Source organism: Pseudorca crassidens, chromosome 15 (genome assembly GCF_039906515.1).
Source record: "Pseudorca crassidens isolate mPseCra1 chromosome 15, mPseCra1.hap1, whole genome shotgun sequence".
Classification (NCBI taxonomy): Eukaryota; Metazoa; Chordata; class Mammalia; order Artiodactyla; family Delphinidae; genus Pseudorca; species Pseudorca crassidens.
Genome location: NC_090310.1, coordinates 3,387,310 through 3,669,746, shown reverse-complemented (window position 1 = coordinate 3,669,746; position 282,437 = coordinate 3,387,310). Strand labels below are relative to the sequence as shown.

Here is a 282,437-nt window from a genome sequence, read left to right as displayed (position 1 = left end):
AGCAGTGATGGAGCCCCAGAGGGAGGCCCCCTGCAGGGGACACTTCACACAGCATTTCCTGGGGGGTTTGCACAGGGCAGGGGGTGTGCCGTCTGCCGCCAGTCTGAGGTCACAGCAGCCAGCTATGGTGACAATTGGAAGTGTCCTCCTTCATCTGAAGATCTGGGACCCACGCACCACGTTGCATTTTTAAGTGGCAACAGATCAGGTCCTCTCTTGGGAAGGGCACACCTCTCTTGTGAGGGCCGCCACAAGCTTCCACGTGGCCCCTGCCAGCTGCAGGGACAAGGGCGGGGGCGGGGCAACAGCCAGCGGAATGAAGTGACCCTCTCTCAGCCCCACCGGGGAGGGGAGAGCCGCCCTCAGGAGCACAGTGATGCCCAGGTGGCAAGGAGAACAAAACCGGGCACCTCCCGTGTCTCCCACTGTGAGTTCTCCCAACCAGGCACCCCGCCCAGTGTGCCACCCCAGGCAGCCCCACAGATGGGCCACCCCGTGTCCTGCAGCCTGGGGGCCGAGAGGAGGAGGAAGGTGGCGAGGTGGCCTCCCCCTGAGCGTCTCGCTTCTCGTGTTGGGATCTGCGCCGCGGAGGATGTAAGGGCACGCGGCTGGGAGACAGCATTGGGCCCAGCCTCACCGAGGGGCTGGGGGTCCACGGGGTGCCAGGGGCGGTGGCTTCTGTTGCAGCCACTGCCCAGAGGAAAAACCTTACCCTGAATTCCAAGGAAGAGCCCTTAACTGTAGCCTAACTGTGAACCAGAAGATTTTCATAGTTTCAAATATATTCACACTTTTTATTTGGAAAAGAGCACAGCGACCGCAGAACTAGGGAACTTTGCACACTGCCCTCGCAGGTGAACGGAGCGGGCCGAGGGGGGAACTGCGAGGCTGCGGGACCCCTAAACACACGGGGGCACAGCCGAGCCCCAAACACGCAGGATAAGGACACGCGTTTCTCCTCCTGTGACGCTGCCCGGGCCTGGCGGAAGGGAAGGGATGCAGAAGCAGGTCCCCTTGGAAAGCACAGGTGGCGGGGACCTGCCCACAGCAGCATCGCTCCTTTTGCTTCCCGCACTGGCTGTTTCCCCCGAGAGGTCACAGCCTCCAGATCCCCGCGCCCTCGCCGAACCCAGCTGGTGACAACGCCCATCCGTCCTCGCACCACCTCCCGGGAGGCCACGCGATGAGCGCGATGAGCGAGAATGAAGTGGGAGAAGACGGTGACCAGCATCACCCGGGGCTGCACATGGGCGGAAGCGCAGCTGTTTGAGAGCCGTCCGGTTGTTATTCCCCGTTGCCGCAGGGACAGCGGTGATGACACGGGCAGGGGACGCGCCAAGGGCTTCTGGTTTAAAACTCACTTGATTTTACTGAAGGGCTTGTTCTAGAGCTCTGTCTCTGAAAAGCTGGTTTGAACAGAGCATCCCAAGGGCACCATCTCAAAAGACGGTGGTTGGAGTTTATAACACCCTCTGCTTAGGACGCACTTCGCCTTGTTATGCCAGGTGCTCTATTCCCTACAGGCCCAGCTCCCAGCCGTGTGCAGATGGCAGTGTGACCCCCCCCGCCCCCGCAGCCCGAGCCCGCGGGGATGAGGCGCTAACTCCATCGGGGAAGGTGGACAGTGGGGGCAACGGGACCTCCTCCAGGGAGGAAAAGGGCGCCCTTCTCCCCCCACCCCCCCGTCATCCGCCTTCACACTCATTTGAGGAAAACACCTGGCTGTTCTAAAGGAACTCGGGTACCTCTTTGTGTTTCGCCTCTAAAAAACGTAATTTAATACAGTAGGAAGAAAATCACAAATGCTCTCACTTCGACAGGAACCAAAATCAGCACATAAGGAAATCAGGAAAGACTCATGGAGTCTCGTAAGAAGTAGAAGGCTGCCCCAGGTGTCTCCTCCAAGAGGATGGCGGCCACGAGGGGGCCGGCCTCAAAGATCTCAGGCACGGACGCAACTCCAGCAGCTACGAGCAGCTGGCCTTTCAACCTCCCCGGCTGGTGTCACTCATGCCTTATTCAGTAGCACAGACACAACACGTTTCTTGGTTTTGATATAAAAGGAATGGATTCTCCAACCCGGAGGGAGATTTGTGACACAGCAATTCCGTGACAGAAGGATCTGCTCCAGGGACTTCCCTGGTGGTCCAGTGGTCAGGACTCCGTGCTTCCACTGCCAGGGCCCGGGCTCAATCCCTGGTCGGGGAACTAAGCTCCTGCAAGCCACACAGCACGGCCACAATAAAAAAAAAAAAGAAGGATGTACTCCTAAAGGAAGCCACCAAACCAGCCCTTTTAATCAGAACAGACGTGAGCAGAGCGGGTTCATCTTGTCTCCGCCCCATCACTCACAGGCTAATGATCTCCACCAACAGTCACGCTGCCTCAGGGACACCAGGAGCACATACCTGCTTAATCCCACCGTCCTGTGAGACTCGGTTTTTTTTCTCTCATCTTTCAGATAAGGCCAAGAATTCCAGTAGAAAGAAGCGTATAACCTATTTCACAAAGGACGAAAATCAATTCTGGACGCACAGCTTTGTAAGATCTCAGCTGGGCTGCAGGACTCTGCTACTTCGCTGTAATATTCTAAGTAGAGTGACAGTGCATTTAAACATGGTACAAATGAGCCGTATGGCCTGTGAGTAGGCAATGAATCGATGAAAACAAACAACACAGGTTTTTTTTTTTTTTTGAAAGCCAAGAATGACAGTCAAGTCATTCTTGCCTTTTTTAAAAAAAAAATTATTTATTTATTTATTTGGTCGCACCGGGTCTTAGTTGCGGCATGCGAACTCTTAGTTATGGCATGCATGTGGGATCTCAAGTTTCCTGAGCAGGGATTGAACCCGGTCCCCCTGCATTGGGAGCGTGGGGTCTTAACCACTGTGCCACCAGGGGAGTCCTAGGTTTTAATTTCTTAATGCAGTTATAAAATGCTACCAGCATTAATGGGGCTTCTAGTCCAATGTGGTATGGAATGTTACCAGTAAGCACAACCACGGCTTAGACACGTACAATCACACACATACAAACACACCCCCCCCATACATACTGGCAGTGCAGACGACAGGCTCACCGATAAGGGAAACGTAAGAAGGAATAATTCAATTACATCTCAGTAAAGAAGGAAAATACAGGGCTGAGGAATCAAAACAGTCTCTTTAAACTCGGAGCTTCAAAAAGATTTAATTCTCCCAAATTAAAGACTTTTCTGGTCAGATACCTTAGGGGAGGCTAAGGGCTGGTCACGCCTCCAAATCCAATGTTTTTTGTGCTTCACAAAATCCACAGAATAAAAAGGTACAACACGGGCCAAGGATTTTGACCTGGGTAAGAACTAAAATACACAGCAGTGAAATCTGTCTGCTTGGCTATTAGCAATCATTACATATTTTCAGTAAGAAATAAGTTACTCACGAAGAGAATCCCGTGTAAAGCGTCCCCCCAAACCAAACGCCAATGGCTGGCGTGCACTTTGTTTTCACATTTCTGACACCCACACCCGAGCCCAAGTTCTCAGCCCACCCACCTGGAGTTTAAGAATGATTAAGTACACTTGTAAAATAACGTATTTGGATTCTCAGCTGTGCTAGCTACGGTTTCACATGTACATTTAAAACCAGAGATCCCGTCATTCCCTGCATGCAAAAGAGGACCTACAGAGATTTTTTTGGGGGGTTGGGGGACAAACACCACCCCCGAGCATGGCTCACGGGCAGCCCCGCACCAGCGCATCACTGGAACTGCAGCTGCCGGCTGGCCACAGGCCGGGAAGATGACCCCATTGCTGGCCGTCCTGTGCTCCTTTGCTAAGCAGGGACCTGGGCACTTCTCGTCTCTTCAGCACGTGGTCACTGTTGGCCGTGGGGGAGACAAGATTCTCTCTCTTCTCTCCTCCCCAAACGAACCCGTGAACAGGCAGAGCTCGGTCGCCCACTCCTGGGCTGCGAGCCCTGACAGAGGGCAGGGCTGGACGCTCCAGGCGACACCAGGAAGGCAGGAGTTCATGTCCTGTCTTGGCCAGAAGGGGGTTTGTGCTGGGACGAGAGCACAGGCCCCAGGGTCTGGTGGTGAACTGTAGCCACATGGGTGGTGCTAGCGTCCGAGACGTGGCAAGTCTCCAGACCGATGCCCATGTCCACCCACTGCTCTGGGCGTCCAGGGGATGAAAGGGAACCACACAGAACCTGGTGTGCGGAAGTGGTTTATACCGATTCCCACCGGCTTTGTGCTCAGGAACCAGAGCTGAAGGAAAACGATGCGTTCGGTTCCGTAAGACGGGTTTCTGTTTCAATGCTGGCTGGGCGCCCACTTCGAGTTACACGTCGCGAGAGCTGTGAGGCAGGGACGGCTCCTGCTGTCCAGTCCAGAGCCCGAGGCTCCAGGTGCCACCGCCAGCAGTGGTAGAATCGGGGGCTGAATTCAGTCCTTAACTCCAGGTTCAAGCTGACGCTTGGCCCCATCATTTAGAAAGTACAAAAGAGCTGGTCCCGATGCACGCCAAGTCCATCAAGTTTCCCGGCAGTGACAAGTAATCTTAAGTTTGGAAAACTATGACATAAAAAATTAACACTGGTGTGTAGTTTGGGGGTTCAGCCACCCAGGACACGTGCTCTGCTGGGTCTGGCTGAGTCCCCCCTCGTCCTGGCAGAGTCCTGCTGTCGACCAGTCAGCGGCCTCTGGCCTTCCTGTCCAAGTCTCCTGCAGGGGCCTCAGGCTGGTGACGCTGGGACTCAGACCCACGTGGAGCAGAGGAAGGGATATGCTTGGGCAACGGAAAAGGCAAAGGGAAGTGCAGGGGCGCTCACCCCTCCAGAAGCTGGTCAGCAAACACCCACCCATCCTTTCAGTTCTTCTCAACCAAGAATCCTCGGACCCCCTCTCGGGGGCGCGCAGGTCACAGTGACCCGGGCGAGCAAAGAGCTCTCATGTCTGAGAAGACAGTGCCTGGGCCAGCTGGGCCCCACGGCGGGGGGAACTGACGCTGACCTCGTCTGCTGGGATGACTGACCCCAAAGAACGACGAAACCACGTGCCTTTCACAAGAGAAACCTGGCGAAGCAGATCTGACTCCCCCAATCACCCCAAGCGTGGAGTCGACCAGCAGGGCCGGGACCAGTTGACAGGGAGGCTGCTCTCTTCCTGGGCAACACAGCAGCCACGGACACCCCGACACTAAGGAGCTGGACGCCGAGCCTGCTTCAAGAGACAGAGAGGGAGGGAGCTCCAGGCACGGCCGGGTGGACGGGGCCGCCGGGCCCCTCTGTCCTCGCTCAGGGCTCAGCAGGGGCCCGGGTGCCAGACCCATCGCCGGGGCTTCCTGTTTAGTCACGGATCCAGGACAGACGCACAGAGGCTCTGGGGGAAAGCTGACTGTGTTCCCACCTTCTCCTCTAACGTAGCACTTCACATCGCTGCCACAACGAGCGTTTCTGCAATTCTGCTGCGGTCACATGCGCCCCGGGCACCCCTGCCACCGGGCCAACCACTCGACAAGCAGCCTGACGCTCGGGGACTGACCTTGGAGCTGGGCACTGGACGGGGGCAGTCAGTTTGACAACTGCTTCCCCGTCACGAGCCACTCGACCGCCACAACCCAGGTACACACACAACCCGGAACAGACACCGCAGACCCTTCCTCTGTTCAAAGAGGGAAGGCAGACACTGTCGCTTTTCCGCTTCCAGCCTTAACCGTCACCGTCCCCAAGAAGCCAGAACCCACTTTTATGCCGCCAACTCCTCTTAAAATCCCTCAAAACTTTAACTACTACGTGTCTTGGTTTGGAATGCAGAGTTCGAGGTATTTGAGGTTGTTTAAATTCTATGAGAATGAGAAGGGAAGCCAGGCAAACACTGAGCTTGTGACCACAATCTCTCATCACTTTTGCTGATCAATTTTGAAGACGAAAACAGATAGGCCCAGGTCACCCTGTAAGCAAGATGTCTCCAGCCAGCTTCCTCTCACCTCCTCCTGACACAGGTAGGAAGGACCCCCCCCCAGACAATGGAGCTCGAGCTAAGAGCACAATTCAGGTGCCTATCACATTTGAATTCTGTGCTTTATGGGCAAATAAGCAGCTACAAACGTTCCTTAAAAAAACAAACACAAAAACACACACACGGGGCTTCCCTGGTGGCGCAGTGGTTGAGAGTCCACCTGCCGATGCAGGGGACACGGGTTCGTGCCCCGGTCTGGGAGGATCCCACATGCCATGGAGCGGCTGGGCCCGTGAGCCATGGCCGCTGAGGCTGCGCGTCCGGAGGCTGTGCTCCGCTACGGGAGAGGCCACAACAGTGAGAGGCCCGCGTACCGCAAAAAACAAAACAAAACAAAAAAACACACACACAGTTGTCCAACAGGAAGATCACAGCAAAGACCAGATGATTTACCTACGTGGCCTTCCCTCACTCTGTTGCTCCTTGGCGGTCTTTCAAGCTCACGTGCTATCAGAGAAAAAGGTTTTCAATGTTGGGAAGAACCTCTCTCTTCTAACACCCACGTGGAAAACAAGACCAGAAACAAAAATCCACCGCAGAAGAAACCCCAGAAAAATCCAATTTGGAAAGAATTTAATTAACAAAATAAAACGGGGAAAACGGTCCCGGAGGGGCTCTAGGGAGAGGGGACCCCCTCCAGGTCGCCACCCGGCCCCGCCTGACCCGCTCCGGTCGCTGCTGCCTTCTCGGGGCCGCTCCTCAGTCTGTACAGATTGAAAACCCAAACGCCTGCAGGTGGTTAGGAAGTGGCTCTCCCAGGCTGGATCGGCACATTAATACATGCAAAGCAAGGCGGTTTCAAGGGCTTCACCAAACAGTTAATTTTGGCAAAATGAGAAAACCAACAAAAAGCTGAAATTCATAAGCAGGATTAAAAGCCACTGAAGTGAAACCAATGTATTTCTCGACAGTATGGAGCGAGACTACAGCTACAATCTTTTTTTTCCTCTTGAAGTCTCTGCCATTCTCTCCCCCAACTCAGGTCAAAGTTCATAGCAGCATGACGCAAGTCCTCTGTCAGCGTTCTCACAGGTCACGGTCAGTCTGTCCGGAGGATCATGGGAGGTTGCTCGCTGTCGTCCTCCAGCCGCAGGGCGCGGGCCTCGTCCTCCAGGCCTGCGCCGCCCACCGCGCCCAGCTCGTCTGCGTAGGCTGCGGAGAGAGCGGGCGCTTCAGGCCGGGCCACGGGTGGGAGACCTCGAGGCCACACCCGAGGCGGGACCTGGGCCAGCGGGGAGCTCAGAGCCCACGGGGCTTGGAATTCTCGCCTCTCCCCTGACCAGCAAGCTCCCTGCAGCCTCAGGCACCTCAAGAGGAAGTCGCTGACCTTCCAAGACCCACGAAGGCCAGAAAGGGGCGGGCATGGTAACAGGGCCCTGGTGCACAGGCTGCAAACCAGCCTTGGTGAGCGGCGGGACGCTGAGGACAGCGACAGGGACACAGCCTCCCCTAACCGTAAGAGGCCTTCATCTCTAAGAGTAAAACAGTGAGCAAGGACGTCGCAGCGTGAGCAACCACAGCACCATCCGGGTGAGGTCCCGGTGGGCCTGGGGGGAGACGGCTCACAGGGCGCCCCGGTCTCCGCTGTGCGTGTCTGCCCGAGGGCCTCCCCGCTCCGTCCTGCCCGCCTCCCAGCAGGGCCTGCTTGCTGAGTGATTCCGCAGCCGGGAGGGTAAAGACTGAGGGTGCAGGGCAGCTTTCCAGCTGAGGGGCGGCAAGCAGGGAACAATCCATGTGCACCCAAAACCACGAGGACTGCCGCTTCTTCAAAGATGGAGAAAACGAACTCAGCCTCGTGAGGCCTTGACAACCGCACTTTACAACAGCTGGCCTGTCTCAGCGCCCCTGCCCCCGCCCCTGCCCTGTCCCCGCGGCAAGAGGCAGGCGGGCAGCCCTGGTGAGAGCGAGAGCAGGAAGCACGAGACCCACGGGCCTGGCCTGATCTGCCTTCCAGGCCCGTCCGCAGCCCTTACCCAGTGCCGTTGGGGACGAAGGCACGTGAGGAGCCTTGGCCACGGCCGTGCTGTACGTCTGCGTCACCAAGGGGCAGTCGTGGGACGTGGAGTCTAGGATCTCGTTGGTCGTCTCCATGCTGCCGTCCAACCTGGAAGGGGAGAGACAAAATGACAGCAGGGACAGTCAGGGGCACGAGGACAACACAGCCCGTGGGCCAGCTGGGATGGACCTGCAGCCACAAGGCAAAGGCCCCTCGTGGGAGGAACACGCATGCGCTCGTCACACTGCGCTGACCGTGGAGTGACCCCCGCGAGTCTGTTCACGGGCATTTCTACATGCTGAGTCTGATGAAAAAAGCTGTACCTAGAAGGCAATCTCATCGCATTTTTAAAGACTGAACATAAACAGAATGCACTATGGAAAAAACAAAATCACCCCCACGTTCACCCTGACTGTAAGGGTATTACAGTATCACTGTTTAAGAAAAAAAGCAAAAACAGAAAATCCAACTGCACTACCTTCCAACTGACTAATATTAACTCCTTCTTTTCAAAGAGAAAAGCTGCATCTCAGTGAGCCAGCAGGCTCTCAGAGAACGTGCCCTGCGTTGTGGACGCACCCTGGGGCCATCCCTGCTGTGCGCAACGCTGAGCTGCATCCCTAGTGGATACGGTTCCAAGGAAGAGGCCCACAGGCCCCTCCACAGGGAGGACAGTGCGCACCGGCCGCTCCTGTCTCTGCCTGGCTACTGAGCCGGAAGTGGGCAGAGGCGTGGAGAGCGGGCTCCGTACCCCCGTGGAATTCCGTCTGGCAGAGCGAAGCTCCCACGCAGCACAGGCGGCTGCGCTGGGACACGTCCCTGTGCATCCCCGGCTTCTGGGGAAATGAGCAAACCCCCAACAGGCGCCCAGCAGCAGCCTGACCACTTGGAGGAGGTGTGGCCGCGGTGTAGCCAACTCACTTGTGCTGCTTCATCAAGGTGCACTCTCCCCCCTCCTGGGGGTCCAGGTTGTACATGTATAAGTACCCGTCCGAGGCTCCCACCAGCAGTCGGGGGATCTTCTGGATTCTAGCGAGAATAAAAAGCAACCAAATTCTAAGCCTGAAACTTTCACAAAGTTTTCATTAAACTAGCAGCTTTTAGCCTGGCCAGGGAAGAACCCCCCTGCCCAAAACGAGCAGATTTAGCTTCATGAACTCAACATACTGTCCACATGTAAGAGAATAAGGATCGCTTCTGCTGTGCTACCTGAGGCCGTAACACCAAGGCCAGGGGGAACTTGGTGTGAATAAACACTGAGGCCCACAGGAGAACAGGTGGAAACAAAATCAGTTTCATGGTTTCTGCGATTACTAACGGTAGATATTTTCATAAACATTTCAGCGATGCAAAGTGGATAAAAAGGATGTAGAAGAATGTTTCTGAGATCCATGGAATCGTGCAGATGTGCTCTCACTGAATTTTCAAGACAATCTTTTTTTTTTTTTTTGTGGTACGCGGGCCTCTCACTGCTGTGGCCTCTCCCGTTGCGGAGCACAGGCTCCGGACGCGCAGGCTCAGCGGCCATGGCTCACGGGCCCAGCCGCTCCGCAGTATGTGGGATCCTCCCAGACCGGAGCACGAACCCGTGTCCCCTGCATCGGCAGGCGGACTCTCAACCACTGCGCCACCAGGGAAGCCCCAGTCTTTTCTTGCGTGGCTGTACTGGGACTATCACAGTGAGGCTCAGAGAGGCCCTGTGCGGCCTGCAGCTGACTCGGCTACACGGGGGCCTTGAACCTCGTGAGGCGCTGGCGCTGGAGGACCAAGGGTTAAATACCGGCGCTCTCACGTGGTCCTGACCTAATGATGTTTTTCTAAACGTTCTCAACAAGAACAGAAAGAGGAAGATGTGAGGATCAGACACCGCAGAGACAGCACCAGGGTCCACAAACAGCACAGGCCCACCTCACGATCCCCCCCCGCTCCTGTGACTCTTGCCTAAATCCAAGGTCTAGGTTTGCAGGTTATCCTGGCGCCACACCGCCACAGTCCCCGGTGCCCCGCGATCTGTCCCAGCTGGATGCGCGGGGGATGGGGGTGGGCCCAGAGGCGGCGCCCACTCTACTCACGTGGCCAGCGCACAGATGTTCTTGTGGCCACAGAAAGGCAGGCGGACTGTGGCAAAGGCTCTGCCCTGGTTGAACATTTCTGTCACTTGGGAGGGCAAGTAGCTGGTGGACGCCATGAGCACCTTCCCGAAGTAGCCGGTCCAGGTGGTGGGCTCCTCCTGAGGCCTGGAAGGAGGAGACGCTGTCAGGCATACAAGGCTGGGCCCTTCACTGAGAACGACCACGTCCCAGTCTCACCGAGGCAAGGATCAGCCCCCAAACTCAAGAGAAATTTCCCAGACTTCAGGGAAGAGGGGGCACAGGAAGCGATGACCTCTCGGGACCCTGGGGACATTACAGAGCGTGTCCCCCGAGGGGCCCTGAGGCCCCTCCCTAGTGGCCACCTTAGATGATGGCAAACGATTAACTCCCTGCTCTGCAGCCTATGTGAGGACACGAGGGCCAAATCCAGAATCCCCCGCCCCAATCTTTCTAACAGGGAGTCTCCAAAAACCTCAGCCGCACAAACCCCAACTGCTACTTTCCCGTAGCCCATCTCTGCTGTTATCCACCTTGTATGTATGCTTGTAAGTCATCCTAAACGTTCCTTAGGGTAAGACACACTAGAAACAAACAATACTGATCCTACTGCACGGTCATCAAGTGTAAGAGAAAAGGTAAGGACCACGCCCGCTGCCGTGCACGGCCACTGCAGCAATACGTAATTCAAACCAACCGCTTCACAAATGGAAACGGCCTCTGTGCAGCAGGGGGGCAAGCACCCCTCCCAGGGCAGCCCTCTCAGAAGGGCTGTGGGAAGAGGCGCTGAGGGGACCGCCCTTGGGGCCTCACGGGCCGCCCACCACGCACTCCATACTCCACCTGCCCCGCTGCTGAGCCGGGACGTGGCGCTGCTCAACCTGGAGCCAGCAGGAGAGCGCTCACGTGTCCACCCAGTCGGCGGACGAACCGCTCTGCGTTACCTGAACAAATGCACCTCTGAGACTCACTTTTCTTTCACAGTCTCGAGCTTGAAGATGTGCACAGTCTCCGTGTTGCTGGAGGTGGACAGGAACACGCCGTCCGTGCTGAAGGCCAGGGAGCAGATGCTCACACACCTGGGGCGAGGGAGGCCCGAGTCAGACTGTTTTCTGGGCACAGAGTGCAACCAGCAGTGCCCCCGGGGACTTCACGAAAGTCACAGCGAAGGAAGGGCCCCGTGACAGGCACATGTGGGGCTACTGGTATCTTTCTTATTCCTTTCTAGTCACCCCCTCAAAACATGTGTTCAAAGAAGCAGAATGTCTGAAAGGTGACATCAAGTACGAGTAACCCTTTAATAGATCCTTATGTGGTTAACTCTTTGAGATTTCACGTACCTAAGGGAATCAGGACTTCACTAAACCATTTTTAGCTGAATGAGGCTGGCTTTATAGCACTAAGCTTAGTAAAAGAACCCAATAATTGAGATATAGCAACTCTTAACACGGAAGAGGGTAAACTGGCAATGTTGATAATGTTTAAAAGCAAACTTTCGATAAACTAAGACTCTACAGTTTACCTGTTAAAATCCCAAAGCCACCAAACAAACCTACATTTCCTCGTAACCCTAGAAATACAAGATGTATTCAGCCCTGTCAACAGTCAAGGGGCTTTATTCAATCCAATACATATTTACGAGAGCTCACGACGCACCCGGCGTTGTGCTAAGGCTCAGGATATGATTTTTGCCTCAGTGGAGCCTGGAGGGAGGTGTGAGCAGGAACTCAATTCACCGCAAGCAGGGGACTGAGAAGTTTAGTGGAAGGTTCTACAGGAGCTCGGAGGGAAATGCTATTTCCGCGGGAGGTCGGGAAAGGCCTCCCCAGGGACACTCAACAGACCCAGAGGTTAAGGAGTCGGCAGGTCACAGCCTTGACCTCCATGGAGACGGAAGTTCCTCTCCTGAGGAGCTGGGAGCGACGGGGAAGGGAAACCAACCACAGCTGGAAAGGAAGGATTCTGGGAGGCCTTGAAATCCAAGGCCTTTCGGGGTCTGGAGCCAATCCCAGGGGCAAGAAGACGACCCTGAGAGGCTCCAAACAGCTCCCACGATACTCCCATCTTCAAAGAACGACAGGCGGGGCTCAAGTCTGAAGGATGGAGCCCAGGGACAAGAGTAGAGCCCAAGGCGAGCGCGAGGCTGGATGGTGACCCGGGTGGGGCCGCACGGGGAGAGGCCGGCCCTGCTGTGTGTGGCACTGAAGGCCAAGCATCGCCGGTGGGAGGGACCCGGAGAAGGGTGGTCCCCGGTCTGAGGAGACCGGTACTGCAGATGGGGAAGCGGACGGAGCGCCACGCGGTGACTGTGGCTTGGTGTTTCTTTAGAAAGAAGGAAACTACTATAAGGGCCAAAGCTATCTGCCGGAGTGCTGGGGAGCCGGGGGCGCTGGTTACAGGTTTCCGAGCAGAGCCTGAGGGGAGGAGAGCTGCTGACCAGGTCAGGAGCCCCCGGCTGCTCGCCCCACCCGCTTGGGCGAGCTCATCCTTCCCCAACCCCGGGCCATCCGGCCACCGCTCTGTGTTCGGGGGAATCACGGACAAACAAAACCCAGTTTGCTCTGATAAAAATGTCCCTCTAACCTCCCACAACAAGACTTCCAAACGCCACCTGACCACTCAGCTGGGCTGAAGCAGCTGGTCACTGAACTGGGACCCCAGTGTTTGAGTTTCCACGAGAGCATAAGAGTGAAATCTGAGCTGAAGCTCCAGAATCCGTTTCGGATTTATGCACTTTACCTCTTCACTCCTCTCCGGAACTCGAAGAGTTTTTGTCCTTCTGGAATGGAAAATACCCTAATCACGGTCCCCTGTGATAGGGAAAGAAGGAAAGAAAAAGGCATTTTAGCTGGGTAGCATCAGGTTTGTATTTCCTGCACACCAGACCTTAGTGGACGGAGTGATGACAGCTGCCCTGGGCCAGGGGGCCTCGGGGGCCCCTGCACCCCCTTCACACTTGACAGGCCCTCACCAGAGCACGCCCTGCTCCACTGTTCACGTGATAATATGACGTCAACCCACTTTAACTCACTACTTCTTCTAAACACTAAGGGCCTTGAAGTCAAAGCTGGAATACAATAGTTCTATTTTCCCTAAGCCATCTGAGGTTTAAACTATTAAAAATCCACCTTGGGAATTCCCTGGCAGTCCAGCAGTTAAGACTCGGAGCTTTCACTGCCGTGGACCTGAGTTTGAGCCCTGGTCAGGGAACTAAGATCCCACAAGCTGCGTGGTGTGGCCAAAAAAACCCCCCAAAAACAAAAACAAAAACACCCTTAAGCATTACTTGGAGGCCCCTCTTTTTTTTTTTTTTTTTTTTTTTTTGCGGTACGCGGGCCTCTCACTGTTGTGGCCTCTCCCGTTGCGGAGCACAGCCTCCGGACGCGCAGGCTCAGCGGCCATGGCTCACGGGCCCAGCCGCTCCGCGGCACATGGGATCCTCCCGGACCGGGGCACGAACCCGTGTCCCCTGCATCGGCAGGCGGACTCTCAACCACTGCGCCACCAGGGAAGCCTGGAGGCCCCTCTTTTAAGTGGAGCCACTGATCAAGCGCTGATTAGCAACTGAATACCTGGAAATGTTACTTAATTGCCTAAAAAGGAATGAAGCCAAACTTACAAAATGGAAGACCTACACCAAGAAAAGGTCTACAACCAGGACAGAAGAAAATCTGACTAAACGGGGAGCTGCAGCACATCACATCGGGCAGGGGAATGAAATGCTGTTAACATGCAGATCTCCCCACCCCTCCCCCCAAATTCCCAGGGCTTGTGTGGGTGCGGGCAGGACCTGGGCATCTGGGTGAGTTGGTGAGACAGGACAGCCAAGTACGTGAAAATGAGTGGTACTTTCAACATCTAAATATTAAAAGAAAACTACAAGCTACAGTAACAGACTAACACAGAGACAGTCTGACAGAGCAGAATGGAAACACCTTAAAACAGGCAGCATCTTGAATCTCTGGGGTAGGAGAGTTATTAGACGTATAACCTCATACTGTACAAATTTTAGAAGGTTCGAGCTGTTAAATTTAAGAAGCACTGAGATTATCTGACATGTTTATAAACAGGAAAACAAAAACCCCAACCTATAACCAACCCAAATGTACAGCACCAGGAACTGTTCAATAAATTGTGGTAAATTCATGTAACAGGACACTACGCAGCCATTAGAAATCAAGCCGGAGATAAAATGGGTCCCTTTTGGAAAATATTAATAAAGACAATGATTCTCTGGACAGAAGGACGCCAAGTTTGTACTTTTGGTTATCCAAAAATAACCATGGCAAAGGTTTTGTCCTTTGCAGCCTAAACTTTTAGATTTAGCTATGTTCTTAACGGCATACCTACTGTGTAAGACTAATTAAGAGCTGTGGGTCACAGCCTGACTGCAGTTCCTCGAAAACAGGATTAAGCCCCACACCTCGGCGAAGCCCCAGCACCTAGTACACAGCAGTGCCGAGAAGGCCACTGGTGGTCTAAGGTCACAAACTGAAATCTGTGAAATTAAGCATTTGCTCTTTAAATCCCAGAAAAAAAATGTTCTATTTTTACTAGCCTTGAAATCCCATGAAGTGCTTTAAGGCCTCTTAATACCTAATAAAAGGTCATAAAGATTAAGACTGATTAATCAAGGGATAACAGAGTTTCGTGGCTGTCGTGATCCTCCCAGGGGAGAAGAAAAGGACAAGGTGACGCTGTGATTACCCAGCACAGTGTTCAAAACAGTCAGGCTTGGAGTCCAGTTCCTTTGTCGCTGCCCAGCTGGGTGACCCTGGACCGACGACTTAACCTCTCTGAGCCCTCAATATGAAGTAGGGAAAGGTTTACCTTACCGAGGGGGTCAATGAGGTAAATGAACATCAAGGGTCTAGTGAGTGGCCCATAAACAGTAGCATCGTTATCACAGAAAGTGGGTGTGAGGGTCCAGACCCACGCGGGAAAGGTAGAGAAGCGAGCCGACGTTTATGTACCTCATTTGGGTGGCTGGTTCCAGGGGAGAGGTGACTTAGGAGGGGGCTCCTTTAGGTTTTCAGTGAGAAAGCATCAAAGTAAACTAGGCAGTGGGCACTGAGAAGAGAGCAATGAGCCAGGAGAACGTCGAGCAGGCAGAGAAGGGAGAAGACACAGCAGCTGAGTTGGGAGAGGACAAAGGCCCACCAGGGTCACGGGGCCAAGAGAAGGGGGCAAACAGAAGGGATGCCCAAGCCATTTTGTCCTCCGTGCAGGGAGCTTAAAAAGGGCCACGTCCCCTTACCCCAAAATCCTTCTCACTGGAAACTCATGTTAATGTTTAGAGGTGACCATGAAGAGTTTATATGTAAGACTTACATACTCTATCTATGTTCAAATTACTACTATAGGGCTTCCCTGGTGGCGCAGTGGTTGAGAGTCCGCCTGCCAATGCAGGGGACGCGGGTTCGTGCCCCGGTCCGGGAAGATCCCACATGCCACGGAGCGGCTGGGCCCGTGAGCCATGGCCGCTGAGCCTGCGCGTCCAGAGCCTGTGCTCCGCAACGGGAGAGGCCACAGCAGTGAGAGGCCCGCGTACCGCAAAAAAACAAATACTACTATAAATATATATTAATACAGCTGAAATACTGGAAACACTAAACCATCCCAGAAGGATGGCTAAGTAATGACAGCTGGACACGTACAGCCGTGACACGTGCTCCACCGAGGCGAGTGCGGCCGTGGAGCCCTGCCTTGTCTCCCCCCGCACCCGCCCTCCGGGCCGTGGACTGTGCCTGGATGTGAGCTAGCTGGTACGAAACTGCTTTGCTGGTTAGCAAACTAACTGTGTGCACAGAGGTGGCCCAGCTTTCCACAGGGCTGCGGCAGCCTTACCTTCTCGGAAGCAGTGGCGAGCTTGGCCCCGCTGGCGTCGAAGGCCAGTGCGGCTAAAGGGCTGTCGTGGGCCGGGATCATGTTTGCGGCTCTCTGGAAGGGGGGTAAAGTGACACCATGACCGCCGTGCCCTGCGCTGCCCACCGGCCGCACTACCAGCGCGGTTAGCACAGACGCCCAATCCCCGATTAACCAGGGGGGGGCGTCCAAGGAAGTGCTGCTCAAAACCGTTTAAAAACAAGCAAAGCAACGTCTCCGTGGAGGTGTACGGTTTTCTCCACTGCTTCGAGCACTTGTGCCGCTAGGCGTGCAGCACCGCGGGGACAGGGACACGTCCGGAGGCAGGATGACTCGGACCTGCTCGGCGACGGAGAGGGTGGCAGCGGAAACGATGCCCAGGAAACGAGGAGGGCAGAGGCCCCTTGGCCCTCCTCTTAGGAAGCAGGGGTGCTGTAAAGAGCTCTCCAAGGACCAAAGACCCTCACCAGGTTGATGGTGTCGAAGACCTGCACCTCCCCGATGGTCGCGCTGCCTGGATACGCCAGGTAACAGTTGTCGTTGTTGATCGACAGCGCACACAGGCCTGCGAGCAACACACGAGGAACAAACGCGGGTCAGATCCTCCAAGTGTCACCAGAACTCGTCACTTAGCAAGAACACAGAAATCAAGGGGAGCTCTGATGCAACCTTGGTCGTCGTATCACTGGGTTTTTAGTTCCACACGCCCCAAACTGCCACCATAGGTGACAGCAGGACTGTAAAAACAGACTAAAGCCCTTTGGGTGGAACTGGTTAGAAACCTCAAAATTGGAGGCTGACCGAACCAACAATTTATGTGGTCACAAGACCAGAGCCAGAAGGACGGTAGCTTGCTTTAAGATCAATACTTTTAAAATCTGTGGAACCTAAAAAGAGAAGAAAATCCCTCTCACTGACAGCTCTTAGAAAGGCAGACTGTCTGGTCCCCACGCGCTCACCTGCGGGGTTCGGGGGCGTCTCCCGGATGGTGTGCAGCACCTTCATGTCCCGGATGTTGTGTATATACAGAGACTCCTCCAGGCACACGATCAGCCTCTGGAAAAGACACAACGAAACACGGAAAACCAAACGTAAGGCAGAGCCGGTACGACGCTCGCTCCCGACCTCCAGTTAGCGGACTCCTGCACCAAGACGCCGTGTCCCTTCCGGAACCCTTGCCCTGGGTGCTCATGGCACAGTCCCCGCTCGCCCAGGGTGGCGTCTGTAACCACAACTGCTTCCGCCGGCTCTACCAGGACTTCTAACTGTACGATTTAATTCAACCTTATAGAAACTAGTCTCCAGCTAAGAAAAACATGGTTTGCTTTTGTTGCGCTCTTGGCCCTCCCCTCACGAAAACCAGGTCTAGAGCCTGGGACAGGTCTGGTGAAGGTTTCCAAAACCGATGCTGAATGAGGCACGGCAGGATGAAAGTAAAAACTAGGGCTTTTAAAAAAGTGTAAAATTCTCCACCCAGACTATTTTGCAGGTGTCGAAGTTCTCGCTCCATTTTAAGGAAGATGGATGTGGAGCTGACGCACCGAGGGGATGAGTCCAACGTGTTCACTTTGTAATTTACCATTTTAACCAACCTTCTGTCAACAGACCCAGCTTCAGCCACGTCAGGGGTGTCCACTTTAGTCACGCATGGGCCACCCGAGGCCACGTAACAAGCATTCCCTGCACAGAACAACTGGTTGTTGACAGAACGTGGTGACAGCCCTTAAGGACAAGGCTGTACTTTGTAAGCCAAAGCCATGTGACCATCTCATGGAATAAACTCAAGAGCCAGCCACCAGGTCTACACTCTGGGCCAGACATTCTTGTGGGTTTTGGGAGAGACACAAAAAAGTAATAAATCCTTCATCTTAAAAGTTAAATTAACAGTTAAAGGGATCGGGAATTCCCTGGCCGTCCAGTGGTTAGGACACGGTGCTTTCAACTGCCAGGGCCCGGGTTCAGTCCCTGGTCAGGGGAACTAAGATCCTGCAAGCCATAAGAGGTGGGGGAAAAAAAAAAAAAAAAAAAAGATAAAGATGCTCACAGATTTTTTAAAAAAGTAACATTTATAAAAAGCAAAAGAAGGTTCATGTCTTGAGGGATGAGTAAAGCAAACGGCAGAGGCCAGGGAATCGTCAGGAATGGGGCTATCTGAGCAAAATTGCTGAGACGAGAAAACAGAGTTGAGTCCAGGTGGGGGGTCAGGTGAGCAGAAGCATGGCCAGAGGGACCAGAAATGCCGCCTGGGGACGGTCGGCTGCGTCCGAGGGGCGCCACTGAGAACTCGGAGACACAGGCCAGAGGCCCCGGCAGCTGAGTGGGGTGAGAGCGCGGCCCACCTGCCTGTTCAGCTTCACAGCCAGGATGGTGTTGGAGTAGCTGTAGTTGCAGATCTCGGTCCCCTTCTTAAAGTGGCAAACCTTCAGCTTCCGGGGGGCTTTGAGGCTGACGATGGCCACTAAGCTGCTTGAGAACAATCTTTCCACGATGCACACATCTTCAGTGTCAGCTGAAAGGAGGAAAAAACCCCACATCTGTGTGTATCCCTGTCAACAGGCACAACGCGCTCGTGTGCGCAAACACGTGTCTACGGGCGGGCTCCCCACTGCAAGCTCTGGGGCCAAGGGAGCGGGTCAAGCTCGCTGCTTATGAGGCCTGGACAAGCCGCCGGCAGGTCGCCCTGCACTCCGCAAGGAGGACTCACTCCTCAGAGGCCCCCCCATTCCACACGTGGCACCCTGTCACTGCCCCCCCGGGGGGTCACCCAGAACCACCTTCATCTGCTCCCTGGCTCACTGGAATGTGAGCCCCGCCCAGACGGAGGCCTCATTTTCGGGCTCACAGCTGTAACCCCGGCACTTACAACTGTACCTGACATATGACGGGCCCCCAAGCGTTCCCTGAATGACTGCGTCTCTGGAGAGCTTGCTTTCCTGCCTGTAAACGGGGCTCACGGCCACCCTGGTGTGAGGAGGGACTTACAGACTCCAGCACGCAGGCAGCCCTCGACCCCCTTCGCTCCCTGCTCCCCACCCCCGCTCAGAAGACGGTGGGTAATGAACTGTGTGCACAGCAGCCCACACAGACAAGAACAGACACGGTGGACCCTGTGCGGCTGTTACTTCACCCCCATCTCCTGGGAGGCCCCCATACCCGCACTCTCTCCTTACTCTCCCCTTGGTTTCATTGGCAATTGCCTGGGGCAAGTTCAGACGGAGGGGCAAAGAGAATTCTGGAATGCAGGAAGAGCTCAGAGCCAAGAATCTAGATGACTTTCATGCGCAGCCTGTCTCGACCTGAGCTCCGGGAAGTACCGCCGAGCCGGGGTTAAGCACAGACCCATTCACCACCCTAACAATGATCTGCGGCCACACTCTGTCTGGAGCTGAGCGGAGCACAGAGAACAGAGACACCCAGATGGATCAGAGCCCAGGGGACCTGGGAGGCCGGACTAGCCGGAGCCTCGAGAGCAGCTCCACCGTGAACAGGAACGCTCCTGTGCAAGTCCGCACACCAGACCAAGTGCATGGCTACTCGGAAGGCTTCCTTCCACTCAGCTGTCGCTGACCTTAATGGTGTAACTTAAAAACACACGTAGGTTAGTTTCAAAACCAAACTACTACAGTGAGCAAGTGAGCTCTACAGGTCCCCGTAGAAAGACACAAACTGTTCTAGGAAAGCGCGTGGTATCAGTCATCTCAATGTGGGTCTGGCAGCCCTACGTGCTCAGCACAGGGCCCAGCTACTGGGTGTCAGCCAAGAGTTATATCCAAAGTGGCGCAACTCATATTTGTGGAAAAAAATTAAGATACCGCCATTACATAGACAGAATAGGCAATAAGATCAAGTGCGTGATTCCGAGCTCCTCACAGTAATTTAATCACAGCTGCTTTCACACAAATGAGAATCACTTCTCTTGCCTGCAGCTACAAACTAACCTCCCTTCAAAAAGAACCACGCAAGCCTGAAGCTTGTCTGCCCCGCAGCATCTCAGGGGAGCTGCCAACCCCTTCCAGGATCTGACCCTGGACTGAAGGGCACAATCACGCGTGACCTCCAGCACAGGGGACGCGGCCTCGGCCTGTTTTCATCGGCTGACTCGAGGCCAGCACCTGCACAGGCAGTGTTCCAACATCAGGCCGACACGACTCGGGAGAGACCAACCGCCACCCAGAACGGCAATGATGTGCAGTAAAGATAACCTCCCTCGGGCTCCTCACCTTCTCCCGTGCAGGGCCCGTGGCAGGGAGGGGCTGGGCCCATGGCTGGGAGGGGCAGGGCCCGTGGGCTGGGAGGGGCTGGGCCCGTGGCTGGGAGGGGCTGGGCCCGTGGGCAGGGAGGGGCTGGGCCCATGGCTGGGAGGGGCAGGGCCCGTGGGCTGGGAGGGGCTGGGCCCGTGGCAGGAAGGGGCTGGGTCCATGGCTGGGAAGGGCAGGGAGGGCCATCTCCACAGCCACGCTTGCTCCCACGAGGCTCAGGCCCATCCTGCCCGGCGTCTCACCCTTCAGGCTCCCACCTCCGAGTCACCTCACTCTCTCCTCAAGATCTGAAGACGGTTTGGAGGCACACGGCCCTGATGGATCGCACCCTGCACTTCTCACGCAGCGCTGTCCTGTCATCCCTGGGAACCCGGAGGCCGGCTCAGCAGGGTGACCCTCCCACCCCCGCCCAGGCCCAGTTTCCAAGGGCAGGAGTGTGTCTGCCTGGGCACACTGCCCCCTATCGGGTCTGACGCTGGCTGGCACACTGAATGTGGTAACACGGACGCCATCCGGAGACCCCGACAGATTCTGATGGGGAGGCAGAACAAAATGTGAAAGGGAGGTGAGCGGGGAAGTGGACAGAGAACTCTGGCAGCTGACAGCAGGAGCTGTGCAACGAGGCGATGCAGAGACGGGGGAGGGACGGATGGTCACGTGCGGGACACATATGGCCAAAGAAAGTGCCCGTCTTGAGATAAATGAGCAACTAGAGGCACCGATGGAGAGACAGACAATGCAGTAGAGACAGGATGACGTCTGAGAAACCGGAAGGTGTGAGACCCAGCGGGACTGGTTTCAACAGACAGGTACCCCCCTCTTCCCCATTTGAAAGGAGGGAGATGACAAGATGGCACAGATCGGGGTGAGGGGGGTGGTCCTCTGAGGGAGGAAGTACCAGGGAGTTCCACGCTGAAAGCAGCCGTTTCTCCTTGAGGCATGCGAGCGGCTATCAGCTCTGAGGGGCACAGAGGTGGGAGGTTTAATGAGGGAGGACAGCATGAACAATCACCTCCCAGGGTAAAAGCAAACAGTTATTAGGAAAAGGTCGGATCATCAGCAGGCACTGCCAGTCTCCCGCTGAGGCCGCGGTAATCAATTAAAATTCAAGCAGAGGAAAATCGTATCAATGCAAGAGATGCAGAAGCAGCACGAGAAAACTCACTGCCTGTTCACAGTAAAAACTCAGAAACCTAAGGATCAGAGGAAACTTCTTCCATCATAAAGGACTTCTGTGAAAAATGTCACAGCTAGCACCACACTTCATCGTGGACTTAATACTGAACTCTTTTCCTTTTAAGACCGTAAACAGGGCAGGGCAGCCCCTCTCCTCACTCTGGACTGGAAGCTGACAGAAGGCCACAGGCAAGAAGAAGACATCAAAGGCACAAGGACCAGAAAGGAAGACAGCAAACTACTACTCTGCAAGCTCATGGACTCTGCTAAGCACCTATTAAAAGTAATGAATGAATTTAGCAAAGTCACAGGACACAAGGTTAGAATACAAGAATCAACCATATTTTTATACACTCTTAGCCAACAACTGGGAAGGAAAACGAAGAAATTCCATTTACAACACTCTCAAAAACCAAAACGTGAGGACGAAATTTAACAAAAGATGTAAGACCTCCATACCCAAACCCACAGAGTATTGCTAAGAGAAATTAAAGAAGATCTTCATAAATGGAGAGCTATACCACGTTCACAGACTGGAGTACTCAACATTATATGTTAAGATACCAATTCTCACCCAGCTGACATCTGGGTCCAATGCAACCCCAATCACAAGCCCAGCAGACTTCTTTTGTAGCCACTGACAAGCTGATTTTAAAGTCAGAAAGGCAAAGGATCTAGAATACCCGAGGCTGTCTTGGAAAAGAACAAAGTTGAAGGGCTCACACATCATGTGACTTTAAACCTCAGTATACAAACAAAGTGACAGGAAACAAGACAGTATGTTTCCGACATAAAGGCTAATAAACAGACCAACAAAAGAGAATAAAGAGCAGGAACAGACACACACTTGTAGGACTGTTTTTAGGCACCAAAGCAATTCAGTGATGGAAGAAAAATCTTTCCGACAAATGGTGGAGCAGGAATTCCTAGGGAGAAGCTTAAGGTGACTCATAGCTCATACCACACACCAGAATTAGTCTGAGAAGGAACCACTGGGCTAAACATAAAAGCTGAAACTATAAAGCTTTCAAAGAAAACATAGGAAAAGATCTTCATGATTTGACAGTAGGCAAAGGTTTCTTGGAAAGGACAGAAAAGGCAAAAATCATAAATGAAAAAAATAAATCAGACTTCATCAAAATTCAAAATATTTGCTCAAAAGACAAGTCAAGCCACAGACTGGGAAAAAATATTTACAAAACGTATGTGACAGAGGTCTGGTATCCAGAATATCTAAAGAACTCTGACAACTTGACAATAAAAAGGCAAAACAATCAAATTTTAAAAGGGACGAAAGATCTGAACAGATATTTCACAAAAGATACACAGAGGGCCAACAAAGACATCAATGTGTCCAACATCATTAGCCATCGGGGAATTTAAACTAAAACCACAAGGAGATATTATTAGACACACATCAGAACGCCCAAGATGAAAAAGCCCGATACCGCCAAATGCTGGTGAGAATGCAGAGCCACCAGACTGTCACAAGCACTGGTGGCAGCGCACAACGGACAGCCACTAGGAGGACCTGAGAGCTTCCTGTAAAACGTAACACAGGTTCCACTCCTATTTACCTAAGACAAATGAAAACATGTGTCCACAAAAAGATTTCTACAAGAATGTTCACAGCAGCTTTATTCGTAATAAATAATAGCTAAAAACTGGAAAAAGCCCAGACTCCCCTCAATAGGAGAATGAATATACAGTCAGCAGTATATCCATATATTGGACAACGGAGATGCAACAATATGGACAAACCTCAAAAACATGCCTCTGAGCAAAAGAAACCTTACTAAGAGGGCATATGCTGCATTTATATGATGCAGAACAGGCCAAACTAACTCCTTGCCTCTTGGCAGGTGGAAGGGAGCTGCGAGTGATGGGGGAAGCGGTATGAGGGAACTTTCTGGAGTGATGGTGAACCCTGATAGTTCAGGTTACACAGACATCTGTGCATTTGTCAGAACACAGAATGTTGACTTAAGATCTGTGCATTCCACTGCATGTAAATATTACCTCAAAAGGAAAAAATGAAAACAACGCTCGTAACTAATATTCATGGTATGGTATTTCAGGGAGTGTGTACTGATGTCTGCAAGGTACTCAGAAACGCAGACACAAAAAACAGGATGGATGGACAGATGGACGGATGGACGGAGAGCTGGGTAAGTATGGTAACATGCTGACAACAGACTAAATGCTGGGTACACGGGTACCGGCTGTAAAATACTTTCAGCTTTTCTGGGTGTTTGACAATGTCCATTAATAAAATGGTGGGAAAAGAAAAGGGATGCATCGTTCATTTGGTTAAACCAGGTGTAGAGAAAGTAAAGAAAATGGGTTTAGGGTGTTGCCATCCAGCTAGAAGTTTGAAATTTCTTTTTTGAAACTTTAATGAAAACAAGCAGAAGAGACTCCTTTTAGGATTTTAACAACAGGGGAAGTGTGGTGCGGAGGCAGCAAAGCTGTTTTTAGCTGCAAACATTCATAGAAGAGAACATTATAATGAATCTCCACAGACCTGCATCACCTGGATTTCACAAATGTTATCTTTCTACCATTCAGCTTCAGCTATCTTTTTCTTTGCTGAAGTTTCAAAGAGAGGCTCATCATCTTGACATTTCACCCCTAAATACTTCAGTAACCCCTCTAAATAGATCAAGACATAGGAAAAATGTCTTTTCCAGCTCATGAGTGAAGTGGAAAATTTCTTACATCAAAATCAATTGCAAGTAGACGAGTATTTAACGTAAAACACAAACCCAAAGAACCAGAAGATGACGTGAGAGACTATTCATGCACCCCCGGAACAGGAGGAGCCTTCCTAGTACGCAGAAGCCTTACGAGCAGAGACGGATGCATCTGAATACACAGGAAGTCAAGACGTCAGAATGGCAAGGAGACCACGAGCAAGGTTAGAGAGCAAACAACCCGGAAGAAATATGAGCAACCCACAGCCAATGGCTAATGTGCTTTAAGTCTGTAAGAGACAAGTAATCCAACAGAAGGGCAGGCAAAGGGGGAAAAAAGCAAATCAAGAAAAGAACCGCAAATGACTACCAGCAATTCCACTCCTACAGTATCTATCTACTCAAAGAGAAATGAAAACACACGTCCACACGATCACACAAACGTGCACAGAAGCACTATTTACGACAGCCAAAAAGGGGAAACAACCCAAGTGTCCACTGACAACACATGGAATGTCCACACCCTGTAATACCAATGAGCAACAAAAAGAAAGGAAGTGCCCATCCATGCTCCAACACGGGTGAACCCTGAGAACACTCCAGGTGAAGGAAGCCGGTCACCTGTGACTCCATTTATCTGAAACGTCCAGAGCAGCGAATGGACAGTGGGAGAAAGGAGGTTAGTGGTGGCCAAGGGCTGAGGGGGTGGGGGTGGGATGCAGTCGCCCTGCTAATGGACTGAGGGGCTCTCAAATGTTTTAAAATTAGCTTAAGGTAGGCTGCACAACTCAGTAAATATACTGGAACCCACTGAATTGTACACTTTAAACAGCTGATTTTTACGGCGTCCAAATTACATCTCAAAAAAGCTATTAAAAAAAAATAACCCACTCAGGCAGACAACTGAATAAACTTGAATTCTGGCCACTACATTGAGATCTGCTGTATGAAGGACAGGGCAGCAGGGCCCTGAAACATCAAGCTGTGCTCCTATGAGCTCGTGAGTGATAGAGGGCCCTTCACCGGGATCCCCTCCAAGACCACGCGGCCCTGGACCCGGGAGCACACACAGGCTTCCAGGGTTCTCTCAAACTGCCAGAATCATACACTAAATATTGGGTTTTCTCTGGGAAATACCTGCAACTTCCATCAGATGTCCAAAGGAGACAGGAACCAGAAAACGGCGGAGGCTGCCTGCAAAAGGCAGATGAACTGCCGGTCACCCCGGAGTCACCGCATTTTTGTCATTACTTAAGTAAAAAACAACCAACGGGATTCACCTCAGAGACCCTTTAAGCCCTAGGAAGCAACGTGCTTAGGTCTTTTCAGGAATACACCTTCATAAAGCAACCTACTTTGACACGTTGCCAGTGGTTCCGGTTTGTTATTCTTCTGCTGCATCGTCTCCGGCTCTTTAACGTTGTTACGTTACACCTCGCTCCCCAGAGAACTTTTACAAACAAGCACCCACAGAACCCACAGACCCAGAGCGGTCAGTTTGCACTGAACTGAGGCACGCACAGCTCAGCCCTCCCATGAAATACCAGCGCACAGCAATCAGGCTGATAACTGAGGAGCAGGGTGCCCAAATGAAAAGACGCAGGGCGGTCGGCACGCAGGGCGACCACGGAGAAAGCCTGAGCGCAAACCCCAGTGGCCTCCAGTGTCTAAGGCCTTTGCTTCCACGGCCCTTCGATGTGGCCTTGGCCACAGTTTCTGCCACACTTTCTTCCTAGAGAGTGCCTATCCAAAATTTAAGAAACTACTTCATTTAGGAAAGAATGTTGTTGGGGCTTCCCTGGTGGCGCAGTGGTTAAGAATCCGCCTGCCAATGCAGGGCACACGGGTTCCAGCCCCAGTCCGGGAAGATCCCACATGCAACTAAGCCCGTGCACCACAACTATAGCCTGCGCTCTAGAGCCCACGAGCCACAACTACCGAGCCTGTGTGCCACAACTACTGAAGCCCGCACGCCTAGAGCCCGTGTTGTGCAACAAGAGAGGTCACCACAATGAGAAGCCCATGCACCACTGCGAAGAGCAGCCCCCGCTCGCTGCAACTAGAGAAAGCCCGCACGCAGCAACGAAGACCCAACACAGCCAAAAATAAAAAAAAAAGAATGTTGTTTTGCTTCTGCTGGTGCTGTTCAGAGCCAGAGATGATAAAACTTCCCGTGGTGGGAAGAGGGGAGGGACAAAGCCATGAACTAACACAGCACACTCCGCAACCAGGCGTGTCGGTGGATGCCTGGGGCTCCGAAGAGACGCACGTGTACAGTCCACCCGATCTTTCATTACAACAGGCTCAAGAAGAGAGGCTACTGGATTTCTCCCCTGGAAGATCCTTTAGTGTAAATCTCACTGAGGTGAATGTTCCAGCCAGTGCAAGGTCTGCCGAATCAGAACCTAGTCGGCCAGCCTGCTTATGCTGAGTTTCAGAACTAATGCTTTGTGAGGTATGATTTCCTAGCTCAGAAGCATAAAATGCAAAGACGACACACGATGTAGAATCTGAAAGGCCAACTTTTCCTTCTGAACTTCTGTGATATTTTACAAGCAATAAAACTACAACCTTTATTTATATTGCCTAACAGGGCAGGATTTTGTCTCAGTCATGCTTCAGGGAAGAGAGACCACATATTTGCACTTTACATACCTTCAAATAAACTTAAAAGGACACACAGAGAGGGAAAGAGAACGCAGGGCGCACACGGGGCGAAGCACACATGGGAGCTCCTGCTACTTCCCTTAAGTTTGAAACTATAATACAGAGAGTTGGAAAACAAAAACCTTCCAGTGCTGCTGGGCAAAGGTTTTTTGTTTAAGTAAACGAAACAGAACAAATAGCTGTCCATCTTGCTTCTCCCAAGACCAGCTCTGGCTCATTCTTTCTGTACCGACAGCGAAGACCTGACGTTACAAGGGACAGTCAGGAGGCACGAGGGGGCGAGCCCACTGAGCCGGGCTGAGCGTGGAGGCGTTAAGTTCTACTCTGCCAGAATCTCCATGTACGAAAATACCGGAAGGTGATCTTAACTCAGCAGCTAGCCTGTTTTCTAAGAGACGTTCTTCTATCTGCTTAACGATGTTCTAGGGGCAAGAGAATTTCGCAGCTTCAGTGTCACGTGCTCACCCTGAAAGAGCTCTCTGTCCATTCCCACCTATTTTAAGGGCTGAAGCTCACTAAGAACAACAAAGAAATCTATATACCACCTCAACATGCTGGTCAGTAAACACCCACTCTTTCATGACGCTATCAAGGCATCACATTGTGTCCCATCAAAAACTTCTGAAGGGCTTCCCTGGTGGCGCAGTGGTTTGGAGTCCGCCTGCCGATGCAAGGGACGTGGGTTCGTGCCCCGGTCCGGGAGGATCCCACATGCTGCGGAGCGGCTGGGCCCGTGAGCCATGGCTGCTGGGCCTGCGCGTCCGGAGCCTGTGCTCCGCAACGGGAGAGGCCACAGCAGCGAGAGGCCTGCGTACCACAAAAAAAAAAAAAAAAAAAAAAAAAACCTTCTGAAAAATGAGGCACCAAAACCCACTTGATAAACTTCAAGGAAACAAATTAGTCACTGAACTGATTCAAACTGAGAAGGTGTCAAGACAAGGTTTTGGTATTCTGATACCCCATCTAAGCACTGGGTCTCCATTCTGTGGTTGTCAAACCAGTCGACCCTAATCACGACAGCAACAATTTAACAGCACGATTCAGGCGCTCATGGGCATGTAGATTTAATAAATGTTTCAGTCATTCATAAAAGCCCGATGGAATCCTGTTTCCAGGGATCAGGCAACCCTTTGAAGGAATTCCCTACAGGAAACAATCCTACCAGTGATCAAGAGAAGGCTGCCAATCTGGGGATTCCAGAAGCGCCTCCTGAGATAAGCGAGCACAAGCACTCCAGTTCAGAGAGACTTTATCACCCCGATCACGCCTTCCAGCTACACACTAGGAGAAAGGCTTTTTCAGAAGATTTAGTAAGCACCAGGAGGCAAGTTTGAGGACAAAAAAGGAGTAAAACCTAAGGCAGGAGCCGTGAGTTAGGGACACTTACTGTAAGAATCCTGCTTCCAGCCATCTCCCCGTAAAGGGCCCGGGTGCTGGCCTTCAGGGGCAGCAACAAACAGGGGGCTTGTTGGGGAATGTCAGACACCATCTGCTGATGGAGGTGAGGGACACCAGAGGGCGGACTTGGAGAGGGGAGGCCAAGGCCTGGAGGGAGTCTGGCGAGCCTCTGAGCCCCAGTGGGCCACAAGAACTCTGCAACTGCAAGTACTGGGCACAAAGAAAGGACGTTTCTCCTGGGTCCTCACCTTATGTTAATGCAGGAAGGGTGGGGGGCGGTATTTACATGTGTGTTCGCTCCACACTGTGTCCCCAGCCTAACATCCGACACAAATGTATTTCCTTGTTCTTTGTCTGCCTCCATTTAAACATAAGTGTCATGAGAGCAGAAACTTTGTCACCATTGTGTCTCCACAGCCAGAACAGGGCTGGCACATAGCGGGTCCTCAACGAACGTTTACAGAGTGAGTGGAACCAGAAATGAATATGAGATGTCTCTTCATATCAACTCGCTGAAACTTCCCCTTCTTAAGAGATATTAACAGGCAAAGGAGAATTCCAAAATGGAACACCAAACCACAGTGAAAGCAAAGTTGATAAGAGTGGAACATTCAGGAAGGAGATGCTGGCATCATTAATAAGGAGAAAACTCAATTCCCCCAAACTGCATGCTCACGTAGATAATTAAAATGATAAATATTAAATCTCTCCTTGAATCCATAACCCAGCGTGACTAATTACAATAATACTGACCTCCTCAATCCTCCGTAACAAGAATTCTTAATTAGATCACGCCACGGGCAGGCTTCAGGGCTATCATTATGTACAGAGAAAATACTTACAAACCACGCATACGACAAAGGACTAGTATCTAGAATATATAAAGAACTTTCAAAACTCAACATTAAAAAACTCCAAGTAATCCAATTAAAAAGTGGGCCAAAACATGAACAGACATTTCACTGAAGAGAATGGCAAACAAGCACATGAAAAACTGTTCAACATCATTAGCCATTAGGGAATTACAAAGTAAAACCACGAGCTAGCGCTGCACGCAGCCATGAGAACGGCTAAAGGAAAAAACACTGGTAACACCAAATGCTGGCAAGGATTCTGAGGAACTGGCTCACTCACACATTACTGGTGGGGATGTAAAATGGTACAGCCACCCTGTAAAACAGTTCAGCACTTAAAAAAGACAAAGACAGGGCTTCCCTGGTGGTGCAGTGGTTAAGAGTCCACCTGCCGATGCAGGGGACATGGGTTCGTGCCCTGGTCCGGGAAGATCCCACATGCCGCGGAGCGGCTGGGCCCGTGAGCCATGGCTGCTGAGCCTGCGCGTCCAGAGCCTGTGCTCCGCAACGCGAGAGGCCACAGGAGTGAGAGGCCTGCGTACGGCAAAAAAAAAAAAAAAAAAAAGACGAAGACAAAACACCACACATACAACCCAGCAATCACACTTAGACATTAATCCCAGAAGTGGAAAGTTACATCCACCCAAAACCCCATACACAGCAGCTATATTTTTAACAGCCCAAATCTAGAATCAGCCCAGATGTACTTTGCCGGGTGAGGGTCAAACAGCTGGGCTGCGTCCGCACGTGGAACCAGCTTTAGCAACAGAAAAGACGGCGCTACTGACACCCGGCAACTTGGGTGAACTTCCAGGGAAAGATGCTGAGCGAAAACAGCCAATCTCAAAAGGTTACATACTTCCATTTATGTAACATTTGCGAAAAGACAATATTCTGGTACCAGAGAGCAGATCAGTGGCTGCCAGGGATTAGGGACAGTGGGGTGGCAGTGGGGGAGGGGAGGCAGGTGTGGGTACAAGGGCAACAGGAAGGACCCTGCGGTGTCAGACGGCCCAGTGTCTTCATTGTGGTGGACACAGGAAGCTAGATGGGTGTTCGGACTGTACAGAACTTCACCCACACAGGCTGGACTATATCCATGTAGCCTTCCCGGCTGTGATACTGTACTGCACTTCTGCGAAACGTTACCACTGGGGAAACTAGGAGAAGGGTGCAGGGATCTGTACTGCTTCTTACAACTACAGCAACGAAAAAAAAAGATGTATGTGCAGAGAGTCAAAGCTTTCCATCCTATTCTCACTGGGGGAGGGTCTGTACCTACTACTTACTATTTATTCAGCAAGTACTCTCTCTCTCTCTCTCTCTCTCTCACATACACACACACACACACACACACGAAAAACAAAGAAACTGAGGTCCATGAAGCGATCTATGTAAAGTCACACTAGGTGACTTAGCAAGGTATCGAAGCTCATGGCCCTCCTGCAACCCCACAGGTATCTGACACACAGCCACTCAAACACCATAAAATGCCAAATGGAGAAAATAAATCACTCCTAGGGGGATGTAAACTTTTCAAATTCTGGAAGCCCTCTATGACAGAAATCTAAGTGGTTTAAATGGCATTTAAAAAGGGGAGAAATTATAGAATAATGCATTTAGTATGGTATCATGTATTGGAAATGGCAACCCATAAAGTATTTCTACATGTACATTTATAAGTATGCAAATGCACAGAAAAAGATCTGGGAGGACACGTAATTGTTCAGTCATAGCCATCACCTCTCAGCAACACCAAGGTGAAAGAAGATTATTGGCCAAGGGGTATTTGGATTTTAACCATAATGTGTGAATTTAAGAATGCAACCTAATTCAAGTATAACTTGTCTATTTTAAGAAGGGGGAAAAATAAAGCAAACACTTACTGCATTCATAGATCTGTTCCAGTTTATCCACAGAAGAAAGGGAGAAAAATTTATAACCGGATTTACTACCAACAGCTAGAGACCTGCAAAAAAGCCAAATTCAGAAATAAGAGCTGATACGTGTAGGCAGATAACGCACAAACTAGCTCCACGTTACCAAACAGTCACCAGCATCTACCCATAATCAGCACAAATAAGGTCATGTAGTTTGTACCAGGCGAGTGGCGGCAGAGCAGAAAAGAGAGCGGCGCGGAAGACGCCACACCTCACAGCCAGGAAAAGGGGAATGTCAGTAAAATAAAGATAGACAACGTTCTTATTGAAAATCTATAAAACTTTAAAGATAAGTTTGACATACAAATAAAAGTAATCAGCCCTAAATTAATGATCCCCTCAAAACACAGTGCGGTTTCTCAGGTGATCTGATATACATGCCTGGTGTATGGGAGAGTCCAAGTTAGGATAACATTGTAAATATTAAACAAAGATATTTACAACTTTGGTGGATGATGGTGTCTTTCTGCACTGCAGTTAAGGCCATAACAAATGCAGCTCAGTCACTTACGTTAGGCTATGGCTCTGCAGTAGGATGGAAAGAGCTAACTCAGAGCCTGGAATGGCAAGACTACGTGACACAGTTGGCCTGTGTGTAAGATTCCATATTCATCACCCAACACTGCTGCTTTTGCTAAGAGGCTTGGAGGGAACCCCGAGCTCTCCAGATCCCTACTGCAGGAGAGCTGTGCCGCTAAATGAAGTGTTTCCTCATAGAAGATTACCACTGTCCAGAACGTAACTGACCGAGAGGGGGAGTAAAAGGACAAGCAGGGCTTTCAGAAACAGAGAGGATAGAGAACAAAGCAAGAAGTGGTGGGATGTGAAGAATCAGATCCTGGGATCATTCTGGTATTTAATGTCTGGGAGAACAAGTGGAAACAGAGGGTAAACCAGAAGCCTAGAAATAATGAAGACTGACGTCTCGTATGATGAGTGTGTGTATGCCGAGATAGAAATCAGGGCTATTTTAACGACCCTTTCACCTATTAGAAACTCGAGCTTTCCAACCTCTTTCACACTTAGGCAGAGGAAATACATTCCAAGAACAGAGCTGCTGTAAGCACTACTAAACACTGAAATTGCAACTGGTTCATCCTGAAGTATAAACAGAAACGGAACTCCTACCAGTTTATATAACTTTTCTCTACAAAAATGCTTCACTGTATTGAATTAATCACATCAATGAGGTAACTAGGCATTGTTACCTGTACATTTTTTGAAAAGCAATAAGGGGCCAACAAAAACACAAGAATATCCAAGAAAGCTAAAAATAAAACAAAATCTCAATAATTCATAACTTCTGGAAAACTGATGTTCAGGAAAATGTTTTCCAGATAACTAAGGGCTGCTATTTTAAGCACCAAAACCTTATATCCCACCATTTCTGATTTCAATAAAAGTCGTCCTCATACAGTTTTCTGTACGGGACGGCAAGTCCTCACCATCTGACTGGACTCACATCATGAAACAACTTTACTACCATGACAAAGTGGCCCTCTCAGACCCTAACAAGGAGTTGGGGGTCTCGTGTGCCTACATCGAGCAGCAGTCTGTTGGGCTGGGTAATAAAATGCCCTCTACCTTTCGTTTCGCTGACAGTCGTCACTGCTCCCCAAGCATCCTACTAGCATTAACAGCCCCTCCCTCTTTCAAATTTGTTGACTTGGAAACCAAGCCACCAAGCTTATTAGTTTCATATATAAAATAAGCTTAGAGAGGGCTTTTTCTACAGGTAAAATTAATGAGCTTGAATTAATTAATGAGGACCTGGATTTTGATGCACTCAGGATTTTGGCTGTGCTCCAAATGGGCAGAATTTGTTAAAACTGATCAAATATTAGCTCTCTGATGTTCTTCCAGATATTCAGAAGCTGATTTTGGATATTAAATACCTTTGCTAGAGTTTTAATCGCATGGCTTCCTACCTGCACACCCCAATCAGTAGGAAATGTAAGCAAAAATACACCAAGTACTTTTTGATATGTACATGTGGTACAGAGTGAGCATATACTTTATCAATAAAGGCAGACGTTTTTTTTTTCTTGCGGTACGCAGGCCTCTCACTGTTGTGGCCTCTCCCGTTGCGGAGCACAGGCTCCGGACGCGCAGGCTCAGCGGCCATGGCTCACGGGCCCAGCCGCTCCGCGGCATGTGGGATCTTCCCGGACCGGGGCACGAACCCGTGTCCGCTGCATCGGGCAGGCGGACTCTCAACCACTGCGCCACCAGGGAAGCCAAGGCAGACATTTTTAAAGGATGATATGAAATACAAATAGGTTTGATATTTACATCTCGAATATCAATGGTCAGGTTCACACACCCCTCTTTGGAGATTCTGCTTTTAATAACATCTCATGATTTGCCTGACCATATGATACATTAATGGGAGAAGTACAGTAACATATAAGCATGAGATTCCCCTAATAAATAATCTCACTCCCCACTAAGTGTTTACAATGGTAAGGTTTGTTTTTTTGTTTTTTAAGGTAAGAGATCTTTTATTGACAAAGGGAAAACCCAGCAATAACAAAAAAGAGCATATATTTACTTAATCCCCCACTTCACTACCATACCCCTGCCTTCAACTGTGCGTGGTGTCAAAACCCAGAGACCCTGCTGTACCCTCTGGAGACAAGGCCCAAGTCCTTCACCAGGCAGGAACAGTGACTGCTTCTGCAACACACTCTGGGCCAGCCTTCTCGATCTTCGCCACACGCGACTCCGCTCCACTGCAGAGCTCCTGAGACCGCCCATCCTGAGCCTTTGGGGGATTCCGTGGTTTCCAGTAGGTTGGTTCTCTGCTTTCCCCACTAGCAATGGAGGATCCACTTCCCTTTACCACTTGCTGGCTTCCAAAATTTTGTTGCTAGTGTCTCCTCGTTCTATGGGTTTAAGCTTTTTAAAGTACCTTTTTGATATTTCACTGACTGTGACATTTTATTAGGGTTCTGAGAAGGAGGGCCAAAATAAATGCTTGTGTTTAACCCACCATCTTTAACTGCAAGTCTCTGTCACTGAATTTAAACTTGACTGCTCAGTATTTAAAAGACAGTGATTTCCATTAAAAAACAAAAAAAATTTTTAAGAAAACATTTTATAAATGTTAAAAACATTTTAAAAGAAAAAAAATCATTTTCTTAATTCCCTTTTTTTTACCCACTTACGCATGATCAGCCCATTAATGCTTTCCCTTTTCATCATCTTCGTCAGAGAGCCATACTCGAGGACAGGGTGAAGTGGAAACAGTGACACCCATAAAAAGGAAGCCACCTGAACTGCTGCTGAGACCTGGCCGGCCCCGGGGCCCTACTCAGCAAGCTCGTGGCCATCCCAGACCTCCACCTGGACATCCCTAAGGCCTTTCAAACTCAGTAATATCCAAAGCGGAGTTCATCTTTCTCCCTAAACTGAATCCCCCTCTGATCTTTCTCCCATAATGTGCTGTCACTGCTCGTCTAGAATCTAGGCTGGAGACTTGGGAGTCACTTTAACTTCTCCCTTAAGTGCAGCATGCACATCCCACGGGTCACACCAAATCCTGATGGCTCACCAGTCTCCTTTCTACTGGCCACGGCCGCTGGACAATACCCTCCCCAGTGACTGCCCTGCTTCCTCAAAACACATCCTCCACATGGCAGGCAGAACCACCTAGAACTTTAAGGTGGAAGAATCCTTACTTCCAAGTCCCTCGATTTACTGATGAGGGAAAAGGAGAGAAGTGACCTTCCAGGACAGTTGCTGTAACCTTAGAAGAAACCTGGTTCAAGAAAGCAATCAATTCAGACCAATGCCTTACTACCTCTATGCCCATAACTCTTAGACACTAACAACATCAATGCTACAAACAGAAGACTTCGGAAGTCAAGTCCCTGCCCTTATTCTATTTCTTTTAGAAATGTAGTTTCTAAATGATGTAGACGTTGCCCAATCAATGACTTCCACAAGCTGCGTGGGGTCCCCTGCAAGTACTTAGCCCCTGATATTTCCGTTGAAGAGCCAAGTGATACCCTGCACTTCTATTAGTTTCTTAACTTCGATATCAAAGCACCAAAAATTCCTCAAGATAAGCCTTCCAAAGTGTTACTTTCAGAAACCAGGATTGGAACTAACCAGCCAAGAAGAAGACGACGATGGGGACCAGCTTTTCTTGATGCCTTTTTCCCAATTCTAGTTAAACAAACAAAAACAAATGGTAAAAACAAAACAAAAAAACCCCAAATAAAACGTTCACACTTTTAGAATAAGAATCACAGAAAAAAAATTACAGTATTTGAAACCATATTACCAGGAAAAACAGAAAGGACAGATATAGTTTGTTATGAAAGGAACACTGTTGTTCAAGCATTACTGTATAACGTAGAATACATATTCTATTAAGTGAAACGGCTTCCAGGTTTCCTCACTGAATACCGTGAATGTGAATCTAATATCCTTTGCTTTGTGAAAAACTGTGTTCCTCTATCAAAGTAAATGCTGGAGATGGACAAGGGAGGGAAAGGAGTGAACTGTCAAGCCTCTCCCCAGAACTTCTGTATTTCTTTCAGGTATAGATTTAAAACAAATTAGTCACTTTCATCAATAAACTTTTAGTATAATCCTAACTTACTATTCCTTACAATTTATGCTCACACTGTATCAAGGTCTCTTTAGCAAATCAAAATTATGACACACAAATCTTGTCTTAAGGGGCTTCCCTGGTGGTGCAGTGGTTGAGAGTCCGCCTGCCGATGCAGGGGACACGGGTTCGTGCCCCGGTCCGGGAGGATCCCACATGCCGCGGACCGGCTGGGCCCATGAGCCATGTCCACTGGGCCTGCGCGTCCGGAGCCTGTGCTCCGCAACGGGAGAGGCCACAACAGTGAGAGGCCCGCGTACCGCAAAAAAAAAATCTTGTCTTAAACTAATAACTTCAGGACTCACGGAAGAGTGCGAAAGCACGATTTCCAAGTCCAAAAAGACCTTATTTCAGGCCAGAGTGACATTCTTCTCTTATATAGGGAAAGTGGTATTTGAATGCCATTTAAAATAAGAGCAAAAGAGAATGTTTTCTCATATTTGATTTCCTTTCAATATAAATGATGAGCAATGAAAAACTTAAAGAATGGTAGAAAATGTTTTGGAAATTCTCTAATTTATACAAGACATAAAAATCCATAAAGCTACCATTCTTACTGGTCTCAAAATACTAAGGCCTTAAAAACGGAATCACAGTTGGTTTGAAATGTCCTCTTCCCCACTTGGATTGGTATAACATAGTCCATCTCAGTTACAACCTCCTGCAACAGGTGGTCCAAACTGTTTTTGTTGGATTGGCTTTTGGTCATACAGAACACTAGTATTCGGCAGTTTTCACCTTTAAAGATTGCTATGGGCTGCTTTCTACATTCACTGTCCTCCAGATCCTACTCTGTAGGTAGAAACAACAGCATGGTAGATTGGAAAGGACACTGGAAGACAATTCAGGAAAGCTGCCCCCACTCCACTGTCAAATGAGGGTAAGATCCAGGCTCTGCTCTGAACCTTCCTCAACTTCAGTTTCCTCTCCCTGTAGTTGGAGGAGGTGATCTGCTCCCTTCCAAGTCCCAACAGAGGCCCACTGTGGGGCTGTCTGCGCTACTTCCCCAACTTTGGAAGGTGCTACCAAGCGCCCACTGCACGCCACTGACTTGGGGGCTTGCCGCTCTACAACTGACTTTTAGTTTTTTAAAAGATGTCATGTTCTACTTTGCTGATTCCATTCAGCCAGGAACAACTCAACCGACTACTTTGGTACGAAGCCAATGACCCACTCCTCCTCCCCTCTTACATCACTTCCTCTTACTCACTTCCCAAGATGGCTTTCCTCCCTTCCAGTCCTACAACTTATCCTTCCTTCTCCAGAAACTTCATCTAGTAACTATCCTCACACGTCACTGGAGACAGCCTCCGAAGAATCGGCTTCAAACCCATATGGGCTGGGACAAACAAGGGCTGGCATCACGGGCCTCGCTTCCCCTGTAAGGATGGCCCATGCCCCGAAGCACCAAGACCTCTGGGGGGGGAGGGGTTCTCTGTCACATCCCCCTTGGTTCAGTTTCTCCCCAGGTCAGAGACCACGTTTACTGCTAAGTTTGTTTCTTGCTCGAGGAGGACATCAAAGTTACCTGTCAAAAAGAACAGCGAGACGGGAAGAAAAGGAAATCAAAGGGACCCTAAGATGATGAAGAGATGAGGAGAAGGGGCTGAAGAGGGGAAAAACTGGAGCAAGAGAGCTGAGGTACAAGAGGGAGGCAGGTTATAAGGGAGAAACCCACCCCCACCGCTCCAGAGGCGGCCGAGACAAGTCAGGCCACAAAGTTCTGCCCCGACTTTGTGAGAAGTGAGGTCCAAAAAGACAAAGCCTTCCCGTGCTGGGTAAAATACCTCCCCTACCTCCATCGCTTTCCCGGCTCAGAGATCGCAGCTCCAGGGCAGAGCCTGGAGGGTCCCCAGAGAGGGCGCCGCTCCCTCCCAGCACGCGCCGGGCCCGCCCCGAGGATGCCTCTGCCCTCCCCGGCCCCAGGCCCCCAGGCTCCGGCCCCCGCCCCGCGGCCCCCGGCTCCGACCCCGGCCCACGCCCGTCCTTACGTGACGTCTTGGTTGAAGTTGGCGAAGAGTAGCTGGCTGGCGCCAGCCTCGCCACTCTGACTCGCCAGGTTCATGGTGGGCGCGCGGCGGGTGGGCCCGGCCCGGAGCTCGCGCGCGGGAGGGCAGGTCGGGGTGAGCTCAGGGTCGGCGCCGAGCCCCGCTCGCCGCCACTCGCCGCGCGGACATCAACAGCCGCCTCATCCCGACCCCGCTCTTGTTTATGCTCCAGAGCCGGGCCGCCAGGCGCGCCTGCGTGGCCCCGCCTCCTCGGCGCACGGCCTCCCACGGCGCAGGCGTACTGCGGAGGTCCGCCCCTTCACCTCCGGCCTGGCCCCAGGTTCCGGTCGAACACGCGCGCGCGTGGGGACGCGCGGGGGGGGCGATGGGCTGGCCTTGCGGGCGGGTCACGGGCCGCGCATGCGCATTGTAAAGAGTAGGCGTTCCGTGTCCCCCGCCCCCATCTTTTTATTAATATTAAAAGGGCCTGCCGCGTGCTAGTCATTGTGCCAGATACGTGCGTTCTTGTTTGGTGCTTATAGCAATGCTTTGTAGGGAATGTTGCATTCCCATTTTATGAGTTTGAGAACTGAGGCTCAGAAATATTAACTTATTTGCTAAGTGTTAGATCTGAGAATGGAACCCCCGTTGTTTCTCCAAGGCCCACGCGTTTTGGGTCTCTGGGGAGGATTCTGTTTTACACGTATTCATTCATTCAGTAATATTTAGAGAGTGCCTTCCATGTGAGCTAAACAGGCCTCCTCCTTTTCTTCAGCGAAGTTACAGTGGGAGAGGTAAACACAATTACAAAGCCGGGGTGCAATGAAAGCACGTAATGAGGTCGCTTAACCTAGACTTAAGGGACAGGGACTGTGCAGCCGGGAAGGCTTCCTGGAGGAGATGAGGCCTGACGTTTGAGTAGCAGGTAACCGACCTCAGGAATGGAAGCGTTCTGTATGGCAAAAGTCCACGGATGACAGTGTGACCTGGACAAAGAACTCTATGGTGTGTGTCTGAGCTTGGAGTGGGATGGTACACATGACACAAGATTTGGCTTGAGAAACAGGAGGTGTCCGGATTAGGCTGGGTGTTAAGGTAAGGGACTTCCCTGGTGGTCCAATGACTAAGGCTTCACCTTCCAGTGCAGGGGGTGCTGGTTCCATCCCTGGCGGGGGAGCTAAGATCCCACGTGCCTCCTGACCAAAAAACCAAAAAAAAAAAAAAAAAAAAAAAAAAAACCAAGAGAAGCAGTATTGTAACAAATTCAATAAAGACTTTAAAAATGGTCAACCCTCCCCCCAAAAAAAAATCTTAAAAAAAGAAGGTACGTTAGGGAAGAGACTGGTCTTTGTACCAAGAGCAATATGCCACCATTGAAAATACAGAATGGTGTGATCAAGTTTGTTAATTCTAGCCATGGAGTCAAGAATGCATTGAAAATCACTGAGGAAAGTAGATCAACTATACTTCAATTTAAAACAAAAAACAAAACAACAAAAAAACCTTGGACTGAAAAAGAATTTTTTTAATCCAAAAAAAAAGAAAAAAAAAAGAAAAGAAAATCATTGAGGAAAGAATGGTCTTTTCCATAAAATATGCAGACCCTCCTACCACATACGGTACTCAAGCATTCATTTGAGATGGATTGTAGACCTAAATGTTGAAAGGTAAAACAATAAATCTGCTAGAAGAAAGCACAGGAGAATGCCTTAATGTCTCTGGTGTAAACAAAGTCATCTAAACAGGTACTTTAAAAGTACTAATCACAGGGCTTCCCTGGGGGCACAGTGGTTAAGAATCTGCCTGCCAACGCAGGGGACACAGGTTCGAGCCCTGGTGCGGGAAGATACCACGTGCCCCGGAGCAACTACACGTGTTCACCACAACAACTGATCCTGCGTTCGAGAGCCCGCAAGCCACAATTACTGAACCCACATGCCACAACTACTGAAGCCCACATACCTAGAGTCCATGCTCCACAACAAGAGAAGCCACCGCAATGAGAAGTCCTCGCACCTCAATGAAGAGGAGCCCCCACTCACCTCAACTAGAGAAAGCCTGCACACAGCAATGAAGACCCAATGCAGCCAAAAATAAATAAAATTAAAAAAAATTTTTTAAGTACTAACCACAAAATAAAAGATTGGTCTTCATCAAAATTAAGAACATCTGCCCATCAAAAGAGACCATTAAGAGAGGTTGGAATGGGATACATATATTTGCAATACATATTTTTTGACAAAGGACTTATTTCCAGAATATTTGAAGAACTTGTACAAATCAATGAGGAAAATACTGACAACTCATTTTTTTAGTGGATAAAATACTTGAGCACAGACACTTCACAGAAGAGGATATCAAAATGGTGAATGAGCACAGGCAAAAGTGGCCATCATCAATACTCATCAAGGAAATGCAAATTAAGAGCAAACAAGATACTACCAAGCATCTGCTAAGTTGGATAAAATTAAAACGACTGACAGTACCAAGTGCAGGCAACAACGTGGAGCAACTGGAACTCTGATACACTGTGAGTAGAAGTCTAAATTGTTAAAACCACTTTGGCAAAGTGTTTGACGGTATCTACTAGTGTTAAACTAGCATATTGCCTATGACTCAGCCATTTCACTTCTATGTATATACTCAAAGAAATGAGTGCATATTACCCCCAAAAGACAGGTGTAAAAATATTCATAGCTGCTTTATTCATAACCCCAAACTGGAAATAACCCAAACATTCATCTACAACAGAATGAATAAGTAAATTGTGGTACATTCATATAAAAGAATACTATGCAGCAATGAAAAAGACATACACCTGTGGATAATCTCACAGATGTAATATTGAGTGAAAAAAGGTAGGCACAAAAGAATATAGACCATATGAGTCCATTTATATGAAGTCAAAACAGGCAGCATAGTGATTACTTCTGGTGGGGAATTGTTTGCGAGGGGACATGAGGGGGCTGGAGCTATTTTAGGGGTTGGCTGTATGGGCATATACGTATGTAAATGTATAAATATATGTATATGTGACTGCCTCTCAAGATATAGGCCAGGAGCAATGTCTTTAAGTGGTTCTGTATTAGTTGGCACAGTTTCCTTTGGACCATTATTATTGAACAAAGGCAATAAAGGGGTCCCCAAGTGAATCCCCTGGGCTCTGGACACAGTCCTTGACTTCATTTTGAAATGCCACCCAGTTTCCCCTTCAGTCTGTCAGAATCTATCTGTCCATTCAGGATAGTATCTCCTTCTCTCTCTACCGGTTCAGCAAGTGAAGATCCCTGAATGGCCAGGGATTTGACTGTTTCCAATTTACCAGAACCATGACTCTATTCCCTGGAGTAATAGGTGACTGGATCTCAAAATCTAGTGAACATAGGGTTGTGTGGATGGAAACAAAAATTTCTTAAGTGAATAATCAGATGTAATACGCGAGAAAACACTACCCCTTCCACTCCTGGTTTGCAGCCATGTACTGCGTATTGTAGAATGACACCCTGACCTCACAGGGTGTGGTCTCTTAGCTGGTACCACAACCGAACATTCAGTAAGCCATTCCATCTTCTACTGAGTAATAGGGCTCGCGATAAGGGTGATGAATTCCAAGGGCAAGAGCTCATTGTCAAGCTTCCTTCACCTGTATGTAAATGACTTGGTCAGAAGACATGTGGTATGGACACCTGAATATCCTTGAAAACACTAACCTCCGCCCTTCTACACATTCCTCATCTCTTTCCTTGCGTTATATTTCTGTATAGCACGTATCACATCCAATGTGTCATATAATGCCCCCTCCCAATTAGAACCTAAGCTCCACGAAGGCAGAATTTTTGTCAGTGTTGTTCACTCTGTGTTCCCAGAGAACTAAATTCTAGGCCCCCATTCCTTTTATAAAAAAATTTTTATTGGAGTGTAGTTGATTTACAATATTGTGTTAGTTTCTGCTGTGCAGCAAAGTGAATCAGTTATACATATACCCACTCTTTTTTTTTAACAATTAGGTGTTAGATTTTATTTTATTTATTTACTTTGGCTGCACTGCACGGCATGCAGGATCTTAGTTCCCCGACCGGGGATTGAACCTGTGCTCCCTCCAGTGAAAGCTCAGAGTCTTAACCACCAGACCACCAGGGAACTCCCCTATCCACTCTTCTTTGGATTCTTTTCGCATATACGTCATTACAGAGTATTGAGTAGGGTTCCCTGTGCTCTACAGTAGGTCCTTATCAGTTATCTATTTTATATATAGTAGAGTGTATACGTCAATCCCGTCTCCCAATTTATCGCTCCCCTCCCCCCACCCCAGGCCTCCATTCCTGAAGACTGGGATGGGCTGGAGCTGAGGGCTGCTGCCCACTCACTCAGTTTTTGTTTCACTGCTTTATTATCTGCTTGGTATTGGGAAACACTGACAAATGTTGTTGGAGAGCAGGCTGGATTTGTGCCAGAGAGCTTGACCTGTGTGTGACTCAGTCATACACCCTCGTGTTCCAGCTCATCTTGAGACAGTATGGGCTGACACTTCTGATGGCATGTAGGGCAGGAAGGATGCTAAGGAGTTTCTATCATCACTTCAGCATTCCTCTAGGTGACTGGCCTGATGCCAATCCCAGGGAGAGGAGCTTCCCTTCCTCTTATCAACCATAGAACAGAACCGTCATCTGCAAGTGCTTAGAACATTCCTCAAGTATTCTTCTTATGTGCAACATTGAGAGATCAGCAGTCCTCCCACAAGCAAGTTCCTAAACAAACTTGTAGGATAAACACCTGGCATGGAGGAGGGAACAAAGGGCTGGAGTGCAAGGATGGTGGAGTGCACGTTGCACGAGGTGAGGCGATGGGAGAGAGGTGAGGATGTACGGAACACTGAAATCAGGCAATGGCTCAGATTCTTACCAGGTATATGTCCTTAGGTAAGTCACCTAACCTCTCTGAGCATCAGTTTCCTCAATAATCACAAGGGCTAAAATAACTCACCTCCTGAGAATGCTATGAAGAAAGATTGAATGGATGGGAGAAGCACTTCCAGAATAGTGGAGCGAGAATCTCTGAAAACGATTCCTCCATAAAAGCAAAGAGAACACTGACAAAAATTGTCAAAAATCAACTTTTTCAGAACTCTGGATATTAACTTAAGGCTTGAAACAAGCTAAGAAGCATTGATTCAAGTAACACAACTGAATGTCAGTAAAAAAGAGTAAGCTGGGACTTCCCTGGTGGTGCAGTGGTTAAGAATCCGCCTGCCAATGCAGGGGACACAGGTTCGAGCCCTTGTCTGGGAAGATCCCACATGCTGCGGAGCAACTAAGCCCGTGTGCCAAAATTACCTGAGCCTGTGCTCTAGGGTTCACATGCCACGACTACTGAGCCCGTGAGCCACAACTACTGAAGCCCACACACCCAGAGCCCATGCTCTGCAACAAGAGAAGTTACCACATTGAGAAGCCCGTGCACCACAACGAGGAGTAGCCCCCATTCTCCACAACTAGAGAAAGCCCGTGTGCAGCAACAAAGACCCAACACAGCCAAAAACAAACAAACGAAAAAAAACACCAGTAAACTTTGTGGCATTGTGATTTAGCCTAACCTCCTCTGTCTTTCCTAGATCCACAGTAGCCTTGAAAACCATCAGCCATGCAACTATGATAGATGTGAAAACAAACATCTGCTGCTGGAGGGGGCAGGATGGGCTTGGGGCTCCCCCACATCCCCATCCCCAGAGAATGGTCACTATCTAACCTGTCTGGCAGTTTGGAAAAACTCAATTCTCAAAGCTTGTGTTTATTTCATTTGAGTAAGAGTTTACCAGTACCTGTGTGGATAGCTTGATCTGCAAGATATTTGTCTAAAACCATCAGTGGGGATTGTTTAATAATTACAACTGCCTGAGGTAGTGTTACAAACTGGGGCTAAAAAGAGACACCCCCCCCCAAAAAAAGAAAAACAACAACAACAATTTAAAGGAATAACTGGGAAATGAGATATGCATAGGAGACTTTGAAAGGCTCCTGGAATATTCCTGAGAATCTAGAGGGTTATGTGTATGTGCAGGACTGTGCACATGCCCAAGAAAGACCTGAGAAGGTCCTAGAATCTCACCTATGGCTGGTCTTGAGACCCTGCACAAGTAGGAAGTGAAGGCTAAGGCCGGATTGTAAAACGCCTGCAGGAGTGTTGAAGGCGTACCCCCAACATGCACACAGAGCCCCTTGGCAAAGGCTGGGAGACATTGATTCAAGGCACTTAAAGAAATCTCCATTCAATTGTTATCTGACCACTAAGAGAAACGAGCAGAGGCTTCACTGGTTGCACACAACAAAGAACACAGACTTTACCGAATTAGTACAGAAAAGTCACTAAACAAACAAACAAAAGCAAGAACCTGAAACCTTAGGTTGGGAAGGGGCATCTGATTTCCAGAGTTGCTGTATTATTTTAAATGTCTAATTTTCAGCAAAAAAAACTATGACACACAAATAAACAGGAAAATATGGCCCCCAAACAGGGAAAAGCAATTGCCTATGAAGGGCCCCACATGGTGTGTTTAGTGGACAAGGACTTAACAGCATTTATTACAGATACATTCAAAGAACTAAAGGAGACCATACCTACAGAATTAAAGGAAGGGTATGATGACGATGCCTCACCAAAGAGAGAACCTCATTAAAGAGGTAGGAATCAAGAAAAGAGCCTAACAGAAAGCTGGAGCTGAAAATTACAAAAACCAAAAGGAAAAATTCACTAGAGGGGCTCAACAGCAGATTTGAGCTGGTAGAGAAAGAATCAGCAAACTTAATGATGATTCAACTGAGAAAAATCTAGTTTGAGGAACAGAAAGAAAAAAGATGGAAGAAAAATGAACAGATCCTCAGAGAACTGTGGGACGCCATAAAAAATACAAACTTAGGGACTCCTCTGGTAGCGCAGTGGTTGGAATCCACCTGCCAATGCAGGGGACATGGGTTCAAGCCCTGGTCTGGGAAGATCCCACATGCTGCAGAGCAACTAAGCCTGTCTGCCACAACTACTGAGCCTGTGTGCTGCAACTACTGAAGCCCATGTGCCTAGAGCCCGTGCTCCACAACGAGAGAGGCCACCGCAGTGAGAAGCTCATGCGCCACAATGAGGAGTGACCCCTGCTTGCTGCAACTAGAGAAAGCCCGTGAGCAGCAATGAGGACCTAACGCAGCCAGATAAATAAATAAATAAATATATTAAAAAGAAAAAAAACGAACTTAGAGGACTTCCCTGGTGGTCCAGTGGCTAAGGCTCTGCGCTCCCAATGCAGGGGTCTGGGTTCTATCCCTGGTTAGGGAACTAGATCCCACATGTCTCAACTAAAGATCCTGCATGCTGCAACAAAGATCCCATACATGGCAACTGAGACCCAGCACAGCCAAATAATAAATTAATTAATTAATAATAATTTTTTAATAGAAAAATATAAAAACCTGAACTTATGCATAATGAGATTCCCAGGAGGATAAGACAGAGAAAATGGGGTGGAAAAAATAATTGAAGAAGTAAAGCATGTAAATTTCCCAAATTTGATGAGAGACATTAACCTGTACATCCAAGAAGTTCAATGATTGCCAAGTAGAATAAACTCAAAATGATCTGCAACTAAACACATCATAGTCAAACTGTTAAAAGTCAACGATAAAGAGGGAATCATGAGGGCTGCAAGAATAAAAGGGACTCATCACAAATAAGGGATTTCAATAAAATTAGCAACTGAATTCTCGTTGGAAAGATGGTCACCAGATGGCAGTGGGATGACATATTCAAAGTGCTGGGGAGGTGGGGGGAGGACTATCAAGATTTCTACATCCAGCAGAATTATTCTTCAAAAAAAGAAGGAGAGGGACTTCCCTAGTGGCCCAGTGGGTAAGACTCCATGGTCCCAATGCAGGGGGCCCAGTTTTGATCCCTGGTCGGGGAACTAGATCCTGCATGCTTGCTGCAACTAAGAAGCCCACGTGCTGCAACTAAGACCCGGCACAGCCTAAATAAATAAACAAATAAATATTAAAAAAAAATAAAAAGGAGAAATTAAGAATTGACAAAGATGGGCTTCCCTGGTGGCGCAGTGGTTGGGAGTCCGCCTGCCGATGCAGGGGACGCGGGTTCGTTCCCCGGCCCGGGAGGATCCCACATGCCGCAGAGCGGCTGGGCCCGTGAGCCATGGCCGCTGAGCCTGCACGTCTGGAGCCTGTGCTCCGCAACGGGAGAGGCCACAGCAGTGAGAGGCCCGTGTACCGCAAAAAAAAAAAAAAAAAAAGAATTGACAAAGAAACACAAACTGAGAGGATCTGTCCCTAGCAGACCTGTTCAAAAAATACTAAAGGCCATCAGGCTAAAATGAAATGACAGAAGACAGTAACTCGAATCCCTATGAAGAAATAAAGAACCCAAGAAAATCTACTGCATAGGCAAATATAAAGATAGGATAAATGTATTTTTGGTAACTCTTTTCTTCTATCTGATTTAGAAAACAATTGCATAAAAAGTAATAATAAAACTGTGTAGACAGGCTTATAATGTAAAAGATGTAATGTGTGTGACAATGATTGTGCACAGGTCTTAAATTTCTTTTGACAGTGTTTTATAGTTTTCAGTATGCAAGTCTTGCAGTTGTTTTGCTGAATTTATTACTAAGTATTTTATTCTTTTTGATGCTACTGTAAATGGAATTTTCTTAGTTTCATTTCAAATTGTTCATTGCTAGTGCAGAGAAAAACAATTGATTTTTGTGTATTGATCTTGTATTGTGCAACCTTGCTAAACTTGTGTGTTACTTCAACAGTTTTATTTTAACAGATTCCTTATACAAGAGCACATTATCTGCAAAAAAAGATAGTTTTACTTCTTCCTTTCTAATCTGGGTGCCTTTTATTTATTTTTTTACTTGATCAATTGCCCTACATAAAACTTCAGTACAATGTTAAATAAAAGTGGCAAGAGCAGACATCTTTGTCTTATTCCTTATCTTAGAGGGAAAGAAAGCACTAAGCTTCTCACTGTTAAGTGTGAGGTTAGTTGTGGGTTTATTGTGGATGTCCTTTATCATGTTGATGAAGTTCCCTTCTATTCCTAGTTTGTTGAGTGTCTTATCATGAAAGGATGTTGGATTTTCTTATAAGTGTTTCTGTATCTATTGGACTATCACATATTTTGTTCTTTGTTTTATTAACATAGTGTATTACATTGATTGATTTTCTTATGTTGCATTCCTGGGATAAATTCCGTTTGGTCATGGAATATAATTTTTTAAAATAAGCTGTCAGATTCAGTTTGCAAGTGTTTTTTGTTTTGTTTTGTTTGTTTGAGGATTTTGTATTGGTAAGAAATATTGGTCTGTAGTTTTGTTTGTTTATTTTCCTTTTGGTGTCTTTCTCTGGCTTTAGGATCAGGGTAATGCTGGCCTCATAGAATGAGTTAGAAATGTTCCCTGCCTTTCTATTTTTTGGAAGAGTTTGAGAAGAATTGGTGTTAATTCTTCTTTAAATGTTTGGTAGAATTTTTCAGGGAAGCCTGTGTGTGGGTTATGCTATCCTGTCTCTTCGCACATCTCATGAGTTCTCTGGAAAACTGGACATTTTATATAATATATTGTAGCAATTTTGGCTACTAATCCTCCCCCCACCCCCACCTCTACCCCCTGGGTCGTTGTCATTGCTGTTCGCTGGGTCGTTTGCTTATTTGTTCAGTGACTTGGCTGAACTAAGTCTGAGAAGTCACTTCCACCCCCCATCCCCCAATCCCACAGTGTGAAACCTCCGACGTCCCTGCTCAGATTTTTTCCTCTTATTTTTGTCTTTTAACCTGGCGACCTAGGGTCGCCCCTGGGTCAGCCTAAGCCACTTACAGGTCAAAGGTTGTGCGTAACCCTCTTGGCCAGTGAGATGTTTGCCCTTTGCTGTTGTGTGTGTGGCGTGGAAGCTGCCACCACCGTTGGGAGAGTTTACTTGTTTCTGCCCTACGTTCAGCCAGACAGTAGTAGCTTGGGGTTCTCGCTACGATCTCTGCCGGGAGGGCGCGGCCCTGGCACAGGATCTGTCTTCCAGGTGGCCGGGGCTGACCAGGCTGTCATGTTACAGCCTGGCTTCCAAGAACAGCCACTGAGTGGGAGTAGCTTGCGGTCCGGTGGCTGTAGGTCAGGAGCTCTGGCGAGCCCCCCGGGCCAAGGAGGCTTCCACCTGTCTGGATGGGGCTGGATGCGCGTGGGGGTTGCTTTCAAGTTGACCTCGCCTGTTGCTCTGCATGCTCCTGAGTGGGTACAGTCTTCCCGCCCCCAGGGTTGTCTATGATCCCAGGAGGGCTTTTCTTGGTTGTCTTTCCCTCTGGCTCGCTCTCTTAAACGTCGAGATGTTCTGCACATCTCCACCAAGACGTTCAAGATCTCCCTTTAGGTGGGGCATGTTCAGCTCAGGGTTCCCAGTAGAGCCAGTCCCCTCCGCCATAGCAGCCGAGCTCCTCACCCTCAAGTCTTGCCTCTTCCTCCGTGCAGATCCCCGGACCAGCCTTTCTTGGAGTGACACGCGCGTCACTCCAAGCTCTTCAAGGGAGCACAGGAGGGGGCCGGTGGCAGCCCCTGGTTTCCTCCACATGCACCTCTAGGGGTGGAGAGTGGACCGGGGTTGGGGCCGAGGGCGCCTCAGTGTTCTCAGCGATGCCATACACGCAGCTCCCACCTGGGGAGGACTGGGTGGAGAAGAGAGATGGAGTCCTCTAGGCTGGTCACATCGGCCGGGACCGGAGCTACAGCAGCATGGGGTGATGAGGAACGCTGGCAGTCCTCCCCTCCCAGGGTGAAACCATAGCCCCAGACTGAGCTGGAAGGAGAAGGAGCCGGTTTTCTTGACGCCACCAGCCTTCGGTAGAGCTTCTGTAACGTGGTGCTGGGGGTAGGTGATAGAGGGGCTCCTGGCTCAAAAGCCACAGACGGCTGCTTTTCCATAGATTTCGTAGATTTTCTTGAAAGAATGTTGCTCTATTTGCTGCATGCCCTGAGGACTGTTCCCAGAGATGCTGAATGATGGATCTGGAATATTTTCACAGTTAAATTGTTGCTTTCCTGGAGAAGGGGTCTGCTGAGTTCCCTATTCCATCACTGTGGAAATACCACCTCTACCTCTTGCTTTTCCGCTTAACCATGTACCCTGGGGACATTTCCAGGCCACTTCAGTTTGAAGGCATTCTTTTCTACAAGTTGCTCCGGATTCCACTCTACGGCTGTCCTACCACGTTTAACACAGCAATGCCGAGTTGATGGGTGTCTAGGAAGTTTCCAGTTTTTCACTATTTCAGGATATGTCATCCCTTCTCTCGTACCATCCTATGTTTGACTCCCAGATTTATTCCTCCTGCCCTGACCTCTTCCCCGGGCTCTAAAATGTTGCAGCCAACTCTTCCCTTGACAGGGACTCCACATGGAACATCTCCGACTTAAAAACTCAAAGCACGTTCTGGGTTTCCCTGAAGCCATTCCTCCCCTAGGCCTTCACCACCTCAGTCAGTGGCCCCTGTCTCTCTCTCACACCTGTGGGAGTGAACAAACACCACCCAAATGAGAACAATCAGAGGCTATTTATTCTGCACTTGCTATAGCAAGAGAGTTGCCCACCATCACTTGGGTTTGGCAGAGACTCAAAGGCAGGCAGAGGCAGGGAAGCTTCATGGTGAAAAAAGAGATGGTTCCAGGTAGGTCCTGCCTGGAGACCATCACCTGGCGAGGCTGGAGATGGGCTCACTGGAAGTGGGGCATCCCACGTCACTGGTTAGGGGAGTGTATTTGGTTTTCTCTGGTTGGTCCTAAGTTGGAAGTGGGGACAAAACTGAGGGCAGTTGTCAGTGATTGATCAAGTCCCAGTGTTTGGGGCTGATGGCTGCAGGGGGGTTGTTTGGGGTCTTGGACTTACTGGTCTGGCGATTGTATGTTTGTATATCCAGTCTGCCACACCCTCAGGAAATAGGGCAGTTCCTACTTCCAAAGTACAGTTAGAAACTAACCGCTTCTCCCTGTCCACCCCTATCAATGTCCTGGGTACCATCATCTCTCACCTTGGGGTGAGAAAAGGCTTCCAACTGGTTTCCACATTTCCACCCTCACCTCATTTCAAACTATCGGAAGCATCACTCAGAGGAATCCTAAAAGGCAACGGCATCATAGACACTCTCCCCACCCTACCTCCCAACAAAATCCAATTCCTCACCATGGTCTACAAGGGCCTGTTCTGGACAGTCTCTGCTTACCTCTTCCATCTCACCTGGGACTATTTGCCTTCTCCCACCACTCTCCAGCCCCATCATTCTTCTTCCAAACCCTTTTTTCTCCCTTTCCCACCTTGAAGACTTTCCCTTTGCCTTGAATCTGCCCCACCCCCAACTCCCATCTTTCAAGTCTTGGCTTAAATGGGACCCCTTGGGCCAAGGCCAACCAACCTCCCTGACTGTAACTGAGCAGAACCCTATGAGGACTTCCAGAACAGGTCCGGCCCCCCATCCCCCCAACCCCGTCCTCCGCCTGCCTCTTGTCTGTAGAAAAACTTTAGCTTCCTAGGCCTTCCCTGAGTTCCAAAGAATAAATCTAATCAGAGAAGTGAGAAAATGCAGAAAGAAAACTGTCACGTAAGACAAAATAATATTAGTGTAGCCGTTAAACAAAGTCAAGGACCTTTCCTTCTTCCTCAAGCGCTGTAGATACTGTTCTGAGCCTCGTCCTTGGAGCTGTTTTGCAGAGACTGAAGCCCCCAGCAGGTGGAAGACGTGAACTGCATGCTGCCCACAAGCACGTAGACCCCAGAGCAGCTGGAACCAGAAGGTTGATGATGTTGACCTCAAATTACCTCACCACCAACCAATCGGAAGAATGTCCACGAGCTGATCACACGCCCCACAACCCATCTCCCTCAGCTGGTCTTCAAAAACGTTTCCCTGAAAGCCATTGGGGAGTTCAGGCCTTTGAGCGTTTAGCTACCTGGACTCCTTGCTTGGCACCCTGCAATAAATGCTGCACTTTCCTTCACCGTGACCGAGTGTCAATAGATGGGCTTTACTGTGTGCGCGTGAGCAGACCCAAGTTTGGTTTCGTAACATGACCCCGTCCAGCTGTCTTCTCTGTTCCCCTTTCATTTATTTATTTATTTAGGCGGCACCACACGGCTTATGGAATCTTAGTTCCCTGACCAGGGATGGAACCTGGGCCCTCGGCAGTGAAAGCATGGAGTCCTAACCACTGGACCACCAGGGAATCCCTCTGTTCCCCTTTAAGCGCTTAATTTTTTTAAAAAATTATGGATATCTTCACATACACCAGAAGCAGAGAGGAAAGCACAACTCATTTCCACACACCCGTAACCCAGCTTCGATGACGATCGACACTTCACCCCCGTTTCAACTACACTCCCTGACATCTGGTAGAAATACTTGAGAAGTAAATCCCAGGCATGATTTCATTTCACCCATAGGTGCCTCAGTATACACCTCAGAAAACCCCTTTTTTTCTTTAACATGGCCATAAAACCATTGTCTCACCTCACGAAATGAATGCTTATTCCTTAATGTCATCAAGCACGCTGTCCGGGCTCCATCTCTCCTGACTGTCTCACAAAAGCCTTTTTTACAGTGGTTTCCTTAGAACCAGGATCCAAACAACGGCTCTGCATTACATTCAGGATGAGCCTGGAAGTCTCATTTTCATCAAAAGAATCTTCCCCCTCCCCGTTTTTATGCCAGGGATTTGTTGAAGAGACAGGATCACTTTTCTTGCAGGCACCCCACGTTCTGGGTTCTGTGGTTTCTTTTTTTTTTTTTTTTTTTTTTGCGGTACGCGGGCCTCTCACTGCTGCGGCCTCTCCCGTTGCAGAGCACAGGCTCCGGACGCGCAGGCTCAGCGGCCATGGCTCACGGGCCCAGCCGTTCCGCAGCACGTGGGATCCTCCCGGACCGGGGCATGAACCCGTGTCCCCCGCATCGGCAGGCGGACTCTCAACCACTGTGCCACCAGGGAAGCCCCCTTTTAACTTTTTACTGAGAACCAGAGGAAGTATATTTCGGCAAGAAAATATCATCGTTGATTCCCAGAGCTGGGGTCAATGGGTCGAAGAGTCTTCGCATTTCAAATTTCAAGATGTACCGCTGAGAAGGTTTTCTCAAGTGACACTCCCCCCGCACGCCCCTCACGCCCACTCTCTACCCCAGCCCCAATCAGAGTCAACTCCCAGACTGTCATACTTTTTAACGTGTGATAATTCTACTGGCCACAAGAGGCCAGCAAGGCCCAGATTTTGGACCCAAGGGACCCTCCAAGTCTGGATCCTGGGCTTTGGATCCTCTTGAGGGGCCTGGGATCAGGGATGTCCAGTGACCAGGAGGTGGGTAAGTGGGGTGGATGGGGCAGGTATGGATGAGGGGCTAAGCATGTCAGAGAGGCCTGGATGAGAGAAGGGCTGACCTGACCGTCAGGGCTAGTGGCCAGCTCCTGGGAATTTGAGCACTGAACATTTCCATGGTTAAAAATGCATGTAGGGCTTCCCTGGTGGTGCAGTGGTTGAGAGTCCTCCTGCCGATGCAGGGGACGCGGGTTCGTGCCCCGGTCTGGGAGGATCCCACATGCCGCGGAGCGGCTGGGCCCGTGCGCCATGGCCGCTGAGCCTGCGCGTCCGGAGCCTGTGCTCCGCAACGGGAGAGGCCACAGCAGTGAGAGGCCCGCGTACCGCAAAAAAACAAAACAAAACAGAACAAAAAAAAAAACGCATGTAAGTTAAAGTTGATAACCATCAATTACAGCAGCAAATGGGCGCAAGAACACCACATATTTGCTCTCTACCTTTCACACACACACACACACACAGAACAGGTACAAAGATGTGTCTTTTTCCCCCTGTACCATTACATGTATTTTAAGTCTTTTCAGTCTAATTACAGTATAATTTACACACAGCAAAATTCACTTGCATGAAGTGTTCAGTTCTATGAGTTTTGACAGATTTATACAGTTGTGTAACCACCCTCACAAGTGAGATATAGAACCGTTCCATTGCCTCCCAAAATTCCCTTGTGTCCCTTGGTCATCCACTTTGGCTACCCTTGCCCCCCAGCCCCTGGAAACCACTGACGCCTATGAGTTAATTTCTGTATACGATGTGAGATATGGAAGCAACACTTTTTTTTGCATATGGATGTTCCATTTTTCCCAGCGCCATTTGTTGAAGAGACTATCCTGTGTATCCATTAAATTGCCTTGACATCTTTGTTAAAAATCGAAGGGTCTGTTTTATCCCATTGATCTGTATGTTTGTTCTTTCCTTGTATTCATGTCTTTTAAAAAATATTTATTTATTTATTTTTGGCTGCGTTGGGTCTTCGTTGCTGTGTGTGGGCTTTCTCTAGTTGAGGCGAGCGGGGGCTACTCTTCATTGTGGTGTGTGCGGGCTTCTCACTGCGGTGGCTTCTCTTGTTGCGGAGCACAGGCTCTAGGCGCACGGGCTTCAGTAGTTGTGGCGCGTGGGCTTCAGTAGTTGTGGCTCGCGGGCTCTAGAGCACAGGCTCAGTAGTTGTGGCGCACAGGCTTAGTTGCTCCGCTGCATATGGGATCTTCCCGGACCAGGGATCGAACCCGTGTCCCCTGCGTTGGCAGGTGGATTCTTAACCACTGCGCCACCAGGGAAGTCCTCTTAATGTTTTGATTACTGTAGCTTTACAGTAAATGGAAATCACATAGTATGATTACTCCAATTTTGCTCTTCTTTTGCTGTTGCTATATTTTAATTTTACAGTTTTAGAGCTGAAATACCTTCTCCCCCTCCCCCTCCTCCATCTAAGCCCCCAGGTCATTGGAGAACATAGGTCTGAATTTGGCTTCATCCTCTCAGGAGGTCTCTCCAGCCCTAGTGCCCTCTTTGAAAATGAGACCGGTTTCACTTGAATTAGTGCCCTTGTGCACTTTGCAAACTGAGATGTAACACTACCGAGTCTCTCCTCCTACAGGATTTGGGCAGTAACTCCTGGGCACAGGTACACTGTGCAGAGACAGCAGGTGTCTGGAGGACAAAGACCAGACCTATGATGGGATCCACACCCACGCACCTCCTCCTGTCCTGGTCTCTGCTGCTTGGGAAGTTTGGGGTTTGGATTCCCAGCTAAGTCAGGAGTGGAGCAGATGTGTTTGGAGGAGGTGGGAGGCTGGGAAGAGAGGCTCCAGGCTGTTGGCCCTCCGAGGTTGTCTCGCCCACCCCTGCCCCTTCCTGCAGCTGCATCCGATGACTGACGGATAGGGTGTAAAGGCCCAACTCCCTCATTCCTGGAGGGTCTCCCCAGCTCCAGAACTCGCCTGAGATCTGTGGAAGCCAGTGTCAAGAGTGCCCTGCGAGAAAGTGAGAGAGTGGCATGGACATATATACACTACCAAATGAAAAACTGATAGCTGGTGGGAAGCAGCCGCATAGCACAGGGAGATCAGCTCGGTGCTTTGTGACCACCTAGAGGGGTGGGATAGGGAGGGTGAGAGGGAGACGCAAGAGGGAGAGGATATGGGGATATATGTATACGCCTAGCTGATTCACTTTGCTATACAGCAGAAACTAACACACCATTGTAAAGCAATTATACTCCAATAAAGATGTTAAAAAAAAATAGACTGAGATGCAAAAAAAAAAAAAAGAAAAAGAGTGCCCTGCAGCCCAGCCGCTCACTCCACCCCTTCCTGCCTCTTCCCCCTGCCTCTGCTGCCCACCCCAAAAATAGTCCCTTACTAAATCCCCTCAGGCTAATCTCATCTCAGAGCCTGCTTCCGGGGGACCCAACCGGGGTGGAGCTGGCTCCTGGGAGCCGCTCTTTTCCTTTCTGGGAAGATCTGAAGCTGGCTGGTGGGGGAAGGGAGTCAAGGGTGTAAAGGAGGAAGACTCCCCCCCACCCCGCCCCCCGGCCCCTGCCCCTGGCTTCCCTGGCCCAGCAGTTCCATCAGGCTCGGGGCCCTGGCACGTGGTAGCCTGAACAAGGAATGAATGGTCGGGGTCCCAGCTGTGGGCGATGACAGAGGACGGAGGAGCCTGGTTAGACTAATACTCCAGTAGTTACATACACACGTATAAAATAAAACATGGAACATGTACATGGTAAAATCTGCAATACATTATAAAATCTGAGAGATATATGTATATAGAAACCATTTTATATAGTTTCATCCATATACATACACGCGTATATATACACATACATGTATATACGCACACACACACTTATATACATATACACATACGTGTATACATACACATGTATACACACACACACACACACACACACACACACACATATAGATAAGATATGCGTGGCTCAAAGGTGGCACAAAAGGAAGAAGAAGCTATTTTCCCAAAAGCTCTGGCAGAGCCCTTTGCTCTCGGTCTAAATCTAGAAAAGCAAACAGAGGCCTGCCAGGTGGAAAGGCATTCCAGGCGGGGAACAGCATCTGCATACTCACAGAGTGGGAGAAAGCACGAGTGTTTGGGGGGGTTTAGAGTCATCAACCATTGTGATGGTGGGTGAGGCCCTTTCATCCTGATCCCACCCTGAGGGCAACGGGGGGAGTATCTTGATCAGGTTTGCATTTTAGAGAGACTGCTCTGGTAGGGAGGGGGTGGACGGGAGGAAGGGGTCGTGGCCTGGCAGGGACTTTGCTGGGCCCTTGAAGCCCTGGTGGGGGAGGGACAGGTCCCGGGCCCCCTGTTCTTACCCCGTCTCTGCTCCTGGGGCGCTGGGATGGGCCTGTGAATTCTGCCTCAGGAGGCTTCGGAGTCTTCCCTCCACTCTAGGGCCCGCCTGGCCCACCTGGGGGTCTATAGCAGCCCTCACCAGGCCTGGATCTCTGCAGGGCCCTGAGGAAACAAGTGGTCAGCAGTGGTGCCCTCTTGGGGTAGGACCCAGGCACACTAGGCAGCCCCACTCTCGCCTCCAGGGCGGCTGGCACAGAAGTTAAGCCCTGGACCCATCCTCCCCGGATTTGGCTCCTGATTCCAGCTCTGTTTGCTGTTTGCCTTTAGGCATGTGATTTAACCTCTTTCTGCCTCAGTTTCCCCCTTTGTAAAACAGGGGGAGAAACCTACCGAGGGATGCTGGAAGGATGAAATGAGCGAATACGTGCAGAGCCCACACCTTGCAGGTAATAAATGCTCAATTCCCAGTGGCTCGAGCTGCAGTTCCCATCTTAGCCCTGAAATCAGGATGTGTCTTAACATTTGATGACCTCTTAGCGGCGGTAACAGCCCAACACTGGAAACAGCCCAGGCGTCAATCAACAGTGGAATGGCTGCACTAACCCTGGTACGCCCACACGCTGGGGAACGACTCAGTGATGAAAGGAATGAGTTACTGACCCACGAAACCACTTGGATGGATCTCAAAGACATTATGCTGAGGGTCAAAGGATATCAAAAGACATCCAAGGCATTATGCTGAATACAGACTGTATGATTCCATTTATAGAAAGTTCTAGAACAGGCAAAACTAACCAGAAGAGTGGTATTCTCTGGGAGTGGGGCTGGGGGTTGACCGGCACAGGGCATGAAGGAACCTTCTGGGGTTCTACAACTTTATAGGATTTTGCTTACATATGTGTATGCATTTGTCAAATGTCAGTGAATGTGTTTCTTTTTTTTTTTTTTTGAAGTATAGTTGATTTACAATGTTGTGTTAATTTTTGCTGTACAGCAGTGACGCAATTATACACATATATACATTCTTTTTAATATTCTTTTCCAGGGAACTTCCCTGCTGGTCACGTGGTTAAGACTCCACACTTCCACTGCATGGGGCACGGGTTTAATATCTGGTTGGGGAACTAAGATCTCGCATGCCGCGTAGCGTGGCCAAAAAAATAAGTTAAAAAAGAATTCTTTTCCCTTATGGTTTATCCCAGGATATTGAATAAGTTTCCTGTGCTATACAGTAGGGCCTTGTTGTTTATCCATTCTGTATATAAAAGCTTACATCTGCTAACCTCAGCCCCTCACGCCATCTGTCTCCCAACCCTCTCCCCCTTGGCAACCACAAGTCCGTTCTCTATGTCTGTGAGTCTGTTTCTGTTTGGTAGATAGGTTCATTTGTGTCATATTTTAGATTCCACATATGGTATTTTTCTTTCTTTTTCGAGTTACTTCACTTAGTATATCAGTGAATATTTGCTCAAGACTTGTATTTCACTCTTTGATTTCCTCCTAAAAAGAGGACCGTAATAGATAAGTATGCTAGCGTTTATTATGATGTCGCCAAGCTACTTTGAAATGCACTCAAAAAAAAAAGAAGGTGGAATGATGGATGGATCAAGGCATAGATTCGTGATAGGACCAAATGTTAGCAGTAGATTCCGGGTGGTGTTTATATGCGTGTTCACCGTACAATTCTCTGAACTGCTCTGTGTGCTTGAAAAAGTTCACAATACCGTGTCGGCAGAATTAATTGCTAGCGATTTATCTTTCTGAGTGGTACACAAAAGTGCACCTTACCTGGATGCTGTCTTAGATTTGATGAAATGTGGTATTGTCATTGAGAAGCTGGGCCCCAGCTTGGAATTGGGGGGCCACTCCAATGCCTTCCTTCCCCCCATTTCCACTTGAAGACATGTAGATTCTGTCTCCCAGCATCTCTAGTCTCTGCTCCCTCAGCTCAGCTGGGTGTCTCTGCTCCTGCCCTAAATGGCAGCCCATCTTCCACGAGCATCAGAGCTTCTGTAGCATGGAGAGTGCCGCTCGCCTACCCCCTTGCTTAAAATGCTTTGCTTCTCCAATGCCTAGAGGGTAGAGTCCAGACCCCTCACTCAGGCTGCTCCGTGCCACTGAGCCTTTGCAGATGCTGTTCCCTCTGCCTGGAAGACGCTTCCTCCGCTGGCTGCCCCTCGTCCTCCTGGCTACCTTCCAGCCATCGTACAGCCTCAGCTGAGAAAGCTTCCCCAACTTCCTCCCAGCCCTGAGCCCCCAGGCAAAGTTGCTCCCCCTCCTTGGTCCCCAACCCCCCAAGACTTTGTCTGCCCCTGGGTTGTTGCTTTCACCAGGCCTGCCCCCCATTCACCTGTGTGTCCCAAGCAGGGAGGCTGGGATGCTGAAAGAGAAATTCTGGAAACAAGCAGGGGGTTTGCTGTGAGGTCAGCCTGGGTTTGAAACCCGGCTCCACCCTTCCTACCTGCCACCAGCCACCTCTTCAAGCCTTAGTCGGTCAGCGGAATGGGAATCCTTGTCTCGCTATTGAAAGGATTCATGAGGTGATGTACGTGAAGAATCAGGCAGGTGCCATTCACTCAAATTCACCGACTGAGCGAATGAACAGATGGTTTGCAATTGTGCCACGTCCCTTCTGTCACACCAGACCCCAAGCTCTAGGCGGCCAGGACTGTGGCTCCCTCTAGCTCCCACACCCTGCTAGGCGCACAGTAGGTGCCCTTTTCACACCTACTGTTGGAGATCAACGTCAGCAAGAGGGAGGAGGCTGAGGACCAGGTCGGGGCTTGCTGCGGGGCAGGGAGAGCCTGGTGAGGTGCTCAGGGCTCCAGGGAAGGGGACAGAGGCATGGGTGGTTGGGCAGCCTTTATCTCACCCGCCTACTTCCCGCTCTGCACCTCCGAAGAGCCAGGAATACGGTAAGTGCATAATCAACGTCTGTTCAATAGTGCAGGGGCTTAAGGCTTAGACAGCCCCGGGTCTGATTTTCAATCTAGCCGTGTGGCTTGCTGCGTGGCTTAACCTGGCTGAGCCCGTGTCCTCACCTGTATATTAGCAATGCCAACGCCTGCCACGTAGAGTTACAGAGAGGATTAAAGGGGAAGCAAACTTTCCATAATCATGTCAGCCCCAGGCCACCTTTGCTCCTCGCCGATCTTGCAAGGTGGGTGCTGTTACCCCGATTTTACAAGTGACGGGACGGAGGCTTGAGTGCTAGCACCTCGCCTTGAGTCCCAGGGAGGCCACTTCAGAGCTTCCCAACCCCTGTCCAACTTGGCCCAGTGGGGTGATGCTGGTACCACCTCTGGGAGATAGGGGACCAGAGGAGGAACAGCAGAGAGGGAGGGGGGAATCGCGAGTGGGGTTTCGGCCAGGTGAGGTCGAGGATCTGATCTCCTCTGCCCGAGAGTTGCCACTGTGGCAGGGCCGCAGGTGGAGATGGGGCATGTCACCCAGTCCCAGGATTGGTGAAGTAAGGCTCTGGGAGCAAGGCTGGGCCGAGTCTGGGACCACAGCGCTAGTAGGAGGTGGGCTTGCACCAAAGGGAGAAGATGTTAGAACCACCTGCCATGGTGAGGTGGGTCAGCAGCGAGCAGGGCCAGACTTCCGATCGGGGGGGCGGTGGGGCAGACCTGGACCCCAGGCAGGCCCCAAGGTCAGGGGCCTGAGGCTTGTCCCCCAGTCCCTGCTGCCCCCGGAGCCCACCTGTCTTCTCCGTCACACGCAGTCCAACCCTGACTCCCGTGCAGGAGTCAGGCCCTCGGTTGCTATAACAACTGGATCCCAGCCGTAAAAATAGTAACTTGTTTTTTATTCAACTTCTATTGCTCTGGGAGGAAAAGAAAATCCATTTCTAGGCTTGTGTTTCCTTTCGGGGGTCTCCTCCGGGGCCCTGCTGAGCCCACAGCCAAGAGCTGCTTGAAGGTCGACCGCAGGTGGGGGCCGGGAGGAGGCCAGTGGACCAGGAGCTGGGGGAGGCCCAGGAGCTGGGGAGGCCCAGGAGCCGGGGAGGCCCAGGAACCCGGGGGAGGTCCAGGAGCTGGGGAGGCCCAGGAACCCGGGGGAGGCCCAGGAACCCGGGGGAGGCCCAGGCCACCTCTCTGTGTGTCTCTACTCGGCCTCTGGGGAGCTGTGGTTACCGGCAGGCCCCCTGAGCCTGGCCTGGCCACCCCAGAAAGTGTGGGGCTCTCAGCTTTGAAAAGCCAGCAGGGCCCTTTTTCTGGAAGTTGGGGTTGAGGGCTTTGGAGGAGGTCTGGCTTGTGTCTGGGGACAGGTGTGTCCTGGTGCGGCTGACAGTGAGGCTGGGGGCAGAGTTTGGGGGTCAGAGCAATGGTGTTGGAGGTCAAGGTCAGGAAAGAAGCCATGATATGCAGGGCTCAGCCTTACCTGACTCAGTTTGACTTTGGGCTCCTGGAGATCTAAGAACTCATTAGAACAGGGGTTTTGTGGCAGGCAGTGAGCTCAGAGCCTGCAGAGCTGGGTGCTGGGGCAGGTCCTGCTCCTCAGGCTGTGCGACCTTGGGAGGGTGCCCTGGCCCCTCTCAGCCTCCCTTTCCCTCCTCTATATGAGGGGACAGGAGGTGCTATAGCCACCACATCTGTGAGCCTCGCCCTCCTTTTTTTTTTTTGCGGTACGCGGGCCTCTCACTGCTGTGGCCTCTCCCGTTGCGGAGCACAGGCTCCGGACGCGCAGGCTCAGCGGCCATGGCTCACGGGCGCAGCCGCTCCGCGGCATGTGGGATCCTCCCGGACCGGGGCACGAACCCGCGTCCCCTGCATCGACAGGCGGACTCTCAACCACTGCGCCACCAGGGAAGCCCTCCTCGTCCTTCTTAACCATGACTCCTAGTAAGAAATAGATCTTCCATCGCAACCAGGACCCAGATGTATACAAACAGAAGTTTCTTGAACGTGACGTGTTCTCATTGCATCTTTTCTATTTCACTTTGTTTTTAAATGCTGCTCACCATGCCCTAGGTTGACTCCACGATCTTCTGGTGTCGTGCTGTCCCGTGGAACTTTCCATGATGCTGGCAATGGTCCAATAAGGTAGCCCCTTGAAATACGGCTAGTAACCAGGGCAATGAATTTTCAATTTTATTTCGATTAACTCAACGTAGACGTAAGTAGTTGCACGAGGCTGGTGGTTATTGTACTGGAAGTCACAGCGCTAGCAAGTCCAGAGAGCAATTCGAAACCCACGGCGCTAAGGGATCTGTCCAGCTTGACCCTCCCAGCCCCTCCTCACCGGCTGGGCTGGGACCCTGCCAGACCCTCTGGCCCACATGTCCATCCCTTGGCCTTCCACCCATGCCGACCTTGACCTCAAGCTCACCTGGCCAAAACCCGACTCATGATCTCCCCTACTCCTGTCACCGCCCCCCTCCCTAGGTGACACCAGTACCCACCCAGCAGGGCCAGCCAGAATTCCAGGCGTCACCCCCCACTTCTAGTCCTCCATCAACAGGGTCTGGTGGATTTTTACCTCCTAAGCATCCCTGGATCGCTTCTCTTGACCATCCCACCCCCAGCCCTGCAGTGGCCTCTGAACGCATCTACCTGCAACCCTTCTGGTCCTCACCAATTTCAGGTGTGTGTGCCCACCGTGTGCCCAGCATCTGGAGTGCAGAAATGAATTTGATGGAGTCCTTTTGTCTTTCTCCTTCATCTTGTTCTAGCTACCTTGGGGCAGAGGACGTGGGTGGGATTATTTTCTGACTGTGTAGTAGGATCTCAAATAAATCTTGTTATAAAAAGTAGCAGGGAGCTGGGGCTTGGGAAGGGAAGGGAGGAGAGGGAAGGAGGGGGAGGTGTGTGCGTGGGAAGGAGGGACCTGATCTTCTACCTGGGGACCTGTCTTTCCACATCAAAGGCCGTCCTGCCTTCCAGCAGCCCCCAGGGTGTCACCTCTTCCAGTAGGTGGTTTCACATAGCCCATCGCCCAGGCCAAGGTCCCCTAAAGGAGAAAGCTGAATTTTGTAAAGATGAGGGGCAGGGTTTGGGGGCTGGGGTGGTGGTGGGCACATCCTGGGTACCTGGCGACCAAATGCCCATATGCGTGTGCCCCTGTCTCAGGGTCGTGAGGGTCCCCAGAGTCACAGCCTCTGGGAATTAGGGGGTTCCCCAGAGCCTGCGCCATCCTCTTGGGGCCGTCGCACCTCGCAGGGACGCAAGGCGGGGGCGGAGGGGGGAGTGTGAGCTACAGGTGCGCTCTGGGGCCGGCCACGAGAGGGGTCGCAGGGCGGGCACGCGGGCAGGGTCCGCCCCCCCTGGCGTCCCGGCCCCCGCCGCGGGGGACAGCGGGGCTCCGTCTAACAGGCAGTCTTCTCGCAGGAAAAACTACGGGACGAGGGGGCCGGGGGAGCAAGGAAGAAGGGGCTGCTTTCGGAAGCTCCCCCTAGGCCTCCACCCCTCCCCCAGGGTTCCCTTCCCGCAGCGAGGCTGGGAGGGGTCGGCCCCGCGCGGGGAGGGGGCCGGGGCTGCGGGGATTCAGGCGATTGGCCCGGAGCCCCCCCGCCCCGCCCGCCACCAGCTGCTCGGGATTTGGCGTCGGCGGCTCCGGGCTCGGCTCCAGCTCGGCTCCGCGCGCCCCCGGCCACCCCCGCCCCGCGGCCGCCGACCTGCTGCTCCGGCGCCGCGGCCTCTTCAAGTTGCCGCGGTCGGAGCCCCGGGCTGGAGGCTGATGGAACCGCCGCGATGTTCGCTCCGCGGCTCCTGGATTTCCAGAAGACGAAGTACGCGAGGTGAGCGGGGGTGGGGAGCGCGGGCGGCGGGTCCGGCTTCCTGCGCCGCCAGCGCGCTCCCCCCGCCGCCCCGAGAATTCAGGGTGATAAATGGACCCTGTCCCCGGCCGGAAGAAACCGGACACGAGACGTCGTTGTCTTTGTGAGTCTCCGCGCGCGGCTCTGCGCCCTGGACCCGGGAGGAGCGCGGGTTCCCCGCGCCTCCGACTTAGCGTGGTGCCCTGGGGCGAGTCGCTTCACCTCTCTGAACCTCAACTTCCAGGTCTCAAAGGCGGGGATAATGAGAGTCCCCACCCCTGGGGTCCCCGCGAGGATTACGTGAGATGATCCCTTCAAAGCACTTTGCACGGGCTCAATCGCTATTCGGCGCTTTTGCTAATGATAAAAGGCGTTGGCCCGCACCGCCCCAGCGAACCCCCGACCACCCCTGTCCCCCGCACCACCCCTGAGCACCCTCCTAGCAAGCAGGAGGAATGGGTAAGGAAACTGAGGCACAGGACCAGGACCTATACATCTTGGCTTTTTCATAGTGGGAAGTCTGTGGTCCCACCTGAACCTCAGTTTCTTCTTCTAAAGTGATTTCACATTGCCGAGTGGAAGCCAAGGTCTTGTCGCTTTGATTCCCAATTAAGGGGCTGGGGGGAGGGGAGGGAATATTAAGTTCCTCAAAGATTTTGGCGGGGTGGGCTTGCCTGGAAGCTGGATGAAAACCCTTTTCTAGGATTGCCCCTTCGCCCCTAGGAGTCTTGCGGGAGGACCCACTGCTCTGGGTGTGCAGCCCTAGGCGTCGGCCTCCTGCCCCGGGGAGCCCGCCTTCACCTGCTCTTACCCTCCCGCCAGGCCTCCTGCCTCCGTGGGTGGAGTGGGCAGGTGGTGAGTTGAGCTGGGTTGGCATCCTTTTTGCTGTCACACCTACACAGCTCATTGTCTCCTGGCAATTGTTGAGGGTCCCTGGTCCCATGAAGTCTCCACAAGTTGCTGTCAGATGGAGCACAGCTTGACCCCAGAGGCCGGGCTGAGCTCGGCTTCAGGGCGGGAAAGTGGGGAGGCAGGACTGGGTCCTTTCCCTCTCAGTCTCATCTCTGTTTCCTCTGGTGTGGGGGGGCGTTGTGTCTCCTTCATGAAGTTGGGGAGTCCCGCTGGAAAGGGGTTGCTGGTGGGAAGGCCCGGAGGAACTCCTGTGGTGTTTCTCTTGGCGGGAAGGTGGGAGGGGCTGGCTGCACAGATCTGTGAGGCGGTCTCGTCTGGCGTGGGAACTTGGACTTTCAGAGGATTGTTCTCGAGGGTCCTGTGTGCTGGTGTGAGATGTAAGTTGGTGGAGTGTTCACTCGAAGGGAAGGGAGAAACCCGGGGCTGGAGACTTCAGAGGCGGGGAAGGAGCTCTGTCCCACACCTGCTGTGTGACCTTGGGTAGGCGTCTCAACCTCTCTGGACCTCTACTGGTTAATCCGTTAGACAGGAGGGTTGGTCTAAATGATCTCTAGATTTTGACACTGGTGCTGCTCCCACTGTAACTGGAATAGAGCTCTCCAGCTGGGCTGAGGGCTGGACCATGAACCATTTCTTCCATGCTTGGGCTGATGACGCTTCTACAGGTGACGAGTCCAGTGAGGAAATGGAATGCATTGATTAGAACTATTTCTGTTCCCTTCTTCCTTGTGCGGCCCTTACTACCATCCAGTCCACATATTATGTCCTTAATCAAGGCTTTGTGATTGAGTGAATTTAATAGTATGACCCAGACCTGTCCAATAGAAATAGCATACAAGCCACGGAGGTAGTTTTAAATTTTCTCATAGCCGTTCAGTTTAATGTGTGGCTAATTTCCCATCTCACTGTCATAAGAAGGCGAAAAGAAACAGGTGAAATTAATTATGAGAATATATTTTAGTTACCACTTTATATCCAAAGGATATTCAATATGTAATCAATATAAACAAATTATTCATAAGATATTTTACAGTTTATTTTCAACCACAAGTCTTTAAAATCTGGTGTGTTTTATACTCACAGCCCATCCCAGTTTGAACTAGCTATATTTCAAGTGCTCAATAAACACATGTGGTCAGTGGTTGTCATACTGAACAGGACAGGAATGTCCTCCAGGGTGAGAGATGGGTGTTGGTCTTAGTTCTTTCAGGCTGCCGTAACAAAGTACCGTAGACTGGGTGCCTTATACACAGCAGAAAAGTATTTCTCACCGTTCTAGAGGCTGGAGGTCTGAGATCAGGGTACCAGCAAGGTCGGGTTCTGGTGAGGGCCCTCTTCCAGGTTACAGACTGCCGACTTCTTGTATCCTCATAGGTCAGAAAGAGACGGCGCTAGCTCTTTGGCTTCTTCGTATAAGGGCAGTAATTCCATTCATGAGGGCTTCACCCTTATGACCTAATTATGCCCAAGGGTTCTACCTCCAAATGTCATCACACTGAGGGTTAGATTTCAACATGCGAATTTTTTTTTGGAGGGGGGACACAAACATTCCGCTCTTAACACTGCTCCTGTGTGACGTTGCAAAAGATGCTTTCCGTCTCTGAGCCTCTGTTTCTCAGTGGGTGGTTGTACCAGCTGATCTTTAAGGTTCTAATCTCGAGTCCTTGAATGGTTTATCTACATCCAGGAACATACTTATCATCAAGCTCTAGGAATTAAAGACTGTAGTGTTGGTTCAGGGCTAGGCAAACTGACCGATGGAACAGAACAGAGAGGCCAGAAACAGATTCATGTATATAAAGGCATTTGACTTTTGACAAAGGTTGCCTTGCTGATGAACCCAGTTAAGGATGGTCTATTGAATAAATGGTACTGAGACAATAATCTAGATGGAAACAACGAAACTAGAGTCCTACCTCACACCATACAGAAAAAGCATTTCTAGATGGATTAAAGATTTGCAAGTGAAATTTAAAAAAAAATTGAAAACTTTTTGAAAATTTGAAACAATATCTTTTGGCTATCATGCTAGGTAAAGATTTCTGAAGGCACAAAAAGTTCAAACCATAAAAGATTGATAAACTCAACTACATTAAAAATTATGAATTTTTATTTACCACAAAATGCCAGGAAGACAGGAGAAGACAAGCCATGAACTTGAAGGACATATTTGCATTTGCAACGTATTTAACCAACAAGTAATTAATATCCAGAATCGGGAACTCCCTGGAGGTCCAGTGGTTAGGACTCAGCGCTTTCATTGCAGGGGGCACGGATTCAGTCCCTAGTTGGGGGGCTAAGATCCCAAAAACTGCACGGCACGGCCAAAAAAAAAATTAAGTAAATAATAATATCCAGAATCTATAGAGAACCGCAATAAGGAAAAGACAGCCCAATAGAAAATGTAAAAAGAGAGTCATTTCAGGAAGGGAGGACACAGATGAGCCATAAGCATGTGAACAGCTGCTCGCTGGCATTGGTGATCGAGGAAATGCGAAATAAGAGTCCATGGGACGCCATTCTTGTATTCAGTATATAAGAGGTCTGACAATACTATTATAACTACTTTGGAAAACAGAAATTACCATGTAAACTTGGACACAGCCACTCTCTTCTGGGTGTCTGTGCTAGAGAAATTCTGCACATGTATGCCGGGGGAGGTGGCCCAGGATCTTCTCAGCAGCACTGTTCAAGGTAAGCAAGAGCAGGAATCAGCCCAGAGGTCCACGTTGATGGAACCGTATGTATCCATGCAATGGAGCAGTAATCCTGCAAGGAAAACAAGTCCAGTCCCAGGCAACGTATGGATGAATCTCACAGACGTGTTTGAACAGTAGCAAAACACGGAAGAAAGCATGACTCCAATCATGTAACACTCAAATCCCAGTAAACTGTGTCGTTTAGGAATGCAGAGAAAAGTACGTGAAAAGTGAGACGACGATGATTCCAAAATCAGGTTAGTGGCTACCTGTAAGGGAGGGAGGGAAAGATACACCGGGGGCTTGTGGGTCCTTGTAATTCTTAACTTGAGAAGAAAAATAAACTGGGTTCCGCGTGTCCTAGAAGGCAGCGAGGTCTCACGTTTCCTGGGTGAGCCCCACGTGGCTCCACCTCACTGCAAGGAAGCTGGGAAGTGTAGTCCACCTGTCTGTCTGTGCCCCCTGCTGCTTCCATGTCCAGAACGGCACCTGAGCAGTTACCAATCAAAATCTGTTGCGTAATACTGGCTGTGTGACTTAGGATGAGCGAATTGACCTCCGAAGACATAGGTACCCTCTTTCGCTTAATGCAATGTGACCTTAAACGTGGGCCACTGTAAACTAACATTATGGTTATAAATGTAACACACGCTCCTTGGAGAAAAGTTTTTCAATTATGGGAAGTAGGTGTAAAGACGAAAGCAGCAGATCTTTGATCCCATGGTCTGGAGATCATCACTGTTAGATGTGTTGACTTTTCTTCCAGGCTTTTTCTGTAGGTACTCTATAGCTAGCATTGTATTCTAATTTTTGAAAGTTGACCTGCCGTAATCCCGTCTCCTTTGTCTTTCATAATTGCTTTGCAACCTCAGCCTAAGGGGGGCTTTTGCTTAATATTCCATGTCGTCATCACACCCTGCTTTATTTTATTATTTCCCACTTTTGGACACTCAGGTTGCTTTCTGGATTCCGCTTCTGTGCACACGCTGCAGGAGCATCTCTGCAGCACATACCTGATCCATTTTCAGTTCTGGGTGTTGGCCTGGTGCCGAGGCTCACCGACGGCCCAGACTATAATGACTTGGTTGGGGACCTGCCCTGCCCCCCCAGCGCAGTTCCTGCCATGGTGTTTGGAGTTGCTCCTAAGGCCAAAGATCGGGCCCCTTGGGCTTCTCTGGTGGCGCAAGTGGTTGAGAGTCCGCCTGCCGATGCAGGGGGCGCGGGTTCGTGCCCCGGTCCGGGAGGATCCCACGTCCCGCGGAGCGGCTGGGCCCGTGAGCCATGGCCGCTGAGCCTGCGCGTCCGGAGCCCGTGTACCGCAAAAAAAAAAAAAAAAAAAAGATCGGGTCCCACTCCTTCCATGGCGGGGTCCTTGGGAAACATAGAAGGAGCCAGGAGCCTGTGCTGTGATTCCACCCTCCTCTTTGTCGTCTTCTCTTGTGCAGGGGACTTTTCCCCTGAGCCTTGCTTTCCTCCTTGTAAGTGAGGTTCACAGGTGGGATGGTGGCAGTGGCCCTGGGAGGCCTTCTGTAGGTTTAGTCCCCGTCCTTCTATCTGAGGTCCCTTCACAGCCACTTAGGACCAGTCCTGCACCAGCCGGGACTCTGAAATTCTGAAGGTCACGGGCTTCGTAAACGTTTGTGCTTCTTGAGGTGATGAAGATGAGGTATGTGAAGCTTCTGGCGAGGTCCTTGGTCTACAGCCGGTGCTCCAGAGCGGTGGCTGTTTATGTCGTTGTTATTGTTATCCAGTCTGTCTCTTTCCAGAGAGGACTCGAGGCAGTTTGTAACAAGCAAGTTTCTCAACATCCACGGGGCTGTCGGAGGAACCCTTCCACCCTGGCAGGGCTTTCTCCGACGTCAGCAGGTGTCTGCCTGGCTGGAGAAGGGGCTCAGGGGTGCTTCTGCCTTGCCGGGCTGCCTGGGGCATGGTCGGCCCAGGGCTTCATGGAGGAGGGGGAGATAGATGACCCACACTTCCTGTACATCGTCTCCTCTGATCCTTGGCCGTCCTGGGAGTAGCGGCAGTTTCTAGTCCTGTTTGGTTTGCCCGAGGCCGTAGAGCAGTTGGTAGGATTCACACCTGGGTTTGTCTGGGCCCTGCTTGTCTGCATCCCCCCCCCAACACGACCCTGGGGAATAATCATCATCATCACCCGCAGCTGCAGGGCACGTGTCTCGCACGCCGAGTCTCTACTCCCCACTGGACGCGGGGATTAGAATTCCGAGCCCTCCCTGCTGCCTGCACCCTCGCCGGGACTGGAAGGGCTCTGAGAACACACTGTCTGTGCGCCGGCCACCTTTGTTCATTCACTGACAGCCCCGCCCCAAACGCAGTCGGGCCAGAGCAATGTCCCCGCGGAAGCCCACCTGCCGTATGTCTGGTTATTTCAAGTAAAACAACCAAGCTAACAAGCTTCTCAACAAAATGGGTTCTGTCCTCCTTCCGACAACTATACTTCTGTGGTGACAACATTGAGCCCTCTGTAAAACGGTGGCCGTCATCTGATTGAAGACTGGCTGGCATCAAAGACAATTGAGGGGGCTTCCCTGGCGGTCCAGTGGTTAAGACTCCACGCTTCTGCTGCAGGGGGCACGGGTTCGATTCCTGGTCGGGGAGCTAAGATCCCACATGCCGAGTGGTGAGGCCAAAAAAATAAATAAATAAATAGAAAGGCAGCTGAGTGTAGTTAATTTTTACACGCGTCTTTGGCATTCGTTGCTGGGCAGCCTTGCTTGGATGAGTAATAAAGACATAGTTTATTAATTATTATGTATGTTATATGATTTATTTGATTGACTTCACTGCAGCAAAATCATTATCTATAGTCAAGATTTTCACTTATATTTGGGTTCTGTTAACAGTAATCATCTAAAGGCGTTCTGTCGGGAACTGTAGCCCTTGCCACCTGTGGCTATTTAAAGTAAATCTTGGACCTTCCCTGGAGGTCCAGTGGTTAAGACTCTGTGCTCCCAATGCAGGGGGCATGGGTTTGATCCCTGGACGGGGAACTAAGGGCCCATATGCCATGCGGCCAAAAAAAAAAAAAAGTAAACCTAAATTTATTAAAATAAAATTAAAAATCTAGTTCCTCAGTCACACCAGCCACATTTCAAGTTCTCTATAGTCACATGTGGCCAGCGCTGCTGTATGGGACAACACAGACATTTAACGTTTCCATCATTGCAGAAATTTCTCTGGAAGAGCACTAGTGTAAGGGATTCAAATGAAAAATGTAATTTAAAAAACCCCACAAATGTAAATTAAAGCAAATGTCAGAAACTGAGAAAAGTTAAATGATGTTTAATTCTAAAATATTCAAAAACTTCTATTAAATTGAAAAGGCAAAATACAGATTAAGATGAATAAGTGTAACATTTTAAAGTCAAACAGTATTTAAGTAAAGCTGAAATATTTTATTTGATGTTTTTTGAAAATGTGATTGAAACCTATCATATGGAAATGAAACTGCTCACATCTGGAGTTCAGTGTCCACCTCATTGCCAACATAAAGAATAGGTAGGAAAAAAAAAAAGCATAGGTAGAGAGCAGGCTTATGACTGCCAAAGGGTTGGGGGGAGGGAGAGGGGTGGACTGAGAGTTCGGGGTTGGTAGATGCAAACTATCAACATTTAGAATGGGTGAACAGCAAGGTCCTACTGTATAGTGCAGGGAGCTATATCCCGTGTCCTGGGCTAAACCATAATGGAAAAGGATTTTGAAAAAAGAATGTCTGTATGTGTAAAACTGAGTCACTTTGCTGTACAGCAGAGACTGGCACACATTGTAAGTCAACTATACTGTACTTCAATTAAAAAGAAAAGAACAGGAGTTATGTCTAATGCAAGTTACCTCTAGTCCTGCACATATACAAGTTCAGGAGTGATATGAATTCATTAATGTTTCACATGCTTCTCAGCTGCCATGTGCCCGTACTGGGAATTCCAAGGCAATTCATGAGTGTCTTCGAAACCTGGAAATGAAACAGGAAGAGAAACGAATGGATGCTTGAGGTTACTGGGCTGTGACTCTTTCTTGGGCATCAGCCTATGGCGTTCATGCTGTCTTCAGAGTAAGGCTTTCGCGGATGAATGGCAGTCGTCCCTCCGTACCCGCGGGGGCGGGGAGCGGGGATAAGGGAGCGATTTAGTTCCAGGACTCCCGCGAATGCTGGCGTGTCCGCGGATGCTCAGATCTCTTGCGGGTGTTCCTCCGTATTCGCGGGTTCTGCATTCGTGGATTCAACCATCCACGGATTCAATCAGCCGCGGATCGCGTAGTAGTTTCCATCCCCGGCTGGTTGAATCCCTGGGATGTGTAACCCACGGACGGGGAGCGTGACTGTGGTTTGTCTTCTCTCTTACCCAAGCCTGCCTGCTGCTCACATCTTTCTGGCTGCCAATGCCAGCAGTGGCATCACCCACAAACCTTCACAGCATTTGGATGCAGTCAGTTTTTTAAAAATTATGGTAAAATATGCCCAATGTAAAATGTACTGTTTTGACCAGTTTTCAGTGTACACTTCGGCGGCATTAAGTACATTCACCTTGCTGTGCAGCCGTCACCACCATCCATCTCCCAGAGTTTTTCATCTTCACAAACCGAGACTCTGTCCCCGTTAAACACTAACTCCGCCGTCCCCCTCCTCCAGCCCTTGACCCACACCCTTCTACTTTCTGTGCCTATGGATATGATTGCTCTAGGGACCTCGTGTGAGTGGAATCCTACAATACTTGTCCTTTTTACGTCTGGCTCCTTTCACTCAGCATAAGGTTCATCCATGTTGGAGCAAGTGTCAGAATTTTCTTCCTCTTTTAAAAAAAATTAATTTTATTGAAGTATTGTTGATTTACAATGTTGTGTTAATTTCTGCTGTACAGCAAAGTGATTCAGTTATACATATATATATATACACACATTCTTTTCCGTTATAGTTTATCACAGGACATTGAATATAGTTCCATGTGCTATACAGTAGGACCTTGTTGTTTATCCATTTTATATGTAATAGTTTGCATCTGCTAATCTCAAATTCCCAAGCCATCCCTCCCCCACCCACTCTCCCCCTTGGCAACCACAAGTCTGTTCTTTATGTCTGTGAGTCTGTTTCTGTTTTGTAGATACGTTCACTTGTGTCATATTTTAGATTCCACATATGAGTGATATCATATGGTAAATGATAGGGTCTTTCTCTTTCTTTTCTGTTACTTCACTTAGTATGATAATCTGTAGGTCCCTCCGTGTTGCTGCAAATGGCATTATTTCATTCTTTTTAATGACTGAGTAATATTCCATTGTATATATATGCCACATCTTTATCCATTCATCTGTCGATGGACATTTAGGTTGTTTCCATGTCTTGGCTATTGTAAATAGTGCTGCTGTGAACATAGGGGTGCATGTATCTCTTTGAATTATAGTTTTGTCCAGATATGCCAAGGGGTGGGACTGCTGGATCATATGGTAACTGTATTTTTCCTTTTTTTGAGGAACCTCCATACTGTTTTCCATGGTGGCTGCGCCAACTTAAATTCCCACCCACAGTGTAGGAGGGTTCTCTTTTTTCCGTGTCCTCTCCAGCGTCTGTTATTTGTAGACTTTTTAATGGTGGCCGTTCTGACCGGTGTGAGGTGATACCTCATTGTAGTACCTTCCTTTTTAAGGCTGAGTGATGTTCCATTGTATAGATTTGCACCCACCTTTTGTTCCAAGGACACAGGACAGGAGATGTGAAGCAGTACTGGTCCTGCCCGTGTTATTCACAAAGTGAACGTCCAGGATGACAGCTCACACTGCCAGCGATGAGTGCTGGATCCCCCGTGACCAAGGTGCTCAAAGTCTCCCTAACAAGTTAGTCTGAGTTTGTGAGAGCAGGACCTCTAAACCCTGATCCACACATGCTCCACAGATCTATAGCATTGGCATCAGCTAGCACTTGTTAGAAATGCAGAATCTTGGGCTCCACCCCAGACCTATGGAATCAGAATGTTTATTTTCATAAGATCCTTCAGTGATTCATGTGTGCGTGAAAGTTGGAGAAGTAATGGATCTAACGGCACAGGCTTAGGGACAGAGTCCCTCTTGTTTAAGGGTAGTACTGCCTGAACATTAATAGGATTATTAGGGTAGGATACATAGCACACCTACTGTCAGCCTTCCCTTGTACCCAGGGCAGACATCACTAATCGATCATGGGATTCAAAATCACTCTTCCCATTGAGCAGAGGGAGCCTTTGATGCCTCAACCCGGGACTCCTGGCCAACAGAGAAGCAAATCAAGAACACGGCCAGGTAGGTGCAATAAGAAGTGTGGATCGAGATTTGGGCGGACTAATTGTCAGTGTCTCAGACTGCTTCTCTGCCACTAATTTTTTCTTGTTAATTGCCACCACAATAATGACATACACCATTTCCTGAGCATTTTGTATGTTCCAGGCTTTGCGCTAGTTGCCGTGTGCATTGATTCTAATCCATTCTGTACCCTGCCAGATAAGTGTTATTGGCCCCATGGTACAGATGAGGCTGACAGGGAGGCTGGTCTGATGGCAGGTGAGAGGGACAGCTAGCTCTAAACTCAGATCTGTCTGACCTACAGTCTGAGTTTTTGCCGATTCCTCCCTGCAGGGAACCCAGCCCTCCCTGCAAGGATCCCCGTGCTGTCAGAGCTCCCAGGCTGAGGTCCAGACCTCTTCACACCCCTCCCTGGCAGCCCCGGGGATCCGTAGCCAGATGAGTGGAAGGGCCACTGGAGTTGACCACGGAGTGCTGGCTCAGCTCACAGAAAGTGTGAGTGTGGACAGTGCTCACCGTGACTAAGTGAAGTCGTTTCTTAAACAGCAGGGCACCTGAGCTTGTTACAGAGTTTAGTGCGTTTAGGGCTCCAAGGGAGCCGGAGCCGGAGGCCAGGTGCCCCCATAGATGCCTCAGTGCCTCTCTGGGTGTTTACCCTATTCTCCGCGTTCACCATCACCTTTCCTTTCCTCACCCTTGTCTCTGTTGGTTTCCTTTGCCTCCCAGTTTCTGCCTTCTCATAACCTCAGTTCCTTCACCTCTGTTGCTTGCTGTCTCCATCTTGCCCCACATTTGAATTGCTCCCTTGGCTGTCTCCCCACGAACCTGGGGCAGTGGAGAGAGCAGGTATGTCCTCTCCACGTTACCTGGGAGTGGATGGCACATAGTAAATACAGTAAGTCCCCTACAGAAGAATGAGTCCCGCCCCGAGAGTGTGTTTGTAAGTCCAATTTGTTCATAAGTCCAACAAAGTTAGCCTAGGTACCCAACTAACAATCGGCTACATAGCACCGTACTGTAATAGGTTTATAATACTTTTCACACAAATAGTACATAAAAAAGAAACACAACAAATAAAGAAAACTTTTACAAATATTTATTTATTTGGTTGTGCTGGGTCTTAGTTGCAGCAGGCGGGCTCCTTAGTTGTGGCATGGAGATTCTTAGTTGCGGCATGCGTGTGGGATCTCGTTTCCTGAGCAGGGATCGAACCCAGGCCCCCTGCATTGGGAGCACGGAGTCTTATCCACGGCGCCACCAGGAAAGTCCCAAGAGAACATTTTAAATCTTACAGTACAGTACCTTGGCAAGTACAGCAGCGCAGCACAACAGCTGGCACACAGGGGCTGGCATCGAGGGAACAGGCAAGAAGAGGTACTGACTGGAGTGGGGAGAGGAGGTGGGAGATGGCAGAGCTGAAGGGTCGTCAGCAGTAGGAGACGGAGGGCGAGCTGCAATGTCACTCTCGCCTGACGTTGGTGGCACAGGTTCTGGTTCCTTGCTGGATTCAATGCTATCTACCCCCTTGAAAACACGATCCAGTGATGTCTGGGTAGTAGCACATTCGCATCTTTGGAAGTTCGCAACTTGATGGTTCGTGTGTAGGGGACTTACTTACGTACTTGAGAATTGGAAAGTGGAATTTCACCACAGGTGACTTCTGTTGTCCGACCGCCTGGGTCTGCCTCGGGGCCCCTCCCCCTAATGGCTGTGTGATCTCGGGCATGTTACATGGCCTCTCTGTGCCTTGGCTTCCTCTTCTGAAAGACGGGAAATAATAGTAGTACTAATCTCACAGGGTTGATTGAGTCTCTGAGCTTCCGTTTCCTCATCTGTAAAACGGACAAAATAATTGACCCTCATCAGAGAGTTGGAGAACTAAATGCCGAGCATGGCAAGTGCTTGGCCCAGAGCCCAGCATGGACTGAGTGTTCTGACGGTGTCCCGTTCGTCTTGGTCCCTTCACTCACCCACCGGGCACCCTTGGGCTGGTCACTTAGCTTCCCTGGGACTCAGGTCCTCCATTGCTGCAGGAGGGGTGGCCCAGGTGCATACACGTGTCAGGGTGTGGGGTGTGTCCCTCTGGCCGCAGAATGGACAGTGAATAACTCTGAGTGAAGCAGAGTCATTAGGGTTACACTAAGAGAAAGTCTCGTCTTGGGACCAGGTCCCTGGACCTTCAGTCCTGCTTTTTAGGGAAGCAGGAGCTGCCAGATGGTGAAGGTCAGACCTGCGGGGTGTGGTCTGCCCTTGAGCTCCCATCTTCCACCCGATGATGAAGTTCCCCCTCCTCCGCAAATGTCCAGCTGAAGGAGTCACCAGGGGCACAAGGGCATCTGGGCTGGGGCTGTCTGGAAGTCGCCACGACCCTGCCATGTGGGCGGATCTCACCAACCAGAAGGCGGAAGTACTGGAGGCCAAGAGGGGGCTTGAAGGGAGCAGGAGCCCTGGGGCTTGTGTGGCCCCGATTTTAATAATTACCGCTTGGGTGGAGGTCTGTAGTTGGAGGTGGGGCAGGAGAGGGAGGGGAGGGAGCTTGGGTCTGTAGTGTGGTGTTGGGCCACGGTGAGGCCAGCCAGGAGCACGTGCCCCGCCCTTGCCGTGGACACCTGGCTGCACCGCATGGAAATCTGTTTCATTTGTTCGTTGATTAAGCAATAATTGCCGCGTGCTGTGGTGCGCTGGGCGCTGTCCCCGGTGCTGGGGATACAGGGCTGACCCTGTCCTCGTGGAGCTCACATTCTGGTGTGAGAAACAGACAACAGACAGATAACCGTATGCTAGAATTCCAGGTGGTGACGCGGCCAGGAGGGGGTGTGAGGGGCAGGGTCGGGTGACACGGGGATGATGATGCTTCCCTCACAGGACAGTTTGGAGGAAATGCACGTGAACTGGCACACGGTGGGTGCCGATTACATGATAGCTTGGTGCCGCGGGACTGGGGTGCCAGCAGCTGTGCTGGGCTCCCAGGGGAGCTGTCCTTTCAGCACGAGCAGATCTCAGTTCATTGCCCTGTGCCTGGACTGCAAACCTAAGCTGACAGATGTGCAGGGAGACTTAGGAAGTGGCAATTGTCCAGAGACCCCACGCCCGCAGCAGTGCAGGCACGCACCTTCAGATTCATCCAGACACAGCGCACCCCCCCCGGGTTTGTCCTAAGTCCCCGTCTCAAGCAGGGGAGAGTCCGGCAGGCCCCGTGTCATTGATCGCCCTTCCGCAGCCAGACTGCCAGCTGCTTGGAGCAGGCGTGGGCTGGGGGCTGTTCAGACACCCTGTGTCCCCTGAGGGGCCAGCGTGGTCTGGCATGTGGTGGGCATGCCTGACTTGTCCACTGGTTGGGCACCCACAGTTGGTTAGGTGGTTCACTGATTCATTCAGAAACCTTGGTGAGGGACTTCCCTGGTGGTGCAGTGGTTAAGAATCCACCTGCAAATACAGGGGAAGCAGGTTCGAGCCCTGGTCCGGGAATATCCCACTTGCTGTGGAGCAACTAAGCCCGTGTGACACAACTACTGAGCCTGCGCTCTAGAGCCCGCGAGCCACAACTGCTGAGCCTGTGTGCCACAACTACTGAAGCCCGCGTGCCTAGAGCCCGTGCTTTGCAACAAGAGAAGCCACCGCAATGAGAAGGCTGCACACTGCAACGAAGGGTAGCCCCCGCTCACCGCAGCTAGAGAAAGCCCGCATGCGGCAATGAAGACCCAATGCAGCCAAAAATGAATAAATTAATAAATTAATAAATTAATAAACCAACAACAACCTTGTTGAGAGCCAGGGCTGGGGCACCAAAATGAGTCCTATGCAAAGCTTACCCCCTCCCCTCCAGAAGCTCATCGTTTAGGGGAGGACTCGGTCTGCTAATAATATGTGAACAAGTGCATAATTGAGATATTGATAAATATGCTGGAAATGTCAGTATGGTTTCTGCTTGAATGCCTGGGTAAGAAAGGGTTTGAGGGTGACATTGACACTTTCAGTTATAAGTAACGAAGCCTCAGTTTGAACTGGCTTAAAGCAAAGAGAGAGAAGGAGAAAGAGGAGGAAGGGGCAGTGGGGGAGTGAAAAGAAGAGAAAAAAGGTTGGTACTCAGAAGTGAAAAGCATGTGCGTTCAGGTACAGCTGGATCCAGGGTCTCAAAGACGACCAGGCTGCCTCTCTCCATCTCTGGGCTCTGTTTCCTCTGGTGGCTCCATTCTCTGGACCGCCCACAGTGCTTACAAATGGAGAGTTTCCTGCGGAATCCTTCGGAATCACCATGGCCCTGGAGTCGAGTGTTCTTGTCCTGGCTTGGATCTCATGCCCATTCTCGGACCTGCTGCTGAGGTCGGGGGAAAGGCTATGCCAGAGCTAGGTCACAGCCTCTCTTTTGGAGCTTGGAGACGAGGAGTCAGGCATGACTTGGGGTCGAGGTGGGGTGCAGCTCCACCTGAGCCTGATGGAGTGCTAGCGGGGAAGGGACGGCCCCAGACGGAAGTGGGGCCATTGACTGCATGAGGGATAGATGCTAGACAGGCAGAAGCCACCCGCACCCACCGTAGGGCAGGAGAGGCTGCAGAGAGGTTGGGGCATTTGGGTGGACCCTTCAGGATGTATAGTTCTCCAGGGAGGCAGAGGAGGTGATGGAGGGGGAGGCCATTCCTGGAAGAGGGCAGAGCATGGAGGGGAAGGTTCAGGGACACCAGGGGAGAGTTGGTGAGGCTGGCCCTCAGGCCATGGGGTGGGGAGGCTGCCAGCTCTGGTCCCCAAGACCCTGGGGTGCGCCCAGCAGCTGGCCTTTCTCCAGCGGGCTCCATGGCACCGTTGAGGCTGATTTATGCTGAGAGTGTCATGACTTGGGTTCCGGAAGGGGAAGAATTCAAGGGAGGGAGGCTACTTCAGAGACTGCTGTGGCGATGAAAGTGGGGAGCTTCCTGGGATTCCCAAGGGACTGGGCTGCCGGAGCTTACTGGGGAGGGCTGCTCATCTCATTTCCTGGCTACAGGCGGGTTGCTCGCCCATATGCCCCTTTACCCCAAAGCCTTGAGTGCGTATTTCCTCAGTCCCAGGGTACTCGCTTATGGAATGAGGTTAAAAAATGAAATCTAACCTTAAAAAGGAAGGACATTCTTTCCTTTTAACATTTACTTATTTATTTTATTTTTGGCTGCATTGGGTCTTCGTTGCTGCGCACGGGCTTTCTCTAGTGGTGAGCGGGGGCTGCTCTTCGTTGCGGTGCGCGGGCTTCTCATTGCGGTGGCTTCTCTTGTTGCGGAGCACGGGCTCTAGGTGCACGGGCTTCAGTAGTTGTGGCACGTGAGCTCAGTAGTTGTGGCACGCCAGCTCAGTAACTGTGGCGCACGGGCTTAGTTGCTCCGCGGCATGTGGGATCTTCCCGGACCAGGGCTCGAACCTGTGTCCCCTGCATGGGCAGGCGGATTCTTAACCGCTGCGCCACCAGGGAGGTCTCGGGAAGGGCATTCTGATACAGGCTGTAACATGAATGAACCTTGAGGACGTTATGCTAGTGAGCATAACAAAGAAAATGCTATTACTGCCTTCTGCTAATAAGCTAACAAACAAAAGGACAAACCTTGTGTCATTCCATTTACATGAGGTCCCTGGAGTCAATTTCATGGAGGCGGATGGCAGGGTCTGGGGGAGGGGGCTGGGGAGTCAGAGTTTAATGGGGACAGAGCCTCAGCTGGGGGAGATGGAAAGGTTCTGGAGATGGAATGTGGTGATGTTTGCACAGCAGCGTGAATGTGCTTAATGCCACAAAAAGACACCCTTAAAAATGGTTAAAATGGTAAATTTTATGTTATGAGTATTTTACCACAATTAGAAAATTTATGAAAAATAAAAGCTAGTTGAAAATGGTGGGCTTGGGACTTCCCTGGTGGCTCAGTGGTTGGGAATCCGCCTGCCCATGCAGGAGACACGGGTTCGAGCCCTGGTCCAGGAAGATCCCACATGCCACGGAGCAGCTAAGCCCATGCGCCACAACTGCTGAGTCTGCGCTCTAGAGCCCACGACCCACAACTACTGAGCCCGTGCGCCTAGAGCTCGTGCTCTGCAACAAGAGAAGCCACAGCAATGAGAGGCCTGCGCACCACAATAAAGAGTAGCCCCTGCTCTCCGCAGCTAGAGAAAGCCCGCGCACAGCAACGAAGACCCAAGCAGCCAGAAATAGATAAATAAATTAATTAATTAAAAAAAAAGAAAATGGTGACATAAGCAGGTCATTTATTCAGAGTAAGAGGAAACAAAAATATAAAGGAACGTTAGCATTGATGCAGTCTTACTTAATAAGTGTCCTGCAGACTTTACCGGTTGCCGTATCACTGTTTCAGTGGCCGCTTGCCGGCAGCAGGATGACCGTCCTGTCACTGTGGTGTTTTAACCTTGACCCTTGGTTCAGTGGGTATCCACCACGTTGCTCTCTGTAAAGTTACCATTCCTTTTGGTGATGAAGAGCATTGCGGGAAGGGGAGTGTTTTGAGATCATGCAAATATTGCATTCCTCCTATTATGAAAACTTCCATTCAAAAAGTAGAGAGACTAGTATAATGTAATAACCTCATAGCCTAACAATGACTAACAATTTCTGATTAACATTTATGACCGTTTTGCCACACTTGCTTCATCTCTTTGCTTTTTCTCTGCCGACAGTTGAAGACAAATCCCAGATGATGTGTCAGTCCACGTCTCTAACTGGTGAGGATTAATTCTTCCGTAACCACCAGACCCCATCACACCTGACGACATGGGCAAAACTTCCTCGCGCTGTCGAGCGCTTGCTATGTGGCTGGCGTGGCTGAGGAACTGAATTGTGCATTTTATTTAGTTTTAGTGAGTTTCCATTGACTTAGCCGCATATGGCCGGTGACTGCCAGGGTACCCTGCACAGCTGCAGAGCCTTGTCACACTCAGGGTGACGACCTTGGCAAGAGAGGCAAGAAACTTCGCACTGCATCTCCCCAGGAGGCAGGAGACATCTGACTGTCCCATTTCTGGTGATGCTGAGGTTGATCTTGGGGCCAAGAAAGTGATGCTGGGTTCCCCGGATTTGACCACCCTGTCGCTCAGCAGCCTCTCACCAGCCTTCTCCGCATCCGTTGGTTACCCTTGTCTGAATCAATGATTTCATTAGTGGTTATAGTTTTGTGATTTTCAGGAGCCGCTCTTAAGGAAAGAGATCGTCCCCCCAAGCACCTCTGCACTTGGTGGACCAAAGTGGTGGGATCTTCATTATTATCTAAGACAAAACCAGGGGGTTCATTTCTTACAAAGAAAGGCCTTGGGGGAAGGAGTGGGTCAGTCCCTGTTCGTAGTGGAGGCATTCTTAGCATGTGCGGACGGTATTTCAGGGTTGTGTGCGCCATGTGTGAGCGTGTGGGTGCGTGTGCGTGCACCTGCGTGCATTCTGCTCCAGAAACGTGTGCGTCTCGGGGGGAATCTGTTTCTACCTGAAGGCAGCTGCCTTGCTGCCTGCTCACGGGAGTCCGGGTCACGGGAGGTGGAGTTGGGCTGGGGCCCAGCTCTGGGGGACCCCAGGGCCCGCTGCTTGGGAATTGGGCTCAAACCTGCCCTGTGATGGTACCCTGGACGCTCGGCCACGGGCAGGGCTGGGCTGTGCCAGGCTGTGTGTGGCGCTGTGTCGGCGGGGATGGGACGTTCCCAGGCCTCTTGCACGTTCCACGAGCCCTCGAGCGGCCCCTCCTTTCACGGGGAATAGTACTGGCGTGGAGAGAATGATTTCCCGTGAGAGGATCCGCCATCGCAGCGTGCCCTGTCGTGCCGGCGGGCGGAGGGAACGGCTCATCTGTTGGCGGGTGGTCGCCCTCGTCTCTGGAGTTAGAGCTGCTTTGGGCTCCGTACGGCGAGCCAAGGGCTGAAGGTCCCTTGGGAGCGGTGGGGGTGGGTAGGGGGAGGTATTTGCTGAGTTTCTTAAAGTTCCTCCTGGTGGATTCGGGTTCGGGGCGTGTCTCCTAGAAGGCGTGTTCCGGGTGTGGCCCCTGTGGGATGAGGAAGGTGGTTGTAACCCCATCCTGGCCTCAGGGAGGGGAAAGCTGCAGATCCCCTAAATCCCCCTGGTTTAGGGGGTCGTGGGTGGACGGGACAGTGGCCCGTCCCTTTCAGAGGCGGTGGAAGCCGGCGGGTGTGCGTGAGCCTTGCAAACTGTGAAGTGCTGTGCAGATGAGCCTCCTGGGGTCAGCAGCGGCCTCAGCTGGGACTGGGATCGTTCAGAGGCAATATTGTTTCTTGCCCAGAGCGCTTGTGGCTGGTACCTTCGGGGTTTTACTCTTAGCTGCCGAGAATCTGCCTTCGTGTGGGTTTCCCCAGAATCAGACCCGGGGACGAGGATGCAGGGACAAGGGGTGTATCTGGGAGCTGACCCCAAGATACGGCAATAGAGGAGTGCGGAAGTGAGCACAGGGCAGGGCACGCAGCCGCTAAAGGGTTTGTAAGAAGCGGTTGCACTGTAGGCACTCGGAGCTTAATTAGTTCTGCTTGGGAGACACGGGGGGACGTGGCTTGGAGTCGTCTCCGCTGAGGGCAGGGGAGCGGGGGCATCCGTCAGCTCCCCCCCGAGTCACTGGCGGAGGCTGATTTCTCGGAGCGCTAGCTCCCAGGCTCCTGCAGCTGCAGCACAGATCCCCCAGGTCAGAGCTCTCGGGCTTGGGGTCTGCACGCCGGGGAGGGGGATGGGCATTCACAGCACTGAGGCAGTGGGTCGACCACCGGGCTTGCATCAGCCCCTGGTTACAAAGATTGTGGAGATGGAGGCCCACCCCGGGCTTCTGGGTTCCCATGGCATCTCCTCATCTTGTTATCTTCTGGAAGCTTCCTGGTGAGGCAGGCAGGATGGGGTGGCCCCTGCTTCAGAGGCGTGGACCCTCATTATGCCAGAGGGGAAGAGATTCCCCAGGGAGCCCTGGGGAGGGTGCAGGGCTAGGGGTGTCTGGCCCCAGCTGTGTTGGGTCAGTACCATCAGGCACGCACCCCCAGGGGGCGCCATTCACGTGGAATGCCACGTGTTCTCTGCTCCCGACCTGCCAGAGACCCTGACCCTTTCCCCTCCTTCCTCGGCTTCCCCTCCTGTCTCCCCACTGGGATTTTGATCTCACCACAATTCTGAGCTGGCCCCAGCCCATGGACTGTTTCTCCCCGACTCTGTTTCCCAAAGACGGAGCCAAGATGCTGTCTGCCGTCCAGGAGGAGCTGTGAATTCATGAATGGACACAAAGAAGTAGCCCGGGACCAAGCTGGAGAAAGGGAGAGGCTCAGAGGGCCCGGGGCCAGCTCTGCCCTGGGCTGCCCTTGCTTCTGTGGGACGGACAGACCCCCGCTTTGTCTCCTGGACAAATCTCTTTAGTCCTCTGTCCTGGGGCTTCAGGGCTGCCACTGCCAGGCACTGGCCCAGCCCGGAAGGGGCGGCCGCAGCGGTTTTCCTGAGCCTGGGCTCATTTGGGAGAGCGGGCCTGCTTCTCTCTGGGGGCTGTGCACCCCAGGCTGGCCCAGGCCAGAAGGGGAGGGAGAAATTGCAGAAGCTCTGAGCCTGGCCTGGCTGCTCCGGACTGCAAGCCGGGGAGCAGGACGGCAGAGGAGCATCTGGGGTGCGCTTGGCTTGGAGGGAGGCCCAGGTGGTGGGGACAGGGCAGGTGGTCAGCGAGCTTGGGCCGTGCCCGGGGCTGCCCATAGGGGCCCCGGGGGGGGGGTGTCGGAAGCACACCTTTTATAGACCCCTCCCAGACCTGGCTGGTAGGGGCCTGGGGCTACTCCATCTTTTCGCCTTTTATCGAAGTGTAATTACAGGAAAGTGTGTGCCTTTCCGTTATGGCTGGGAAACCGAACACACTCCTGGCACCAGCACCCACAGCAAATCACTCAGTGTCGCAAGTTGCCAGGAACCCCGTCACGCCCCCTGGTCACTGCCTCGCCGCTTCCAAGGGTAGCCACTGTCCTGGCTTTTATCCTCAAAGACTCCTGGTGCCGGTTCTTGAAGTTTATAGAAATGGAGTCAGAGAGCCTGTCCTGTTTGGCACCATGACTGCGATGCACCCTTGTCTCTGAGTGCAGGGCGTTCGCCGCTTCTCTCTGCAGTCTGGTTCCATGTGGGACCCTCCGCAGTGTGTTTGCATCCTGCCCTGGACGGGCAGTTGGGTGGTTACCGGAACTCTCTTTGGGAACAGCCTCTCCCCTCTCGCAACTCGAATGCTGTAGGTTGGGGAACGTTTGGTCTCGAATATTGATTTCAGACACAGACCTGCATATTTAAAACGTTTTGTTTTATTAGATTTTAACAAAATTATTGAAGTAGTAAATGAACATTGTAGCCAGTGAGGCAGCCCAGAAATAGAAAGAAAAGAAATAATATTTCCCCCCTTCTCCCCAGGCTCTCCAGTGGGGTTTCCATTCATACCTCCTGCTTTTCTAAAGCAGCAAACTGGCCCTGCCCCTGGAATCGTGTGACCTTGAGTGGCCAGGGTCCTGGCTGGATTAACCCATGTCTCTGGAGTCCGTCTATTCCAAAAATTCTGAAGGTTTTAAAAGACTGGAACTGTTCCCAACTTGTTACCTCGAGTCTAAACAACTTCGTAAATGCTCGGAGATGATTGATCATAAGGTTGTTTGCCGAGCGTCACCTGTTGTGTGCAGGCTCTGCCTTGGGTCCAGGAAGATGAAGCGGAATCAGGGCCAGTCCCCTGGTTTGCAGTCTCGGGGCCGAGGCAGACCCAGAGCACCCAAATATGTATAATTGTGCTACAGTAGGGGTCGCACAGGCAGCTCTGGGCGTCCAAAGGGGAGAGCCACTCTCTCTGCCTAGGAATGCTTCAGGAAGAGAAAAGAGGGAAGGAGATTCCAAACAGGCAACTTAAGCAGTGGCGTTGAGGTGAGAGAAGGCAGTTTACAACCCAGCCTGGATGGGGTGTGAAGGTAGGGATCAAGGAAGAATTTTCAGGGGAAGGGCCTTTTGACCTGGACTCTGAAGGCTGAATAGGAGTTTACCACCTGGAGAAGAGGGAAAGGGGCTTTTATGTAGAAGGAACAATATGTGGAAGGCCCAGAGGTGTGATGACTGTGGGCCACAGGGAGAGCTTTCCTGGGGTGAGGAGAAACTGAAGGGAGTGAGTCAGGGATAGGAAACAAAGGAAGCAGATCCCCCTGGAACACAGGGTCTTTTAGCCCATGCAGAAGCTGCCTGGCATTTCTGTTCTTGGCCTTGGCACAGGCGTTTATGCTCTGGGTCCGCCAGGGCTTTGCCTTGGTCATTGGGATCTGGGAGTCTTGGTGTGGACTGTCCAGCATGGGAGGGATTGACAAAGCCAGGGTTCAGGGGGACTGGGGTCACGGATAACTTGTGGCCAGGGCTGCTCTAACCACTGGCCAATGAGGTGTGGGTTTCAGGAGCTGGGAAAGGGCCCTGTCCCTTCTCTTCCTTCGCCTCCAGCTCCACAGCCATTCCTCCATCCTGGAGAGGATGGTCAGATACTTTACACTACAACGTGAAAGACTAATGGCAGAACCTTTCCTATCAGAACCATGGACAGGGCTGAAACGGGGAGTGAGTGGACGGTCTCAACAAGGAGTCAGAAGGTCTGGGTTGCCATCTTAGCTGCACCACTTCTAACTAGTGGCTTCACTTCTCCGAATCCCTGTATAAAATGACAAGCATCATCTCGGCTCTGCTCAGTTTCCAGCGTCCTTGTGAGGCTCCGAGAGGAGGAGGGAGTGAAAGCATTTGGGTAACTCTTACACCAGGGAATGGCTGCCTCTCGCCTGCCTGGTACCCGTGGCAGACATTGCTAATTCATCATCTAGATTCGTTCATGGCAGACATTGCTAATTCATCATCTAGATTCGTTCACAGAATCCTTTTAGCACAGCACTCCAGGCAGCCTCTTATCAGTGGACCAGAATTGCCGTGTGAGTTGAAGCCCGTTTGCTGCCCCTGCTGAGCCCGGTGTTCATTTTGTGGTCCTGGGGTCCAGGAACATTCCCGTTGTGTAGCACCTGGCACCATCTGGGGGGCCCATCATCCCCTCCCTGCTGGGCTCTTCCCCCCAGCCCACTGCTTCTCAGGCTTGCCTGTCCACTGGAATCACGTGGGAAGTTTAAAAAATACCAATTCCTGGACACCACTCCCCACACCGTGATTCTGTTTTAATTGTCAGGGATGTGGCCTGGGCATTGGGATTTTTCAGATCTCCCCGGTGATTCTTTTTTTTTTTAATTTTATAAATTTATTTATTTATTCATTTTTGGCTGCGTTGGGTCTTCGTTGCTGCGCACGGGTTTTCTCTAGTTGCGGCGAACGGGGGCTACTCTTTGTTGCGGTGCACGGGCTTCTCATTGCGGTGGCTTCTCTTGTTGCAGAGCACGGGCTCTAGGTGCACTGGCTTCAGTAGTTGTGGCTCGTGGGCTCTAGAGCTCAGGCTCCATAGCTGTGGCGCACGGGCTTAGTTGCTCCGCGGCATGTGAGATCTTCCCCAACCAGGGCTCGAACCCGTGTCCCCCGCATTGGCAGGCGGATTGTTAACCACTGCGCCACCAGGGAAGTCCCTCCCCGGTGATTCTGTGCAGTAACGTTTGCTCTGGCCCCTTTCTCCACCCTGCTAGGTCCTGGGCAGCGCAGGATTCTGGGGCGAGAGTAACGACGGCACAACCTGAAACTCAGCTCGTGTCACTTTTTGCTGACATGTTAACAGAGGGTCTTCGTATGCACACAGCTTTGCCTGTGGCCTGAATTTTTCTTTTTTCTTTTGTAAACTATACATAACATAAAACTTACTCTTTGAACCATTTTTAAGTGTGCAAATCAGTGGGATTAAGCACGTTCACATTGTTGTGCAACCGTCACCACTATCATCTCCAGAACTTTTTCTTTTTCCCAAACTAAAGCTCTGTCCCCATCAAACACTAACACGCCCTCCCCCTCCCCCAGCCCCTGGCAGCTGCCCTGCTACTTCCTGTCTCTATGACTCTAACTCCTCCAAGGACCTCGTACTAGTGGAATCCTACAGTGTTTGTCTTTTTGTGACTGGCTTATTTCACTCAGCATCATGTCCTCGAGGTTCGTCCATGTCATCGTATGTGTCGGAATTGCATTTCTTTTTAAGGCTGAGTCATATTCCATTGTGTGGACGAACCACATTCTGTTTATCTGCTCAGCTGTCAGCGGACACTTGGGTGACTTCCACCTTTTGGCTGCTGTGAGTAACGCTGCTCTGAAAATGGGTGTGCAAGAATCTCTTCAAATCTCTGCTTCCAGTTCTTTGTTGGGTGTAGAACCAGGCGTGGAATTGCCGGTCATTCTATGTTCAGGTTTTTGAGGAACCTCCATACTGTTTTCCACAGCAGCTGCACCGTTTTACAGTCTTATCAGCGGTGCACAGGGGTTCCCACTTCTCCACATGTGTTTTCTGTTTGTTTCTTTTAAAATAATAGCCACCCTAATGGGTGTGCAGTGATGAGGCCTGATTTTTAAAGCAAAGCTTCTTCTTTCCTTACTTAGACACGTCATAGCATCTCTTCCAGAGGTGATGGAGGAGGCAGAGAGTGATCAACATGTACAGGTGCCTACTGTGCGTGGGGCACTTGGCACATCATGTCTTCTCCTCTGCGAGGCAGGTGTTACTACCTCCCTGGAGCCCAGGTCTCAAGCTTGGACAATCCCGGGCCTAAATCCTGGCTCCATCCTTTCCTAGCTGTCATGTGTTAGGCAGGTGATTTGGTTTTTCAGGACCTCGGTTTTTTCAGCTGTCAAATGGGTTCAATAATAGGATGGAGGATTTATAGTAACAGAATCATCAATTTCGGTCATGTGTCAACACGTGCTGAGTGCTGTGCACAGATTAACCCATTCCATCCTTTTAGAATCCCCCTGGGTGGAGGCTGATAACATCCCCATTGCTCAGATAAGAAAACTGAGGCCCGAAAAGCTTGAGTAACTTGTCCCTGGACACGCGGCTGGTAAGGAGTGGAGCTGGGATTGAAGGAGTGGAGACTGGGAGGGTCTTGAAGTTCGTGCCAGAAAAAGCCGAGAAGGGACTTTTAAAGGTGATTCTGGTGTGGACTCAGCAAAAGAGGAGAGTGGTAGAGAAAGCGTTCATCTTCTTGGAGAATTCGTAACAATCGGTAACAGAATGTTAGCAGAAATATGGACCGTAAAGGCCAGTGTGGTGTGATCTCAGGTGGAAATGAGGAGCATGTTACTGGACAATGGAGAGAATATCCTTGGTATAGCGCAGCCGAGAACTTGCCCGAGTTGTGTTCATGTTCCGGGGAAGGTAAGACTTGCGCGTGGTGGGATTGGGTGATGCGTTGAGAAGGTTGCCTAAGCCCGGTATTGATGGAGTGGCTTGGTCCTCCCAGCTGCTCACAGTGAGATGCGGGAGGAGAGAAATGAATCGAAGAAGGAATTATCAAGCAAAAAGGAACCGGAATGTAAAGATTTGGAGAATTCTCAGCCTATCTATAGTGTAAAAACGAGCACGTGTTCAGAAGGGAGCATCACGGGTGTGGCCCACAGACCATTCATACAGAGATTAGTGCTGATGCGGACCGTGGGCCGAGTCAGCCTCCCTCTGAAGCCGGGACCAAAGGAATGGAGGAGGGCTGCACACATGTGCTGTTTCCCTGGAAGAGGGAAGGATGATGATGAACGCGGTTTCTAGATCTCAGGGCGGGGCTGGCTGCTTCTGGTTCAAAGGGTGGGGCCCTGCCCAGTGTCTCAGAGGTGGGGTGACCTGCCAAGCTGTGGAGGTTATGCTGTCACCCCAGGGGGCCTGGAGGGCGGGGCATCGGATCAAAGAGGACTATTCTTGAGCCTTAAGATCTCAAGGAACTTGCCTTGCTACGTTTTGGACTTCATTGGGGCCCATCACCCCTTCCGTCTTTTTGGTATATTTTCTTTTTTTTTTTTTTTTTGAATGGGAATGTCTGTATGTCTGTCCTGTGCCTGTCCCACCACTGTATTTTGGAAGCACATAATTTATTTGGTTTCCCAGGCTCACAGCTGGAGAGGAATTTTGCCTCAGAATAAATTGTACCTTGAGTCTCACGCATGTCTGATTTAGATGATGTTTAGATGGGACTTTGAATTTTGGACTTTAGAGGTAATACTGGGTTGAGCTGAGACTTTTGGGCTTTTGCTGGGATGGAATGAATGCATTTTACATTCAAGAAGTACATAAGTTTGAGGGACCAGTGGTGGCATGCTGTGGACAGAATGTGTTTCCCTAAAATCCGTATGTTGAAGTCCCAACCCCCAATGTGGTGGTATTTGGAAGTGGGGCCTTTGGGAAGTAATTAGGGTTAGATCAGGTCATGAGGGTGGGACCCTCATGATGGGATTAGTGCCCTTGCAGGAAGAGGAAGAGACATCAGAGCTATCTTTCCACTTTGTGAGGACACAGCAACAAGGCTGCTGTCTGCACCAGACGCTGAATCTGCTGGCACCTTGATCTTGGACTTCTGAGCCTCCAGAACTCTTAGAAATAAATGTATCTCATTTAAGCCACCCAATCTATGGTATCTTGTTATAGCACCCCAAATGACTGACACCTGCACTCATCTTGCCAGTCTTCCATCCTCCACCCATCCTTCCATCCACCCCAACATCCCCCACCCCTGATCCATCCATCCATCCATCCTTCCTTGCTTCCTTCCATCCATCCATCCATCCATCCAGACATCTATCCAACTATCCACTTATTTGTCTAGAAAGCTATTTGCCTGCCTTCTCTCTACTTACCTACCCCACCTACCCATCCATCTAGTGGCACCATCAGTAAATTGGAAGCATATTGGAAAGTATGGCTGTTGTCCTGCGGCCAATGGGAGAGCCGATGAAAAAGCTTAATTGATCATGAAAAGTAGAAAATAAAGTCGTATTATTTTCTGCTTTTCATGATCCATTAAGAAAGTTCAAACTGTGGGATCTGTAAAACCAAGGTACATCAATGATGTCTTCAGGGAGTTATGGGCATAAGCTTGAAGTTCCCCTGCTGCCAGAAAGCTCGACAGTCCTACTGTACTTGGGTGACGGTAGGAAGACAGCCTACCTCCAGATGTTTTCCTCCGGCGACTTCCTTTATTCTGGGCATCCGTGTGCCAAGTTAAAGGTCAGCGTTCCCAGGGAAGGAGGGGAGAATGGGTGCTGGGAGATGACTGTCCCCCTGCCCCCTCTGGAAAGCTGGAACCTTGGGATATAGGAACTGGTGTTGCTTTGTGACCCCCTGCCGCTTCCCCAGCTCCCACTCCAGCCTCGTGGGTTCCCTCCCAGCCTCGAAACATGCCTCCTCCTTCCAGCCACCAAGCTTTTCCTGATGCCCTTCTGGTTTCCAGAAGTTTCCTCTCTGGTCTTCAGTGCCTCTGACCATCATGTCTCTGGGACGCCCCGCACCCCTTCCTTCTTGCCTTTTCTGGCAACAGTCGTGTGCGATTAAATCTTTATATTGTCAAAGCATTAGCATAATGACAGGAAAAGAATTCCACCCCTAACATTTTATTTTGAAAAATTTCAAACTAACAGAAAGGTTGCGAGAAAAGTTCAGTGAACATCTAGGTGCCAGTCATTCACTTAGTCACCAGATGTTAACATTTTGCAATGTTGGCTTTGCTGCTCTCCCTTCTTTTTGAACCTTTTGAGGATAAGTTGCAGACATCTGGACACTTCATCCTTAAACACGGCAGCGTGTATTTCCTAAAGCAAAGACGTTCTCCCGTGTAACCGCAGTATTACTTCTCCCAGAAATTCAGCCCTTGATACGGTACTGTGATCTGATAGGCAGTCCACCTTTATCTCCCTTCAACTCCCTTAAAAGAATTTTTAAAAAGAAGAAGTATGTCATCAAAAATGAATTCTACTAAAAAAAAAAAAAAGAATCCTACTGCCTCACCACAAATCTGTATTTCATTTATGTGTGTTTTCTTCCATCCACAACATAGTTTGACCTAATTATAATCATAACGAATTACAGATTCTCTCTTTCTCGCTTCGTATTATATGGCAAACATTTCCCATGTCATTATACAGTTTTTTTCTTTTTTCTTTCAGTTTTCTTTTTTTCCCATTTTTCTTCATAATACAGTTTTAAAAACTTAGTTTCAGTTATGCAAGGAAAATTTGAATATAATCTCATAAAAAGTCAAACAATACAGGTCAAATTATCTTCTACCTCATCCTGGAAATTAAAATATGAGGGAAGTCCTCTGTGACCAGCACCCCCAAATCCACCCATCTCTCCTTTATCTTTCAGGCCTCTTTTTCTGCATTTACCTCTCACCTGTTAAACATTCGGGTTAATTCCTGTTACTAGTTTCTGTCCAGGTCTGTGTAACTTTTAGTCATAGGCCAGTTTAGCATCTTGGGTTTTTAATGAACCTACCTCAGCGGTTCTCAGCCTGGGAATTTTATTTATTTTTAAATGTTTATTTATTTATTTGGCCGCTCCGGGTCTTAGTTTCGGCACACGGGATCTCTTTTGTGGCATGCGGACTCTCAGCTGCCGCATGCGGGATCTAGTTCCCTGACCAGGGATGGAACCTGCGCCCCCTGCATTGGGAGCTCGGCGCCTTAGCCGCTGGACCACCAGGGAAGTCCCACCCTGGGAGCTTTAGAAATATCCCTGCCTGGGTTCCAGCCCCAGAGATTGCAGCCTCTCTGGTCTGGGGTATAGCCTGGGCATTGGCATAGTTAAAAGCTTCCCAAGTGATTCGTTTTCTTAGCTTTTAAAAGCATCGAGGTAGAATTGACACGACATACAACGAACCGTTTAAAAGTGAACAGTTCAGTGGCATGCATACATTCACAGGGCTGTACAACCAACATCTCCATCACCCCCAAAGGACCCCCTGTACCCATTAAACAGTTTCTCCCCCTGCCCCCAGCCCTTGGTAACCACTGACCTGCTGTCTGTCTCTATGGATTTGCCTGGCTGGATATTTCATATAAATGGGACCACGCAATGTGGAACCTTCTGTGTCTGGCTTCTTCCGCTGAGCGTCGTGTGTTTGAGGTTTACCCTCATTGTAGCAGGTGTGATGGCGGAATAATATTCTGTTGTGTGGCTGGACTGCGTTTTGTTTATCCACCCATCCCTTTCCCGGATGATTCTTAACGTGTGGCCAAGACTGAGAAACGCTGGTCTGACCTCTTCTCTTCAGATTGGAATAATAGTAACTACTTTGCAAGGATGTTGTGGGCTTTAATGGGGCGCTCTTTGTGAAGTACCAGGATGGGTCCAGTAAGAAAACGGTGCCTGGGCTCCGTAGGGGAGCTCCCCAGGGAGAGGGGAAAAGAACATTTATTCTCCGAGCACCGCTGTATGTCAGACATCCCCGTATGGGCTCTTGAACCGTATCATTTCATGGTACCTGCAGGCTAGGTACTATTATCTCCTTTAACACACAAGGAAGTTGCAGCCCAGAGACGTTAAGACATTTCCCCTATGTCACACAGCAGCTAAGTGATCATACAGGGACTTTCCACCCAGCTGTGCCTGGCTCCGAAGCCCTGCCCTCTCCAGCTCAGGGTGGAAGGCAACCTTCGGTCCTTGTCTCCCTGCCAGCTCAGTTTGGGAGCCCTCCACGTGGAGTTGCCCTCCCCACCCCCATCAAATGCAGTGGCCACGTGGTTATCTAAGTGGCAAGGGTTGGCCACAGAATGGGGATTCTGTTCTCCAGAAAGCAGGCCGAAGGCCCATTTCCCTCTTTTCGTTGAACCAGCGGCAGTTTGCTAGAAATGTCGACTCTTTGAAATTTCCCACAATCTTGAAGGCTGCCTAGCTGACTGCCAGCTCTGTTCCAGATAGTCTAAACGTTATCTCTGAATTGCAGCTGTTCAAAATGACTCCCTTGTCCCTCTGCTGGGCAACGGATAAACAAGTCATTACACATCCTTACGATGGAATAGTTCTCAACGATAAAAAGGAAGGAACCATTGACCCAGGCAACAGCATGGATGAATCTCACCTGCCTTAAGCTGAGTGAGAAAAGCCAAACTCAAAAGGCTGTGCTGGGGCGGGGGGGTGGGGGGAAGCCTGGAAGGGTTGAGATGACAGCCAAGAATAGTAATGTTAGGCGGGTTCATCATTTTCTTCTCACAGAAAACAAGAGCTAATAACTAAGTCCCTGTTCGGCATTCAAAGCACAGTTTCTTTTCACCTAAGAATACACTTGATTTTATGCAATCAGTTCTCTTTAGACATTAAAAAAAAGGTCTGTAGAGCTTCTATATGATCCCGTTTATATGATGTTCTGGAAAGGGCAAAGCTATGGGGACAGAGAACAGAGCAGTGGTTACTGGGCTGCGGGGAGGGTTAGGGTACCAGGGGGCAGGAGGGCAAATGGGGGGGCGGTGATGGACCTTATATTTATCTTGATTATGGTGGCAATTATACAACTCTCTCCATTTGTCAAAACTCATAAAAATGTGTAGCAAAAAGGGAAATTTTACTGAATATAAATTAAAAGGAAAATTAAAAACGTAAACAGTGAATTAATTGTCCTCTTCAAACGCCTGTCTAGAGGTTTAGGAAGAAAGAAATTAGGCTACAAGGAGTGAAAGAAAAAGTTCTCCTTTCTTGAGGGCTGTGGGAACTCTGTTTCTTGGGCGTTTGCCCCTGGCCCTGGGGCCCTGGCCCCCGACCCCTGTCTCTCTCTCTCTCTCTCTCTCTCTCATTCAATAGCTGCAGTGCTGGGTGAGAGACAAGGAAAGTTTTGTGGAACCCAGAAATAAATAAATAACTGCCCATCCAGGTCGCCACGGCAACCATGACGTCACCCTCAGATCCGAGGGGCTGGTACCACGGGTGGCTTGTTGCTGTTTGTTAAAGGAGCAGGGGAGAGGGCAGCCCAGTAACAGGTGGAGGAGACTTGGTTTCCCGCTGGGAAGAAAGGCGTCCATTGCACCCCCTTCACGGTTGGCCTCAGACCCCCACCCCCCCAGCCCTAGTGGAGGGAGCGTAAATTAGCACCGCCTCTTTGGGGGGCTTTTGGGCAGAATCTATCAAAGCTAACACTGTGTGTACCTGTGTTAGTGTCTCCGGGGTTGTGGTAACAAACGAACACACACTTAGTGGCTTAAAATAACGGAAATCTGGTCTCTCTCCATTCTGGAGGCCGGAAGTCCGAAGTCAAGATGTCTGCAGGGTTGGTTCCTCCTGGAGACTTGAGGGAGAGTCTGCTCCAGGCCTCCCTCCCAGCTCCTGGCGGCTGCCAGCATCCGTGGCCTGAAGCTGCATCACTCCAGTCTCTGCCGTTTGTTTTCATTCTGTGTCTCTCCTCTTCTTATATTGACACCTGTCATATTGGATTAGGGGCTCAGCCCCCCGCTCCAGTATGACCTCATCTTAACTAATTACACCTGCAACGACTCTTTTCAAATAAGTCCCACATTCTCGGGTCCTCGGGGCTAGGACTTCAGCATAGGAATTTTGGGAGGACACAGTTCAACCCATAACCCTATTTTTGTTGTTATTATATTTGCTTTATTGGCATAGATCCAGCATACAGAAGGTACTCAAGAAATGCTAAGTGGACGGCCCCTAGCACGGACACAGCATACAGTGGGCACTCCATAAATGCTCTGTGCACTGTACTGCATGGTGCCCTTTGTTCTGAACCATACACCCAGTTCTCATTTGTGTAGGTCTTTATAGTAATGATCGGGTTCCTGGGGTGTGGGGGGAAGTTTTATTTGTGTTTTAGTGGAGTTTAACCCCAGCTGGTGGTAGATTCTTGGCAAAGTCCAAGGTGAACTGTCCACTTACCTGACTCTGAGCCGGCGTGGTCCTGCCTGCCGCCCGAGAGCCAGGTGTTTGCAGATCTCATCTCCCCCACCTCCAGCCTGACCTGAAGACCCCTGCAGAGAGTTTGGCCAGCCAGGTGTGGCCATGTCCCATCCCACCTGGGTGATGTCACTTCCTAACTCTGCCCTGGAGCTTCCCCTCCATAAACCCGGCATGGTGGTGACTCTGTGGCTCCATGGTAGCCTGCAGGGACCAGGAGCTCCCGTGAGGATCAGGTGAGAGAATGGGGCGGAGGCAGTGGATGGGGCTTGGAAGATTCCAAGACACCAGGGCATCAGGAATGCTTATTGTTGGGACTTCCCTGGTAGTCCAGTGGTTAGGACTCCATGCTTCCACTGCAAGGGGCATGGGTTCGATCCCTGGTCTGGGAACAAAGTTCCCTCAGGCTGCATGGTGCAGCCAGAAAAGAAAAAAAAAGTTAAGAAAAAAAAGGAATGTTCATTGTCAAGATAGAGTCACGTGGCCGTTCCACACGTCTCCGCCCAGCGGAAATGAATGCATATGTTCACTACAGTGAACGCTCGTGGCAGTTACCATAACAGCTCCAGGCTGGAACGTCCGCCTCCAGGAGATGGGATAGATAACTTGTGGTTCCCTCACCGGGTGGAATACTCTACTGCAACGAAAACAGCCAATAACTGAGGCTGGCAAAAGTCATGCTGAGCCCAAGGAGCTAGACCCAGAGGGTGTGTGCTGTGTGATCCCACTGATGGGAAGTTCAAGAATAGGCAAAACTAGTCTATGGTGGCAGTGTCAGAGGGGGGTGTCCTTGGCGGGCAGTACCCCTGGGAAGGGGTATAAAGGTGAAATGGAGCAGGACGCTATGGTCCTTGCCCCTCCCCCCGCAATGTCCTCCGCCTGCCTTTTGTCTGTGGAAAAAATTTAGCCAAAGAATAAGTTTAATCAGAGAAGTGAGAAAATGCAGTAACAGAGGAACACAGTCAAAGGAGACCAAATAATAATAGTTCAGTCATTAAGCAAAGTCAAGGACCTTTAGTTCCTCCTCAAGGGCTAGAGATAATATTCTGAGCCATATCCCGTGAGCTGTCTTATAGGTACTGAAACACCACCAGGTGGAAGAAGTTAACTACATGATGACCAGGCTGTAGCCATGACATAAGCTGCCACAATTCCAAGAATTGGCCCAAAGAAATGGAAACAAACCGACCCTGGAACTGAAGATTAACTGTACCTAAAATAATCGCGATGACGCTGGTCAGACCACTGATGACCAATTTCAAGACGACTGTCGGAGCTGCCTGTGCTGTTCCTGCCTGTAGCCCCCTCCCTCTGTCTGTGAAAGCTCTTGCCCCCGATTGTCGGCGGGGGGTGGAGTCGGCCTTCGGACAGGCGTCCGCCCTCCCCGCCGATTGCCGGCCTCCATAATAAAGCAACCTGTCCTTTCCTACCAACACTTGTCTCTCGAGAACTGGCTTTCGAGCGGCGAGCGGCCGGACCTGGGTTCGGTAACAAAGCCGCTTTCTTGGGTGTGCAAACGAGGCTCTGGTGGTCACGTGGGCACGTGTCTACGTCGCAGTCCATCCAGCCGTACCTTGGGGAGCTATATTGTATGTCTGTTGTGCTTAAAGCAAATTAAAAGTAAGAAATGAAGAGGATGCTGCAACCCAATATTTATTTATTTATTTTGGCTGTGCCGCGCAGCTTCCCCGACCAGGGATCGAACCCAGACCACAGCAGTGAAAGCACCGAGTCTTAACCGCTGGGCCGCCAGGGAATTCCCTGCAACCCGATATTCAGCAAACACCACTTTGGGGATTAAGCACAAAATGTTGGATAGTGCAAAGAAAGTGTAGTGGAAAGAGAGAGGGAGGGCGGGAGGGAGGGGAGCGTGAGGGGGAGGGGAGAAGAGGAGGGAAAGGGGACGGCAGGGGAGGGGAGGCGGACCCTCTTCCCACCAGCAGGGGCCGAGGTCCTCAGGCCTCCTGGGAATTCTGTGACCGGGCCGCTCCCGGCTTCCCAGCCAAGCTTCCGGGAACTGTGTGTCTCCTTGCAGGTTCATGAACCACCGAGTCCCTGCCCACAGGAGGTACCAGCCCACGGAGTACGAGCATGCCGCCAACTGCGCCACCCATGCTGTGAGTCTTGGGGGGCTGAGAGCTGAAGAGGGGTCTGGGGACGCAGCCTCTTTGCCCTTGGAGAGATTGTGTTTCCGTTCCACGGCCATGTCCCGAGCGGCCTGTTCTCAAGTCTTCCATGGCCCTTGGAAGAGCGTGTGGGATCTCGGGGGAAGGTCATTTGGGGAAATTGGAGGCGTTGAGCGTGCCTCTCTTTTACCTTAAGAACCTTCAGTGGTTCCCTAGTACTTGTACAGCATCCAGGCTCGGTAGCAAGCTCCCAGATAGGTCTTAGCCTTTGTGTTATGTTGGCCCACCTTCCACTGCCACGATCTTGTCCCCAGGCTCCAGCGCTCTGAGACACCTGCTGTTTCCAAAATAGAAGGCGTGACCCCGTGCCTTTGCACATGCTGTTCCCTCTGCCTGGAATACTTGCCCTCTCCCCCCACCCCAGCCTTGTGTAAGAAATCCTTCTCTGGGCAGTGGTCCTTAACCCTTTGGCTCATGGGCCCCTTTGAGGATTTAATGAAGCTCTAGACCTACGCTGTCCAGCTTGGTAGCCACTGGCCTCATACAACTGAAATGTAGCTTGTCTGAATTGACATGTGCTGTGAGTATAAAATACACACCAGCTTTTAAAGACCTGGCATGGAAAGAAAAGAATGTAAGGTATCTTCTTAATACTTTTCATATTAATTACACATTGAAATGAAATTTTGGATATATTGGACGAAGCAAGATATTAAAATCAGTTTCACCTATAAGTAATTTCCTTCTCCAAATGTGGTGACTACAAAATCTAAAATCGCCTGCGCCACCCGCGTTAGAGTTCTGCTGGCTGGGGCTGCTGGGGGTCTCTCTCCAGAAGAAGGGCTCCTAACACACGGAATTGGGCAAACCCTTGCCGGGACCCTGGGCCCCCAGCGCTTCGGAGAGTTCCGAGACTTCTCAGAGGGAACGATGGATAAGCCAGGATTCGAAGAGTGGGGAGTTTTCCAGGTGGACATGATAGGGAGGGATGCCTTCTTCACAGAGAACCACAGGTGCAACAGCACAGAGGCATGAAGCGGGGTGCCCTGACCGGGAGGCTGGGGTATCCGTGGACCCAGGGGGTCGGGGGCAGTGGCCAGAGATGCTTCTTGCAGAGAGGAGATCTTGGCTTCCTGTTTTACCACGATATTCTGTAGAGTTACGCTGTCCAGTAGGGTAGCCTCTGGCCTCGTGTAGCTGTTGGAATTGAAATTGAAACCAATTAAAATGAAAACGTCAAGTCCTCAGTGGTACAAGTCACATTTCAAGTGCTCAGTAGCGGCGTGTGCCTAGTGGCTCCCATACTGGACAGTGCCAATCTAGAATGTTTCCACCATCGTAGGAAGTTCTGTTGGGCAGTCCAGAGTCTAGAGGCTTCCCTCCATCATAGAATTTCTGTTGGACAGTGAAGGTCTAGAACCTTCCCACCATCGCAGGAAGTTCTGGATGGTGCAGGTCTAGAACCTTCCCTCCATCAGGTGAAGGTCTAGAACCTTCCCACCATCACAGGAAGTTCTGGATGGTGCAGGTCTAGAACCTTCCCTCCATCATGGGAAGTTCTGTTGGGCAGTCCAGAGTCTAGAGGCTTCCCTCCATCATAGAATTTCTGTTGGACAGTGAAGGTCTAGAACCTTCCCACCATCGCAGGAAGTTCTGGATGGTGCAGGTCTAGAACCTTCCCTCCATCATGGGAAGTTCTGTTGGACAGTGAAGGTCTAGAACCTTCCCACCATCACAGGAAGTTCTCCTGGATGGTGCAGGTTTAGAACCTTCCCTCCATCACAGGAAGTTCTGGATGGTGCAGGTCTAGAACCTTCCCTCTGTCGTGGGAAGTTCTGCTGGACAGCGCAGGTCTAGAACCTTCCCACCATCACAGGAAGTTCTGGATGGTGCAGGTCTAGAACCTTCCCTCTGTCGTGGGAAGTTCTGCTGGACAGCGCAGGTCTAGAACCTTCCCACCATCACAGGAAGTTCTGGATGGTGCAGGTCTAGAACCTTCCCTCCGTCGTGGGAAGTTCTGTTGGACAGCGCAGGTCTGGAGAAGAGGCTCGGGTTGCTCGGGGGCTCTGTATCTGCCTGGACCCCGCTCCGAAGGCTGGCCCTGCAGCACCTCCCTCCACATCTGCCTGGACCCCACCCCAAAGGCTGGCCCTGCAGCACCTCCCTCCACCCTGCTTCCAGCTCTGGATCATTCCCAGCATTCTCGGCAGCTCCAACCTCTACTTCCTGTCGGACGATGACTGGGAGACCATCTCTGCCTGGATCTACGGCCTCGGCCTCTGTGGGCTCTTCGTGGTGTCCACCGTGTTCCACACGATCTCCTGGAAGAAGAGCCACCTCAGGTGCCTGCTGCCTAGCCCATGGGAGGGGGCGAGCTCCTGGAGGGGTGACCAGGGCTGGGACCCACGGTGGGCTGAGGGGTGAGGCAGGATGCCTCGGGCCACGCTTGGCTGAGCCAGGAGGGGCCCTGGATGGAAGGCCTTGTGCCGTCTTGGCCTCGGGCCGGCGGGGTTGACTGCCACGTGGGCGGACCACCTCACCCTCATTTGCCTTGTTTGCTCACTTCTGCGAGTCCGGAAGAACAAGCCCCTCGCTCCCAGGGTCATTGTGAGGGACCCTCATCATCGTCATGATAATCGCCCCCTTCTGGGCGCCCCCTAGGTTCCAGGCATTCTGCAGATGTCCCTCTGCATCTTTCCAATAATTCTGCAATGTAGGCATTAGAATCCTGGATTTTAATTTTGATTTGTTTTGTTCTTAATTTTTTAAAAATTGTGATAAATACACAGGACATAAAATTTACCATCGTAACCATTTTAAGTGTACAGTTCGGTAGTGTTAACTGCATTCACATTGCTGTGCAGCTATCACCAGCATCATCTCCAGAACTTTTTCATCTTCCCAAATTGAAACTCTGTCGCCATTAAACACTAACTCCCCATTCCCCCTTCCCCCGCCCCTGGCACCCACCCTTCTACTTTCTGTCTCTATGAATTTGACTGCTCTGTGTACCCCATGTAAGTGGAATCGTATAATATTTATCCTTTCGTGAGCCCAGTGTCCTCAGGGTTCATCCGTGTTGTAGCAGGTGTCAGAATCGCCTTCCTTTTCAAGGCTGAATCATACGCCACTGTCTGGGTGGACCACACGTTGTTTATCGCTTCATCTGTTGATGGACCTTGAGACGCTTCTGCCTTTTGTGACTGGCTTCTTTCACTGACCGTGATGTCCTGGGCTCATCCACGTTGCAGCTTGTAGTATCCCTGTCTTGTGGCTGATGACACTGAATCTGGAATGTGACTTGCGCAAGGTCACATAGTTGTGTCCAAGCCAGTGTTGATTCTGGGTTTCCAGGGCCCCCATAAAGTGAGGGGACGCTCTGGTCCATTGTAGCAGCTGCAGTGACCACTGGTCCCCATGTCCAATGCCCCCTCTTGCCCCCAGAATCCCTGTGACTCTGCTGTATCCCAGCCCCTCCTGTCCCCATTCTTTCCTCTCTGTGGCTCCTGGTTGCTGTAATGGATTACAACACACTGGGGGGCTTGAAACAACAGGAACTTAGCCTCTCATAGTTAGGAGGCCAGAAGCCCGAGATCAGGGTATCAGGAGGGCCATGTCTCTACGAGAGGACCCTCCCCTGCCTCTTCCAGCTTCTGGTGGTTCCCATGGTTCCTTGGCTTGTGGCACCATCACTCCAATCTCTGCCTCTGTCTTCGCAGGCCTTCCTCCCCGTGTGTCTCTGTGTCCAAATCTCCCTCTCCTTTTTCTTCTAAAGACAGCGGTCGTTGGGTTTGGGGCCCACTTACCAGTGGTGTGACGGTGCTGCCCTTTAGTGTCCTCATCTGCGACGTGGTGGATGAAAAGTATGGTCCCTGCCTCCTAGGTGGGATTACAGAGTTAATGCCCGTAAAGAGCTTAGAACGGTGCTCTGATTATAGAATGTGCTCTGTATGTATCGGCTGTTGTTATTCCTTTTATTTCTAGGAAGACTTGCAGTTAGCCCAGCATCAGATAGAAACACGGCCAAATTGAATGAAGGCTGCGGTCGCTAGATAGAATCACAGTTTGTACTAGTTATCCACTGCTGCGTAACAAATTACCCTGAATCATAGTAGAGGCTTCAACTAACAGTAAACCCTGATTCTTTCTCAAAGCTTCAGAGAGGCAGGAATTTGGGAGCTTAGATGTGTGTTTCTGGTTCAAGGTTGCTGATGTAGTCGTGATGCTGCCCGGGGCTGCCATCATCTGAAGGCTGGACCTGGGCTGGAGAAGTCACTTCCAAGGTGTCTCCCTCCCAGGCCTGACATGTCAGTGCTGGATGCTTGGGGGTGCTCAGTCCTTCCCACGTGGACCTCCCCTTGGCCACATGGCTCGTCCCCCCGCAAAGTTAGTGATTCAGGAGAACAAGGCAGAGGCTGTGATATCTTTTATGATCTAGCCTTAGAAACCACACACCATCGTTTCTGCAACCTCCTGTTGTTTCCATATGTTTGCCATATTTGTTGTGGGAGGGGCCGCACACAGGTGTGAGGACCAGAAAGTGGGGCTCCTTGGGTACCATTTTGGAGGCTGGCTACCACACTGGTCAGAGGTATTGATGACTGTAATTTGCTCTTCAAGGGGAGGTCATAAGGGAAGCAGTAACGTTTATGAGCACTTCCTGTTATGCGCTGTGCTGAGTCCTGACCCTCTTCGTCCTCACAGCGACCCCGATAGGTGGCCAGTGTCCTCCCTGTTTTACAGCTGAGGGAGCTGAGACCAGGGAGGGTAAGTAACTTGCTCAAGGCCCTAGTCCCTCTGTGGTAGGGTTGGGATTCGAACCCAGGTCTTATGGCTTCAGAGCCTGGACCTGAACCAGAATGCCAGAACCCAGAGGGTCTTCAGGCGGCACCTAGGTTTGTTGGTTTTGCACTTATTTTTCTTTAATGAAAGGAGAATAGAATAGAATTAATAAACATTTAATTTTCCGTACTTTCTTCTGCTTGCTAGACTTCTATTGAGTATGCTTTTTTTTTTTTGCGGTACGCGGGCCTCTCACTGTTGTGGCCTCTCCCGTTGCGGAGCACAGGCTCCGGACGCACAGGCTCAGCGGCCATGGCTCACGGGCCCAGCCGCTCTGTGGCACGTGGCATCTTCCCGGACCAGGGCATGAACCCATGTCCCCCGCATCGGCAGGCAGACTCTCAACCACTGCGCCACCAGGGAAGCCCTGAGTATGCATTTTTTTTTTTTTTAACATCTTTATTGGAGTATAATTGCTTTACAATGGTATGTTAGTTTCAGCTTCACAACAAAATGAATCAGTTATATATATACATATATTCCCATATCTCTTCCCGCTTGCGTCTCCCTCCCTCCCACCCTCCCTATCCCACCCCTCCAGGCGGTCACAAAGCACCGAGCTGATCTCCCTGTGCTATGCGGCTGCTTCCCACTAACTAACTACCTTACTTTTGGTAGTGTATATATGTCCATGCCTCTTTATCGCTTTGTCACCGTTTACCCTTCCCCCTCCCCATAGCCTCAAGTCCATTCTCTAGTAAGTCTGTGTCTTTATTCCTGTTTCACCCCTAGGTTTTTCATGACATTTTTTTTTAAATTCCATATATATGTGTTAGCATACGGTATTTGTCTCTCTCTTTCTGACTTACTTCACTCTGTATGACAGACTCTAGGTCTATCCACCTCATTACAAATAGCTCAATTTCGTCTCTTTTTATGGCTGAGTAATATTCCATTGTATATATGTGCCACATCTTCTTTATCCATTCATCCGATGATGGACACTTAGGTTGTTTCCATCTCTGGGCTATTGTAAATAGAGCTGCAATGAACATTTTGGTACATGACTCTTTTTGAATTATGGTTTTCTCAGGGTATATGCCCAGTAGTGGGATTGCTGGGTCATATGGTAGTTCTATTTGTAGCTTTTTAAGGAACCTCCATACTGTTCTCCACAGTGGCTGTATCAATTTACATTCCCACGAACAGTGTAAGAGGGTTCCCTTTTCTCCACACCCTCTCCAGCATTTATTGTTTCTAGATTTTTTGATGATGCCCATTCTGACTGGTGTGAGATGATATCTCATTGTAGTTTTGATTTGCATTTCTCTAATGATTAGTGATGTTGAGCATTCTTTCATGTGTTTGTTGGCACTCTGTATATCTTCTTTGGAGAAATGTCTATTTAGGTCTTCTTCCCATTTTTGGATTGGGTTGTTTGTTTTTTTGTTATTAAGCTGCATGAGCTGCTTATAAATTTTGGAGATTAATCCTTTGTCCGTTGCTTCATTTGCAAATATTTTCTCCCATTCTGAGGGTTGTCTTTTGGTCTTCTTTATGGTTTCCTTTGCTGCGCAAAAGCTTTTAAGTTTCATTAGGTCCCATTTGTTTACTTTTGTTTTTATTTCCATTTCTCTAGGAGTTGGGTCAAAAAGGACCTTGCTGTGATTTATGTCATAGAGTGTTCTGCCTATGTTTTCCTCTAAGAGTTTGATAGTTTCTGGCCTTACATTTAGGTCTTTAATCCATTTTGAGCTTATTTTTGTGTATGGTGTTAGGGAGTGATCTAATCTCATACTTTTACATGTAGCTGTCCAGTTTTCCCAGCACCACTTATTGAATAGGCTGTCCTTTCTCCACTGTACATTTCTGCCTCCTTTGTCAAAGATAAGGTGACCATAGGTGTGTGGGTTTACCTCTGGGCTTTCTATCCTGTTCCATTGATCTATCTTTCTGTTTTTGTGCCAGTACCATACCGTCTTGATAACCCTGAGTATGCATTTTAAAGTTCATTTTTATTTTTATTTTATTTTTTTTAATTGAAGTATAGTTGATTTACAATGTTGTGTTAGTTAACAGGTACACAGCAAAGTGATTCAGTTATACGTACATATATATGTGTTTGTATATATATATATTCTTTTTCACATTCTTTTCCAATATAGGTTATTACAAAATATTGAGTGTAGTTCCCTGTGCTATACAGTAGGTCCTTGAATTTCTTTCATTGTTTAATTGAAGTATGGCTGACGTACAGTATTATATAAGTTACAGGTATGTAACGTGGTGATTCACAATGTTTTTAAAGGTTATATTCCATTTATAGTTACTACAAAATACTGGCTATATTCCCTGGATTGTACGATACATCCTTGTAGCTTATTTTATTTTATTATTTATTCATTTAGTGTTTTGGCCGTGCTGCACGGCTTGTGGAATCTTAGTTCCCCGACCAGGGATCGAACCCAGGCCACCGCAATGAAAGTGCTGAGTCCTAGCCACTGGACCGCCAAGGAATCCCCCTTGTAGCCTAGTTTATGCGTAATGGTTTGTGCCTCTTCATCCCCTCCCCCATTTTGCCCCTCCCCCTTTCCCTCTCCACACTGGTAACCACTAGTTTGTCCTCTGTATCTGTGAGTCTGTGTCTCACATTTTTTTTTTAAGCTACTGAATTCTTTATCATTTGAAATCTTTCAAAAAGCCCAGAATATAAAACAGAATGCAGACTTTCTCTCATTAAAATATGGGAGGAGGCTGTCAGGGTGAGGAGGGTCCTCGGTGGTACCCCCGAGGTGTCTCCATTCAACTCCTAGGGTGACAGGCAGCCTGGTTGGAAAACCACTGCTCTGGTCACTCACAGATGGGGACACCGAGGCCCGAGGGGTCATGGTGGACGGAGGTGCGTCAGCCCCGAGCCCAGGCTCCCCCAAAGCCCGTTGGTCCAGGGCAGGGCCCGTAACCCGCCTTCTCTGCCACAGGACGGTGGAGCATTGTCTGCACATGTCCGACCGCATGGTCATCTATTTCTTCATCGCGGCCTCCTACGCGCCCTGGTGAGTGTCTCTGCGGGTCCCTGGGAGGGCTGGCGTCCTCTCTTTCCTTTGTCTGAATTTCTTCGTGTTTGGCTGGGTGATGTGTTGGCACAAAAGCGTGTAGGTAAAAAGACACCCACCACCCATTCTCCTTCCTAGAAGCAACTACTTAGTACCAGTTTCCTGTGTATCCTTCCGGACTGCTTTTGTGTAGGAAAGAGCAAACGTGTATGTATGAGTACATGTACAGACACACATTTGCGTATATGCATATGTATATATGCAAATACACGCAGCATGCCTATATTTTATATCCTTATATTTATACTTATACTTTCCTACTTTAATACAAAAGGAAGGATACCGTACAAACTGCAGTTTGCTTTCATTCTCTTAGTCGTGGACTTGGGGACATCTTTCCGTATTAGTACCTTGAAGATTTCCCCACTCCTTTTTATTTCTTTCTTTCTTTCTTTTTTTTTTTACAGCAGTATAATGTTCCCCGGCCACCCCTATTGATGAATATTTATGACGTAGGCACTCCCCCTTCCTTTGCTATAACAAACAGGGCTGGAGTGAAAGTCCTTGCTGTTGTACCACTCAGCATAGGTGCTTGGTTCTGTTGGCTCGAATCAGGTGAAATTGTTGAGGCAAGCTTTTCTGATCTACAGAAACAGCAGGTTCATGTGGCCAAGCCTGGTCTTTGTGGGGTAAATTTGAGGACTGGACGGCTGCGGGGCAGGAGTGGGCCTTACTCATTTGGCTAACTGTTGCCAAGTCACCCTCCACAGATTGTACCAGTTTAAACTCCCCCAGCAAGGGACTTCCCTGGTGGCGCAGTGGTTAAGAATCCGCCTGCCGATGCAGGGGACAGGGGTTCCAGCCCTGGTCCGGGAAGATCCCACGTGCTGCAGAGCCACTAAGTCTGTAAGCCACAACTCCTGAGCCTGCGAGCCACAACTACTGATCCCACGTGCCACAACTACTGAAGCCCCCTCACCTAGAGCCCGTGCTCCACAACAAAGAGAAGCCACCTCAATGAGAAGCCTGTGCACTGCAACGAGGAATAGCCCCCGCTCGCTGCAACTAGAGAAAGCCCACGCACAGCAGCAAAGACCCAACGCAGCCAAAAATAATAAATAAATTAATTAATTAAAAAAGAAAAACCAAAAAATAAACTCCCCCAGCAAGTGCCTCAGGGTTTTCGAAAGTTCTGGAATAAAGAAACACTCAGGTCACACGCGAAAAGCCGGGAAGCCTGCAGAGCCCCTGTGAGGAGAGAAGGGCCGTTCCAGTCACACTTGTTGAATGTGTCTGGGTGGCTGGGCGGTGCTGGGGGTCAGGACACTAAGGTTCTGGCTGGCAGAGGGGCTCTGTGACAGGACAGTGACAACACGGTGACACGGGCCTGTGCGCATGCAGCCGTCGAGCTCAGAGGAGGCACCACCCTGCAGAGGCGGCCTCAGGAGGGCTTCCTGGAGGAGGTGTGCTGCTCTGAGAATCTGCACGTTGGCCTCTGAGGAGTGGAAGCCACAGAGGTTTGTTCCATTTTTGCCTGGGGAATTCCCATTTTTGGCTGTCGTAAACGGAGCGTTCTTTTTTATCATCTCAACTAATCGACGGGTTTTGTCGGTGCGCACAAAAATGACTGCTTTTTTTTTTTTTTTGCGGTACGCGGGCCTCTCACTGTTGTGGCGTCTCCCGCTGCGGAGCACAGGCTCCGGACGCGCAGGCTCAGCGGCCATGGCTCACGGGCCCAGCCGCTCCGCGGCATGTGGGATCTTCCCGGACCGGGGCATGAACCCGTGTGCCCTGCATCGGCAGGCGGACTCTCAACCACTGCACCACCAGGGAAGCCCGACAACTGCTTTTGAAACGTGCCTGGGGGATATGCACAGTGAGTTCCCATACGCTGCAGCCAGCACCCAGGTGGAGAAACAAAACATCTCCAGCCCCTCCCCAGTCCGCTGCCCCCCAGGGGTAACCACAGTCCTGACATCTACCATCATAGGGTAGTTTTGCCTGATTTCTTACCTCATGTTAATGGGATCATCGTTCCTTCGGATCTTGCTTCTTTCGGGCAACATTATGTGGTGAGAGTCGTGGAGTCATGATTGCAGGAGTCAGCGTCCAGTCTGCTTGCTGGACAGTGCTCTGGGCGAATAAACCACAGGTCTCCACCTCCTGTGACCGGCGTTTGAGGGTGATTATTGTTCCACGGTCCTCTGGTCATTGTAGTGCGGGTGTGGTGGTGAACAGGGTACAGACGGGAGCTGCTGGTCTACACTGAGGAGTGGTTGGGGGTTTGAAACAGGATATTGATGTAGTTTTATTTTTTGGACTTAAAGGTGATGCCTTGGGAGCAGGGAGGTGTGAGGAGGCTGGTGCAAGGACCTGGGAGAGAGATTGTGATGGCTGGGGCCCTGGTAGCGGCCTTGGAGTCGAGAGGACGGATAGATGGATGGGTGGGTGGGTGGATGGATGGATGGATGGATGGAAAAGACATTTACAGGAAACTGAGTGGACTGAGTGACTGAAGGTGGGGGAGAGGGGATGTAGAGCGGCGGATGCCAGGGTTTCCGGCATCAGCTTTCCCCAGGAAATCAGTGACTCTCGGGAGTGTTAGGAAATCAGCCCTGCTGCCGTCAGCCTGGAGACATCGTCAGAGGCAGCCCCATACCCAGCTGGGCTTTGCGGGAGGAGGGGACGTGCTTCTGTCCTGCCGACCAGGATGCTTCTGGTTGTCGGATGCCAGGTGGGCAGGCGTATGGAGGCTCCGAGAAGCAGTGTTGGTCCTGGGTGAGGGGCTGCTGCTGGAGTGGGTAGGTGGGGGCCACGGGAGAAGCTGAGAGCAGGAGGGAGAAGCCAGAAGCCGTGGCTGGGCACTCAGTCCACAAGGCCGCCTCCTGATGGCCCCGTGTCACCCCCAGGCACCACCTGTAGTTGTTGGGAGCCAGGTGATCTCAGGTTTCTTTTCGGATGTTGCCAATTAGAGTAAAGCTAGGTTTTTATTTTTATTTTGTTTTGCGGTACGCAGGCCTCTCACTGCTGTGGCCTCTCCCATTGTCGAGCACAGGCTCCGGACGCACAGGCTCAGCGGCCATGGCTCACGGGCCCAGCCGCTCCACAGCATGTGGGATCTTCCCAGACCGGGGCACGAACCCGTGTCCCCTGCATCGGCAGGCGGACTCTCAACCACTGCGCCACCAGGGAAGCCCTAAAGCTAGGTTTTGTGCTCAGCTGCCGTAACTCTCCTCGATGTAGATTTCTAGAATAGCCCTCTGACTGTCCCCCGCCTGGCTGATTCAGTGCCTGGATTTCTACTCTTTATCCCTGGCTGTGACCACTCGGGCACCGGCTCTGTGCCCATCCCGTGCTGGTGTCTGAAGATACGGCTGTGAGCAAAGACGCAGACTCTCTCTCCTTATGGGACTTACAGTCTCACGGAGGATGCAGACGTTGACTGTCCCAAGGATACTGGCACAAGGAGTGAACCACAACTGTGCCGTGAAGGAGGGGTACAGGTGCCGAGGTGGGGAGATGTGCCCTGGCTCGCGGGCTTTGTAGGAGGAAGAGTCGGCAGAACTTGGCAGTTGCTCGGATGTGGGGTTGAGAGAGAGAGAATCAGAGGACGCAGACGTCATTCACGGGATTCACGAGGCCAGCAGGACCATGTCACGAAGGATGGAAAAAACTGGCAGGATCAAGTGTGACACAGAATCTTCCTTCCCCAGTGCTTCGGAAAACAAACCCAGTAGAGTTATAAATATTGAGGGCAAAAGAAAAATCACCCTCTTCTGGAACCAGGGTCCCTCTCTGCAGGAATCTGGAGCGTTTCCGTGCAGTTTAGTTGTGCAGATGGCTGCACAGGCTGAAGACAGTCGGCGTGCTGGACAGGAATGCATGTGTGTGGGGCGGGGCACAGGCCTGCACTGTCCGGGGCCCCCGGCTGTGTGCCTAAGCCAACAGCTGGAGAAAACACACAGAGGCCAAAGGCTGGAGGAGGCTGGGACCCACAGATGCCTGGCCCTGGAGACACCACCTGTGCCAAGCAGTGGAGAGAAAAGCCCACTTTCCGGGAGCCTGGGGAGAGAGTCACAGGAATCCGGAAGGAAAGAAGGAATTCCTTCTGCAAAGTCTCTCCATCAGCCTCTACCGACAGACTTGATGCTGTGCCAGTTGCGAAGGAGGAAATTCATGAGGCCCAGCTCAGTTAATAACCCAGCCAGCAAAAAGGGTGACTGTAGAGCTGAGAGTCAGTACGTTAGTAACCAGCCTGGAGGGACACTCACCTTATATTCCTGTCCCCTTTTGGTGGCCAGTTTGAGTGGTTTTCAGGCGTTTCCTACAGGGACTGATGCTGGGATGAATGTCCTTTTCTGTGCCTCTGTGTGCTCGCAGAACAGCGTTCCTCTGGCCAGCCCCGGAACCTGGAGTGCCTGGGCCACGGGCTACGTGCCCTTCAGAGTCCGATATGTTCTCCAGACAGGCTTTACTTGTTTATATGCCCACTGGCTTGAGATGCCCTTTTCTTTCAATGCTTGGACGTTATCAGTTGTGCTAATTTTGCTCTAATAATTGCCTGTTGTTTCCGTTTCCCTTTCTGTCTGTCCACGTGTCCTCCCGTGAGAGGCCGCATCCCACACGTGGGGCCGTGGGGACAGGGGTTCTCTGGGGTCGGTGTTCCTGTGACGGGCTGGCTGTGGAGGGCTGGATCCCAGGGCCCGCCTCAGGCTGTGCCCTTGGCTCTCCCTCCCAGGCTGAACCTTCTCAGGCTGTGCCCTCGGCTCTCCCCCCCAGGCTGAACCTTCGCGAGCTGGGCCCCTGGGCCTCGCACATGCGTTGGCTGGTCTGGGTCATGGCCTCCGTGGGCACCGTCTATGTCTTCTTCTTCCACGAGCGGTAAGCCAGGGCTTGGGGGAGCGGCCTCAGGTGGGGGGCTGCCTCCGTCAGGGCCTCCTCCCTGCCCCCAGTGAGACGAGACCCCAGAGTCACCCCAGAAGCATGAGGGCTCAGCTGTGCCTGGCATCCCTGTGTTCAGGTCCATTGATGGCCACCAGGTCCACAGCCCATAGGGTCAATCTGAAGAGTTAAAAAAAAAAAAAAAAAGGCATTGTAGGTTCCTAGACCCACTGAACGATGTCAGGTATTACCTGCCTTCCCGAAGCTGTGTTAGCGGATAAGGGGGCGAGGCTCTCAGGGCTGCCCACTTCCTTCCATCCTGCTGAGTGACAAGCTGGGAGGGATTAAGTGTGGGAAAGAAGCAGAGCTAGAGCTGAAGCCAAAGGGAATAACAGACTCCTGGAAACTCCAGGGACAGCAAACAGGTGTCAGCTGGTGCAGCCACTCAGATGGATGGAGAGTGGCTGCTTGGGCCTTGTGCGGAAAGGTGCGGGGATCGAATAGTAATGTCTGCCCTGGGTTGCACATGGGAAGCACCCACAGGCATGCTACACCCAGCATTTGCAATCCTCAAATGCCGTTTCATGGATGTGGAAACCAAGTCTCAGAGAGGGAAACAGACCCTCCCATGGCCACCCAACTCTGCCAGCACCTGCTGGGTGTAGCTGGATGAAGTCTGGGCCCAGGAGTGCTGGGCAGAGGGTGGAGTCTCTTTCTCTCATGCTTCCGGCCAGGGTGTCCCCTCCTAACCCGAGCGGGGAGCTATCCCTCGTGGGGAGGCTGTCCTGAGGCCAAGATGGCTTGTCTTCCTGGCAGGTACAAGCTCGTGGAGCTGCTCTGCTACGTCGTCATGGGCTTCTTCCCCGCCCTGGTCATCCTTTCCATGGTAAGTTGCCCCCACCCGGCGTGGGGCCTCCTGTCTGGCTGGCGGGGACTCACAGTGACTCTGGAGATTGTCAGGTTGAACCTTCTCCTCTGGCAGACGAGGGAACTGAGGCCCGGGGTCAGCGTGACTTGCGGGCTGAGGCAGGAGAACGTGCAGGTCACCCCAGGGCTCGGCTCCCCGGTTCTACGGCACCTCCTCTCTCTGCTTCACCTCCAATGAGTTCGTTAGTCCCTCGGGGCTCCAGTTCCCGCCTATTTAGGGCTCAAGTAAGAAAAACCCATGGACAGTGATTAGAATGGTACCTGGAGCAGAGTAAGCACCCGATCGCTAAACTAAATCTATAATAATAACATAGGTGGCCATGGAGGCAGAGCCAAGTCTCAGACTTCCGACACCCCCTCTGATGCTTCCACACCCTAAGCTGCTTCTTGACACGTGAAGGTTGACCTCCTTACTGTGCGTCCTGAGCCCTTGTGACGTGCAGGAAGCTTGCTCACAGGACCTTACTTCCCCGCCCCAGGCGTCCTTGGAGATGAATGTGACCACCTCCGTTTTATGAACAAGGATGCTCAGGTTCTGAGAGAGAAGGTGACTGGCCCAAGGACATGCAGCCCTCAAGGGGCTGAGCTGGGATGTGGCCCCGTAACCTCCAACCCCGAGTATCGGGATCTTTGGGCTGCACCACCTCGCCCTGTGAGCAGGAGAGCCTTGCAGGGAGAGGCCTCAGGGCCCCAGCCACGGAAGAGCAGCAGCTTGTGTGGCCGTGGGTGGATCCCCTTTCCTCTCTGAGCCTCAGTTGTCCCTTCTGTCAAATGGGCACGGTCAACTCAGCCTGCTGGTACCTCCCTAGGCCAGGTAACAGCTTCTTACTTTTAAATGATTATTGTTGGCAGATGTTAAAAATGTATGTAGTCGAGAAGCACTAGATTGTGAACTTTAAAAGGGTGAATTTTATGGTGCGTCAATTATAGCTAATAAAATTATTTCGAAAGAAGAAAGGACGTATGTCCTATAGATCTTGCTGGAGGAATTTGTGTTTAAATAGATATTTCTTTTTTTTCCCCAAAATTAAAATGGACTGTTATCTGTTTGAAATGACCAATAAATAACGTATCCTATAAATTTAAATGACATTACATTATATATATTTGAGGCATTGATCTTTGTCTAAATTAATCTCTTATCTATGAGTAGTGGTTTATTTTAGAGTTGAAAATATTTTGAAGTGAAAACTTTCTGAGTGTGTTAGTATCCATACATAGCTCTTAAAGAAAATGTATGTAGTCAAACCTAGCATGTTTTTTTCTTTTTAATTTTATGGCTTTACCTTAAGTGTTACGGTTAGGAAGGTCCTCCCTCTCCCAAGTTTATATAAGTATTTACCTATATTTTCTCCTGTTTCCTTTTCATTTCAAGCTCTGTGTTCCCACCGCCGTTTCTTACGTATGTGGTGATTCCTCCCCAAACGATTAGGCAGTTCTTTATCTGCCATTTAAAAATGTTCCTTTTATCACATGTTAGCTTCATACGCGTGTACGTGGGTCCGTCTCACCAGCTGGCCTATTCTTACACTAGTGCCAAACCATGTCGCTTATTTTAGCTTTTGTTGCACCTTAATACTTGGCAGTGAAATCTCTCCCCATTAGTTTTCCTACCCAGCATTTTCCCCGCGATTTGTATTTATTTTTACGGATTACCTCCCCCCCGCCAAGTTTACTTGTTTAAATGTGTGCGTTTCAGTTGTATCTATTAATTATATAATAGCCATCAAATTATGTATTACATAATTTAAATACATATATACATATCTTGTAAGTGAATATTTAAATACATACTCACCGCAAAAAATAAGTCCTGTCTGAAAACGTATAAAAGAGCTGAAATCCCCCTCTCACCCCCTCCCCAATGTGACGCCCCAGGTGCAACCACCATTAATGGTTCGTTGTGTATCTCTTACATTTTTTTTTTTTTTTTCCTGCACCACTTGGCTTGCGGGATGTTCGTTCCCCCTGGCAGGGAAAGCGCTGAGTCCTAACCACTGGACCGCCAGAGAATTCCCTCCATTTTTTATCTATAGGCAAGTCTACGTGGATATGCGGACGTATCGACTTGTTTGTTCTTCTTTTACAAAAATGGGATCACACTGTTCTACGACATGCTTTTCTCACTTGGCATGTTGTCGTGGGCGTGTGTCCGTGCCTGTCACATAGTCACCCTGCCTCGTGCGATTGCTGTGAAGATGGCAGGAGTTACCTCACGTGAGGCCCCTTGCGCTGTGTACGAGGCCTGGCACACAGTAAGCACTGGGAAGTGTTACTGTAACATGTCCTTAATACTCAGGTATCACCGCTTGAGAACTGGGTGCGTGACTATACGTATGTTCAATGAAATACTACCCAGCTGTTCCAAAGACTGGCATGGACCTCCGCGTGGGGATGTAGCCTGATCTCCACAAGACTCTGTCGTGGAACGGATGTCTCAGGACGGCAGGGATGGTGCGAGCCCCCTTTTCTAAAATGATTAGTTCCTCTGCACACGTACATGTATATGAAGTGCAGACCGTAGGTATATCGTGCGTGTCTAGACAATTCTGGAAGGATACCGGCAGACACCGTTACTGGTGGTGAGCGGTGATACCTGCGGGAAGTGGGCTCAGGGAGAGGGGGCAGTGGGCTCTTCTTACTCCCCGTTCCCTCCGTCCCTCCTGTTCGTTGAGCCCCCATAACCAACAGAAACCCAGGTGTTAATGGTGCGCACCTCAGAGGGCTGGGACTGCTGCCTTTTTCTTGCTGCACTTCATTTTTCTCTACAATTTTTCGCTGTGAGTATGTATTACTTTAAAAAAGCGTGATAAAATACGCGTAGGATTTATGATTTTAACCACTTTTAAGTACAATTCAGGGGCGTGAAGTACCTTCGCCTTGTCGTGCATCCGTCACCACGATCCATCCACAGAACTTTCTCATCGTCCCAAACTGAACCTCTGTCCCCGTTCCACACTAACTCCCCTCCCCCACCCCCAGCCCCCCAGGCGCCACCCTTCTACTTCTTGACTATGATCTTGACTCCTCCGGGGACCTCACGTAAATGGAATCCTACAGTATCTGTCCTTTTGTGACTGGCTGACTGCACTTTGCATAACAACCTTGAGGTCCGTCCATGTTGTATCATGTGTCAGAGTTTCCTTCCTTTTTAAGGCTGAATAATATTCCATTGTATAAAGTAACGTGAATAACGCTTTGTTTATCCGTTCTTCTCGTGATGGACACTTGGGTTACTGCCACCTTTTGGCTACTGTGAATAATGCTGCTGTGAACTTGGATGTACAAGTACCTGTTTGAGTCTCTGCTTTCACTTCTTTGGGGATACACCCAGAGAGACTGCTTTTTAGAAAAGATAACAAAGCTAGAACATATTCTTTGAGATTTTGATAGAAATGCGTTACACTGGAGAATGAATTTGGGGAGAACTGATGACGTCACTGTGTTGAGATGCCCCGCCTGGGGCTCTGGGCTGCCTCACCGTCCACGCGTCTTCTCGCCTTGGGTGGTGGGGGAATGGCTGGGTGATTCTGGTCTTGCTGGCTGCTCGTCTGACCTGTGCTCACCCTTGTCCTTGCCGACAGCCCAACACCGAGGGCATCTGGGAGCTGGTGACCGGAGGGGTCTTCTACTGCTTGGGCACGGTGTTCTTCAAGAGTGACGGGAGGATCCCCTTTGCCCACGCCATCTGGCATCTCTTTGTGGCATTTGGTGCTGGTACCCACTACTATGCCATCTGGAGGTACCTGTATCTGCCCAGCACCCTGCAGGCCAAGGTGTCCAAATGAGGTGTCAGCCTGCACAGGACATTTAGGCTTTTGGAGCAGAGCATCACAGGGAGTGCTTCTGTGAACTTGAGCCCAGCGCCCAGCGCCCAGGCCCCCCGTCTTCCCTCCTATGGGTAGAGCTTTTTGATGGGTCCAAGGTTACTTCTGGTGACAGCCAGACCACCCCTTGGGTCCTAGGTGAGAACGAAAGCATTTAATCATTTTTACAGAGGAGAAATTAACCCTGTAATGTGTTTCTATTCTAGACAAATGTTTCCTAATACAACATCGTCAGAAAAGGGGGCAGACGTGGTCCTGGCCAATTGAGGAATGATGGGCCAATATGAGCTTCCTATAAGGTCCTGAGAAATCTATCAGGGAGTCTAGTGGGTTAGTTATACCTGGGTGGCCAGGGACTCCTTCTCTGCTACCAAAGTCCTGGCTGGGGAATTGTCCCCTGCTCAGGGAAAGTCACCCAGCTTGTAGATCAGGGCTGGTGAAGATCCACGACCGTGGCAGACATCACCAATCAACTGCAGCGTGGCGTGGTATCAGGATCCTTCCCAAGACTGCTCTGGGAAGCCACTACCAATCGACTTGGCACTCATGATGGCACCTCTTGGCCTTGCTTGCCCCGTGTGCTCTGCACTGGGGTCATGGCCAGACCAGTTCAGTGTCTCCATGTCAGGGAGCAGGCTTATCCCCTAGAGGGGCCGGTTTGGGCCCGTGGGGGGAGACCGCGTGTACCCAGAGCAGCCCTTGTCGCTCTACTGCACCGTAGCTGGTTCTCAGTGCAGAGGAATGGGTGGCTGGGGATGGGAAAGCTGTCGCTTGGCCATTTGTTCTCATGCCGAAAAGTCCAGAGAAATTATGAGAGCCATTCACTGGGGGTGGGGTGGGCATGGGGAGGGGCAGGCAGACCCCAAGAACTTGTGTACTTGCTCCCGGTTTAGGGTTTGTGGTTCAGATTCTTACCGGGTGCCCATCAGCGGCCCTTGGAGTCTCCTCCGATGAGCCCTAGAGAGAAGGCCCCGGCTAATTTGATAGGGATCTGGGCAGAGTGACTGGGTCACCCCAGCCTCTGAATCCCCCAGTCGCCCAAAGAAAAGGCTTCCAGGGGCCTATCCTCAGCCCCCTCCCAGGGCTGGGCCAGCGATCTGTACCCGGCACAGGGACGTTTACTGGGAGGGATCCAGGCCTAGATCCGGGGTCTGACCTGGAATCTCAGACTCTCTGGGTCAAGATCGGTCTCATTCTACAGGCTTCATTCTACGACTCCCAACCAGAGTCAAGTGGGCAAAGACAAGATGCCTTATGCTTAGTTCTCGTACATTCCAGGGTATTTCAGGACTCCGGCAGCTGGAATCCCACATCCAAGCCGGTATTAAATCGTCCGACACATTCCTCAGGCAGGCAGGTTCTGAGCTGGGAGATGCCTTGGGGATGTTCTGTCCTCTTGCGCGCGTGCGTGCGTGCGTGCGTGTGTGTGTGTGTGTCTACACTGACACTCCCAGACCCTGGAAGCTGCCTCTGTTCTGCACACCTGCCCTGTGGAGTCCACCAAGTACTTCTCATCATTTGGGGTCAGGGTTGGAGTTGGGGGGGGAGGGGAAGCTTTGCAGGGGAAGGGCAGGCTGGAGGGCAAGGCTTGCCCCTGGTTGGGGGCAGGGACACTGTGACCTGACCTCTGCCTGAGCCTGAGGTGGGGAGGGGTCACGTGGGTCCTGGGATGCTGTTTAGGAAAGCTCCCAAAGCGTGGCACCATGGCAAGCCGAGATGACAGTCCCGTCATCAAGGGGTTGATGGGGACCAAAGCCCTGTGACAGGGCCAATGCTGGGTGCTTGGGACACTGACCCGGGCTCTCTTTACTGGCCCCCCAACCCCCGCTGAACTCCTCTGATACCTGCGTCTCATTGTTCCTCCTCCTGGGTGTTGGGTCTTACATTTTCCCCTAGACAGCCTGCCCTGTTATCTCCCACACCTTTTGGGGTGCCGGTTCCTCTGATGGGAACTCTGTTCACCCGTCATTCACCCAACTCACTCCTACACATCCTTCAAAGCCCTACTCGGGCATCAGCACTGAAGAACTTCCGACCTTCCTCTGACTTAGGGGCTCCCTCCTCTGCTTCCCCAAAGCCCCTGGGCTCACCTGCCCACACTCGGAGCCCTGTCCTTTGTCACCCTGGTACTTGCACCTGCCACCCAACCCAGGAGCTCCTGGAGGGAGGGACTGCGTCTTGCTAGACTTGGGACCAATTGCGGCATCGCCCCCTTGCTGAGGGCTTGGGCCAGTTCCTTAACCTCTCTGGGCCTCAGTGGCCTCTGCTGTAAGATGGGTGTGATAAGGCTATACCTTGCAGGGTTGCTTGAAGATTCAGCAAGATAATGACTGTAAAACATCAGGCCTGGTGTCCTAATTAGCTCCCTTGGTTGGAAGGCAACCCCTGCTAATGATAATGAGGGGACAGAGCCTGTGCTACCCAAAGGAATGAATCACTAATGGTGGAATTTCTGACTGTGGACAGGCTGGTGAGGACACTGGAGAGTATTCTGGGTATTCTGTGCGGCCTTGACCACACTCCCCCACCCCCATTCCAATTCAGGACCTGCTTCCCATGAACTGTCTCTCTTCCCCAGCATCATTCTGAGAGTGAATTTCCCAGGATTCCATTTAATCCAAGCCTAGACCCTGGACCTCCTCCAGATATATCACGAACATTGCAGGAAAGGAAAAGACGTTCCTTAGGCCCGTCTCTTCTTAGGTAAGGCCCTGTCCCAGGAGCATTCTAGGCTGTGCCCTGGGCATGTGGAGTGGAGAGGTCACGACACTGGAAATTCAGATGCCCGCCAGCTCCCTCTTCCTTGAAGCTGTCATGTGCCAGGACGACCCAGCATGGCGGCTGTTTTGCCCCAAGGAGCCAGGGGAGCAGTTGGCAGCGGACTGGCCTGTTTGACATTCCGGGCACTTTGGCAAGTGCTCCTGAGCTGGGCACTGCCGGGGCGCAATGAGGGGTGGGAGCTGATGCAGAGGCTGGAGGTGAAGTGGGTGGGGAGAGGCTCCCATTTCAACAGCACACGTCCATGGCACCCCGTGCTGGCGGCCAGGCCTGCAGTTGACCACCTGCTTAGTTAATCCGTTGGCCATGGTCGGGACAAACCAGAGCAGGCGCGCTTGCTGGTGGAGGCCTGGTCCCCAGCCGGCAGGGTTTCCCTGAAAGGCCCAGAGCAGGACTTGCTCCGGGCTGTCCCTAGGGCCACCAGCCCCTCAGGCCAGGGAGGGATTGAAATCAACATCATAGACCAGAGCTGCCTTTCTGTCTTGATTGGAAATTGAACGTATGCTGGGAACAGGGCTGAGCATCCTCCTTTCCATCAGCCTCGGGCTCAGGCTGGGAAAGAACCCTAGGAAAGCCCTGGCGGGGAGGGGGACAGAGATGGGACTTGCAGGTGGGCCTGGATCTGGAGCTCTGCGGTACCCCGCACAGTGGGGTGACTTAGGAGGTGGCAGTCCTGGGCTTCAGCTTAGCCAGCTCTTTTCCAGACCTGTCTGCCAAAGCCAGAGTGTTCTGAATGTTTTCCTGCAGCTCTGCCTGAGCGCCGGCACTGGGGCCCGGGCCTCCATGGGGAACACGCGGAGGGGCTGCTCAGGCAGCTCACAGACCCACGCTGACTTCAGGCACCACGGGTGCTCAGAGGGGCAGGTGGAGCTCAGAGGCTGGGAGATGGGTCTAGAGACCTGGTCAGAAAGGCACCTGTCAAATTTGCTGCCACGTACTGTGTAACCAGATGCTGAGATGTAGGCTCTGGGAATAGCATCGCGGGGTCTGTGGGGTCCGGAAGGTGCCCGTGGAAACCCCAGCAGCCACTTCCACATGTGCACACCTGCTCAGGTGGACTCACGGGAGGAGCAGGAAGCTGAGGGAGGCGGGGGCTTACCTGCAGGGCGCTCCTCCCGGGGGCCGGTCTCTGTGCCAGTGGCTTTAGAGATGCTCTCTCCACTGACGGACATGCACCCTCACTCCCACCCCGTGAGGCGAGGATTACTGGCTGGTCTTACAAAGCAGGAAACCAAAGCACAGGGAGGTTTGGCGACTTTCCCAAGGGCACCCAGCTTCGAACCGGCAGAGCGAAGCTTTGAAGCCAGGACTCTCTAACCCCCAACCGTCACGTCCCTTGAGCAGATCTCCTGCTTCCAAGGAAACCCACTACCCCCAAGTCTTTCCTCCAGGGAGGAAAGCCACGCTCAAAATTTTTAACAATAATTAAAAACAAACAAAAAAACCCCACACCCTGGCCTGCAGCCAATTTCCATGGTGTAAATACCAACCCCCCTTCCCCCACAATGGCCCGTTTCACCCTACCGGAGTGACGTTCCTGAAGATGCGTACAAGCCAGGCCCAGCACACCACTACCCCCTGCTTCCCGGTGGTGTTCCTCTCGGAGGCTGGCCAGGGATGCAGCTCGGAAGGAACCTGGGGTCAGGCCTGTCACCGAGACACACAGAAGTTTTGTCTCAGGAATCTGGAGCCAGTCCAGCCCTACACTGGCCTGCGTGCAAGGCCCCCGGCCGGTCCTCATTCTCTGTGCCTCAGTTTCCTCATCTGTAAAATGGAGCTTGCGATTGGTGTACGGAACCGCCCTGTCCTGTTAACTGCGGGGCCAAGGCCACGGCTTCGCTGGAAGAAGTCAGAGCAGCTGTTCTCAGCCCTAGGGTTTGGCCAGAAAACCACCCAGGGAGATGCTGAACTGCAGAAAACCACCCAGGGAGATGCTAAACTGCAGACCCCAGATCCCCACCCACTCCCCGGAATGCTGAGCCAGCGGGTCATGGTGGAAGGGCAGTTGGAACTCTGGAGCCTGAACTTCTAGCAAACTCCCGGGTGGTTTGGACACTGGTTCTAGAAGCCCTGCTCTGGAGCTCATCTTCTCTGAGGCCCGGCCCTGCTTGTTAGTGGTGAGGTTCTCCAGGAGACAGAACTCGTGTCCAGGGGCTGGGGACCTAACCAGTGCTCTTGCTTTTCGCTGTCTCTTTTTCATGTGGTTTCACGTTAACCCTCCCAGCAGCCTGCGTTCATACACAAGGCCATTCCTTAAACTGGGCCCTGTCACTGATTTTTCCTAGCTCAGTCCCAAGTCCTGTGTGATTTCCATGGTCTTTACTGTCACTCTGAGAGGCAGGTATGAGCCCATTTTACTGATTTGGAGACTGTGGCTCAGAGAGGTTAAGTAACTTGTGAAGGGAAAGTAGAAATAAAGAATCCCGAATGGACAGAGAAATAAGAGACATCGTCAACAGCAATGCTGTCCGGGATGGTAGCTGTTAAGTGCAGGTGGCTCTTTAAGTCAATTAACTACCCGCATCGTAAGTACTCAGTAGCTCCACGGGGCCAGTGGCTACCTTTTTGGACAGCCTAGTCATAGATCATTTCCATCGTGGCTGAAAGTTCTATTGGATAATGCTGGTAGATCAGTGGTTCTCAAACTGTTTGGGCTTGGAACCCCTTTGAACTCTTAAAAACCACTGAGGACACCAAAGAACTTCTGTTTATGGGCTCTATCTATGAACATTCATCATACAGGATGAGAAATTAAAATGCCTATTAATTCATAAACTCATTGCACGTTAACATAAGTAACATTTTTCTATTAAAGATAACGGTATTGTTTCCAAACACAAGAAGATTTAGGGGGAAGAGTGGCGTCATTAGTGTTTTTGCAAATCTCTTGAACGTCTGGCTTAACGGAGGGCCCCCGAGTCTCCCGTCTGCTTTTGCGTTTGGCTCTGTGGCTTCTGACATCACCCATCCTGTAGCCTCTGGAGAGCTTTGCGTGAGAGCATGGGTGGGAAAGAGGCAAATAATGTCGTAGGATCGTGATGAAAACAGGTTGACTTTGGGAACCCCCTGGAAGGGTCTTGGGGGGCCCGTGGGCCCAGACTAAACGTGGTTAGGAGCCAGGGGTAAGGGCTTCCGTGGTGGCGCAGTGGTTGAGAGTCCGCCTGCCGAGGCAGGGGACGCGGGTTCGTGCCCTGGTCCGGGAATATCCCACATGCCGCGGAGCGGCTGGGCCCATGAGCCATGGCCGCTGAGCCTGCGCGTCCAGAGCCTGTGCTCCGCAATGGGAGAGGCCACAGCAGTGAGAGGTCCGCGTACCGCCAAAAAAAAAAAAAAAAAAAGAAAGAACCAGGGCTGGATCCGGAGTTGTCCCCTTTGTTTTACATCTGGAGACGCTCTGTCAGCGGTCCTTATCGTAGACCAATGCTGTCTAATTTTAGCTGAACCTGGAGACGTGGGCAGGACAGAGAGGCAGGAGGGGTGTGAGCAGTGGTCTGGGGTGCCCTCTCGATGTTGAGGGCAGGCCCCGTGGCTGTCGACTGTTGGCAATGCCCAGTGCCCAGCAGAGCGCCCAGCGCTTAGTAGGTGCTCAGACACGTGCTTGGGAGGAACGGGCGACTTTGAGCTTGGTCTGGCTTGGGGCCCACCTCCTCCTCCCTGAGGCTGGGAAGGCTTGGCGCGGGAGCCTCCTGTAGTCTAGGTCCCTTTACATATGGGGCCGGAAGAGGCAAGTTCACTACCAGGCTCCGCGGGGACACTGACCGCCCTGGCCTTTACTCTTGGTGTCTCTGCACATCGGAAGATACCTCGGAGCGCTCCCGGGAGGCTCTCGGGCTAGTTTTTCCAACTCAAGTTTGTAGCGAGCTTTGCCTCTGCCCTGAGTGGGTCTGCAGCCCCCAGGGTGAAGGAGACAGGACCCCGGTGAAACAGACAAGGTCTTCACATGTCAGGGTGGCCTCAAGGAGGGACCCTGAGACTCATTTGTGGGAGTACATATCCAAGTGACTTGGAAGGGGGTTGTTTCCTTAAAGATGTTTTCATTATAAAAATATATGCTTACTGAACTTCCCTGGTGGTGCAGTGGTTAAGAATCCGCCTGCCAGTGCAGGGGACACAGGTTTGAGCCCTGGTCCGGGAAGATCCCACATGCCGTGGAGCAGCTAAGCCCATGCGCCACAACTACTGAGCCTGCACTCTAGAGCCTGTGAACCACAACTACTGAGCCCACGCACCACAACTACTGAAGCCCATGCACCTAGAGCCCGTGCTCCGCAACAAAGAGAAGCCACTGAAATGAGAAGCCTGCGCGCTGCGATGGAGTAGCCGCTGCTCGCCGCAACTAGAGAAAGCCCGCACGCAGCAACAAAGACCCAACGCAGCCAAAAATAAATACATTTAAAATAAAGTATCAATAAAAGCTTTGGAAAAAATATACACTTACTATAAAAATTTCAGAACGCTAGACAGGTAGAGAATAGTTGGCAGTGTCTGCCTCAGGTAACCAACCACTCACCTGTTTCTTTCTGTTCTCTCCACTCAATGTGTACTTTTAAACTTCGGTGTTTTCTTCTCTTGCTATAGACATCTTTACACCCTACCTTTTTCCTTACCTTTCTGAGTATTTTTTCTTATTATTTCAAGCCCTTTATAAACATTATTTTAAAAGTCTACATTGAGCGGGTGTACCACAATTTCTTTTCTTTTTTTTTTTTTTTGCGGTACACGGACCTCTCACCGTTGTGGCCTCTCCCGTTGCGGAGCACAGGCTCCGGACGCGCAGGCTCAGCGGCCATGGCTCACGGGCCCAGCCGCTCGCAGCATGTGGGATCCTCCCGGACGGGGGCACGAACCTGTGTCCCCTGCATCGGCAGGCGGACTCTCAACCACTGTGCCACCAGGGAAGCCCACCACAATTTCTCTAATCATGCTTTTAATTCAGGTGATAAACATAGCTCTGTGATGAGGATCTTTCGACATAAAGTTTTCCCTCATATTGAGCGCGTTTTCTTTAGGCCACACGAAGACGATAGGTGAAATTTGTTTCCTGCTCTTGGGCTGCCCAGTCCTGGCCGCCACCTTCCTGCTGTCATTGGGCTGCTGATTTCCTACAATTGGCCACTGTCCCTGTCCCCGAGGGAGTCTGGGCATCCAGGAACCTGCCTGGGTGCCGCCAGAGAGCTGGATTATCTGGGAGGTTAGGAAAAGTCAACGCTGGCGTAAGGTGTGAGCTGTGGAGGAGGGAGGGGGCGTGTGTCTGTCCTACAGGTGGTCTGGTTGGTGGCACAGGAGGGAGATGCGTGCGGGTTGTGGAGGGGGTGCTGCAGACGCCACCCTGTTTGACACTGTCAACCGCCGGTGGGAGGTGAGAAGTCACAGAGGGCACCGGTGTGCTTTACGTGCGTGTGGCGCCCTGGAGACCGAATGTTAGGTATTCAGGAACTTGGAAAGTCCTTAAACCGTGGCTCGTGTGAGACTGGTCAGGGTGGGAATATTTACACCGTGGAAATCGGCAAAGGCTGCACACCGGAGCTTAACGTTTTTGGAAGCTGGTTTACCAGGGAGCTGCAGCCTTCACCCTATGTACACTTTTCTGTGTTCCGTCCCCTCTTCATAATTAACAGGTCAGATACACACAATCACAAACGTGCTCATTCTCATCCGTGTTCTCATATATTTCTCTCTGCAAAACCTGGCAAGATGAAATTACTGTTTGCATATTACACGGGGAGACTGAGACTGCTCAGAGAGGCTAAGTGATTTGCCCAGGGTGGTCCAGCGGGGCAGGGCCTGGGATCCAGGTCGTGGTCCTTGGGTGTTGCATCTTCCTCCTCCCATGGTGCTGGGCTGTCTTGCTCCCGAGGGCTGAGCTCTGGGGCAGCAGGTGAAGGCATCTTCTTAATGTCCTTCTGGGGCCTCGTTGCCACCAGGTCTCAAGAGGAATCTGCCTCCTTCTGTGCAGGTGTAGGTCCTGCTGCTTGTTAAGGCCTTTCTTGAGGGGGGAACAGGAGCTCTGATTGTCTTTCCTACTGACTTTTATACACCTATCGTGTCTACAGTGTTGAGATTGGCATTTGTGGCATGACTTTTAAAAACTGTCCTGCTGGTATTGGACCCTTTCTGTGGTTGTGAGATTTTGCCATTTTTGTATTAACAAGATATTTGATAAACATTTGTATTAAGAAGAATAACCCTGCTGGTGAATGTGATTGTCTCCAGTGGAGTAGAAAGAACTTAAATAAATAAAAATTCAAGATACCTCACGCTTGCCCAGTTGTCTTCTTAAAAATAACATGGGTCGAATCTTTTTATAAAAGCAGTCCACTGTTCGTTGTAGAAAACTTGGAATATTTAGAAAAGTATAAAGTAAAAACCCTGTATTAGCTGTCTATTGCTGTATAATAAATTATCCTAAAATACGGTCTTAAAACAACAAATAATCATCAATGCCTCTCATGGCTTCTGTCAGTCAGGAATTCAGAATCTGGGCTTGAGCTGGAGAGGAAACTCATCCGAAGGTGTATCCGCTCACATGGTGGTTGATGCTGGGAGCCAACTATAGCCCTCACTGGGGAGCTTGGCCAAACACCCTGCTTTAAAACGTAGATTTTATTATTATTCAGGTATAGTGAGGCCAAAAGATCAGGAGATGACTGCCACTGAAAAGACAGTTTGTTACTCACAGATTCCCAAGAGAAGGGGGCCTGTGATACCAGGCAGGGCCACACAGGGAAGCAGCAGGGTGGGTCAGGAGGCAGAGGGAGCGAGGGGGGGGGGGGGGCGGCGGATGTGGGCCAGAGCCTTTATTGTGGTTTTCCTGGGAAGCAATGGGAGAGGCAGTATAAGCAGTCTTGGTATTGGCTAGTTTGAATCATTTCAGTGGGCTCTGAGGTGTAGGCGCTGTCCCTATTGGTGTGGTACTTTTACTGGGGTGACGAGGACAGGGAATACTAGCCTAGAGTATAAAAGTCCAATAGAGAAGGTGGGGAGGTGTGGTCTCCAGGTGGGTTGATTTGCATATGCAAGGTGTGCTCACAGGTGAGCTGTTTACTGGCTCTAGGGATGGTTTACTATCTCCACTCTGCAAGGGGCAGTCTCCCCATGGTCCCAAAGGCCCCATATGTCAAAACATCGGAAGAAAAGACATACTTAATACACACCCACAAGCGTCTTCCTCACGTGGCCTGGGCTTCCTTACAACATTGTGGCTGGGTCCCAAGAACGAGGCAGGCAGGAGACATAATGTCTTTTATGACGAGCTTTGGAAGTTTGCATTGTCCATGCTGCCATGTTCTGTTGTTGGACACAGCCAAAAAGATCCTGCCAAGACCGAGGGGAGGGAAGGCAGACCTCCTGCCCACCACCTGGTTCAGGAGGGTCCTGAGTAAGAAGACTGTGTGGGATGGGGTATGTACTGCTGTGGGTGTGTTGACGTGGCTATCTTTGGAAATTGCAATCTGCCACAAGCTCCATGGCCCAGAAGTAATCACTGTGAAAACTCCCTACTCTCCTGCTTGCCCACGTTTTTGAATGTGCTATATTACAAGGGAGGAATAATCTGTTGGTAATGAAACTTTGTGATCTTGGACAAGTCCCTTAGCCTCTCCTGGCTTCTGTTCCACATCAGTGCAGACGGTGGATTACATCAGGGGCTCTCACACATTTCTTTCCTTGGGTACTAGAAAAATATGTCCAGCTGGACCAAGCTTTTTCACCCCCAATTTGAAAAATGGCCACGTGTTCTCAAGTCTCAGTTAAAAATAGAAGTTAATATGATGTAGTATTTTCTCCATCTTAATTATTTTGTGCAAACATACATCATAAGCCAAATGGTACCTTCTAAAAAAATGCTTCCAGGTAACAAATCAAGTAAACAATAAAAAAATTAATTTTCATGGAAATGTCAGACCCAACCAAGGGTCTGACACTTGGTTCTTCCACAGTATGTTTTCTTGAGGCCGTATTTGCCCATATTTGTGATTTTGTGTTTATCACATGGTCATGTTTTTGGCTAATGAAATTAATCCTGATACCTACATGGCTTGAAATATAAGCCATATTGAAATATATATTTCAACATACTCCCAGTCCCAAGAGCACTAGAAACTAGAACTGAAAAGTTTCCTAATCACTGGGGTAGATGATTTCTTAAATCCCACCCAGCCTAAAATTTTTAACAGTTAATTAAACGTGATTCAAAGTTCTTTACAACAGACCTGGCATTAAAAGGTAAAGTAACTTGGGGTTCCCTGGTGGCGCAGTGGTTGAGAGTCCGCCTGCCAAAGCAGGGGTCACGGGTTCGTGCCCCGGTCCGGGAGGAACCCACGTGCCGCGGAGTGGCTGGGCCCGTGAGCCATGGCTGCAGAGCCTGCGCGTCCGGAACCTGTGCTCTGCAACGGGAGAGGCCGCAACAGTGAGGGGCCCGGGTATCGCAAAAGAAAAAAAAGGTAAAGTAACTTGACATCGTGATCTATTTTAATGGGGTGGTCCTGGCACCCTATATATTACTCTGTAGCTCTGGCACCCCCTACTGAGCTAGGCTGGGACCCTCTGCTGAAGGGCTGGCACCTGGACAAAGGTCTCCTCAAGCAACAGAATATAAAGAAACTAAAAGGGACTAAAAATAACTGCAGGCATGCGCAAACGGGGCAAATTAGGAACAATGAGATACAAAAAGGCCACAAACCAACTGCCACTTCTGAGGCGCCTGGAGCAAAGGCAGGGTATGTTCCCTGCACCACCAAGGGGGTGGGCAGCCCACCTAAGCCGCCCCTTCGGCCGCCCCTTGCCCCTCCCCCAACCGATACTTGCTTTCACTCCCTTGTGCGGCAGCCTGGCCTGAACTCCTCGTCTGGCCTCTTGTCAATTTCTGTTGCTTAAAGAGCCCAAGGACCCGGGTGGGTAACGATACAACTCTGAAGTCCTGGCATCCCACACGTTACCAGTGCCGGGAGGTACTCACTGGCAACTGGAAGTTGTTCAGCAGAGGATGTGGGACGAAAAATAACACTTGCAGAGCGTTTGCCAGATGAGCCTACGGGGAATGACCAGGCCCGAAGCACTGGCATTCTGGGTAGTGGTGCCGACATCACTGAGCATGAAACCTGAGCGTTAAACCACTTGTTTCCAGCCCCTTCTAGGGATGCGGATGTAACAGTCTCTGAAAGAAAGGCTGGGATCTAACGTCCTCCCTGTGCCTGCTGCCTCCTTCCCTTCCTCTCTCCTGGCCTCCGAGAGCCCAGTCTCTCCGCCCCGGGACCGGCCATCCCGTGGGAACCTGCCCTTTGACCTTAACCAGATGGTTTTCCTTTGGGCTCATTTGGTTTTTTCCTAGATTGAGTCCCAGGACTCTGCCGCCCTCTGGTGGCCACAGAGGGCAGCTCAACACTCCATTTTTGTCCCATGGATTTCCAAAGATATTTAACCTCACAGTTCAAAAACTTGTTTTGCTCACATGCCAGTGGGGCAGGTGCAGGAATACGAAGATGAATAAAATTCAGTACTTGCCCTTGAGAAGCTTCCAGTTGAGGGAGGGAGTAAGAGGTTGAGATAGGTGGAAATCTATTCATTCCTTTGTTTATTCTTATAACAAATATTTATGGAGCCCCTATTTGGTGCCAAGCGTAGCAGTAGAGAGATGAGGCGCCTGCCTTTACAGAACTGAAATCCTAGTGTGTGTTAAATACACACAAAAATCACACACAAATATCACACACAAAAATAGTGATAAAGGCCTGTGAATTAAACGAGACAGGTTATGAGACAGAGAATGACCACAGGGGTGGCCACCATGAGAATGGTCAGGAGATGATAGTGGAGATGGGTTTTAATGAGAGGAAAATGGCACCACGCCAACACAACGGGACAAGCATTTGGGGAAGAGGACACAGCAGGGGAAAGGTTTCAGAGGAGGGAACGAGCTTAATGTGTTCGAAAACAGAAGTTCGTCGTGCTGGGGCTCCGTGGTGGAGGGAGAGAGCAGGTGGAGTGGTCCGCAGGGGCCAGCTGGAGGAAGGGTAGCGATTAGAGGACTCCAGGCCAAGCAGGAACAACATCTGATTTGCATTTAAGGAACATGGTTTGATAAAGTGTGGACTTGGTTAATAAAAAGGTAAAAAATAAAAGTCTGTGGGAGCACAGAGGAGGGGCATGTAGCCAAGTCTGGGGGTCAGGGAGGCCTTTCTGGATAAGGGGTGTTCGTTTATCTATCGCTGCATAACAAATTGCCCCAAAACTTAGTGGTGCAAATCAGTAATAAACATTTATCATCTCACGTAGTTTCTGACGGTTGGGAATGTGGAAGCAGCTTTGCTGGGTGGTCCTGGATGCAGTCAGGATGTTGGTCAGGGTTGCAGCCCTCTGAAGGTTTTGCTGGGGCTGGGGGACCTGCATCCAGGATGGCTCACGCCAGTGGCAAGTTGGTGATATCTGTTTGCGGGAGGCGTTGGTTTTCTCACCACGTGGACTTCTCTAGGGCTGCTTGGGTGTCCTCCCAACGTGGCGGCTAGCTCCCTCCAGAGGGGATGGTCCAAGAAGGGCAGAAGCCAAGTCTCTTTTAAAAAATTAATTAATTTTTATTTTTGGCTGCATTAGGTCTTCGTTGCTGCGTGCGGGCTTTCTCTAGTCACAGCGAGTGGGGGCTACTCTTTGTTGCGGTGCGCAGGCTTCTCATTGCGGTGGCTTCTCTTGTTGCGGAGCATGGGCTCTAGGTGCACGGGCTTCAGTAGTTTTGGCACGCGGGCTCAGTAGTTGTGGCTCGTGGGCTCTAGAGCGCAGGCTCAGTAGTTGTGGTGCACAGGCTTAGTGGCTCCAGGGCATGTGGGATCTTCCCGGACCACGCCTCGAACCCGTGTCCCCTGCCTTGGCAGGCGGATTCTTAACCATTGCACCATGAGGGAAGCACAGCCAGGTCTTTTATAATGACACTGTCATTTTGGCAACGTCTTACTGTTTACACAGGTTAGCCCTGTTCAACCTGGGAGGGGACTACACCCAGGTGTGAAAACTAGAGGGTGTGAATCACTGTGGGCCACTTTGGAGGGGAGCAACTACATAAGCAACACCTAATCTGAGTCTTAAAGGATGAGTAGAAATTAGCCAGGTGATGAAGATTGGCGTTAGGGGCTGAATTGTGTTTCCTTAAAATCCGTACATTGAAACTCTAACCCCCAGCACCTCCGAATGTGACTGTATTTGGAGATGGGGCCTTCAAAGAAGTGATTAAGTTAAAATGAGGTCATTAGGGTGGGCCCTAATCCAGTCTGACTGGTGTCCTTATAAGAGGAGATTAGGACACAGACACACACATAGGAAAGGCTGTGTGAGGACGCAGGGAGAAGCTGACCGTCTACAAGCCAAGGAGAGAGGCCTCAGAAGAAATCAACCCTGCCGGCATCTTGATCTCGGACTTCTAGCCTCCAGAACCGTGAGAAAATAAATTTCCACCGTTTAAGCCCCCAGTCTGTGCTATTTTGTTATGGCAGCCTTGGAAAAGGCAGAGGGGGTGGCCTGAGCAAAGATAGAGATGTGTGAAACGGCGTAGTAATAGCAAATAGTTGGCATCATTAGATCCTGAAGAGCAGGGGCCCGTGAATTTTTCTGTAAAGGGCCAGATACTAAATATTTTAGGCTTTGGGGGCTGTAAAGTCTCTGTTGCATGAAAGCAGTTTTAGACAATACACAAAGGGGTGTGGCTGTGTTCCAATAAAACTTTATTTACAAAAACAGCAGCTCAGATTTGGCCCACAGGTGGGAGTTTGCCAACCCCTGCTGAAGAGGGTTGCTGGGAGGGGTGGGCTTTCCGACAGGATCATGGTGAGGAATGCCTTAGGAGGAAAACACAGGTTTAAACCCAGGCTCTCCTTCCAGCTCTGATGTTTGCCTCTTTGGGTTCAGAGTGGGGTAGGTTGTACATGTTTATGGGGAGTCCTGAAAGGTTTTTTTTTTTTTTTTCGGTACGCGGGGCTCTCACTGTTGTGGCCTCTCCCGCTGCGGAGCACAGGCTCCGGACGCACAGGCTCCGCGGCATGTGGGATCTTCCCGGACCGGAGCACGAACCCGTGTCCCCTGCCTCGGCAGGCGGACTCTCAACCACTGTGCCACCAGGGAAGCCCTGAAAGGATGTTTTTTAATCACACAGTCCAAGGCTCAATTCTTGGCTTTACCTCTAGCTGTTTGACCTCTCTGGGTGTAACAACGTCTGCCTCACAAGAGTTGATGGGAGCTTTAGATGAGATGACCAACGTGAAGCCCCTGGCATAGAGTCTGGCATACAGTAGGCGGTCAATAAATGTCTGTTCCCTCCTCCCCACTTTCCCCTTCGCAAATTTGGGGTCATTACCATATAACTTTATACCCCAACCACTGTCAACAAAAAGATTTACTCTCAGGGTCAGAATTCAAGAATTCATCTTTTTATCCGAGGCCACGTGAATCCCCCAGGTCTAGACCATGAGCAGACAAAGGGAGCTGTCTGTGAGAAGCCTTTCTCCAAGGCGAAACCCCAGCCCGACGACCGGTGCCAAAGTGAGCTCTAAGGACACGAACTTCTTTTAAAACAAGTTACCCGAGGAGGGCCGTTGGGCCAGAGCCCCGGAGCTGACCTGGCCCCGTTTTGCATCGTTTTAAGCAGAAGAGTGCCATGATCTGATTTGTCATTTAAGACTCTGGCTGCTGGGTGGGGGACAGATTGTAAGGGAGATGGAGCCTGCCACCCTTGTCCTCTTTCTGTGTTTTGGATGTTCATATATGTCACAGCTCTGTACCGCCCCCTTCTCATCAGCGCTTGCCTTACCCTGCTTCCTCTTTTCCTTGGCCTTGTCCGCCTAGGGACTAGAAGGTGGGGACAAAACAATTTGCCAGTCCCCGCCCCCAGCCTGAGGCTGGCACGTGGCCCCGGAGCTTAGCCCTGGCCCCGCCCCTGCATAGGCCCCGCCCCTTGAGCTGAAGCTTAGGGGGTGCGCCGCACAGCCCCGCCTCTCCGCAGCCAACCCCGCCCTTCCCTGCCTTCAAGGCCACGCTCACACCCATTAATTGGGCTGCTGGTGGTGCAGGCGCTCAGCCCTACCCCTCATCAGCTCCGCCCCCTCTAGGCCCCGCCCCTCCCAAGCCTTGTGTACGACCGTTGGGTGGCCGCAGGAGGAGCCAGGGCCCAGCCCTTTTCGTATCGCCCCAACCATCCCCGGAGTCTCCGCCCCCTCGAGGTCTCATCCTAGTCCATTGGGCCTGTAGCTAGTCCCTCGGAGGCCCCGCCCCTCCCCAAGGCCCCGCTCCATTTATTGGGTGGCCGCAGGAGGAGCCCGAGCTCTCCTCTTCCAGCCGCCGGCTCCGCCCAGCACGAGGCACCGCCCACATAGGTCCCGCCCCCCCGAGGGCCCGCCTGGTCTGTTGGGCTGCCGGCAGGAGGCGCCGCGCCATGCGCGGGTCCGGAGCAAGGGCTCCAGCTGACGGCGGGTGTGGGAGCCGCGCGGGAACGCGGCGGCGGCGGCGGCGGGCTGTGTTGGAGGTGAGTGCGGGGTGCGAGAGGAGCGGAGGCGGGGGTCGCTCCGTGGCGTACGGGGCTCCGGGGCGCAGAGGCTGGCCGGGCGGGGAGGCCGCGGGCGCGCGCTGGGGCAGCTGGGCCCGCACGGGGAATTTCTCCGGCAACCCAGGCTCCGCTTGTCCGGTTGCCATGGAAACAGGCGGCTCTCCTGGTGGGGGGGACCCGGGCGCGGCCTCGGGGGGCGGGTCCCACAGGCTGGCTACATGGGCGAGGGCGGCCCAGCCTGCGGGTTCCAGGGGGTCAGCTGCGGCCAGCCCCCCTGCAACCCCTGGAGCCTGGCACCTCAACGGCGGGGTCCCCCGGGCCTCAGTCTCTCTGGCCCCCTTGGAGAGAGGTCTGCAGGTGGGCACAAGGCGCCGGCGTCTGTACCTTCCCTCCAGGGTTGGGGGGACATCCCCCGGCCCACAGCCTGCCCCGGTTTTCCTGTTCACACAGCAGCGCGTTCCCCACTCGTGTGCCAGCTGAAAGCATTGTCTCCCAGCTATTTCTGTACCACTTCCAGCCGCTCGACAAGTAGTGCATCTAAGGAAACATGCAGAGCTGGGGCTCCTGGGGAACCCTTCAGAAGAAACTGGATTGTTTCCCATTAGGGAGCCAGTCGCTGGGGCTGGGGAGGGGCTGCAGACCCAGACACTCGGGCTCCCAGCACCTGGTCAAGTGTTTGATTAATCTGAATTGCTGAAAAGAATTTTGAGTCCCCGCCCACCAGTGATTACAAGTGTCTCTGGTTAGTTACAGGTGTCTCCCGTTAGCACAGGCCACCTCTCCTTCATTCCAGAGAGGAGCCAGCCATTAATCCCGCTGGCAGAAAAATTCCGCCCCCTCTCAAGGGGCTAGCATGTCAGATTTAAATCTGGTTAAATTATTTTTGTATTTAAAAGCGTTACTCTGACTTGAGTTGTCAAGATAGGATTTATGGCCGGTGGGGATAAAGCAGAGCCTGAGAAGCTACCCTCTTCCCTTCCTGCCCTGGTGGAAATTCTAATGGATCCCACATTGCAGTGTTGGAATGGCCGTGTCCCTCCACCCATTTGGTCAGCCCCACAGTGACCTCACTCGCTGCTGCGACATGGGCTTGTTTTCATCAGAAATCGGACTCTTCCTTGAGAACAAGAGAAAAACATTCTCCAGGAGAAGCAACAGCAAGCGACTTGGGCCCCTGTTTCTCCGAGTATTTGTGTGAAAGAGGAGAGAACTGAGCAGAAAAGGAAAAGGCAGGTCATGCTTCCGAAAAAACAGATCTGGTGACCCCGGGTGTGCTCGGCTCTGTAGGAAACTCCTGCACTCCTCTTGCCCTTTGCACAAACGCATCTGGCCCATTTTGACGGAGAGGCCGTGCTCTGCGTTTTGTGATTGTGGAGGAAGGGCACACATGAGCAATGGCCACACTCTGTGGTTTCTCTCTGAAGATGGCCACAGAGGGAGTGACCGTGAGGAGAAGAGAGCCTCCTGATAAAATGGATCGAGTAGATCAGGGTCTGTGTTTACTGGGACTTCTTTGGGCTTATGAAGCAGTTACTGGAAGGGAGAGAGTCACCGTCTGTCCTACATTTTCTACCCCATTTTCGTGATGCTGCTAACTTTGCCCTAGAAAAGGAGGGAGTGGGCTCTCTTCCAAGGCCCTGGGAGGGGACCTAGCAGCTGCGTATTTGTAATTTTCTATTTCTTTTTTAATTAAAGCAGAATTGTATAAGCTTCAGAACTTACAGAGCCTGTAAGGTTCACCCCTGGGTGCAAAACAGCATTTTATTTCTCCGTTGTATCTGAGGGCCTTTTGAATCCCCGTGTTTACTTTGTGACTTTTCTGGGAGTTGGGCTTCTGCTGAGACCTGGTTTTCTACTGTTTCCGCCGTTTTCCACATTGTATTTAAATTTACCCTCGGCATTACCTCCAAAGGCAGAGGTTTCGCAGCAAGACGCTGCCTGGTGGCAGGGGCTGCCCTGGGGGCCCCTGGGGGTTTGGGTCGGGACCGCTGGGGCCGTGCCTGACGTGAGCCAGGTGTCTGTGGAGGGGTCAGGTCCGCCGAGAACGTGTGGTGGCCAGAGGCACGTGCTGGGAATTTCTGAGGCGGGTTGTGTGACGTTCAGAAGGCGCCGTGGTTTGAAGCCGCTGATGTGATGTGCGAACCAAAGCCGTGTGCCTGTCACGTGAGGGCTACTGGAAACGCTTCTGCTGTAAGTTTGGCCGGGGCCTTGGATGGGGCCACGGGGGGAGCCGCAACCTGCTCTGGGCTCCGCAGCGGCTGACAGGGAGGCTGGGCACTTTCCTCGGGGGAGGGGAAGCAGCCTCGGGCTAGATACTGCTTCGTAGCTCTACTCCCCAGCCCGGAGGCCCTCGTGTGCTCCTCTGCTTGGGACACTTGGCTGTTCTCAGCAGGCTCAGGCTTCGGAAGGCTGGTCCGCAGTAAAAGGCTCTGCGTGGTAAACAGAAGCGCGCTGTTGGCACAGGAGGAGTGCCGCCCCCCACCCCACCATGGGGCAGACCTTCGTGTTTGGAACCCAGTCTTTGGTGCGTGAAGTCGTCAGAGCATCTTGAAGGGTGCAGGGTTCGCCGAGGATGTCAGGTGGCTGGTTCTAGAGGAACTGAAGGGCGGGTCTGCTGCTCAGCCTTCGTTCACGACAGCCCTGGTGGGAGTGATGACGTCGCAGATGTGACCGAGGCCCAGGGGCCAGCCGGGAAGAGCCCAGTTCAGTGTCAGTGTCGAGGCTGGGCCACTTGCCCTGTTGGGTCCCTCGGGGTCGGGTCGCTCCTTTTCTTTGGGGGGCTCCCTAGGCATTTTTCCCGCCCTGGGCAGTCCCCTCCCCTTCCTGAAAGCCTCTCCCGACGCCTGTGACCACGAGTGAGTCAGAGCTGAAAAGAGGACCGTAGCGGAGTTCAGTGCTGACATTCATCCACGGCAGGTGGCCCAGAGCTGCTCTCACCAGGTCCTGGGCCACTGTTTCCAGAGCCTTCTAGAAAATGGCCCTTTCTTCTTCGGTCTGTCTGCCTGGAAGTGGGGCACAGAGTCAGGAGATGGGCGGTGTTCAGCCTCCACCAACTCGTTGTGAAGCAGGACATCTTCCTTGGACTCTGCCCGCCTGCTCCCCCGGAGCTTTGGGTGTGTGGGGGGGTCTGACGAACTCTCTGTCTGGAACCCTACGCCTTTGGGGCATTAAGCACACGAGAGTCATGACTTTATGACGCACCTTGTTGCCCCAGAGCTGTTTTCTAATTTACCCGGCAAGACTGCCTCTCCGGCCTGGCCAGTGCCCGAAAGCCAGGCTGGACGCCGTGGGTGGACACATGCATTCCAGCCGTGCCTCCACTGCTTCTGGAAGGGCCCTTTTGTGTGCATTGTGGTCATGTGTCCGTTCTAGTGCGGCCGTCCCAGGGAAGTGGCTCCTCAGAGCCAGGACCAGTCATCCGGGAGCAGCATCCTGGGGGCGTGTTTTGAATGCCCGGTCGCTTACTGCCCTGCTCGTGTGGCTGCCACCTGGCCTGATTGCCTAGTTCCACTGCTGTTTGTGATGAATTTTCGGTAGCATAGGCTGTGGTGCGGGGGAGGTGGAGTTTAGGAAGACACGGCCTTGTGCGCTCAGAGTTGTTTATGACTTTGGGTGCGATGGGATAGATGGGGGCTGACTCAGATGAGGCCGGGCAACCCCGCCGGGACTCCACCCTGCGAGCACCACCCAGCCCCACCCTGGCCGGCCCTGTTTCTTGGTAGCTTGCTGTGCGGAGCGCGTGGTGCCCAGGCTTCTCGTGTCTTGGCTTTGGGTGACCTCACCGTGCTTCCCAGTAATGGCTTGCCTTGAAGGGCATTTCAGCCCCTTCCAACCTGCTTTGTCCCCTGCGGTCCCGCCGGCTTCGTCTGTATCCTCACTGTTGGACCCGGCCGAGGTGCCGTGTCCGCGGCTTCTGCTGGGGCGCCGGGCCCTAGATGGCCGGTCCAGTCTGTTGATGTTCCCCCAAGCCTCGTGGGCTCCTGTCGCTCTGCTGGTCGATGGTAACCTGCCTTTCATTTTCTCCCAGGACGCGGCCTTTTCCCTGCCGTTGGCCAGAGCCCTCAGTGCTCGTCCGTGAAGACGGGCCCACCATGTTCTATGGGACCCACTTCATCATGTCCCCACCTGCCAAGAGCAAGCTGAAGCGGCAGGGCCAGCTGCTGTCCAGCGTGCTGTCCCGGACGCTGAGCTACAAGTACCGTGACCTGGACACCACCTGCTCCAGCCTGGGCAGCAGCGACGACCCGGCCGAGCTCTCCACCCAGCTCTCGGCCCCTGGGGTCCTGAAGGTGTTCGGGGACAGCGTGTGCACGGGCACCCACTACAAGAGCGTCCTGGCCACCGGCACGTCCAGCGCCCGGGAGCTGGTGAGGGAGGCCCTGGAGCGCTACGCCCTGAGCCCCGAGCGTGCCGGCCAGTACGTGCTGTGCGACGTGGTGGGCCAGGCCGGCGACTCCGGGCGGCAGTGGCAGGCCGAGGGCTTCCGGGTGTTCGGCGACAACGAGAAGCCCCTCCTGATCCAGGAGTTATGGAAACCCCGAGAAGGCTTGTCCCGGAGGTTTGAGCTGAGAAAGAGGTCGGAGATGGAGGAGCTGGCAGCCAGGGACGTGGACACCGTGACGGCAGGTGAGGGGGGGCGCGAGGAGGCGCGGGGCGGCCGCCGCTCCGGGAAGCACCGGGCAGGCGTGTTGTTGAGGAGGCCCGTGGGCCTCTGCCGCGGTGGCGCTCAGGACGGACTCTTCTCCCTGCTCTGCGGGGCTGTCTGCAGGGCGCCTGCTGGTGGTCATTCCGCGCTCCTCACGGCGTCTTGCAGTGCCGTGGGGCGATTTCTGCTTTCGGTTGAAGATGGCCGTCCAGGGGTCTGGCATGCGTGTCATTGGCCGCAGAGAGGACCTTGTCCCGTGCAGGCGGCGCACGCGGTTCAGAAAGCCCCTCAGTGCCCGAGGCGCCGGGGCAATCTCAGGGGCAAGCGCACGCGAAGGCGGTGGAGGAAGCGGGTCTCCGGAGGTGCGGTGCGTTGGGGAGCGCGCCGGGGCAGTGGAGGTCGTGCTGGGAGCAGCACTGAGTCCCTGCCCGGGGCCGGGGCGCTCCAGGCCCTGCGGGACGCTGCTCTGCTCACTCGGCGGAAAGAAGCTCATTGTCTTAATAGGGAAGCGCCATAAAACATGGGTGTTTTTCAGACGCCCACAGACTCTTCAGCGCATCTCAGGTCACGTTTGGCTTTGGTGGCTTCACACGAGCAAGTGCACTGGTCTTACGTGTGGCTCAGAGCAGAGGGCGTTCAGTGGCCTCAGGAGACTCGTCACTCGGTTTCGTGGTGCTGCGGGGTCGAGGGGCTTGAGCTCTGACGTTTTGTGTGTGTCCTCAGGTGTCGCGAATGCTCATGTTCTCCGGTTCTCCTCTGGCGCGAAACCCACCTTGTGCCTTTAGGGTGTGAAGACGAGGGTGTGGCAGGCCTGACGGGGCCACCGCTTGGCGGTGGGCTCTCGGCGGCCCTTCTGGCCCCAGTCTCGTGATCTGGAGGATCCAGTGACCCGCGGGCCGGTGCAGTGGTGTGTGCAGAGCTCTCTGCTCGGCCGTGCGTCCTGACCGCCTCCTGCACGCGGTTTTCCTGTGCGCTCACAGGCAGGGGTGGACCAAGGGCGGATTTGGGGTCCCTCTGATGGGGGAGTGGAGTGTTTTATCACCAACGTTGTGCAGAGTTGCAGGCATGGGGGATAAGGAAAAACTGATCAATGAGTAGCTGATGTTACTGGGTTGTTTTTTGTTTGGGTTTTTTTTTAACTATTTGAAAAAAATTAACCTTATCGAAGATAGTTGATTTACAATGTTGTGTTATTGTTTTTAACTCTCCTTGGACGAGCGCCTGAATGCCCCGCCCACAGGCCCGGGGTGGCAGGGGTTTGGACTTCGTCCTGACGCCGCCTCGCTGTTCTCCGGAGGCCTGGTCCCTTCCCCTCCGCACTCTCGGAGGCCTGTGAGGGGCTGCGTCACGTGGGTGGAGAGGGCGGGTGTTCAGCTCATGGTCACTGTCCTGCCCAGTCTTTTCTCTGCTGAATGGAGAGCAAAGAGCACGTGGCCGGGCCAGCCCTGCCTGTCCTGCGGGTCGCTGTGCCTCGGTCCCGGGTGGGCCCTGGAAGGCCTGCTCTGTGTCACATGGCTGATCGCTCTGGCCGGGGGGTGGGGTGAGCAGGGTGACCACGAGGCTAGACGCTATCTGCGGGGAGCAGGGCTTTGTTCTCCTGTTCACAGACCCCTTTTAGACCTGTTCCTTTTACGTTCGTCCAGGCAGGAGAAGGCCCACGACATATTCAACTTGGTGGTGGCTTTGCGAAACCTTTCAGAGAAAGAGTCTATTGAAGCAGGCGGGTCTCACTGACACACTTCTCTGGGCTGGAAGTGGGTTGTGTTACCTGCCTGGGGCAGGCTTCCCGGGCCCCAGGGAGTTGGCCTTCCTGGCCGGCCTCTGACTTGGGTGTGGCCTGGGTGCTCTGTGCCTCCTGGCCGTGCTGTCCCCTTCGCCAGCTACCGAGACGCAGAGCCGGCACTGGGGACCCTGCAGCCGGGCCCGCCCCCTCCAGCCCTGCTCCACAGGTTGCTGGCAGAGCATCACCAGAGCCCGGGACCTTTGCATTAGGGTCTGTCTGAGGATCCTGATGATACAAGGATGCACACGCATGCTCTCCCACTCACGCACGTGAACACACACTCACGCTCTGCATTGTTCCCCTGTGTAAAGAATCCGATGCGGCCCCTCCCGATCTGCAGATGCCCCTCACCTCCCAGCGCACCCCCAAGGTCCCAGACTCCCTGCCTCCTCATGCCGGTGGGAACCAGAGAGACTTGAAGGAGGAGTGAAGGGTGTTGGTGTCGGGTGGGTGCCAGCCGCCTTACGTTGATGATGAGAAGGAATCTCCAGCCCCTCTGGCCGCTTCCCCCCCCCCCCGCGGCTCCCGCCCACGTTCCTGACACCTGTGGTCTTGTCTCCAGGGAAGGGGGCTCCCTACCTCCTGGGCGGCCTGCCTGCGATGAGCCCCAGGTGCTGCTGGCGCCCCGAGCGGCCTGAGCGTCGCTGTGAGGTGGCATCGGCTGCGGTGAGCTCGGCGGTGTCCACGGGGTGGGGGCTTTACTGTTGAGGAAGATGGGGACCCAGCGTGGAGCAGGCTCCAGGCACCCTGATTCCCTTCTTCCTTCCCCGAGAACGGGTGACGTTGTCCCCGTTCCCCTGGCAAAGTGTGCAAAAGGAAGGGACCGCCTGTGCGGGCACGCGTGCGTGTGCGTGCACGTGAACGAATGCCGGCCGCCCCAGGCTTCAGGTTACTGAACGGTCACAGTGATCTTCATCGTTCCCGGATCGTTCCCACGGCAGAAGACCCACCCCGTGTCGGTGAGCTGGGGCTCGCTGGTTTCACGTTAAAAGCCCACTGCGAGCGTCCGCTAGGCCCTCGGGGCTGGGAGCCCACCGCAGGCGCCCTTGGGTGAACTGGGATAGGCCCCAGCAGGGCAGGTGGCAGAAGCGGCTGCACCAGGCACTTCCCGAGGGCACTGAAGGAAGAATCCACCCGGTTCCCCTGGACCGTTTGGACCGTGGTTTTGCGCCCGTGGTAATGCGCTCAGGCACTTTCGGCGTTTGTTTTCCATAAATATCGCCTTTCCCAGCTGCCAGCTTCTCCGTGGTCTCCAGAGGATCAGAATATCCCGAGTGAGCCCCGGGCCGGCGGCGGGCGGGGGCGGGGCTGCGGAGCCCGCCAGCGTGTTCCCAGAGGGCTGGCTTGTGGGGCCCGTGCCCCGCAGGGCGGGCTCTGGTGCCCGAGATAAAGACAGTAATCACTTCTCCCTCTGGGAGGGAGGGCGGGCCATGTGGTTTTTGTCAGCGGCTGGGGAAGGGCGAGAGGGCCGGGTTTATTTGTGTTCCCAGGATGGACAGAGCTTGTAAACTGGATTCTCAGCCTCAGTCCCATCACACTTTGGGCCAGCAGTTCCTCGCTGTAGGGGACCGCCCTGTGCCTTGCAGGACGTTAGCCGCGTCCCAGGCCTGGCCGCCTCTGGGCCTTGCTGAGTGTCCTGGGGGCAAGCTCGCCCTCGGCTGGGAACCACCGATTTGGACCCGGTGGCCTGGACCCTTTGGAGGAACTCAGTCTGTTGGCCACGCCCTGCGCCTCCCATAGGGGCCGGTGGCCTTGTGCCCCAGGACCTGGACCGTCAGCCCAGGCTGGCTGTCATGGGGGCGCCGTCTGAGGGACTTGGGTGCCTTGAGGAGGGGAAGTGCGAGCTTCTTTCTGTGCCAGTGGACGCCTTCCTGGGTGGCCTACGCCGGCCCGCAGAGGCTGACCTTCTCCCGATGCTGGAAGGCAGGGCCTCCTTGGCTCTCGGTGCCCTCTTCCGAGGAGACAAGGTTAGAGGGTTTCTAAAAGCCACCGAGGCTTGAGGTTCTCTCTGCAGGGACATCTCTGCATCAGCACTGGGCTCGTCACAAATTGCCCTTCAATGTCTGTGTGGTCTGGCATACAGTAGGTGCTCATTAAACGCCTGTTTAAGGGTGGATGCAAATTAGAAGAGCAAGCTCCTCTGTGAGTCTCGGCTTCCGGGTGCAGCCAAGACTCCAGGGTTGGAACTGGTTTTCTTTGTGTGTGTGGGGGGGTTGGGGGTGGGGTGGGGGGAGGGCAGGTGGGAGTGGCGTGCAGACGGCATGGCTGCCCACTAGTGCAGGTGGGGGCTTGAGTGAGGAGTGCGCTGCTCTGGCGCCGACAGTGTGACCTGCCAGCCTCCCTTCTCTTCCAAGGCCGGCTGGAGTGGTGGCAGGCGTGTCGTCTGAGTGCCTGACTTTGGGTGTGTTTGCCGTCATCCACAGACGGGCAGATGGGCCTGAGCCCCGACTAAACGGGGATGTTCAGGCGCCTCACGAAGCCTCTGCTGTCTCCATCTGCTGGTTGTGCGCCGCGGATTCTGTCCCCTTGAGTCCCCCGACCTCTCTGTGCTGTTTTCTTTGGATGTTTTTCTCCTCCCGCCTCGAATCTGATTTTTAATAACACTTATCTCAGGATGAAAAAGGCGGCCTGGATTCTCTTCTCCTTTTATTGAAGAGCAGCTGCCTGTTGAGTGAGGCTTCCTCTGGGCATATTCTCAGCGATGCAGTCATTGAGGGAAATGTTTATTTTATGTAGTTTGGGGGAAACAAAACAATGCCCAACTTTTTCCATCAGTCTAAAACTAGAAAACTATTTGCACTTAAAAGACATCTTTGAGGACTTTCAATTTAAAGAGAACATAAAGTTGAACGGTTAGCTGCTAATAGCCAGTTTCATAAAAAAAAAAAATTCATAGTTTTCAGTTTCATGTAGAAGCGCGACGTCGGAAGGAGGCCTAGCAGCCCTGCTCTCCCGAGCCTGGTGTTGCCCACCTGGGGCCTGGCTGGCAGCACCCCATCCTCCCTCGGGAGACTTCTGGCCAAGGAACCTCCAGAGGCTCAGTGCTAAACACGGGGAGATCAGAACTGGCGTAAAATGTTTGAAAGACACAAAACATAGTAGGAACTGGCCAAAGTATGGCCAGGGTGGACACTGCAGGGAAGGAAAAGTCAGGTTGGATCCTTATTCCAAATGCATTGAAAACCTGCAAGTCAGAGGTGAAGTTACAGCCAGAAGAAGGATTTCATAAATAAGGCTTCAGAGATGCAAAACACAGGGGAAAGGTAGATGCATTTGACTGTATCAAAGCTGAAGCTTTGTTTTTAACTAAGAACATTCTACAGCTAAGATTCAGCTCTACCCATGGTGCTGCATGTGAATCCAGCTCCTTGCTTTTTCTTGAGACATAGTTTCCCGTCACTTGCATATATCCCATTATCCATTCTCCTAATCATGGGCTCTCAGGTTGCATCCAGCTCCTTCATACTACAGACAATGGCATGATGACCCTCTCGAGGGCCTGTGCAGAGTTCTCTGGGGGGTCATCTCCAGGGAATGGAGTTTCTGGATTATAGATATGTCTGTTTCATTTCTTAGTAAGCACTGCGGGACGGCAGCTTCTCCAGAAAGGCTGCCACGACACTGGCGTGCTTTCTTGTGTGGCCCTTCCACATCCTTAAGCATTGGGTATGAGCCCCCAACCCTCGAAAATCTCCCCTGAGAATATGTTAAAATCAAAAGGAGCTGCAGGAGAGTGAGGTGCTGGAGTCACGCAGCCGGAGAAACTCCCTGCAGCCGACGGACGCGAGCAGCGAGAACCGAGTCGTGAAGTGATTTCCCCAGAGTCACGGTGTGTGGCTTTGAAACTGTCCCTCTGCCTAAACTAAAACTCAAGAGATGGGTCTTTTGGGTATTGATTAGCCAGTGATTTGAAGGTGAAAGAATTTTCTCGTTGTGCTTATTCATTCATTTATTTGTCAGCAGACATTTGTTGAGTGCTGCTACGGTAGGTCCTTGACCGGGTACTGATCACGTATGTAGCAGCTGACAGAACAAATAGATCCTGTTCTCATGGCGCTAAGGGTCTACAGTGGCAAATAAAGACAAAGAAACAAGCACTCGAAAAACGGAGACTTACAAATTGTGATATGTTCTATGAAAGAAAAGTACAGGTGCTAATTTAGCAGGGAGGTTAGGGAAATTCTCTGTGAGGAGACGAAATTTAAGCCAATCTCAAAGTTGACAGAACTAAGCAGGTGAAGAGCAGTAGACAGTAAGTGGTGCAGGAAGAGCTTTCTGGGCAGAGGGAACAGCATTGTGCAAAGACCCAGAGATGAGAGAGAATGAAATAAATGCAAGGCACCGAAAGGCAATGTGGCTGGAGGGTGGGGGAGATGGTGGGAGGTGAAGCTGGAGAGACGGTCGGGGGTTGTCAGGTATTTTGGGCTTTAGACTAATGAGAGGCCACTGAAGGGGTTAAAAGACCACTGTGGCTACTGGGTAAAAAGTACTTTGAAAAGTCAGTAATAGATGAATTTATTGTAGGAGTCTAGGTGAAAATTGATGGTAGCTTGGACGAGTTATGGGGAAGCAGGTAGAGAGAAGCTGATGAATCCCAAACGTATTCTGGAGGTAGAATCATCGATATTCGTAAATGAACTAGATGTTGAAGATGAGAAAGAGTGGGGGGCGTGTCCAGAATGACTCCCAGGTTTCTGACATGAGCAGTTGGGTAGATGGAGGCGCCATTTACCAAAGTGGTGACCACCGAGAGAGAGAGAAGTTATGGAGGGAAGAGTAAGAGTTCTCTTTAGACTGTTGAGTTTGAGACATCCAAACGGAGGTGGCACGTGGGATGTCAGATGATATGGATCTGGAGCTCGGAAGAGTAAACTTCCATTAAGCTGTTAATAGGTGATATTTAAGCTGTGAAAACTGATAGATGACCCGGTAGTAAATGTATATACAGTGAGAAGAGTTGAGGGCTTAATATGGAAACTGGAAGAACTCCAACTGTAGAGGCAAAGTAATGGAGGAACAAATGAGACCAAGGGGAGGCCAGAGATGTACAAGACAACAAAAGAGTGTGGTGCCGTGGAGGCCAACGTGAGGCAACTGTAGGTCAAAAAGGTGCAGATCATTGGATTGAGCAGCATGGAGGCCACCAAATACCTTACTGACAGCTGCGCTGCTGGAATGCTAAGCATGCAAAACTATGTTGAAATAGGTTGAGAAATTGGTACTGGCAACATGTGGGATTAATTATTCTAGAAGATCTTTCTATAGAAAGTACCTGGAAGTGCTGGCTGAACTATAACAATTCTCCTTTTAGATGCACAGCTGAATATCCCCCCAAAGTAAAGTAATCTCTAAGGGTGAAAAAACAAAACAAAACAAAATGAGGACCTTGAAACATTAGAATCTTAGCTGATTATGAAGCTACCATTGCCCCACAGGCTCTTGCCAGTCTTTATAACCAAGAAATTTAAGTTTAATAGCTGTCCGAGAAAGAGACACAGAGCCTTGAGACCTCAGGAAGTAGAAAGTTGGGACTGAGACCCTCACATATATTGGGAAACTGTAAAGGTGACACACTGAATGAAAAGACAGAATAGGAAGAATCTGCCACCTGGTGAAAGGAGATGACAGAGAGTTATTATCTCTCTTGACCTGGGCTCTGGGTGGGAAAAACTACTCATTCCTAGAATTGAAAATCACCTTTCCTCTCAGGTGTTTGGGGTTCAAAATTGCACTACTTAAGTGATCTGGATAATCACTGGATAAGAAATTAAATTACTGTGTACGTTATTTGATAGTGTACAAGGACATCGGACAGAAACAAAGTAAACCCTCTTTGGAAGGACATCTACACAGGCATCCCAAGCCTGGCCAGAGACGAGCTAACAGTCCAAAATGACGAGACACTTGAAGTGATGCTTCCTGAAAAGAGTCAGTAGAAAACAAACTGTAGAATCAGGTTCTCAAGAACTTAGGAATTGGAACCATTAGATATAAAAGATTGAGTAAGTATTTTAAAAATGTTTAATGAAATAAAAGGTAGAAAGAAAACAGGAAAGAACAGAATGTCATCCCAAAAGGCAAGGAGGATTTGGAAAAGAACAAGATAATGCTTTTAGTAATAAAAATGCAAGTTTGTAAATGGTTACTTCAACGATGGCTTAAACAGCAGACTAAATATAACTGAAGAGAATTAGAGGACAAGGTAGACCTGGCATCACGCAGACAGAAACGTGGGTTGAGAGACACGGGGAACGGGATGAGAAGGTCTGTCACATGTCCACGTGAAGAGGATCAAGAGAATGGGGTGAGGACATGCTCCACGGACATACCTGAGAGTCATCCGGGAGCATGGGATGGAAAGCAGCAGTCTTCCGATTCAGGAATCACAGTGCTTCCTCTGTAAGATAAACGAAAAGTTTACCCCTTGCTGCCTAGTGGTGATACTGCAGGACACTTCAGAGATTTTTACAGTCGCCGAGAAGAAAAGACAGGCGAGCAGCAGGCTCCCCACCCGGAACCGCAGAAACCAGAGGTCAGCCGATGGGGCCTTCAAAGCTGGAGAGAACAGGACTGAGAACCCAGAGTTGCGGTCCTGGCTGCCCCACCACCCAGGCGCCGGGCCACGGAGGATGCCACGGAGCTGCTTCCCACCAACGGACCCTGCCATAGAGGGATTCCAAAGGATGGGCCAGAGGGCAAAGGCCACCTGAAGATGCCACTGGAGAGGAAGGAGACCCGGGGTGTAGAGAATGGCGAGCAAGGAGTTGGACGGTAGGTCTGAGCAAACGTCTAAAACAGTTATAATAGGGCCGAACCCCGGGGCGCAGCCGTGCCGGCCCCCACCGGCCAGAAGCCGCGGCGGAGACCTGGAAACTACAGCCCCCGTGAGGCTCTGCGCGCGCGCATGCGCCGTGGCACGCGTGGCACGCGTGGCGCGCGGTGTGCGTGGCGCGCGGCGTGGCGTGCGTGGGCGTTCTAGAACGCAGCAGCGAGGGCCCCGGCGCCATGTTGGGGCCGAGGGGACGGCGGAGAGGCGCTTGAAGCGGCGGGAGCGGAGCGGGAGCGGGTCGGACCTGGGCTGGTAGGAGCCCCGCCCCTCCCGCCTCAGCGGATCATGACTCGGGCGGCCGCGGAGGTCGCGGTGGCGGGGGACGCGGCGTGGCGGGGCCAGCGCTAGAGATGATGCCGTTTCCGGTGACCACCCCGGGATCACAACAGACCCCGCCGCCGCCCAAGCACTATGGCGTCTCCTCCCCCATCAGTTTAGCACCCCCCAGGGAGACTGACTGCATACTTACCCAGAAATTAATTGAAACCCTGAAGCCCTTTGGGGTTTTTGAAGAGGAAGAGGAACTACAGCGCAGGATTTTAATTTTGGAGAAATTAAATAACCTGGTAAAGGAATGGATACGAGAAATCAGTGAAAGCAAGAGTCTTCCACAAGCTGTAATAGAAAACGTTGGAGGGAAAATCTTTACATTCGGTTCTTATAGATTAGGGGTGCATACGAAAGGTGCCGATATCGACGCGTTGTGCGTGGCACCAAGACATGTTGATCGAAGCGACTTTTTCACCTCCTTCTATGGTAAATTGAAACTACATGAAGAAGTAAAGGATTTAAGGGCTGTTGAAGAGGCATTTGTACCAGTTATCAAACTGTGTTTTGATGGGATAGAGATTGATATTTTGTTTGCAAGATTAGCACTGCAGACTATTCCGGAAGATTTGGACCTAAGAGATGACAGTCTGCTTAAAAACTTAGATATTAGGTGCATAAGAAGCCTTAATGGTTGCCGGGTAACCGATGAGATTTTACATCTGGTACCAAACATTGACAACTTCAGATTAACTCTGAGAGCCATCAAGTTGTGGGCCAAATGCCACAATATCTATTCCAATATATTAGGTTTCCTAGGAGGTGTTTCCTGGGCGATGCTAGTAGCAAGAACTTGCCAGCTTTATCCAAATGCGATAGCATCAACTCTTGTACGTAAATTTTTCTTGGTGTTTTCTGAATGGGAATGGCCAAATCCAGTGCTACTGAAAGAGCCTGAAGAACGGAATCTTAATTTGCCTGTCTGGGACCCAAGAGTAAATCCCAGCGATAGGTACCATCTCATGCCTATAATTACACCAGCGTACCCACAGCAGAACTCCACGTACAACGTGTCTGTTTCAACAAGGATGGTCATGATTGAGGAGTTTAAGCAAGGGCTTGCTATTACACATGAGATTTTGCTGAGTAAGGCAGAGTGGTCCAAACTTTTTGAAGCTCCCAGCTTCTTTCAAAAGTACAAGCATTATATTGTACTTCTAGCAAGTGCGCCAACAGAAAAACAACATCTAGAATGGGTGGGCTTGGTGGAATCAAAAATCCGAATCCTGGTTGGAAGCTTGGAGAAGAATGAATTTATTACACTGGCACATGTGAATCCTCAGTCGTTTCCAGCACCCAAGGAAAATCCTGACAGGGAAGAATTTCGTACAATGTGGGTGATTGGGTTAGTGTTAAAAAAGCCAGAAAACTCTGACATTCTCAGTATTGATCTCACCTATGATATCCAGTCTTTCACAGATACAGTTTATAGGCAAGCGATAAATAGTAAGATGTTTGAGATGGATATGAAAATTGCTGCAATGCATTTGAGAAGAAAGGAACTTCATCAACTACTACCTGGTCACGTGCTTCAGAAAAAGAAAACACACTCGATGGAAGGTGTCAGATGGACAGCTTTGGATGACGGCAGCCTCGACTTGTCTGTAGACAGTGAAGACAGCACGTCTGTGTCTTCACTTCCTGGCTCTATGAAGACTGGCCCAGTGACTGGCAGCGCTCAGGGCAGAAGCATTCCTGCCCCGGCTGTGATGGCAGCATCTGTGACCAGCGTACAGGTGCCTGAAGTTTCCTTACAACAAGCAAATCCCAGCGACGGCCCAGGGGGCGCGTCCAGCGGAAGCGTCCCTCAGACTGCCCCACAACCAACTATTTCTCCACCGCCGAAGCCCATGGTCACCAGAGTTGTTTCCTCAACACCTCTGGTCAACCATCCACCCAGGCCTTCAGGGAGCGCAGCAGCAAACATAGCTAACCCTATCATAGGAGTCTAGAGGACATTGTCACGTCACAAAGAAGAAAGGACCAAGGAAACCAAAACAGAAGAGGAACGGTCTCATAAAGAGACAGGTGCGACTCAATTGGAAACTATTCAGACAGCAGCTTCTCTGTTGGCCTCATGGGGAACATCCAGTGCAGACCTTCTCAGTATCCCTGCTCTCCCTGCAAATCTTATTCCTATTATCAAGAATTCAGTAAAACAGATTGAACTGAGAAGAACGATCTCAAGGGTCTGTAAGCAGCGTCTGCCAACTCAGCCTGCTGTCTTCAAATACTAAAGGAGGAGGACGAAGGGCACCAAACTAGACATGGTTCAGAATAGCTTTGTTAGGCTTATTTGATGACTTCCTTTATTGGGCTTATCTTAATCAGAAGTCCAGGTTAGTATGTGAAGCCAGAAGTACTGTTAATTAACGTGTCAGATTATTTGTGTGTCAGCCACAGTTAAACGCTAACTATTTCGAAGGACTCCTGCCCTTAAAGAGGAAAAAGAGAGAAAAAAACCCTCCAGCTATGTTTGTACCCATGACTGACATTGGGACTGGATTGATGTTGGATGCATTGTTGGGGAAAGTTTGCAGTACAAACTAGTATCAGAATTCCATGCTGGTGATGCACTTTATATTTTTATTAGACAGTAGAACAAATTTTAGATTTTTCAGCTTGGTGAATTTCAGATTTTTCCTGAATGATGTTCTTCATTATTAATCTTCAGATTGGTTCCCATTGTGCAGTGGTGTACTGTACTTCAGAAAAAGCATAAAGTACATCTAGCTCTGTCCCTGTGAGAGCTGTAACCCTTTAAAATGAAATGTCAACTCTTAGGGTATATATTTGGCATTGAAACAGTAATTAGTAGGTGTTTGGTTTTGATGGGACGGGATCAAGAAATGATTGGTTTTATCTGAAGAACTGTTTCAGAGTGCATACAGTCAGCCGTCAAACAGCAGATACTGTCCTGAGCTAACAGAGCTCCATATTCTCTTGTCCTTAATCATTTGCCCTAAAAGAAAAAGAGCTTTTTGTGTCCCCTGCCCCCACCGCCTTCTCTTTGCTTGTGTGCACAAGGTATGCTTGTATATCGTTTCACAGAAAACTCAGTATGCTAGTATTTTCTTAACCATGATGTGAAACCAACAGTCCTGTGGCCACATGGCTAATATTTTAGTAAAGCTTTACTGAAAATAATTCCCGTGAAGCATGTTATCCATCTTGGATGGTCATTTGGTCTCCACGTAAGAGAAGATTTGTATACTCCACAGAATCCCTGCTTATAGTAAAGTTAATTTCTAATTTAAACGTGTAAGCAAAAAAGCATTTTCTCAAGAATTTTAAACCAATTTTTATTTGTAAATGACTTCCTAAAATTCATCAGTAAAACTTACATGTAGAAACATCAGAAATTTCTAGCAAGCACTTGACATCTAGTCAGCTTTCTACTCTTTTGTTTTATCCTGCAAAAGATTCGAAATAATAACCTTTCTTTAAAAAAAAACAAAAAAGACAGCTCATAATTAGCAGCAGAACATTCATGTTTCTCAACAGTTGTAGGTGAATGAAAACAGTCTTTCTTAATCTGGACACAGCAAACCTAACAGGTTTTCCGAATAGCCTGATGCTGATTCTTCCTGTCCCCCAGCAGTGTTCCTTTCTACCACGTGTGCGTTTTTCACGTTAAACTGCAGCTTCTTAAACCCTTTCCCTGTCCTTTTAAATAATTTCCCCCAAAGTTGGAATATAGTCATTTCTGTTGTGGGCTGTGCAGTAATTGAGACTTTCTGTTCACCATGACTTTCTGACGCCTAATACACAGTGTTCCCACTACCTGTGCAGTCCCCTTCCACCACAATAAAATCAGGTGAAGTGTGTACAGTACCTGTGTATTTGGAATAGCTATTGTGTCCTTGAAATTGCCACGCACAGATTTAGTCTTGTCATTTTGTTCACACATTGGCGAAAAATTAGTTTATTAAATGTTTCGTGTAACTGTACTTGTTTTACCAAGCTGGGAAGTTGGAGCTTTTTAATTCTAGTTTTCGTTACCTGAATATCAGACTATTTTTTTCATATGGTGTGCATAGTATCTCATGACTGGAGTTTGCTTTGTTTTATAGTATCTGTACTCCTTGTATTTTTCAAGCACTATTTTGAAAACAGATGATGTATTTCTCCATTAAAAAACACAATAAAAGTAAGCAAGAAAGAAGCGAGCAGAGGGGTTTAAATCTGATGATAACAGTTCAGATGTTCATACTGTTGTTCTGGTGGGTAAAGTCACCGATGAACGTTTCGACTTACTTGAAGTCTAGAATTCATGTTATAATAGGGAAAAAACATGAAAAGGTTAAAACTTCATATCACTAGTGGTACAAAAAAAATGGAGTTAAAAAATCTTAATCCAAAAGAAGGCAGGAAAGAGGTGGGGGCGGGGAGGTGGGAAGCATAGAGAAAATGGTGTAGAAAGAAAATACAATCTAAGGTGGTGGAAATGAAACGAAATATATCTGTCACTATATACATAATAAATGGACTAAGCTTCCTGAGTAAAATTTGGAGATTGTCAAGAGTCCATGGAAAAACTAAGCCCAGCTGTATGCTCTTTATTTATGAGAGACACACCCAAAACGTAAGACATAAAGAATGGAAAAAAGGCCAATGGAAAGCTGTTACAGTAACAATGTTATCCAAACATTTCAAAGGAAAAATAATTACTAGGGACAAAAGGGACCACTGAATTAATGAGAGAAGAAATAGTGCAGCAGGAAAGGGGACCAATTTAATTTTTTTTGCACCTAGTAAAATAACCTCAATATAAAGCAAAGATTAACCGAAATTGCCAAAAGTGTCATTGTCACAGAAGATTTTTAAACGACTCTTTTCATTAATTGATACTAAGCAGACGACAAGTAGAAGGGAAACAGTTTTGAACACAACAACAGTGCTTGGCAGACTTTTCCTGTAAAGGGCCAGATAGGAAATATTTTCAGCTTTGTGAGGCTATACAAACTCTGCCTTTGTAGAGTGAAAGCAGCCCTGGACAATATGTGAACAGATGGCCAGGGCTGGATTTGTCACCCATTCCCCCCCGCTGGCATTTGTCATCCCTGATCTATTGGGCATTTGTTATAGAAACTTCCACTCAACAATTAGAAAGTGCGTGTTATTCTCAAGCACTTGGACATGTAAAAAAAAAATAATAATAACCTCATGCTAGATCCAGAAAGTAAGACTCAACATAGTTCAAGTTATCTGATTCATAGAACGTGTACTCTGACTGCAGAACAGTAAGTTAGGAGCAATGACACACAGCGTAGAGAAGAATTTCCTAAAGAAGACACAAGAAAGCTCACACCGTGGAGACTGATGAACAGAATCTCTTAATCGTATTGAGTAATGAACAGTGAAAACTGAAAAACAGGCTGTAAGCCGGGAGATTTCATAATACGTAAAACAAATGATTACTATCCAGGCCATATTAAGGATGAAGAAAAAAGTCTATTTGAAAAGATGAAACAGCCCAATAAACTGGCAAAAGAGATGCGTAGGTATTTCACAGAAGAGGAACTAAGAATGGACAATAAACATGGAAAGGTGCTCGATCTTGTTAGTGAGGAAAATAGGATTTAAGACCACAGAGCTATTTTTCTTTTACAAAAATGAAGCCTAACAATATTCAGGTTTGGCGAGGAGGCGGAGGGAGTACTCGCTGTCTGGTCCCTTCAGGAGAAGGTGGCTGTTGTCTAGTGTGGCCAATGTGCCCGCACCCTGTGCTCCATTCCTTCTGCCCTGGGGGCTCCACTCCCACACTGTGGGGCACTGGTGGGTTTAACCTTACCAGTCTCTTTATCCCTTGAGGTGGCCAGAGTTTGTGGGCCACCGCTGTGTCCAGAACCCTACACACCCTCTGGTTTACCTCCAGCGTGCCATGGGGATGTCATCGTTTCCCTCACATGCCATGGTACCAGAAAAGTCAGGAAGCACTTTCCTAGAAAGACCGTCCCACGGGTCACCAGGAGACGAGTAGGGGAGTGTTGCGGCAGCATTTTGTAATAGCCTGAAGCTCGAGATGACCCACATACCCCTGAACGGGGAGTGGAGAGAGTGTATTCATGCAGCAGACAGCGTGAAGCTGTGAGATTAAATGGACCAAAGCTTCATGCATCGAGGTAGGGTGTCTCATAGTGTTGAGGGGAGAGAGACAGTCACAGAAAAACACACAGTGCGGCACAATCTACGTAAGGTTTACAGAAAAGCAAAATAGGGCAGTATAATTTAGGGTGACAAAAATGTGACGCATAACTATAAAGGAAAAACGGGGAATGTGAAATAAAATTCAGAATAGCAAGGGAGAGAGGCGGGGAGAAGCAGGGGAGGTGCAGCTGCAAGAAAGCAGACTGGAAATGTTCTACTTTTTGCAGGTTGGGTGGTGGAGGAAATGGTGTTCATTTTATTATTAGTCTCAGTTGTAAATGCTTTCGTGTGTGTGTGTGTGTGTGTGTGAAGTATTTTGTAATCAAGAAACCAACATCAAAGTGATATCTTAAAGACCTCTTTATGGGTTAGGAATTGCATTTGGCCAGATAACAATTACTGAACTCCATACAGGGTGCTTTTCTCTCACATTACAGAGGGAGTAAGTTCAGGGCTGATGGGGGAGCTTTCCTGGTCCCCAGGGACCCAGGCTTCTGCACTTTCAGCCCCACCATTGTAGTCCATGCCTTCCATCCTCAAGGTCACCTCAAGGTGCAGGATGGTGGCGGGACCGCTGCCATCATAGCCATCCTATCTTCATTTAAGGCAGGAAGAAAGAAGGAAGGGGGCAAGGCCAAAGGTGTCCCTGCAGACTGTGTCCTCCTCCTATGGAGCTTTCCTGGAAGTCCCTAGAAGATGACATTGCCTCGTCTTTCACTGACTGGAACTTAGTCACAAGGCCCTGCCTACCTGTGAGGGAGACCGGAAGTTGTAGTTTGTATCAGCTGGTTACACGACCACCGTTCCCCACCATTATGCGATGGGAGAAGGAGAGGATGGGTGTTGGAAGGCAGTGGTAGAGCGAATTACACAGAACTCACACGTTTGCACATTCAAATGCTCCCAAATAAGTCAGGATCAAAAAAGACACTTTAATGTGAATTAGAACTGAACAGTAATGAAAATGCAACTTGTGGGATGCAGCCAATGTGGTATTTAGAAGGGGAGGGTTATGGCTTTAAATGCTTACCCTAGAAAAGAGTAAAGGCTGGCAGTTGATGAGCTGTGTGCCTACAGAACTCGGTTAAAAAGGATATACATTCAGTGAGAGAAGAAAGGAAATAATACAGAGCAGAAAATAAAGACAAAATAAACGTGCAGTGCAGAGGATCAACAAAGTGAAGAGTAGGTTCTTTGAAAAGACTAATAAAATAGTCAAAACCGGGAAGATTGTCGAGGAAGACTAAAGATGGTACACAAGCGATCTTAGGAATTTAAAAGGGGATATAGCTACAAATACGGTAGGTTTTTTTTTTTTTCAGTTTCATTTAAAGGATCTTATAGATAGCTTTATGGCAGTAAATTTGAAAACTTGGACGAAATGGACAATCTCGTAGAAAAAGGTAACCTACCCAAACTCACTGAAGGATAGAAAACCTGAATGGATTTATAACCTTGAAAAGAAATGGCATGAGTAGTTTGAAAATGTCCCCACCAAAACCAAAGTAAATTCACAAAAACAAAACCTAGAAGGTTGTACAGGCCAATTCTTACTGATATTCAGTGACAAGATTATTCCAATATTTTACATCAGACTATTCCAGAAAACAGAAAAAGAAGAAACATTTTTTTACAACAAATCTCACCTTCATATCAAAACCAGAGAAAGGGAACATGATAAAGAAAAGTTATGAGCCAAATTCACTTATGAATATTGATTTTGAAAACTAAAACCAAACCAGAAATGTATATGAAAACCATCATGACCAAGTTTGATGAATCTCTGGAACGCCGAGATGATTTACATGTGAGATGTCGGCTGGCACGTTAATGCTGGTTGTTGGCAGGAGGCCTCAGCTCTCCATAGGGCTGACTGAATGTCCTCACAGCATGACGGCTGACTTAACCCCAGCACGTGATCTGAGAGAGCCAGGCACAAGCCGCAGTGTCTTACATGACCTGACCATGGAAGTCACACTGCCACTTCCACCATGTCTTTGTGATTAAACGGGCCCTATTCACGGTGGCAGGAGACTACAAAAGGGCTCGAAAAGCAGGAGGTCACTAGGGGCCATCTTGGAGACTGACTTGCTCATTGATCAACAGGAAAAATGGGTCCATTTTAATATATTGCAATGGAATACCATACAGCACTGAAAACGAATGAGCTGGAGATACACATAGCAAGTGGGTGTGTTCATATTGTATGATACCATTTCATCAGTTTTTTAAAAAATGGCAAATTAAATATATTTTTCAGAGATACTTACTATGTATGTATATAATATCTTGGCCATACTTAATACATGGAAAAAAAAATATAAATCTGCACATGGGAGTTATGACCCCAAATCGGCGTAGCTGTTATTTCTGGATAGGAGAGAGAAGGCTCAGCCATATCTAGAATGTTCTTTATTTCTTCAGGCTGCAGCGGGTGCATTATTTTGTTCTTCATACCCTTCTGGATGCCTGAAATGTTTCCTGCTTATACAGAAGGGTGAATAGGAGAAAAGAGAGGAAGCCTGTGTGTAGACAACTTTCCCACAAAGTTTGGCTGACAAGGCAGAATTCAGTTCTTTGGGGCTGTGGGACCGAAATCTCCATGTTTTGTTTCCTTTCTTTTTCTTGCGAGCTGTGGACCAGAGCCCACTCTCAGCTCCTTTTCCTGTAGCCCCTCCCATCGGAGCAGGGGGAGCCCCTTGTTCAGACCCTTTTCTTCTGTGACCAGCTGGAGAACACTCTCTGCTTTGAAGTCACTCACATGATTAGGTTGGGCCCACTGGGTACTCTCTGTATCTTAAGATCAACTGCTCAGTTACCTTAATTATACCGGCAGAATCTCTCTTGCCCATGTACTTAATCATGGGAGTAACCGTAGGGGCAGAGATCATGGGGTCACCTTTAATTCTGCTCCCACCGTGACCTTCCATAGTTTTTCTGTGCTCAGATGCTCCTGTACAGATCTGTGTAAACATGTACACATGCAAACTTTTAGTCAGTTTTTTTTTAATTATTTTTTTTTAAATTTCATTTTATCTTTGGCTGTGTTGGGTCTTCGTTGCTGCGCGCGGGCTTTCTCTAGTTGCGGTGAGCGGGGGCTACTCTTTGTTGTGGTGCACATGCTTCTCATTGCGGTGGCTTCTCTTGCTGTGGAGCACGGGCTCTAGGCGCGGGGGCTTCAGTAGTTGTGGTGTATGGGCTCAGTAGTTGCAGTGGGGAGGCTCTGGAGCGCAGGCTCAGTAGTTGTGGCCCACGGGCTTAGTTGCCTCGTGACATGTGGGATCTTCCCGGACCAGGGATCGAACCCGCGTCCCCTGCATCGGCAGGCGGATTCTTAACCACAGCGTGACCAGGGAAGTCCCAGTTATTATTATTTTAAAGTGGGATCACATACTTAGTTTTCTGTATCTTTTCTTAACAAACTCCTTTTGAAAGTCTCCGCACATCATCTGTTATCATTCTGATTCATTCATTCTAGGGCTTATGGAATATTCCATGGTGTGGTCAGAGCACTGTGTATATTTGGGGGTCATTAAGAACAATTTTGCAATACATATTCCTGTATATACCATATTTCACCACATAAAAGATGTTACTGATTGTAAGATCACCATACCTACTTACCACTACCATAAAAAATCGTACAAGTTAAACGAGGACACAATGTCTTACTATTATTACTTGGGGTTCCTAGTTTTGTGCTTACCTAAAGAGCCCTAATAAACCTGAAGATTTATTTAAACACGGACTTTAATCTGTAGTGGTTCTGTGCACACGCACACACAAAAAGATAAATAGGAGTGAAATAAATTCAAAGTCTTCTTTTCGACTCGAGCTGTCACTGTGCACATCTCCACACGGTGCCCTTCTTTGCGCCCTCAAGAATATTGCTGATGCCGCATTTCTTGAAAGTGCTCCACTGTTATCCCTGGGATTTTCTCTCAAGCTGTTGGCCCCAAATTCTGCAAGTTTGCACATGACAACCAGAGCTCATTCATTCTTCAAATGGCCCTTAAAGGGCTGAAATATTGAAGAATCTCGCCCCCCAGGAACAATAGCCAAGTTCTCACATGACAGCTGCTGCCTGGGACACTCCACAAGAACGCAGGATGCGTTCAGAGATGTTCAAGTGTGTCTAGGAGTTGATGAAATACATACCGTAAGCGCGTGCATTCATTCATTCATTCGTTTAGGAGGTTGAAAAGTATGTACGCTTAAAAACTTACTTTCACCAGTTATATATACGTGCACAGTTACAAGCGATACTTTCTCATTGCTGATTAGAAATAACAAAACAAAGAAAAAATGCTGACGCAGCAGGTCCCTGCACTAGCCTTCCCTCTTCCCAATTTGCCCTGCCCAGAGGGAGCCAGTTTCAGTTGTGAACTGTTCCTTATTTGGCATTTAATTCCACAGCTTAAAGTAACACATTTATCCCACTACTGCTTTGTTTTTACATTTTGAGCCTGATCTAGTGACTCCTTCCATGAAGATGAGAATTCAGCTCTGTTCACCATCCCTCTTTGAAAACATCAGCTTCCCTTGCCCTGTCCTCTCAGGACAGTTGTAAATTTGTTTAGATTAGTAATCAGTGTTTACATTTTTAGGACCAGAGACAGCTTTTTACAGCTGAGGCCTGGTGTACACAAAGATTACCTTTCCTTCTAGTCCAGCTTCCAGTCTCTTTGGAATTAATTATTGGTATTATTTGCCCTTTTTCTTGGTACTTTTCACGAATTCAGCATTCCTCCATCCTCTGCCAGTATCTCTTTTCAAGATGCTCAGGTGTGTGGCTGGTTTTATCCAGTTTGGGCGCCTTCCGCCTGCTCAGGTCAGGCTGGTTGCTCTCGAGCCCGCTCTCAGCCGTCCTCACCCTGGTGTCTCTGCAGAGGAGACCCCCGTCTCTGCTCCCTTTCCCCTGGTTCTCGCTTTACACCTGGTTTACGTGGACCAGCTCCTCCCGTGGCCTCCTGGGAAAGTGTCCATGAGAGGTGAAGTTGCTTGAAAAACCTTTGCTCCACCTTAATGCTGGATTAATAGCTTAGCTGGGCGTAGAGCTTTAGATGAAAATACTTTTCTCTCCTAGAATTTTGGAGGCCTCAGTCCATTCCTTTCAGCTCCCAGTGCCTCCAGGAGAGGCTGGGGCGTGTTGGGACTCTCACTCCTTTGGACTTAATCTCTCTCTCCTCCCTCTGGAGACGCGGGTAATTTCTTCACGCTGCCTCATTCTGCAGACTTACAGTGTGTGTTCGGTTGGGGTGTGTTTGCACCCTTTCTGCTAGACTTTTGTTTTTTTGTGTAAAAAGTGATGGTTGTGTCTGTTACCGTATTTGTTTATAACGACCATATTCTCTTAACGTATTAAGGTTATTAAAATTTGCTGTTTGCGTATTTTGACCCCTTATGCGTTTTTAAATTTTTGGCCGTGTTCGGTCTTTGTTGCAGCGCGCGGGGCTTCTCATTGCGGTTTGGCTTCTCGTTGCGGAGCGTGGGCTCTAGGCACGCAGGCTTCAGTAGTTGTGGCATGCGGGCTCAGTAGTTGTGGCGCGCGGGCTTAGTTGCTCTGCGGCATGTGGGATCTTCCCGGACCAGGGCTCGAACCTATGTCTCCTGCATTGGCAGGCGGATTCTTAACCACTGTGCCACCAGGGAAGTCCCCCCTTATGCGTTTTTAACCTCTACTGTGTGTCAGACTTATAAGCTAAAAACGCATGTTCTTCAGTTCTGAAAAATCACATCCCTCCTTGGATCGTTCCTTCTGGTTCGTCTGTTATCCAGGTTCTGCGTCTCCTGGACTGACGTGTTTTCCGGGTCTTTTCTCTCCTAGTTTCTCTTGTCTTCTTGCCCAATTTTCAAAGCGGTTTCCATGGCTGTCTCTTCCAGCCTGCACGAGCGTAGGGATTTCGCTGCAGGGCAGTGGGGCGTCGGGCATCCTCGGGATGCAGCCTCCTGGGCAGGGAGGCTCCTCACTCTGGGCGAGAGACAGGGGGTGCTGACCTTCGCGACAAAGCTGGTCCTCCAGGTGGACCCGGGAAGGGGCGTCGGCGGCCCCTCCCGTGTGGGCCTGTGAGCAGGGGCGCCGGGTGGGCTGGTGTCGCTCGGTTTACCAGGATCCTCTCCCAGGGAGGGCTCGAGGCTTCTCTGGGGAGTCACACAGGGCCTTTGGTTTCAGCTAAAGAAAGTTCCTGCTTCTGCCACACTGCTCTCTCGTTGGCATGGTTCTGGAAGGCTCTGTTTCCATCTGTGACTGGCTAACAAATGGTCTGAGCGTTTGATCTCCTCAGTTACCCATTATCTTAATTAGCTTATTAGTTCCTTCTAGAGACGGCTGCTCTTCCCTGATTAGGGCCCTAATTGGCAGGAGAAGGTCCAAGTTTTACCACGGAAATAATGCTCCTCGGTACTTGAAAATGTGACTTCCCCCCACTTAAGAAAATAAGACATATTCATTATTGAAAATTTGGAAAATAAGGGTAAGTATTAGGTAGAGAGTAAAAATCACCTGTAAAGTCACCGCCTAGAGAGAATTGCTTTCAACATTTTGGTGCCTTTCATTCTTTTCTTACTGTTGCATTACTTTTCTTACATAATTTAAATCAACCTATGTACATAGTTTTATATATATATATATATATTTTTTTTTTTTTTTTTTTTGGGGGGGGTACGTGGGCCTCTCACCGCTGTGGCCTCTCCCGTTGCGGAGCACAGGCTCCGGACGCGCAGGCTCAGCGGCCATGGCTCACGGGCCCAGCCGCTCCGCGGCACGTGGGATCCTCCCGGACCGGGGCACGAACCCGCGTCCCCTGCATCGGCAGGTGGACTCTCAACCACTGTGCCACCAGAGAAGCCCCCCGCTGGCTGTTTTTAAATTGGGGTGGCCCAATGCCAGTTCACATTCCCATGGGCAGTTTCTGACTGTGCCGTCTCTCCTTACCCTCGCCGTCGTGTGATTCCATCACCAAAGAATCTTTGCTGATTTGAAGGGAGAGTGTACCTCATTATTTAGCTTGCGTTTCCTTTAGTATTTGTGAGGTGGAGCAGATTTTGGAATGTTCACGAACATCTGTTTGTCATCTGTACCTGCTTCTTATTGCTTTCCTAATCTTTATTTTGAAATACTTCAGGCACACAAGAAATAGATACAGCGTAGTGTAATGAACTGTTTGCGCACCCGTGACCCAGCTTAAGAAATAAGATGTCACGGGCGGAGTACGGAGGGTGCGGAGGGGACGCGGTCCCCTTGGAGGTGTTCGTGGCTCTCTTCCAGGCCCATGGAGAGGAGGCTTGGGAAGCCTAGGACATCTGCATTTTGCCCGGGACTTGAACCCCTGGGCCACTGGCGGGAAGGCGGACCTCGGGCAGCTCCGTGGGTGGCGGACAAGGATTTGTGCTGGGGGGACAGGGCCGGGTGGAAATGGAGCTGCAGAGCTGGCAGCGGGCAGCGGCCACTCGGGGCGCCTCCTCCCGGCAGCATCCAACTTTCAGAGCGGCTGCTGTAGGCAGTGTCCTTATTGCTGGTCGGAACTCAGGGGCCACAACAGCCTGTGGCCACTTCCAGGCGGCAGAGCCCTCGGCGGGATGGGCAGGGGGCTCCGGTCCCCACCCGGCGTGTCCTCAGGGCGCCCTCCCCCTGGACAGGTGTGGCGGCGGGTCGTGAGGCTGTGGACGGGTATGTAACTGTAGAAGGGACCGTGTGCAGGAAAGGGCAGAAGACCCACCTGCTTGGGTCGGCAGGTCATTACCAAGCAAGCCGCCGACCAGAGCCTCGCTGTCCCCGCGGGGTCACCCTGAGCTCCACCCTCTCCCTCCCCCTCCCCCTCGGAAGGAGCCACCATCCTGACTTCGTAATGACTGTTTTCTCAGTTTCCTGTTAGTGTTATCACCTGTGCATTTTTGCCTACGAGTTTCCCTTTGCCTGTTTTGAGTTATGTGGGTGGATTTACGTCTCCTTCGTGTCGTGCTCGTGGGGCTCCCGCCCGTGCTGCTTGGAGCCGTGTCCTGCCACGTGGGTGCAGTGATGCTGAGCAGCTCTGCAAATGGGTCTGGGAATCGTGCAGCTCAGAGCACCCTGGTCCCTAAGCGTACAAGTCCCTCAGGGGTGCACACCTGGTAGGGATATTGCTGGACACTGAGGGTGCATATTTCTACTTTACCTGATGGGGTCAAAGAGCTTCCTACTTTACCATTCCACTGCAAGCGTCAAGTGCCTGGTCTGCTCTGCTGCATTTTCTATTGTTTCGTCTTTTTCTTAATGATTTGTGGGCATTCTTTATTCTAGATTCTAGTCTTTTTTAAAAATATATTTTTAAAAATATTTATTTATTTAGGCTGTGCCGGTCTTAGTTGCGGCATTCGGGCTTCTTAGTCGCGGCATTCGGACTTCTTAGTTGCGGCCTGCAAACTCTTAGTTGCGGCACGCATGCGGCGTGTGGGATCTTGTTCCCCGACCAGGGATTGAACCTGGGCCCCTTGCATTGGGAGCGAGGAGTCTTACCCACTGGACCACCAGGGAAGTCCCTAGATTCTGGTCTTTTATCAGTAATACGTGTTATAATGATAATGATTTCCTCCCAGTCTGTGAGTTGATTTTCTAAACTCTACTTATCGTGTCTTTTGATGAATAAAATTGTTCATATAGTTGACGTTGTTGATTCTCTTCTTTATGGTCAATGCTTTTGATTCTGTTTTGGTTTTGTCTCGTATAAGGGATCCGTCCCTGCCTCTGAGGCTGTAGAGATAGTCCCTGCGTTCTCTTATGAAAGCTTGATAGTTTTGCCTTTCACATTAGGGTCTTTAAAGCCTGACTTTTTTTTTTTTTTTTTTGCGGTACACGGGCCTCTCACTGCTGTGGCCTCTCCCATTGCGGAGCACAGGCTCCGGACGCGCAGGCTCAGCGGCCATGGCTCACGGGCCCAGCCGCTCCGCGGCATGTGGGATCCTCCCAGACCGGGGCACGAACCCGTGTCCCCTGCATTGGCAGGCGGACTCTCAGCCACTGCGCCACCAGGGAAGCCCTATGGGCTGATTTTTAAAATGGAAATAAAATTCACATAAAATTAACAATTTTAAAGTGTATAATCCAGTAGCATTTAGTACCTGGCCATGTCATGTTGGTCTTTTATTGTATCAATACAGTATATTACAGTGATTGACTGTTGACTGTTAGATCACTCTTGCATTCCTGGGATAAATCCCACTTGAACATGGTTTGCTACTATCTTGGAGACTTTTACATCTCTATACATAAGGGATATTGGTCAGTAGTTCTCTTGTGATGTCTCTCTTCTTTCTTTTATTGGACTTCATGAGACTGCCAATTGGTTTCTTCAGTCAGTTTTGAAAAATGCTCTCGTATTTTCTTTTCAGATATTGCCTTTGCCCTCTTTCCTCCCAGAGCCGTCTTTTTTTTTTTTCCTGGCCGTGCTGCATGGCTTGTGGGATCTTAAGTCCCCAACCAGGGCTTGAACCCGGGCCCTCAGCAGTAAAAGCCCTGAGTCCTGACCACTGGCCTGCCAGGGAGTCCCCCAGAGCTGTCTTTCAACGTGTGTGAGGCCTCTCGCTCTCTCTTCCCTGTCTCCTAATGTCTTTCGTGTCTCCTTTGTTCTTCCTTTTTTGGTCACTTTATACCACATCTTAGACATTTTAGACTTGCCTTTTAGTTCACTGATTCTCTTTTCCGTTGTGTCTGATATGCTGCATACTTTCTGTTACTGTATTGTTTCGTTTCTAGAAGTTCTAATTGGTTATTTTTCAAAGCTGATGTTATTGTTTACGATTTCCTGTTCTCTACATATATTTCAAGGCATGTTTTATCTCTTTAAACATGCTTTATCTCTTTAAACATGTTTATCTCTTTAAACATGTTTTATCTCTTTAAACTGCATGATCTTATAATTTGTGTACGGTAATCTTAACATCTGACGTCCTCTTCTTTAAAAGGAAAATTTGCATTGAAAAATAGCGTACAGACAGAAGCGTGCCCACATTGTGAGGGTACAGCTCAACGAGTTTTCAGAAGACGAGTGCACCTGTGTGGCAAGAACTAGAACATTATCAGGACACCTGCAGCCTCCCTCACACCCCCTTCTGGTCCTTGGCCATTGAGCCAACCTCTCTGACTTCTAAAACCATAGTCCAGTTTTGGCTCTAAGTAAATTTCCTATAAATGGAATCGTATTATGGGTACCTTTTTGTGTCTGGCTTTTTGTTTTTTGGGTTTTTTTTGGCTTATTCTTGCTTTTAGAAGAGTCCATGCGTTACTATTGCTGTGCAGGATTCCGTTATGTGAATGGGCCACAGTTGATCTGGTCATCCTGTTGTTGGTAGACACGTGGTGTTTCCAGTTTGGGCCCATTAGGAGTGATGCCACCGTGGCCGTGTTCCTGTGCACGTCCCGTGGTCCCATGTGTGTTCCTATCGTGTGTACACTGAGGAGTGGACTTGACGGTTCAGTGGTAGGAGACACCAGCACACGGTGCCTTCCAGGCCGCTCGTGCCCGTTGACACCCCCCTCCCCCAGCAGTGTGCAAGGGCTCTAACCGTCCCACTTCCTCTCTCACACTCGGCCTGTCCGTCTTTTTCTCTTAAGCGTCCTTGACTTCCGTCAGTGGTGCTTTGTAGTTTTCAGTGACACGGTCTTGCACATCTTTTGGAAGATTTATTCCTTAGTTTCATGTTTCTTGACATTATTATAAATGGTATCTTTCTTTTTAAACATACCCTTTTCTCTTTGTTTCTAGTATTTTAAAATAGTATTGAATTTGCATACTCACCATATCTAGTCCCCTTGCTAAACTCATTTGTTAATTCTAATAATTTGTCCGTAGATTCTTTTGCATTTTCTGTATACACAATCACATCGTCTTGAAAATCATCATAAATTTCTTTCTTTCTTTTCAATCCTACCTTTCCATTCGTTTTTCTTACCTTATCGTACTGGCTGGGACCTCCAGGACCTCCAGTACGCTGTTGACCAGAAGTGGTCAGCAGGTATCCGTGTTGTGTCCCTAACTGGGGAGGGCGGGTACGATATACATTTTGTTTTAGAATTTTATTTGCCAATGGTAGGATCGATCCTGAAAAGCTAGGTAACGTATTCCCATGTCACTGCAGTCCCTTTGAAGGGTTTATTGTGAGAATGCAATGGAATTGAATGCAGAACACTCAGAATAAAGCTGGCCATGTAGCAGATAGATGCTGCGTCCCCAAATGGTCCTTAGGTAGTTTGTCGTCGTTGTTGTACATTTCAAATGCAAAAAACTTCAAATTAACGTCAAGGATTGCTTAATTAACTTAGGGCTGCGTTCTGCATCTTTTGCTAACCCAGAAAAGGGCATTCTAGTTTAAAAGGCCTTGTTTAAGGCAGGTCTGACCTCCGAGTTTTGCAGTGGCTACTGCAGAGTTTGTGTCAGCAGCGCCTCTCCAGCTGTTATTAGGGATCACCGAAATAGTCTCAATTCCCCCAATTTCGGCAAAATTCCCGAATGCAGGAACATTTGCCTCATCCGTCCCCAATGAAAAACCACATCCCTGAGTTCTCCTGCAGCCCTGGTAGTGGCTGTGAGCAACAGGGACGTCTCCGAGTTGGAGACACTGTTTCAAACCCTCCGATCCTGGGAGAGAAGAGCAAACAGGGCCCGGGGGTAAAACCTACAGCTTGAATTTATTGTCCTGAACTTACTGACGTTCAGGAAGAGAGCTGTGTTGTTCTTTCCAGTGCTGTGCTGGAGCCCATGACGGGAGCTCTGATGACAGCTGCCAGCTGCTTTCAGAATTAATGTCCAACCCCCCCACCCCCGGTATCCAGGGTCCTTTCCTCTCTCCCCACAGAGGGGATGCCGGCACCGACACGTAAAACACCGTGTGGCCTGGGGTGTCATCCCTCCACCTCTTCCCCCCTGCCCGACGGCTGCCTGGCCCAGGAGCGTCTGATGGAGGGGATGAGGGACCGCAGAGCCCTGCCCTGCAGAGTCAGCCGCTCGCAGCCTTGATTCCGGTGGCGGGAGCTGGAGCAGCTGCCGGGAGAGGGAAGCTCCGAGCTCCTTTCTTTAACCGCGTGCGTTGTGCAGGCCGCCGCCGCCGTCGTCTGTGTCACGGTTACACCTCCTGCAGGTTAGGGCCCCTTCCCAGTTCCCGTGGGAGAGACGCACAGTCCAGGAGCGGGCAGGATCGGCCCTGAACATCCAAGCCAGGGCCTGTGGCCTAACTGTGAGCCTGTTCAGGGGCAGCAAGGGTTGTTTCAGAATCTCTCCTGGCTGTGTTATCTGCCTAAGACGTGGGAAGGTGGTCATTGTGCTTCCGGGTCTGGGGCCCAGTGTTGGGCGGTAAGGTGGTCCCATGTGTGTCCTGGGTGCGGGGGACACAGAGGCCTCTCCAGGTTCTGCTTACCCAGACCCCTCCTTTTATTCCTCTGCTGGGTGTGTTTCTGCCTGTTCACCAGGGAACAGATACAGGCCCAGCTCTGAGATGTGGCGGGTTCAGGCCCAGACCACTGCAGTGAAGGCGGCACGTCGGTAAGGAGAGTCACAGGAACTTTTTGGCTTCCCAGTGCCTAGAAAAGTGATGTTTACGCTCTCCTGAGGTCTGTTAAGGGTGCGGTAGCATTATGTCTAGAAAAACAACGTACAAACCTTACTTTTAAAATACTTTGTTACTGTGCTCGCCTCAGCAGCACATATACTAGAATTGGAACGACACAGAGAAGATTAGCGTGGCCCCTGCGCAAGGATGACACGCAAATTCGTGAAGCGTTCCATATTTTTCCAATAAAGACGTTTAAAAAATAAATAAATAAAAAAATAAAATACTTTATTACTAAAACAATGTCAAAACAATTACAAGAGTAACATCAAAGATCATTGATCACAGATCACCATAGCAAATATAATATTAACGACAAAGTCTGAAATATTGCGAGAATTACCACAGTGTGGCGCAGAGACACAAAGTGAGCAAACGCTGTTGGAAGAAATGTGCCAGTAGACTTGCTCAGCCGGGGTTGCCGCAGACCCTCAGTTTGTAGCCCACCGTGTCCGTGAAGCGCGGTAAGACGAGGTGTGCCTTATATGAGAGGGAAGAGCAGAGCCTCGTATCTGCCACCTTCCTGGGAACTGACAAACGTTTTAATCTAGAGAAAAGAGTTAGAAATCCAAAACGCAAATGAAAACGGTAGGTGCTCGAGTATGTCTTCCGAGCGCTCCATGGGTTTCCCTTTCTCCCCCGTGGGCTTTCTGTAGACAGGGACTGGGGGAGGGGAGTGCCCTGGCAGCGGTTCCTATCCTAGCTGAGTTCCAGAACCTTCTGGGGAGCTTTTACAAGAATGCAGATTCCTGGGTGTCCCTCAGACCTGCAGGACCAGATAAACCTCTGACCTCGCTAACTCGGTCACCCCTAGCGTAGCGAGAAATGTCCAGGGCTGGGCCGTCCAGCCCAGCTCACGGGGAGGCGTGATCCAGAAATGGAGCGCGTCTTCTTCACCCAGTGGCAAGGTTGGGCGTTTTCCTGTAAGATGAGTGACTTGGCATGTGAGATCAGCGCCGTACAAGGCCTGGCCGCTCTCGTCACGTTACCCCGCCAGCGCCGCTCCCGTGGGCCAGGGCTTCTCCATGGTGTGTCTGTTGCCGAACCCCCATCACGGTGGCGGTGGGGGGGCCACGGGGACGACCTTGCTCGGGACGCGGGCTCCACCGTGACGCCCCAGATCCAGCGCGCAGAGCCTGGACCACGAGGCTGCGGGTCTGCCTGGACCAGGCTGAGAACCCCAGGCCGCGCCCCGCAGGCCGCTGGCCTGTGGGTGAGGCTGCCCACACGTCCCTCCTGTCGCCGCCCAGCCTCCATCCCAGGCTTAGGGAGGAGGTGCTGCTCTGAGCCGGGCAGACACGCCCTGGGTTTGCCCGTCGTTGGGATGTGTGGATTGTGGTGGCGAAGCTGAAGTGGGATCAGACGTGGCGCGGCACCCTCATCGGCACCCGAAGCCACGACCCTCCTCAGGACGCCTGGCCGAACGGTCGGTCTCCAGCGGCCTCATCGGGCGCCCCCGCCGCCAGGCCCCCAGCCCACCTCGGGGCAGCCGCAGAGTCCTACACACGTGCGAGGACCTCAGAGTGTTTGTGATTTTTACTTTACACCTGAGTACTTGCCTTCCAGAGTTGACATAAACATTTTTAATCACATTTATTTAGAGTTTTAAAAAATGAAACGAGTAAAACATCACACAGAGTTATCCATAAAGTATGTCCTATCACGTGCAGTATGTGATGTCACACGTGTTCTAGCAGCTCCAATACGTTATGAAATGTACCTCCCCAGGCTCAGACCCCCACCTGTCAGGCGGCCATTTCTTGAACTTACTGTGTGCCTCTTCTATCTGTTTTTGAAAACAGCTTTACGTGCACATATACGCACACCATGAGCAGCATGCCGCGGGGTTTCGTGTGCTCTTTTCAGCATGTAAACAGAGGTCCCACACCCTACCCATTGCTCCCCATCTGCCTTTCCACCCGCCACTGGGTACAGGCTGGGCCCAGCTTTCCCTGCAGCATCTCTGCCCTGTGCGAGGATAGTCCCCGTGGAGGGTTGCGTGGGGTTCAGGGGCCTTCCTTGCTCAGGTGTCCACACGTGTGAGGGTCCTCGTGGCTGTGCTGCCCGCAGGGTGTGCACGGATCTGTCGGCTGGACCTTGTGGGTTGCTCTACACGTTGGCCGTGCTGGCGTTGGCGGCCCAGCGGCCCCAGCCTTGAGCTGCCGCTACCTCCCTCCCGACAGCCCTGGCCCTTCAACCCTGAGGGCCCATGGATGAGCCCTGGACGCTGTTCCAAACTCCCCAGGCGGCCCTGAGCGCGGGCGGGGTGAGAGCCCCTGCTTTAGCCTGGGAGGGGGTCAGCTGCGAGGGGACGCGGGACCCCAGCTGGAGGAGTGGTGTTCAGTCGGCCGAGAGTGTGCGCCCACGCCCATCTGCTGCAGTCCCAGGGACGCTGGCCCTGGTCGCTCGGGCCTCGTCCAGGGCCTCTGCGGGCCCCCAGGAATCGAAGAGGAAAGGGTGACCTTATGGGCTCTGCTGCTGCCCGGGAGCCCCAGCACTTGTGCAAGGTGGTTTTGAGGTGCATCCTCTCCTGCAGCCCCGTCCTAGGGGGAGGAAAAGCCTGGGCTAGAGCGTCGTTTTGGACTGGTTTTTAAATGTCTTCTTCCAGGCAGGGCCCCCGCTTGTGCCGTGATGCCCCAGCCGTGAGAGCAGGGGGTGGGACTGGTGAGGCTGGGGGCTGCCTCCCCGCCTGCCCCCACCTCTGTTCCTCCATCCCTGCCTCCTGCCCTCGGCCTCCTCCTTCCCCTGACCCGCCCCTCTTCCCCCCACCCCTCCCCCCGCCCGCTGCCCTGCCTGACGGTCGCTGGCCCGGCTCTGCAGCAGGCGGGGAGCAGCGGGCGCCCGGCAAACGGCTCGCACTGCGGCTGAGCGGCCTCCCTCCTGCAGCCCCGGCTCTCTGTGGGCTGCCGGGGACCGGGCCCCCTTCTCCCTTCTGGAAGGCAGGTCGGTGTTCCCGGGCGCCCTCGGCCCCCGCTTGCCCACCTCACTTGCCCTGGCTTTGTCTGGTTTTGTCTGGAACGGTTATAGGAAGGGATGCTGCAGACAGAGGCTGTGTGGAGGGCCCTCGGCAGGGGGCTCAGAGAGGAAGGCCTGGGTCAGCCGGGGAAGGCGACGGTGACAGGAGACTGGCCCTCGAGTTCCATGTGGCTTCTCAGCTTTCACGCGACATTAGTTTAAAAGAGCGCTTCCTACGTGTTGAAGGGTAAGGCTTTTGTGGGGTGTGCACGGGTGTGCGCGTGTGCATGCGTGTGCCTGGCCGTGTTGGAGGTGCCCCGGGACGGAGCAGCCGTGTTCTGGATGGAGACCAGCCGGCCCTGTGGGCTGGAGTGACGTGGCGAGTTGACTGCTTCCTCCTTGTAAACGGGGTGGGGGGGATGATGAACAGTCGTCACCTAATCAGCTCACGCACGCACACACGGGCTGCCAGGACGGGACAGGGGATGGGCAGGTTTTGGGGTCGGCGTGGTACCCACGAAGCCCCCAGCACGCTGACTCTGCGGGGGTCGAGGCTGTGGTGGGCTTGGCATCCCGCGGGGAGGCCGTGGTGCTGGCTGGTCTCGGGGCTGGGATGCGCCACGGGCTCCTGTGGGGCGTCTGGGGCCTCGGACGGCCGGGCTGCCTGGCTCTCGGGGCGAGCCCCGGAGGAGCCACGGCCTTCCGAGGATGCGGTCTGTGGGCAGAGTCCCGCGGCCGCCTGCAGGCCTGCTTGACGGAGCCGCGACCCGTGTTAGGAGCGGCCTCGAGCCATCTGTTCACCCCGCGCTGCTTCTGCCGCAGGGATAAACGCCCAGGCCCGGAGACTGCAGCGGAGCCGCGCCAAGGGAACCACAGCCCCGGCCGCGGGGGGCACCTGGAGCCCCCCTCCACCCCGCCTGCGCCGCACGGTCAGCGAGACCAGCCTGGGCTCGGCCATTGCCCCGCCGTCCACTGCCCGGGGCCCCGAGGAGCCCGGCCAGGACGCCATGCGCTGCTCCCTCTACGAGTCGCCCCACCTGCTGCTCCTGCAGGGCTACAGCCAGCAGCACGTGAGCGCCCCTCTCCTGGGCCCGAGGCGGTGGGAGGGGCGGCGGCGAGCAGGGCGTGGGAGGCTCTCGGCTTGGCGCCCCCGCCCCTCTGCTCCTTACTGACCACGTCAGCCGGGGGTGGGGGGGGGGGGGGGGCTCGGGGGCCGGAGAAATGGGCCGCGGGGGAGCACCCCATTGGGTCCGCCCTAGACGCTGGAGGAGGGTGGCGGCTTCCCCGTCCTCTGCTTCCAGAACATTCTTTCGGCCAGGCTGCAGTGGGCGGCAGCAGGGCCTTGGGAGGGGGTCCCCCCAGCTCCTCACTCACTGATCCCAGCGTGGGTCTTACCTGGTACTGGGCCCCCTTCCTGCCCGGCCTGGCGGGCCCCTGGGGAATGGCCCCCGTGGGCTGGGGCGCAGGCCTCCCGCGGCCTCGAGCGTGTGCGGGGCGGCTTCCCCTGAGGAGTCCCGCAGGCCCCCGCCCCGCGCCCGCATTTCATACCACTTTTGTCGGAGGCCTCTTGGCCTGAAGGGGCTCGCCCTTGGCGACCCCGCCGACCCTGCCCGTGCTGCCGCCCCGGGGAGGTCTGCTGTTCCTCCCGGCCTCTCGCTCACCTGCGTGTCCCCCGCTCCCTTTCCTGCTCCACCTTCCCCGCACGCTGTGTGACCTTGTCAGGGCTCTGCAGCTCAGGTCCTGGGAGGCGTCTTCCCTCCCGGAGCCGGCGCACAAAGGAGGGGCGCCTCCCCAGCTTGTCACCTGGCGGAGCGGGCGGGCCTGGCGTGTCTGTAGACCAGTGTCCACGTTCAGGTCTGCCCTTGGCTGGCCTCTCACGTCTCGAAGCTGGGGCCTCCCCCCCACCGCACCCCGGGCATCTGGTGTACCACCGAGGCTGCTCTGGGAGATGGGGTGGGCGCCCAGTGTGGGCAGGCAGCGGGGCAGGAAGGGCTCCGGGGGGTGGGAGGGGTGCTGCCCAGGGCGGCTTAGGTACCACGGGTGGAACTGCCCGAGTGGCGTCCTGCCCCTGAGGTCTGGTGTCTGCGTTTCAGGACAGCCTGGTCTACGTGCTCAACCGGGAGCGGCACACGGTGGGCCAGAGGACCCCCTCCAGCAAGCCCAGCATCAGCCTCTCGGCCCCCGACATCCTGCCCCTGCACTGCACCATCCGCAGGCGCCGGCCGTTGGGCCGAGCTCAGGCGGGGGCACAGCTGGTCCTGGAGCCCATCCCCGGGGCGTCCGTCTCGGTCAACTTCTCGGAGGTGGGGGGCCGCGCCGTGGCGCTGCGCCACGGGGACCTGCTCTCCCTGGGCCTGTACTACCTGCTGCTGCTGAAGGACCCAGCGCAGGCCCAGCCCCTGCCCGCCCAGGCCCTGGCCCGCCTCCGGGCCGTGCCGGAGAGCTGTAGGATGTGCGGCGCCCCGCTCCGGGCCCGGGGCGCCTCGGTCTCCGCGAGGCCCGGACCCCCCCGGGCGCGGCCGCTGCACCTGGAGTTCGAGCCCGACATGGAGGACGCGCTGCTGCAGCGGATCATGACGCTGGTCGAGCCGGGCGGCAACGACCACAAGCTGACCCCCGCCTTCCTCCTCTGCCTCTGCATTCAGCACTCGGCCACCCGCCTCGAGCCGGGCTCCTTCGGGCAGCTCCTGCTCAAGATGGCCAAGATGATCCGAGAGACGGTCTGGGTCAGTGGCGGGGCGGGGGGCGGTTCGCTGCCGGCGGCCTCGGCCGGGAGAGGAGCGGGTGGGAGCCGCGGCCGCCTGGGTGGAGGGCGCGAGCTCCCCCTTGACCGAGACCAGCCCTCGTCGCTGTCGGGCGAGCAGGATAGGCAGGGCCGCCGGGGGAGCTGGGGTAGCCGCCGAGGGTTCGGCTTCGTGAGCTCCGGTCCTGTGTCCCTCCTCACGGCCCAGCCCTGCCGGCGCCCAGGCGGCCTGGGAGCCCCGCGCTTTCTGCCGGGAGCAGGTCGAGCCCCTGCCGACACCCCACTGCAGAGCCCTTGTCGGGTAGGGGGGAGGGGGGGCACAGGACCGGTCGATGCTGTCCATTGAAACTTCAGCCAGGATGGTCTCTGGACCGCGGCACCACGCACGTCCAGGTAGAATTCCTTGCTGGGGGGCTGACCCCTGCACCGCAGGCCTCCCCCCTCCCCCCCGCGGCTGGCAGCACCCCTCCCCTCCCCCCTCACGGAAGCGGCTTCAGGCACTGCCAGACGTCCCCTGGGACCAGAGCACCCGGCGGGCATCTCCTGCCCCTCCAGGGGCTGGACTCCCTGGGGAGCCAAAGGATGGCTGGTAGTTACACGCAGTCCTTCAGAGAGACCCCCTTAGTCTCAGCTGTGCTCACCCTGAGGCAGACGTGGGAAAAGGAAACCAGGTGGCCGTGTAGACACTGGATAGATTCCTCAGATTAAAATCTGCATTTAAAACGTTTGAAACTTTTTAAAAGCAAAAGCCATGCTGGCCTGCCACATCCAAAGGTTTGTGCAAGCGATCTGTGCCTCGTGCGTATCTGAGCCGCGTCCCCCAGAGTCCCGAGTGGCATTTGGTGTGTGTGGTCGCTTCCCCTCTGTGCATCTGAAGTCCGTGCAGAGTGTGGACCGAGTGGCCTGACGCTTAGAAGCTCTGAATTTCACACGAATCACCGTCCTTTTCCGAGTCTGCTCTGTGCCAGACACTTACTAGTAATCAGATGCTGTTGGACTTAATTCCCACAACCACCCTGACGGCGTAGGTGCGGTGTCCCACGTCACAGCTGAGAACGCCGGGGCAGAGGAGGGTGCCGGTGACTCTGGGCAGAGAACTGGATGCCCCCGAGCCCGAGCGTCGTCCCTGGCTCCCCCGCCATGCACATGGGATCAGCCCTGCGAACCCCCTCGCCTGCCCCCGTGCAGGCTTGGAAACAGGCTCGTGGAGGTGGGACCCCCTCACCCCCGGGCCCGGGTGTCCCCCGTACGGCTTCCCCTCTGGGGTGAGAAGTCTGTCTAGAGCCTTGAGCTTCATTTGTCTGTTTCTTGGGCATCGGCAGCCTCCTCTGCGTCCCCCTGTGCTCACGTGTCTCGTCAACTCAGGCCGATGTGAGCCTCTAAGAGAACGTGTGAGGAAGTCGCGGTTAGGACCACGCTAAGCCGGATAACGGCACTAAAGCAAGAATGAGTTCTTGATTAAAGGGGACAGAAAATGTTGGCTAGACCTGAGTCCCTATGGGGACGTTTAAACATACTTGTGTGTACTCAGGCCCACGTGCACCTGCTCCGCGTTACTGGGGCTGACTTTTAAAAGTGCATCTGTGAAGCTTGACCGTAAGAGTGTTGCTAGAACATTCGTTCTGACATTTGTCATACGTTTGACCCATCTTTACTGCTCCCTAAGTGGCCGGCTGTTACGTAAGAGAGATGGCTGTGAAACGGTGCCCTTGTAGGAAACGCGTGGTTCGTACGCAGTAACGGAATGCCAGGAGGTCAGATCAAATGGAAAACAGTCTTCCCAGTGTAGCTTGGAGCGATGCCCGGAGCAGTGATGCCGTGTTTCATGTAGATGGGAGCCTGTGTCAGTGGTGTCCTGCTTGTCTCATCTTTGCTTTTTTTCCCTTTATAATTGTAGGAGAAAACCAAAGAACTCGCCGAGAAGCAGGCACACCTGTAAGTACGGCCCCGTCTTCGTACCCGCCCAGCAGGCCACTGGTTCCCCAGGAGCCAAGTCCCAGCAGCCCTCACCCTGCAACCTCTGGGGTCAGCTCTGTGTCTTTCTGTCTCAGGGTGGCTGTTTCCATGTCTGTAGTCACCACCCTGGGCAGCTCTGTGTCGGGGAGGTCTCTCCAGAGCATCTGTGAGACGAGTGGGCACGACCCTCCGGGAAGCCTTCTCCTCGCCCTCCCGTAATTGCTGTGTTAATGCGAACCTGCTGCTTTGGGGAAGTGGACGCCTCCCAGTGTAGAGGTGGGGCAGGGGGTCTCCGCTGTCCAACGTCGGTTTTCATAGAAAGTACGGGTTCTACTTTTACGCGCCGCTGGGGGGACTTGAGGAAACCATTTGGCATTAACGGTAAAGACGTGCGTATCCTGGGACCCCCCCCCCCCCCCCGCCTGCCCTTGAGCGGACACCACCGAGAACCGCCTTCGCAGAAGGTGGCGGCGGCACCTGTGTTTGTGCTGCGGACCCTTAGCCACGGTGACGGCTTGAAGGCCACAGCTGTCTGTCCCCTTGAAGGAACACGCACATGTGGTGACAGCCCGAGCAGAGGTTGCCTGTGGTCGCTGCCCGTCGTGGACGAAGGGCTCGCGGGGCCTTAAGTCATGCTGCGGTCCACGGGGTTTGCCTCATTTCTGTTTATGTGAGGATGACACGTGAAGAAGATAGTCCGTTTATAAAGCACATGGTTGCTGTCCGTGCTTGTGGGGTACCGTCCGCCCGTGGTCCTGTAAGCCAGCGGTCCCCAATCTTTTTGGCACCAGGGACTGGTTTCGTGGCAGACAGTTTCTCCAGGGACGGGGCGGGGAGTGGGAGATGGTTCAGGTGGTGATGAGAGCGACGGGGAGCGGCAGATGAAGCTTCGCTCACTCGCCCGCTGCTCACCTCCTGCTGTGCGGCCCGGGGCTGCGGGGGGGACTGGGGACCTCTGCTGCAAGGGAGTCGGGAAGAAGCATCATTATCCCCTCCTTCTGAAGCCGGGAACTAGAGGCTCAGAGACGGGAAGCCGGGGTCTGAGCAGCGAAGCTCGCGCCGGGCTGAGTGGAGCAGAACCCCTGTCGCTCACGAATGTGCTCTGTTGGCTGCCGCCCTGCTCGAGGGTAGTGGGTAGCGGGGCGCTGTTACAGGCCAGGCCCCGGGCGGGGGGCCCCACGGAAGACAGCCTACAGCTGGCCCGGCATGGAGAGACCAGCTGAGGCCCAGGCAGCTCGGAGAAGCCCTGCATCCTTCGGGTTCCGAACGGGAGGGGAAGTCCACGAGGGAGCCAGCCTCACCCCGGGACAGGTGTGGCGGCCTCACCCGCGGCTCGGTCCGGTCCCCAGGGTGAGGCGGGCCTGGAGGGAGGAGTCCTCAGGAGAACCCTGCCCTCGCCTTCGAGCTCATCCTCCCACTGGTGCCTGTCTGCTGGGGCCTTGGCCCTTAGACAGGAGGAAACAGCCCCTCCTTCAGCAGCTCCTTGTGTCATTAGGGCCTAAAAACAGCCCTGGCTCCATCCCAGCGAATGCTTTTTTTAAAAAAAATTATGAATCACTTTCAAAATACAGGAGAGTACAGAGCGTATCAGTTACCCCTGAACCCACACCTGAATTTCACATGATTCACGTTTTGCCCCATTAGCTTCAGGTCTTTCTTGTGTGCTGCTTTTAAAATTGTAAGTGGCCGTTAACTCTTCCTGAATGCTTTTTCCGCGTCTGTGACCGTCACACATTTTCCCCTTGAATCTGAGTGTGGGTCCTACATCAGGAGGTTTTCTGAACCGTGATTGGATTCCCGGGATCGAACCTCTCATAACTATTGATTTTGTCATCAGCAAGGCGAGATGCGGTTTGTTGATACTTCAGGATTTTCCCATCTGAATTCATAAGTAGAATTGGCCTGTGAATTCATTTATTGTTTTGTATTGTCCTTGTCTGATTTTAATGGCAAGGTTCTCAGAAATGAATTGGGCAGCCTTCTCTGCTTTCAGTTCTCTGAGTCGATTTGTCGGAGGGTGAGGACTCTGGGCCGCGGAGGTTTCCTGGAAGCGGCCCAGAAAAGCGTCTGGGCGGCGCCTGTGTTTGCTGATTCCATTTCTTTAATGCTTATGGTTTGTTATAGTTTTCTGTTTCTTCTTGTGTTGATTTTGGTAAGTTTTGCTTTCCTAGGAAATTATCTATTGCCTGTGTTTTCAAAGTTATTGGAATAAAATTGTTCATTATATTCTTGTAGGACTTCTTTCATCTCTAATATATTTGTAGTGATATCGCCTTATTTAATTCCTGTTGTGTTCCTATTTTTTCTCTCCCCAGCCCCTTTGATATATCTTCCCAGGCATTTGTCTGTTATCATCTGTTTAAAAGAACCAGTTTTGTTGTTTCTGTTTACCTTTTCTTTGATTTCTATTCCATTTACCTCTTTATTATTTCCTTATCCTTGCATAATTTCTGTTTTAATTTCTTCTTTGACTCATGAATTGTTTAGAAAGTTTTTTGAAATTTTTTCATTTTTATATTTACTAACAAAAATGTTTTAAATTTTATTTTCAGTAATCAATAATATATTATTAATACTAATTAATATAGAAGAGCAATAATTTCTCTTGTACAGGTGTCCCAGATGATCTTTATTTTTATTTTAAAAAATGTTTTGGCCGCATCATGCGTCATGAGGGATCAGTTCCCCGACCAGGGATCGAATCCGCGCCCCCTGCCGTGGAAGCGCAGTCTTAACCGCTGGACCACCAGGGAAGTCCCCCAGATGATTTCTTTTTAAATTTATATTTCTTTCTAAATTTATATTTAGATTTGATTTGGTTTATTTTTATTTATTTTACTGTGGTGAGAACATTTAACATGAAAGCTATGCTCTTAAACTTTTAAGTGTGCAGTACAGTATTGTTAACTGTAGGTGCACTGTTGTACAGCAGGTCTCTAGAACTCGCTCATCCTGCGTAATTGAGACTTTATGCTCATTGATGAGCAGTTTCTCTTGTCTGCCCTCCTGCCCCCACCCCTGGTAACCGCCCCTCTGCTCGCTGATTCTGTGAGTTTGACTGTTTTGGGTCCCTCATGTAAGTGGAGTCACACAGTACGTGTCCTTCTGTGATTGGCTTATTTCACTGAGCATCATGTCTTCAGGGTTCATCCGTGTTGTTGCATATTGCAGGATTTCCTTCTTTATTTTTTATTTTTTTTTGCGGTACGCGGGCCTCTCTCTGTTGTGGCCTCTCCCATTGCGGAGCACAGGCTCCGGACGCGCAGGCTCAGCGGCCACGGCTCACGGGCCCAGCCGCTCTGTGGCGTGTGGGATCCTCCCGGACCGGGGCACGAACCCGTGTGCCCTGCATCGGCAGGCGGACTGTCAACCACTGCGCCACCAGGGAAGCCCTCCTTCTTTATTTAATGGATAATGTTCCATTGTGTTATAAACCAGATTTTCTTTATTCATTCATTCGTCAGTAGACCTTGCGTTTGATTCCACGTCTCGGATATTATGAGTAGTGCTGCAGTGAACACCAGGGTGCTAACATTTCTTGGAGATCCTGATTTCAATTCTTTTGGATAAACACCAAGAAGTGGAATTGCTGGATCATAAGGTAGTTCTACTTACAGTTTTTTGAGGAACCTCCATACTGTTTTACACAGTGGCTGCACCAGTTTGCATTCCTGCCAGCAGTGCACAAGGGTTCTGATTTTTCCACATCGTCACCAATACTTGTTGACTCTGGTCTTTTTCATGAAACCATGACAGGCATGGGGTGGCAGCTGCTTGAGTTTTGACTTGCATTTCCCTGATGATTATGTATGTTGAGAACCTTTTCATGCTCCTCTGGCTGGCTGTCTACTTTGGAGACATATCTAGTCAAGTCTTCAGTGCATTTTTAATAGGGTTATTAGTGGTTTGTTTTGTTTTGTTTTGTTTTGCTTTTGAGTTGTAGGAATTCCTTATGTGTATTGGGAAATTCACCCCTTATCTGATATGTGGTTTGCAAATGTTTTCTCCCATTCCGTGGGTTGCCTTCTTATTCCGTTAATGGTTTCCTTTGCTGCACAGAAGCCTTTTCATTTGACGTAACGCCGCTTGTCTATTTGTGTTTTTATTGCCTGCGCCTTTGGTGTCATGTCCCTGAAATCGTCGTGCCTACTTGGTGCTTGCCCGGACGGGTGGGCCAGGCCGCTGCGCCTTGTTTGTGCCCCACGGTACGGCAGGGCTGGCCGGTGGCGCGTCCTCAGCGCTGACCTCGCTGGGACCCGACACCAAAGCTCTACTTGGCAGTAGCTGGTGGACTGTTTTTCCGTGCAGGCCTGCCTGTCTGTCCCGTTGAGTTCTGGGCGGAATGGAGAAGGGCAATAAATGTTGAAAACAAAATGGAGCTAGGCTCTGACGAGCAGATTCATCCTTTTTTGACGACATAAAGCTCTTCGTGCATGCACGTGTGTGTGTAATTCAACCAGCGAGGAGAACGGACGAGAGGAGCAAGATAAGCAGTGGAAACAAGGAGACGCGCCTGAAGCCTGTCCCTCCCCAGGAGCAGGACAGAGGGGGGTCATGCTGTCTGTGGACAAAAGTGAAGTTACGTCAGAGAGAGCAGCAAAGTGCAGGCACAAGGAGAACGTGGGGAAGGGAGCCCGAGGCCCGTGGGGCGCGGAGGAGGCCGAGGCTGCAGCCCGCCCGACACTTCCGCACCAACCCTGCCGCTGACATGGCCCCTCGGTTTTTCCCGTGGGCCTGATCGCCAGGACCCCCGGCACGACGGTCACTGCAACAGCCGGAGTCCCTGAGCTGCTCCGGGCGCCGGCAAGCCCTCCAGGCAGGATGAAGAGCCTAGCGACAGCGCCGTCCTCGCACGATGCCCGCAGACGCCCGCCTTGCCCCCCGGAATCCGCCAGTAAGAGGCACAGCCCAGCGTCACCCCCAGACCCAGTTACCTCTGGGTGGTTTGATTTGCTTGTCAAGGGATCTCTGCTCACCTGTCAGAGCACCTGGCAGGTGTGGTCAGGGACCCTCCGGTGTGAGGATGCTCTCAGAATGCACGGCCCACCGACGGGCTTGCTGCCGGGATGAGGAACCGTGCGGGCGAGACACCGACTGGCATTTAGAGGGAGGAATCGCCCGGAGCTCTGCTCGCCGCACCCGCCCCACGGCCTCCCCAGGAGGCTGGTGAGGACAGCGTGGTGCTTCTGTCACACTGCAGGCGACTCGGACACCAGGTCCTGCATGCTGGTGGCTGGGGCCCGGGAGACGCGGGAGGAGGGGCTTGAGATGGGCGGAGCTGACCTCGCAGGCTCCCATCGAGGGAGGCAGGCGGCCCCCCCACGTGCCCAGTGTTCCCTGGAAAGGGAGTGCCACGGGCCCTCTACCCCAGACGGCCGTCCCCCAGGGTGGGATGGGGTTGGAGGGCCGGGAAGGACCTAGCTCTGTGCCGCCGCCTGGGAGCCCCTCCCGCCCCTCTCCTCTGCCCGCCGCCCGGCCCCAGACACGGCCAGGCAGCCCCCGTGAGTGGGGTCGTTTGTGGGTTTCCTAACGGTATCTCTTGAGTCTTCCGGTAGCGCCCGCGATCCCTGCCTCCTGGCGCTGCCTTAGCCGTCGTCTTCCGCCTCCTGCCGGGACGCGGCGGCACTTAGCCGCCCTCTTCCGCCCCCTGCCGGCCCCTGCCGGGACGCGGCGGCACTTAGCTGCGCTTGTCTGATCACCGCCCCAAGAGATGCGCCTCTGCTTGCTTCCTCTGTTAGTTACGTTCCTCACTTAAGACACCTGCCCTCGTCTCTCTTGCTCTCGAGTACAAAGGGCAATTCCTGTTGCTCGTCCGAACGGTCACAGCCCCTCTGTTCTCTGATTCTCAAAGAGAAGATGTGAAAAGAAGCCGTTTACCAGAGTCCTTTTCCAGCGTGGCCTCGGGCGGTCCTTCCTGTGAGGGTTTGTAGGCGATGTGCCTCTCACAGGTTATGGATCTGAATCCAGTTCCCGGCCTGACGCTGGCAGGCTGACAGATCGCGGTGGGTGTTTTGAGCGTCCGCCGTTCTCACGCACAGAGAGCGGCGGGTTCGGCGTGACTCTTGGTCTCTGTCTTGGCAGCCAGGAGCCCCTCTCCACGGCCAGCTTCACCATGGCGGGCCTGGTTCCGGACCTGCAGCACATCCTCTTCTGGATGTCCAACTCGGTTGAGCTTCTGTACTTTATCCAGCAGAAATGCCCACTCTACATGCAGAGCCTGGAGGAGGACCTGGATGTCACAGGTATGGCCGCGCTGCTGCTCCCAGGTGGTGAGCAGGGGAGAGGTGGCCCCCAGAGCAGAGACGGGTGTGTGTCGGGGGCGTCCCCAAAGAGGGAGGTGACCTGCCGGTCGGGCTATAACCTGGTGCCTCTCGTCTGTGACGCGTCGGCGTTCTCTGTCCCCGTCATTTCACGCAGCCCCACTGGGGGAGGCCCGGGAGACACAGGTCACTCACTGCATTCTGTCAGCCCTTGGCCGCCAGCCCCTCCAGAACGCACCGCAGTCTCAGAAAGGAGGCGCGTTGCTCGTGAGAGTTACGAGACTGTGCGACACGTGTTGACTTCAGAGACTAAAACGTAGGAAAACGTGCCTCCTAGAGCTGATGCAACGCAGTGTAAAGCGCTGAAGACGCTCAGTGAGAGAGTGACTCTGACTGGGGCGGTCTAGGAGGGCTTCGTGGAGAAGGTGGTATTCGGCCAGGCCCTGAGGGGGTGTGAGATGTCAGCTGGCGTGTGTCTGATGGGGCCGCAGCGCGTCCTGGCACTGAGCCGGGACGGAGCAGCGGGGCTTCATGCAGCAAGACCGGGTGTGGCAGCCGGGGACCAGGGGCTTGGTTTCGTCCCGTGCGGCCTCGCTCTGCCCTGCGAGGACAGAGCCGGGGGCCTGCCTGCCTCGGGGAGCGGTGGGGAGGCCGCTCGGCAGGACGGGCGCGGCCGTGTCTCCCGGGACACAGGCTCACAGTCGGCCTGAGGCCCTGGGCCCTGCTGGTTCCCCTGATGCCGACCGGCTAGGTTCCTAGGGGAGGGGCTCGTGGCGGCCTCCGGCGAGGGGGCTGGTCTGCCCAGGGGCGGGCTGTCCCACTCTGCGCTCAGTTGGCCACCGGCTTCGGAGACGGGGTGGCGGGGCCGAGGCCCTGGGGCGTCCCGGCCAGGCCCGGGGAGACGGGGTCCGCCTACCTTCCTCTCGTCAGTTGTGGTTTCTGAGTCTTTTCTCCCCCCGACTTCCCAGGGAAGGGGCAGTGGGGACTGTCTTGGGCTCCCAGGGCCTCCGTGGATATGTGGCAGAAGCAGTGTCTCCTCCGTGCCCCAGTGGTCGGTCATTCGTTGCAGGCCCGCTGGCCTGTCGCTCCCTCCCTTGTCCCCCTTGGGCGGACATTGTGAACACCATCCAGTAGACCCCCAGGATGGGGCAGCTGCTGTCTGTCCACCGGGCCTGGGTTGGACACAGACTGTCACCCACCTTTGCCCCGCACGTGACGCGAGGACCACACCTCCCGAGTCTCCGTCGCCCGCGCGCCTCGCTCTGCGCAGCGGCCCAGGCCCACCCCGTGCCTGGTGCTGCCGGAATCCAGCGCCTGCAGAGGCTTCCTGTCACCTCTCTCCCCAGACCCTGCTGAGCTCCTTTGGGGGGGTGGCCTCCAGCCCCCCAGGACTGAGGCCGCAGCGCTCAGCGGGCTCTGAGTGGAGGGGACTGTTGTGCACGTGGCGTCGGCCGGCGAGCACCCGGCCTCTGGCTGGTCCTTCCGTGCGGAAGCCAGGAGGCCGGCACACGTCGGGAGACGGCACCCCGTCACCCCGACTTCGGGCACAGTGCTCACAGGCGAGTCCCGCTGGTGCCCCTCCTTGTCTGGACATATTTCAGACGCTGTGTTGAGAGGCTGCAGGTCTGGGGTTAGCGTATCCTTCACAGGGACCCTGGGTCAGGCTGATTTTCATGAAAAAAGCTGCTGGGGGGCTCTGCTGTTAGGAAGATATTCTTGGTCCAAGGCCCAGATGTCGTGTAGCCCAGTTGACGTTGGGAGAGTGAGCACGTGGACGGCTGGGGTCCCACCTCTGCCCGCCCCGGGGACCACAAGGGCTGGGGAAGCCACAGCAGGACCTGAGCGTCCCGGAAACAACGTCCGGGGCGGTGCAGGCTCCGGAGAACTCAGAGGAAAAAACCGTCAACCAGGGGGCGAAGGGAAGGTCAGAGTTGGCGTGTTTGGCCTCCTGACCTTCAGCAGGAAATATCTGTGGGAAGAATTCTAAAAACAGAGATGTGTCATGTCCTGAAAACTGGAAAAAGAGCTTTTTCTTCCCCAAACAACCTTTTCTGTCTGAAGCTCTTATCCAGGAAGCCCGTTCACAGGGGAAGATAAAAAGATTAGCCCATCAGGGGGGACGTTTATTTAATTCATTTAAAGTTCTCCTGTAAGGCTTTGAGGCTCTGCCTCAGCGCCTGTGGACTGTGGGGTCCCAGGGGGCAGTCCTCAGCCCCGGGGCCTCGGGAGGGAGGGGGGACGAGGCCCGGGTCCTCTGACAGGCGCGTGCGGGCGTCAGCTGAGTCGGAAACCCCAGCAGAGCCCGCGCCGCGGCTAGGAGGGTTTCAGGGTGTTTCTGCGGCGTCTGCTGGGAGCCGCCCGGGGTTGTGCTCTGTGGACCCCCAGCCTCCTCCCTCTGTCCGTTCTCTCCTCCCTCTCTCCAGAGCCCCTGGGCCCACGTGAGGGACGTAGGTCTCCTTCTCAGACAAGCTGGTGCCGTCAGAGCCTGCGGCCCCTGCAGTCACCCGATTGGCTTCTCCCCCAAAGCCCAGGGGGGCTGCAGGGAGCAGCCAGACCCTGCCGGGCTCCGGGAAGGGCCCTGGGGAGGCCCCGCAGGCCTCCGGCTTCCTGGTCGGGAGGGTTCTGGGGTGTGAGCCCTGGAGGCTCAGGGAGCCCCGAGCCCTCGATGGGCCATGCTGGCGTCTGCAGGGCGGGTCTCTGACGGACGCGCACACCGTTTCCGTTGGCCCAGTAGCCGGGCGGCCCCGTCCCTGTGCTCCTGGGAGGCCCAGCTTAGCACTCAGGGCAATTCCCGGCCTCCCTCCCTCCCTGAAAGAAGGTTCCCAGACGTGGGGTCCCCTCTATGCATTAAGCAAGAGGCCGCACGGGACGGGCAGCGCAGGAAAGCCTTGCCGCCGGCCTTCCGTCCTCGTCAGGAGAAGCGAGGGGCCGAGCGAGCGGAGGACGGAGGCGGGCATCCCGTCCGGTCCCTCCCCAAGTGCCACTGGGGCCGCTGGCACCAGGCACCTCATGCCTCCCGACTTCGGGAAGGCCCCTCGGGATGGCCCCTCCCTGTTGGGCCCCTGGTCTTGGGGACCCCGTGGCCAGCCTGGCCTCTTGGCCGTACAGGAGCCCCACCCGGGGGAGGGAGTCAGCTGGCGTCGCTCACACCCCCCAGTCCCAGCCGCAGCTGCAGCCCCCTGGCCGCTGCCCAGCCTGGGAGGCCCGTCCCCCGAGGTGCTGAGCGCCCAGGGTCTCCGCTCTGTGCCTGAGACACGGCAGTGTCTTCCCTGGGGGGCGCTAGTGGGGGGGAACGGGGCACGAGGGCCATCTGGGCTTCTCGGGAAAGTGTCGTGACGGCCTCCTTAGGACCTCTGGCCAGGTGTCCTTCGACCTGTCTCCCGAGTGAGAAGTGACCTGCGGGCCAGGATCTGCCAGCGCTGGGCACTTGGTCCCGACCCGTATCCGGAAGCTGCTAGCGTGCGAGCATCTGCTGCGCTTGGTATCGAGTTGGTGCCCGTGGGCTTGGAAGCTCGGGGCCTGGGGTCCTGGCCACCTCAGCCGGGTCCCGGGGGCCCCGTGGCTTTGGTTTGTCACGTTTTCCAAACCCAAGAGGAGGTGCTGGGCGGAGCCCTCAGGAGGCGTCGGGTGGGGGTTTGAACTCGCGGCAGTTCCAGAAGGTTCCTGCCCGAGTCCCCCCTCCCCTGCCCTGCAGTGACAGCGCCACGTTCCCCCGCAGGCTCGAAGGAGTCCCTGTTCTCCTGCACGCTCACGGCCAGTGAGGAGGCCATGGCCGTGCTGGAGGAGGTCATCCTGTACGCCTTCCAGCAGTGCGTGTACTACGTCTCCAAGGTACGGCCTCTGCGTGCGCGTTCTCCCGGGGGACCTGGGTGCCGGCCTGGCCGCCTCTGCCCGCCCGGACCCCGGCTTCGGGCCCTGGCCCCCTCACCTGCTGTTGCTCTCGTCGAGCGAGTCCTCTGCCCCAGGCGGGGCCAGCGAGCGAGAGAGACGAGGCCGGCTGCTCTGGGGAGGCGGCTCGGACGGCGGGACAGCCGTGCGGTGGTTCCGGCTGCCGTGGCCCTGGCTCCCCTGCCCGCGCCGTCCCTAACGCTGGTGGGGGCAGCCGTGCGGCGATGTCGCGGGACTCAGAGCCGAGCGGGGGACCCCGGGGCTCTGCCGCCCCCACTCCGTCCAGTAAAACCCTTCTGATAAGAAGAGGGCGAAGCCCCCTGCCCTCAGGGTCCTCTGGGTGCCGTCCGGCCCCTTTGCCGGAGCCCCTGCAGCCCGTGTCATCTGTGCCTTCGCTGGGAGCTTTACCGACCCCCCTCCCCGCCGCGGCTCCTGCTGGCTGAGCCCGGCGCTCACACGTGGGTCGCTGACACACGTGGTCTGGCCGAGGCGTGAGTGGGATGGGTCGGGCCCGGGGCCCCTGCCCACAGCAGCCGGTGTTTTCCTCTCGCCCCCAGTCCCTGTACGTGTGCCTCCCGGCCCTGCTGGAGTGCCCCCCCTTCCAGCTGGAGTGCCGCGAGAGCTGGTGCTCGGCCCCTCAGCTGCCCGAGGAGCTGCACCGCGTCGTGTCCATCTACCAGGCCACCCTGGACCTCCTGCGGCCGCTGCAGGTGCACCCCGAGATCGCCGCCCAGGTGCTGGCCTACCTCTTCTTCTTCTCCGGCACGCTGCTCTTCAACCAGCTCCTGGACAAGGGTGAGGGTCCGGGGCGGACAGCCCGCAGGGCCACTGAGCGTGTCCTTCTGGAGACCAGCGGGCTGAGCTGTCCCGCTCCATGGGGTCTGGGCGGGTGCCGCGGGGGGAGGACGTGCTGCAGAGCCTGTCCCCGTGGGAGCGGGAGCCGCCTGTCCGTGTCTGCACAGGGCCCCGCCGGCCTTTCCTGGTTTATTTTATCCCCGCGTGGCCTGGGGCCCCTGTGAGCGAGGAGGCAGCAGGCTCAGGGAAGTGACGTGGCCTTTGACCCTGCCTCACTGCCACCCAGATCTCCTCCATCGCCCTGCCCAGCGCTCAGGGCCGAGGCAGTGCTGGGGTGCGGGGCAGGGAGAGTGGGGCCAGCCCACAGCACGTGCGAAGCCTGGACCACGGCCCTCTGCACTTGGGGTCGCGTGGCTGTCACTGCCCCTCCCTGCCCTGCCACCTTCACCTCCCACCTCCATACCCACCCACCCATGCCCAGAGAGGGGTCTGGAAGCAGGTAGTTGTCTTAGAAACTGACGTAAGGTCTTCCGACTGTCCAGAGGCCTGGTGGGGGGGGGGTGCGGGAGGAGGACAGGACTAGGGCCCAGCCGGGCCTGGCTCCCTCGGGGTGGGGGGTGGCGGGCAGCATGCCTGCCCTGCGAGGGCTGCCCGGCATCACCCTCGTTCCCTCTCTCCGTTCCCAGGGCCCTCTCTGAGTTGCTTCCACTGGCCCAGAGGCGTCCAGGCCTGTGCCCGCCTGCAGCAGCTCCTGGAGTGGACACGGAATGCCGGCTTTGGCGAGGCTGGAGAGCGCTTCTTCCGGAAGCTTTCCTGCACACTCAGCCTGCTGGCCACGCCCAGTGCCCAGCTCGTGCAGGTGGGAGGGGTATGGAGGGTGGGGGCAGCGGGCGCAGCGAGGATGGGGCGGCACCCTGCACGGTCGCCAGCTTGCAGACCAGGAGGGGCTCAGTGGGCTTGCAGTGGCTTAGTCCACAGCTGTTCCCACCTGCAGGCGGGATAACGGCCCCAGGATGTCTGTGTCTAGTCTCTGACCTGCAGCTGTGGCCACAGGGGGCCCTGCTGATGTGGGGAGGTCACCCTGGGGCACCTGGTGGCCCTGTCTAAGCACACGAGTCCTTAAAACTGGGAAAATATTTGCAAACGATGAGACCAACAAGGGCTTAATTTCCAAAATCTACAAACAACTCATACAGCTCGATATCAAAAAACAACACAATAAAAAAATGGGCAAAAGACCTAAACAGACATTTCTCCAAAGAAGATACACAGATGACCAAAAGGCACATGAAAAGACGCTCAGCATTGCTGGTTATCAGAGAAATGCAAGTTGAAACTACAGTGAGGTATCACCTCACACCGGTTGGAATGGCCATCATTCAAAAGCCTACAAATAACAAATGCTGGAGAGGGCGTGGACAGAAGGGAGCCTCTTGCACTGTTGGTGGGGATGTAAACTGTGCAGCCACTATGGAGAACGGTATGGAGGTTCCTCCAAAAACTAAAGATAGAGCTACCATATGACCCAGCAATCCCACTCCTGGGCACATATCCAGAGAAAACTCTAATTCGAAAAGACGTGTGCACCGCAGTGTTCATAGCAGCACTATTTTCAATAGCCAAGACACGGAAGCCACCTAAATGTCCATCAACAGACAACTGGCTTAAGGAGATGCGGTACACGTATGCGATGGAGTACTACTCAGCCATAAAAAAGAATGAAATAATGCCATTTGCAGCAACACGGATGGACCTAGAGATTGTCATACTAAGCGAAGTAAGTCAGAAAGAGAAGGAGAAAGACAAATACCATATGATATGACTTCTGTGTGAAATCTAAAAATATGATACAAATGAATTTATTTACAGAACAGAAACAGACTCACAGGCATAGAAAACAAACTTATGGTTACCAGAGGGGAAAGCGGGCGGGGGGAGAGATAAATTAGGAATTTGGGATTAACAGATACAAACTACTATACCTAAAACAGGTAAACAGCAAGGTTCTACTGTACAGCACAGGGAACTGTATTCAATATCCCGTGATAAACCATAATGGAAAGGAATCCGCAGCAGGATCGTATATATATATAATCACTTTGCCGTAGACCAGTAACTAACAGAACGTTGCAAATCAACTATACTTGAACAAAAGAAGAAAGAGGGAAGCAGAAGAGTGGGTCAGAGAGACAGGAAAGGGCTGGCTCTGAAGGTGGAGGACGGGGCCACGGGGCAAGGGTACAGCAGCCTCCAGGAGCTGGGAATGGCCCTCGGCTGGAGGCCAGCACAGGAACGGGACCTCAGTCCTCCAACCACAGGCAAACGGATCCTGCCCTGGAGCCGCCAGAAGGAGCACAGCCCTGCAACTCTTGATTCTAACCTGTGCGACCTGTGCTGGACGTCCGACCCCCGGAACTGTAAGACTGCGCTCACGGTGATCTCACTGCCACCTTCGTGGTCGTTTGTTAGAATAGCAGCAGGAAACAGACACCAGCTCACCTGCCTCCCTCACCTGCTGTGCGACATGGTCGTCACAGGTAATCAGCGAGACCAAGCTACCCAGGCCCTTTCCTGCCGGGCAGCGACATGGAACCCACCCGGGGGATGGCCAGTGTGTTTGCAGGGCGGCCCCATGGACTCCGCTTCCCACGCCCTGGGGAGCTGCTCCGTGTTTGAACCGCGTAGGGGACCGGCTGCCCCGTCCACCCCCGTGAAGTCCCAGCTGACGTGAGCGCAGCCAGGAAGCCCCACATGGCAGTGACGGCGTCCACAGCCACGGCCACCACGGGCAGCCGCGAGCCACTGTGTGGAGCTCAGACTTGGGCAGAGCATCCGCCTGCAGAGGGGAAGACGAGATGGGGTCCCCCCTGGGGCGCTGCTGTGCACACTGCTCTTGCCCTGGGCCTGGCACACAGGCGTGTGCCCTGGCGAAGTTACCACAGGGGTCCGCGACCCCCAGGCCACGGACCAGTAGCAGTCCGTGGCCTGATAGGAACCGGGCCGCCCAGCAGGAGGTGAGCGGTGGGTGAGCGGGTGAAGCTCCAGCTGTAGGTACAGCCGCTCCCCATGGCTCGCGTCACCGCCTGAGCTCCGCCTCCTGTCGGACCAGCGGCGGCGTCAGGTTCTCACAGGAGCGCGACCCCTACTGTGAACCGCGTGTGCGAGGGATCTAGGTGGCACGCTCCTTCCGAGAATCTAATGCCTGGTGATCCCAGGTGGTGACGCTGGCGCTGGGGAGGGGCGGCAAGTGCAGATCCTTAGCACAGAGGTTTGACTGTCCAGAGACCATAATAAGTCAGTTACTTGCAGACTCATATCAAAACCCTGTCAGTGAGCGGCAAGTGACAATTAGCTCAGGGCTCCCACTGAGTCTGCATTGTGGTGAATTGTATAATTATTTCATTACACATTACAGTGTAATAATAATAGAAATAAAGTGCACAATAGATGTAATGCGCTTGAATCATCCCCACACCATCCCCCACTGGCGCCCAGTCCGTGGAAAAATTGTCTTCCACGAAACCGGTCCCTGGTGCCAAACGCAGTGGGGACCGCTGAGTTACCAAGCTGGGTGCTTCAGGTTTGCGTGGTTTTCTGTGGTTTCTGTGGTGTTTGTACTTCAGTACAAAATGCACGGCAAGGAAGGAGCAGCGGTGCACTAGCTGCTCAGCTGCGCCTCTCCCTGCACAGCTGGGAGCTGCCCGCTCCGTCCTCTGGCAGAAGACTGGGGTCTATTTCTAGAGCATTTAAGACCGAGGGTCTCCAGGTTGGGACATGGGATCTCACCCTGAAGGAGGGAGCACCCCGGTGGCAGAGCCCCCATTGCTGGAGCCCCACACTCTCGACCACCAGGCCCGGGCCTGCGCCCTCCAAGCAGGGGGCGGCCAACTTGGCAGGGCTGGCGGTCAGCGACAGCCCAGGGCAGGACGGAGGATGCTGACACTGGGCCTCCACAGCCAACCAGCCAGGAGAGGGAGAGAGAGGCAGGGAGTGAGGCAAAGAGGCCTCAGGCCATAGTTTGCCACCCTCAAAACGGACTGTTCAGGGAGGAGAAACTTACTTAAAAACCATTTGTAGGGCTTCCCTGGTGGCGCAGCGGTTGAGAGTCCGCCTGCCGATGCAGGGGACGCGGGTTCATGCCCCGGTCCGGGAAGATCCCACATGCCGCGGAGCAGCTGGGCCCGTGAGCCATGGCCGCTGAGCCTGCGCGTCCGGAGCCTGTGAGGAGAGGCCCGCGTACAGAGAAAAAAAAAAAAAAAAAAAATTGTCTTAAAGATAAGGGAAGATACAGTAACCATTACATAACAGGATGCTATAAATAAGAGAACAAAAAGAATTCTTGGAAGTTACAACTACGACAGCAGAGATGCAGAGGTCAGTAGCAGAGCTGGAAGATAAAGTCCGGGAGATCGCCCGGAAGCAGAGCCAGCAAGGTGGAAGAGGCGCTCGCACCTGCTGGGGGACGGCTCAGCGCCGTCGGGGCGCCCGCCGACGCCAGCCTCGGAGAAGCACAGGCGTGGCGAAGCGTGGCTTCTAGGATGAAAGTCAAAACCACCTCCGGGCAGACGAGGCCGTCCTGTGCTGTCATGTGTTTGGGGTGGAGGTGTCAGGAAGAGGCCGCTCTCCCCGCTTCCCCACGTAGCTTAGGATGTTGTCTGTCCCTTCAGTGTCGATACTCGACAACCACCGCCCAGGCCTCTTGATGTGGGCAGTAAAATCAAACGTGGGCGAAACAGAGAAGAAGGAAGAAAGAAGGAAATTAAGGGACCGGTCAAGTGAGGCCCCGCATCCAAGCAGCGTGAGGCCAGAGACGGCAGGGCCGACAGGGAGTGAAGACAAACCGACAGTTGCCCAGCCCGCTCGACCCGAGTGTCCGGACTGCAGGTGCAGCCGGTGGGTGAAAAGCACAGTGGCTGAAACAGACCTGCACCAAGACGCGCTCACAGGCTTGCAGAGACGCCGCTGAGCTTCCAGAGAAGAAGGAGAGCAGCTCGGGTCTGGAGGTCAGCGGTCAGGATGGTTTCCGACTTCTCAGGAGCGAATGCAGGAGCTGCCTCCCATATTCCCTCCGAGGCCAGCTCGAGCCTGGAGTCCTGATGCCTGATGGCGGGGACAGTGGCCTGAGGACGCTCTCCCACGCCAGGCCCCCAGCGTCCCCCTAGCACAGGCCTCCCTGGGAAGCTCCTCGAGAGCAGAAGGACGGGGTTCCAGGAAGCAAGACGGACGGAGACGGTAACTCAGCGACCTGCCGTTTGTCTTCTGCCAGGGCGCCTTCCCTGCCCCCGGCTGCCCCCGCAGTCTCGTGCGGCACCTAATGCTACCGTCGTGCCTTCGTGCAGGTCTTTGACCTGCTTGACTCCCTTCACACGGTACGAGGCGGGGGTCCTATTTCACGGCCCCCTAACCTCCCAGTGGTCTCGCCCCGTTTCTTAGCCCCCCGAGGTGGTGTGACAGGGCTTGTTCGGTGGGCAGGGCACTCGGCGCGGTGCCTGCTGGCCTCTCCGGGGAACGCCCCCCCCCCCCCCCCCCGCCACCTGACCCGGCTCTCGCCCTGGACGCCCACAGGCATGGGGTGAGCTGCCCTCTGCACCGGCCTTGACCTCGGCCTCGCTGACCTCGCTGTCCCGCACGGACGCCCCAGGGCGGAGCGGGTGCTGGCGCAGGGAGCCCTGGGCCCTGCCGCCGGAGCTCCCAGAAGGCAGGCCCTCCCTGGGGGGCGGGCTGGGTCCCCGGCCTTTGACCAGGAGCTCCTTCTCGTCAGCAGATGAGCTGGGCGAACCTGCGGGCCGCGTTCCCTGCCCTGAGCCCCGCGCAGCTGCACCGCCTGCTGACCCAGTACCAGCTGGCCTCGGCCATGGGCCCCATGAGCGCCTGGGAGCCAGGTGCCCAGGACAGCCCCGCAGCCTTCAAGTCAGGTGAGGCCTCTCCTCCGGCTGGAGCTCAGAACTCGGGTGTGGCCTGGGGGCTCCTTGACCCCCAGGTCCCTGGGTCCCCAGGTGGGGGGACAGGGCAGGACACCCGAGGAGGAAGACGGCCCAGGGCGGAGGCTCGCCTTTGCCCCCAGGCTCTCGGCTCAGATCAGAGGTCCCCGCTGCCCCTCATGGGGCCTCGCTGGGTGCACGGCCACCAGGAGGAGAGCAGGGTCTCCACACCAGCTGCCACGGCACAACCTGTCGGGAAACGGTGTCGAGCCATCTTGCCCTGGGTGTATTACGTGTGGAGACAGACGTACATACGTGTGTGTATATTTTTATGAGTTTTGTATCTCCTCATTAGCAGTATGTACACTATAACACAAGCAAAAACGGAAAGTAAAGGACGGGGGAAGATCCAGATAGAAGTAGGGCTTCCGACACCTGGTCACCTGGGGCTAGGGCCCTGGGCGCCGTCCCCCGCCCCGTTTACTGGTTCACGTCCAAGGCCTTCCGCGGAGGGAGGGAGGGGGCTCTGTGCTGGGCACCGGGAGCAAGGCAGGGGCTGCCGTCTTCCCTCCGTCTGGAAGGCGCGTGTGTCCTCGTGCGGAGGCCAGCACTTAGGCAGGCTGTGCTCAGCCCCGTGACACGTGCGCGGTGCAGGCGGCGTGGCCGTGGGGGCCCGGCAGGAGCAGGTGGTGGCCTGGGGTGCTGGTGTCTGGGCCGGGTGAGCTGGGCTCCAGGCTGGGGTGTGCGGTGGGCCCGGGGGAGCCAGGGGCCGCAGGCAGGGGTCGTGGCGTGGGGCCCAAGTGCCGAATGGTGGCGCCGGGGCTTCATCCTGGGTGCTCGCTGGGACTCAGGAGGTGTGAGAGCGCCGTATGGGCTTGTGCGGCCCCTCCCGTGTCCCCGGGGTCCCATGGCGTCAGGCGGGGGTGGCCGGGCAGCTGCCTCCTGGCCGGGGGGGTCACGCCGCCCTCGCCCCTGCAGAGGACGTCCTGGAGTCCTATGAAAACCCCCCACCCATCGTTTTGCCGAGCGAGGGCTTCCAGGTGGATCTGGAGGCCGACTGCCTGGACGACAGCCTCCACCAGCACCTCCTCTACATCCGCCACTTCCTGTGGAGCCTGCGGAGCAAGCCCAGCCCCGGCGGCAGGCCCGCGCGGCCAGAGTGTCTCCAGGTACCGGGGTGGACGCAGGAGCGGGGGGCTCCCGAGGCCGCGGAGGCTTGGGGGGCCCCTCTGTCCTCCCAGCACATCGGGCTTCCTGGTGCTGAGTTCTTTCCCCCTCCCCCAGGGCCCGCAACACACCAGCCCCGAGGGCCACCCTGAGGACCAGAGCCGCCCCCTGGCTTCCAGGGACCCTGGCAGGGGAGCCCGTGAGGCCGGCTTGGAGCGCACGCCTCCTTCCGCGGGGGACCCCCAGGCACAGGGCCCTCTGGGAAGGCCGCCAGGCCGCGTGAGCCGTGGGGGGGCCCAGGCCGGGGACCCACACGGGGACCCCTCGTGCCTGCTCACGCCTCCCGGCACCCCACTCAGCCTGGAACCCGCTGTCCCCGACTGGCCAGAAGCCAGCAGTGCCTGTGGGGAAGTGCTTCTGGAAGGGAGGAGGAACGGGCCGAGCGGCCCGGGGTGTGCAGCCCCACAAGGTGAGCCCCGAGCCAGGCCCGCACCCCAGTCCTGGCCCTGCTGGCTCCTGGGCAACTGCCTTGGGGTCCTTCCCCTGCGGGGCCCTGGTGTCGCGTCTGGCCCGGGCTGTCAGAGCGCCTGTTGCCCTGGACACAGGACAGGCTCCTGGGGCAGCTGGGGAGGGCACCGCGTGGCTCAGGCCCGGGCAGCTGGGGACTCGGGGAGTCACTCTGCCCGGGGGAGAGGAAGGATGGCCCCATGACGTGTGTTGAGCCCCAGAGCCGATGCGAGGCCAGCGGGATCGGTGGGGGGGCGGGGCGGGGGAGCTGGAGCCCTGGGCATGTGGACACTGGGCTGGCCGGGCTGGAGGGCAACGAAGGGCAAGCATCCCCCAGCCCCGCCCGGCCCCTGGTGAGTCCTCAGTGCTCGCGCCAAGCTTAGAGGGTGCCCTGAGGGCAGGGGTCACTGGAACCGAGCTGGGCCTGAGGCAGGACACCTCTCAGCGACCTGGGCGGTGCCCCGGCAGGGCTCCACAACTGACCTCGTGGGGAGAGAGAGGGCGCAGGACCCTCAGCGTGGGGAGCAGCAAGGCCCAGCTGAAAAGAGCCCCAGCTCCGGAGGGACAGACGTGGGGTCACCGCTGAGAAGTGCGGTGGGAGAGGGCAGGGGAGGGAAAGCAGAGCCCCCTTCTCAACCTTGCGGAAGCACCCGGCCTCTGAGAGGGGCCGGTGTCCCGGGGCAGCACAGGGTGGCCTGACCCCCGTCACCCTGATGGTGGTCCAGGTCTGGCTTTTCCCTTCTGGCCAGACGGGCATCTTTCTGGACCTCTGTGAGCACGTGTCTCTTTGGAGTAGCTAAGCCAGGATGTCCCTGGGTCCGGACTCCTGGGCAGGCGCAGGCCCCCGGGGCAGAGTCTGGACAGAGGACTGAGCCGCCGGCCCCTGACCTTACCTAACCTCGCTGCATTTTTCTCGCCCGCCCAGGAGACTGTGCGGCCCCGGCGGCCGAGCCCCCTCCAGCCCCCTCCAGCCACAGCTCAAGCACGGACGACTTCTGCTACATGTTCGTGGTGGAGCTAGACCGAGGCCCCTCCGGGCTGGGCATGGGCCTGGTCGACGGGATGGTGAGTGAGCTGCCCCGCCACTTCCTGCAGGCCCCCAGGCTCCTCTTCTTTCCCAGAGACGGGCCCACAGCTGGGGTGGTCACAGGCAGGCGGTGGGCAGAGGCCCATGGCCCTGGGGACCAGGGGCTGGTGGGGGCGTCTCAGCAGCTGCTTCCGCCGCCTGCACCCTCAGGCCTCATGGCGTCTGTCCTGGGCCTGCGGGGACTCTGATGGTGTCCAGCGCTGTCCTTGAAGACACACTGATGACCATACAGGGAGCCCCACCGGGGGAGGGGCGGAGGTGGCCCTGCCTGGAGACCCCTGTGTGCGAGGGGCCCACGGAGCTCTGAGGCTTCCGCTTCTCCCCCAGCACACACCCCTGGGCGCCCCAGGGCTCTACATCCAGACCCTGCTCCCGGGCAGCCCCGCAGCGTCCGACGGGCGGCTGTCGCTGGGAGACCGCATCCTGGAGGTGAACGGCAGCAGCCTGGTGGGCGTCAGCTACCTGAGGTACCGCGCCTCGCCCCCCCCCCCCCCCCCCGCCAGCCTGTGGGAGGCCACGCCCACCTGAGGTACCGCGCCTCGCCCCGCCCCCCGCCTGTGGGAGGCCACGCCCACCCTTGGGACGTCGGAGCTGAGTAAATGGAGGCACAGCCGTCGGCCCGGCTCCCAAGGGCCACCCCCCGCCCTTCCCCCGCACTGGCCCTCCGATGACACACCGGTCCCCGCAGGGGCTCAGGCACCTTGGGGTGGGGCGGGCTCTGGACCAGGCCGCGAGAGCGCAGGCTCCGTGATCCCGATGCTCTGTCACAGCACGGGGGGCTCAGGGTTGCTGACTGTAACTGTCCACTTGGGGTGACAGCTGGGGGGTGGCGGGGTGGGGGGGTGGGTCGCCCCCCAGCGCCTCCAGGAGGCTCTGCCCGCCGGACCGGCACTGAGTCCTCACCCGGAGGGCTCTTCTACACCGTCCCCACCCCTTCTCTGCTTTCAGAGCCGTGGATCTGATCCGACACGGGGGAAAGAAGGTGCGGTTTCTGGTTGCCAAGTCAGACGTGGAAACGGCCAAGAAGATCCGCTTCCGCACGCCCCCTCCCTAGGCGCCGTGCAGGGGCGGCCCGAGCACCTACGCCTGCGGCTCCCAGGTTACGGCCCCTTCTGCCAGGCTGTTCGGTGTGGCTGCGTCACCCACAGGACGCTAGCCGCAGTCCCTAGTGTACATTTTGTTTTATTGATATGACACATAACACTAAGTTGTGATGCTTGTCACAGAGCCTTCGTGTTTGAAGATTTGAGTGTTAAAGTATAGATTCAATAAACTATCTTTCGTATTGTAGAGGGTGGCGGGGCGTGGAGTCTGGGTGGGCACCGTGCTGGCCCCCTAGAAGGGTTGCTGGAGGTGGGGCGGTGCCCTCCGAGGAACTGCTCCCTCCCTGCCAGCGCGGGAGAGACCCCGGGGAGACACAGGGCTCGCTGGGGTGCCGGGATGGCTCTAACTGCTCCTCGCCTGCCCTCCACCCTGCCCGCAAACAAGGAGCAGCGGGGGAGATGCAGACAGCCTGCCGAGGGAAAGGGCCAGAGCCGCCCCCATCAGAGGGGGCTGCACCCTCGGTGATTCCACACTCAGCACGGTCCCAAAGAAGGGGTCTGGAACCCCCTAGAAGGTTATAAAGTGAGAGTCTTGACCCACTGTGGGTATCCAGGCTTCCCCCCTCAGACTCACACCCCTCCTGATGTCCTCTCTGGTCGCTAAAGCCATGGCTGGGCCCTAATACCAGGCTGGCTGGTCCCAGGCTCTCAGTCTGCAGCCCGGCTGGTGTCCACCTGGTGGCCGTTGCTTCACCCTGGTGGGGGGGCCCGCCTCCTGCACCGGCCGCTGACCACGTGCAGGGCCGTGTTGGTGTCACAGTGGCAGCGGGCGCGGGCACCTCCCGGCTGGGTGTCTTCGGCAGGTTCGGCAGCGTGCGCCTCCCTGGGCTCTGGGCTGGGGTCCTCCTCTTCGACAGGAACAGAGACTCTGGGGACGAGAGGGTCCCGGCCAGGCAGCTGCAGACACACCCCTTACGTGGAAAGGGGTCTCGTGGAGGGACCAGCGGCCGGAAGGTGTGTCCCAGGCACTGGGCCTCGGGCAGCTGTGGGCGCAGAAGAGAGTGCAGGTGGGGGCCCGGGCCTGCGGGTGCTCAGTACCAGGTGTCCGGATTCCACCTGACCTGAAGCAGTTCCCAAAACGGTGGATGAAATGTACTTTAAAAAGTCAGTTAAAATGGGCAATTGAACCCCCCAAAATTCTGAAAGCCCTAAACGGAAACAAGGGCACAAGTTCAGGGAGGCTGGCGGCTGACCCAAGGCCTGCTGAGCACCACCCCACCCCGCCCCCCCGTGGAGCTGCATGGGGTAGGGGGGGAACCCCTTGCATACTGCAGAGTTCGGGCAGGGAAGGGCTGGGGCCCCTGGGAGGGCTGGGGCCCCAGGGAAGGGGGAAGACCTCCGAGCTGCGCTTCTCGCTGGCAGGGAGCAGGTGCTGAGAGCCCTCGGATCCCTCTGCAGGGAAGGACACACTTCATTCCCGGGATGTTCTTTGAGGTCAGCACTGTGATTATCCCCATTTGCAGACGAGGAAAGTGGAGCACGATGGGACTGTCATTTTCTACATCAGTGGGCCAGCGCTGTAAGTGCTGTGAGGACAACCCGACAGAACCCGACCTCTGGAAGCAGCCACCCTGGTCCGCCCTCGGCGCGGCTGCAGTGGGCGCCCGGCCCAGGTGAGTGCGCCCTGCTCGCGCGCCATCCTCCGGGCCGCAGCCCAGCCCGTGTCCTCACGGCCTCCGAGGCCCCCGGCGGCTCTGCCGCTGCGGCTGACACGCCTGGGACAGCCCAGCCCCGCCGGATTTGCACTCGCGTCGTTGGACTGGACTCCCAGCCACCACAGAAGTCTACCCTGCAAAGACAATGGTAAGGGAACGTTTCTAGAGCGGCCTTGGCTCCGTGTGAAGCAGGGAAAAAAGTCCCCTCAAAATCCGTATTCTGAAACTGGTTCGTAGGCACGTTTGAGACCCAAACTTGCAACATCTGAACGAACGACGTGAAAAAACTGAAAGCCGAGCATTAATTGGCATCTTGGCAAATTGAAAAAAAGCATTTTCTCTAGGTGTCACATCCTCAACCCTGGCCTCCCTGGACCCAAGTCCGGAGGGCCAGGCAGGGCCGGGTGGGCCGGGCCGGGCAGCCCGGGCGGGCAAAGGGTGTCGCCGGGGCTCGCAGGTCTGGGTTGGTCCCATCCTGGGAGGGTCAGGTGTCCTTTGGCACGCCCCGCACCAGTGCCCCACGGCTCTGCTCCGCGCACCACCTGTTGCTTCTCGGAAAGCATCCTGGGGCCGGGACGCCAGCCAGAGGCGTCCGCCCCTGCGGCACCCGCCCGGCCGCCATCATCAGCTTCCTCGGCGGCGGATGTTTCTTAGGGCGTCTGGGGGGGGCAAAACCGGCCGGGGGCGGAGGCAGGAGCTGGCCGGAGCCTGGGGGCGTGGCCAGGAGCGTGGCCGGAGTTGGGGCGTGGCGGAGCCCGCGAGGGGCAGGGCCGGAGCCTGGGGGCGTGGCCAGGAGTAGGCCTGGATGTTGGGCGCGGCGGAGCGGGTGGCCTGGGACTTTCGAAGCAGCAGCACCACCTGGTGGCCGAGCCCCGCCAGGCGCCCGGGGAGCTGGGGCGCAGCCTTGGGGTTTGGTTTACAAGCGGGCCGGGGCCTGACTTGAACGGAACAGTGGTAGAAAGCGCTTGAGAGGAGGGGGTGTCTCCCCCACTTGGTGTAAGAGCAAAGCGCACCCGGACTTGCTCCCAGTAAGGCTTCTGGCGGCAGGTATGGTGGTCACTGGGAACACTTTGCTGGGTGCCCTGCCCTTCCCCCTGCTCGTAGGAGGCTGCAGGTCTGCAAAGGTGACAGCACCTCCAGCCCACCCAGCAGGAGCCCCAGAGCCCCAGCCTTACCGTCTTCAACTTAGGAGCAGGAGAAGGTCTAAAAAAATGTCACTGACCAAACCCATTTCCCCAGTGGCAGCTGCCGCCTCGGGGAGGTCGACACTGCTTCCTTTCTGACTGACCGCATGTGTGTGTTAGTGATCTGTGGTTTCTGTACCATGTGGGACATGGGCTGAATGGGGCTCGGCCCTGACACATGGGGATTAGGTGAGAAGGCAGAGCACCAGGTGAAGGCCCCTCCCAGCCCCACGGCCAGCTCTCCCCGCTCAGCAGCACTGCGTCCCCTGGACTCTGCAGCAGCTACGTGGCTGCCCGTGGGGCTCCCTGCTTCCTGGGTGGAGGAAAAAAGGACAGACCCCGTCTTGTTCACGCAGCCATTTTGTAAAGATTTATTTTCGCCGTATCTCTTCTTGCCCCCAAACAAACAAGGACCGGCAGGACGCAGACCAGGCAGCTTCCACCCAGCCCCAAGAGGAGCTAAAGCCGAGAATCAGTGCTGTGTCACTACACAGCTCAGTGTGGCCACGGGAGAAGGGGGTTAAGAGAAAAGACAAGACAGACAGACACACAGAGGCCAAAGGCTGAGACTGTGACAGCCTCCCTGACCGCTGAAGCCATGGCCGGTAATACCAGGCTCTCAACCTGCAGCCCTGCCTGGCATCCACCTGGTCCCTTCACCCCGGCAGGAGGCCTGCCTCCCTCTCCACCAGCCGGCTGACCGTACGCAGGACCAGGGGCAGGGCCGTGTTGGTGTCACGGTGATAGCGGGGCTCGGACACCTCCACACTGGGCGTGAACACAAACTGGGCCACACTGGGCATCTTCAGCAGGTTCAGCAGCTCGGTGGCCCGCGTGTGGATGGCTCCCACGCCCTCCTCACCGGGCGTGGAGCCCGTGGCTGGGCTCTGGGCCAAGGTCCTCATCTTTGACAGGAGCAGGGAGACCCTGGGGACGAGGGAGTCCCAGCCCATCAGCTGCAGGTGCACCCCTCACGCGGGCAGGGGTGTCGTGGAGGGACCAGCTGCCAGGAGCACCCAGCTAGCGTGGTCTTGGCTGGGAGAGATGAGGCGGCAGTGCTGACACAGCCCACGCCACCTGCGTCCAACCAGAAGGGCTTTGGGGGACAGGACAACCTCCAACGCCGTTCCCTTTCCCAACGGGAAGCCTGTAGCTTTCCCTCCGCCCACCGGGAACTGGTACCTGGGAATCAGGTCTTGGCTCCGAGAGGCCAGCTTGGTCAGTGTGGTCATGAGCACAGTGATGACCTGCGGAGGACACTTGGGGAGGGTGGTGGAGGGCCGCGACTGGGTGACCTCAAAGAGCAGGGCCTCCAGGGCTTCGAAGAAGTTGTTGATCTGCTCCACGGTGCAGCGCCGGTCCCAGGACACCGACAGGTACTCGCCGATGGCCCACACCTGGGTGGGGGACAGCACTTCAGCCCTGTGACAGGCCCGCACGTCAGATGCAGGCTGGGGCGGGGCAGCGGCTGCCTCACCACGGATGTGAGCACGTGCCCGCCGCTGCGGGGGCCGCCCACGAACTCCAGCAGCTCCTTCGCCTGCTCGACCACCAGTGGAGGATGCAGCTTGCACAGGGCCGGGAACTGGGAGCTCAGCACCCTGCGCGAGAGGACCCGTGGGCTGTGCTTGCCCCACACAGACCCCAGCCCCGCGGCCCGTCCCAAGGAGAGCTGGGCGGTGGCGGGAAGCCCCCGAGCACCAGGTGGAGGTAAAGGTAGTCCCGGCCCCGCCAGGAACCTCTTGCCCCACCAGGGAAGAGGCTGGGCTGGAGCGGGGATGAGCCCGCATAAACTGGGCCTTCAGCAAGGGGGCCACACATTCTGGAAGGCTCCGTGGAAGAGGGGCTTGGGTGGGCAGGGAAGGGTGCGTACAGTGGCCGAGAAAGTGCCGAGGCTGGGCTGGGGTTGGTGGCAGCTGGGGAACCGCTGCCGTGAGGGGCAGAGCGCGCGGGGTCAGTGAACCCGTCCAGGGCTGGGCCATGGAGCCGCAGGAGGGGCGAAGCCCGCCAGGAGGGACCCACCTGTGCACACCGGCTTCGTACCCTGGGACCTGGTAAAGCGAGTCGCTTCGTTCCAGGAGCAGCAGTGCCAGCTGGCTGGCCAGGGCCCCGTCAACAAACTGGGAGAGAGAGAGAGAGAGAGAGACTGTGTCCCACCCCCAGGGAACACCTCTGCTCCGGACCTGGCTGGCTGCTGCCCTGGGGGCTTCTCTCGGCCCCAGTTCTGGGAGGGACAGGAGCCAGGCTGGGGCTGGTGTGAGCTGCCCTGTCTGCTGTGATGGACTGGCCCCTTGGCCACTGAGGAAGCTGGGGCCCTGTGGGTCCTAGCTCCAGCAGGCCCTCTGCTGCAGGGACAGAGGCCCCAGGAAGCGGGCTCACCTGTGTCACCGCCGAGAAGAACGCCCGGAGCAGGGTGGGCACGGCCTCAGCGCACTGGACCACCCGGGCGCAGCCGGCCAGGGGCTGCAGCAGCCGGTAGAGCGGCGTCAACCTGGGGACACGTGGCCCAGCCCTGAGCACACGCCTGTTCCCTGTCCGCCTGGGGACCCGGCTCTGGGAGCGCCTGCTCTGCCCTCATCAGAGGCCACCCTGCGCATCTCCTAATGCACGGCCTGCTCCCTCTGTGGCCGCCCTGCTCCCGTGGCACACGGGAGGGCTGGAATGCGGCTGGGGGCAGGAGGCCGTGGTCCAGTCCTGGCCCGCCACCCCTAGGCTGTGCTAAGCCTCCCTTTCCCCACCTGTGGCAAGGAGTGAGCACAGTGCCTACCCCACAGGGCGACAAGGACGGGATCAGGAAACTGAACGAGCAGACCACAAGCCAGGTGCCCAGGAAGCGCTTGGCCACGTGGCCGGCGCCTGTTGGGTGGGGGGTCACCAGAGCTGTCTCTCCAGGTCAGAAGGCACCAGGGAGCTCTCGTGTCCCACGTGGGGCCTGGGACGCCCGGCAGCGAGCCCTACCTCTCCACGGTCCCGCTGGCGTGGGCACGCAGCAGGTGCTGGAAAAGACCCTGGACCTGCGAGTCCCGGAGGGCCTCCAGGCAGCCGGGGGCCCTGATGGAGACATCCCAGGGCGGCCTCTCAGATGCAGCCTGCAGTGACCTGCGAGCAGAGAGACTCCTGAGGCCGGGCTCGCATGTGGGCTCTGGCCCAGGCCAGAAGAAGCTGGACTCGGCCCCTGCCCTCGTGGTACCCACTGGCCAGGGAGAGACTAGAGTGGACGTCACCGTAACATCACTGTGCCCTGACCCAGCCAGGAGCTGCAGGATGACCCAAAAAGGCCTGGGGGCCGGGCCCCTGGGAGGCTGCGTGGCTGAGTGAAAGGCTGGGCTCCGGGGCTGCCGTCAGGGCGGCGAAGAGGTGCAGAGACACTCTGCGTGGGAGACAGCAGGAGCGGCTGGGGGCAAGGAGGGACAGGGACAGGGCAGACACGGTCAGAACAGTGAGCAGCGGGGCCGGGCAGGGGCTCACCTGAGCTGCAGGTCCAAGGCTGCGGTCAGACAGGGCAGGTCCAGCAGCAGGTGGAGCATCTCCACGGCCGTCCCTGCGTCAACCAGCGATGGGAGCAGCGCCACGAAGTCAGAGGTGAGGGGCGGGCTGTTCCAGGCCAGGAACTGTGGGGACAAGCAGCGCAGCTCTAGTGGGAGCCCGGAGGGCATGGCCAGCCCTGCCACCTCCTGTTTCACTGTGACCCAGGAGTTGGAAAATATGCCCTTCAACTTTCTTCCCCCTCATTCTTTTTGCTTCTGCACTCACTTTTGTACCAACCATCTAAATCACTTTCCATTTATCATCGTTTATTTTCCTGATTAAAGAACTCAGTCTCTGATTTTGGAAAGGCCACGCAGTGACACGCCAATCACAAAAGACACATCAGGACTTCCCTGGTGGCGCAGTGGTTGAGAATCCACCTGCCAGTGCAGGGGACACGGGTTCAAGCCCTGGTCTGGGAAGATGCCACATGCCGCAGAGGACCTAAGTCCGTGTGCCACAACTACTGAGCCTACACGCCTAGAGCTGTGCTCCACAATGAGACACCACCACAATGAGAAGCTCGTGCACCGCAACAAAGAATAGCCCCTGTTCGCCACAACCAGAGAAAGCCTGTGCGCAGCAACGAAGACCCAATGCAGCCAAATACAGAAAAAAAAAAAAAACAAAAAAACCCATCGAAGACAAAGATGCCAAACAGCTGAACACACCCGGCAACGCTCCCCAGTGAAGAGATGCTAACCTGCACCAACTCTGCGAGCCCAGCCACCAAGCCAGGCCCGACCTCGCCTTCCTGAGGGCACGGGTGCCCCCAGCCCATGCCAGGACACTGCCCCAGGGGCCCTGCACACCCCAGGCCCCCAAGCCCCTGCTCTGGTTCATGGATGACCAAGCATGCCTTGAAGAGGTTGGGGAAGCTTGTCCTGAGAATGCCAAGGTTTCTGCCGAACAGAGGCAGGCTGTCCCTGCAGAACTGGACGAACTCGAAGGCCAGCATCGGACTGTGGAAGTGTTCAGCGGGGATCCTGGTGAAGAGGTGCTGGTAGACGGCTTCCGCATCCACTGCGGCGGCCTCCCCTGAAAGGCAGTGGGCTCCGTCAGGGCAGAAGGCCTCGGGTGCTGCCGGGGGCCCCCCGAACCTCGGGCCAAGCCTCCAGGGCCACACGTGTCTGCGGGACACCAAAGGCAGACACGTCCGCCCTTCGCAAGCACGGGAAGAGCCAGCTGAGCCGGATCCGGGTCTTCCCAGGTGTCTCTGGCCACAGACCCACCCTCTGGTTACGCTACGGGGATCGTTCCTTGGAAGGGGCTGGTTTCACGGCACCTTCCAGGAAACTCTCGTGGCAAAGAGAGTTCAAGATCAACACAGACTTGGTAACGTTTTAACTTGCTACTTAAATCCATCTAAAAGTTCCCACCGTCGAAGTGCTAAGGGCTCATCAGATCAGTGCTGCTCTACAGACGAAGGAAGGGGGCAGCGTGCAGGGGAAAGCCGCCCTCCCCGCGAGCGGGTCTGCTCCCACGGGAGGGCGGAGGCTCACCGTGGTGCAGGAAGAACTGGGCGACGGGCAGCAGCGCCCGCACCCAGGCTGGGTCCCCGCGCAGGCGCGTGTGCAGGGGCTTCAGGCAGGAGAGGGTGCGGTACAGGAAGGAGGGGTCCTGCTGGCAGAGCACATCCAGCACCAGCACAGCCTCCACCAGACACTGCGGGGACCCGAGGAGGCCGCTCAGACAGAGCTGGGAGGGAGCGCCCGCCCGCCCGCCCGCCGGGCACTCACTGCTTTCTGCAGGTCTGAGTCTGCCTTCTTCAGGGCTCCTGGGGGAGGGAAGAAAGCCACCTGGTCTCTGTGTCCCCATCAGAACAGCCGAACAAGAAGGTGCCCCGTGTTCTGGAAGCTGGAGGAGAGGCCGGGGAGCCCACAGCTGGGAGCGACCGCAGCGCAGACGCGAGGTGGGGACCGAGCGCCACGGGCCGCGGACAGGAAGGGTGGCCCCGGGACTCACGCCGGTTACTCTGCTCCAGCAGGCGCTGGCAGTACTCGAAGGCCTTCTCCCGCAGCCATTGCTGGGGCGGCAGCAGGTGTCCGGCGGTGGAGGCGGCCGAGAGCACGGACAGGGTGGAGCCTTCCAGCTCCGACTTGTCGTCTGGGAGAGAGAACGAGGGCTCAGGACAGAGAAGGACTCCGCAGGGTGCGAGGAGGGCTGCCGTCGCCGCCTGCCAAGGCCTGCGCCCTGTCCCGCCTGCTGCCACCCCAACGGGACGCGGTGGTGTAGATGAGCCCAGACCGTCTATAACTGCTAGTGGGCTCGCAGAGGAGGAAGAGTTTGGAGAAGCTGTTGCAACAGTCCTGTCGACATCTGGCTTCTCAGCACGTCTGGGAAAGGCCTGCTGGAGACCACAGGGCTCAGCCAATGTCGCCCAGGGGCCCAGCACGTCCTGCCTGCGTCCTACCTGCGTCCGGGGCGCTGGAGCCCCCAGGGCCGCTGTCCAGCAGCCAGGCCCGCAGCATGGAGAAGGCCTGCACGTTCAGCCACTGGTCCTCCGTGAAGCGCTGGCCCGTGGACAGCACCGTGAAGAAGTCTGTGGCCACTGCCCCGTCCACCTCGGTGACAGGGCCCAGCTGCAGGAGGCAAGGAAGGTCAGCCGGCGCTGCAGGGCCCGGGAAGGGCCAAGAACAGGCGGCATGGGGCGCGAGCCACCGCCCTGGCCGTCCATGCTCCTCCGGGACCACGGGCACCCCGCCCCCACCCAGGGTGCGTGAGCGCAGGCACTTGAGCTGAAAACGCAGCCCTCGGTCAAATACGGTCCCTGCCCGCGTGTTCCGGGCCTCAACCCACAGAGCGCGCCACAGGCTCGGGGGCTGTGACCCAAGGCACCCCCGCATGCCCGAGTGGAGCGAGGAGAGTGCGCTCGTTCTGGAACCAGGAAGGAGGAGCGGGTGACGGCCTGCAGGCCAGGCCGGCTGAGGCAGCCTGGGGACACGGAGCTCCGAGTGCCCCAGCCTCACCTGCCGGGCTCTAGGCGTGGAGAAGAAGCCCCCGGAGGAGTGGGTGACCGCCTGCTGGACGCTGGCGTAGCGGAGCCAGTCCCCCAGCCGCTTGCTGAGCGCCCTGGTCTGCTCTGTGCAGGGCGGGGGTGACACCGCAGGAACCGAGTTAAGTCCCGCAGGCTCGCGCTGCCTGGGCTGCCGCAGGTCTTCCTAGGAACCAGCAGCAGCCCTGGCGGCCCCTCGCCCCCAGTGGCGGGATGTGTGCAGACCTTCACGGAGGGCGTCCGGGGCCAGGCTGGTGACCTTGGACACGATAGGGAGGAGGTGCCTCAGGCTGGGCCCCTCGGGCTGCCGGCTCTCCAGGACCTTGAGGACGCGCTGGGCCAAGCTCCTGACCTGCTGTTGGTCACCCTGCAAACCCCACAGCAGAACGTGTTCCTGCGCGTCACGAATGCCACCTGGTTCGGGCGTCCGGAACGTCACGAGGGCAGCCCCGGCCCTGCAGCCTGAATCAGCCTCACAGCCCTGGCTCATCCCCCCACCCGGAATGGGGGCGGAGCGGGGAGGGCTGCTGGGTGACAAGGGCCCAGCCGAGCCTGCCCGCCCCACGGGGAGCACGCGGCCTGCTGGTTCATCGAGGCCCCAGGGCCACCAAGGGCAGGGTGGCGGCAGTCACGTTACCTGGGCCAAGAGCACAGAGGCCACGAGGCCCAGCTGCCGCGTGTTCTGGATGTGGTCGCAGGAGAGGCTCAGGCTGTCGCAGGGCGACATCTCTCTCAGGACAGCGGCGCAGAGCAGCTGGAGCTGCTCGGGGCAGGTAGGCGAGCAGAGGGTGGTCTGCAGCAGTGCCAGGCAAGGCCTCTCCAGCCTGGGGGGAGGGGGCGTGTCACCCCCCCGGGGCCGGGCCAGGCAGCGCCCCCCACCCCGCGATGCCCCAGGGACGCGTGCGCTCACCTCCTGTTGTATTTCGTGGCCGAGACGATGAGGAAGAGCCTCCGCAGGGCGTCCGGGGCGTCGGGACCCCAGTCCTCCTCTCGCAGTAGCGCACAGACCCGGGCACAGAGCCTCCCCAGCTCCTCGTCCCGGAGCTCCCTAAACAAAGACGACAGCGTCGGCAACCCGGCGACGAGGGACCTGGAAACGACGCCCTGAGCTGTGACAGGACGGCTCTCGGGCTGGGGACCGGCCCTGCTGAGCAGAGAACAAGCCAGGTGTCGTGGAGGAAGGTGGTTCCAGCACCACCGGGCCTCTTGTGACGAACCCGCTGACTGGGTACCCGGCCTGGGTCCTTGCTCCCCCCACCAGGCGGGGGACCCTCACTCCAGAAGTTACTACGGCAAACCACGCATTCGGGTTGTTATTCCAGGACCAGAAGCACAAACCGATTGGTTTACGAGTCAAAAGTAAGGGGGGTTTAGTCTGAAACCAGTTGCTTTTCAAAAGATTCCTTCAGTGAGCCTTTAACTTCTGGGAACAAGAATTAAATGAAAGGTCAAATGTTATGACACATTACTCTAATACTTAATTGAAAAATCTATCTATTGAGCACTTGTAACAGGTAAGATGCTGAAGCAAGCCTCAAAACGAAGCCTGGTTCTAGGCTTACTCCAGCCCCAGAGGCAAGAAAAAGCAACGTGGCCCCAAGCCACCGCGCTGGGAGCTGCTGGGGGGCTCTTGGCAGGGCCCTTACACAGCTGGGCCCCCGCCGCGGGTCCCCGAAGACTACCAAGTCCACTCTGCTCGAGCTCGGGGTCTGCGATTCTGACCTGAGAGAGACGGCGCATCCCCAGGCTGTGGGGCTGAGGAGAATGTCCGAGCACCCCGTGGGCTGGGGGTCCCGGGCGGCGGCTTGGGTTTCCCGTTCTCACCTGAAGGCTGGCAGACAAATCCCAATGGCTTCCCCACCACGCCTCGCCTCCCACCCCCGTTTCCATTTTTTCACTTAATCTGGCCAGAGTGGGATTCAGCCACCTACAAACACAAGCAAAGGCGCGTGTGGACGAGGAGGGAGGAGACTGAGTTGAGAGGCCGGGTCCAGGTCTGCTGCTCGCCGCGGCGACGGCCGAGGGAGAAGCTGCCACGCGTCCCGCAGTCAGTCATAACTGAGGCTCCTTCCCAGAACGGTGGTGCCCCTCGCCCGTACCCCAGATTAGTCCCTTCCAATGTATTCTCCAAGTCACCGGATTCTTTCTAAAAGGCAGTCTGCCTACACCGGTCAGTAGCTCTCCACTGCTTTCAGACCCAACCCCCAGGTGCTAGCGCAGCTCACAAGGCCGGCTCCTCCTGTTTCTCCTGCTTCCGCCCCTGGCACGGACCCTCTGCCTGAAACGCTCCCGACTGCTTCCCTCGCTGGCTGACGCACTCTGAGCTTCTGTTTAGTTGTCTTGTCCTTCAGGAAACCTCCCCTGGCCTTGCTGCTCCCCCCCACCCCAACCCAAGTCCCACTCTCTTCACTTGTTCTGCAGTTCACAAGTCATGCTTCTGATAACTTTCCCCAGCCTTGCTTTCCATCTCTGAAAAATACAGAGAGAAACTAAAATTTACTCCGAATCCTAACTCCCAAACTTTAGTAATCTGTTTTAAAGTCCCACCAAGAATCACCGGCTTAATTAAAGAAAAATAGTGAAAACTAGTAAGACTCAACTGATAGTTATTAACTTTCCTCAAATCCCAACAGAGAGGAATTCCCACCCACCCAAGACAGAAAGACAGAGAAATAGGAATTAAATAGTGAGGGCTGTTCCTTCTGCCTTTCAGTCTATACATTTCTGACCTTGAACAGAAGATGAGCTGGATGTTCTGAGTGGGTCTCAGTTCTTACTCGTCCCCTGGCAAGACCTCTAGGCTAATAAGCATGTCGCATGCTGAGTGAGATGCTAGCACTTAAAGATAATCTGTTTTCAGGGAGAGGAGAGCAAGGCGGCAGAGTAGGACACAGAGCTCACGTCCCACCACGAACACATAAAATACATCCACACTGAAAGCAAACTGGAGACTGGCAGAGACTCCTGTGCAACCAAGGCTGTGAGAAAGATGCGAACGGACTCGGGAAGGAAGGGAAGAAAAGCGATCACATCGGGGCTCGTGCCCCTGGGAGGGGACACAGAGGAGGAGGGGGACGGCATGGGCTTGGAGCTCCTCCTTGGGGAGTGAGTGGTTCAGACCACATATTGGGGCACCCCAGCCTTGAGGATCCACACCGAGAGAATGAGTCACCATGGCTGGCTTGAAAACCAGTGGGACTAACGGCAGGGCTGTAAGAAGCCTAGACTCCACTCGTGAGGCGTGGGCGCCGGCTTGCTTACTCCTGGAATAAGGCGGAGGAAGCAGATGAAGCCTGCCCGGGGCTCTGGGGGCTTGCCCGGGATCGCCCCAGCCCCGCCCCAGCACCCGCCCCCGCCCTAGCACACGGCCCCGCCCCCGCCCCCCGCCCGAGCTGAGCACCTGCTCCGGCCCCTCTTGCTCCAGCACTGCTTCCCCTTTGGGGGCAAAGATGCCGCTGCTGGGAGCAGGGGGAGCGCACACTTGGAACAGAACCAGCTTGGACCCGACCCTCAGGACAGCTGCTCCAGCAAACTGGGACCCGCCCTGACAGGGCAGTCACGGCCACTGAACAGACAAGAAGCTCCAGCTCACACCTGGCTCTGGCTCCAGCCCCTTTACATCTCCAGCCACACCCCCTACCAAGGCGACAGCTGCCAGCACAGCCTGGGGGAAGACATGACTCTTGCCCACTTCAGCTCCAGCTCTCCCAGCAACGTCAACGGGCATGTGCAGACCGTACAGGGACGCTCCCACACGGGGACATGCCTTAAAGACTGGGATAGGTAACTGCTTCACCTAATTTCACAGAGACAGAAAAAGCCAAGCAAAATGAGAAGACAGGGGAATTTGTTTCAAATGAAAGAACAAGAAAAAAAAAATGAAAAAAAAACAACCAATGGAACAGAGGTAAATAATTTACCAGATAAAGAGTTGAAAGCATTAGTAATAAGAACGCTACTTGAACTAGGAAAAAGAACAGATAAACATGGGACATTCCTGGTGGCCCAGTGGTTAAGAATCCGCCTGCCAGTGCAGGGGACACAGGTTCGAGCCCTGGTCCAAAACAGAGCAACTAAGCCCGTTCACCACAACTACTAAGCCTGCACTCTAGAGCCTGCGTGCCACAACTACTGAAGCCCACGCGCCTGGAGCCCATGCTGCACAACAAGAGAAGCTGCCGCAAAGAGAAGCCTGTGCACTGCAACGAAGAGTAGCTCCCCTCGCTGCAACTAGAATGCCTGCGCACAGCAACGAAGACCCAATGCAGCCAAAAATAAAGAACTAAATAAAAGGATCCACCTGCCAATGCAGGGGACATGGGTTCGAGCCCTGGTCCAGGAATATTCCACATGCCACAGAGCAACTAAGCCCATGCGCCACAACTACTGAGCCTGCGTTCTAGAGCCCGAGCCACAACTACTGAGCCCACGTGCCACAACTACTGAGCCCGCGTGCCACAACCACTGAGCCCGCGTGCCACAACCACTGAAGCCCGCATGCCTAGAGCCGGTGCTCCGCAACAAGAGAAGCCACCGCAATGAGAAGCCCGCACACCACAATGAACAGTAGACCCCGCTCGCCGCAACTAGAGAAAGCCCGCGTGCAGCAACAAAGACCCAACACAGTCAAAAATAAATAAATAAAAAATTAATAAATTAAAAAAAAAAGAAAAACACATTAAAAAAAATGAGGACAGTTTAAGACATCTCTGGAACATTGTTAAGTGTACTAACATTCACATATAAGGGTCCCAGCAGGAGAAGAAGAGAGTCAAAAATGTATTTGATGAAATTATGACTGAAAACTTCCTGTGCCTAAAGAAGGAAACAGATATCCAGGTACAGGAAGCAAAGAGAGCCCCAAACAAGATGAACCCAAAGAGACCCACACCAAGACATACCATAATTAAAAGATGGCAAAAGTTAAAAAGAGAATTCTAAAGGCAGCAAGAGAAAAACAATCACATACAAGGGAACCCCCATAAGGCTATCCGTGGATTTTTCTGCAAAAACTTTTCAGACGAGAAACAAGTGTCATAAGATATATTTAAAGTGCTGAAAGGAAAAACCTACAATCTAGGATACTCTACCCAGCAATGTTATCATTCAGAATTAAAGGAGAGATAAAGAACTTCTCAGACAAGCAAAAACTAAAAGAGTTCATCAATACTACACTGACCCTAAGAGTTAAAGGATCTCCTCTATGTGGAAAAGGCTAGAACAAGAATTTACAGGAAAGGAAAAAGTCCCACCAGTAAAAGCAAATATATAGTAAAGGCTGTGGGTCAACTAATTAAATAAGCTAGTACAAAGTTCACCATATATGAACCCCATGGTAACCACAAATCAAAATCGATATCATGAAAATGACTATACTACCCAAAGCAATCTACAGGTTCAACGCAATCCCTATCAAGTCACCAATGGGATTTTTCACAGAACTAGAACAAGAAATTTTACAATTTGTATGGAAACACAAAAGACCCCAAATAGCCAAAGCAATCTTAAGAAAAGTAGAGCTGGAGGAATCAGACTCGCTGACTTCAGACTATACTACAAAGCTACAGTAATCAAGGCAGTATGGTACTGGCACAAAAACAAAAATACAGATCAGTGGAACAGGATAGAAAGCCCAGAGATAAACCCACGCACATATGGTCACCTTATCTTTGACAAGGGAGGCAAGAATATACAATGGAGAAAAGACAGCCTCTTCAATACGTGGTGCTGGGAAAACTGGACAGCTATATGTAAAAGAATGAAATTAGAACACTCCCTAACACCATACACAAAAATAAACTCAAAATGGATTAAAGACCTAAATGTAAGGCCAGACACTGTAAAACTCTCAGAGGAAAACATAGGCAGAACACCCTATGACATAAATCACAGCAAGATCCTTTTGACCCATCTCCTAGAGAAATGGAAATAAAAACAAAAATAAACAAATGGGACCTAATGAAACTTAAAAGCTTTTGCACAGCAAAGGCAACCATAAACAAAACAAAAAGACAACCCTCAGAATGGGAGAAAATATTTGCAAATGAAGGACAAAGGATTAATCTCCAAAATATACAAGCAGCTCATGCAGCTCAATATAAAAAAAACAAACAACCCAATCCAAAAATGGGCAGAAGACCTAAATAGACATTTTTCCAAAGAAGACATACAGATGGCCAACAAAGACATAAAAGGATGCTCAACATCACTAATCATTAGAGAAATGCAAATCAAAACCACAATGAGGTATCGCCTCACACTGGTCAGAATGGCCATGATCAAAAATCTAGAAACAACAAATGCTGGAGAGGGTGTGGAGAAAAGGGAACCCTCCTGCATTGTTGGTGGGAATGTAAATTGATACAGACACTATGGAGAACAGTATGGAGATTCCTTAAATAAACTAAATCAGGGCTTCCCTGGTGGCGCAGTGGTTGAGAGTCCGCCTGCTGATGCAGGGGACATGGGTTCGTGCCCCGGTCCGGGAAGATCCCACATGCCGCGGAGCAGCTAGGCCCATGAGCCATGGCCACTGAGTCTGTGCGTCTGGAGCCTGTGATCTGCAACGGGAGAGGCCACAACAGTGAGAGGCCAGTGTATTGCAAAAAAACAACAACAACAAAAAAAACCCAAAACTAAATCAGAACTACCATATGACCCAGCAATCCCACTACTGGGCATATGCCCTGAGAAAACCATAATTCAAAAGGAGTCATGTACCACAATGTTCACTGCAGCACTATTTACAATAGCCAGGACATGGAAGCAACCTAGGTGTCCATCGACAGATGAGTGGATAAAGAAGATGTGGCACATATATACAATGGAATATTACTCAGCCACAAAAAGAAATGAAATTGAGTTATTTGTAGTGAGGTGGATGGACCTAGAGTCTGTCATACACAGAGAAGTCAGTCAGAAAGAGAAAAACAAATACTGTATGCTAACGCATATATATGGAAACTAAAAAAGCAGTACTGATGAACCTAGTGGCAGGGCAGGAATAAAAACACAGATGTAGGGAATGGACTTGATGACATGGTGGGGAAGGGGAAGCTGGGATGAAGTGAGTAACACTGACATATATACACAACCAAATGTAAAATGAATGGCTAGTGGGAAGCTGCTGAATAGAACAGGGAGATCAACTCGATGCTTTGTGACCACCTAGAGGGGTAGGATAGGGAGGGTGGGAGGGAGGCTCAAGAGGGAAGGGATATGGGGATATATGTATACACATGGCTGATTCACTTTGTTGTACACAGACACAACACTGAAGCAATTATACTCCAATAAACGTGAAAAAAACAAAACAAAAAACAAAAAACTCTCAAGGTAAGAAAGACAAAGAAGAACGGAGAAGAACTATAAAAAACGACTAGAAAACAAGCAACAACATGGCAATAAGTACATACCCATCAATAGTAACCTTAAATATCAATGGACTAAACACTCCAATCAAAAGACATAAGGTGACTGACTGGATGATGAAACAAGACCTATCTATATGCTGCTTGAAAGAGACTCACTTCAGAACTAAAGACACACACAGACTGAAAGCAAGGGGATGGAAAAAGACATTTCATGTAAATAGAAACAACAAAGCTGGGGCAGCAGTACTCGTATTAGACAAAGTAGACTTTAAAACAAAGTCTGTAACAAAACCCAAAGAAGGGCATTATGTAATGATAAAGATAGTAGGGGACTTTAACACCCCACTTACATCAATGGACAGATCACCCAGACATACAGTCAGTAAGGGAACAGTAGTCTTAAATGACACATTAGACCAGTTGGACTTAATTCAACTGGGCATCAATATCTACAGGACATTTCATCCAGAAACAACAGAATACACATTCTTTTTAAGTGCACATGGAATGTTCTCCAGGGTAGATCACATGCTAGACCACAAAACAAGTCTCAACAAATTTAAGAGGATAGAAATTATATCCAGCATTTTTCCTGACCACAACCGTATAAAACGAGAAGTCAATTACAGGAAGAAAAATGGGGTAAACACTAACATGTAGACACTCAACAACATGGTACTAAAAAACCAATGGGTACATAAAAGAAATCAAAAAGGAAACAAAAAATACCTCAAGACAAATGAAAATAAAAACACATTCCCAAATCTATGGGATGCAGCAAAAGAAATTCTAAGAGGGAAGTTTATAGCAATACAGGCGTACCTCAAGAAACAAGAAAAATCTCAAACATCCTAACTACCTACCATCTAAAGGAATTAGAAAAAGAAGAAACAAAGCCCGAAGTCAGCAGAAGGAAGGAAATAATAAAGATCAGAGAAGAAACAAAATACAGATCAAAAAAAAAAAAAAAAAAAACCCAATAAAAAAGACCAATAAAACCAAGAGCTGTTTTTTTTGTGTTTTTTTTTTGGCAGTATGCGGGCCTCTCACTGTTGTGGCCTCTCCCGTTGAGGAGCACAGGCTCTGGACGCGCAGGCTCAGCGGCCATGGCTCACAGGTCCAGCCACTCCGCGGCATGTGGGATCTTCCCGGACCGGGGCACGAACCCGTGTCCCCTGCATCGGCAAGCAGACTCTCAACCACTGCGCCATCAGGGAAGCCCTAAGAGCTGTTTTTTAAAAATATAAAATTGGTAAGCCTTTAGTCAGGCTGATCAATTAAAAAAAAAAGAGAGAGGATCCAAATAAAATAAGAAAGAGGAGAAATGAAAAATGATATCGCAGAGATACAAACAACCATAAGAAAATACTACCAACAGTTATATGCCAATGAATTTGACAATCCAGAAGAAACTGCTACATTTCTAGAAACATACAAGTCCAAGACTGAATCAAGAAGAAATAGACAATCTGAACAGACCTATCACTAGTAGTGAAATTGAATTAGTAATTTAAAAAACTCCCTGGGCTTCCCTGGTGGCACAGTGGTTAAGAATCCGCCTGCCAATGCAGGGGACATGGGTTCAAGCCCTGGTCCAGGAAGATACCACATGCCGCAGAGCAACTAAGCCTGTGTGCCACAACTGCTGAGCCTGCACTCTGGAGCCTGAGAGCCACAACTACTGAAGCCCGCGTGCCTAGAGCCTGTGCTCTGCAGCAAGAGAAGCCACCACAATGAGAAGCCCACACACCACAACGAAGAGTAGCCCCTGCTCACCGCAGCTAGAAAGAGCCCGTGCACAGCAATGAAGACCCAACTCAACTACAAATAAAGAGAATAAATAAATTTATTAAAAAAAACCAAAAAAAACAAAACTCCCAGTGAACAAAAGTCCAGGACCGGACAGCTTCATGAGGGAATTCTGCCAGACATATAAAGAAGAGATAATACCCATCCTTCTCAAACTGTTCCAAATAACTGAAGGGGATGGAACACTCCCAAATTCATTCTATGAGGCCACAATTACCTTGATACCAAAACAAGACAAAGACACTACAAAAAAAGAAAATTACAGGCCAATATATTTGATGAATATAGACGCAAAAATTCTCAACAGAACATTAGCAAACCAAATTCAACAATAAAAAAAGATCCTAGGGAATTCCCTGGATGTCCAGTGGTTAGCACTCTGCACTTTCACTGCTGAGGGCGAAGGCTCAATCCCTGGTCAGGGAACTAAGATCCTGCAAGCTGTTCAGCACAGCCACAACAACAAAAAAATCATACACCACGATCAAGTGGGATTTATTCCAGGGTCACAAGCATGGTTCAATATCTGCGAATCAATCAGTGTAATACACCACACTAACAAAAGAAAGGATAAAATTCACATGATCATCTCAATATATGCAGAAAAAGCATTTGACAAAGTTCAACACCCATTCATGATAAAAACTCTCATCAAACATCTCTCAGAGGGAACATCTCTCAGAGGGACCATCTCTCAACATAATAAAGGCCATTTATGACAAACCCACAGCTAACATCATATTCAACAGTGAAAAGCTAAAAGCTTTTCCTCTAATATCAGGAACAAGACAAGGATGCTCACTCTCATCACGTCTATTTAACACACTATTGGAAGTCCTAGCCACAGCAATCAGACTAGAAAAATAAATAAAAGGCATAAAACTTGGAAGGGAAGTAAAATTGTCACTATTTGCAGATGACATAATACCATATATAGAAAAGCCTAAATTTTCCACCAGAAAACTATTAGAATAAATAAATTCAGTAAAGTTGCAGGATACAAGATTAATATTCAGGGCTTCCCTGGTGGCACAGTGGTTGAGAGTCTGCCTGCCAATGCAGGGGACACGGGTTCGAGCCCTGGTCTGGGAAGATCCCACGTGCCACGGAGCAACTGGGCCCGTGAGCCACAAATACTGAGCTCTGTGCGTCTGGAGCCTGTGCTCCGCAGCAAGAGAGGCCGCGACAGTGAGAGGCCCGCGCACCGCGATGAAGAGTGGCCCCCGCTTGCCACAACTAGAGAAAGCCCTCGCACAGAAACGAAGACCCAACACAGCCAAAAATAAATAAATGAATAAATAAATTAAAAAAAAGATTAATATTCAGAAACCTGTTGTTTTTCTATACGTTAGTAAAGAACTATTAGAAAGAAAAAGCAAGAAAACAATCCTGTTAAAATCATGTGAAAAAGAATAAAATACCTAGGAATAAACTTAACGAAAGAGGTGAAAGACCTATACTCTGAAAGCTGTAAAACACTGACAGAGGAAACTGAAGATACTACAAAGAAATGGAAAGATATCCTATGTCCATGAATTGGAAGAATTAATATTGTTAAAATGTCCACACTACCCAAAGCAACCTACAGATTTAATGCAACCCCTATCAAAACACCCACGACATTTTTCACAGAACTAGAACAAATAATACTAAAATTTATATGGAACTACAAAAGACCATGAATAGCCAAAGCAATCTTGAGAAAAAAGGACAAAGCTGGAGAGAGGTATCATGCTCCCTGATTTCAGACTATACTCTACTACAAAACTACAGTAATCAAAACAGTATGGTACTGGCACAAAAACACACACATAGATCAATGGGACAGAAAAAAGAGGGCCCAGAAATAAACCCACACACTTACAGTCAATTAATCTACGACAAAGGAGGCAAGAATATACACACACACACACAAACAATGAGGAAAAGACAGTCTCTTCAATGAGTGGTGCTGGTAAAACTGGACAGCTACATGTAAAAGAAAGAAATTGGAACATACTCTAACATCATATACAAAAGTAAACTCAAAATGGATTAAAGACCTAGATGTAAGATCGGAAACCATAAAACTCCTAGAAGAAAACACAGGCAGAACACTCTTTGACATAAATCATGGCAATATTTTTTTTGGATCTATCTCCTAAGGCAAAGGAAGCAGAAGCAAATATAAACAAACAGGACCTAATTAAACTTAAAAGCTTTTGCACAGCAAAGGAACCCTACCGAATGGGAGAAAATTTTTTCAAGTGATATGACTGATAAGGGATTAATATCCAAAATATATAAACAGCTCATACAACTCAATACAGATAAAAACTCAATTAAAAAATGGGCATAAGACGTGAATAGACATTTTTCCAGAGAAGACACACAGATGGCCAATAGGCACATTAAGAGATGCTCAACACAGCTAACTGTCAGAGAAATACAAATCAAAACCACAATGAGATAACACCTCACACCTGTCAGAATGGCCATCATCAAAAAGGCCACAATAACAAATGTTGGTGAGAATGTGGAGAAAAGACAACCCTAGTTCACTGTTGGTGTGAATGTAAATTGGTGCAGTTGCTATGGAAAACTGTGGAAGTTCCTCAAAAAACTAAAAACTGAACTACCTACCATCCAGCAACTCCATTCCTGGGTATATATCCTAAGAAAACAAAAACACTAATTTGAAAAGGTACATACACCCCAATGTTCACAGCATTATTTACAACAGCCAAGATATGGAAGCAACCTAAGTGTCCATCAACAGATGAATGGATAAAGAAGATGTGATTATATATAGATATATATACACAATGAAATATTACTCAGCCATAAAAAAGTGAAATTCTACCATTTGCAACAGCATGGATGAACCTGGATGATATTATGCATAGTGAGATGAGTCAGACAGTGAAAGACAAATACTGTATGTTATCATTTACAATGCAGAATCTAAAAAATGCAACTAATGAATACAACGAAACAGACTTATAGATATAGAGCACATACTAGTGGTTATCAGTGGAGAGTGGGAATTGGGGAGGGGCAAGATAGGTGTAGGGGGTTAAAAGGTACAAACTATGTATTAAACAAGCTATAGATATATTGTATAGCACAGGAAATATAGCCAATATTTTAGAATAATTTTAAATAGAGTATAATCTATAAAAATATTGAATCACTATGTTGTACACCTGAAACTAATATTGTAAATCAACTATACTTCAATTTTTGAAAAAAGATATCTATTTTTCTTTAATACAGCTCTCCTAAATTCAAGTGAACTTGAATTGGAATACTGGAACTTGAATATTGGAATATCTGTCCAGGATTGAAAGAAATACAGACTTTTTTGGACTTGGTGGGGAGATGGTGCTACAAATCCTCAAAACACTTGCTTAACACACTTTTAGGGGTTATTCTGACCATATCAAACGTCTACCCTGTTTACAGCCTTTTGAAACTAATATGCATTCAAGATCTTGCTTCCCTAAGATCAGAGGCGCCTCAACCAGCCTAATCCTTCCCAGCAACTGGTCCAGCTCCGAATCCAGTTTTTTTTTTTTTTTTTTAAACCATGGTTCTGGCCGCATTTTCTTCTCTTAAAGTAGCAACAAGTCATGGGGTTTTAGTCCGAGCTTACATCTGCTTTCTCCCATGAGTGGCTAGTTGGTGAGGAAGGGGCTACCGACTTAGTTAGAGTCCAGAGCCAGCTCGGGGTCCTAAGACGCTGGGTAATTTCTCAATACATTCAATGCATCCACAAGAGAGCGGATCTTTCTATATAGCAAAATCCTCCATGGCTCCCCAAAGCCCTCGCAAGGTATCGAACTCATGGGCTTTGCACAGGGCTCGCCATGGCTCAATCCAGCAGGCTCTCCAGCGTCTTGACCCTGAAGCTTTCTTGACCCTGAAGCAACTGACAGCTCTGGACCCCACTTCCTGCCAGACGTGGGGGTCCGCAGCCGACAAGCCTTTGGCCAATCCATCAGCGGGGGCCCACCCCACTTCATTTCCACTCATCCTTCAGAGCGCTCTCAGGAGCCACCTCCTCCGGGGACCAGCTCGACCCTCCCCGGACCTCCTCACGCCGTGCCTGGCCCGCGTGGCCTCCCCGACCTGAGTCTCTAAAGTGGGTTCAAAGGGGGCTCTTTCGAGTCGCCGCGCGCAGGCCCGGCTCTGAGACCCACCACCAAGTGCCCGAAGGGAAAAGCTCGGACGCACCTGGCCTGGCGGAGCAGACTCTCCGCCCCCGTCGTGAACATCCTCCTCCTGCTGCTGCCGCTGCCGCCGCCGCCCGGAGAGGAGCCCTGGCGCTCCGCACGCTGGCGACTCCGGGAGAAAAGCCCGCAGCAACGCCGGCTTCCGGGTCGCGTCCCGTGCAGCGTCCCGTGGTGCATCACGTGAGCAGGGGCGCACAGGCCGTCGACCAATGGGCTTTGACGGAGCGTCTCAGCCGGGGGCGGGGCCGTCAGCGCGAGGGCTGCCGGTCGGGGCTGGGTTTGGGTCGCGTTCCGGCACTTTGGACCGCGGGATTCCGGGACCTCGAGACCCCGGAACCTCCGCACCCCGGAACCATGGCACCCGGCACCCCGGTGCAGCTCCGGGCGCTGGGTGCCCGGGAGCTGTTAGGAGCGGCCTGTCACCGCTGGGCCTCAGCTCATCGCCCCAGTTCTAGGTTCTGTTCCATGAACACAGTCCGCTCCGCCGCCTGCAGGTCCCGTGTTCAGTGCGGCCGGAATATACTACACAGACTGCGGTCGTGGGCTGGGTCCGTGTCCTGCAGTTTGCAAGGAACAGCTGCAGCTGTCAGAAGTTCTTTTTTAAAGCTCTCATTTCATTTGGCACCCAACGTAGGCAGTACCTGCTGCTTTAAAAAATCTTATTCAATCCCCACCATAATCACAGACTATCAGTATCTCGTTTTACAGATAAGGCAACATGCTCAGAGAGGGAAGGTCAATTTCTAGTAATTCTGAGAGGTGTGTTGGCCACAGTATTTCCACCCTGCAGACTGCGCGGGGACACAGGGTGGTCCTCTGGGCAGTGACAATCCAGCGTGGTAAATGCTGTTACAGCCTAAAACAGGAGGAATACTTCGGGAAGGACAGGTGCCTAAGATGAGCCCAGAGGGTGTCAGACCAAGGGGTGGGAGGGGATGGCCTAGGCGGAGCTCCTGAAGGGAGCACGAAGGCCTGCTTCCTGTGGCTTACATGCACCTCAGGGGAAACCTGCTGCTGGGCAGCAGAGTAGAGAATGGACTGGGGGGCCGTGGGGTGGGTGGGTGGAGAGAAGGGGCTGGTCCCGGAGAGGGAGGGAGGCTCCCTGAGCTAGGTAAGGGCCACGTGAATGGAGATGTAGGCTGATTCAGTAACCATTCAGGGGGAATTTGTAGCACCTGGTAACATGGACTTGGGTGAGAGGAAGAACGGAAAAACCAAGGGCAATAGCAGGTTTCTGCTTATGGGGTGGCGCCATTCACTCGACCTCGGGGCAGGAGGATGAGGAGGTTTGTGGAGTCATTCATTCAAGGAACACGCAACGACTGAGTCCCTGTGCTGTGCTCGTAGTGTTTTAGGTTCTGGGGAATGGGGACCGCGAGAGGCCAAGTCCCTGCCCTCATGGAATTTACAGCCAACAAAAACGACCATTATCAAATATACAATCACTCACGTGAGCCTAGTGGTGAAATGCTCTGAAGGGGCCATAAAGCCGAGTAAGAGAAGAGGGTTGAGGGAAAGTTGGATGTTCTTGGGATAGGGAGGGTCAGGGAGGCCTTGGAGGGGTGAGCAGTGGGGAAGACCCAGAATGGAGGGGAGGGGCGGGGGCGGGGTGGTGAGATGCTCTTACAGCGCCCAAGTGGAGATGTTGCGGGTGACTGGAGCTGAGGGTGAAGAGCCGGGAGCCAGTGGCGGCGGGTGAGGCGGTGAGAACGCATCTGCCCCGAGAGCGCATGGAGCGAGGCGGGCGCCCCCCCGCCCCCCGAGAGCCCCAAAGAGCCCCAGGGTGAAGAGGAAGGGAACTGGCGAAGGAAGCCTGGTTACAGGCCGTCTTTCTGGGAAGCCTGCTGAGCACCGCACCTTGGCCGTCTCACCTAACATGGCCGTCTCGCCCTGAGGACAGCGTAATTGTTATCATTTTGAAGGATGAGCTGGCTGAAGCTAAAAGACTGGCTAAGGGCCCTCATACGTGTAGGCGGAGGAGGGACCGGAACCAGCACCCGGACTCCAGGTCAACGCCTGTAGCCGCTCTGCCCGCTGCCTGCTGAGCAGTGGCCAGCGAAGCGGGAGTCCCAGGTGCTGCAGGGAGGCCTGAGCGAGGTCAGCACGGACTCCGTGCACCTGGCGTCTGTCGGAGGCCCGTCTGGGGATGCAAAGCAGGTATTTCATTAGAAGATTCAATATAAATAATTGCATGGGCTTCCTTGGTGGCGCAGTGGTTGAGAGTCCGCCTGCCGATGCAGGGGACACGGGTTCGTGACCCGGTCCGGGAAGATCCCACATGCCGCGGAGCGGGTGGGCCCGTGAGCCATGGCCGCTGGGCCTGCACGTCCGGAGCCTGTGCTCCACAACGGGAGAGGCCACAACAGTGAGAGGCCCGCGTACCGCAAAAAAGAAAAAAAAAAAAATTGCAACCAGGTGTGGAAGAACAGAAGGGGCACAGGGAGCAGCAGCTGCTCCTAATGCTGGGGGAACAAGGGGGAAGAGGGTGGAATGGTGAAAGCCTAGGGCTGGGCCGAGGGGTCCCGCAGAGCTGAAACTGACCTGGGAGGAGGCCCCCATGGGCTGGGACAACCCACTGCTGTCAGCTGCTGTTGGCTGGACGTTTCCTGGAGGTGAAGAAAGCCGCGGAGAACAGGAAGCAGCCTCCGGCCTTCCAGGCCCCGCCAACGCCCCGCGTCAGGCCGCCCGCCAGGGAGGAGCCGGCACAGCAGAGGCGGGCTTGCAGAGGCCCCGCCCTGGAATCGTGGAACAGCACAGAAAGCTGGGTGTGAAGCTACCAGACAGTCGCTTCGTGACGACACGTGGTTTTGGTGGGAATTTGCTGGTTTACTTGAGCCGCGGCCTACAAAGCAAACGCAAACGTAACTGCCTTTGGACCTACGAAGTGTGAGACCTGGAAAGGAGCTCGAATGCCGCTCCACAGCCACACACACACACACACACACGCGCGCGCACACACACGCGCGCGCACACACACACGCGCACACACGCACACACACACACGCGCACACACACACACAGTTTATTAAAGTAAAACATCTGTAAGGCACACACATCTGAAATGAGCTCAGTGATGTCTCACTTCTGTGACTCCGTGGTCTGCTGGTAAACCGCTAACTGGCTCTGCGGTGCGTGTGGGGAGGCCCATCTGCAGTGTTCGATAATTTCCGTGGTGTGAACACTCCCACAGTGGCGGATTTCAAGCTGCCGGCGTGCTGTCGCTGGACAGCTGGGAGCAGATACACAGTATGCAGCACCCCAGTGGACAGTCTGTGCACCCCGCGGGCCCAATCCACACGAACAACCTCGAGAGCAGCAGTAATAGTAAAATAATAGGGAGCTGTGAATTGAGTATTTATTACCTTGGGTCTTAACGTAATTTTTTTACATTATTAAGTTTATGTAAGTAAAATTTTAATAATGGCTTTGGTGAACAGTTAGCTCTCAGAATTCCTGAAAACCGAACACGCAGCTCTCACAAGCTGGCACCAGCACTCGCTGCTGTGAACCTGAGTGGCCACGGCCAGGACTCAGGATTCGGGACGCCTCCCCCTCCCCGCTGGCTCCCCTCCCCAGAGGCAGCCGCTAGCCTCGCTCTCATCACCAGAGATCACGTTTGCCTCTTTTTACACTTCATACAAATGGAACCCACAGTACTGCATTTTGCCTTCACGGTGATGCCGTGAGGCTCATCTGTTGTAGGATGACAGCAGCTCTTACTGCCGTGTACTTATCAGTGTGTGACTGTATGAGTTTACCACAACTTCTCCATTCTACTCTTGACGAATATTTGGTTTGTTTCCAAATTTCGGCAATAATTACAGCTGCGATGCACAGCCTGGCTTTTGGTGGGGATACGCACTCACTTGTCTTTGGTACTCACCCAGGTTCATAGGGTAGCTTAACTTTTATTGAGAACTATGTGCTCTCACACACTCACACACACACCCCAAGTCATATTACCAAGGGTAATATTTGACTATTTCTTACAAAATGTACATTTGTGTAAAAATGCTATTTTAAGGTCTTACTAGTGAGAAATGATTGTCTTAATCAAAAACAAAACTCAAAAAACGTAAACAGTTTTAAAAATGCGAATTAAGGACGTCCCTGGTGGTGGAGTGGTTAAGAATCTGCCTGCCAATGCAGGGGACACGGGTTCGAGCCCTGGTCCGGGAAGATCCCACGTACCACGGAGCAACTAAGCCCGCGAGCCACGACTACTGAGCCTGCGCTCTAGAGCCCGCGAACCACAACTACTGAGCCCACGAGCCACAACTACTGAAGCCCAGGCGCCTAGAGCCCGTGCTCCACAAGAGAAGGTGCCGCAGCGAGAAGCCCGCACACCGCAATGACAAGTAGCCCCCACTCACCGCAACTGGAGAAAGCCCGCGCGCAGCAACGAAGACCCAACGCAGCCATAAATAAATAAATAAAAGAGGAAATTGTTTAAAAAGATGCCAATTAGCCAATATAACTCCTAAAACTCATTATTCTCACTCTTGCTTGCTCTCTAGCTAAAATCCTAACCTGTGATTAATCTGACACTGTTGTATGAAGGCTTCAGCTGGAGCGGTGATGGAGCACAGGAGGGAGGAAGAGAAGTGCTCAAACCTTAGCACCGTGGACCACTGTGAAATCTGAGAAAGGCACGTTATCAGCTGAACGAGGGGATGAGTCCCACGCACAAACATGAGGGAACCTTGAGGGTCATGGATTTGTGACAAACCCCAGGTCGGAGCCAGTCTGCGGCACCAACGCCCAAGCGCCTCCTTCTGGTGACTGTCAATCCAGCAGCACCCCGAAAAGAGCAGGCGGCGATTTCCCCGCAGCTGAGGGGGCGGAGCTGCCGCTCCCAAGACCACACAGAGCCCGGTGTCGTTTCTTTAATATATAATTTTATTTCTGGTTATAGAAACAAATGCTAAGAGGAGAAACAAAACTTCCCCATCCACATACAACGATTTAATAGATAAAAGAACAGTTAAAATAAATGAGAAACAAAAAGTAGAAATTTTAAACTTTGTTATAGCTTTAAAACATTAACGTCTGGTACAATTAGAAATCACATTCAGATCTCAAACTTTAAAAAAAAAAATACTGTATCCCATTTGAAATGAAAACGCAGGCCGGCCCAGCTGCGGTGGGCCCCACCCCGTCCGCTCGTCCCCGTGCCGGGGTTTGTGCCGACCCTCCTGGGTGTCCCACAGGCCCGATCACACTCTACCATCCAACGCTCTGGGACCTAATTCACTGTACAGGATACCACCACTTTTTAAAGCACTGATGATTAAACATATCGTGAAAAACACTCTAGACAGACACCATTAAAAAAAAAAAAAAAACAACCACTCGCACAGACACGCCCCTGACAACACCCGCCCCCCCCAAATGATCTTTACAGGAGAACTCTCAGTCAGAGAAGAAGGAACAATCCGTGCTGGGTTTAACCCTCCCCCACGTGCACCAAGCTGCCCAAGGTCAGGGCCCGAGTGTAAGCCACGAGCAGGGACACACTTTCTTCTTTCCTCCCGGATCCCCGTCCTGAGCTGGAAATCGAGCCAGTTCTGGGCTACTAGGTATTCAGAAAGCCCTTCCTGAAAGGAAGCTGGGAAGGGAGGAGGTAAGGGCCAAGCTTAAAGTGTTGGGAGTTTTAAACCCTATTTTTACTTATTAAAAAATTCTTTTTGGCCCAGTTAACCCAGAAATTCAGAGGCGAAGCTCTTAAGAGGCCACAGGTGTAGCTCGATCCCCGTTAGGCCAGTTCACTTCATGCACAAAAATTCCATTTCAGAGGCACAGGCCTCATCCCAGCTCAGCCAGTACGTTCAGGATCTGGGGACAGGTCACAGCACTCCTCGTGGCTCTGGGCAACAGCTCAGAGGAGCAAGTCCTATTACTGCAGGTAAGAAAACCTTTACACAGGAAGCACAGAATCTTTTTAAAGTGTCAGGCCACTGGAACGTTAACCGCGGGGGCGGGGTCGCAGGTCTGAACGGCCCTGTCCCTCTAGGGTCTGGCCTCCCCTGCACTTTTTACTGTTTCTGACACAGAGTAAACCACCAATAAGTATTTGGACGAATCAAACGAGGCAACGATTCCGGAAAAGATTCTCAAATAAAGAAAAATGAACTAGAATTCTTCCAATTCTATCTTGACTCTTAAAATAACCGGGTTGGGGCAAAAAGGCGAGAGTAGTTTGGAGACCTCTCACGTCTCCCTTGGACGCGAAAGGGAGGCTAAAACCCAGAGCCATAAACTGAAGACACCCTGTCTCATCCGGCCGGGGGTGCGGGCCCCATGCAGCCAGTTTTGGGCACGTCAGCCCAAGCGGAGAAGCGTGTCCGCTTCGTCTTCTCTCGACCTCTTCCCAATCGCTACCAGCATGGTAAGCAGGTACAAGGAATGAACGAAATCCTCTGAGTGGGGCTCCTCCCTGGAGAGAAAGAAAGAAGCCTAGAAACGAAGCGACTGCTGCCTTCACTCTCTTCTAAAACACTGAGCAGCGAAAACCGTTAGGAAAAGGAAAAGACACTGAGGGTCCTGAGGCTCCCTCGCTCGAGGAGGTCTTCATTCCGGCCCCGCTGAGAACACAGCACCAGCGCCCTGCTCCTGGCCAGCGGCCAGTCCGCAGGAGGCCTCCCGTCAGCAGGCGGCAGGGGCACCGTGCTGCTCGGGGCAGGAACAGGGACAGTTTTCCTGACAGATCGGACCTCCCACATCGGCTGCTCAGACATCCACTCGGATGTGCTGGGGACACGGGGGTCTCGTCACACCCAGAGGCACGAATCCTTCCAACCTCTCTCTTCTGCTGAGTCTCCCTGTGCCCCCGGGGCAGGCGCGGGGTGGGGGTGGCGGGGGATGGTGGTGGCGCAGCAGGACGCGGTCTGATGGCAGGAGGGGACCGTCCCCGCGGAGGCAGGACTGAGCTGCGGCCTGAGCCTGGCTGGGAGGCCTTCCGCAGAGACGCCCCCGACAGCCCAGCAGTGCTGGGGGCACGACAACTCGGCAAGTGACCGTCCTTTCTTTGCAGCATATGAGCAAAAACTACCTTCCCTGAACACACTCGGCAGACGGCCCATTTTCTATTCCCGTTCGGAGGAAAGGCTGGTGGTGTGTCACACACCCCGCGCTGCAGAGCGGCTGTGACTCCGGGGCTGGACAGAGCGGGTGGCCGCTCTCCGCAGAGACCCTCACAGTCGGACAAGGTCACCCGAGGGGCCGCGCAGTTACCGATGGCCGAGGACACCTGCAGGCGTTGGGCCCAGACCCGCCGCCCTTGGACCCAGAGGGAGCAGCTTCTGGTGGTAAAAGAAAACCCAAGCAGCGGGGCCCCGGCAGGAAGGGCGGGCACACACGCAATGGCGGAGCTGTGTCCTGAGCACTTTGAACCCTAACGTGGGAAACAAGGCCTCGAGAAAGGAACCTGGGAGATGAGAGTAGTTTCTAAAACATGGGGCAGCAACCTGAGGACACGGACAGAAACCACCGCTGTGCCCACCGCACCCCAGCCCCGGGCCGCCCTCCCTCCCTCTCGGGCCCTCCCGCCTTTACAGCAGCACGTGTGAATGGTTTAAATGATGCTCTCATTAAACACCATGGTCTCTTGGCGGAGGTATCACGAGGGCGGCTTCGAGCAGCCGTGGAGAAGCCACTTTCACTGTCAGCCACGCGGGGACGGGGCCTCGGTTTAGCGACTCTGGCCGTTTCTACTTGCAGAGCCTCGTGATCATCTTGGGTAACTTATTCTAGAACAAGCAGCGCACTGTTTACTCGGCACTGAAGCAAGGGGCGGCCGCCATGGTCTGTGGCGCCCGAAGCCCGTTCCCGGGGGCACGACGGTCCCTCATCCCAGATGACGCCATCCCAGGGCAGAGCAGAACTTGAGGCATTTGGAGAAAAACAGCTCATTCCCCTGCATCAACTGGAAGTCTAAAGCCTAAAAGCCCCGCGAACAAACCTCTCTTCTCTAACACGCTCTCACGTTTGGTCTGTTCTTTGTCTGCATAAAGGAAGAAACTGACCAAAGTAAAAAGCCAAAAAAAAAGTCTTTCTCCTCCTTCTGAACTCCAAGCGGCCAAAGAAAGGGGTTTCTGTCCAAGAGATCTCACAACACGCCCCAGGAGATGCACAGCTCACTCGGAATGGTCCATGCAAAGCTACCTTTAGAGGAAGTAAGAGCATTAGCGGAACGATGTCTGCGACCTTGAACTAGTCTTTCGCCAGGACCAGTGAGGTCCAGAGAAGGGGCCAGGCAGCCCGGGGGCCCCCCACAAACCCATTCCCTTCCAGCTTGAGAATCACCGATGCACGTTTAGCAACTCAGAAATCCACTCTCACCAAACTCCCACAAACAGCAAACCCCAAACATGAACCAGCCAGGCCCTGGGAGGGAGACCGGAGGCCCCCCTGCAGCGAGCGAGTCAGAGACGACGGTGCCCGGCCTAGGGACCCGCCCCCCAGCACGACGCTGATCTCATGGGGAATGCAGGCAGAGACGACGGTGCCCGGCCTAGGGACCCGCCCCCCCCCGCCCCCCAGCACGACTCTCATCTCATGGGGAATGCAGGCTGTGTACCCTTTACGGACCTAAGAAGAAGTGAAGCTGGATAGACTGTCTGAGCACTGATCACAGGTTCTGCCCTCGACGGCGCTGTGTGACTGGGAGCTTCACGTGGAGAGAGAGCTGCAGGTGGCGGACGAGGGACACTCGGTGTTCACTCCGGCGCAGCTGATGAGCTCCTAGGTGCAGCCCTTCCCACTTCCGACGCTGGACCCAACTGTCTTGGGGGAGACGCTCAGCTGTTTAAGAGCAGTGATTTCGTGACTTCCTTCCTGTGCAGAGCATGTTTCCCTGTATCTGGCACTGGTAAAGGTGCTGACTTGTCAAGCACAGCCAGACAGGTGGACCCAGGTACCCGGATAAAGAGGGAGCCGCCGTGACAAGAGGGGCCCAAGTGCCCCGCCCCGAGCTGCACCCGCCTGGCTGATCCTCTGCGCAGACCCCAGCCCCTGGGTGCCCTGAGGCTGCAGTGACACGACCATCAGGCCAGGTCGACTTGCTCGCGCTTCCTGTCCCAGTCTCAGCTGGCTCAGCCCACGCACCGCAGCGCATGCCTGTGGCGGGCCACGGCGCCGGGCCCTGAGGGCGGCAGCTCCGCTGTCGCTCTGGCCTGCCGCCCTTGCTCCCCTGGACGGGTCTGGCGGGGGGAGGGGGTGTGGAACCATCTGAGGACATCGGCGACCCTTCCGGCCGTGACATGCGTCTTCCCTGGGGAGCTGGCCACTCCTGGGCCCCCTGGCTACCAGCCCCAGGACAAGTGCTGGCAGGAGCCACGCATGCCATCTGGTCAGGTGACCAAAGGCCCATCCGGAAGCATACCGTGAGCCTGGAGTGGTAGGTCCCCGGAGGCCAGGCTCCACAGGGTCCCTTCTTCTCCTTCCCAGAAGGAGCAAAAAAGGAACAAGCTCTCCACGTGGCAGAATGTCACCGAAGGATACCCTGTCCTGTCTCCCTTCCAGTTCCGGTCACCCCCCTCCACTCCCTTCTCCCTGAACCACGGCCAGAATAAACAGTGGGATCGCCGCTGATAACAGACAGAAACCAAAGCAGCTCAGACGTCAGGAAAGCACAGGGTCAGGGCCAGACTGGCCAGACCAAGCAGCGAGGCCCGGGGCTGAGGGCGTCCCGTGGCCTCAGCTGTCCTGGGCGTCTGTCCTCCGTAGGGGGCGCCAGCTCTCCCGAGGAGGGCAGCTCGCGAGCAAAAGGCCCCTGCGGGAGGCCTGCGCGGCGCCGGGACCGAGCAGCAACGAAGGGGAAGGAAGCGATGGCCGCCCCGGAGCCCTGGCTGAGGACCCACGGGGGCCAGGCCCCCGGCGTCGGGGCGCCCGCCTTGGCCTCACTCGCTCTCACACTCGCCCACACACACCAGGCGCGGCCAAAGACACAGTCCACGCGACACAACACAGAACGTCAGCGGGTCGTGAGCGCCTCTCACCACCGGGCGGGAACGGGGCCGAGGCACCACCCCTCCCCGTCTTGGCCACGTCACAGGAGAGCTGCTTCCCACGTGGGGTTCAGTGCCGCGGACGCCGGACCAGGCGTTTCCCGGGCCAGGCATGCGGGGACAACCGCGACAGCTAGAGCACCTGGCCACACCTGGCCCTGCGGTGGCGCTGCCGTCGGGGCCCTGATGCGGACGGCGCTCCGTGAGGGAGGAACTGTTTCCACCGGGGCCCCTGGAGCTCGTGCGGAAGGTCCGACGCGGGGCGCCAGGCCAAGTTGAAAGCCACTTTTCAGAGACGTGCGTAACATTTCCTGAGAACGCGCTCCCAGCGAAGCCGAAGGCCTGCAGGCTCCCCCTGGTCTGCTCGCGCCTCCGGGGGGCGCAGGGGGCCCCACCGAGCCGGCGCGAGCTGCGGGCCGAGCCCAGGGCCTCCGGCGCCGCGGGCAGCAGACACGGTTCCGATGCGAAACGCCAGGCAGGCTGTCGGGCAGTGAAGACACTGGAACCTGGGGATAAAGCCTGGTGAGCGGCCGCGTGGCAGCCGGCCATCAGAGTCACTGGGAAACGGGGGCCCCTCGACGTGACAGTCCTGTCGAGCGGCCACCTCCTTCCCCCAAGGACCAGTGGCCGCATGTCCCCCGTGTGGCCGGGACGCAGGTCAGACGCTGCAGCCGCCGGCTCAGGTGGACCTTCGTGTGAACAACTTTCTGCCTTGAACACCAGTCCGGGAGGCCGTCAGTCTTTCTTGAAGTTAACAGACAGAGCGGCAGGTTTACTCTCCGTGGGATTAATGCCAGTAAGAAGTCCAGACCTACGGCCGCTAAACCATCTACAGATGAAAACCGCAAAAACAGATGATCCCTTCTGTGTCTGTCTCAGGTTGACGACGAAGCCTGAATTCCGTGTTTCAACAAAACCAGAAACACTTGGGGCCCAAAGCCAGACCAAGCCCCTCCCCTCCGTCCCATTAATGCCAATACTTTCTACGTCACTTTTAGGAGAAGAAACCATAGGACAGTCTGCAATCGGGCGGCGCTGCCTTTCTCTCGCCTCTTTCCAATCTCTTGCAAACAGGGCTGGATCCCCAGGCCTGTGCTCTCTTTTGGAGGCCCGTCTGCACCAGGCTGCATCTCTGTCCCGTCCTCGGGGCGAAGGCTGCTCTGGGAGCCTGGCTCCTGTGCGGGGTCGGGGCCGCCTGGACGTGGTCCCGGAGACGCTGAGCTACCACCTTCTCCCCATGCCCTTGACGAAAGGCATGGGGAGAAAAGGTGCTGCTGGGGGGAGAAAGAAACGAAAACAAAGAATTCCCAGAACCGTACAATCAGCTGTCTGAACGTTTTTATGGGTTTTTGTTTTAAACCAGAGCAGGGGCAGGAGATAAGACGCCGGGAGGATGAGTGTGTCCGGGTGCACGTGGACGGAGGCGTCCTGCCCGTTTGGCACCGAGCTCGGTCCGCGTGGAGCCCTCTCATCTCGGTCCCGAGCGGCGGTGGTGTCGGCCGCCTTGGCCCAGCTCCGGAACTCCTTTTGGCGTGTGTCCCACTCCACCTCCACGCTGGCGACGTCACTCCCCGGTCCCGGGGCCCTGTGGGCCGGCGGCCGCAATCGCCCCGGCCTGCGTGGTCACAGTCCCCATGGGCTCCTCCACTCGGGACCTCTTGAGCTCGGGCTCCCCGGGGGGAGAAGCGGAGGCGCCGGTGGCGGCGGTGCTGGTGGCCGCCGCTGCTGCCGCTGCTGCCGGCTCCTCAGGCCCCACCTCGCGCACACGCGTGACCACCACCGGGGTGGATGAACTAGCCTGAGCCGCGAGGAGCTGCAGGGGGCTGGCGAGGGCTAGGGCGGAGGAGAAAGAGTCACGTTGGGAGGCCGGCTGGGAGCGGTGCCCGTCTGTCCTGAACACAGGCCAGCGTGGCCACACGAGGGCCGAGGGACGCAGGGGCCCAGCTCCCCGGCACGCTGGGCGCCTCTGGGCAAAGCCGGCAGCAGCGCTTGGCTGCCAGCCCCTCCCGGACCCCGGCCCACTCCCCGCCCCGGGGCCTCCGTCCCTGCCTCCTCCTTGCGCTGCTGCCTGTGTGCGGATCCCTCTAGACACCCCGCTGGCTCCGCCTCCCCCCTGGCAGGGCCTGCCTGCACCAGGAGCTCTCCCCAGCCCTCCCCACACCCTCCTGCGTGGCGCTCAGGGTGCCAGTGCCTTTTCACTTCCCTCTCTGACCTCTATCCCCCCAGCAGGGCATGAGCCCCGTGAGCTGGGGATTTTGCCCGTTCCCTCGGGGCTACCCTGGCATCGTACCCCAGGGCCCGGCACACAGCAGGTGCTCGATAAACTGAACGGATGACCTGCCTTAACTGGGAAAACGTTCTTGCTGCACTGACCCTGGTCAAACCACACAGCTTAAGGCCAGGAAGTGGACGCCGGGCAGGGCCTCACCGTAAGCGCTGCCGGCTAGACTACTCGTGGGGACGGTGTGCTTGCCGTTCTGAGTGACGGCCCGGACCGGAAGGTGGTGCTGCCCGATGGTCACTGGTGTGGCCGGCTGCAGGATGGTGACCGTGTGTCCGGGGACCCCTGGGGCCATCTGGCTGGCCACCGTCTGGATCACTCGGCTGGCGGCAGGGATGGTGGCAAACGCGATGGTGGGCTTCTCTTCCAAGCCTGCGGGGACAGCGTGCGTCAGAGCCACATTCATGGCACCCGCGGTGGCACTCACAGGCGTCTCAGCCTGAGCCTGTCCACGTGGGGAAGGGGGCCCTGAAGCAGGGACACTGGGAAAAGACCCTGGTTCTCAACAGAAGACTTCCAGTGATGGAATGTTATGAAACAAGAGAAAAACAAGTAATAGGGCTTTAGGAAAAAATTTAAATACCTTGCGCTTTAACCAAAGCAAGTTTAATCTAAGAAAAAAAGCGTATCGTTTGGAATGAAAGGATTTGCACTTGGAGCCATAACTTAGTTTTCTTTCCCCAAAACGCATGTGTTGTTAGGACGGTCTTACAGAAGATGCAGCCGCTGAGCTCAGCCATCAGGGGCCAGTAGTGCCGCCTGATTCAAAAGCGCTCCCTCGAGGGTCTCTGACAGCACTGGTTGCATTTTCAACATTTACCTCATTAATTCCCTGGGATCCAGATTTCTAACTCAGGACTTTGTTTTTGACTTTGAACGCCTCCTAAGGACCCCTGCTGGGGGTTCTACAGGACTCTTCCTCCGATCCCAAGCTGAGGCCCCGTACCTAGTTCAGGGGCACCTGGGGGCGCTGGGCATCTGAGGTGCTGCGCACAGGGAGCAGCGTTTCAGAGGACAATCAGTGCTGCTTCATGGGACGCGCTTCCCGAAAAACAGGAGTGGGGCGGAGAGGCCGCAGCCCGGGAGCCACTGTCCCCCAGAGACAGCCTGGGCCCCACGCCTGGGCTCTGCAGCCCCCCGGCCCAAGCTGACGGCTCCACCTTCTGGAGACCCACGTCCCCGCCAAGGGACTGCGTGGCGGCGTTACCTCTCGCCTCGCTGCCCAGGTCCAGCACGGCCGTGCCCGCCGCTTCGTGGGCCGCCCCCGCCGAGGCCTGGCTGGTGAGGATGTAGCCGTTGGCAGAGCTGGCGGAGCTGGTGACCACCCTGAGCATGGTGACAGGGGGCGCCTGCTGCACCACGTGGATGGCGTGGCCCGAGGGCTGCTGGGCCGTCACTAGGGAAGCCGGCATGTAGGCGACGGGCTTGGCCACCAGATTGGGCGGTCGGGGCGGCACGGCCATGATCACCGGCTGGGCGCTGACAGGAGAGCCTGCGGAGGAGGATGCGGGTCAGCGGAGACCCCCACGTGCCCCCTTCCTGCGTGGGGCGCGGCGCCGAGTTCCGCCACATCAGACCAGAGGGCAAGACCCTTCTTACCAGGTGCGCTTTGGGAATACCGATACTCGGGAACAGAAGCTAACTTTGCCCCAAAGTCAGGGTCATGCGGAATGGGTGAGCCCTCCCGGGACAGGCACTCTGGAGTCTGCAGGCCACTGGAACGTGGGGACATGAGCCCGGGGTGGGTGGGTGAAGCTGGGGCGCTCCTAGGAGTGGGGAGACAGGACCACAGCAGTGAGTACATACGACAAGAAACGAAGACGGCACTTATCAAAACAGGAGACGTCTCAACGCCCGTGCCCTACGTGCTGCCTTTGCCCAACTTTTCCTGATGCTCCTCTGTCCTCGCGAGGGGCTTCCGATCCTGGCACTCCGCCCGGTACACGTAACATCACCCAGCGTTCGAAGGCCCAGCGGAGGCCACGATCCAGAGCGTCTACCTCCTGAAGGCCCGGGCCGGCCTCCCAGGAAAGCGGCTCGGGCTTCCGGGTGAAAAACAGCAGCTTTGCTGGGATGGGCACCAACCTCCCCCGGGACAAATCGACACCCGGAGAGCAAAGCACACGCTGGGAGCCCAGCCGTTCTGTCTCGCACAGATAGCAATCCACAGAGCACTTGGCCTGGGTCTAAAATCGAGCATCTTGCCCGGCTCCTGCCCAGAGCACTGCCGGGATGGGCTGGACAGCAAGACTGTCCCCGATGCAGGCCTAGCGGCCTCACCTGGTCTGACTGGTCTGACGCTCAACCTGGCGGCCACCGGGTCACTCTCCGGCCCTCACGTCTGTGGCGGCCCCGACCCCCCATCGGGGCCCGTCTAATCCGGCTTTGCTCCTCCACCCGCAGCACAGGCACCCCTGCCTTCTCTCCCTGAGACGTGGCGTGTGCCAAGCTCCGGCTGAGCTCCCCTCCTGGCCTGGGGCTCCCTTCCCGAGCCCCACCGCCCCAGTGCAAGTTCCACCAGCACAAGAGCAGGTTCCCAGCGGCCAGTGTGACCTTGAGGACGGCCCCCTTACAGACACTCTTTACGCGGGGTTCCCTGGGTAGCGCTGGGCACGCAGCGCAGGCCCCGTCACTATCGCCAGCTGGCCGGCGGGCTTGTCTACACGTGACAAGCAGTGTTGGTCACGGGGTTGAACTGTGTCCCCCAAAGACATGCCGGGGTCCTACCCTCCAGGGCCTCAGAAGGGGGCCTTACTTGGGGACAGGGCCTGTAAGAGGTGGTCGAGTCAGGTGAGCGGGAGGGGGCCCTCGTCCGCCTCCGTTCCTCCGTTTCCCCCCATTCCCACCGTGCATCATGCCAGCGTCCGAGAGCCAACGTGGACGGCCAGCTGCCGCGCCTGCTCACGCCCTGTCACAGGACTGGCCGGGTCGGAGCCGGTCTCCCCAAAATCCAGTGAAGAACTTTGAGTGGCCACGGCCCCGGGGTGGAGGGGCGGGGACTTACCTGGATGACAGCGGCCCAAAGGGGGTGCGGAAGCAGGAGACGCCCCGCTGCCTCCGCTTCCGGAACGCCTGCTCCACGAGCTTGGCCTCGGAGGCGGGGTCTATCCGCCAAAAGGACCCCTTCCCGGGCTCCTCCTGGGAGCGAGGGACCTTAATGAAGTAGCGGTTCAGAGAGAGGTTGTGGCGGATGGAATTCTGTGGGCAAAGCAGAGGGAGTCACTGGTCACGGCGGGTCAGACCCGAGCACAGCAGCCGGGAGAGCACGGCCCCAGGTGCGGCCGGAGAGGCCTCCTCGGGGGCGGGGGCAGCTCACTGGGGAAGGACAGGGGTTTCACAGTGGTTTTTCTTGTGAAAATTCAGCACAGGCTCACGACCACCCCTGACACAGGAAGCGAAACGTAAGGACAAACGCTGGCCTGGGAGACGCCCAGCTCAGAGCTCGTGCTGAATCAACCAGCCAACGGGACAGAGTGGCCACGGAGGAGGCCTGAGCGGCTGTGACACGCTGGCTGTGGCCAAGGCCGGCGACGGTCTTGTGAACCCACACAAGAAACCGTCTGGAAAGAGCGGGGACAGCGTGTTTCCAAGTTAGCTCAGGAGAAGCTGGTGCACCCAGCGTGGGAACGTTTCCGGACCCAAGAGGGTGCTCACTCTGGACACGACACGGCCGTCCGGGGAACGAGCCCCCAGCCCCCGGGGGTCGTGGAGTTGGGGCCCGGGCACACCGCACCTGCCAGCCCTTGTCGGCCGTCCGGTAGTAGGGGTAATGCTTGGTGATGTGTGCATAGATGCCGCTCAGCGTCAGCTGCCGGTCCTGTGCCGAGGAGATGGCCTGCACGATCAGCTGTGCGTAGGAGTACGGCGGCTTCGACTCGTCCTGAGGACACAGCCAGCGTGGGGTTAGCCCGGAGAGACGTTTCTGGTCCGACCTCCCCCGCCCCAGGCCACCTGCTCACAGAGAAAACCCTCCAGTGAGTGCGCAGATCTGCAGGGTATCCGCTAAAACCAGTCCCCACGACCTCCTCTGGTTTAATCCATGCGGTTTAAGCTAGGAAGAGCTGTGTCTCCCTCATGGGGGTAAAAGTTAGGCTTATTCATAGTTTAATTCTGAAATTTCTCACCTCCTCTGCAAACTAATTTAAAAACAGTTGTCAGATGGGAACGAACTAAGACAAGGCTGTAAGGCGAGAGCCTGACATTCTTCTCAGAGACTGTAATTACGCTCGGAGCCATCCCGTCCCCGTGGACGGGACGAGGGGAGGACGAGGGAGGGAGGGGCAGGGACGCCAGCACCCCACGCCCGGTCACTGGCCAACGCGCCGAGGGCTGAGACCTTGGGGCTGTCCCCTCCGGACGCGTCAGCCTGCTGCTCCGAGGCGGCCTTCGCGGCAAACTCTGCCGCCAGCTGCAGGTCCGAGGTCACGTTCTGGACGAAGCGGTAGCTGGAGGACCCGGCCCCTCGGGGGCTGGCCGGGCAGGAGTTGGGGACGCTGCGGAGAGAAAGGACACATCCTGAACTCTGACCCTGAGCCGAGGAGGTGGGCCCGGTGCTACAAGACGCCCGGACCCCCGGACGGCGCGGGTGGCCGGAGCTCATGGCACTGCCCCATCCCCACTGTCCTGACACCGCACCGAGGGCGGCCAGGGGACTTGGGCAGGTGGCGGCCACACGATGGCGCCCGAGGAGAGGCCAGGACGCGGGGAAGCACAGTGCCCGCCTCCCCGACCGGTTCCCAGGCCCGCGGCGCCCACCCTCACGGTCGCCGCCTCAACCCACGGGTCCCGGGGCGGGGGGAGGGGAGCTCCTCTCCGGTTGGAAGCTGCAGACCAATCGGTGGGCGGGAAACATCGGGGCTCCCACTCCCAGTCTCAGCCCGCACGGCCTGACCCGTCTGTGGTCTGTGCCCGCTGCCCTGCAGCTGGCACAGCGGGGCCCGCCAGCCACGCGCGTGGCCCAGTTCCTGCTAACAAGGTGGACCGCGGCCTTCAAGCCACGTCGGAATTCTGATTCTGTAAGTTACAAGTATTCACAAGCTCTGAAAGTGGGTCCCAAACCCAGGTAAAAAGTGTCCCTGCTGAGAGCTGACAGACAGCCCGGGGTTGCCCCCCTCCTTCTGCCCATCCCCACCTGCCCGCATCCACCAGCACCCCCGGAAGTCGCCCTCCATGCTCCCAACGTGCCCAGGCATTCCCGCCATTGTCCGAATGACAAGACGCCCCCCAAATTCCCACAAGTCAAGCTCATGTGAAAGCTCTTTGTGCCACTTTCCCGGACACACACGCAGAGCCTCGTCTCCGGCTGGGCTGCCGTCACTGGCTTCCCTGCCCAGCTCCTCAGAGGGGGAAGCCGTCTGTGGCTTTGAAGGAGGGGCTCAGGAGATGGTTAGTAAACACGGGAAGGGAAGAACGAAAAAATAAAACACTGGCAGCTCATATGAATGGTGAATTCCACTACAGTCAGTAATTACCCCTTTTTGGTCAGGAATCTGCAACCTATGTAGAAATTTTAAGGAACCTTTTTTTTTTTTTTGAGAATTCTTGTTCTCCTCTCCCCTAGACTCCCCAAACATGGAGACAGTAAGTCCTGTGAGTATAGAAATTTTAACCAACGACCGACCGTAAGGTAGGATGCAGTATAAAAGCAGCTCTTTCTGAACTTCATTTTGAACGAAACATACAAAACCCCAGCTTATAAAGTAAGGTAGGAGGGGAGAGGAAGCGTCTTACTAGTAACACGCTCACACACTCAGCATCAGGTCTTCCAAATGCATCCACCTGGGGACCAAATGCCATGGCACACGGTGGTTCAATGAAGGTGCAACCCTGATGGGGGCTGGGGGGAGGAGGTCCCTGAAGACTCTCTGCCCTGCTTCCTCCAACGACGTGGTGCTGCAGGACGTGCCAGCACAGAAGCGCCGGTTCGCCAGCTCCAGTCCCAGACACGTTCAGCGCCCCTTCTGGACTTGCACACAAGTGAACCGAAACACCACGCCTGGCCCATGCTCTGACCACAGGGGGCGAGAACCGTCCCCCGAAAACACACTGGCCTCAGGACAGATCAGGAAACATCCAGGTTGGTGGAAACAGACAGTGCAGGGCTTATCTGGGAAAACCTCGCTGACATCTGACCTGTGTGACCCACGGGGCACCCTGACCAGTGCAGACGACAGACAGCGACTTCTGGGCTTGGGCACCGGGGAGCCATGGCCTGTCCCAAGTCCATATTTTGGAAAAGATCATAGAACATTTATATCTAACTCTCAGAAAGCAAAGCCCAGAGAGAAGTCTGTCGTTCCCACAGAATGATTTCTAGTGGAAATAATGAACAGCGGGCTCGCAAACGGGAGGAGAGGCCGGGCAGCTCCACGCCACTTTCTACGACGTGCGCCAGCTTGTGCTGACAAACCCTTCCTGGGGAAGCGTCCGCGGGGACAGGGCACCGCTGATGCCCAGAGGGCCCAGCAGGCCCAGCCTGGAGAACGTGCGTTCGCGCACACCACCGCACAGACCTCAATAAACCCCATTCAGCCGTCACTGCAGGCTGGCCTCGGCCCAGAGGGCTGTGCCTGGTACCCAGCCACCCTGGCGTCACATGCCCGGAGGGAAGGAGCAGAGGTGGAAGGAGGTGAGCAGGACGCCTCTGGGCTGAGAACACGCGAGTCAAAGGCGGGCCTCGTGGGTGTGTGTGTGTGTGTGTGGGGGGGTGTCTGGGCGTCTGGGGGGCGTGTCCCACCCTGGGAAACCGACCAAGACACTGAGTGTCCCCCGAGGGAGTTTCCTAGTCCTCTGCAAAGTCCCTGACAATCAGCAAAATAGGAAAGATTCCTACAGCATAAACACACACGTTACCTCTAGACGGGTGGGGGAGAGGAAATGCCGGGCCCCCTGGGACGCCAGGCTTCAGCGAAGAGCTGCCCGCTGCAGGGGCCCCCCAAGTGCCCGGGGCGGGGAAGTCTGATCTGTGGACGGGGTAAAGCAGCAGGGGCCAAGCAGCCTGGAACTACCCGACGTCACATGATAAACACCGTTCTTCCCACCTTGAGGTTGAAAGTGGTAACGACGTGGGAGACGCACTTTAGGACGTCAGTCACTGACCCCCCCCAACCCCCCTTTTACGGAAAAACAATTCCTAAGTCACATTTCCGTTCAGGCAAGAAGGGCTTCGGGTCAGGAGTGGAGATGGCTCATGGCTGGCCTGTCCTGCCAGTGGCTGCCCTGCATCTGGGCCACTGTCTCACCAGGACAAACATGCCGGGCCCTGGGACAGTCCAGGCCCAGAACATGACTCCTGTGACCGCCCAAGACATACCTGGAACCACTCTGCACCCTGTATTCACAGCAGCCTGACGGAGAGAGAGCGCCCAGGCCCACTGCGAGGGTGAGAGCCTGAGCTGAGAAAAGCAGATCTGACCAGAGGCCACTGTCCCCAGAGACGCGCTGAGCCTCGTCCGGGCTCCTGCCGTGCCCACGGCGTGGCCCTTGCTGCCCCGCTCAGACGCCTGGTGGTCCGGCTCCGGCTGGGCCTCAGCAAAGCGCGCAGGCGGGAGGCTCTGGGTCCTGCCCCTCCCGAGCCAGCCTCCCGGGACGGAAGTCCTGCTGGTCCCGCACCAGAAACATTTTCTTTCGTTGTTACTTGTTTATAAAGCGCTTCAGCCACTTAAAGAAAATCTGCTCATGGCACAATTTGCCTCAAATCGATTCCAAGTTGTAGAAGGGTTTTTCAACAGAAAAAAATTATAATTGAAAAAAACAAGGAAGTGGGAATGGATCTGAAATGGAGGTGGGAACGTGGGCCGCCCAGGCGTGGGGGCAGCGCGGCCCCTCCACCCTGGCCCTGTGCCTCGTTTGCCTGGATGGAGGGCAGCTGGGCCAGACAGGACACGGGGAACACACAGGGGAGGGGCTCGCGGAGGACGCCAGACGGCGGGGAGGGGGTTGCCGGGGAGAAGGCGAAACAAAGCGGCAGGATCACAGATCACAGCCCCGAAGAGGTGAAGGGGCTGCACTCGCAACAGCAGGACACGATTAGAACATCTGGAGGACGAGGAAATGCTCGTACGAGTTTTAAAAAGAGGAGAAATAAAAGTTCAATAAAGGGTGGAAGGAGAAACTTGAGAAAAGCAGAAAAGAGAAAGGGACGGACAGAGGAAGAACAAGGTGGGAAAAGAAGACGAGTACGCAGGGGGAGGGAACGCCACAGAAGAAGATAACTTCCTAGAAATGCAGTAAGTGAGTCTTCAGATCCAAAGGGTCCCATTAAACGTCCAGCCCCCTCCTAGGCACCCCGCTGAGACGGGGCCAGTGCTGCGGATGCCGGAGACCCAAGCCCCCCCCTCCACCGCTCCCAGGGGGACACACCATGTACAAAAGGGCCAGGATCACAGGAGCATCAGACTTCTTAACAGACACACTCCAAGCTAGAAAGCGACATCAGTTCTGAGCAAAAACGTTTCCAACCTAGAACTCTCTACTCAAGATAAACATCTACCTAGTGTGAATGGAGAATAATGATAATTTTCAGATGTGGAAGTTTTTTTGTTTGTTTGTTTGTTTTTTTGTGGTAGGTGGGCCTCTCACTGTTGTAGCCTCTCCCGTTGAGGAGCACAGGCTCCGGACGCGCAGGCTCAGCGGCCATGGCTCACGGGCCCAGCCGCTCCGCGGCATGTGGGATCTTCCCGGACCGGGGCACGAACCCGTGTCCCCTGCATCGGCAGGCGGGCTCTCAACCACTGTGCCACCAGGGAAGCCCAGATGTGGAAGTTTTCATTAAAAAATTTGCCTCTCCTGTCCCCTTCCTCAGGACTAGAAGATGCTGTCCAATAAAAGGAAGGAGCAGATCAGGAAAGGGAAGACTGGGGAGCTGGGAGAGAGGGGATGCCCAGGATGGTGTGGAAGATGATCCCAGGGTCAGAGGCGCCCCCCACACCTCGGGGCCAGGTGGGAGGAGGCCTGGGTCCCAGGTGACGATGTAAATGGGAAGGATGTGCCAGTCGCCCAGGTACCAGGAGACCAAACAGAGAAGGGGCCACTGTAACTCCCGGGAGCGCAGGCCGGGGAGAGGCTGAGCAGTGTAGCCGTCACACAGCCGCACTGAGGCCATCAACCAACACGTCTGATGTGGCCTCGCTGGGCTGATGGGGTGGGAGGAAAAGCCAAGTCCTCCATCCCACAGGAAGTCAGTGTATGATGACCTGAAACTGAGACACCAGAAGGTGAGTAGGTGCCGAGGGGCGTGCGGACAGGCTGGGCGTGGCCAGGGGCTGTTCTGTCCTCACCAGCCCTGCAGAATCTTCCGCTTTCTTAGATCACGTGCACATATTACTTTGATATGAATAAACCTTTAAAAAACACGAATGAAATCAGTACCACCTCTCTCCCTGTGGGCACCTGCTGAACGCGCAGCCCAGCCGTTCTACCCGCTCTGCTGGAGAAGAACCTCCGTCTCCCATCTGCAAAGTGGGGATGGCAAGGCTGTGACACCACACAGCAACACAACACCGCACAGGACCACTGTGGAGGTGAACGGATGTACTGAGCTCCCAGCCCACCGCACAGGTCCGGCGTGTATGTCAGAAACAGCTCTATTTTTTTTTTTTTTTTTTCGGTACGCGGGCCTCTCACTGTTGTGGCCTCTCCCGCCGCGGAACACAGGCTCCGGACACGCAGGCTCAGCGGCCATGGCTCATGGGCCCAGCCGCTCCGCGGCATGTGGGAACTTCCCGGACCGGGGCACGAACCCGTGTCCGCTGCATCGGCAGGCGGACTCTCAACCACTGCGCCACCAGGGAAGCCCACAGCTCTATTTTTATCACTGTTCTTAAAATCTTGTGGCTCACGACCCTAACAAGTGTATTTTAACCAAAATAATCAAACCTGAGGGTTTCACGGCCTCAGCACGGACCGTTTAGACACTTCAGAGAGGCGATTTCAGACCCAGGAGACTAAGAAACTGGAAACAGCTGCCTAGCCCTTGGTGGGGAACTGGTCAATCAAATACAGGACACGTCAAACAGTCCACTGTGCAGCCACGAGCGATGCAGTGACACAGAAAGGAGCCCGAGACACAGAGGGACAGGAGAAAAAGCAAGCTGCAGGACATTCTGAGCTCCAAGGGACCTTTCTGGGGAGGGGCCACAAGTACTCACACCCGTCAGACAAGCTCTCGGGCATGTTCAGAGAAGATGCACCTGCAAACGTGGACTTCTCTCCAAGAATGTCACTGCACGATTTTTATTTTCTGAAACATTTCAATTTTGTAGAGTGCACGTATATTGTAATATTTCTGTAATCCGGGGGAAAATAAAGGGAAAGAGAGGCCAGTCTCTTAAGAACACCTGTGCTCACTAAGAGACACTCAGTGCTGTGAAATCCCGGGACACTATTTTAAAAGGTTAACTCATTTATGAAACACACCTTGTCCCAGTGAGAACAATAAGCGAACAGGCCTGAGCCCAGAAGTACCAGGTGCATCTCCCTCTGAGGAGAGGGCAGATCCGGGCGGGGGGCCCATGCCTCCCTCAGGTCTTCCTCCAGGCTCTGCCTGCTTCCGGAAACCCAGAGGAGCAATCTGGAAAGGAAGGGCTCTCGGGGGCAGGGCACCCGGCCGGGCCTCGCCCAGAAGGCACACCCCGGAACACATTACACGGCGCCCATCCCCCGAAGACGTGCCCGAGAGCAGGGAAACAGTTGCCCCAATGCACACGAGACTGAAGCACAAGCCCAGTCAGCCTCCCCTCAACAATTTAAAGCCCAAAAACACCCGGGCACGGATGCAGGCAGAAGGAGACTATAAAGGACACGGAGGGCCGCACCCTTCTGTGTAGATGAACCAATTTTTATTTCTCCCAAGTTTTCAGATGGGGAAAGGGACCAGGTGGGTGTGAGTGGGGCTGGGGGGGGTGCGAGGGCCACGGGTGCAGATACAGGTGCGGGACCCACTGACGGCGGGTCTCCCAGACCAGCCAGGCAGGGCTCCCCACTGTGCAGGCACCTTCCTCTCTGGGTCACTCGGGGGAACTGAGGCAACGCTGCAGCTGGAAACTTCGCAACAGAATAAATCACTCTCAAGGAAGGATCCAAAGTTTGCCAGAAACACAAAGACCTTCCAACAGCCAACTCGACAACCTCCCAACTCAAGGCACTTAACACTGCAAAGTGAGTTAGGGCTGAATCTCGCGCAGCAGTGAGGCAGGACTGGGCTGGAAGGTCACGGTTAAAAGTGGTTTAGGTTCTGAGGTTGGTTGCTTAATTTTTATTTCCTACAGGGTTCCGCTAACCTTGGCCAAATTCCACAAAACAAATTACTTTTGGTTTTGATCTCTATATTACAAAAATTAAGAAACGCCTTCCTCAAGAAATAGCTTCTAAAAACTTAGTATAAATTAGCTGCTCTCTTTCTGTGCTGCTCCCTTTCTCTGGTTGAATTTCAGCACTTTTCTTAACAAGAGAGTTCATTCATTTTCTGGGTGGAGGACTTCAGGGCAGGGAAAAAACCCCGCAGAACCCGCCCCCGCCCCCGCCCGGCCACCTGGGGAAGGAGGGCGGGGGCGAGTCAGCAGGGAGGGCGGGGCCGCTCCTACAGGTGCAGCCGCTCCCCACACCTCGAGAGGACGGGCGCAGAGCCGGAGGAGGCCGACCCGGGCCGAGGCCTGCGAGCCTCTGCAGCTGAGCCGCCGGGAGAGCGGGCCAACCGGGCAGCGGGCTCAGACGCTCCAAATGGGGACCGCGGCGGGGCGGGGATTGCGTAGGGGGCCACGGGGAGGGGGCGGGCGTAGGGACGGGGACCCGGCCGGGGACCGGGGCGCGGGCCGCTGCCGGCCGGGGTCTCCCAGCCCGCCCTCTTCCCCAGGGACCTGCTATGGGCGACGGGCGCAGGGAGGGTGCCCGGGCGGGGTTGGGGGAGGCAGCTGTTTGTAAACACGCCGGCCCCGCGCCTGCGCCGGGCGCGCAGGAAAAGGATCTGGGCAGCGAAACCTCAAGGGCCTCTGAGGTTTCCAGCGGGCAATCGGATTCCGCGGCGCCAAGATAAACGGATGTAAACAGAAATCCTTTTCTGTGACACTTAAAGGCCCAAGAGTGAAAGAGCCAGTCTCAAAGTTACTACTTTCCCCGCAAAGCTGTTCTACCGGACGAACACCAGAGGCGAGTGCCCCGGCGCCCCAGCGCCCCAACCCCACTCGGGCCCGGGGTCTCCACAGTCACATGGCCGCGACTTCCCAGAACTGCGCAGGGACACCCGCCTCACTCTGCTCAGTGACACCATCTACGCCCCTTTAGAACCGCCGGCGCCTCCTAACACACAGGCGGCCGCAGCACGTGGAGCTGCTGCACTAGCTCAGCCTGCTGGCCACTGTTTTTATTCAAAATGTTACTGGGAATTATATCTATTTTATGAAGACCTCCAGGTACAAACCAAAACATTTTTCTTTCTTAAAAAGCGTCGCCAAAAAAAAAAAAAAAGCGTCGATGTGGCTGGATTACGAACTGATTATTCGCAGCCCCAGGCCACGCTAAGGCTGACCTCGGGCTCTGGTTTCACCAGGCGTGTAAGGGCTCCGAGGCCCACCCGGAGGCCCACCCGGAGACCCACACGCCTGTCTGGCTCCCTATGGCACGTAAAACACACTTGGCCACTGCTCCTGCAGCCGCTCCGAGGTGCTACTGGATAAAGGTGTCAGCGCATACAAGTTTTATCAGCTTCACTGAGCTAGAATTCACACACTACACAATTCACCCGTTCCGAGTGTACAATTCAGTGGTTTTTAGTGCATCCAGCCTTGTGTGACCATCACCTCATTCCACCACCAGAAAGAAACTCCGTGACAGTGGGCAGCCCACTCCCTTGAACCCCCAGCCCCTGGCAGCCTATCTTCTTTCTCGAAGGATTTGCCCGTTCTGGACATTTCATATCAACAGAATCACACCATGTGTGGTCTCTGGGGACTGGGTGCTTTCACTCTGCATCATGTTTTCGAGGGTCATCCATGTTGTACCAGGTGTCGGCACTTCATCCCTTTTTATGCCGGGATCAGCCTCCACCCTGTGGCTGTAACACATTTTCTCTCCACTCAGCAGCTGATGGACACGTGAGCTGTTTCCACTTTGGGGGCTGCTATGAATAACACTGCCATGAACCCTTGTGGATGAGTTTCCACGGAGACCTCACGACCCAGGGAGCTGCTGGGCGGTTAAGGTAACCCTTTAACATGTTGAGGACCTGCCAGACTGTATTCCAAAGTGGCTGCTTCATTTTACTACACAAATTTTTTTATCTACACATAAATTATACACATGTAAGTAAGTGCAAGAGCATTTTCATAGCACAACTTCATCGTTAACTCCAGTGGAACTCTCATGTTTTAGATTATTTTCAAGGTAGATGTCTGAAAGAACAGTGAGATGACATGCTAAATTTCGGGTTTGAGAACAGAGCTATTGCTGGAAACCTGAAAAGAACTGAAGAAAAAAAAATCTATCTCGTAAATCCCTAAGGACCAAATAAAATAACACACGTCCAGCGGCTGAGCGCAGGGCCTGGCATACAGCGGGTCTCCGTCACTCACTGCTCCTCTTTGGCGTCCCAGACATCTGCGATGTTGGAGGGATTCACTGAGGGAGAAAACGAAGCCCGAGGAGGCTGCAGGGACCTGCCCCCAGTTCTCCCACCAACTGGAGATGCGGCCAGAACCAGAACTCAGGTCCATGACATTTCAAAGCCGTCCCTGAACCTTCTCTCCGTGAGAGAAACGCGCCCACCCGCTCACTGGCTCGCGAGGAAACTGACTCCGAGCAACTCAGTGCAAATGACTCCACACATCACGGTAGGAAAACAAAAGGCAAAAGGGAAACCAATGGTGATGCCATGATTAACCCATCTGTGCTTCTAAGTGTAACCCTTAAAGGTGCAAAACCAGGGACCACGAGCCTGGCTGGTCAGCCAGAGGAGAGACCTGGTAAGACTCAGGGACGCAAAGCTCGAGCTCTGCTGAGAAGTGCTTCTCGGAGTGTGGTTCCCAGAGGCACCCCGGGGCCCCGAGACCATTTCAGGGGGCGTGTGAGGCCGAAACCGGCTTCATGGCGACACCGAGACACGCTCTGCCTCCTCCACGGGCTGACGTTTGACGAAGCCCTGTCCGCGGTGGCGAGCGCAGTGCATGGCAGGAACCGAGGCCCCAGCACCAAATGCACTGGTGCTCATGGCATCGCCAAGGCCGCACACACCAATAAGGCAAAGGCCAGCTTTGTTTTAAAATGTCCTCAATGAAGCGGTAAACTATTTAGAGTTTATTAAATCTCGATCCTCAAGTCCATGTCGTTCAACGTGTTTTACGACAAAAGGGGAAGAAGGCATAGGACCCCTGTTGTCGCAAAAGTACTCGTGCCCCTCAGAGGGGACAGCTCACCAGTCCCCTCTCCAGTCTCTGGCCACACACTTCACCCGCAGACCTGCCCCCAGGGACCCTCTCTGTATAACACGCCAAGGATGAGAAAGTTCGAGGACTTCCCTTTCTTCAAAATCTAGATTAACTTCTAAAACTTTGCAAAGGATTGCTACCAATAAAGTTTAGAAAAACCTAGTCCACCAAATCCTGGTATACAAACACTCCTTTTAAATAGTTTCACTGTCTTTAAAAACTGATACCTAAGCTCGTTTTAAAAGACCCTCGTATATAAAATTTCAAACCGGAAAAGTGACTAATTAAGTAGTGATTCTTCACTTTATAAAAGAATTCTCCAGAGAGTTTATTTAAGTCCTCAGGTCCCTTGATGCACTTAAAATAGTTTCAAAATTTCCATCCATGGGCAATTTTCCAGAAACATACTTGATATCGTATGAAACACAGAACACCCATATCACTTTCCTCTTTCTCGGCCGCGTTCTAAAGCACAGGGCCGTGGCTTCTGCAGAGGCAACCGCAGGAGGGGGCCGGGCCACTCACCTGATGGTGCCAGTCGGGGAGGGGACGGGGCTGACCAGGCTCCGGAGGTCCGGCTCCGGGATGTGGATCTTCAGCGGGGAGATCTGCGGGTAGAGCGGCCGGAGCGGGGACGCCGGGGCCTCCTCCTGATGGTACAGCGACGTGAACTGGATCTTTATCGCCGTGCTGGGGAAGCGGAAGGTGCACCTGCAACGGGAGGGGAGCGGGACGTTAGGTCCAGCAGGGGAGAGGTGTCCCGGCGCGTCTACGCCGCCCGCCGTCACCAGCCAGTGTGCTCTCCGACTACGCCGCGCACATACACGTACCCAAACCTGCGCCCAAACCACACCACCTCCGCTTCCCTCGGGACAGGCCGGCGAGGGCACCGGGCTCCCTCCACCATGCGTGCGACAGCAAGACCTCCAGCCCGGACAGGTCCCCTGGTGTCCCCTCCCACACGGGCTCCAGATGGCCAGCCGGCTTCCTGTCCGCCACACTCGCCTCGTGGACCCAGCACCTCGCAGAGAACGCTCCTTGGGAAACCGAAACGCCACGGTCACCTCCAGGGCAGCTTTTTAATGACAGATGCCCGTCACCCAGAAGATGGAAAGCGAGCGCTGCCTGCAGAGGCGCCAGCGGGGGTCTCGGAGGAAGCGCCTGGAACCCGAGGGTACTGGCTGCCTTCACCGTCCGTTCTGGCCTCACGAGCCCCGAGCCTCGTCTCCTCTACTGGCAAGGGACCGCCCGCCCCAGGCCACTGCAAACCCCAGTCCGTCCCTGTGTGCGCACTGGAACCCAGGGCTCATCTCCCTCCCACAAACTCTGACCTGTAAAGCAGGGCATTACTCGTCAAGCACACCTTCTAAACTGACCAGTTATCCACAAGTTTTAGGCTAACTGTGGCTAGCAGACACAGGGTGCACACCGAAAAGTCCCTGATATTTGGTCCAGTCAATTCAATTCAATTCAATTCAATTCACTGTCTAAGTAGCCAATTACCTCCCACCTCCCACCCACACAGCAAGCACTGCTTCAATCCAATTCCCTTTTGTCTTATTAAAACAACTTTGGGGCTTCCCTGGTGGCACAGTCGTTGAGAGTCCGCCTGTCGATGCAGGGGACGCGGGTTCGTGCCCCGGTCCGGGAGGATCCCACATGCCGCGGAGCGGCTGCGCCCGTGAGCCATGGCCGCTGAGCCTGCGCGTCCGGAGCCTGTGCTCCACAACGGGAGAGGCCACAACAGTGAGAGGCCCGCGTACCGCAAAAACAAAAACAAAACAAAACAAACAAAAAAAACTTTGAAGAAACAAGACTGAAGAACAGGCTCTGGGACATGGCAGGTGGTGACCTGGCAGCCCAGCTCCCAGCGGGGGTGCTCGCGAGCCTTCCGCCGGGGAGACCCACCTCTCAGGAAATGACTCAGCAGCACAAGCGTCTACTCTGAGAGCCCCTGCCTGCATCTCACAGGGAAAATCAGGAACTCCAGCTGGCCTCACTGGCCAGTACAGATTCTTCCAGAGACCCAAGCAGAGAGCGGCTGCATGTGGCTGTCCAGGTGGAGCCCTGCAGCAGGCAGTGAGACACCAAGACACCGGGAGCCCCGGCTACCCGGTTTGTATTTCCAAATCCAAAAGCAGAACAGAGGGATCTTCATACTGTGCAACAGAAGCTGTTTTCCTGTTGATGCTGTTTTGCTTCTGGGAAATTCCGCCTAAACACCAAAATGTCAGGGATGCGGGTGGGGAGGTCTGGAATGGCGACATCTTCCCTCCGGTTCTGCTTACAGGGCCGCCCCAGGCTATTTAAAAATCGCCCGCCATCTCCTTCTTGTAAGCCAGTTCAAGAAACGTTTGCTGTCCTTTCCACTTTCTTTAGTTTCCCCACCACCCAATGGAAATTTCCTCCATCAGTCTTTTGGCTAGAAAGTGACGTCACACACATGCCTAAGATGCTTTCTGAGGCCGAGGGTCTCTCCAGACCCAGACGCTGGTCAGCTTTTGTAAGTCAGAGTCAACGTGCATCCCCACCAGGTCCGAGATGGGCCCAGTGTCCCCGAGCCTGGGAACTGGCTGAGGGCTCCACACAGGTGAGCAGAGCGTGGCTGAGGGGAGCTCCACCTGTGAAGGACAGGACTGGCTGAACAGCAGGGGGGTCTGCGCGCACACACACATGCACGCACACACACACACACGCACACACACACGCACACACACCTGTTCCACCAGTGCTAGCTAGGAAGGCAGTAGTGCTGACAAACAGTTAAAAAAGAGTTTCTACGTCCCTTTACCATTTGTCTCTTCCTTCAACTGCTGCAAATTAACAAAACAAGCTACGCGTTACTCTCTGCCAGAGGCGCGTGGAGTTCTGACTTCCTGCATGGCACAAGTCCCTGTGTTAACATGAGATCGGACTACAACCTCAAGATCATGTTACAACTACAACTGTCAATACCAGCTAGAAAGAGGTTGTGGCTTCTGGCCTCTGACAGAGGTCACAAGACAGGCAGGGAATCTCAGAAAATGGGGTTTAGGGTGAAGACGAGAAAAGGCACGAGATCCGGAGAGAAGAGCTCTGGGCGGGGGTCAGTGCCTGCCTGGCCCTGGGCTGAGGGGGCAGATGCCGGGGAGCATCGTCAGGCCCCCTTCCCTCTGCTTCCCAGCCTGACTTCTGCTGTGGGACCACCTGCTGTAACCCCTCTGCAGCCCTGGATGCTCTGGGCAGGAGAGATCACCTCCAAGACGCTTTCCGGTTCAAATCCAAGACGCTAGACAGACAGCACATGCACACAGACTGGGGTTTCAGTGAAACAAAGCACAGCGTTTTATAGGTCAGGGATTTGGGCATGTCATCAGTGGCAAGGTCTACTGCCATCCATAACTGATAGCAGCAGGACAGTTTCCTACTGGAACGGTGATTTTCCAACTAAGGTTTAACCATGAACATTTTCACATTAGTTACAGCAACAGCTATTTCAAAAGCATCTCCTGACTCACTCTTCCAAAAATTATCCTGAGGCAGCTGATCTACCCAGGAGGAGGAGAAAATACCAGGAAGCTGCTTAATTTTAAACAGATGCCTCCCCAGGGTGCCCACCGAGTCTGCCAACTGTTACTTCTCTCCCTGGAACATTTTCGTTCTGGTTTAGGGCCCTGGCTGGAGCTTTAATGAGCGTGTTCTGCAATTAGAGCTACTCTCCTGAAGGCACTCCACATTCAGGCTGGACCCAAGCGCACTCTGCCCGTGTGTCGGGGTTCCTGCCGGAGGTGGGGATGCGCGCTGGAAACCACCGCCCACCAGCCCAAGGGAGGCTTCGTGCAAGCGCCCGAGCTCTGCACAGAATTCTCGCCCTGCTTTGCAGAGGCGACAGTAGTCTGGTGGCTGCCCGGCGGGGGTGGGGGTCCTGCAGACGGGCGCGGGGCTTCCTTCCTTCGGAGGCGATGCGAACGCCCAACCACCGGCTGGCAGCAGCTGCACGATTCCCCGGGTCTCCTGAAAACCACTGGCCTGGACGATCCGAGTGGGTTCTGCGTGCAGTGTGTGAGCTGCACCCAATCGAGCTGTTTTTATTTTTTCATATACATTTATTTATTTAGTTTTGGCTGCGCTGGGTCTTCGCTGCAGCGCGCGGGCTTCTCACTGCGGTGGAATCAAGCTGTTTTTTCAAACGCTCTTGCCCTGAAGCTCCTACGCCCAGGCCCGCTCTAGTCTGGGAGCGTGCAGAAGCCTGCGCTCCTGGAAACTGGGCCAAACTGGTATTGCCTCGGTTTCCTGTGAAGCTGCCCTGTTGAGCGTCAGCTCAGAGATCCCTGCATGAAGGCTGGTCTGGCCCCGCTCGGCCACTCATGAGCCTCAGGGACTCGGGCTGTCACCCACCTTCACTCCCATCTCGTCCTTAGGGAGGAAGCCCCCCACCGGCCTCACCAACAGGAAGTTGTCAGAAAAGAAACATAATTTCCCTGTCGTCATTCAGTCCTCACAGAGAGGACATGGACCACCTGTGTCCCCGGGACGGGAGGGGGCGCCACCGTGGCCACCCACGGGCTTCAGCCCCAAAAGGCACCTCCAGGGAAAAACAAGGACCCTGGACAAGTAAATGTGACACAAAAGAAAACTTCACAAGGAAGGCTGGGTGACAGGCTTGAAAACACCTCCCGGAAAAGACCAAGAAAATACAAGAAAACTTTGGAGGCTCAGTCCAGGAGGGAGAATCACTCTGCAAAGGACGCCCTTCCTCAGGCAGCGACGGGGAGGGCGGCCCGGGACCCTGCTTCGTGGCCGGCACAGAACTGCCGCTGGCCAGGAGTCGCCAGGAGGTCACACAGTTTGAAGTACAGGGTGCTGCCTCGTCAGAGGGCAAGGATGGGAGTGCTGCAGGCTAGAAATCTAGTCACCTTCCCTGTGCCGGGTCCAGCGGTCCCCCGAGATACCCAAGAGCGAAGCCTGTGTGCCCAGGATGCCACAAGCTTCAGGGGGACCATGGGGACCGGCGCCCGGGGCAGGAAACGATGCCACCGAGCCTGCAGCCTCAGTGGCCTCAAAGGAGCCACGACTCGGGTGAGACAGGCAGAGAGGCCCCAGCCCAACGGCAGAAAAGACCAGAGCAGGGTTTTCAAGAGTGAAACCCGCCCCCAGAGACCCTTGCTGTGCATCTGACCTGCGGATGTGACAGAGACAACATGCTCGGAGACTCCGGAGGCGGAGCAGCCCCAACCTGGCCTGCGAGGAGGCGTGACCGTCCCTCCCCCACCTGCCCGGCCTGGGGCACCGCCAGGAAGCACAGCAGCGTCGTCTCCGGAGCACCTCGGAGGAGGCCGGCGGACACAGAACCCTCCACGTGCAGACACGGGGCCGCCGGGCGGGCCCCCCGGAACCTGCCCCTTTGGGGAGTGCCTCTGAGAGCAGGGCGGCTGTGACCAGTGAGTGTGCGTCCCACTCCTCCCTTTTCCAGACAGGAGCTGGGACCGCCTTCCTCTGCTTCTCCTCGGCACAGCGCTTCACAGATCCACCACTCGGGGCACCCTGATGCGGGGACGCACACGTAACAGAGACCCTGGACCTCCGCGATGCGGTCACCAGGTGGGACTTGGGCCGCCTCCCTTGACAACGGGGATGAGTGGTTTTTATGTCAGAATAAGGGTCACAACCACGTGGGGGGCTGAAAGGGCAGACTACGATAGAGATGGCTAGTCCCCTGGACGTGCACCCTCTTCTGCTTCGACACTGAACTCGTTTCAGCTGGACACACGGCTGCCCGACTAAGGACGACGCTTCTCTGCCTCTTGTGAAACCACGAGACTGTGCTGGTTCGCGGGATGCGAGGGTTCGTGCCCTTAAGAGGAAGAGAGTGTCTTCCTCACTTCTTCCCTTCCTATGGCCAGAATGTGGGTGCGATGGCAGGAGCTGGAGCAGCCGTGGTGGGCCGTAAAATGGACACTGGGTAACAGAGCAACAGGACAGAAGAGCCTGGAGCTGCCATGTCAGATTACACTGGGACTGTTATACGCAAAAGAAATCCACCTCCCTTGCTATCCTGACCTTCGTTACAAAAACCAAACCTCTGTTCTAATTCTAAACAGCTAAAGAGCTCCCCTGTGAGGAACAGCTGAATTCCACAGTGCACATTCATGGAGGAGTATCATGCAGCCATTTGAAAGGACGCCTTCCAGGACTGTTTGTCTCTGGGCAAATCTCTTAATGCATCTGATCTGTTCTCATCAGGAAAATTGGGGTATTTATGGTGTGTACTGTGTAGGGTACCCTACTGTGTAGGATACACACACAAGGCGTGTGAGTATCAAATGAAATAAGCAAAGTAGTTAGAAGCTCACACAGTACCTAACAGGCAATAAGCACTCACGGAAACGGGCCCACGGAGGAACATTAAAAATGCTGATGACACAATGACAAGTGAAAACAGCAGAGACTGAACGGTCCAGCATTGCGGCTAAAGGCCTGGGATTCGAAATCAGACAGGCCTGGTTTGCGAATGGGCCGCTGGGACACCGCTGGGACGCTGTGGGGGACCTGGGGCGAGTGGCTGAACGTAAGGCCCCCCCCCGGTAAACCAGAGACAGACAGGCAGGCCTGGGGCAGCAGGCGCCCTGGGGCAGGCGAGGCGGGCACAGCAAGCGGCCATGACACCGGCTTCAGTCATTCTTGCAAACATCCCCGGGGTAAGAGTGGTATTGCCGGAGACCTCGAGTCTTTCAAAATGTTTTTTAAATGTTGTAACCGTGTCCTTTAAGAAGTGAAAGACTCAAGAATAGGGGGAAAAAGCTGTTACACATTTGATGACCAGTATGTTCAAATTTTGAAAATAACCACAACCTAGTAGTGGAAAAATGGTCAGGCTCGGGGGCCAGCTGACAGCCAGCGGCCCCGCCCTCCCCCGCAGGCGTGTTCTAGGCCGGCAGGCGGCTTTTCCGGGTGGGCCCCCCGACAACAAGCAACCCTCATTTACAGAAGGTCTGCAACTGGCACACCAGAGGCTCCGAGTTTTGTAAGAACTCCAAAGAACAATAAGACAGTTCAAGAAATGGTTTTGAAAAACCTTTTACATACACAGTCCCCAAATCAAAGGATTCTGATCATCTTAAGTGTTTTTAACCTAAAATATCTCTTTCTATTAAAAACGTAATACATTTTGCTAGAACGTCTTTAAAAAACAAAACCCAAAAACAGAACCGAGCAGAGGAGGCTGGAGGCTGCAGAGGCCATAGTTCACTGCTGTGCTGGGAAGCCGTGCAGACCGGCGAGGGGTGAGCACGTGATCCAAACACAAGCTCCAGCCAGGAAGAGGGAACGAAGCCAGGAGCCCAGGCCCCGGGAAGGCGGGGCGATGACCGTCCTGACCAGGCAGCAGCTCTGCAGGGTCCCAGACACAACAGCAAAACCTCAAGTCATCCTACTCCAAAAAAAACTGACGTGTGCTGGTGTGAGAGGCCCTCGTCCCCCCTCCTCGAACCAAGGCTACCCTCAGCCTGGACCTCAGACACAGAGGGTCCCAGCAGAGCCACACAGGGTCAGGCACCCTGGGGAGGAACCCAAGCCATCTGCCCAGGGACACTCTTATCCCTCAGGGGGGAAGCATCAGGTTTAAGACAAGCAAACAAAAAATGACTGTGGAAGTCGAGCTCCCAAGCTTTACAGTTTGGAAACTCAAATGGGGCAGAAAGTCCAATATATCTGAAAAAGCAAATACCTTCCAGATTTGCCTGAAAAACATCAAAGGTTATCCAGTTGGGTGAATGGAGGAACTACAAAGCTCAGAATTCCACTTCAAATGTTCTGGCTTCCTAAGGTTCACTGCCAAATGAACGGGCACTGCAGAGGGACATCCCGCACTGGGTGGCTCAAGTGTGGACCACAAGGCCGGGCTCTCCAGGGATGGAGCTTCAGACACAGCACCGCCGCTGGGATGGACACGGCGACAGCAGAGCTCGCGGGCGACGGGCTGCCACCAAGCATAGCGCCTGGCCTCGTACCAGCAGACCCACATTCTTCAAGATTCTGTCCCCAAAGGCCACCCCCTGTACGGAGCCCACCTCAAGGGCCCCTGCTTATCCCCGCCGGGCTTCCCAGACCACGGGCTCCCAGAGGGAAGTGTCACCTCTGCCGCTGCCTGTCCCCTCCATGCTGCGCACACACACTCTGGTGCACACGGCCAGGAGCTCACCACGCTCCCTGTCTCTGTGTAACTTAGTCTATCGGGAGGTAAAGGCGGGTGTGAGGCAGGAGAGCGATTCCTTCCACATGGGTGAGGCACCCCCAGAGGGTGTCGGCTGAAACCCAGCGGCCAGACCACAGGGAAACAATCAGACTTTTCTGACCCTGGGTTAACCTTGCAAGGACATCGACAACATGCCTTCTCTGTGTTTAGTAGAATCACTCAGCCAGAGAATCAGAGGACAGCTGGCATCCCTGCATCTCACACAGAGGGCGGGGGCCACTGACTTCTCCGCTCAAATCCACGTCCACAGTTTTTAACGGAGAGAGACTCGTGTGAAAATGGGAGCGTCTGCTGGCAGCCCGACCACCACCTGCGAGCTGCAGACACTCCGCGTGCAGAGCCCAGCCGGCCACCAGGTCAAGTGCCACTGAAGATGGGTGGGGCGGGTACTACAGTGGTCTGTGCAGTGATGAACACTGGCCCATTCCGACACTAACCTGATCTGAAGTCAGATGCCAAGATTATCTCCATATTACACATAGCTTCTCCCTCCCGAGGAAGGGGTGTCTAAGCACGAACATGAAGACCCAGGAAAGAGCCAGGTGTGACGCAACAAAGACTAGCATGAAATAAGTAATAACCGCATTTACACTTAAACATTCCACCCAGAGAGCAGCAGTAACGTGCTGACCTCAGGTCGGGGACCGCCCCCTCCTGTGAGAGGATGCGGATGTGGCATTAGGAACCTCAGACTGGTCGGGGCTGTCAGCCGCTGCCGGGGCGTTAACACGTCCAGTTACCCAATCTGCAAAACTGAGTCTATTGCCTAAACGTTAATCAACGTGAAATTCAATAATATAACATAATGCAACACAATGTAATGACAATAATAATTAAAAAGCACTGGCTATTACATGTGCCGGGAAGCCATGCACTGAGCAGGTTAAGTATATCGACTAACCAGAATATTCCATTTCTCTGGACACTCGAGATATATTTAAATACGTGTATTTTAAGGACATTATGGTAAGGGCACCGCGCTAACACAGCGCCTATAAATTTGAGGGGCAGAAAGAAAAGGCTCCAGGACAGGGCGGCTGTTGCACTGGGGGGGCGGGGAGAAACAAGAAGACAGCAGAAATCTGCTCTGCACGTTTATTTTCTGGGTCCTGGCAAGGCCCTAGTTCAATTCAGTTAAACTCGGCCAAGGAAACGCTTCAGAAGCTGAAGGCAGAGCCCAGGAGGCCCTGCCAGAAAGGCGTGGCCACCACCGCTGCCACCGCCCACCACGAGGGTGGGGGGCGGGGGGCGGGCGCGCTGCCAGAAAGGCGTGGCCACCACCGCTGCCAACGCCCACCGCGAGGAGGGACGGGGGGGGAGCGCGTCCTTCCTGAGTGCACCGCTCCAGGCAAACCCACGAGCCTCCTACCCAGGCATTACCGCCCAAACCAAGACCTTCCTTTCGATACCAGCCTCGGAGATACAGCAAAGCTCGAGACGGGACCCCAAACACAAACCTCAGCTCCGCCTCCAAAGAGAGCAAACAGCCTTTGCTGTTAAGGAAAAAGAAGGGAACAAAGTTCCATTTGTCGGAACACAACAGGAACCGTGTGTGCAGCCCGGCTCGGCCCCCCTTCCTAATTTGGGAAATCCGACAGGCACCCTCGGAAACCAGACGGAGCGGCCCTGCACAGAGGCTGGGGAGAGCGGGCGGCTCCCCTGCCCCCCACCCCGAGCACCGCACGAGGCGTCCAGCCCACTTCCCTGAAGAACCGAAACCGTGAAAGCTGTGGAAGCGCCCGGGGAGGTATCGCAGTCGACAGAAGTGGAGAAAACCTTGCCTCCTGCCGAGGCCGAGGCCGAGTGGGATGGAAGCCCACCGCCCTCGCCCTCGTTCCCAGGGCAGCCCTGCTGATGTCAACACACAGCTCCCCTCTGTCCTCCCCAACGGGGCGGGGGTCCAAGGGCCTCCCTGCCGGGGAGCTGGGGGTGTTTCCCCAGGGCAGCTCCCACACCCAAAGGAACCCGGGCTTCACGGGGGGAGCCGATCACGGGGCCGCCAGGGGAAGGCTGGTGAGCGGAGTTCCGCCAGGCAAGTTTCCATAACTTCCTTGTAAATCAGGTCTTTGAGGGAGGCCCCTGAAAACCTCCTGTGCTGTAATGAGCGAACTCCAGGCCGTCAGTCAGCTCCCCACACGACACTGAGTCTGCCCACGGCCAGCACCGTGGCCCTGCTCTCAGCACAGTCACCACTGGGGGCTCCAGACGTCCTCTGGCCGAGATTTCAGGGGAAACCTACTCACAGAGCACTCCCTTCAGTAAGGAAGTACCGCCAACGAACGTCAGAGGCTACAGTGAGAACCCGGGCACCGCTTCCCAGGGTTTCTAGAACCACACACCTTGGACAGTCCCTGCAGCAGGGACACTGGGAAGGACAGAGGACACAGACCGCAGCCCACCTCGTGGGGCTTGTCTTCGGGCAGCAACGGAGGCGACATCAAATGTTCAGTCGGACACACACACCCCCCCCCCCCCGGACACGACCAAGCCCCAGGCCCAGGGCCTAACCCAGGTCACCTCTCCCACGAGGTCCCTGTCAGCCAGGATGGGGGCGCAGGCGGCAGAGCGGCCACAGCACTCACAGCTAAGCTCAGTTCCCCTGGGGAGGGTCCGCGCAGGTCCCAGCTCCCGCAGGAGAAAGGGCTGCGTTGCTGTTTAAGAAGTCTAATTCTGAAATGAAAACTGAACGGACGGCTCTCATCGTCCTCCTTATTTTTCAGTTGTTCCCCGGTTTTCCTGTCCTCCTTCAACGGAAATCTAGGGGAGCATCCAGTCCATCTCTTCCGCAAAGTCCAAGGTGAGCTGCGGTACTCACACCTTTTCAAGTCAATTACTTTCATGACGTTGAACGTGGGTCACTACTCAAAGGGAGAAGAAACAGACCACGCAACACAGAGGCCTGATTCTAGGTGTGCCGTGGATGCAGCAGCCGAGGAGGAGAGCCATCCTTCAAGGACTCCGCAGTCGTCTACTGATGGGAAGCAAGTTTTTTTCTTTTTTCTAAGGGCCAACTCAGGGAAGATTTAAATATTCAGAGGCTTTTTTACAATTAAAAATTAAAATAATATTAAATTCCGTGCAGAAACCCATACGTTCACCAGATGCTGGGCTGGAGCACACGAGCCCACCTGTGGGTCAGGAACTCTTATCACTAAACTTTTCTGCCTGCATCGCCCATCAGGACAATGTCTTGGCATCACCACCTAATTACGCACACTTGCTTACTTCTTTATGAACTATATTCGTGATGCCGTCTGCTAATATACACTTGATGAAACATGACACATACACTTTAAAAGGAGAAGATTAACAATAACCGAATGGAAGTTCTGACGTTACCTCCTGCACCACGTGGACTCTGCTCCCGGGTGACAGGTCAGCCTCAAGGGCTTTCTGCCACTTCCCACCTCTCCCGCCACCAGGCCAGCAGGACATACTGGGCGAAACCCCACAACGAACCGGGTCCTTGCTCAGCTTAGAAACAGCCCACAGCTCTTGGGAGACAATGCAGACTTCGGGTCCCGCCAGCCTCTCCGATGCCACCCTGCTCCCTCCCGTGCCCCCTCACCAGGCCTCCTGGCACTAGCGGCCTCGCTCAGAGAGGTCGCCTCCGACCTCGACGCACAGCAGGCCTCCGTCCTCCCTCGGGGCACTCAGGCAGCTCCCTCCCAGGACAGGGCCTAGGCCTCCTGCTGGCTGTCATATGCCAGGAGAGGCGAGACGGAGAGACAGGAAAACTGCCTCTGAGCTACCACCTGCAGAGACTCGCAGGTCAGGGGCTGGCATCAATCTCACTCTCAAAGTTTAAGAAAATTCTTTATGTGATTTGTTTATTGATTTATTGATTTATGGCTGCGTTGGGTCTGCGTTGCTGCACGTGGGCTTCCTCTAGTTACAGCGAGCGGGGTCTGCTCTTTGTTGCGGTGCGCGGGCTTCCTGTTGCGGTGGCTTCTCTTGTTGCGGAGCACGGGCTCTAGGCGCGTGGGCTTCAGTAGTTGTGGCACGGGGGCTAGGAGTTGTGGCACACGGGCTCAGGTGCTCTGCAGCATGTGGGATCTTCCCAGCCACCGTCTCACCAAGGCTGCTGGAGGGGGTTACACCCTCGTCAGAGGCCATGAAGCCGCAAGGGCCTCCCGGGAAGTTCTGGTGGGATTTTCCATCCACTTCAACAGCACACACAGTGCAAGGCCTCCACAGAGCTGAGGAACCCGTGTTAATCTGGGGCGGCTGCATAATAAAGCACAGCTAGATTTCGACAGAGACCTACTTCAAGGCAGCAATAACAGCACCCGGAGTTTCACAGCAGAAAGCTGTTAATTAAATGGACAACTCTGAAAGCAACAATGATGACAACAGAATAAAAAGTAAGTCTCAGATATGCAACACCTCTATGGAGAAAAATTATAAAACTTAATTAAAGGACAAAAAAAGACCTACCTGAATGGGAAGACAGGTCACACAGCTTGTAACAGTTTACAGCAGGTTTGTCTAATCCTGTTGGCGGGGAGGAAGGGCGCTGAAATGGGTGGCAGGATGAGGTGGTACCACGGCGAGTGAGGCGGCTGATTCACGAGGTCTGGCTCAGCCACCAAGCCGCGGTGGAGACCGGCCCCCGCCAACCGCACCATCCCCCCGGAGGGCGGGGACACAGTATGTCCCCACCCAGGACAGGAGGCTCACACCGCCCCACTGAGGACCAGAGAACACATGCCGTCCACGCCAAGGACAGGGGACACAGGCTGTGCCCGCTGAGGGGCTAGGACACATGTCATTCTCACTGAGGACTCGGGGACACACAGGCCAGTGCAGAGAGCCAGCAGCAAGGGTGGGAGCAACACGGGTGCACCTGCGCTCGCCCTCAGCATCAGCGGTAGCCACATGGAAATAATAGGGGGTGTCCCCCCTTCTCCCAGAGCCATGTCAGAGGAGTGCTAGTAAAATACTGGATTTAAATAAGATCCAAAGTCTTCAAAGATTATACCCCAAATGTGCAGATTTCAATTACGAGGAAAATCTCAAACAAAATGAGAAAAGGCGTCAACAGACACCAACACAGGGTGACCCTGGTGTCAGAATTATCTTTCCAGGACTTTAGAGCAGCCATTATAAAAACTCCAATGAGCAATTAATTATAAGAAATAGAAAATCTCAGTAAAGAGAAGATATAAGGAGGAACCAAAGGGAATTTTAGAACTAAAATAAAATATAATAACTGAAACAAATATTCAGTGACTAGGCTCAAACAGAATGAAAAGAACAGAGAAAGTAATCAGTGAACTCAAAGCTAGAACAATAAAAATTACCCAACCTGAACCACAAAGAGAAAAGAGACTGAAATAAATGACTGGAGTCTCAGGGGCCCACGGGACTACAACAAAAGGTCTAACCTTCATGTTATCCAAGTCCCAGAAGGAGAACAGAAACTGGGTGGGGTAAAAAAAATAGCTGAAAATTCCCCAAATTTGGGAATAAAGTAAACTTACAGATTCAAGAAGATGACTGAACCCCAAACAGGATAAACTCAAAGAAATCCACACCAACCTTTTGAAAACTGAAGACAAAGAAAATGTCTTAAAAGCAGCCAGAGAGAAATGATATATTATCTATGGGAGGAAAACAATTCAAAATTCAAAAAAAAAAAAAAAAAAAAAAAGGCACCTAGGGCTTGATGAAGGCATGACACCAAAAGCATGATCTATAAAAGAAGAAAAAAAAAATCAAACTGGATTTTGTCAACACTAAAAACTCTTGCTGTACAAACAGCCCATCAGAGGAGGACGACAAGCTTCCAGCTGAGAGAAGGAATGTCAAACCATACATCGCACAAAGGACCATCCAGAACGTGTAAAGAACTCTCAAAACCCAACAGTAAAAAACAAACAATTCAGTTAGAAAGTGGACAAAAGGTACGAAGGGACACTTCACTGCAGAGGACACCCAGATGGCAAATAAGCACACGGACAGACGTGCACAGCACCACCAGCCAATCGGGAAGTGCAGAGTGATGGCGACGCACCTAGAAGAGTAGCTAAGATAGAAAGCAGCCACACCACCAGGTGCCGGCGAGAAGCCGGGTCTCCCCTGCCCTGGGGCTGGGCATGGAAAACGGCACAGCCCCCGTGGGAGATGAGTTAGCAGCTAAACATACCCTGATGATGCAACTGATCAACTGCACTCCTGGGCATTTATCCCAGAGAAAGGAAGATTACGTCTACTCTAAACCTGCCCGTGATGTTCAAAGCAGCTCTATCTGCAGGAACCAAACACTTTGCTGAGCCACTGTGTCCCTCAGGAAACACAGGTGGAACCCACACAGTGGGATACTGATTACTCAGCAATAAAAAGGAACGAACTACTGCACCACACAGCCTGGATGGAAGGCATGATGCCGAGCCTGGAAAAGCCAAACTCCCATTTATGTCGCATCTCAAAATGACAAAGTCACAGAGACAGAGAACAGATTCGTGGCTGCCAGGGGTTTCGGGGCGGGGGGCGGTTAGGTGTGACGAGCGCAGGGGAGAACTGGGTGGTGGGGTGAGAGCCATGTGTCTTGGAGGAGGTGGTGATCACACAGATCTACATGTGTGGTAACATGACAAAGAAGGACACACACCTCGTGCCAACGTCAGTTTCCTGGCTTTGATACCTGCCTACAGTCACGTAAGCTGTAACTAGTAGGGGGAAGCGGGTGAGGTATACAGGGGACCTCTTGGAACGTGCTTAGAACTTCCTGTGAACCTATCAAAGTAACAAGTGCACCTGTGGAGCTGGAGCCCATTGTGGAAAGCCATGTAACGACGGGGTCTCACATGGGCAGCAACCCACACTCCACCCTGGACTATAACACGTGCGGAGGGCATTCGCTCCCCTTTATGTCAAAACTGAGTTATCACGTAGAAGGAATAAAAAACCTTACAGCTGGTTCACTCACATACAACAGTGTCTGCAGACGCTCGTGAAGAGAAGGTGAAGGTAAAGATGCTGAATAATGCACCGCGTTTGCGACAGAAGAAACAAAACAACACCTGACGCGAAGCACACTATCAACTCGGGGGCTGCGGTCTTCACCTCCTGTAGGAATTTTAACCATTCTACAAGGGAACGTGGACCAACATCCTATAACTACAAATGCACTGACGTAATAACGCTTCAGAATCAACAGTACTTAGCCATGTGGCTCAAGCACTTGCTTTTATAGATGAGGAACTGCATGCCAGGGGAGAGGAAGGGGCCGCCCAGGCCCAGCTGGCAGCAGGGGTCAGGGGTGGGCACAGGGCCTCGCCTCTGGGCCAGGGTGCCTGGTCACAGCACGCGGGTCCCATGCGCTGCAAACCTCCCCTCTGGCTGTAGAGGGGCTTCACTAAGAAAATCAGACGTAAACCGATTATGGGCTTTAACTCTTACTCAAAAAAAAAAAAAAAAAGAAAAATCAAGCAATCAGCTTCAAATGATACATAAAATTAAACCCCGTAGGTGTCCTTCCTCCTCAACTCTGTCAGCCAGCTCCCGCACACACGGGCTGCGGAAGGCACACACACGCCTGATGGGAGCCTGTGGCTCCAGGACGAGGAGGGACAGCCGGCCTGCCCCCGGGGCGCCCCGTCCAAGGTCGCGGCGGGCTCCCTTCCTCTCCCTCCCCCCGGGAACTGGACAGACTGGGCTGTGCGTTCTGACCGAGCACATGCCCAGTACTGCCCAGCCCACCGGGATGTGGGAAGCCTGCTAGCACACGGACCACGGCGGCCCAGGAGCTCTGCAGAGACACGCTATCCTGCGGCCCTCATTCCTGGCCCCTTAATTACAGCTTCCAGGCGGCGGGGTCTAGGTTGGAGTCTGGCAATCCCGCCCTGGACCAGCCGCTGGAGGCACTGCCTTCGCTCATCTTGTCTTCCCTACATTTCTCGTCTTCCAGGAACTGGCTGTGGATGTGGGCGCTCTTGCTGGTGGAATCTGTGAGCCGCCCCAGGCTCCCAACTTGGTAACATGCCCTGCTCAGCCAGTTGGCAAGACCTGGATTCCCATCGGTCAGTTACAGCGAGAAACAAAGAACCGGCAGTTTCCTGTTTCACAACACCGGAGTATTTCACATCATCCCGTTCATTCATTCTGAACTTGGCTCTGCTCAAGTCAAAAGCTGATAAACAGACGACTTCTCGTAGGTCAGGCTTCGTAGCCTGTGCCCCTGGCCGGAGGAGGCCCGCGTCCCGGCCAGTGCGCAGGCAGAGCGGGGCCGGCAGGGCACACAGACGTCCCCGGAGCCGGGCCCGTGGCACACGTGGGCCTGACACTAATGGCTTCGCCCTGAGACACACTTTGCCAGCAGACGGAAGCTGTTAGTCGTGATCCCTCCTTGAGATCAAACACCCAGACACAGCACAATCCCAGCTAAGCTCCCTCTGAGGATTTTCCGCCAGGAGACTCAGCTGACCAGAGAAGCTCCCCTCCCTGCCCGGGGGAAGGCTGATTACCGCCGCGTGCCGCGCTTCTGACTGCGTTCTGCTTCCCCGTGCGCTCGCTTCCACCTGCACTTCCGCATACGCTTCCCCGGGCACTTCCGCACGCGCGCCGCCGCGTGCGCTTCCCGTGCACTTCCGCGCGCGCCCCCGCGGCACACAGACTGCCCGCAGGCCAGGTGAGAACACACGCTCCCCGCGGCTGTGTCCGGGGAAACGGAGCCCCTCCCGGGTGAGACACCTGGGCAGGTCTGTGGGACGGAGGCTGCGGTGACCGCACACCTGCAGCTCTGAGCTGCGGCCGTGAATCACCTCCTCAAAAAGTACTTACATCAGAACTTAAGATGTGCCTTAGAGACGAGACAAAACAAACAGCACCCCGACTTTTATTAGAACAGAACGTGAGAAGAGCAAGAGGGTAGAGGATACCATTAATCTGCAGAGACGACTCCCCACCGCCCCCCGTCCCGTCCCTGTGATGAGGTCCGGGAGTCACTCAAAAGCATCCTCTCAGCGACGCTTGAGACCTCAGAGGACAGGGCTCCCAGCACGCTTCTGTTTAGGAAGCCGACCTCTCGTGGGCTTTCCTAGGATGAGCAGCTGCGTGGGCTGCGCGTCTCCTGATTCTTCTCCCGCCTCGGCTTTTCCAGGGGTCCTGACCCCGGGCCAGCTCAAGGGCCCGCACTCAACAGTGCTGAACTAATTATATAAAACATTTCCCACTATTTAAAGTTTACACAGTTAAAGGTTATGAACAGTTATGAACTTTCTCTGTTGACTATTTAAAAATGTAAGCGATTATCAAATAAATTGGGTAGGAAAAGAATTTTTTAATAAGCTTTTGTTTTTAAATTTATTTTTGGCTGCGTTGGGTCTTCGTTGCTGCGCGCGGGCTTCCTCTCGTTGCGGCGAGCGGGGGCTACTCTTCATTGCGGTGCACGGGTTTCTCACTGCGGTGGCTTCCCTTGTTGCAGAGCGTGGGCTCTAGGCGCGTGGGCTTCAGCAGCTGTGGCTCACCGGCTCTAGAGCGCAGGCTCAGTAGTTGTGGCACGTGGGATTCAGTAGTTGTGCCTCTCAGGCTCTAGAGCGCTGGCTCAGTAGTTCTGGCTCACGGGCTCTAGAGCGCAGGCTCAGTAGTGGTGGCACACGGGCTTAGTTGCTCCGCGGCATGTGGGATCTTCCCGGACCAGGGATCGAATCCATGTCCCCTGCATCGGCAGGCGGATTCTTAACCACTGCACCACCAGGGAAGCCCCCCAAATTTTTGTTTTAAGTCACAAATTTACTTGGATAAATTACCTGGGCATCTGATTATGAATCTGGATGTGAAGTTTATCAGCCAAAGGGGGCCAGGGAGTTGGCCTGCCCCTCAGAAGTACTGACCATTGTCTGTTTTTTTACCATAATTTTAAAATGAAATTTTGTTTGTAGTTCTGCAGCAGTCACAGAGCTGTGAGCACAATTTAAAGATAAATAAATAAATGTCATCTCTTGTCAACTGAAAATAAGAGAGAGAAATGATGCACACCCCCGCCCCCCATCCTCACCAGCCCTGCTCTGCGTCGATACATCTCCCCCTGAATGTTTGAACAGTGTTTAATCATAAATGGATGCGAACGCACGCAGAAGCATAAACAGAACTAAGCGTCTGTCACCCGTCCAGGAGAGGAGCAGGTTAGCGAGGTGAGAGGACAGAAAACCCCAGCTGCACAGTGAGAAGCCAGGGAGCAGGCATGTTTAAATCCAAGGCAGACAACAGGACCATTTTCAAGATTACAAGAATAAATCCAGAATCCACAGAGTGGCAGTTTGATTGTCAACTATCAGTATTCTTTCCCAAGGACGTATGAAAGGCAGAACAGATGGGTTTCACTGTGTCTTAGAAATGCTTACCCCTCGATGGTAAATGATCAGACTGACCTTAAGCTGTCCCGTCTGCCGTGGGCGATGCTGCTCTGTACACACAGGGCGAGTGGTGCTGGGAAGCCCTAGCGAAGGCCAGCGCCACTCTCCAGAGGGTGGCTCAGTCCTCAGCCTGTATTATTCAAAACCAGCGCGATCAAAACGACACACAAAGCAGACACTACTCACAGCACCCCACACGTTTCTGTCTAAAGTAACCGCCACTTGGAACTTCCCCGGTGGCGCAGTGGTTAAGAATCCGCCTGCCAACGCAGGGGACACGGGTTCAAGCCCCGGTCCGGGAAGATGCTACATGCCACGGAGCAACTAAGCCCGTGCGCCACAACTACTGAGCCTGCGCTCTAGAGCCCGCAAGCCACAACTGCTGAAGCCCGCGTGCCTAGAGCCCGTGCTCCACAACAAGAGAAGCCACCGCAATGAGAAGCCTGCGCACCGCAACAAAGAGTAGCCCCCGCTCGCCGCAACTAGAGAAAGCCCAAGCGCAGCAACAAAGATCCAACGCAGCCAAAAAGAAATAAATAAACAAATAAATAAAGTGACCACACTTATGGGCAGGCACCAAACGCTGGAGTGACCCGAGTGGGCGCCGCAGCCCGCAGGACCACGTGTGACGCAACACGCCGGCGCGGACCTCGTCCCCACTCTCCTGGCCTGTCTCACGCGTGAGGGCAAGTAACAAATAAGCACAAACAATCTACCTCAAATATCTAAGAACCACGTGCCTGGCTTCGGCCTCACTGGGAAAGAATTCCAGAGCCCCCCCCCCATTGCCACTGTCCCGCCTCTGTGCACCAGCCCTCTGGCTCTAGTCCCACCCACCTTGACCTCCCTCCAAAAGCACATCTTGATTCCCTGTCACCTGGGTCCCTGCCCCACGCACACCCCGAGTCCACCTTAACCAAAACCAGCTCATTGAGGCCCAGCTCGCGTCTCCAGCCCTGAGCCCTGAGGCCTGGCCCCTGCTCCCTGGGGCCCCAGCAGTCCTGTCTGCACATCTAAAGGTTTGCTCGCTGGGGATCCAGAGCTGTGTGGCCTCGGGAAGGTCCTTCCTCTCTCTAAACCAGGCCCGTCCTCTGTCAAGCGCGGGGACACACACCACACCTACCTCGTGGGGCCACGGCGATAACCGTGAGACAGCGCGTGTGACGCGCGCAGGGCACGAGCCAAGGGCCAGGAAACACACGCAGTTACCGTCGCCCTCATGGCTCTCCTACAGGTTTGGTGTTCAGGTCTTTCCTCACAACGCGCCCACCTCACCACGCTCCCATCTGCAGGCTGGTGCTGACGTGGGTTCCGTTCCCGAAACACGGGCTAATCGCGTCGCTTGCTTACTATGACGCCTCCAGGGGTCCCCCACTGGCCTTGGGATGGAGCGTACGTTTCCACCCTCCCGCTTGCCAAGCTGTCTGAGGCCCACGGGGGGCACCCCCGCCCGGCAACATCCACAGCACCCCCCTCGCCACAGTGACCACGAGCTGCTCGGGGCACAGAGCTAAACATTTCTCAGCAGCCCGCGTGGCTCTGTGCCTCCCTGACGCTCGTTCTCACCAAGGAAATGTCAGCGGGGGATACGAACCACCTCTGGGCCGAGGCTCGAGGAAGGCAGTGTGCCCGCTCCTGTTCCGGCCCCGTGGGAAGGCGCCCTCCTCCCTGTACCACCTGCAAGGGGCTGGCGACTTACTTCCTCCGTGCTCGAGCCGCTGGTACATTTGTTACGACACCCTCGCCTCCCTGACTGATACATCACAATACAGACCACAAGCAGCCTTCACCCCTGCTTCACCAGAGCTGCCCCATGCAGAGGGGTGGGAACTCACTGCCCTCGCGTTTCTGGTGGTACCTGCAGGACATATGCCAGCACAATGATTCTTACACTGAACTAGAATAAACTGTCTTAGGCATAACATCCCAAAGAAACAGGCTGTTTTAGCAGAAAAAGCCATGGTGACTAAGGGTCAGGAGATGTGGGGTCCAGTCCCAGCTTTGCCACCTGTAACCGACTCATGGGTCAGGGTCCTGGTGCCTCTGCTCTGTGTTCTCCAGGGCCCTTCTGAGCTCCGAAACTCCCTGAGGTCCAGGAATCGCGACCTGCTCTCCATACACCCCAAGGGCGAGGGCAGTGGCCAACCAGCACCCGTCGGTCACATCCACTGAGGCACACACACACCCACCACCGAGGAGGAACGACACAGAACAGGAGAAGTGAGACCAGGACAGCGATAAGTAACTCCAGTGACAGATGGAAGACAACGAAGGGGGAGAAACTTGAGACGCGTAACTCCACGTGGGGGAGAGAAGAGGCTCTGAGTTCAGTTTCTATTAAAAGCAGCCTGGGCCGCGCAGACAGATCAGGCCCCTCTCGCCGCAGAGCAGCCAGCCTGGCCCCCGCGTGCTGCCCCCCTCCACGGTCAGGACCAGACAGCCTGCGGTGCCAGAAACCAGGGCCACGGCGATGTTTTCATTATGAGCATGAGACGGTCGTCGACACAGATTCCCAGCACTCCGCCCCTAATCCAAATGCCGATTAAAACCCGGATGGACGCACTGTCCCTGAAGCCAACATGTGGGTCCTGGAAGGAAACTTCCTTTAGCAGAACCTTCACTGAGGCGGCCGTGATCTCAGAGGGAAGCCGGCATCTGCACGGCTCTGCAGACAGGACACCATGGCTAAGAGGTACAGGTCACTCCTCCAAAGTCACCAAGTCACCCAGAGAGCAAAGGGCAGCTCCTGTGCAAGCTCTGACCTCCTAACTCCTCAGAGGATGAAACAAAGAAACTGGATTTTGTGAAACAAAGTTGACAATAAAACCATAAAAAACTCCTGCTGAATCAACCTACCCCCACGAAATTTATTTTAAAAAGTCATTTCTGTGCTGCCACTGGGCTTCAGAGCAGCTCTGACCGGAGCACGGGCCCGCGCCCCTGCTGTCCCCTGTCCCCACCCACGGGCAAGGGGCTGTCATCGCACTGAGGAATCTCACTGCTCAAGCGCTCGGGCCAACGGCCTAACGGGTAACTTGGACTCTATGGTGGCAAAATTAACCAAAGTTCAATTCTGAAACTTTGCCCTCTCATGCCTCGCAGGCCACAGGTGCTGTCACAAAAGCAAGAAGTATTCCAGGTGGGGAGGACGCGGGTGAGGCCTGCCCGGTGGCCGGGTCCCCAGGCCCGGGCAGGGCCGTCTGGTCCACCGGGCGTCTGCTCAGCCTTTCACTCACCAACGCAGGTACCGAGCGCTTGTTGACAAGCAAGTGCTGGCCCCGCACGGGCCCCGAGAATGAAAATGATGGACTCTCCGAGGAGATGGGGCCTGTGACCTGGGCAAGGAGGCCCGTGACACAGCAGCAAGGTGGTGGACGCTGCGCAAGAGAATAAAGAGGACGACGGGCCCAGCAAAGGGCCCCCTGAGCCGGCAACCCCCTGCGGGGCGGAGGCGGAGGGCGGCTGGCTTCGGGGCTGCACGGGGGCCCGACGGTGCAGACGAGGCTCCAGGTGACACCCAGCGCTCACCCGGAGTCCACATGTCACCAGCCAGGAGCAGCGCTTCGCTGCCACCCTCACCACCCCCCAAACTCCCCAAGAGGGGGGAAGCCAGGGGCCGGGGGCCACCCCCAGCAGCCAGGGCTTCACCAAGTATCCGGGAGAAAATTCCTTCCCAGATCACACGCAAGTTGAAGTTTACATCATTCGGAGCAGACGTCCGTGTTTTCGTGACACCCATTTGCTACACTTCCGTTACCTCGGCTGTCGTTCTGTCACGCGGTATTCCACCCTAAACCAAGAAAATAACTTTCCATCATTTAAGGTCAAGTTAGACTTTAACCCCTTCAACCTTTTCCAAGGGAGTGGTGTTTCTCTGCGACCCTCTCCGACTGACCGCAGGCCACTGATAAAACAGAAGCTGGGTCAGAGAGTCGGGAAGCTAGCCCAGGTCTCCTCAGGGAGACGGGGTCCTCTCCGGTAACCAGCGGCGGGGCTTGTTTAGAGACCCCCGGCTTTGTCCTGGAGGAAGCGCACAACAAAGCCCAGCGAGCAAAGCCTACCAGCACGGGCAGAACGTGAAAAGGCCTGTATCTGGCTCAGGCCCTCCCCAGAGCACATTCCTAACGTCCCGGGGGGCCGGGAGAAAAGGCCGCCACATCTCCCAGCCAATCCCCAGCATCCGTCCAAGTGGTGGGGCCTGGCTCTCCCTCCACCCAACTCAGAACTGGCAGGAGACCTGGAAACGGTGCTGATGGACGATATGCTTCCACACGCGTGGAGCAGAAGACGGGGGAGGCGGAGGGACCCCCCCCCCCGCAGCAAACAGCTGGCCCTCCGTGGTGGCTCTTAAAACCACTGGCTCGCTGCCGCAGATCCCCACAACTGCACGTATTTTAGCGCCGTGGAGAAGAAACGATCCATTTGGGGAAAGTGGGTCATAAAACAGATTAATAACACTGAATAACTGTGCAGGGAGAAGCCTGGTTCCAGCAGCGTGGGGATAAACCAAACTGGTTTAATTGTTATGTAAACTGCAGCCTCAAACTCATCAATTTATCCCTGACGGCCTATTCGTCAGAATGGTTTTCTCTGATATAAAAACTGAGCCAGACACTTTTCAGGGCTACACACCCACCCTCGCGACACAGCCAGCCTCCGGCCTGGATCTCCTTAGTGTCTGAGCAGCACCCGCCTCCACAGGGCCAGGGCACTGGATGGAAAACCCGGCACACAGCCTTCTCTCCCCGAGGCTGCAGGCTGACGCTCCGCCCAGTATCACCGCCCTGCGATCTGCTCGGGACGAAGGCGGGAAACCCTTAGGTTTTAATTTTCATTTTTACAAAGAAAATGCAATGGAGTTCAGTTAAGGTATAAACCAGCTAAGTTATACCTTATAACAAGTAACGAGCTCTTGTGTGACTTGTTCAGTTCCAACAAAATTCTTTGTAGACCCTGCAAAGAGTGTTCAGAACAGTGGGACGTCTCTGTGGGCCCCTCGAGAAGGAGCCACCTATGGAAGGAGAGGATGTATGGGGTGTGGTACCCAGGCAGGCGAAGGAAGGACCAACCCTGACCTCGGGGTCCAACAGGACTCAAGGGCACTTACAGCAAAGGAAATAATCCCTCACGCTTCCACACATGCCACCCCGTGATAAGTCCCTAACAAGATGCATCTTTTATCTTCCACATTTCTCCACGCTGAAGACAATCCAGAAAAAATTAGAAATCACATATTGGTTTTGGTTACCATGAGCATTCTCTGATCCAGGTGGTAGAAATTAGGGCCCACGATGATGGAGCTGGGTGGGGAGGGAAGCACAGAAGCCAGGTCCTGCCCTGACTCGGCCTGGCCACAGCTGTCAGTGTCCAGTGGCCTCTGCCAGCCGGGCCACACCGCCCACCAGCATTCCAGACCCTGCTGGGGCTCCCAGCTCAGGACAGCGCAGGATCCTAACCTACTCAGCCACACAGACATTAACATTAAAAAGGTGCTTTAAAGCCCCTGGCTAATCGAATTCCGATCCCCCAGCAGCAGTGATTGCAAATATTCAGTTTCAGCAAAGTGACTGCTCTGGTTCTTTAAAAGGAAACAGGCACGAGGAAAACACGCTGAATGCCATAGCGGGCACCTCGGTGAGCAGCAGCTGTACACGGCTTTTCTCCTTCCCACATTTCTGTATTTTCCAAATTTTCTGTCAGCGTGTATGTGACACCAAAAAGTTTGAAAAAATAAAGGTGGCATAGATGTGTAACATCAAAGCTAAAGTGCACTCTTTTTTTTTTTTTTTTTGCTTTCTTTTAAATACTGGATCCTCCGGAAAGACCACTGAACAATTTTGACTTTTAAGAAAATTAGAGAATGCAGGCTGATAAAGTACTCTCCAAAAAGCTTGAGAATTCAAGACTTTGAACTTGGTGTTAACTACCATGTTAGTAATATGGAATCCTCTGGAAAAAAGTCATTGTGGATAGAAGAGTTCTCCAAAGAGACCCTCATCTGCTCCTTTAAAAAGTTACTGACTTTAGGGCTTCCCTGGTGGCGCAGTGGTTGAAAGTCCGCCTGCCGATGCAGGGGACACGGGTTCGTGCCCCAGTCCGGGAAGATCCCACATGCCGCGGAGCGGCTGGGCCCGTGAGCCATGGCCGCTGAGCCTGCGCGTCCGGAGCCTGTGCTCCGCAACGGGAGAGGCCACAGCAGTGAGAGGCCCGCGTACCGCAAAAAAAAAAAAAAAAAAAAAAAAAAAAAAAAAGTCAAACTTCCTTGGCTGCTTAAACGACAGTGAACAAATTGAAATTACAACTCTGAAAATTATAAAAGGTGAAGTCTGAAAAGATGAAGAGTACAAGGAGTTAAACAAAGAAACTGGCAGAACTGCTCAGGAAAGGGAAACACGACCACAGGCATCGACTCCGCAAATGTCAGGATTATGGTTCAATCCCTTACAGGCTAGAGGTGTATCAGAAGAAACTTGAAGAATTAAGTATCCCCAAATACGGGCTGAACGTCTCATCGGGGTCCCCTACTTGCAGATGATAAACAATGAGCGATGCCGGAGCAGAGAGCACGGGAGACGCCAGCCGGGGACGGGGACGGGGACAGTGGCGGGGCAGGGCACTCCCTGGGCAGCCAGCGTCTGGGTGGGCGGCCTGTCTGACAAGGACTATTCCAAGGGTGGTTCCCAAGTCCTGAGACCCTCCCCACCCACTGCCCCTCTGTGTGAGCTGACGGGAGGGCCACGTGTTCAGCGGGGAAAAGGCCCAGATAAACCCTTAGGAACCGCAGCAGAAACAGTTCCACACACGCCCTCGCCCTCAGGGCCTTCTAGATGAACGGGGCAGGAAGTGGGGAGGGGAGGACACACAAATACATCATATAGGAAATAAACGATTATAAACTACAGGAACACGTGGGGAAACACAGAGTGCAGACAGTGAGTGCCCCAACCCAGCCCCGAGGCAGTGACACTGGGTGACCCCACGGAAGAAGGTGGACGTGCTCCAGGCAGGGCATGGCAGGGAAGGCACTGGGCGCTGGGGCCCAGCAGGGATGGCTGTGTGAGAAACACTTAAGTTAAAGGCTGTACCCACCTGGACCGACGGCAGCGTGAAAGCGAAGGGCAAACAGGGATACGAGAGGGGTCAGGCCCACAGAGGGCGGGTGCCAGGGGCTGGGGGAGCGGGCTGGGGCGTTGGCGGTCAGAGGGGACCGAGGTGCAGTTTGGGGAGATGAGAGATTCTGCAGATGGATGGTGGCGACGGCTGCACGACAGTGTGAACGCACTGGACGCCCCCGAACTTACGCTTAGTAACAGTGACGATGGTCAATTTAGTGCCACGCAATTAGAAGGGTGGCTGAGGCTCTGGGGTAGCTGACGTGGGAGACGAGCGGCCCGGGGTGTCCTGGCCCGGGGTGGCAGGGACACGGGAGAGGTGGGGGCCTCACGGAGTCTCAGGGGCAGGCAGAGCTCGGGACGCCCGCTGAGGAGAAGGAGGCCCAGAGGAGACCGGGGACTGCGCTGCCCCGACGCGCCCTCCCCACCCGGGGCCCGGCTGACCACCTCTCACTGCATCACCGAGAGCCCTCCTTGCGGGCCTCGGTTTCACAGCCCGTGCTCTTCCCGCTGCGTGCGGCCGCCAGCGACACCACTGCAAATCTCACGGGCATTTAAGAAACAAACGAAAACAATGTGCTTTAGAAAAATGACATGCGCCGCGCGGATCCAAGCTCATAGATCAAAATGCCATCAGGGGAAGTCTTACAAGTTAGCACAACATATAAAACAGGAGGGAGACGCTGTTCTGCCTTGCGGTCCGTCCTCACGGCCCTATCCGCCCACCCCAGGACGCCACACCAGGCCAGGGGCTCCTGGGACCCAGTGTGACAGCGGGCTGGAGAGAGACGCCATCTCGGGGCCCGGGAAGAAGCGCCCCTGCGGGTGGACGCGGCCGGCCCTGTGCCTGTCCCTCGTAGACGGTGACCGGGGCCGAGGACAGACCCTGGCACATAGAAGGCGCTCGGCAGCTAGAGACAAATCCTCCGGGTTTCACTGGGAAGCGGCGGGCAAAGCCCAGGTCTCCATGGGGCTGGGGAGTCGGCGAGGAGCTGGCCAGGGTGGGACGGGCCCCCCCGTGCTGCCGGGGCTGCGGCTGGGCCACGGTGCACACGCGCGCCTCCCACGAGAGGCCCGGAAGCCGCGCACCTCACAGCCTGGCACGTAGAAGGAAGGGCGCCTAGAACCCGGGCTGAGGGACGACCAAAGGCTCCAGCCATTGCCCCAGCCTTTTCGCTGACATCTGGACAAGCCCACTGTGGGCTGGATCTCAGCCCGCGGGGCTCAGAAACAAAGAGAACGTTTACTCATAATCCTGTGAGCGAGATGCTTTCAGCGCTGCTGCCGTCAAAAAGGCTCCAAGGGCAGGACCTGAAGCCGCACTGTCTTGAGTACTTCCCTCCCAGGTTGTTTTATTAAGTGAGTAGTAGCCGATTTTCCAAATATTCAGATAGCTACTCTCAAAACAAACAAAAAACCACACAACTTCTCTACGATGTCTGGCTTTCTGTATCAGCGACTAGCAGGGTTTTCAGCCTCTGTAACCTTTATCTCACGTGGCTCTCACAAACTCCCTTCTGCAAGTGGAATCAGGGGTCAGGTAGTTTCCCCCGTTATCACGGACTGTTCTACAGGCACTGCATCGCGAAAGATGAGCTGGAAACACGTCCAGATCCTGGAGTGACTTCCCGCAGAGCAGGTACCCCTCTGAACATCATGGAGCCCCAGTCCCCGGGCCGGGGCTTCCCCCAAATCATGTGGTTTATTACTGATGCTTTTAGTCTTACCACACAGAATAAAACAACCCTTCCTAACAATGTTCTGGCGCTCAGATGAATAAAATCCACCCGTCTCCTGGGTTCCAGACATTGTGTGTACACTTCCTTGCCACCCCACGACAAGGTCAGGTGACACGGGACGAACCTGTGTAGGCTGAGGACCTGAGCTGGAGGCCGCTGGCCGCCCCTGGGGGCTCCGGGGGCCATCCTCCCTCACCCTCCCCCACCCTCAGAGGCAGCCCGTCACCCAGCCCGTGGGCCACGTCCCCAACGGCCTTCAGGGTTATGAGCCTTTGCCACGGCCGCAGCCAGCACCCCGGTCCTCATGCCTGAGCGTGGCCCCCACGGTCCGTCCCACTGGGTGGCCCTGGCGGTGCCCACATCACTTCTCTCCTCTGAACCTGCAGGGGGGCCCCGAGGCTGTCCGCTCCATCTCTGGCTTCCCCATCAGAGCACCCCACCCTGGCCCCCGAGCCTCTGCCCTGACTCTTCCCCGTCACCAGCTCGTAACTCAGACCTCAGTTAAGATGTCGCTTCCCAGGAAGGCCTGCCACCCACCGTCTCCCCCGCCTCCTGCGGGGCCTTCCTCACTGTGCCCGCATCCCCTGAAGTCTCACCGTCACTCGCTCTCCGTGGTCACAATGTCGCCCTCCTGCTTCCCGGGAGCGGGGAGGCAGTGTGTCCTGCTCGCCCTGCACACCTATCCCCGCAGCGCCTTACACACAGGAGCGCTCCCGAGGAAAGGAAACCAGAGACCTCAGGAACCTAAAGGCCGCTGGGGTGTGGGCAGGGGTTCCGTCCAGGTCCAGCATGGAGATGCGCAGGGGCCCCTAGATCTAGCCGGGAGCTCAGGGGAGGAGGCTGCAGGTGAGCCCGGGGCCCCCGGGATGGGACAGGAGCCGGAGCCAACGGGTCGAAGGGCGGGCAGGGATGCTCCGTCTGAGGTCCGGGAGTGCGCAGGTGCACGGGGGCTGAGAGGCTAGAGCGATGAGAACAGGGGAAGGAATGCCGGGAAGGAGGCCACAGGGCCGGGAAGGGCTGTGGTCAGATGGTGGGGCTGCGAAGACACAGTCAGTTATGTGTCTGACAGTCTCACCCACGAAGCAGTCTTTCTACAGCCGTGGAAAACACACACAGTATAACGAAGCAGACTGTATGACACGACTTGTGTAAATCACCCCCCCCCCCCCGCCACACACACAACTAAACGAACCATCACTCGCAGATGTCTCTGGGTGTGGAAGGTACGAGAAAGGCCTAGCATCAAACTCCTACGGGTCTCGGGAACTCAGAGGACCCCAATGTCAACCGTAACATGTCGTTTTTCTTATTTAAAAAAAATATGACAGGACGTGAACAAGGACACGTTACATGATCCTCTACGCTTTTCTGTATTTTTAATGCCCTGCAGTGCACATGAGTTGTTTCATCAGTTCCGGGCATCCATCTCCAAGTCACAGCTTCTCCTTTGCCAGATGCCCTGCATCCCAGCTGGTGGGGGACAAACACTGCGGGGACGAACAGCGACTCCGAGGCTGGCCTGAGATCAAGGCCCGGCCCTGCCTGTCTCTCAGTGTCCTGCCCGAGTGTGAGCCGGTCCCCGCACCCCGCAGAGGCCACTCAAGCCGATTGCAGGTGAAATCCCCTGTGCTCTGAGATCCCATCCTCCGTCCCGACAAGCAGCTCAGAGAAGCACAAGAACACACACCCTCCTCATTCACTCTGATCGTACAACCTTAGCGGCCGGGAGGCATCCTGGGGGAGCCGAGCCCGTCCCACAGCCCATGCACAAAGGCCGCCCTCTACGGAGCCCCACTAGCGACTGGCGCCTTGGTGAGAGAGCACAGGGCCGGTCCGCCCCAGCACGACCAGCTTGAGGCACGGCAACGGCTTCCCCAGCAACAGGCCGGATCTCACTGTTGACGCCAGACGGCGCAGCAAGCAAACACAGTCCCTCTCCTACTTGGTCACAGGGACAGCAGGGACGATGACAAGGACGGGGGCTTGCGCCGGGTGTATCTAGCGCCAGGCACTGCGGCGAGGGCTGTGAACACACTGCTTCCAGTTCTCAGGACCCAGGGAGTGGGCAGCGTGCCCATCTTACAGATGCGGAAACGGGAGCTTGAGTTAGGTCACCTGTTCAAGGGCGCCCAGCTGGGAGGTATGCCGGCCAGGTCTTTGAAAAGCTAAGCTGCTATATAACCTTCAGCCACTTTCTGTGGCCGGCTCAGTTTTGCATTCAGACCTCTGCTGTTTGTGTATTAATTTTGCCACGAATTTATGAACTGGCAAACACACTGGTAGGTACCGGGTTTACAGTAACGAACCAGAAGCGCAGCCCTGCTCCCCTGACACTCAGACTGTGCCGAATGAGGATTAACTACAAACCCGCCAGTAACAACAACGAGACGGTGCCACCCTGGGGTGCTGGGGGGCGCTGCCCGTGGGACCTCACTCAGAGAAGCGTCGGGAAGGCTGCCTTGAGAAAGTGGATTTCAAGGTCCTACTGTACAGCACAGGGCACTGTATTTGGTATCTTGTAATAACCTATAATGGGAAAGAATCTGAAGAAGAATATATATGTATATACACACACGTGTGTATATGTATGTATGTGTGTGTGTGTGTGTATATACACACATATATATATATAAAGCTGAATCACTTTGCTGTACACCTGAAACTAACAGAACATTGTAAATCAACTATATTTCAATTAAAAAAAAAACCTAATGAAATCTGGGGAAAAGAAGAAAGTGGATCTCAGCAGCAAAGCTCCCTTTGCTCTGAACCAGCTTGTAAGCTCTCAGGCCAGAAATGAGAAAGGAGCCCATCGTCATGGTATTTATTTAGCAACACCTGGAGGCTACAGCCAACGGAACAAGACAACAAAAGCCAATGAGATATGAAATAGTGGAAGAAAGAGACAAAAATAATCATTATGTGCAGATGAAGATCATGACCTAGAAAACACATCTGAAAAGCGAATTTAAAAACCGTTACTAGAAATGGTAACTGTGGCTGTATACGAAATTAACATCTTATTCCAGTACCGCAAAAATTACTTATTAATTACAAGGAGAAAAACAGTTAACTGTTTGGTGGAGTAGCCTGACAACACCTAAACCAAGGGACCACATGACCCCATCGAGAAGGCCCCATGTGCCTGGGTGACACCCTCCAAAAGGACACACGACCCCCTCCTAGCATTTCAGCCAAAGATGCTTCACCAGAACCTGACCAGGATGCTGTCAAATTAGACAAACCTAAGTTGAAAGACATCCGATAAGATAACTCCTGTGGACACGAGCGGGGCTGAGGGGATGGGCACCTGAGCGCAGCCTCCAGCCTGGATCCGGCCTGGACGGCGCAGGAAACCACGAAGGAGGCCGCCAGACAACTGGCAGAAGTGGCATCTGGGCTGAGGATGTGATAAAGCGTCACAGTTACTGTGACGTTTCCTGAACTCACTGCCAGGACAGCGGTTATGGAAGCATCCTTGTTCTGAGGAAATACATACTGTAGTACGAAGGCAAAAGAGGCCCCTCCTTCCTACCCGTGAGCACTGACCCTTTAGAAAATAACGAGGGAAAAAAGATCCAGCATATTAACCATCCCCTAAAGAAATATATAAAATGTCCAGGCTTCAGCGTAACAAGAAACATGGGGGCTCTGTGTAAAGGGAACCAGGCACACAAAGGTGCTGGCTGTGACGCTGGTGGCCGTGTACGGTGAACAGCATGCTGTGCAAGCCGCCTTAGGCTCTTGTGCCCTGTGGTAGCCGGTCAATGAGCGGGTGCGGCCGTGTACCGAGAAGACTTGACCAACGGGAGCCTGCGGGGTTTGGCTACAACGGAGCGGCTCCAGTCTCCTCGGGGCCAGCCCAAGCCCATCACACGCCCCCGCACAACTTCCCGGCAGGCCTGGTGTGGACACCCCTGCCGCCAGAGGCTGAGCTAACCAGGGGGTGGGGACGAGGGGACATGACACCGGACAGTGCCGGCCTGGTTCCCGGCATCAGCACCACTGATCAGAAACCCCTATTCTGTACTTTCCATGAGCAAGCTGTTGGAATGGACCCTTCCAGCTGCCTGCAGGCCACACAAGGTCAGGTACGTGGGTAAACACTCAGCCGACGCTTAGTGCCTCCCAAGGGCCAGGTGTGTGCTGGCCCTGCGGACGCAGTGCCAACCTCACGGAACCTCCAGCTCCCCGAGCAGGACAGACACGGACCAGCGCTCTCACGGTACGGCAGCTGACCCCGGGAAGCCCCGAGGGCTTGACGCGCGGGCCCCACGCGGGCACACGGGGCAGCACCACCCAGTCCGAGCAGGCGTCCACGTGGACACGCGACAGGCACACGTCCGCCTGCGAAGGAATTAAAAGTCTGCAAGGACAGAAACGTAAGCACTAGCGTTGAGGAGTTGGACTCGCAGGGGATCCATCCGTAACCAACACGTACCGTAAACCCAGGGCTATGAAGGGCCAGGGAGAGGGTTTTTTTTAATTTCCCTCAAAGCTGCAAATCTGTCTCCATCTTTACCTGCCATTCACAGGGGTCGTGTCTAAGACCCTCTCACTTTCTTCCTCTAGCGTCAAGAACAAGGGCAACAAAGGGAAAAACGGAACCGTCCATCCGGACTGGGTGCAGACAGGGAAGGGGACCCCTCTGCGGAAGGGCTGCCTGCCCCGCACACAACCTGACCCCACGGCCTGGACCAGGCCTTCCCATCCCTGCACCTCGAAGCGCACGGCGGAAAGCAAGACTTGTGCCTCGGAGGCGAGCGGGTAAACTGAGGCAGCAGCCACACCCCTGGGCCTGGGCACCCATGGACCTACCACGTCCCCAAGAGCACCCGGAGGCCACGGCACATGCAGGCAGTTTAACTTAAATTAACTGAAAAATGAAATAAAAATTAAAATTCAGGGACTTCCCAGGTGGTCCAGTGGTTAAGACTCGGCGCTTCCACTGTCGGGGGCACAGGTTTGATCCCCGGTCGGGGAACTAAGATCCCATACGCCGCGCGATGCAGCCAAAAAAAAAAAAAATTAAAAAAAATTAAAATTCAGTTCTTTGGTCACATTCGCCACATTTCAAGTGTCAACAGCCACGCAGGACCCGGGCTGCCCTGCTGGCCGCTTCTATCATTGCAGGCCGTTCCAGACTCCAGGAGATCCCTGCCCGGCCAACCAAGGGTGGGCAGGCCTGGAAAACCTGCTCACGTCGCAACGCCAGAGAAAAACAGAATTGCTGAGAAAGTTGAACAATCAGTCGAGTCACGCTGCAGGCCAGGAGCTAACAGGGCAGCAAGCGCTCCTGGTCAACATGGAATCAATCAAAGAGCTGGGCACTCCGAAGGGAAGGTGCTTTCCTCCCGCTGCGATGAGTCACTGTTCCCTGCGTCGGGGACGTAACTGCCAAGCAGACCAGATATTTACATCCCCACGGGTGGAGGTGGAGGAGAGCACGAACTTCTGCTGTGCGATCTTCCTTTTCATGTCGCCCCGACGGCTCCAGCCTGTCTGCTCTGTCATCTGCTTTGTCATTAGTATCATCGGATTTCATTCTAATAGCCTTTCAAAATCAGCTCCAAAAAGTTACTAAATTTACAAATTATTTTTCACCGAGGAAGGTTCCAGCCAAGACTTCCTGGTAACACGAAGAAGGCTCCTTAATTTCCTCAGTAAACTGTATCCAAACCACACTCGGGAGGGAGGATTTCTGGGCAGGCTTTCTACAGACAACAGCCTGGCCCCGGGAACGTGCGTTCATCTGCGGGGACTCATGCCCAGCTCCCGAGGCTGGTCTCCCTGCAGCTCACTCCGAAACCCAGCGTTGCGGGTTCCCCAGCAAAGGTACACCCGCCACATCAGGTCAGCACCACCCACCTTACATGACGATTGGCCCAAAATCCCAACTGAAAGATATACAATCACTTTTTGAATCCTATAGCTGCTCCCCAACCAAACGCAATCTGTGAAACAGAGCAATGCAAGTGGGGGGCGGCAAGGGAGGCATCCCAGCACATTTGATGTTACAACCGTCCTCCTGGAAAACAACAAGCCCCGCTGGTTTTCATGATACAAGTCACAAAAGGCAAAGCTTTTTCAGCATAGACAAAAAATGTGTTTTATCCTGTGTGTGATACTGAGTTACTGGGAGGAAGGAAGAAAGAGAGAGAAAAAGACCGGATTGGGAAGGGGTAGAATGAGGTTTACCTTTATCAAAAGGGGGCCGAGTTTTTCACAAGTGTGCTCAGAAAGGTTACACAAAAAACCCCAAAAAAGGAATAATGTCCATAAAAGCCCGTTTTGTCACTGACATCCCTTGAGGGCTGAGTCACTCCATGTCCACCCGCTTCACTCTGCTGTTTCCTGGTGGGTCCACACCCACGGCTGAAGGGAAAAAGCAGGGGTGTCATCCAGGAACCCCAGAGCACCCTGCTTGGCTGTGGGAAAATAACAGAAATAACTGACAAGCTGGATAGTTCCACCTGAAATAAGACTTGATTGTAGATACAAAAAATACTAAATTTAAGCCAAATTATGCCACCAGATGCTAATAAAGTTCAATGACAAAGTTATGACTTCTTTATTTCTACAAAAGGTACTGTCACTCAACTTTTAAAGCAAATTTAAAAAGCAAATTACATCAAAAAGCCTGATCCTTTCATAGATTTCTATTTTCAAAACCATGAGTTGTGGGACTTCCCTGGTGGCGCAGTGGTTAAGAATCCGCCTGCCAGTGCAGGGGACACAGGTTCGAGCCCTGTCGAGCCCTGGGAAGATCCCACATGCCGCGGAGCAGCTAAGCCCAGGTGCCAAAACTACTGAGCCTGTGCTCTAGAGCCTGCGAGCCACAACTACTGAAGCCCGCGCGCCTAGAGCCCGTGCTCCGCAACGAGAAGCCACTGCAATAAGAAGCCCGCGCACCACAACAAAGAGTAGCCCCCGCTCGCCCGCAGCTAGAGAAAGCCTGCACACAGCAACGAAGACCCAACACAGCCAAAAATAAACAAATAAATAAATACATTTAAAAAAAATGAGTTGTTGGGTTCAAAGGGATCAATTTAACTACCAATCGAAGATAAAACATTTGTGTGGTAAGATACATGGACATTAGATCTACATAATTCAATCAGTATTTTTCTCCATGACCAATGCAAGAGGTTACAAATTCACACATGGGTAAAAGATTTATTCAAAATGCAAGAGAAAGCAACGGATTTCACGGAGTTTCACCAAAACTCCACTGATGAGGTTTCAGATTCCATCCTGCAATTAACGTTTAAGAAACTACTACTGTCCAGTTCCAGAGAGGCATCGAAGAGCATCCACAATTTCCTGAAAGGCTACTACCACACTCCTCCCTTTCCCAGCTACATAGTTCTGTAAGGCTGGATTTTCTTCATATACTTCACTGAAACAATGTATCACAACAGACTAAGAGCAGAGGCAGCTATAAAATTCAGCTGTCTTCTATCAAGGCAGACATGAAAGACATACCAAAAAATGAATACCCCTACCCTAACTTCTTTTGTTTGAAATACAAAATAGACTGAGCTATTTTTTCATAAAAACTTATTTTTGAAATAGGCTTATTATTGCTATTTTTGAATAGATTAATATATAGAGTTTAATTTCTCAGTTCTAATTTCGAATGTGGTAAGTGTAACAGACAAATCCCACATAAACAAAAGCTCTCTGGGTTCCCCAGTAATGTGTGAGGGCCCCAAACCCTGAGAGTTGATGGACTAAGTAGAGGTGCGGGATGCCCAGAGGCACCTTTGCCCAAAGGCAGCCGCGTACCTTGAAACGCAGGTGGCAGGTGAAGGGAAGGCCTGCAGAAGCGCTGGGACCTCTGCTAAGGGATGAACGCCAGCAGCCGTGGGCAGCAGGGCGGTCAGAGCTCAGCTCTACACACACACATCAGGGGAAACGAATGGTTAAACACGTCACGGATGACTAAGGGCAAAAGTTCCTTCTTAACCAAGTCATGGACAAACTGTCCAGACTGAAAATCGTTCTCAGGAGAGAGAAGCCACCTTTCGCAAGCAGCTCAGGATTTAGCGCCGGAACCGTCAGGTCTAAGGGAGGCAAGCCCCGCGCTGGCTCACCCCCATCGCACCCAGGGAAAGAAAGCCTGTGATGTCCACCTCAGGGGTGCGGCCACAGCCCGTCACCACCAAACCAGCCTGGACGCCTAGAGCGCAGCCGCTCTGCAGAGCCCTGGACGACACCCAGCATGCCTCCCTGGCTTCCCTTTACACGGTCATGAAACACGTGCACACAGGCAGATTACATTTTTCTTTCTTTTTAGATCAACTGGCAACATCTTACCAGAAAACTAGAAACTCGTGAAAAGCGACAGCAGCAATGAAAATTAACTACAAAATCTCCTAACAAGTCACAATGCAAGGGCCTATTTTCCAGGAAATCAAAGTAAAAGCAAGTTATAAAATCCTCTCATTTTAATATGAAATCCTTTAAATATTCGTTAATTATGGAAACGAGGCATCACTGTAATTCCAGTTGTCATTAATTTAGCAAGCTTATCTCCTGACATTCACAAGATGCAAAACCAGCGAACAGTAAATTACCGTATCTCCGGATCAAATGCTTTCATTTCAGCGCATAATTTTAAACACAGCTGTGTCTTTTTCCAAAGTACTATGAACACCCTTAAAACTCTACTCAAGGGCTTCCCTGGTGGCGCAGTGGTTGAGAGTCCGCCTGCCGATGCAGGGGACGCGGGTTCGTGCCCCGGTCCGGGAAGATCCCATGTGCCGCGGAGCGGCTGGGCCCGTGAGCCATGGCCCCTGAGCCTGCGCGTCCAGAGCCTCTCCTGCGTACCGCAAAAAACAAAACAAAACAAAAAAAACTCTACTCAATACCCTTTTAGCACCTACCAATTCCATTCCTTCATCGATGACAAAGGCTTTAATAAGTTTATTATAAACTCAACACATACTACACGATAAATACCATCCGTCTCATAGACCGATTTTTTAAATACTATAGAAACTTTCTTATATGGGTGATAAGCCCAAAAAACTCAGTGTGAACTCAACACTAGAACATAGATTTAATGTACTAGCTCCCAATTTGCTACACTCCTATAAACCTTTTTTTTTAATTAAAAAAAATTTTTTTTACTTTTTAATAGACCTTTATTGGAGTATAATTGCTTCACAATACTGTGTTAGTTTCTGTTGTGCAGCAAAGTGAATCAGCCATATGCACACACATGGCCCCAGATCCCCTCCCTCTGGAGCCTCCCTCCCACCCTCCCTATCCCACCCCTCTAGGTCATCGCAAAGCCCCGAGCTGATCTCCCCGTGCTATGCTGCTGCTTCCCACCAGCCAACTATTTTACATTCAGTAGTGTATATATGTCCATGCTACTCTCACTTCACCCCAGCTTCACCCTCCCACCCAGTGTCCTCACGTCTGTTCTCTATATCGACCTCTTTATTCCTGCCCTGCAACTAGGTTCATCAGTACCATTTTTCTTTTTTAGATTCCATATATATGCGTTAGCATACGGTATTTGTTTTTCTCTTTCTGACTTACTTCACTCTGTATGACAGACTCTAGGTCCATCCACCTCACTACAAATAACTCAGTTTCATTTCTTTTTATGGCTGAGTAATATTCCATTGTATATATGTGCCACATCTTCTTTACCCATTCATCTGTCAATGGACACTTAGGTTGCTTCCATGTCCTGGCTGTTTGGTGTAAATAGAGCTGCAATGAACACTGTGGTACATGACTTTTTTTTTTTTCGGTACACGGGCCTCTCACTGTTGGGGCCTCTCCCGTTGCGGAGCACAGGCTCAGCGGCCATGGCTCACGGGCCCAGCAGCTCCGTGGCATGTGGGATCTTCCCGGACCGGGGCACGAACCCGTGTCCCCTGCATCGGCAGGCGGACTCTCAGCCGCCGCGCCACCAGGGAAGCCCCCCATGACTCTTTTTGAGTTATGGTTTTCTCAGGGTATATGCCCAGTAGTGGGATTGCTGGTCCTATGGTAGTTCTATTTTTAATTTTTTTAAGGAACCTCCATACTGTTCTCCATAGTGGCTGTATCAATCTACATTCCCACCAACAGTGCAGGAGGGTTCCCTTTTCTCCACACCCTTTCCAGCATTTATTGTTTGTAGATTTTTTGATAATGACCATTCTGACATCGTGAGGTGATATACCTCACTGTAGTTTTGACTTGCATTTCTTTAATAATTAGTGATGTTGAGCACCTTTCCATGTGCCTCCTGGCCATCTGTATGTCTTCCTTGGTGAAATATAAACCTTTTTAAAGAAAGTCTTTAACAAGACACAGTCTAACTTTGAACAAATACATGTGACACACAGTAACCGCCAACTAGCAAGGAAAGCATTAGACAGCTTTTACTTAGAGAAAATGCCGCATTTCGTGTTTTGACCACACCATCCAGACGCGGCCTAAGTCGAAAGCTCCGTTCCCGCCACGGCACGTCCCCGCACCCCTGACCCCCCAGCTTCATTCCGCGTGGTTATCATCCCTCCAGCTTCCAGACGCACTGTCTCTTCTACCCCGTCGCTAGATCAAAACGTTCTTCCATCAGAAGGTCTTTCAGCTGAATCTCTTCCTCGCCAGACCCCGGGCCACCCTCCCGCAGGTCCTGCCGGGTCAGGCCTGAATGACCGGCTGGCTCCGTGGCCCTCCCAGCTCCGAGCAGGCCCACACATGCCACTGCCCCCTGGTCACCGCTCTCCTCTCCACGTGGAAACACAGCTGGCACGATCTCAGTCTCTACATCTTCAGCCACTGGCAACAGACTGATCTGATGCCCTCTCTTGCCCCAAGCGCACCCCCAGCTCAGCACACAGATACACTCCTGAACCAACCACCCAGGAAGAAGGCTTCGGGTCACGGAAGGACCCCGTAGCGCCCAGCAGACTGGGGAGGCACAGTGAGGAGGGTGGGGGAGAAAAGGAACACTGCTGCTGTTTCTGGGACGCTGGGCCCTGAGGCATTCGGCAGACACCTGCTGTCTTCACTAAGTCTGGGGCATTTTCCAGTTAATTTCAATATAATCTCAATCTGAGAAGTACTGTAAGATGGTTAGTAACAAATTCGATATTCTTCACATGACCAGTTGGAACAGCAATGAGAAACTATGTCCTGTATGTTTTCATAAGGCCTAAACAATTATTTACGTAGTAAAATGCCTTGGTGGTTACTGTTAATTACTTTTATTAACAGTGCGCATGTGGAGGCCGTGATCCGTAACACCTGCCGTTCAAAACATGCCTTTCAGAGGGCAGAATGCGTCAGCACGCTGAGGTACATGTGCCGGCAGCCAAAATGAGTGACAAGAGTGCAGGTGGGGGCTTCCCTGGTGGCGCAGTGGTTGAGAGTCTGCCTGCCGATGCAGGGGACGTGGGTTCGTGCCCCGGTCCGGGAAGATCCCACATGCCGCGGAGCGGCTGGGCCCATGAGCCATGGCCGCTGAGCCTGCGCTTCCGGAGCCTGTGCTCCGCAGCGGGAGAGGCCACAACAGTGAGAGGCCCTCGTACCGCAAAAAAAAAAAAAAAAAAAAAAAAAAAAAAAAAAAAAAAAGACCGTGGGAGGAGCTTCCCTGGTGGCGCAGTGGTTGAGAGTCTGCCTGCTAATGCAGGGGACACGGGTTCGAGCCCTGGTCTGGAAGGATCCCACATGCCATGGAACAACTAGGCCCGTGAGCCACAACTACTGAGCCTGCGCGTCTGCAGCCTGTGCTCTGCAACGAGAGGCCGCCACAGTGAGAGGCCCGCGCATCGCGATGAAGAGTGGCCCCTGCTTGCCACAACTAGAGAAAGCCCTTGCACAGAAACGAAGACCCAACACAGCAAAAATAAGTAAATTAATTAATAAACTCCTACCCCCAACATCTTCTAAAAAAAAAAAAGTCCTGGTGTAGGTAATGGCCAAAAGAATTCAGAACACGGCAAATTAAAAAAAAAGAAATAAAAAAAAGAGACCGTGGGAAAGTGTACGGGACAAATGACCCTGTTTCTTCATTGAGAAAAGAAAAAAAAAAGAGTGAGATGAAGCCTATAGCTTGAGAGAGATGTGAGAGATATGCCAACCAATCAGTGTCTGGACCTGATTTGGTTCCTGATTAAACAAACACACTGCAAGAAAAGAAAAAAACAAATTCGTGCGATGGTAAGGGAAATCCACATTCATTGGAAGTTTGATGATAGTAAGAAATTGTTATCAATTTTCTAGGTGTGATAAGGACATTGTGGTTAGGTTTTAAAAAGGGAATCTTTACCTTTTACTGAAATATTTACAGATGGAGTGATAGGACATTTGTGATTTTCTTCCAAATACCTGGGGGTCGGGGGTGGGGGGGGGACGAAGATGAAACAAGTTTGGCCACAACATGGTAGCTGTAGAGGCTGGGTGATGGGCACGTGGAACTCACTCCTCTGTTTCTATGCTTGAAACTTTCTGTAATAATTAGTGTTGAAAAGAAAAAAAAGAGCCATGCTCATCCCAGAAAATTTGGGACACAAAGAAAAGTAAAAAGAAGAAAAGAATCACATACATCTTACCACTCACAGAAACCACCACAAACAGAAGTCTAGTTTTTACTGTAATTATTCATGTAGTCCATGCTCATTTTATAACAGTATCAGGAAAGAAGGTTGGAAGAAAGAAAGGAAGAGCAAGTACAAGGCTGTGCATGGGTCTTTTTCCTGTAGTTCACAGATTACATCTAATTCAAACTCCAAATCTGCTGGTATCAAGACCTACAGTCACACACACGAACCATGTCCACCCGCAGACCCAGGAAGGCCTGCTGACCACCCACCTCGGAAACCCACTAAGTTGGTGACACTGCTTCTCCTCCAGGGAAACTGCATATTCACTCATGGATTTTTCATTCAACAAACGTTAACTCCTCTGTGCGCACCTACTGCCAGCCAGCTCCTGTGCTGTGTCTCCACTTAAAGATAAAAAGTGCCCAGCCCAGCCCTGGGGAACGAGGGCCGGAGAATCGCACAGCAGGGGCTACACCAGGACCTGCTGCACCTCCCTCTGCATGCACCCACAGTCATGGATCAAGGTCAGCTCTAAGTTGTGTCATGTGGAATTTTCTCCCTACCAGTAATTTCAAAATTATTTCATTTTAGTTTTGGAAAAACTTACTTGTAGTCACAAGTGTGGGTGGACTCTGGGGCTCCTCTCCACCTCGTGCTTCCCTGAGTCCGGGGTGGAAAGGGAGGGGCGGCCGGGGGAGCCGTGCCCTGGGGGCGCTGGAGGGGGGCTGCGGCCTCACAGGGCAGGAAAGGGTGAAACGCTACAGCACAAGGAGGAGCTCCAAGTCTCAGGCAGCTGCGGCCACAAAATGTGCACGACAAAATTCCAACACGGATAAGAACTCTGAATTTATGGCGGAGAAACTCACAACTTCGAAGACTCACGGCAAAACTGCACCAACGCCTGAGAGGAGACAGACAATAGCTGCTACCGTTCTTTGAAAGTCAGCACTGAATTTCCCATTTCGAGGTGACAAGAACGTACAGGTCCAACTTCCTTCCTCTGAATTCATTAGCATTTCTTGATTACTCTCCACGTGGTGGGCCAAAGCACCCTGATCTAATTCTAAAAAGCAGCTTCCAACAGCCTGTCCTACAGATGCTACCACCTACAGGTTTAGTTTTCTCAAATAAAAAGAACATAAACCCGCTCGGACTGCTAACATGTTTGTCCACGGGCTTTGACGGTTTCAGAAGCAAACGGACCCCCACGTGGTCTTTCTCCGCCAGCATGTTTCTCCTGTTCCCGTAAATTCTCCAGCACCGCCTGCGCCGCTGTTGCTGAGAGCACCACTGAACTTGAACCCAGCCAGCCGCGCACCGTGGGCAAAGCCCCAGCCAGAGGGCAGGGGACATCTGGGCTGCTGGCTACACGGGCTAGGAAGGCAGCACACCACGTTTCATAAACAAGGGACTCGGTACTCGCACGTGATCTGAGGACTCCTCGGGCTGAAATGTCCTACCCTTGAGTTAGAGAAAAGACTAGTGCATTCGAGACTCGGTAAGCTGGGGCCTCTTCGGGGCTGCACCCTCTCAACAGCGAGGCAGGGAACTGTGAAAACAAGGTTGCTGGACGGCTGCCCTTACAGAACCTGAATTATAAAAAGAGGCCTGAGCAGAACGGGCCTCTGAGAGCCACCAGGCAGGGCGGGGAAGGGCAGGGAGGGGAAGGCGCTGTTTACCTGTCACTTTCTCACCGTGAGAGACTGGACCCAGAATGCATTTAAGGGCCCAGAAATGGAGAGAGTGTGTAGGTCACAGAAAAGGCAGAACAGAGTAACAGCAACCATGGGATAAAACAACTCTGTCATTCACCAAGTCCTGATTTTACAGAAACACACACACACCTTTCACATTTGGAAAACGAAGTCTGTATACGCCCCCCCCCCTACTCACGCCCCGAACACCAGTGAGTCATCGTTGATGTTGAAATGTATTCAGTACAATACCTACAACCAAACGTGCCAATACCCTCGAAAGGGGAGATGGTTACAGAAACAGGCCATCACCCCGGCAAAAACTCCCTGGACCCAGGGTGCTTATAAAAGCGAGAGTAATTAGTCAGAGACAACTCTGGAACCCAAGCACGCTGAAGAAATATAAACACTGCTGAGGAGTTAGAAGCAACTACTACACAGAAAAAGAAAGTGCCTAAGGACCGCATGAGTAACCAAACAGGCTTTCTCCTGATCAAAAGATCTCCGGAAAGCAAGATCTCCTGGGGCAGAGCAGCTGCCCCGGGAACCGGAAGAGCCCGGGAACGCGAGGACGTCGCCAAAGCACCGTGGGGCATCCGCGGCCTGTCCCCAAGCGCGCCGGGTCCCCCTCTCCTTGCCCTGCCTCCCCGCCCGGCCTCTTCCCCTCCTGCCCAGGAACCCCAACTGTGCGGCGACCCCAGCCCTGCGTCCTCAGGTCCACTGAGGAGAGGGCACTTCCTGTCCCGACCCCAGCCCACTCTCCGGCCGTCCCCTCCCGGCCCAAGTTCACAGCTGGCCCCTATGGCCGGGGGCTCGGGCCTTCCGGGGGCACTGCCGCTGCCCCCAGGGACCCCGCACCTCCCGGAGCGACACCGCCTGACGCCAACCCTTCTCCTCGGGAGTGCGTTTGGCGCCGACCCGGGTCCAAACAGGGTGGCGAGGAGAGGGCGACCCTGGTGTCCAGCTTGGGGAGGGGCAAGGGCGACCCTCGGGGCCCGGTCCTCGGGGCTCCCGGGGCCGTCCCCGGGGGTCGGGTTGATCTCGGGCCCAGGCCCGGCGGGGGGCGGGGCGGGGGTGACCCGGGGCCCGGGCCGGGCGGGGGCCGCGGCACTCACTGTTTGGGCAGCTGCAGGGCGGGCGCGCCGCGACGCTGGAAGGCCCCGTCCACGAAGACGCCGTTCTTGCCGAGGCACCGCAGGTAGAAGTGCGGCTCCTGGAAGCTGAGCTGCAGGTGGCGTCGCGAGATGAAGCTGGACAGGCCCATGCTCAGGTCCACCGAGCCCTGCGACGAGTTGCGACCGATGGTGACGCTGGGCTGCCGCATGAGAAACTCGAACTCGCGGCCCTCCAGGCGCGCCAGCGCGGGCCCGGGGCTCCGGCGCACCGAGGCGGCCGCCGCGGCCACCAGGACCTCGCCCGCCGCGCCCCCCGCGCCCCCGGCGATCGAGCCCGGCGGCGGCGGGGGCGGGGGCGGGGGCTGGGCGGGCGGCGGCGGCGACGGCGCGGCGGGCCCGGGCGCGGGGGCGGCGGCGGCGGCGGGGAAGGCGGCGGCGGCGGCGGCGCAAAGCACGGGGCTGCAGGGTGCCGAGCGCAGCGCCAGCAGGGCGCGGGCCCCGCTGTCCTCGCCGACTTCGGCCATGTTCGCACAGCTCCAAGCGGCCTCCGGCGGCGGCGCGGCGCAGGGGGCGGGGCTCCGCGGGGCGCGGCGGGCGCGGGATCCCGGTCCGGATCGCGGCGGAGCGGAGCCTGCGGGCCGCGCTCCCCGCCCGCCGGTGCTCGCGGGGGCGCGCGGGGCGGGGTGGGGGACGGTGTCCGCGCCCGGCCAGCCTCGCCGGTCCCCGGGTAGCGCCTCGCCCACCGCCCCCGGCCGTGGGCTGTCCCTTCCTCCGTCCTGGGACTGGGGTGGGGAACCCCCGAAAAAGTCTCCCTGGAAAGTTTTGATCCTGGGTCACTCACTGGAGAAGGGACAACTGACGTCAGCAGTCTCCGGGGCCCTAGTGGC

General features: G+C 53.4%; 6 protein-coding genes and 1 non-coding gene across 24 annotated transcripts; 4 read left to right on the top strand and 3 right to left on the bottom strand.

The window, feature by feature from the left end:
• Positions 1-3,170: 3,170 nt before the first annotated feature.
• WIPI2 (WD repeat domain, phosphoinositide interacting 2) lies at positions 3,171-37,803 on the bottom strand. Of its 2 annotated transcripts, XM_067705406.1 has the most exons (12): positions 37,548-37,803; positions 30,885-30,967; positions 18,291-18,460; positions 16,911-17,007; positions 16,419-16,516; positions 15,934-16,026; positions 12,826-12,896; positions 11,058-11,165; positions 10,069-10,233; positions 8,918-9,025; positions 7,974-8,104; positions 3,171-7,152 (listed from the first exon to the last, which is right to left on the bottom strand). In XM_067705406.1, the coding sequence occupies exons 1-12, from the start codon at positions 37,619-37,621 to the stop codon at positions 7,040-7,042; spliced, it is 1,311 nt and encodes a 436-aa protein (XP_067561507.1). In that variant the 5' UTR covers positions 37,622-37,803; the 3' UTR covers positions 3,171-7,039. The 2 variants fall into 2 exon arrangements, with proteins under 2 accessions (XP_067561507.1, XP_067561508.1); XM_067705407.1 differs by lacking the exons at positions 30,885-30,967; positions 37,548-37,803 and having other exon boundaries at positions 18,295-18,435.
• A 23,990-nt stretch (positions 37,804-61,793) lies between these two features.
• Positions 61,794-132,741, top strand: MMD2 (monocyte to macrophage differentiation associated 2). Of its 8 annotated transcripts, none has more exons than XM_067705405.1 (7): positions 84,455-85,113; positions 94,730-94,811; positions 97,002-97,162; positions 102,581-102,655; positions 107,435-107,536; positions 108,353-108,422; positions 108,943-110,392. In XM_067705405.1, exons 1-7 carry the CDS (start codon positions 84,983-84,985, stop codon positions 108,979-108,981), a joined length of 660 nt encoding a protein of 219 aa, XP_067561506.1. In that variant the 5' UTR covers positions 84,455-84,982; the 3' UTR covers positions 108,982-110,392. The 8 variants fall into 8 exon arrangements, with proteins under 8 accessions (XP_067561500.1, XP_067561501.1, XP_067561502.1 ...); XM_067705402.1 differs by having other exon boundaries at positions 84,457-85,113; positions 108,778-110,392; XM_067705404.1 differs by lacking the exon at positions 108,943-110,392 and adding an exon at positions 132,615-132,741 and having other exon boundaries at positions 84,459-85,113.
• RADIL (Rap associating with DIL domain) lies at positions 132,679-189,469 on the top strand. Its single transcript, XM_067705395.1, has 14 exons — positions 132,679-133,213; positions 164,678-164,925; positions 165,949-166,581; positions 168,496-168,533; positions 174,636-174,796; positions 178,533-178,645; positions 179,260-179,497; positions 180,184-180,356; positions 185,262-185,412; positions 186,397-186,587; positions 186,703-187,054; positions 188,018-188,157; positions 188,507-188,646; positions 189,128-189,469. Exons 1-14 carry the CDS (start codon positions 132,679-132,681, stop codon positions 189,231-189,233), a joined length of 3,219 nt encoding a protein of 1,072 aa, XP_067561496.1. The 3' UTR covers positions 189,234-189,469.
• On the top strand, positions 141,989-146,340 carry PAPOLB (poly(A) polymerase beta). The gene is given in 2 exon segments (XM_067705389.1): positions 141,989-144,063; positions 144,065-146,340. Coding segments are annotated over 2 exon segments (1,905 nt in total). The 5' UTR covers positions 141,989-142,194; the 3' UTR covers positions 144,101-146,340.
• On the top strand, positions 160,976-161,082 carry LOC137208268 (U6 spliceosomal RNA). Its single transcript, XR_010935582.1, has one exon. It is a non-coding gene; the product is annotated as a U6 spliceosomal RNA (small nuclear RNA).
• A 2,996-nt stretch (positions 189,470-192,465) lies between the features above and the next one.
• On the bottom strand, positions 192,466-214,874 carry AP5Z1 (adaptor related protein complex 5 subunit zeta 1). 10 transcript variants are annotated; one of them, XM_067705393.1, is made up of 17 exons: positions 212,042-213,008; positions 199,555-199,788; positions 199,282-199,468; positions 198,870-199,011; positions 198,619-198,731; positions 198,063-198,231; positions 197,615-197,755; positions 197,389-197,426; positions 197,152-197,314; positions 196,509-196,687; positions 195,590-195,732; positions 195,080-195,220; positions 194,501-194,612; positions 194,144-194,241; positions 193,599-193,722; positions 193,304-193,518; positions 192,466-193,048 (listed from the first exon to the last, which is right to left on the bottom strand). In XM_067705393.1, the coding sequence occupies exons 1-17, from the start codon at positions 212,215-212,217 to the stop codon at positions 192,778-192,780; spliced, it is 2,646 nt and encodes an 881-aa protein (XP_067561494.1). In that variant the 5' UTR covers positions 212,218-213,008; the 3' UTR covers positions 192,466-192,777. The 10 variants fall into 10 exon arrangements, 5 of the variants coding, with proteins under 5 accessions (XP_067561494.1, XP_067561492.1, XP_067561491.1 ...); XM_067705391.1 differs by having other exon boundaries at positions 198,063-198,731; positions 212,042-213,020; XM_067705392.1 differs by having other exon boundaries at positions 192,908-193,198; positions 198,063-198,731; positions 212,042-213,035.
• A 2,044-nt stretch (positions 214,875-216,918) lies between these two features.
• FOXK1 (forkhead box K1) lies at positions 216,919-282,089 on the bottom strand. The gene is made up of 9 exons (XM_067705396.1): positions 281,551-282,089; positions 239,271-239,456; positions 228,665-228,821; positions 228,062-228,208; positions 227,333-227,526; positions 225,928-226,094; positions 225,536-225,820; positions 224,476-224,700; positions 216,919-223,880 (listed from the first exon to the last, which is right to left on the bottom strand). Exons 1-9 carry the CDS (start codon positions 282,072-282,074, stop codon positions 223,612-223,614), a joined length of 2,154 nt encoding a protein of 717 aa, XP_067561497.1. The 5' UTR covers positions 282,075-282,089; the 3' UTR covers positions 216,919-223,611.
• Positions 282,090-282,437: the final 348 nt, after the last annotated feature.

Excerpts from the sequence above, each read along its gene's own strand:
- WIPI2 (XM_067705406.1), bottom strand. The coding sequence starts at position 37,621 with ATGAACCTGGCGAGTCAGAGTGGCGAGGCTGGCGCCAGCCAGCTACTC. Across the intron at positions 17,008-18,290 it reads CTGTGAAGCTGAACAGGCAG|AGGCTGATCGTGTGCCTGGA; the intron begins GTGGGCCGCGCT and ends TGTCTTTTCCAG. Across the intron at positions 11,166-12,825 it reads TTCCGGAGAGGAGTGAAGAG|GTGTGTGAGCATCTGCTCCC; the intron begins GTAAAGTGCATA and ends CCCTCGCCCCAG.
- FOXK1 (XM_067705396.1), bottom strand. The coding sequence starts at position 282,074 with ATGGCCGAAGTCGGCGAGGACAGCGGGGCCCGCGCCCTGCTGGCGCTG. Across the intron at positions 226,095-227,332 it reads TTTGGGCCGCTGTCATCCAG|GAGCGCCCCAGCTTCACCCA; the intron begins GTAAGTCCCCGC and ends CCCCACTCCTAG. Across the intron at positions 224,701-225,535 it reads CCTGGGCAGCGAGGCGAGAG|GCTTGGAAGAGAAGCCCACC; the intron begins GTAACGCCGCCA and ends CTGTCCCCGCAG.
- MMD2 (XM_067705397.1), top strand. The coding sequence starts at position 84,983 with ATGTCATCGTATGTGTCGGAATTGCATTTCTTTTTAAGGCTGAGTCAT. Across the intron at positions 85,114-94,729 it reads ACTTCCACCTTTTGGCTGCT|GTTCATGAACCACCGAGTCC; the intron begins GTGAGTAACGCT and ends GTCTCCTTGCAG. Across the intron at positions 94,812-97,001 it reads CCAACTGCGCCACCCATGCT|CTCTGGATCATTCCCAGCAT; the intron begins GTGAGTCTTGGG and ends CCCTGCTTCCAG.
- RADIL (XM_067705395.1), top strand. The coding sequence starts at position 132,679 with ATGTTCTATGGGACCCACTTCATCATGTCCCCACCTGCCAAGAGCAAG. Across the intron at positions 178,646-179,259 it reads GCGTGTACTACGTCTCCAAG|TCCCTGTACGTGTGCCTCCC; the intron begins GTACGGCCTCTG and ends TCTCGCCCCCAG. Across the intron at positions 179,498-180,183 it reads CAACCAGCTCCTGGACAAGG|GGCCCTCTCTGAGTTGCTTC; the intron begins GTGAGGGTCCGG and ends CTCCGTTCCCAG.
- AP5Z1 (XM_067705390.1), bottom strand. The coding sequence starts at position 212,217 with ATGCACCACGGGACGCTGCACGGGACGCGACCCGGAAGCCGGCGTTGC. Across the intron at positions 197,756-198,062 it reads CTCCAGCGCCCCGGACGCAG|ACGACAAGTCGGAGCTGGAA; the intron begins GTAGGACGCAGG and ends TCTCTCTCCCAG. Across the intron at positions 194,613-195,079 it reads GCCAGCGGGACCGTGGAGAG|GTTGACGCCGCTCTACCGGC; the intron begins GTAGGGCTCGCT and ends ACGTGTCCCCAG.